The sequence below is a fragment of the Tinamus guttatus genome, unplaced genomic scaffold, assembly GCF_059628265.1.
Source record: "Tinamus guttatus ecotype Peru unplaced genomic scaffold, ASM5962826v1 Tinamus_guttatus_pri_ptg000070l, whole genome shotgun sequence".
Lineage (NCBI taxonomy): Eukaryota > Metazoa > Chordata > Aves > Tinamiformes > Tinamidae > Tinamus > Tinamus guttatus.
The window spans coordinates 2048529-2336886 of record NW_028288604.1 but is presented as its reverse complement, the minus strand read 5'-3'; the positions used below and the strand labels follow the sequence as shown (position 1 = coordinate 2336886).

At 44.6% G+C, this 288358-nt stretch overlaps 3 protein-coding genes and 1 long non-coding RNA gene across 4 annotated transcripts in view; 1 reads left to right on the top strand and 3 right to left on the bottom strand.

Annotated features, from left to right (window-relative positions):
* Nucleotides 1-28018: 28018 nt before the first annotated feature.
* Nucleotides 28019-29167, bottom strand: LOC148595735 (uncharacterized). Its single transcript, XR_015913094.1, has 2 exons — nt 29091-29167; nt 28019-28284 (listed from the first exon to the last, which is right to left on the bottom strand). It is a non-coding gene; the product is annotated as an uncharacterized LOC148595735 (long non-coding RNA).
* A 79684-nt stretch (nt 29168-108851) lies between these two features.
* Nucleotides 108852-247058, top strand: BACH2 (BACH transcriptional regulator 2). The gene is made up of 7 exons (XM_010225358.2): nt 108852-109054; nt 150095-150203; nt 169596-169747; nt 202883-203137; nt 228960-230504; nt 240515-240721; nt 245598-247058. Exons 4-7 carry the CDS (start codon nt 202895-202897, stop codon nt 246075-246077), a joined length of 2475 nt encoding a protein of 824 aa, XP_010223660.2. The 5' UTR covers nt 108852-109054; nt 150095-150203; nt 169596-169747; nt 202883-202894; the 3' UTR covers nt 246078-247058.
* Nucleotides 247059-254181: 7123 nt separating this feature from the next.
* On the bottom strand, nt 254182-261237 carry GJA10 (gap junction protein alpha 10). Its single transcript, XM_088519753.1, has 2 exons — nt 259966-261237; nt 254182-254346 (listed from the first exon to the last, which is right to left on the bottom strand). The coding sequence occupies exons 1-2, from the start codon at nt 261235-261237 to the stop codon at nt 254308-254310; spliced, it is 1311 nt and encodes a 436-aa protein (XP_088375879.1). The 3' UTR covers nt 254182-254307.
* A 14190-nt stretch (nt 261238-275427) lies between these two features.
* The window catches only part of CASP8AP2 (caspase 8 associated protein 2), an 18454-nt gene continuing 5523 nt past the window's right edge, over nt 275428-288358 (bottom strand). The window contains exons 4-9 of the mRNA XM_088519767.1: nt 288081-288155; nt 287326-287441; nt 283044-285535; nt 277741-280696; nt 276242-276341; nt 275428-275626 (exon numbers count right to left, since the gene is read on the bottom strand). Of these exons, the coding sequence (XP_088375893.1) occupies nt 275570-275626; nt 276242-276341; nt 277741-280696; nt 283044-285535; nt 287326-287441; nt 288081-288155 (5796 nt within the window). The 3' untranslated portion in view covers nt 275428-275569. The remainder of the gene's footprint in view (nt 275627-276241; nt 276342-277740; nt 280697-283043; nt 285536-287325; nt 287442-288080; nt 288156-288358) is intronic.

Below are 288358 nucleotides of genomic sequence, written 5' to 3'. Positions count from 1 at the left end.
CAGGAGTAGGTAACTGAGGAATTACCAATGGGGTTCTCTCATATGTCTTTCAGAAGCATTTATTTCACTTCCATTAAGGAGACAGTCATGTTTCTTCTTGGGCAGAGATACATATGGCATTATCAGTAACATACCTTGGTGTGTAGCATCATCATTTGGATGCTCCTGCACATACCAGCCTCATTTCCTATGCTTCAGAGAAGGTCTATGGATATGACTTTATCTGTTTGCACAAAACAGCTTTGCCTATTGCAAAATTGGTGCTAGTCCTGTTTCTTCCACGATAAGGAGACTTGACACCACAAAGAGCTGCTCAGAAGCACAGAGAATGGTAGGTGAGGTGGGATGGAGCCCAGGGTGAGTAGCACATAGGCACCGCACCAAGACCAGGACGTGTCCCAGCTGTTTCCCGGTGTTCCCAACTCTCCACAGTGGTGAGAAGCTGTCTATAGTGGTGGAGGAGAGAAGCAACCCTGGCCCAGGCCTCAGCTGTTCCACCCACCTCAGAAAGGGCTATCTGTGCCTCAGGGGCTTCATGCTGTCACCAAGGACTATCTACTTGTCTTCTCCAGCCTCAGCTGCTTCTCACCCACCACAAAGGCAGGATGTCTCTCCTCCATCCTAGTGTGCTGTGCAATCCACATTTGATGCTACCACAAAAAGGACACGCGTACACACTGAATTCATTAACTGCCTTCCCTCCCCATCTCACCCAGGCAGTCAATGAAAATACCACTGATCTGGAAGGAGAAAGCCTTACTCCCACCCACACATGACTCAACTCCAAACCCTCTAAGCTTGCAGTGGCGGTCAGTGTGCTAATCTTCAGCACCATGCAGCCAGCTCAGTACATATGTGGGTCATGATTGTAGCAAGCCAAGTTACCCCAAAAATTGACCATGAGGAAAGTAGGGTTTTCTTGTTAGCTGTCAGTCTTGCAAACTGGGACCTGAAAATTAAGTAGTGATTCCTCAGTCTCTGCCTTCTCCTGTTTCATAACTATGTTAAAGCCAGAAATTAGCAAGATTGTTCACAGCAGGAAAAGACATCTGCATCTATACTCTTCTATTGCAACTGCATTGGCTTTATCATGTCCACTAGTTGTTGTGAGATTGGTGAAGAAAGCAGTATCTATGCATAGATATCGGAAATATGGATATGCACTTTTGAGCTCAGCAGCTAAAATAGTTCTCTGGAGAATGGAAAGAGGAATAGACACTTATTTCACCTCTTTTAGATAGCTGTTTTAAGACAAAAAGACTCTCATATATATATATATATAGAGAGAGAGAGAGAGTATATTGGGAAGTCTCGAGCATGAATATCCATACTTGGATAGATGAATCGTGGTCTTGAGCAAAAAGTTTCGGTTTTGAAATTCTAATGCAGTTTCAGATGCTGACTATTTACAACTGAAAAGGTAAATGGAATCTGCTGGTACTTGCTAATAACCCACATCATGTTTTTAAAAGGATATCTGCACTATCTAGTCAAGGACTGATTATAAATACTAGAGATTTTGATGCATTTAAATGCAGTAATGATTTATTATCGCGTTGAAGTTAACATAAAGAGCATGCTTTTTCTTCCTCATCACCTTTCTGTTATTTTTAAAAAGGAATGCAAATTCCTAAAAATAATAAAAAAGAGATACATACAAAAAGTTCTTTATTTTTATGTGCACAATTGAACACTTTAAATCCAGAGCTCTCTCCCAAAGGACATTAACCAAAACTGATATGTTCACAAATGGATGGGTGAGAACATTGAATCTAAATGTTATCTGAGCTGCCATCTAGAGAAAATAAATATAAAAGGATCAGTTCTGTGGTGGGCTGTCTCCCACTGAAGTGGCGCAGACACAGGCAAGCCTCCTCTCATTTGCAGTGGGGTTGTTTGCTGCTTGATCCTCTAGAGATTTGCTAGCAAGAAGATGTGAACCTTCCCAAACCATTTGTGAATGCTTCTAAGTGGAGCAGCTATCTTTAATAAAGTCATGAAAACTAAGTCTCTTTCCCATGCACGCTTGGGATACTCTCTATTTTGGCCTATGTTCAGGAAGTCAATTAAATATGTGCTAACTCTGTGCTCATGAATAGTCACATTGAAATTTAAGGAATTACACATGCTTAAGTGCTTTCTTGAATGAAGCCCAAAGTTTGTATTCCAAAGAGAGCTAGAAATGCTGTGTCTGAAAGCCACACACTACACCGAAGGGTATGTCAAGGGAGCTACGACACAGCAGAAGCTCTCAGGAGGATTTGGGGGGATGAGTGAAAGAAGACCAGATTTACGCATGTTGCAAAGGAAAAACGACTATTTTCCATTTGCAACCACAACCCTAAGCCCGTAGGGAAAAGGATATAGTGTTTCTTTTCATACCCTGTTTCCCCTTTCCAAAGCTTGTAGCACTTAAGTAATGCCTGGCAAAAAGTACTCTGCAAAGCTTGCTTAGTGAATCCTACCCATCCCCAGCTGCATGGTGATGTACTGTGGAGTCTGAGATGGGAAGGCACTTTGCAGAGATCCGGGATCTCTCTGCAAACAAGAAGTCCTTCAGAAATGCTATCTCCGTGGTACTTGCAAAGCCAGGTAAATCTCTGCTTCTGTCAAGTCCACATTGTCTACCATGCCAAATGCCTGTTCATGATGTCATGTCTTACTTATCCTAGGAGATGATGAGTGATGATGCCACTGAGGGGATGTTTGGGTGACCATTAATTATCCACTTATTCTTCCTTTGGCCTTGGCAGCTGCTTGGTGAAGAGGTGCTGAAGTCGGCGTGCACCATCACAGGCATCTGCAGGTGGTTCACCTGTCTGCCATGGAATTCTTCTATAGCTTTGGATAACACACTTAATCCTCCAGCACCTCAGGAACTCTGCCTTTTCTCCACTCCCTGTCTTTTCTGTCCTTACTGCCCACACTCACCATTACCTCTTGTATGTGTGGACAAGGCCCACTGGAATCAGGCCTTGCTTGCAGATGGAGACTGGCTGAGTCGCTTAGTAGAAGAGGTCACACAGTAAAGTAAGAGACTTTAGACTTTCATACTCACTTTTCTCTTCAGCTCTAGTGATTTCTGACCTTCTTGATTTGTCAGTTTGATAACTGTGACTTTCAGGGCAAGCTACAAAGTCACAGGAAAAGAGGAAACCATCTTGACTCTTGAAATTAGTTTGAAGCATCGTATATTGCAGTAACTTTTTTTTTCTGTTGGGTATTTACCCTTCTTAAATGCAAATGCTTTTGGTTTCTGTTATGCAGAGAAGTGTTTCGTGTAGTGACTTTTGGTTTCAGTTTAGCTAACGGGTGTGAAGAGAATACTTTCTTCATTTAGACTAGATCATTCACAGTTGAGAAATCAGTCGGGAGTGGAAGAAGCAGCAAAGCTTATTTCCTCTTCCAGTCTGTGAATAGAAACAGGTGGGCAAGGGCAAGATACACTCATTTTAGAAAGATGAAGGATGTGAGGTGAGATTTTCCAAACTGCTCAAGTAAGTAGAGTTCCCACCTCACACAACTGTCAATGATTCCTATAGGACTTAATAGTTAGATGCTTTGGGAAACGCCACAAAGCAGTCAGATGTATTTTTAAGAACTCATTTATCTTTGAATATCTGGTTCACAGTCACCAACAACAGCCTTTCAGTTCAATAACTACAGTTATTACTTCCCTTATTTAATATGTCCGTTAACTGTAGGTACAAAACTTGTTTTGATGTATCTTTGGTCCAACCTTCCCCACAAAACACCAAACACATTAGAAGCTGTGTTTGTGGTTTTATTTTTGGTTTCTTGTTTTTTAATAATAGCAAATAATGGTAAAAGAGCTGATTAGCGAACTTTTAGTTGACTTCTTACTTAGACCCAAAAGCACGTATGTATACCAAAATCATGGAAAAATGAGTTCTCACATGATAAATGAGAATAATTTATCATTTGCTGGCATAGCACACCCCAGCTGTCCTGTTAAAATTTTCTTCCTGCAGCAGTGAACTTGAGAAGGACTGAAGAAGAAAGGAGAGATGTTGAGATTCATGGAGGAATTTATCCTCCAAGGACTATTTCTATGCTTTATTCAGAAATTGTTTAATGTGAAAAACAGAAACACTGTTGTCATCAAGGCCTGAAACGAAGGAGTCTCATCCTGGGTGATGTTCCCACCACTGAACAGCAGAGACATGTTCCACCTCTCTGTGCAGGTCCCAAACTACCAGGGTGATTTACCCTCTTTTTTCCCTACCCTCTTTTCTAGCCAAAGGCTTGCTTATGTTAAGGGCCAGTGTACCTCCTGCTAAGTGGTGGGAGAAGTGAGGGCTACACAGCCACCACCTCTGCTAGCACTTCTTCTAAATCCCTGCCTCTATATTTGTGTAAGTAAAAACTATGGGCAGATTTCTATTTGGTTCTTTGCCTCCTCATGCAAAACAAACTTAGTAGATGGGATATATGTCTAAGTGGATGAGTCTGAAGCGTTTGGGCTTTGACACTAGCATTGATTCATGTTTGTGTATGCATGTACATAGAGTGTTGCTTGCAATCAGAGACCAGCTTTCTCCCTGGCTCAGTTAGGCCAAGTCCCATGCCTGAGCACTGGAAAAGGGCTTTTGCTTGTGTTATCCACTGCAACAAGCAGGTCTTCATCCTCTTTACAGTCTGCCTCCCCAGCATGAATCACTCAGCTTCCAAAATTGCTTTGCACAGGCATCAGCAAGAATAAAACTCAGTTCCTGGACCCCTCAGCAAAAACAGACCCCAAGTAGGGCTTTGCTACCAAATCAAAAGCATCACTGCACATTTTTTCTGAAGGTTTTGCTGAGCTCTGATTTGTCTTTTGCTGAAGTTTCCAGGTTATAACCTGACCTGTAGCCTAAAACTCGTTCCTGTGAGAAATAAGTTCTGTTTGTTCACTCAGTAGAGGTCAGAAGATAGTGGTCTGAAATAAATGTTCTGTATGTGTTGCAACCTCAGTTTTTATATATAGCAAGTGCTCCTGTGAAATCGATGTATTACAGTTGGCTGATGAGTGTTATTTCTACCAGACAATGAGATCACCTTGCTCGTGCAGAGGCTGTTTTGGAGCAGGCTGCCGTTTTAAGCTTTCTCGAGGTGTGCCCACAAGTCTGTTTATTCTCATGTATCTTATGTGGTCAGGGTGGTGGTGCTGGAGTTTTTCATTGCTGAGCAATTTCTTCTAGTTTATTAAATGAATTTAGTTTCAAAAGGAGTATTGGGTTTTTGTCTGTGGTGCTGCTTTTCCTGTTACTGTTGTTGTGGTTTACCGTCCACATCGGGGTGTTCAAACACTGCTCTTCAAAATTCACTGAGCTTGTTTGTGATTTGTGTTTTTACAGTTCTGTGTAGTTCTTAAGGTTGGAGAATTGAGTATGGGCTGGGATTTTCTCCAAAAGGAATTACAGTATATACAGCTTCTGAGTGGCATTGGAGCCTTCGGATTTCAGTCCGACACATTTCAAGTCCTCATCAGGCCATGAACTCTGAGGGGATGTTGGGATACACCCGGGCACAGCCTGCAATAGCCATAAGGCCTTCTATAATATACTGATACTGTTAAGGAATTTTATTTCCACATTGATTTATTCCACATACCTAAAAATGTGTTTTAATGGTTACAGTAACTTCCGGGGGGGAGGAGGGGGAAGGCAGAGCAAGAGAGAGAGAGAAAAAAAAAAAAAAGAAAAGAAGAAAAAAGATCATATTATTTTCCAGACTCAGGCAGTGATTTAGAGAATGACACTGAGCAAATTTGGGATTTTGGTATTAATTTCCCTATTTGTAAGACAGAGATATTAAGTTTAATCATGGCAGGTTAGCCCCTCAAGGATGTCATGAAGGTTAACTATTAGAAAGTATTCTGAGCTAATCAAAGAAAAGATGCTACCCACACATGTACAGTGGGAGGCCTGGCATTTCTCTACCCGGCGAATGTGACAGCGTTTGAGATCATGATTCTCCTTCCCAAACATGAGCAATAAAGGATTTCAGATGGGGCGGTATTAGTTAAACAACTGCAGGATGCATCCTCCAGCTCTCCGGGCCAAACAGCCCAGAGGGACCAAGGGCACCCAGTGCCTGCGCAGCCCCTGGACAGCTCATAGTGCAGCTTCCCTCTTACACTGGCTTCCTTCATTTTCACTTGCATGGTTATTTCACGACACATCCTAGCGGGCAACAAGTTGTCCATGAGCCAGCAATGTGCCCTTGTGGCCAGGAACGCCAACGGGATGCTGGGGTGCATTAGGCAGTACTGCCAGCGGGTCGAGGGAGGTGGTCCTCCTCCTTACTCAGCCCTGGTGAGGCCACATCTGGAATATCGTGTGCAGTTCTGGACCCCCCCAGTACAAAAAGGACATGAACTACTGGAGAGGGTTCAACACAGGGATGCAAATATGGTCAGGGGACTGGAGTATCTCTTGCAATGAGGGAAGTCTGATAGAGCTGGGAGTCTTCAGCCTGGAGAAGGCTGAGAGGGGATCTTATCAATGTGTATAAATACCCTAAGGGAGAGTGTCAAGAGGATGGGGCCAGACTCTTCTCAGTGAAGGCCAGCAACAGGACAAGAGGCAATGGCCACATATTGAAGCACAGGAAGTTCTGCCTGAACAGGCGGAGAACCTTCTTGACTGTGAGGCTGACAGAGCACTGGAACAGGTTGTCCAATGAGGCTGTGGAGTCTCCTTCTCAGGAGATATTCAAAATCCTCTTGGATCCTATGCCAAGTGCTCTGAGTGACCCTGCTTGTGCAGGGGGGTTGGATTAGATGATGTCCGAGGGTTTCTTCCAGCCTCAACCATTCTGTGAATCTGGGAGAAGCCGGGCTCTTCTGGCTGGTGCCATGTGGCGAGTCAAAAGGCACAAGCAGAAACACAAGCATGGGAGCGCTGCAGCAGGGGCCGGAGCCCAGGAGTCTCCCCATTGCTCCCAGGCCTCCCTGCCGGCCGAGCTGCCCCGCTGCCCCTTTGGCACGTTGCAATGTGCCATGGTGGCATTGCAGTGACCTTGGCCCCAGGCTTCAGAATTTCTGAACCTCTTTTGCTTTTGTCTGTGCTTTCTCCAGCACTGTAGTAGGACAGCTAAATATTTGGTGGGGCTTCTTTGTGATTCACGTTGATGAATCTGCATTATCCTGAGAGCTCGTATAGGCTAGGTTATCAGTCTGTACACTTAAATCCCTTTCTAAATCACAGCTTTCTACAATAAAGCTCCCCTTACTATAAGTAAGCTACTTTTATGTGTTCCTAGCTTTATATTCTTTCATATGGCTGTCAAAATGCATGTTGTTTAAATTATCTTCCTTAAACAAGTGATCCAGATACATTTTTCCAGCTGATCTATCCCTGATGCCTCTTCTCCAGTTCTTTGTCATTTCCTGATCTTCCGCTGGGACCAGAAAGGAATCCCGTGTGACCCTGTGAGAGAAAAAAAAAAGAAAAAAAAATGATATATAATTTGTTTATTTATTTACAGGCAATATTTAATCTCTTTACTCTGAATCTTTTGGCTTGGCAGCTCGCATCTACTAATGCACTGTCATGCATGGTGAAGTCACATGCCTTACAAAACCCTAAATATGTTGTGTCATCACATTTGCCCTTAGCAAACCCGAGAGCTGCTCAGGAAGCAGTATCAGGCTTGTTTTATCTAAGGAATCTCCCTCTTTCTCAGGGAGTGACAAAGAGTTCAAGAAACTGAAGGTGTTTTGCTGCTTGGGAAATAAAGAAAAAAACAGAGGCAGGAAATCTATTAGACATAAGAGGAGTAAATCTGTACTCATTTCATATAAAGATACGTATTGAGGACTGGAACTGGCTATTACTCTAAATTGATTGCATCTGGTAAGCATTAACCAAGTACACATTTCTGAACTGTTTGCTGTTTTCTTGATCCCACTGGGTAGGCAGCTTCTGATATTTCCAGTGAACCATGTTTAATCATGTTTAGCAATATTTTCGTGATAAGAGTTGGTGGTATTATAGCTCCACTTCCAGTCTTTGATGCATGTGATTATATTACCCTCTTCTTCAGTGAATGCAAAAATTCTCTGCTAACTTGCACTATTGACGTCTGAGGAAGTCAGGGCTGTTATTGTTTCAGTGTTCAGCATGCTGCCACTTCATTGCTTTGATCCATGGCCTTATGCGGCTTTTTAAAGCGGAGGAGGATGGAGGGAGAAGGGTTACAGGGCTTGTAAACAGTTTGATTACATCAGATTAGTTTCTCTGCCATGCACAATCTGCTGGTGTGACTCAGACTTTCACATATTATAAAGTCAGCTATGTCTACCGGGACGGCAACCATTCTAAAAAAATTCTAGATAAATGTGAATGTGTTTTATTCTTACCTAATTGCACAATGTACATTTGAACAAAAATGCCCTTTTGCTGACTTTTGGTACAGATGTGCAACCACTGGCAGATAATGAGAACAACATGTTCCCACCCCTAACTCCTTTCTTCTTTGGCTGTTCATCTTAACACAGGTTTAGGACGAACGTAACACATTTTCACTCTTAGTTTTCAGAACTGCTCCCTACCCACTCCTCAGTTTTGTTGTTGTGGCTGTGCTACAGTGAGCAGAGATGGCTGCCACTAAATAGCTGGAACCATATTTCTTATAATGGATCATTCAGCCACTTTTTACTCCAGGGAATGTGGCATGCTTTTTCATGGCTATTAAAGCTGGGCAAGACAGTTCAAAGTTGCCCTTGTTTTGGTTTAGAACTGTGTTAGTAGCACAGGAAAAGCAATAGTCACAAGCAGCAGAAATACAGAGGTCTCAAATAAAATGATCTGGGGCAACACATTGGGTAATATTTTCCCCTAAGAACTTTCTGGGGAGGATTTTCAAACACTTCACACTGTAGCAGCCAAAGGTCGCAACTGCTTTGTTGTCTCTCATGTGTTTTCTTACCAAAAATTTCTGCAGTTGTCTGCTATTCAAATAATATCTTACTAATGCAAGGGTCATTTTGAACATGCTAAGAAACAAGCATGGTTCACAGGCTGTTTGCAAAGAACCAGAGCAATAACTGCACATTCTTCAGCGTTGGGACTCACCAAAGAATTATTCTGAGATATAGATCAACTCTGAATTTCCCTCACATTGTCCTTATTCCTCAAGCTTTTCACCTCAGGTCCCCCGTCTCACAAAGGCACCTCATCCTTTCTCATATTCCTTGCAGCAATAAATAGGACCCAATCACCAGCACAAGGCAGAGGAAGTGACTGTGCCAGATTCTTGCAGTGAATACGACAATGATTCTGCGAGAGGCCCCAGATACTTCTACAGGGACCTGCACTGCATCAGTCATGCTCTGAAGTATGAATTCAGAACCAAAGTAAATATTTTTAGAAAATGCAGGGTAGGACTCACAGAAGAATAAAGGCAGCCAGAAAAAAAAAAAATCAGGAGACCCTGAACAGCCCTTTATATTGTGGATTGGACCTCCTTATATAGTAATTTGTCCAGCTACTAAAATCTACAATAATAACAATAATAAACTACTCAAAACTTGCACTAGATCAGTGTTCACAGTGGGCTGGAGCCCACTGACTTCCAGTAGGTTTGTGCACAAAAAGCCATTCCTACACGCAGGGATGACGCTGTGCTAGTGTGGGGATAGGATGGGGGCGTTACATAAATCAAACAAGAACACTGCATGGCTCAAGGACAGCTAGGACTCTTCTTTTTTCAGCGCTTAACCTTCCTTGCTGGATTGAGTTCTCTCTTTCTGCATGTGTGTTTAATCAGGTACATAGGGGCCTGGTTTCAAACACGGAAAGTTCTTGTAGCACAGCTTGGTCCCAGGCCCCTTTCTCTTCAGGTGGAGGAGGACACGGGCCTTCGGTCTGAGATGAGTCAAGTGTTGCTAGTCCTTTAACCGGCGGAGCCCTTTAATGAGGGTGTAGTGAGCAGGCAGATTGTGGGAGAGGTCAGGAAGCTGTTATCAGTTAGAGGAATGAGTCAGTGCAGGATGTGAGCCTAAATATGCTCTATTTGTGGAAAAGCATTTTCTTATTAACCAACCTGTATTTGACAGGGTTTTTACTGAAACAACAGACTCCCTGAGGGCAGGTAAATGTGACTGTGGTAGCAGTTAGAGTTCCCTGGGGCCTTCGTGCATCTAGGATACAATTAGATACGTTTGTCTGCAAATGCTTTAAATATTTCAGCTGCTATGCCATTAAGGAATACGAAAGGGTTTTATGTTAAGAGCGACTCAAAGCACTGCAAGGCAGCCAATATCACAGACAAGGCATAAGAATGATTTGGGATAGATAATGGTTGTGAGTAATGTTATAAATGATCTCATAGACTCTTTTTTTCTGTGGAGTAAATGACCTTCCGTCTTCCACTTAGGGAGCTGTGTGGCCATTACAGTGTGAAAAATGTCTCTCAGCCAGGACTGCTCAGTACATTTTTACTGAGGTCTGCTGGATGATTTTAATGACATCTGCTCATTTTCAGTGAGCTCTTCTGTGCAGTCTCATCAAGGTCCCCCCCTGCTTCAAGACATGGGGAGGGTAGTAAGGCACAAGGACTCTCTCACAGGGATGCAGGAGGCTGCATACAGCCAGATCTTTTCTGAAGTCTGAGGCATCTTTTAAGTAGCTCAGATCTAACCTTTACCTTAAAGACCCTAGATTCATTACCAGAGCTCTCATGGACAGCAGTGGGGAGATTTGTTTCTATTGCCGCTGGATTTCTACAGACTAATGAGAGCCATGGCATAACATGACGAGAACTACACTCTCGTGCAAGAGAGAAAAAATCATCCCTGTCAGAGATCTTAGGAAATAAGAGGACAATACAACGCGCAGGCAAGGAAGCAGACAGGGCAGACAGCCATTGCAATTAGTACAGCGGCAGGCCCAGGACAAGAAGGCAAGAACTGGACCACAGAAGTGACGCTGCAAAGTGGGTTGTTGGTGGGCATTGCACAGCATCGGTGGTGGGCTCAAGTCTGGCTCTCTCCCCACCTTTCCAAGCCAGCTTTTTGTGGATGCCACCTACTTGCACCTCTGCCCCCGAGCATACAGCAGCAAAACTGCAATGTAGCCACTCAGATTAAAGCGTGCCTACCTGCAGGGCTGTCCTGTGATCCCACTTTTGCTCTCTTTCACTGTGTTCACTGTGACAAATAAGCTCTATTTGGAAAAGAAACCTACCTGAAAGCCTTCCTTTCCCCTTAATTTAGTAAAATGTTCCTCCTTTCTCTGGCATGTGCAAGCAGTGTGAAGAGACAGCAATAGTACCTTCTTCAGGGCTTTATTTTCATAAGATATTAGCACTGGAGGTCTTATGAAAGAAGGCCTTATGCTCTGACCAGCCTTTATTATTCTGGATGTCTAACAGTGTGTGAATAGCATGAAGAAGAATGAAGAAGAGTATTTGTTGTAGATTTATGAGTTTGTGATCAGGTATTCAAAATTGTAGGTCACCAGGGCTAGAAGTCCAACAGAGACGTCTGTGAGAAGAACAAAACCTTATAAAAATATTATTTCAAGGATATATTATCCTATTCAAATCCAAAAATATTGCTCAGTAGCTCACCCACTCTCATCCACTCTGCTATTCAAAGTCTGTCTGAAGCCTTCCACTATGGGATAAGATTCGGCACACATGGCAGCAATTCTACTACTTCTTTTGAATTCCAAATTGCTATATTTACTCCAAAGCTTGCTTTTAACCACAGTCTCCTGCAAATGTGCTTCAACTTAAAATGTCAGTAAAATACACCATCAAAACCAAAAGCCCTGCCTCCTTTTCATTCAAGATTTATTCCAGCAGACCCTTCCTGAAGACAAGTAGAGACCCCACCACTCTGAACAAGACCTTCACAGTTTGACTCAATAAACTTGGCATCTTAAAGAAATGGGCAAAAATGCAAATAAGTCATTGCCCTGGCTTACCAGGTGTATAGCAAGGACACTTCATTCAGACTCTAACTGGGCCACCAAACAAAAACTGTCCAAACAAATAGCCTAAGTTTAAACCTTTAATCACAGCAGTTCTAGAAGTGATTCTCAGCTGCTTATGCGTCATCTGACTGTGTTGATCACACAGGGACAGAGAGAAAACCCAACTCACGCCTTCAAGTCCCGAAGAATCTCTGACACTCCCATGCCTGGATCTCCCACTGTGCCTCATCCTGTGACATGTTTGGAGCTTAACTATGGCTGCTTAATGATGCAAGCCTTGAGCGCCAGAAATTTGCCAGCAACAAGCCCATGAGTCCCCATTACTGTCTCTGGCCCTTCTGCTAGAACATAACAATTATTTTCCACCACATTCTCTTCTTTCTACAGATAAAGTTTAATAACACTGATTTTCTAACTAATCTCTGCGCCAACATTGGTCCTTAAAATTCATAGGTATTCAGGGTGAACTATTGCATGGATTTGGCATAGACGTCATAGTGCAATAAAATGCTCATGTTTGAAGTTGAAAAAGATTTAGTGGAGTATTGATTTTGTTTAAGGAAAGAGGGAATTGCAATTGGTGATTGGAGATAGTCCAGAAAGAGATGGAGGCACAGCAAATGAGAATATTCATCTACTTACATTAGGTAGTTAGTTTTCCTTAGCTACATAATTACTCATCTGCCATTGTAAAAAATCTTACAGACAAAAACGCTGTGTCTCTGTAAGGTAGGGAAGCATGTTTATTTTATACTCTTTATAACAGAAGCCCAGGAGATCTAGGTAATGTCTCCCTGTTTGGTGAAGGCAGTCCTGGAAGCTGCCATGCCCAACACCACGGTACAAGTCCTTAGGGCAGCCCAGTTGTTGTCATATCCAGTGTATGCTTGACCACACAACCTGCCTCAAAAGGTCCTCGGGCTTGCCCTGCGCCTAACTTGTCTGCCCTGCTTGCACCCCCATGATCCCAGCAAATTAGCCCTGCAAAAAGAGTCCTGTGCCCTGCAGCTCACAGCTTCCTCACTGAGCTTGGTGCTGTGGCAGGCCAAGGCATGTGAGCAGAAAAGGACTCATTAGAAAAGGGACTGCTAACCCCACCACTTCTGAAATTAAGCACTTCGCTCATCTCAGAGGGCTACTATGCCCTGAATAACCCACAGATGTAGACAGGCTGCTCTCCTCTACACCAAGAGCTCTGAAAGTCTAGAGGTTCTTTCCACCAAGCTCTGGTCTGTTAATTTCTGGGCACTGTGATGGCCTCCCCTTCCTTTCTGTATGGATAAGATGGAAGAGAGAACTAAGATTCTGCCCAAATCAAAAGGACAAGCAGATACTGTAAAGCACAAAAATATTGTGTTACTGTCAAATGCAAAAAAAAAAAAAAAAGAAAAAAAAAGAAAGTTTTCCATTCTCAAATGCCAGAAAATCGTACTGGTTTCCTTCAGAGAGTCTGCTGGCAAGGGGTGAAACTGAAAACCAGCCCATGTTTAATAGCTTTGTGCCATTAATAACTAAAAATGAAATAAAACATTTACAAAAGTTCCAGACTTCCTCACTGGGAAACCCACAGATAAAAAGTATTTTTCTCATAGCCACGCTTTCTTGCTTGCTCAGATTAAGCACAGACCACACACTGAAAGACTGGTCGCTCTCTATTACTATAGCCATCTGGAATCCCCTCAGATTAAATGTGTTCAGACTTGCTCTGGTTTATGGTTGAGATAGGTTACTGCAGAAAAGCAGAAAGCATAATGTGTCCAAGCTCTTAAAGTTATCTAAGAAATATAGCCTGCAGGGGAGCTGAAAGAGTACAGCAAATAAAAAGTTAGAGCTACTAACCCTTCCTGACTTACAAAGTGAGGCCTCAAATCTAGATTAAGAGCTACCCATCCGTCTTCTTGGTTAGGTGAATGTATTACCATTGCCTGTAAAAGAACCAAGACAGGGCATTTTACCCTTTTATAAAAAACAAAATCCAAGGAATGGAAAAAAACCATCAATCAAACAAACCAGAAAATAGCCCAATAGCTTTCAACATTCCCCTGGGACCTGTTCTCATTCTGCATGCTGCCCTGGCCCACCACTCTCAGTTTACTTGCTTCACACCTAGGTCAATGTCTCACAGATGGGGCAATCTAGACACAGTCCTCAGATTCAAGGGGTGAGACATCAGGGAGGTGGCAGGAGAAACAGCCTCTACAAGGTGCTGAGGAGCTGTGGGGTGACTGTAGATGTGAGGGATGATCTTGCACACTACTGCCCCGACACAGCAGTAAGATCTGGCTGTCAAGTTCCTGTTGCCAAGCCTCCATGGGATTGCTTGTGTTGTCATTGCTCATGGTCTTCCTGAAAGCATTAATGGTGCAAATGTTGCTTAAGTGTTTGACTTTCAGGAAATACTCTCCAAATTAAGCTCTTTCCGTATGTTCTCAGCAACAGCCAGGATGTCATTTACTCTGTGCAGTCTACACAGCCTTTGCAAGACAGTCAATACAGGCAACCTTGGACTGGAAGCCACCTTGTTGCAGGTGATCCAGACAACATGGAGACTTGGCTTTGGCTACTGGCAGTCTCAGCTGGGGTGCTGGTCTGTCTGCCTCAGAAGGCTCTTGGACTTGTGGATGTGCTCGTTGTGTCACTGCACCCCTCCAGGAACTATCTACAGAGTCAAGCCTAGGGGCCACCTGGAGCATCTCTTACCTGAAACAGAATTGCCCCCCCTCATCACTAATTCATTCCTGGGGCTGTTTCCATGTGTAACCCAGCAGTGAGATTTCTCCCTTTTTTTTTTTTTTTTTTTAACTTTTCTGTGGCATTGGTTGTGGCACAGTGGTGCCACAACCCTGTGACCCCATTTGGCCATTCAGGCTATGATCTACATGCAGCTAGTGGATTTTCCAAAGCACTAATCTTATACAGATTCTTTCGATGAGGAAAGGAGAATGCAAGGCTCCAACCAGGCCTTATGGCTATACATTCTGTCTGTGACATGGCATTTTTGGAGAGGCAAACGGCAAGAAATTTCACAAGGGTGTGATAGGTCTTGTCACTCAGTTTTCTCATGGCTTCAGGACTGTGTGTAAGAGCAAACTCAGGAGACAGCATTTCAGAGCATTAGCCATCCTTCTAAGAGTAGAGGCTGTAGAGAGTAATGTAAGGTGAAGTTTGTTATATAGGTTTTACCCGCTTTGATAGGCGTCTGGACAATCAAGAAAACTGGTCTTGAGCTTGCCTGTCAAGGCATTATTTGTTAAATAGAATTTTATCTAATGAACATGCTGATGATGGCTTTGGAAATAAATGACAGAGCAAGGTATTGAAATTCAGGTCTCTAAACCCCAGCAATCAATCCAGCCATGAGACCATCTTAATCACTGGTATATTCTCTTATGTGGATGCCTATACACAAAACAAACCTTTTTTAAAACAAATCAAAGCAAAGCTTTTCTTATCACCTACCAGGCTTTGTAACACATCATATTATTTTCCTTCCAAGTGTAACAAAACTCTGTGACATGATTTATCAGAGCACCGATAACATTCTTTATTCAGTGCAGGTGAGGGAACAAAGAGGTGCCTCAGTGCCTGCCCTCGAGGACCTGATGCAGCGCCGGCACAAACATTAGCACTGTGTGTAGCTGCTGTACTGTGCACTTACAGGGTGGAAGTGTCAATCTGATCTTCTGAAAGGGTATTTTTCGTGATGCCTCATGACATAATAGTCTTGTAGCATCTTTAATTTAAAACAAAAATCTACTGCAGAGGATTGCTCTTAAAGTCTCATCCACTTGAAATCAAGTACGGGGGCTGGTATGCAGACAGCAATACCTTAGAGAGTGCTGCTCACAGCCCTTTCATTGTTTGTTTGACGGTAATGCAAAAAAAAAGGCACAATCAAGTTCAGCATCACTTGTGCTATGTGTCACCCAAATAGTTAGAGATACAGTTGCTGGTCTGAAAAGTTCATAATTGCTAGGCATATTTAACTAGTTGCTTTTGTTTTGCATCATGTCTTGAGAAAATAGCAGCTCTCAAGTGACAGGTAGAGGACATGCTGAAGAAGCCAGAGGCCAGATCTGCAGTGCTTGTCAAGAAGGAGTCCACACTGCGTTGCTTGCTTGCCTGAACTCTACAGAAACCAGTGAAAAAAGGTTGTAAAAGAAAAATTTGATCAGATCCACCAAATCCTACCTCTGCTGGTGTGTTGCGTCAATTTGGGGAGTACTATTAGCAGAGCTGTTGCTGGTGTCCAAGCTGATCTTCAAGGTCCTCAGTCCACTCTTTGAACACTCTGTGTGGGTAAAAAGCTGGCGCATGGTCACCATGACTCTTTCTGCTGTGGAGACAACATCTTTCCTCAGAACTATAACTAAGGATCCAACTGCTGAGGGATATTTGGGAAAGCTGTATGTTCTAAAGCCTACATGCCCCTCAGAGATGTTCATCATTCATGCAGTAAAGGATTCAGGCTACAGTTTAAGAGTAGACAGGCTTCAATAGCAGTAGGCACTAGGCATCCCTACCTGGTGTCCAGGCTGTTTTTCCCACTCTTCCACCAGAGTATATCCTCTCCCCAGCTGTATCAACACATCTGTTGGTGGACTATATCATCTTCTAGACCCAGACATCAGAAGAGCTGTATAACCTAATTTACATTGTGGACCCACAGGCAGTTCTTGTCAACACAGCTGAGGGGAAGGAACCCCACAGGGAGGTAGTGAGCAGATGAGGAGGGGTCAGAAACTCCTGAAGTTGGCACTGACACCACAGCTGGGCTGTCAGGAAAGCCCAGCCTTGAAAACACCAGGTATGGGCATCTCCACTGAAGTCACGTTACTTTAACCCATTTCAGCTTGTCAAGATGTGTGCCTGAGGGACAACCAGCATGGAGAGAGGGAGAATTACAACATACACAGAGAAGAAAAGACCATTAGCTGTACATGGACATTGTTTTTAGGTAGTAACTGCCATTCCTTTTCCTCTCTGTTCTATTCCTCTGATATGAATAATTTAGAAAATTAATAGATTAAAAATTAATATATGCCACTGCAGAACGTGCATGAAGACACATTCCTACAGACTATTCTCTTCCCATTCATATTGCAGGCTCAAAGATGACCCTACCCCATTAGATTCAAATATTTTCTTTTCTTTTGTGAATTTTGGATCCAATACTTAGGGGGAAATGAAAAAGCTAGGAAATTAAATTGCCAGCAGACAAGAAAGACAGATCATGGATGTTATGTTCACACACTAAAAAAGTAATGATAATAAAAGAAAAGCACAAAAAAGAAAAAAAAAAAAAAAGAAAGAGAAGGACTTGCTGAAAGGGTACATCAAGACTTCCCGCTTGAGAATATGCCTCTGTGTCATTAGAGATTAATTTAGCCAAGAAGGTGACTGAAGATGTATTAGAAAAGCCTGCTGTTTCAACTGCAGTTTATTCTAGGCATCATAAAATCTTAAAAATACACAAAGCAAAGTTATAAACCCAAGGAAGATGGACATGAAGTACTATGCCAAATGTTCAACACCCTATATCTGGTAGTAAAGTTTTTACTCAGCTAAGGCTATGGCAGTTTAAAATATATGCTTCTATTAGAAAAGAGAATCTATCATGTTAAGCCACAAGTTAATGACGACTTGCAAGGAAGAGCCGTACACTTGCCAGAGAAGAAAAGTCCCGTCATCCAGCTGTGAGGTTTGAGAGAAGTTCAAATTTTAGTAGAATCAATGCAAGACATAATTCTTCCAAGGTAAATAGAGCGAACACCAGTGTTCTATCTATTTTTATACTCTAAGGATTCATTGCTCATCACTGCACTTTCCAAGTCCCCACTGTGTATGAACTTTTATAGGAATATTATTATCTGCCTGATATGGACCTGGAACATGTCAGTATGAGGCTAGACTCTGATACAGTGCGTTCAAAATTTTCCACAGCATATGCTGGAGTTTCTCTGCCTTGGGTTGATCAGTTCTTTGTTTCTTTGTTTCAAATCTGTTTAGATTGCTTGCAATTTGCTCATCTTGGACTCACTCTGCGTCTTCTTACCTATTCCCCCCATTCTCATTTTTCATTCCTCTTCCCAGTGATTTTTTATTTCCACTTAGATTTTCCTAATTAGGAATTCCCATCAAAGAAATTCTTATTAGGAATTTTTAATTCCCACCAAAGAAGAAAAAGAGAGGAGAGGAGAGGAGAGGAGAGGAGAGGAGAGGAGAGGAGAGGAGAGGACAGGACAGGACAGGACAGGACAGGACAGGACAGGACTCATTGGAGGGAAGGGAAATCAAAAGACCACACAAGAAGTGTGCAGTTCATTTTATATTTGCCAATATTATGTTGTTTACTGCGTCTGCATACCCCGTGATATTTCTGCCTGGGTCCAGAGCTAGATGGAGACATTGCTGCAAGCAGGACCTCTTCAATATCCTTTTTTCTTTCACATTGCTTCGTGTGTCTTCTTCTCCCTTCCCACAAATGCAGAGCACCCAGGATGGAGTAAAACAGCTGTGGGACATCTCCCCACTTGGGAGAACAGCTTTTCTCCACTCCATGGCTTGTGGGCACTGTTGCTGCCACAGCAGATTTATCCCCTTTCAAGAGAAGAAAGCAGCTGCAGGTAAATCAGGGAAGCCACAGGCTTTGTAGGGAAGAAAAGACTATCCATCAGGAAGCCCTTGTCACAGGTCTCCCAGAGTGGCTTTAAAGGGAGCCCATGCAGAGAGGCACGGGTGCGATAGAGGGGAGTCTCTCCCCGCTTAGCTCATTGTGGAAAAAATAAATAAATAAATAACAGGGGACCTCTTGCATTCAGGACTCATCTCAGTATATTTGGGGATGTCATCTTAGACCCCAAGGAGGCCACCATCCTGGAGGAGTCCTCAGTCACTACCAGCATGAGTGCCTGAGAAGCCTGATGAAGCACAGGGGCTGTAGCTTACTTCTTCCATTTGACCTACAGATTATTTTACCTCCAATCTCTCTTCTCAGTGGCATCAACCACATAGCTAACCCTTACAAAATTCTATCTTTTGTCAGAGTAGGAACTATTCCCTGGTTTTGTACAGCACACTGGGTTCCAGTTCTGGTGAGCCTTTAATCAATTTCCTTATACATCTCTTTATTAGTAGTAATTGTTAATTTTGATTTGTACTCTCCATCATGTGCAAGCTGGCCTTGCAAAGCTCTTGCTTGCAAGGATCATCCCCAGACACAGCTGCGTTTTTAGTGATGTGCCTTATCTGTGTATAATTCATGGCTCAGCTGGGAATTCTGTGGAATAAATAGTGTTATGCCATTATGAAACGACAATAGATGCCAGAGTTGTTAGCCACCAAAGCAGAGCCCAAGAGTGCAACTTCTACCAGGCTAGCAACAATTAGATTCACAAATGTAACCAGATACTAGTGTTTAATCTCAGCTCTGTTGGGGCATCTGTAACAACTGATTATGTTGTAAGACCACTATGGCTTCCAAACAAGAAATCACAGTGTTCTCATTATGTACAGAGTGTTCATTACATCAGATCCATTTCTCAGCATTGAATGTTAATTACTAGCTTGGTTTTGTATTAGCTGAGAGCTAAATGATGTAGTACCACAAAAAACTATTAAGATCTGCGTCACATAGGCAAACACAACCATCCACTTCCAGAACGCAAAATGGATAATGACTGGGTATAAAAGAGTTCTCAGAAACCCCAACTGAATGTATTCAAGATCAGCGCTTCCTCTTTAATAGGCCCTCTGCCAGAATGACACATCACTCTGCCTCACTGAAGTCATTTATAAGCTGTCCTTTATAACACTCTTTCCCCTCCTGCATGCAGTGTGTCTGCTCCCATGGACAGCCACAGAGGGAGGATGCACCTGATGGTAAAATGCTGCACTGTTTAGATGAGCAAAGCTGTGCAGAGAGCTGGAACCTAACTTTCCCTGCTACAAAGCCTAGAGGAAAGGAGAGAGCAGGAAGATTGAAAAAGCAGAGCTGCACAGAAAGAGTTGGATATCAACCAAGTTCCTAATTCTTTGAGGCTGACTTGGGTTTTCCACTCAAAAACATTTGCTTGGTTTCAGACTGTAATGCAATATCAGAAAGAGTCCTGGGTAGCTCTTGCATTCCTGGAGAAAGCCAGGCTGAAGGACAGCACTGGAAATGGGGGCTGGGGGTTGAGGCAAAGGTCTGTAAGGTTAATGCAGCACTTCCCTGGAGGGACGGTGCTGAGGTGTATCAAAGGAAATGTTTAAAGGGAGGGAAAGGAACTTCTCTAAATCTCTATGTACCTTTCCCCTCCCTTCCTTTCCTTCTGCCCAAGCATGCTTCAACACAATGAGTCATGGGTAGTTGTCACAGACTTGGGATCACCACTGTGCTATTCAACACACAAAAACACCATCCTTCCTCACAACACAGACATGAAAAAGGAGACTCAGAGACAAAGGTGCAGAAGGGGACAGCAAGACAGTTTTGGCCATCCTGCTAGGCAGTGATTCCAGTAAACTACTGGCAAGATTTGGGGCCATGTTATACAAAGGGGAGTCTTTCTTAAAGGTTGGAAAGAAGGGAGAGCTTTGTAAACTTTTAATGAGGAGTTCCTCCCAAGCCCAAGGAGAAAATAACAGACGTGCCTGCTTGTGGCTGATGAAGGTGGAAGTCAACCTCGTGACCATGAAACAAGGTTTACGGGCAGGGTGGGGACAGACTCTAATAGAGCTTGAAAGTAAGGAGAAATAACTTCTGCCTGATATCACGAAGAGACAAGAGCCAACGCAGAGGCATGATTTCTACAGAGAGAAAGGAGCCAGCGAAGAAAAAGTGATGGAGTAGTCCAGGCAATGGGTTGAGAAAACTGCTATTGCTGCAAAGCTCCTGCTGTGATAAAAGTGTGGAGATGCTGGGTGCTTCACCACAGCAACTGCTTCAGCCACTGTTAGCCTAACTGGTCATACACTGCCTTAGAGAGATATTCTGTGCTCACAATTCAGATATGGAAGTTGTATTGCAAACATGGACAGGACAGTAGTATGCAGTAAGATGACAGTAGTATGCAGAAAGATGTTCTTATGCAGATAATTTAGGGACAAAATCCCTTTAGATTTATTTTGCATCATTTCAAGACTTTGTCCTGTCTTTAACCAATTCCTTTATGTTATGAGGTGGAATACAGGATTCTAAATTCAAGATACAGCAGATCTCACAGCAAAGTGCTCAGAGCTACAAGGGAAGCATAGCTGCACCATAGCAGGCTATAGCTAGCTGGCTAGAAATGGCCTGCTTGTTTTTCCTTCTCCCCACTCTCCAATTTCTGTTTTCTTGGGGGTGGGCCTTCCCTTTCGTCCCTTTGAACATCCAGTTGTTCTGCTTAGATCCCTGTTACTTCGAAACCACCACAGGGAGAGCCCACAATCACGGCCTTCTGCAAGCAGCTCTGACAATGACCTTCACAGGCTGCACACAATGCATGTTCTGTGCGCTGCCAGTTGCCTTTGTTTTCCCATGTTTTGCAGAATGTTCTCCTCTCATCAACCTGCTGAGGGCTGCCAGGGCCTAGTATTGCCCTCGACAGCATTAAATTTGCCAGGCAAATGCTTCCCTCAGAACAGAGAACATGCTGTTTTACAATTAAAATGAGCTGCTAAGTGGGGAAAGGGGAGGATGTTGGCTCTAAGGAAAAAAAACTAACTTGTCCAGTAATCCCGTCCCTTCTTCAAGACTTTTTGGTTTCAATGAAAAGATCCTGGCTACCAAGATTGTTACAATAGACCTTTTAGTACTTCCAGAAAAATCCCATCAAATTGCTTTGTTTTCATTTCTAACAATAGACTGAGACCTGAACACTCCTGTAAATTAAAAACAAATGTAGGTTAAATACCCAGCAGGGATTCTCCTGCCTACCCCAAAAGCTAATTAGCACTTACTCTACTCCTAGAAGCACCAATAGGCTCCTCCTTGTTAGGAAAAAAATTACTAGGGCCACAAACAATATTATGCAGTGATTACTATGGAGTAGAACTCCATCGTTTTATTAAAAATGAAACAATAGTGTTACCAAAGTGGAATGCTAAGATAAGCAGTTGTATAAGTATGGGGTTTTGCAAGGTCTGATATCACTCTACTTATGTTAGTGGACCTTAGCTTATGCCTAGAAAAGAAACTTGCAAGAAATTCTGTGGCTTTTACACACAAATTTTGTTACCCATCTACATTGCTGTTGTTTCTGCCTTCTGCCAACACCTGTGGGGCCACATTTTAACAATAGTGTACAAGCGTTCAGGGAAAGAAAACTTAGGCTGCAGCTTTGCTGTTCAGGCGCATTCGATTTCACACAGTCTCATGTTCAAACCAAGAGCTCTCACATCAGCATCCAGCTGCGGCAACCTGTAGGGTTTGCTAATAGAAATAGTAAAATTGCCTGTAATGAATTTCTAAGTTTGAGGTTGGGGAGGCAGTCACTGCAGATGTTCCGTGTTGCTCTCGGGTAACGCAGACGCTGGAGGAAGCAAGTTGCTCTGCAGCCACTATTGCAGGCAGACACCGTCCTTGGGCAAAGCATTGCCTGGGAACTGGTTGCGCTGCACAGCTCACGAGCATGTTTTGTTTTCAAATGATTGGCAAATTACAGTTCAGGAGGCAATTTTACTCAAGGGATGAAGGGGCAGAACTGAAAGCAAGAAAATCATTTTCCTCTTTTGTTTTTATAATCATATGGGTCTTGTGAATATGCATTGAATATGCATTTGGGTCATCATTTGGGGCATATTTCCTGGGGTATTCTCCAGGCATGTTCTTGCCCAACACAGCAGCGTAGGCGAATCCACTGCAGCCTTATCTGCTCTCTCCTCCTGTCTTATCTCTGGAGAATCTGTTTTGCAGGAGACTTCACTCCTTCCCTCCATTGCCTGGATCGGACAAAGTCATTTTTGCCAAAACACTGGCAGGAATCAGTGGTGGGGTGCTGACAGAGTGGGTTTTTCCAGTGGTGCATTGCTTGCAGGAACCTGTCTGCAGCGGCTAGGCTGTTATGCACATTCCTCATTTCTTGCATAGGTTGATGCTAGTTAAGCACAACTATTATTACGGTGAGAGGCACCCAGGGAAGCCCATTTTCTTTTCACGGGTTACCTCAGTTTAGACATACCCAACTGCCCTGCAATATCCGTGTAGAAATCACAATTTAATGAGGTCAGTCAGTGAATTGCAATCTGCTCTTCATAAAACCAATGAAAAGTGCAGCTGCTGCGATTGTGCTATACATGCAGCATGGGGCAGGCCTATCATGAAAAGACATTACCCATCTTTAATCTGCAAGGGACCATTATTTTCATTATTGCTCTATCACCTGCTAGTGTTGCTATAGTTAGTATCTATTAGTGATGATGTCTCTGTTATTAACTCCTGTTTCTAGCTGTTTATAGCTTGGAAATCACTGTAGTCTTTGCGAGGGTTTTAAGTTTGCATATAAGAATCACATCCTGGAAACATTTTTATTTCTTAAATTTTATATTTCATCAGTACCATCATTGTACTTCAGTAAATAATTTCAGAAGGTGTCTTACTTTAAGCATGGAGATTTTAAACTATTAGGGTATTTGTTCCATCCTTTTTTTTCCACTATTTTTGGCAACAAGGTTTCAAGATACCTGGATGAGATGTGAAAGGAAGGAAAAGGGAGAGAGTTGTCTGCTAACACTATTTTTCAACTCCTCCCAATCCTGAGATTGGAGCCTGGTTCCCTAGTGCCCGCCTGGAGATGGTGGGGAAGAAAAGGTTGCTCCAGGAGGCAATTCAGAGGATCTTAACAGACTTCAGATCTGAAATGTCTTTTGGAGCACTTGATCTCCAGTGCTGAAGGAGCCAAGGGACACCAGCTGTCTAATTTATCTACCTTTAAATGTTATTAGTCTCCCTCTTGCTACTGTAAAGCCTAGGTGAGAAGCAAAGGGGAAAATGATCTCGCTTTCCTAGGTGGAGGGAAAGAGCAGCTTAGTCCCACTGGTCTGGATGATATTTTTTTCTGCAGGCTATAGCTTCACAGCACCTCCTGTCAGATCACACCAGGCAGATACCTGAATCTGGAGGAAACAGGCCCAAAGAACAGCATCTTCCACATGAAAAAGGGGCTATTTTCCCCACGCAAGTGACATCCTCAGGTTTGCTGGCATGGGACAGCCCCATAGGAGAGCAGCTCAGCTCTCCACTGTGTGGGCTGTTGCAGAGAGCTGGCAGGAGGGCTGAACTGCGGGACTGGACACTTGCAGGGCTGTCCTGGACCATGTAGGGCAGATTAATTTCCCCAAATCTCTGGGGTATTAAGTGATGAGGAGCAGAACCAGAGTGTCCCATTCCCTGATGTCTGCCCACTTAAATTAATGTGTTGGCAGAGTTTGGGCTCAGCTATGGTAGTGTTCTTCACAGGTTAGTTCTGGAAAAAGAGAGAGAGAGAGAGAAAGGAAAAGCCACTCTAACAGGGAAAGTTGATAGCGAAGTTCATAATTAGGAGAATGGATGTCAAATTTTTCAAGGCTGTTTTACCTTGACTGTATGTCACCAACCTTGAACACCTTAAAAAAGAGCAAGTGTGGGTGTTCGGCAGAGACAGATGCCCCCAATTACTAGTTATCCATGCTTAAAAGAAAATCGTATAGATTTTGCTGCCTTACAGATTTCACTGGTAGGGTTACTTGTCAAAGGAAGTACATATGCATAGTACTAATGTTAGCAATGAGTGGGATTTACAAATGACATTTATCTCCAATGTTCAGAGAATAATAGCTGGGGGAGTGAAGGACTAAGGAGCACTTCTTGGGCTATTTCATTACCCTGATGCTGCCAAAAGCCGCAGCACCCAATCTGTGGCTCATGGATTCTGCACTGTGAGGAATTAGTGAGGAGTTACATATATAGCTATATATAAATGTGTGTGTGTGTGTGTGTACTCAGTCATAAATTGAAAGCATTTCTCCTGGTTGCCCCTGAGTCATTGCAGCAATCCCTTATAGTGTGGCTAAAAATACGAGCGTGGTGTCAGGGAGCAGCGAGGGCCGGTGGCTCCCGAGGGGAGGTTGGAACAGGCCTGGGGCAGACCCAGCGCTGGGCATGGGGCTCAGCGTGGCAGGGAGAGCCGGGGCTGCTATCGAGGCCCATCAGCAGCCCTGGGCAAGGCAGCGACGAACCAGGGAGCATCCAAGGAAGGACATGAACAAGAGGAGACGGGGCAAGCAGGGCTGTGAGCTGAAGCACTAGCAGACTGCAGCGTGCTACGTGGGCATGCTGTGGCCCCCGGGAAAGCAGCCTCGGGGGTTCATCCTTCATTAGGCAGCAGAAATTACAGCCACTGGTTATAAAGCCATGGAAAAGCAACCTCCCTCAGCTCTGCTCCTGAAACCTATTTAATTTGGGTTTGGCTGCTTTTTCATGTGAAGTGCTTGAAATCAGCCTCATCACTGCGGCAGAGAACATTATCTCAGAGTGTTTTCCAGCTAGCCCCAAGAATAACTCTGATGTCAGCAGGGAGCCCTCTCTCTGGCAGCCGTCACTGCTCTGCCAGCTGCCCAGAGAAAAGGTCAGTGAGATCCTCGAACTCATCAGACAGACCCAACCCATGCCGTGCCCCGTTCGCACCCAGCCACCCCAAGCAAAACTCCCCCAGCAGAAACCAGCCCCCTGGTTCCAAGATCTCATGCAGGTTTGAACTTGCTCTAAATGATCTCAGCCCTTGAGGAACTATATTCCTGCTGGGGGAGTGCCCGTGCCTGGTGGTCCAGCCACTCTTCTCCACCACGTCTGTCCTCCAGCTGAAATACAGCTAAAATTCCTTCCCTTTAAATCACTACTCTATCAAGAATATAAGAAAGTGTGGGGTTACCAAGCAGAGCCCACCCAAGAACCCAGCCCTGAGTTAGCAATATGAGCAAACCTCATTCATATCACTAACCACAATGACCATTCTGCCTCAGTAAAGATGGAGTTAGGACTTCAGAGTCTGGCCCAGATCCTAGAGCATATAAATAGATTTCTATGAATCAAAGCTCCATTATGTAAGACATAAAAATAAGAGAACAAATGAGGGGAAAAATAAGCTGAAGTTCAGAGTCTGCAATGAAGCATCAGCTGAAGATTTTTGGGCACTGAGTCAAGACACAAATCTCTTTTTTTCTTTCACTTATTTTGCCTGCTTTGCTTTAAAAGTGACTCATTCACTCACTCCCCCTTTCACCACCACTTCCCATGTTGTTTCAGGCATGTACATTTTAGTGTTTATAGGACCATCCAAACTGCCTGTTTATCCACTGTTTGTCTACATTTGCACTTCCAAATTGGCAGGGGAAAAGGGATGTGCACATATTTGAAAACAAAAATAAAGAGCCTCAAACCTGTAAACAAGGTTAAAAATTATTCGGGTGCGATGCATGCGGCAGTTTACAATGAATTGAAATGTGACTCAAGGCGGCATGTGACAGCTTTCTATATTTAGCAGTGGCTTTTGCTTTTACACTCTTTGAGATACACTGTCAAAAAAAGCATCCGTGTCTGTGCATTTCAGCAGAAGAGTGAGCCCCTGGAGGTGTAGGAGATCTCTGGCAGTGGTTGTGTATACGGCCCCGTTGCCGCTCGAGCAGTTGTTTGTGTACGTTACAGGCTCGCCTCGCTCCCCACCTCTGGCACATTCCCACACGCTCTTTGCTCTGACCACAGAATGTTTTCAGCTGAGGTGGCACACTCATTTCACCATTGGATCTCCTTGTCACACTCTTTCCACAAGCCATTAAAAGAGGAAGGTTTGAGAGCAAATCACTGCGCCCCTGGTAAACATATTGTGCCTATCATCCCCTTGAGAGGTGAGGTGTATACGACATTTTCTTTCTTTTTTTTTTTTCTTTTAATTTAGGTTAGTTTGCAGAGTCAAATGGGCAATGAGTGTGCATTTTGTGCAAGGTTATTAAGCAAAGTCATGCTGAACATAAATTAGTCTTAAGTCTTTTACTGCAGCTTTTCTCCAGGATTGGGTAGATAAAAGGTTATTTTCACACGTGCCCTTGTATTACATGCATCCTTTTAGTATTATAAATAGTTACAGAAAATGATACTTTCTTTCACAAGTCCCCTTTCCAGTCTGTTTAAAGCCTTGCCTGACTGCATTTAAAGAGGGCTTAGAGACATTTAGATAACATAGTGATGCATGCATATAAGAACTTGAACAGCACTAATAGTCTGGCTGGAATAAGCATTAAAGCATTCGCAGTATTCCAGATTTCCATAAATAACATAAATTAACCTCACAGCTATTTATATGCAACAGCAACTACAATGGCCTTTTCTTTCACTCCTTTCCCCCACCCCGCCATTTGCAAAATCAATATTCAGCCGACACTCCGGGGACAGCATCCATTTTTGCAACAGGCTGCACAAGCACAATGGGTATCACATAGGTTTACTGAGAAACAGCCACCAAAATGTCTCACTCCAGCCCATCGCTGCTCCATACAGGCCTCTGCACAGGGAGATTTGTAAAACAAAGGTAAGGTTTGTTTTAGAGGAAGCTCTACCTACTGTTAGCCCTGAACAGGAGGTCCACCTGGCATTGAACCCATGTCAGCCTTGAAACTGTACAAGAGCTGTAGTAGAAAGATGCTGTCTACATAGGCCAGGAAGGGGATAAAATCCTCATCCTCCAGTTCTTGCAGAGATTCTTGGTCCACAGCCCAGTTCTAGACCTATACTTCGTGTTTCCAGGGTTTGGACATAGTATTTTGTGTGCTGCCATAGCAACTGATGCTCACATATCTGCTAGCAGATGGCAGTTCCAGGAAAGAGGCCTGAAAATGTCTGTGCAATAATCTCTGCATCCCTTGGACATTTCAGAAACACTATACCTCCCAGGCTTCTCCTTCTGCAGTCTTGTGTATCACTGGTTGTCAGCATGTAGCTTCAGGAGGTAAAGAAAGGACAGATAGGAAACTGCAGACCAGGAAGACAGTTGTACCGGACAAGCTTTTTAAAAGCATAGGGCTAGTAGATACATGGAAAAATATGATATAATGAAGAATAGTCATAATAGCTGTTGTGCAGGGTTGCCTTGTCTCATGAATTTACTAGATTTTTTTTCTAAAGGAGGTAATGAGACTGTACATGTGGTTCATTTGATTCATATAGTAAACATGTATTTCATTCAACATTTTTACAACATCCCCTACCAAGAGCTCTTAAGGATGTTAAGCCAGGAGGAAAGTTCCCTCATGGATTAAAGTTAAAGGAAAATAAGGGCAGGAATAATCTTCAAGTCCTGTGGAGAAGTGTTCTGCATCTGTGTTGTTATGTCTATTCATCAATCATCTGTGATCTGCATAAGGCAATGGACAGTAAGATGATGAAGTTTGTTGATCATACTAAGTCATTAAAGTTGTAAAAATGACTGATGTAATCACAGACCAATTTCATGATTCAAAGCAAAGGGGCAATAAGACATCAGATGAAAATCAGTACTGTGCACACGTCTATCTATGTGCACAGGAAAAAGCAACCCTAACTTCAGAGGCCCAGTGCTGGGTTTTGAGTTATTTCCACCCAGAAGAGTAATCCTGAGGTTAAAATAGCCTGTTCTATGAAGACCTCAGCTTAGAGGCTGGCCGCACTACAAGAACAAACAGCATCTTGGGAATTATTAGAGAAATTAGAGAAATATATATATGGGGACAACAATATATATATATATGTATGTGTGTGTATATATATACATATATATATAAACATATACAACTACAAGAGTGATTAAAAGTACTGCTGGGAAAAAAAAAAAAAAAAACATGAAGCAAATTAACAGCCTAGAATTTTTTTGCCTAGAAAGACATGACTGAGGAGGAGGATGACAGTGATCTAGGGAATCTTGAAAGTCATTAAGAAGTTGAACGGGGAATAATTATTCACTATTTGCTAAGCTATGGGAAATAAACAGCCTCCAAAGAAATTACTGGGGGTAGGTTCAAAACAAAGGTAAGACTTTTTCACAAAACAAAAGATATATTGAGGAATTCAGTGCCACAGGATGCTATACATCCCACAGGTTTGCATGGGTTTTAAAAAGCAGTTAGCCAAGGTTAGAGGAAAAGCTCATTAAGAGCTATTATGCACAAAGTATTCACCTCTGGCTTGGGAAGTTTCTAGGTTAGAGATTGCTGGAAGCAATGGGAATACACCCGAATCACTGTCATCAAGTTCTCATTTTCCTATCTTCTACCAGTCACTGTCAGAGACAGGGTGCTGAGCTAGCTGGGCCTTGGGCCTGAGCAAAGTCTTCCTCTTACTGCATCACCTGAGCAATAGGAACTGCTCTCACACTGTGCTAGATATGAAGCAATACGGTGATTTTCAATGAAAGCTAATCTACATCAGCTGCTTCAAATTTACCATAAATTTATAATAGCCCACCCACAGTTATTGTACTACCCCATCCCTCCTTGGCATTACATGCTCTTTTACTCTACAGATAAAAAAAAAAAAAAAGAGAGAGAGACAAGTCTTATGAATACGTTAAAAGAAGAACATTTGTTTTGCAACTTTTGGAAAAAGGCTTATTTTTTTCTTTTTTTTCCTTTCCAGTATTTGTCTTTTTCCTTATTTTTCCTGAAATGTCAACAGTAGTACTTCTTTTGTAGAGAAAAAGAAGCTGTGCTGATTTAACAACCTCCCCGGTCCATCAGCTGTTCTCTTGTAAGAAACAGCTGCCATTTCATTGGAGTTTTTCCACTGGAATAAGTGGAGTAAGACTAGAAGGGTCAAACTCTGAAAACTTTATTCACCCTGCATAGTACCACACTCAGATACTAGACATGCTGCAAACACTGCAGCTGCTTACCAGATTAAAAATTACAAGGCTAATGAGAATCTGCCCCTAATGTTCCAAGTCTCTCTTTAAGAGTCAAATTTGGTTCATCATACTCCAGCTGCTACCCCATTAAAGCCTTAAAGAGAACTCATAAATATAAAAACACCCAAGAGCACGGCAGAAGATCCTGCCCTGAATAATTGTACTGAAATGTTCTAAAAGGAACTTAATTTCCTTCTTGGTAGCTTCAGTAATACTTTGAAGAGAGAAGAATGAAGGTGAGTACATGCATTACATTCTGCAGAGGTAAGAAGAGAATCCTTTTTGCAGGGAATCAGGGGAGTATAACTAAAAAGGCTTATATCTGTGAAAATATGACCTCTGATTTTGCCAAGGTCAGTAAAACCTACTGTGATTCACTTTGTAAGTGTCGGTCACACAAGTTAAAGCTGCCTCAAGGCAACTTTAATTTCTGCAGTCAAATGCAACAAGACACGATGTTTCTGAATTGTTAGCAAAAAGCTCCTCTGTGTGGAAGAGCAAGATTATCTGGCCCTACATTTGTTTATGGTTATTTATGGATCCAAAACAACTCAGTGTCTCCTCTGTGAATTCATATAGAATGACAGATCAAAAGCCATTGAGTTCTGTTAATCTAACATGAAACAGGCTTCTTAATTTGAATTTCCCGGCGCACAGTATTTGCCGGTAGGTGCTGTTCTGCTGTTAGCTTCAGTGGTAATACCCACCAAATGATCGTCACATCCCACAGGCCTATGGTGCCATTTTTTGAAATAGTCTGTTATAACTTTGGGTACCAGAACACGGCTTGCTGTGTATTTCTTGGGTAAAATCTGAGAAGAAGAGGGGATGGGTCTTGCACTCTGCCCTGAATGTCTTTATAAGGCTGCTCAGAGGCTGCTCTCCGTAATGGCCATTTTTGGAGATGGAGATGGGCACATGGGGTCACAACATTACCCATCCCATTAAACATTCCTGATCCTTAATGTGAGAAAAATAAGCTCCCAGCATCCACTGCACTCATTTTCACATGGGATTTCTTTATTGTGCTAGAAATAGGAGGACTTCCATAGAAGGTTAAAGCATTTTGTGTCCTTCCTGGCACTGGGCAATTCTAGATGTTTCTGAAAAAAAAAGGTGCCAGCATCTTATTAAGCAGCTGAGGAGTAGTGTGTTCTCCAAAATGGTTTCCTATTTACCTTCACCAGGAAAAGAAACTTATCACCTGTATTACAGGTGATAAGTAATACATCACTTATCACCTGTGATGTATTTATCTTCCTAAGATTTTCTGGTTATCCTACATAGAAAAACAATAAATATTTTCTTGATGTAAATGTCTAAACACCTAGCAGTTCCTTGTCTTTTTCATATCTTGTGGCAATGAACTTGACGGATTGCTGAAAAAATATTTACTATTCATTTACTGGAAATGGCTATCTTTCAGTTTCATTTCTTTTTTAACCGAGACAAGTCTATAGTCATTGCCTGCATGCCATAGGGTGCTCTTCTGTGTCCCCTTTTAGTCAGCTCCTGTCTAACTAAGCAAGCTCAGATATTCTGATCACTTCCCATTGAGAAGTCTCCCTTCACTTGAGTTGTTCTGCCACCAGGTTTCTGTATCCTCTTTGGGGAAAGTGGCCTGCAATTGAAGCAAGTATACCTTGCATGCTGCGCTACGTTATAATGCCATTGTGGAAGCTGCTGGGATGTAAATAGCATCCTCTTACTCATTTTTAATCTGCACTAAGCATCTGGTTTGTTTTCTGAAGCTATGGTCTGTTGTGTAGCGGCCTTGGTTTTGCTCTTTAGAATACTCACAAATCTTTCAGACTCTTTTGGAAAGCCGCAGTCATAGCACTGGGAAGGTGCCTGAGAGAAACCATTCCCCATGCATAGCTGGCTGCTGTGCCCTGTGCATGTCGTGGACTGGGAACACAGCTATGCTTGGCATGACACCTCCTCCACCAAGCAACAGTGGTAAAAGGGAATGCTTATGAGTCAAAACCCAGGAAGAGCAGCAAAACTACATGGCCCTAGGAGCATGAAGAGTGAATGTTGGCCTCTCCCATGCGATGGGTACAGCAGGCTCAACCCCCCAGAAGTGTTACACCATCTCCTGTCAGCAGCATGGTTCCCTACTAACGACACACTCCATCTTGTTAGACCTCCTTGCAGTCCTTTCTTGATTCATGAACCAATTACAGGCTGTGTACAGCTTTGTGGCCGCAGTGGTTTCCCCTGCTTTCCAGCCTGACGCATTTCAAACACTTGCTCTAGATAAGGTGCTTGGAGCTGCTCCTCATTAGCACAAAGCCATGCTGAGAATCACTAGCCTGCTCCTGATCTTTGCTTTTTGCCCATCAAATATGATTCTCCTCACCTTCTGTCTATGTACTCTAAAAGTTTTTCAGTTTATGGCTCTTTCTTTTTCTCTCTCTTTTTTTTGGGGGGGTGGGGGGGAGGGGGCAGGGGAAGGAAGGTGGGTCAGGGTTTTTGTCAAAGGCTTCCTTAAAACCCAGAAACTTTGAATTTCCTGGGTCTCTGTAAAATAAAACAGGACTTTGACTGCACCTCCAGGCCTTCATAGCATTTTCATGTTTTCTTCTTCCTTTAAATTCCTGCTTTCTTCCGTGAGTTCTCTTTATATTCAGATGAAGAAGCAATGCAAAGTTTCACAGGAGGGAAAAGGTACACAGTGAGATGAGATATGGAATATGATTATGCAGGAATCCTGGGAAACTTGAATTGTAGGAGAGTCATCTCATCTCCTGCTCAGGAATGTCTTATGCTGATGGGTGCAACCCTTTCCCAGTGACTGTGAAAATCATGATAAGGAAAGTGATGAGACGCTCAGTGCAGCTAGAGCTCTAAGACTTGGGTTTGCCCTCCCACACATTTTGGGTGGGCAGGCAAACCACAGACTGTCATCTGTGAAGTCAGAAAGCATTGAGTACATTTAATTACTACATTAGGACTTGCTAACACTTTCTATGCCAAGAATTGGTTGTGGAGACTTTGGGGTTGTTGTTGTTAGCACTTTGTTTTTACCATGATAAAACTATTGGGGTAGGAGCTCACACACCTGAGAGCTTGAGTCAGCCCATTAATAAGTAGCTACTGCAATAAACAAGTCAGGAAATAATTGAGGCAAAGCAAAGAGCTGAGTGGCTTTGGTTTATTCTCATACTTATCTTGTCCTTGTTTCTTACTTTCTTTTCCCACTCACAAGGTTTTCCCTTTGGCAAATTTCTATTATTTCCCATGATCTTCTTCATTCTGAAGAAAATAAGGTAAATAAAGCCTTTTCTGTTTTTTTTTTTTTTTTTTTTTAAAAAAAAGCGAACAAATGGGATCTAGGCACCACAGAAATTCCCTTGGAGAACCTGGCACGACAGTTCGTTTAAAAAAGATCTGTAGGCTCCTTTCTGCACATCCCAATTATCAGCAGTGCCCAGACTACTGGCCACAGCCACGTCATTTATCCCACAGCCTCGTCCCACTCCTCTCCAGAAAACCCAAGGAGCAAGCTAAAACCAGTAGCAGTGGCAGCCTATTCCTGACTCCCACTTTTCCAGCAGGTGCACGGCCTCACAACACTGCATGAGGGTACAACAGCAGCATGGAGAGCGGCCCCATCATCCCAAGGAGAGGACGAGTGATGGCAGGTCCTTGCTGTTGTTACAAATCATCTGATTCACGCTGTGCCCTGGGCCCTCCCTTAGGGAAGTGAGCAGCCAAGGTCAGGCTGTATGAGATGCTCTGGTTGGGAGCAGCTTGCTCCCAAAGCCCTCTTTCCCCAGGGCACACGTGGGCTGAGCAGGATGACCGTGGCACCGCATGCTCGGTGCCTCTAGGAGGTTTGCCAGGATGGATGCAACAGGAGTGCTGCCTGCCACAACATAAGTCACACGGCTTCCTGAGCTAAACAGTTTGGGCGCTGCTGCTTTCCATGAGAAGGGGAAATTATAATCTCACTTGGCAGTTTCGCTCTGTACATCGAGGGAGGTGTTCACAAGGGCCATGTAACTGTTCTGGTGTGATCTAGTTAAATATTTCAGTAGGCAAATACATGACCCATAACAAGCTCTGTGACCAATTTGGGAAGTTTCAGTTATTTTTCCGTACTGGGATATCTGAAATGAGTCACTGCAAAGTCACTGTTGCTTGATGCTAGAGCATCAGTGACAAAAAAAAAAAAAAAAAAAAGCGGTTCAGAGCATTTTTGTTAGTCAGCATTTCCTTCCTGATCCCACGACAGCACCCAAGCCATGCACGCAGCAGGGCTGTGTTCAGGCCTCCCTGATCACCTCTACCTTCTGCTCTCCAGAGCAGAGCCAATGTGCGGGTGTCACATGTATGCTTGCTGTCACCCACCACCTGCCCCCAGCCATGGAAATGTCGTGACACCACGCAGCTTCTCAAAATGTGCTCAGGCTTGCAGGGTCCCTTTGTCTTTCCTGCCTTGGCTCTCAACTTTGTGTTGAATCACAGGCACAAGATTGCAGCATTCATCGTTCAAAGAAAGTTTAAAACATGACAAAGGTTTAAATTCTCCTCTTCTGTTTTCACCTTGATCCCTCCTTACCAAACTAGTAACTTTGATCAGGGGCAACTTTTGTTCTCTCTCATTCTCCCTTCAATTTCTGATGTCCATGCCCTGGTGAAGCACAAACATGACTGAACTTATGCATGTGAGCACCATGGGTTTGCTCCATGGCAAGTTATTACACCTGATGTAAACACAGTTGTGTTCATTTAGCTGAAAATGAGATATTCAGCAGTTTTTGATCAGTGTGAATACATATGATTGCTAAAGACAGGGTAGAATTTTGTATGTGGATACCCTTAAGTGAACTTAAACTCAACCTCCTACATGTATAGGAAGATAAGCAAATACATCCATTTACAGTCCTGAGAGGTTTGCACTGATATAATTAAACTAATGATAGTTTGGGTGTGGACAAAATGCTTAACTTCTAGCAAAATACAGTGAAGCTCTAGCAATAGTCTTTCTGCAGAGGATAAAATCTGTATTCACACATACTGTTTTCTAGAAAGCAGCACAGTGGCCACAGAAAGCACTTCACAGACACCGTCGGGTTGTATCTACATTGAGTCCAACTGACTGACCAGCCGTCTTGAGCTGCTGGCTACAAGCAGGCAACACAAGTGACCAGGAGGGCCGAGGAGCACATGGGCCTCTGCCCAAGAGGAGCGTACCCGTGGGCAGGGAGCGTGTGCCAGTGCGGGGTGCCTCCGCTGTGCTAATCGTGTCACCTCGTCACCCCCGCCGTGCCTGACTCACCCACCCCACTGCGGTGCGTCACCGTCGTCAGTGAGGAGGTATTTATCATGATGGTGGTTTTCTGATATCACGGGAGATAGAAAAGGCCTACAAGGGCAACGCTGTGCTTGGATAAGGTACACAGCCCTTGCTGTCACATGCAGTCTGAGCTTCTCCTCAGCAAACATGGATTATTCAACGTTCTCCTTCAGCTGCACTGAACATTTGTTTGTGTTTGTAAAATCATTTATTTCCTTCTATGTCACTTGTTTTAGCTCTACCTTCCCATGCCTGTGTCTGATGAACTCAAAAAGGGAACACAGGCCTCTGGAGCCACAGCCCATCCCTGCTCCCTCAGCTGCCAAAGAGAGGCAGATCAGAGTCACCTCCACCCCACCATAGCCCTCTCCAGCAAACTCCCAAGGAGACAGTGTGGATTGCGGCATTCCCAGAGGACCCTCCTGAGCTCACTTTCCTCCCCAACAGAATATACGGTGAGTGCCTGGAGCTCACCAGCGGGGCAGGAGGAGCTCTTTCCTTGGCAGCATCACAGACTAAGAAAAAGGAAGAGAAACACAGAAATAAACAAAGCACATGCGACATTTTCAACACCAGCCTTGTCAAAAATAGCTTTCATGAAGAACTCTGTTACCAAATTACACTGAACCTCTCAGACAGCCTTCCGTTCTGTGCAAGCTCTCAAGCATAGCCAAAACATCTCTACACCAACCTGACCCAGCCACCCAGGATGCTATTTGAAAGTGCCAAAAAATACCTGGAGCTCCAGATCCTGCACACGTCACTGAGGCTGCTGAGGGAAACGTAGGCAGATACTGGAAAGAAAAGCTACAAACTGTACATAGCAGATGTTTCTCCTTGCAGATAATGTTGGACTATTCAGGAGGGTGGATGGCTGCCTGCTTGTCATCAAATATTTATATAGTCTAGTTCTTATTTATATCATTCTCACAGTGTATTGAGCTCTCAGAAGGGTTTTGGTTAAATCATTCTGTCAATGGAATTAATCAAACTTGTTCTTTTCTTGCGCTGCTTTCTCCGGCTTGTAATAACCTAATTCTAGGACTACAGTGCCACCTCTTCCTTTTATTCTTAACCTTGCTGTCTTTCACTCCAGTTTTACTATTGTGGGTCTGAAACTCCTTCACGTGTTGTGTAATGTCCCTTGATTTTACTATTTAATCTTCTTTTCATCTTGCTCATGTACAATATCTGCACTTATGTGCATTCAACATTGTTATGAAATATCTGTTCCCTCCCTTCTGCTTCCCAGGAAGGGCGGGTAAAAGGAAAGGGGAGATTTCATCTCTATCCCTTGGTATCATGCTCTGAATGTTATTCACTGAGCTAATAACTGTATCAGCATTTTTATAAGCTGATGTGCTTTTAATTGTTTCGCTCACTCTCTCATACACATGAAGTAAGCACTCTAATGGGTTCTGTACCTCTCATCTTTTATTTTATTGCTAATAGTCTCTCCAGTAATATAAAATGACAGATGAGTGTAGTCTGAGAAAAGCAGAAAAATCAATGCACATCCAGACTCCAGTTCAGAGCAGGCGTGGAGCTGGAACTGCCAGACTCTAGGATCCCTCTTGGACTGCACTGCAAGTGGGCATTCGGAGTGAGGAAATAAGAGAGGAAGGGAACATCGACAAAGCTGCTCTGGGGCCACATGTGGAGCAGGACAAGTGCCTCAAGTCTCACGCACCCTCCGCCCTGCGCACCCACCTCCCATCTACATTTTGCCCTGTTTGCAAAATAGGTGGCTCCAGCTGCCCTTGATGCACATGCAGGCACCATAGCTGCCAAGCATGTGGGCGTAGGATGTTTCCATCCTGCCTGCGAGTGCAGCGCTCAAGCCACAGCTGGGGTCACGCGCAATTTGGGCAGCCCGTGGGTGGAGTTACCCGAGCACGGAGCAGCTGACTGAGTTCGCTCTGCTTCCCAGGCTCTGCCTCCTGCAAGACACACCTGATGGGCGTCGTGCAACGTGCAAAACTGTTGCAGGCTCCCTCTCTGACCCCAGTGGCAGGCCAGCATGAGAAATACAGATGTTGTGGTGCGCATGGGTTGTACAGAGGAGCAGGTGTAGGCGGACCCACATGTTCTTCAACAACTGTGCCAGGAATCATGTGACGGGGTCAGACGGTGTCAAGCGTAAAGCAGAGTAGCTGTCCATGTCTTGTGACATGGACACCTGATTGTCCTCCTCATAGTTAAAGGAGCATGTTACATTCCCCAGGAACATAAAATCTCAGCATCGAACACTGTGCAGACATCGGCCGATAATGGTGTTAATAAATGCTCCGGGGTGTCTAGTTGCCACTTCTGGTCCCCTAGACATTTCTGGTTTTTCCTACATTTCAATTCAATTAGTGGCCATAAAAAAAAAAAAAAAAAAAAAAAAAAAAAAGTATTTACAAGATCAGGAATGTTTATACTTTTTTTTTTTTTAAAGTAGCAAGCAGTCAAAAATGTATAAGATACCAAAATTTTTGGTGGTTTCACAGGGAGGAACCCAAAGTTAAGATGTATTATTTGCTTTAAAACAAAATCCCACCCTTCATGTAAGGCTGTAGCCTGAAGTGGATACTGTACTGCCAAGTTACAGGCATCCGTAATGGAAACGCTGACATACCCTCAGCACCATCGCAGTCACAGTCGCACTATAAATAGCCATTGCAAATGCCTGCCGTGTGAGATGGGCTCAAGCAGTCACTTGACAGAATCTGGTAATTTAAGCATGATCTCTTCAGAAAATACTCCGGGGTGGGATGTGGACAGACCTGGGTCTGTGCTCTCTCAGGTGGGCCTGGGGCAGCTGTGGATGTGCATCCATCCTTCCCTCCCGTGCCAGGTACAAGCATTAAGGACACTGGTCTGCCAGGTGCTGCTTCCCAAACAAAGCTGTAACATGACCTACTTTGCTCAGCCTGGTTCTATTCAATTATAAGTGGCCTCTGTTGGGTTTCCACATGTAGACAACATCAAACACGTTTCACTGAAGCGTTTAGATATTGATTTTACTCAGCCTGGGAACTTCAAAGTGGGTTCTTTCCATGTCAACTTGAAAACGCATCCTCCAGCTCCAGCGCTACAGATCCTCTGTTAGGGCACATGCACATAGGACTCCTTCAGCTGCTCTTCATCCCCCCACTATTTGTTTCTAAATTAAGGACAATTGTTACATCTCTTTGTGCCCTAATGACATTAACAACTGTGTAGAGTGACCCAGAATCCATCACCGCTGTTTGACTTCTGTGCTGTCACCCACCGTGCCTAAAGACGTGTCTTTTAATTGGATTGCAAAATAAAGCACCGGTCCCAGGTAGGAACTGTGAAGGCACTGAAGGATTGTTTAAAATTCATGAGTTTCTTTCTAAAGGCAAGGGTGTTTTAAAGTCTTCATCATGCATTTGTTCACCGCATCACATGTTCTGGGGACGTGTCTTTAACTAGTAACTTCACAGAGATCATTGTTATTCACCTATATCGAGGTTGCACTGTTGGTTTGTTTTGGTTTGTTCTCTGGGGGGCTTTGGCAGGGGAAAGGGAGGGAGAAGGCTCAGCTAGGCAGAGGTTCAAACGTAGCAAACACTTTTTGCTAAGAGCCTACAAGAAACTGAAAACGGGAAACTAATACACGTCCAGCAGGGGTTTCAAATGTTGTGCCTGAGTCAAATTGCCAAGCTCAGAGTAATGCATCCTGCCAGAGCAGCACAGAGCCAGGGCCTCAGCGTCCCTCCATCCTACCTATTTGGGCTGATGCAGAGGCCCAAATGCAATATCCATCTGTCTCATTCACAAAACCACTCTTCAAAATTGAGTGTATGGTACAAACTAGTAAAATGAGCGGGTGAGTTTTACTTTTTTAGGGGCAGTTTTAATAGAGAGAGTGTCTTTATGCAGTGTATTATTGTGACGTGCTGGTTTTTGTATTATTATTATGCTGTGTAGACTAGCATCAACGTGTCAAATGGCAGTCATTTTCTTGTAGAAAATAATGAATCAAGAACTCCACAGCAAATGAAAACCAACAAGCACCTGAAGCAAATGAGCAGGAAAACTACACAGCAGGAGGTCAGCTCTCTTTCCAAGGAGGACTTTTTGCTTCTTCATTTACATAAATGAGTGTTCTTGACCAAGTAGCCTCTCCTGATTATTCAGTAATCTTTCCTCCTAAAAATTTAGGGCAGATAGAATGCCATTTATATTCATAGCAATTATTTCCTGCAAATGTTATTTATTTGAAAGGCAGGGTACAGAAGCCAATGTAATATCGCAGTAATACTTGAGGAGATTTGAACCACAGTGAGACTAATCGCATAAGGTGCCCGACAATGAGCAAAACGTTTCATCTGAAGCAGCACAACTTTGGCTAATAGTGGATATTAGAGCTATTCATAGCTCCTGAAATACCAGGTTGCTTCCCTTGGCCTTTTGCTGAGTCTGTGATACACTATGTGGGACGCTCATCTTTTTACAGATGCTGCTTTTAATATTTCCATGTTCTGGTAATGCCAAATGCAGCCTGCTCAGTCAGCACTACAGCACACACAGCTCTTCATGGAGACTTCGATGACAGCAGATGGTTAATCAGCAAATAGTGCCAAAGGCAGAAAGGATAAGATTGTTGTTTTAAGTAGGAACCCTTAAGGTAAAGGATAGGGGATGCTAAAGCCCTTTCAGTATATATTGCCAATAAAAATGGGACTGTGGATAAATCAGCACAATATGATACTGCCAAAGTGAAAAGCTTTAGTTATTATATTTCTTTATGAACAACATATACCAATTAACAACTGCAGGTTTCTTTCAAGAAAGTGCATTTGATCCATTGTGGTTTAAGGATGCCGGAGAAAACTGATAGAGAATAATTATGAGAGACAAAATACATAGTAAACGCATGCCATAGCAGAGATGGTTTTTCTACATCCTTCCTGCTTTCCCTGGAGCTATGCATTGCACTGCACTTACCTCTGGACCAGATACTGCTCATTTTTTCAAGGCCCACCATCGTCAGTTTCACTCTGCAGAAACAGTAAATGGGACTCTGTCCTATGTGTCAATATAGGGGTATTAGCACACAGACCGGCTCCCTTGCAGAGGTATGAGATAAAGTGATGGAGTCAGTCCATTTTCTGAATGCTGAAAGAGAATGTGCAATGTCTGGAAAACATTAAACTGACCTGAGAGGTTTGAAGCCTGCCCATAAAATTCTCATTTAGATGAGATGCTTTCAGAGTGGGTAGGCCAAACTACATTCCTCCTAAGTATTTGCTAATAACTTTAATAGGATGCAAAGGCGTAGAAAAAAAAAAGCACCAGAAGGGATTTAAAAGGGTGGAGAGGGGAAGGGCAGGAATGTCATTCCTTATAAAAAAAATCACACACAATTGTTAAGGTTGGAAGGCACTTCTGGAAACCATCTAGTCCAAATCTCAGTGTTAAGCACTCAGATCTGCACGTTCACATGTTTTCAAAATGGCACCTACAGGCACAGACATCACATCACTCTTATTTAACCAAAAATCCTCAAGGCGCAAAAGTATTGATAAGGAGAAGAGGAGGTGGGAGTCATAGGATGGGATCTACAGAGAGGCCCACAGGAGCTGGAGAATGCAAGGCTACATGTACGCAGACCAGGAGGAATTGCCACCCCAGAGCAGAAGCCCATAAAACCCTTTTGCATGCAGAGGATCCAAAGCCTGGTGGTGGGATCTCAAAAAGCTGACAAGGCGAGCGGGGAGACGGCAACCCAGCCGCTCGAAAGAGCGTTGCCATCAGAGGAGGGAGCAGACCAGGCTTCACAGCCCAACACAGACCACTATGTCCTTCGCTGCAGTTGGGGCTCTCACCTTCAGCTGGCTGCAAAACTTGCTGCAAAACCAGCCTCTGCTGGTGAGAGCCGCTGGGCTCACAGCCCCACACTCCCACGGGAGCTGGTCACGAATGCGGGGCTGCCGCCAGCACGTGCAGCGGTTGTCCTGCTTGCCAAGCTATGACCACGTTAGATGAGTCTCTCTGAATCCCTTCCAAGGCAGCCAGCCCCCTTGCTATGGCCCTGCTGGGAAGGATCCCATGGGAGAGGAGCAGCCAAAGAGGTTTCTCCAAATGTGGCAGCATACGAGCGAGCGGAGCTGGGGCGTTGCGTGTGCCCAGGGACACCCCGGGCGCTCAGCTGGTGTGTGAACAGTGCTGCCCTGAGGGTTTCATCCACAGCGTTTTGCACAGCGTGGGGCTGCTCTGGCAATGCTTCTGAGTGGAGCAAAGCCCAGCGGAGGCAGGCAGGGTGGAAATGAGAGCCACGGAGAGAAAAACCTCAGCAGCAGCAGGAACCGCTGATTCTGTGACTGCTTTCCAGGGGAAATCCAGCGAGATACTAGAGAGACTAGGCAGGTGCTGAATTAGGTTTAATTTTGTTTCCTGGAAAGCCAGTGGTGCCTCGGAGCTGCGTTCGGGCACTCTCAGAGCATTTGGGCAGCAGTATCTCCTGCCATGGGAGTGTGGTGCCAAGCCCCCTTAGGAAACATCCTGCTGCAGTCAGAGGTGACAGCAGTGATGGCCCACGAGCAAGGGTGGCTCTGAGGATGCAGAGCACCCTCCTGCCTGCCAAAGCCTGTTGGAAGAGCCGGAGGCTGGCAGTGCCTTGGCAGCGCTCAGGGACTGGGGGACAACAGCACAGTGCACTTGGCAAGGAAAACACCTTTCGTAGAGACAACACAGCGCCGCTTTGAAAGGGCTGAGAACAAAAGGCTGACTGGCAAACAGGGGAAGAAAGTGCCGGAAAGGAATTTGTTTCAACAGGAAGCTCAATGGCTTGTTGTAAAACAGGCTATGATTCTGTCATTTCCATGTTAATCCTGAAAAAGGAGCAGCTCCAGCGAGCAGCAGCTTTTCTGGTGAAAAAACAGCAGAGTTTTGAAAAGGCCGAAAGGGGACTTTAGCTTCTCATCTGCATCAGCAGTAGAAAAGATAATAACAGACAGCAAGCTTTTTCCCTTTCTGTCCCTCCTTCCAGAAATTCTCTGGTTTCATCTTTTTGAGCCTTAAACATTCATTTAATCCCAGGCTTGCTTTTAAGAAAAAGAGAACTGCACCCCAAACCTACAGAAACAGTTCCAATTTTCATTACCAGAAATTCGCAAGAGGAAATAAAAAGCAGGTGTGGGAAGGCTTTTCTGAATGATGCCAGGGCTGTGCTTTAACCTTTCCTGGAGGGGAATACACATCTGCTTATGCCAGGCTATTGCCTTGTTGCATAGTTCCCTTACAGTCGCAGAAACCTGACCAAAAGCAACCAGATATTCCCAAGTCCTCTTACATATGTTTGCTGACAGCCTGTGCCACTGAAATATTGAACTGACCTTTGACAAAGACAGTAAATGTTGTTTGCTAGGCTGCACAGAACAAGAATCAGGATACCGAGAATCTCAGAATTAAACAAAGAAAATAGCAATATTAAAACACATTTAAAGAGCAGTACAAATAAAAACAAGCACCTTATTTGTCTGTTCATCAGACTACATCCATCCTGCCTTTTTTTTTTTTTTTTGGCATATATTGGCAATACTTTCTCTGAGTTACTTGATGTGACCTTGGTTTGAGCCTGTCAGATGCTGACAGCCACATCCAGACCCAGCTGCTCCAGCAGAGGTATTCAAGGGCCTTGCAGTGAATGAGCTTAGATTAGCCAGGCTGTTCTGCAGAAGTCACATACACTGTTTTTGTTGTTTCTGTGGCAAAGCAGCAAGACCCTAGGATTTGCTCTTCCTCCTCCTATACCCCATTCAGTGAGGCAAGAATGAATGCCCTGCAGCTAGCTGCGCGCTGCCAACTCAAGCCTTTAAAACGAGCACAAAATCACAGCCGAGCCCCAACAAGGAAACGTAGGTCTGAACGTGGCCCCATCACGAGCGCTTGCTGGAAAGGCCCCCTGGGGCTACTCCAGGGCTGTAATAACCTACGTAAACAGGGATGGTGTATTTGTTCATCCTCTGCGTCGCTTCAGTAGAAAGGGGCGGAAAAATAATCCACTTGCGTATACAGTCATTTAGGCCCAGTCATGATTCCTTTAAAGCCCGTGCCAATGGATTTTAGTCATTCTCTGGCAGAGGTTTCTCTTTTAACCACAAACACTGAATAGTTATTGGATGAGTCACCACCTTGAGTAATCTAATTCCTTGACCAGTACATGCTTGCTTGCTGCACTTCAGAGTGGCTTTCTGAGTTGGGTATTTTGATGTATGCCTTTCCCCATAAAGTTTTTCTTTCCTGTAGTTTCCAGGACTGAGGAGTCCACTGTTCAAGGTAATTCCCCCTGCACAAGCAAGTGGTTTTGGGGCTGGGAATGCCACTGCAGTCCACAGACCTCCCTGACCTCAATACCAGCACAGACCATCCTTGCAAGCACAGCAGGCTCAGGGCTGGATGGTAATTTTTCAGACAACAGGCCTTTGCTCAGCAAATCCGGGGGACGAAAAGCAGCTTCATGCAGCTCAACTAACGAATTGCAAAACAGCCACACCTGCAGCAGCAGCAGGTTGTACGAGCATCTGTTAACTGTTAATGTGCCTTGGAGAGCTGCTGAAGACAAGTCTTCCTGTCAGTCCTTCGGACAGCAGCAATTAGTGCTGAGGACTGCTCTGGTTGATTGACTTTAGGAAGGGAACATTAATAGCAACAGCACGAAGCACGTGCTGCTGTCGATGCAAGCCACGCCAAGGCTCAACTGTACACGCTTTTGCATAGAGAAGGGGATGTTTTCAGTATTAGAAGCGTTCTGTGTGCTTTATTTATGAGAAAATGTACAGCTAAAAATGACAGGGTTTAGGAACACTAGAGAAGCAAGGTATTTTCCCACCCCTCTAGAATATTCAACATTTCAAGAGAACTTAAGCATTTGAGGATTAAACTGTGGTGACTGTTCACAAGGCATCTTTTGAAGAATGTTATTAAAATCCTTCCCTAGCTCCTTTTTTTCACGATTGCAGCCTTCTGTTTCATTTCCTATTTACGGGGGACCAAGCTTTCCCTCCAGGGCATCTCCTGGCCACTGCTTAGAGCAAGCTCCTTCTCTTCAGGGGAGGAGAAGAACAGAGAGGCAGCAAATGGGGAAGATCAAATTATACTCTGATTTTTTTTTCAAGCTAAGAAAAGCAGACTGTATTAAATGTACCCTAATATAAATTTATGATCCCAGTAGAAAAGTGTTTTAGAGTAAGGTGTCTTTGTGCATTTATGTATCTATGAGCACTGATAACACACAGAGAAGAGGCAACTGTGACTATGTTTGATAGCCATGTCCCATCCTGACCTCATCTGTATGCACGCCTGTGCTCAACGCACACACACTTCTTTGAATGGGGGAAGAAAAAGCATTTTACAAGAATTGTCCAGTGAGAGGATCAATCCTGTGTTTGGTAACTGAGCAAAGCATATTATAATTCTCAATGCGAACACTCATCTGAGGTTTTTTATATATATATATATATAATTATACCCTATTGCCTGTATGTATTAATCTAGGCTTTTAATATTTCTTTTTTCTTTCTTAGATCTTGGTATCGATAATGTGGCTATCTCAGGACTAGAGAATGAGAGCTGCAAAAATACAGACGATTTGCTTAACAAAGTGTGTAACAGATATTTTAATTGTAAAAGGATATTTCTTTCATTATGTATGGAATAAAAATGATTTCAAGACACCAAAATAACAGAAGAAGCAGGCCTGTTCAGAGACAGTTTGTAGGAGTAAATAGCTAAGCCAACACTGTCTACAACACACTGGTCAATGGAGCCTGGGACCAATGGTATTCGCTAGTGTTTTCACTAGCTGGGGCTGAACATTCCCATGTTTGATGTCTTACGGGCATGACTAGTTCTTGCTCTGCTCTTGTGGTCTTTCTGTCAGCTAATTTCTCCTCTCACAACCACAGAAGCATAGCAAATCAGATTGGAAAGGATGGGAAAATTTTACCTAGTTCAGCAGTTCTCAGCCTTTTTTTTTTCTCAATATGGGCCTTGAAAAATTTCTCAGCGGTAGCAAGGTCTCCTTCTGAGACCATCAAATATGTAGATTAGTGGGAGGCAACAGTGAACATGTGCTTTTTTTAGTGTAACTTGACATCACATCTAAGCCAAACCATTGCCAAAATGAACGACCCTCTTTTTTCATCTTCATCCTCATGTGCTTATCTGTGTTCTCTTCCTTCCTCTGGTATTGGTGTTCATCTGGGCCCACGCAGTGCAAGGATCTGAACCAGCAGGCACCAATTCACCCTGTTTCCCTGGTTTGGTTTTCTGATGGCTTTATATCTCGGCTGCATCCCTGCGGGGTCAGGCTAGTGACCTTCTCTTGCTAGTGATAAGCCATCTTTGTTCATCTCCAACAGTTTTTATAGTAAGAATCATTCTGTTCTTACGTAACTCTGAATAATGTGAAGAAGATAAGGACTGAAAACTGAAATTAAGCTTGAAGACCCCAGCTACAGGCCACAGACACAAAGCAGGAGGAGAAGTTCTATGCCTATGGCCACTGCAGGGGAAAGGAAATTAATAGATGACTATGCCCAGATGTGTCCACTGGGCTTAACCTCTGCTGCAGTTGCATAGCCCCATCATGCCACCTAAAACGCAGTCTATCTTCAGTTCTGTCTACAGCTCTAGGGGGTCTCAGGTGTCCCAGAGATCACCCCTAGTTGTGCCATGACAAAAGCCCTGAGACCCAGTAATTTGCTGTAGTCATTGCCTACCACACTTCTGCACAAATTTAAGCACCTAACAGCAAGGTGGACAGTCCTGCACTTCACTTGACCATGAAGGAGGCAGAGAGTCTCTGCTTCCCACCTCCAGAAAATAGGCAGACTTTCTGCCAGTAGTGGGATAAAGGCATATTATTCAGGAAGGTAACTGATCTCATTCTAAAGAGATGAGGTAATGTCAGGGCCACCACCATTATGGTAAGCTATTTCAATATTCATTTATCATTACTGTTAGGAAGTTGGTTTTATTTCAAGGTTGAATTCATTTGACTTCAGATTACAGGTATTGAATCTTGTTGTACCTTTACTGTGAGATTAATACATTGTGCAAGATCTCATTTCTCTTTGTAAATACCTATAAATACTGACCAAGTCATCTCTCAGCTATCTTAGACTGCATAAGCTTTACCTTCGGGGTTTGTCTTCCAATCCTTGGATCATTTTTGTAGCTCTCATTTGAAATCTCTGCAGTATTTCACATCTTTCTTGAAGCATGAAAATGAGAACTGGACCAAGTATCATAATAGCCGTCATTAATTCAAAATCACTTCCCTACTTTTACTTTATATTCCCTTATTATACATCAATGGGCTGTATTGGCCAATTTTTCCCACAGCATTGCATTAAGTGCTTGTGGTTAGGTAATTATTCGCAATGACCCCTGCGTCCTTCTCTTCAGTATTTCTTTCCAAGAAAGAGCTCCTCATTCTGTGCAAGATTTCAATCAAAAGATAATGTCATATTAAGTCAAATGGCATTGAGAAATATAAGTGTAAATTGATACAGACCTGCTGGCTGATAGTCCTGTCAAAAAAAAAAGCAACATGTTTTTATAATGAGACATACCACCCCTGAAACCACGATGACTGATACTTGTTATAATTTTAGCTGGACAGTTGCTTATCTTATTCTTTGTAGAGTTCTGAGTTAGATCTTGACCAAAATCTCCATCAGGGTCTTATACTTCCCTGAACCACAGCATTCGCCCCTTTCCACAGTATCAGAAATCTTGAAATCAAACTGATCACTTCTGATCAAACTGATTCACTTCTTTCAGTCTCTTGGCTATGAGTAAACTGAACAGGTTGACTTGAAAATTTTGATCTGCAGGAGACGATGCTTCTTGTCTTTTTCTTCTGTATCTGGGAGGCTTCAAGTGCTGGCCCTAACTTCATCTGAATTGGGCATATCCTCCTGTTCCATTTCACACATACAAGAGAAATCCTTCTGAAAGAGTCTTGTCTTTTCTATATCCTATCTACAGGATATACTACCTATTTGCAAGCAGCAGTGGGCCCTCACCTGAGCTAGGAATTTTGAATTTCTCCTAGGATAAAAATAGTTTCTTAGTGTTTTTATCCTTTTAGTACCAAGCAATGTGAATGATTCCTTTATTTCTCTTCATCACTGCACATTATCTGACATTGTTAGCTGCACTGTTCTCCCATTCTTTCAGCCTGGAAATCTTTCTGGCAGCAGTTTCTCCATGTGACCGTATATTCACAGCTTAGGGGACACCAGTAGGATAGGACTGAACAACTCTCAGTTTGATATAATGCTTCCCACATTACAAATCAGTTATGTCAACACAAGTATTGAGTTTTTGGAAAATTCTTTCTTTTTCAGTTCCAAATATACATGATAGATGTTGGTACTTTCTTTATAAGGCCAATGAATTCAGGCTGTTCTCACTGGTGCAGGAGCAGCTGCCAATTTTTAGGTCAGTGATGATCTCATTTCATCAAGCAGAATGGGGGCCGGTATACAGAGTTGTCATATGTTCTACTGATATACATGTCGCTACTGCAGCATGGAGGTCAATACTAATTTAATCTGATGTTCTGACTGCAGTGAAGCCATAGCATTTCTGCATTAAGAAATCATTTGTCATTTCTGAAAACTCAGGAAATGCTGTTATTGGCCAGAAGAGTCTAGCCAGTGTGCCTCATGAGAAAGGTGTACATGATAATGCAGTTTTACTGCACAGGGTATAAAAAGATTAAGGGCGAGTAAGATTGGAGGCACTTTAATAAATGCTCACAGGACCATGATCTCTTTAGTCCACCAGTTAAAAACGGACCCTGTAACCTTTCAGAGATCCTGGCAATCACTTGTAAGTAACTAAAAAGCAGCAAAGTCTTTAACAGACAGTGTAGATCACCACCAAACACACCAGTCTGGGCTGCCAACACAAGTGTCCTTTATTGTGCTGATGTCCCTCACCGCACAGCAGCGTGAAGCAGGGAAGTGCCATGAGATGTATCTGGGCCACGAAGAGCCATGCACATGGCTGGGGTTGTGGAGAGGATCAGCTGGCAGACCTTCACAGGTTTCTCTGAAGTTTGTTTCATTTGAAACGAGCAGCATTTCTCAGTTTCCTACTCCACCATGTGTGCGTCTTCTCTTCCAGTTGGTTCTTGCAGGTTCTTCCCTTCAGATGTCTGATTTAGCACCTGATGGTGATTCGATACTTCCAAATGTGAAGATAACACTCTGGTTCTCCTGACTGTGGTCATGACAAATTGCCAGCCTCTTTCTTTGTTTCCCATGTTTCCCAGGCACCTTAACACCACTACCAAACCTCCGAAGATCTGCCATTATACTGACCAGACTGAGGACAATTTTCAGAAAAACTTCCTTCCTTCTGGCCTTTTGGAAAATAATCAGCTTTTCCTTAAGACCACTGACTTCCTTCTATAGAAGGTCTAGTAACACTCACTTGATGGAGACAATGTGCACTTTCATTTTGAATAAGAAGCAAACATGTTGTGGAATAGGTCAAGAGAATTGTCATTGCTGCGACTAAACTGTATTTTCAGGGAAAAAAAAAAAAAAAAAGAAAGAAAGAAAAAAAGCCCCTCAAGCTCCCAGAAAAATAACTCTTTTTAGAGCTACCTCTGTTCAAACTTGATCATTTTTCAGGAGTTACCAGTTCAGATAAAGGTAACTGAATGCATATAACTAGTGTTTGAGGATGGTACGGATATACAGGGAAATTGACACTATTAAGGACCTATTCCAAAAAAAAAAGTTTTAAAAAGGATTAAGAGATAACTATAATAAGGATTAAGGAAGGAAATACTAGCTTTTTTTTTTTTTTTCAGTGCTTAACTCTCCAGAAAAAAATATCAGACAAAAGATATTTATACTGCATGTAAGCTTAGCTACAAAAGAAATATGCCTACCATATTCTTACGGCGTTTCTTCTTTTGCTTTGTGGCTTTCAGTTTATTTTTTTTTAACTACAAAGACAAGTATTCTATTGTTTAGATCATCATGTGTGAATACTAGGATTTTAAATGTACTTTAATTTATGCCAAGTTACCAAAATAATATTAGAGAATTGACAAAAAAGTGGATCTTTGACAGGAGTGTTATACTGTACAATAATTAGAAACTGTTGTGTTCATTGTTCTGCTATTACAGTTTCCTCAGTGCAGTAATGGGACCCAATTCTGCTCCCATTCAAGTGGAGAGGATTTTTGCTATTGGCTTTTAAGACAGTAGAGTGACATTATACACTGCATTGAGTGAAACAGTGAAATGCTTAACAGATTTATTTTGTTAAAGGGCTAACTCTCTACACTGAATTGCTGACAGCTGCTATAGAATCGGAAAAGGAGCTTGTTTCAACCTCTCCTGGCAGCTCCATGTTTTTGATCTGGGTTCAACAGGCTTACGAAAGCTCAGTGAATGCAAACAGACCCCGCGGCTTGGAAACTAGCTCCGGAGTGGATGTGAGCATAACTCGCCCCCCATCCTTTTCACTTGCGTTCTGCACAGCTGCCTCACAAATGTCTTGCCCTTGGCCTGTTTGAATGCACCTGGGAGCATCCTAGCCCACCAAGTGACCTCAGGCTGCAGGGAGGGCAGCTTGGACCTGACAGGAGCTGCACAAGGGAAACAGTCCTGTCTGCTGCTGATGGTGATGGTGGTATAGTCGAATTTATTCTCTCTAGAGATTCCTGAGGATGCCTGAATTCTTTTGCTGACCAGATTCTCTCTCTGTTGCACTGTTTGCCCACGGCATTACCCTAGTGTGGTTGGGAAGAAAAACATGTTGTGCACCAGGTATGCCTATAGCAAACAGCTAGGTCCTCCCTGCTCTGAGAGAAGTATGGCCATACCCTCATAGGAGAAGCCATAAGGAGAAAAGCAGAGCCAGGGTGTGCAGGAATTAAGGGCTAAATCTGTGGTTAACACAGATTAGCAACACTCATGAGATGCTATTCTCACTTGTGCCAGCCAAGAATCTGGCTTCTGGCATTTTTCTTCACCATAAGAAAAGGACAAAATGCAACATAGCCACAGGCAAAAGAAGAATAGCGAAGCACTGCTAGCAGCGAGGGTGAGAGAGCTGTATCAGTTTCTTCAATCACTGTCAAGAGTCCCTGCTGCTGGCCTCATCACCTGCCCATTTCAGGCAATCTCTTCGCTGGCTGCCTTGGCCATCTGGTAAGATTACAAACAGAACAAAGCAGCAAAAAGGAGAAGGAGCTGGCGGGGGCAAAGCTTGTTCATCCTCCTTCCTCCCCCCTGCAACGCCTCCTTTTCATCCCCTGAATGTATAAATCCTGGCTGTGTCCTGGCTCCTAACAACTGTGTGTGCAGAGGTAGCCAAGGCCATTTGATTCAGCTCTATTGGAAATGTGATTTCTCATTGGTCTTACACAAAGGTCTATTAATTAGGGCTGATAGAGCTTAGTAAAAAATCTGCTTGGCTAGCAAGTGTGCTTTCTCACTTGCTCCCTCTTTTCTTAGACCTTGCCAAGATCTCAAAAAAACAGAGGGAGCTTAATTACAGTCACTGGATTAATCTCCAAGGGGGAAAAAAAATGTAATTAACGCTTTGAAACGTGCCACTTATTTTTCTGGGCTTTCCGAGATTGTTGGTGTGTCTGTCCGTCCTTCTGTATGACTGGAACAAATGTAATTCTGCACAGATTTTATGTGCAAATGGCAGCTCCACTTCATAAACCCTCCCAGCGGATCTTAGAACTACTCTGGTTTCCTCAATTTCTCTCTTAAATCCCATTCACCACTTTCTGTAAGTCTTTTTTCTAGCTTGAGTCACCAGTGGTCCGGCAACAAAGGTTGATGAGGCCTTCTTGTATCTCTCTGAACTCTTACAGTTTCAGTCCCCCACTTTATGACAGTAACAAGTAAAACCATGGTTTTGATAACCTGTGGACTTGGAGCTGTTCATGCAATGGCCTGAGTTGTAAGAGTCCATCTGCAATCAGTGGAAAGGCAGTACAGTCAATGCCTTACAGTATATCATGTATGTTCATGTTCAAGTAGGTTTGAAGGTGAAAAGGAGCATTGGGAAGAAAAATTAATGCCACAACAAGCCATTGAAAGAGATTTTAGTGAACAGCCTAGTTCACAAATGGGAATTAGGCAAAATTTTTAAAATCACCTTGATAGATGAGAATATGCTCAGCAAAGACAGACCAAGCACTCTGATTTATAGCAGCCTTTGAATGCAGTCCTGTCCCTGATACACAGCACCTTTTGCTGTTGAGTTTGCATAGGCACTGGCTGATTTTGCAGAGACGTACGCTGGGCGCATCGCGCAGCAGCAGGCAAGAGCGAGCCCTTTATGTGTGCACAGCAGCAGTGCATCAAGGAGAAGAACAAAAAGAGGAAATGAAATGCTCTCCTGTGGGGGAGTGGGCATGGAGGGAGCCTTCAAGATGTATATCCCTTAATCCTTCTATCTAATATATCATTCCTCAACAGTTCAGTAAGGCTACCCCTTCATTAAGACTCTCAGGCCTAAGAAAGGTGACCCAAACTCCCCTTCCATCCATTTGAATCTTGCTCTAAGAGCGAGTGACTTGTTAATTATTAATATGAATTATTTGATGGTACATAGGGAAGCTGAATCCAGTTTAATGTATGCTTAGAGCAACTCTCTGAAGCTGAAATCAGCCATTCCGATGCTTTGGATTTTTCTACTGAAGTTTTCCCTTTTGCTTTCTCTTTTACTTCCCTGTCTTTCTTTCTTGTGCCTTTGTGCCTTCATACTGAGATTCTGCTTTCATCTCAGCAATGAACTTACAGGTCTGCATTTCGATTCTATTCCTTCACTTACTGATCAGGATTAAGGGGAAAATAAGAAACAGGATACAACACCTGGCTTCCCCCCATGCCTGGAAACTCTCTTTCTTCCACCTGAAATGTTTAGTCTGTCCAGAGCTACACACTTTCAAACAATTTATGTGTGCACAGCAGCATTGTATCAAGGAGAAGAATAGAAAGAGGAAATGAGATACTTTCCTATGGGGGAATGAGCATGGAAGCTCATCTCTGCATACCCTTGGAGTTGGAGCTGTGGTATTAGCTTCAACTGTAAGTGAAATCACATCACCCAGAGTTAAACATGTGCTACATGTGGTAAATACAGGCTTTGGAAGACTTATCTTCTGGCTTAGGGCACGCTTTTAGGATGCAAATCTCCTCTTTGGAATGATTTGCATGCCATGAGATTATGGTTTGCTACCTGCGTGCTTCATCGGCACAAGCACATGCTATTTAGGCCATAGCCACCCACCCACCCCGGGCATAGCCACAGTTACCTATCGAACCTGGTACTTTATCGTTCAAAATGCATCAAGAGGCATCATTTGCTCGACTCCCAGATGAGTTATTTAGCACTGATTTTCAAAAGCACTCTCTTGTCTCAGGGCACATCCCGTTGGGCTACACCATCCTCTCCCTTTACGGGCAATTAAGAAATTCCCGCTTTAGCTAACCTCTCACTTGCAGCTTCCTATTTTTTTGTTCACCTTGTTGCATTTTGCCCTTTGGAGAGCCATGAGCTGTGATAATACACACGGGCTGTGCCAACGCGCTCCCAGAATCCAAGCTTAGCCCCGGAGAAAATCTCCCTCCTGATTGGCAGGAGCAAGCCCCAAAGCACCACCTTATTATTCCCCGGTGACCATGAGAGGCAGCTCAGTTAGTTAAAGCTTCTTTGAAAACCTGATCTCGAGGCCATTCAGCGAAACACTAAAACAGCACAGCTGTTTAACAGTGCTAATGTGCAGGGTCACTGGCAACGGCAGCGTAAGAATCTGGAAAGGCCAGGTTCCCTGCTCTTGCTGTGCTGCCTTTGCTCATTTTATGACCACCAGAATATACACAGTGGTTATGCACTTATTATGTGATGTATGTCCATCCCTCTCTAGGGAGACACGTGAGCATATATTTAACCAATATTCCGTTGTACGCTGTAATTCTAACTCGTGCTAGGGACCTAGCGAGCAACGCAGAGCAGAAGCAACAAGCTCTTTGTTCCCTCTCCGCTTGCTTAGCAGTGTGCTAAATTACTCACATTATGTTTTTCCTGAAGAATAACTTTAAGTAGCTTCATGAAGCAGCAGTATTTGCATTGCAGAGGCAACCTTTGTTCTGCTTAGCACAAAGTAATACCCAATAACTGTTTGCAAACGCAGAATGGGAGGTGATTTGGAAAGTATTTTGGAGGAGTTTAGAAAGCAGGATTGAGATTTTATTATTATTATCATTGGAAATTTGAACATTTTCTATCACATTAGCTGACTTTACAGCAATTTATTTTGCTGCTATCATAAAGAGAGGTAATGGACCATGAAGTTTCTTCAGGAAATTGTCAGCATCTGCCTGCAAATAATTTTCAACCACGTGTGAGCCATGAAGGAAGAACACAGTGATTCAGAGCAACCAGCTTGTCCATACGCTAATGGAAAAGCAGCCAGTGCCACCGGTGTTGGTGCACCCCTGCTCTAAAGGCATGTCACTGCTGTGTGACAGTGGGAAATGTAAACGCGTGTTAGTCAGTGCACAGATAAGATTAACTTCTTTGAAAGCATATGTTTCCACAGATGGATAATCGTGGTGAAAGGATAATCAATAAAACAAGAAGAAAATCAACAACCTGCTTTTTATTCTCCTAGGACCCTCACTTTTTGAAAACAATTATCTCTCCTTTCGGTGACATCTCCTTTGTTCCTCACTGTAGGAGCCTAACACTAAATCAAAACCGAAAGCCGTATCTAACCCAAGATACCAGGAAGTTTAAAAGATCTCCTTATCAGGTCCAAACATAGATAGCATCACATAGTAGTTATCTGGGATTGGGAACCTTTCTGGATGTGATTCGGTGGTAGCATTTACCTCATATCTCTGTAACTTTGGTGATGGTCATGGCAGTGAAGAGTCAAGCAACATCCCTACACCGTGTTAGGCTGGAAATCTGTGGAAATGGATTCTTCGTGTCTGAAGCCTTGTGTGGTCATTTATGCAGGTGCAAGAGGAATACAAAATGCAACTACTTAAGTGAGAATTGTTTTATTCTCACAATTCCTAGATGTAATTAACTGTGGTAAAGATAGGGAAAAGTTAAGCATATACATGTTTTAAACTTTAAAAGTTTCCCTGTGATAGAAAAGCTGTACATTTCCTCTATTCCAGCTTCCTTTATCTCCAGGTGGGACACCTATCATTCTCTTTCTTGAGTATTTTTTTCTTTGATGTTAGGAAAAATAGTTTCTCGCCTTTTTTTTTTTTTCGTTGACATTTCATCATTAAAAGTACCTCAGACTTTGTTAGGACTTCACACAAAACATCCTCATTGATGTCTCTGACACGGAGGAAGACAGTGTTTGTCTTTGTACCAGGAGGTTCACTGGCCAAAGAAATGACTTGCTTGAACTCATCACAAGCAGAGAGTTAGAATTCATTGGTTTATTCATATTTCCCCTGTGCTCATCATTTTAATGCTGAGCATTTCATAACTTTTGAATGGATTTATCTCCAAAGCAGATCAGGGAGGTAAGGAAATTTTGTTTACTTCCATTTTACAGGTGAAGAACTGAGGCAATGAGAGATTAAGTGACTTGTTAGAGGGTGCAAAAGAATCCGATAACACAGCCAGGAATAAAGGCCGAATCTCCTTAGTATCAGCACACTGCCTTAGCCACAGGAATATCTTTCTTCCTCTTTCTCCTTTAATAACCCCTAATTCATTTCTCCCACAGATTCTGTATCTTGCAGCAGCCTGAGTCTCTGCTCATAACTTCCTTGCATTTACTATGATCCCATCACACTCCTTATGGTGCCTTCAAGATTTTTTTTTTTTTTGGTATTTGTTTCCAGTATCAATACAAACAAACGATTACGGTATTCTCAAAGCAGCATTATAGCAAACCTAGCATGAAACAGATGGAAGAAATAAAACGAGGTGATGATGTGCCACTATAACAATTGTAAGAAGACAATATATTGCTAACATCATTCCCAGTCTGCTGCTTCTCCAGCATGTATAAAAAATGCTTTGTTAACAGAAATCATAGCTAGTTATTTATCAGTAGCATGCTTAGGGTTTGTTTTATGTGGTATTCAACTGGGAGAAGGGCATGCAGCCGTTACTCTCAGAGTATATACGTCTGTAGCATAAATATAGAAGAAATACTTGGGTTTAGTAATATATTATAGCAGTATTCTTTGGCTGGGAAAAAGCAGAGAATGACAGTTTGTGGCGGTTTGTCAGACAAAGAGGAGAAACAGGTAATATTCCGGACACAGCCTTGCTGATGCCAATCACACTTCCTAGGCTCGTTACAGAAATAACAAAGTACACTGGGTGATGGAGTAAATGGGTGGTCTCCATCAGACTGCCTGGGGTCACTCGTGGTCTCCTTTGGAGTCACGTAGCTCCCAGGGAAGCCAACAGCACAGGGGCTCCATGAGCTGCTCCAGGTAAAGTCATTCCCCTCCTACGTGGCCGGTACAAAGCAGAGCCACTTCACAAATGACTTAGGCCCAATTTGCGCAGGTATCTGTGATAAACCAAGTGAAAGATCATGAAGAATATACCCCAAGAAAGTTAAGCTTATTGAATTGAAGGCTTTTTTTTTTTCCCCTATTAATCTAGACTGATACGTTTTCACATTGGTCAGGAACCAGGAACATGCTCTACCCAAGGTGACCTGTCCTGGGATTCCTGAAGTTCCCATGTTTTAGCTACCCAATCCAATCTGAATTTATGCTGCTGCAGCTTAAAACTCTGCCTACCTTTCTGGCAGCAAGGCTGGGGGGCTGTATGTCCTCTCATCCCCCAGCTCTGCTCATGCAGCATCGCTGCAGAGGCTTCTGACGCATGGCCAAGTTGCCTACCATGCAGAAAGAAAAGGGCCAAGGGTAGAGGAGGGAGGTTCACCGCACTTAGACGCGCTGTCAAAATGTATCACAGAAAACCTCAGCCTTTGGTTTGGAAGAACGTGTTTCCAAGGAATATGAATAGTGGGATAGCAGAACATGAATACGAGGATAACAATCAGAATTATAATTACAATAATGTGAATATTAGAAAGATCAGAGTTAGGAAAGACGAACAGGAGTTACAAGGTTATCCAGTTCACTCTGCTACTGTCAATAACAGCCTGTTTTCAAAAAAATGCCTTAGATTTTTAGCAGAAAAGTCTGGAAATTCCAACAAACAAACACAAAAATCCAGATAATTAGAAACATTGGCATTGGGGGTGATGGCCCTTTCTCATTATGCTATAAAACAGAGAAACTTGCATTTACATGAATTTCCAAGAACCTTTGTTATTCTTATGCTTTTATACATGCTGTCCTCATAATATTTTTATAGGATGCAACAAAGAAACTATTCCAATAAAGCTTTTCTTTCTTCATGTACAGAAGAACTATAACTTTTCATTTAGCCTTTTAAGATATGACACATCTTTTGACACTTTCTGACTCCCAGTACAAGGCAAAGGCAACTTCTGAGCTTGTTGTTTTGGTTTTCCTTCTCTTTTTGATCTGTTTACTGAGCCCTTGTCAGTTGAGTAAGAATTTTTAACTCATGCATTTCTGGATGCGGAAAAAAAAATCTTCTCTACCACCATATCATGAAGCATTGTTCTTGTCTTTTTATTATTATTATTATTCAGGGTGATTATATCATAAAGTAACAAATTTGTTTTTCTTTGACATCTGGGTTTTGAGTGTTTACATCTTATGTTTATTCCAAGGTATGAGGGCATGAGAGCAGCTGAAGTGCAGGTACGTGTTCCCATCAGCCAGCTTTCCTGTGGGAATAACACGAAGCAGAGGGATAACACGAAGCAAACACCGAGCAGTTAGATAACATATATACTTCCATAACTGTTTCCTAGAAAAATATGACTAGCTCAAGGTTACCCAACAGCAAAACGGACTACACTACTCTGGTCTCACATTCCAGCTCCAATACGCCATTTTCGAGGTGAGAACAAGGGAACGGATTTAATGTGGCTAACTTGGAAATGTGCACTGCCTTCGTGGCTCCACTCATGGGGAAGGCAACCAGTCTTGAAATTCAGCGCACGAATTCCCTATTTAATCAATTAGTAGATGAAAACTTCTCTAAGGACCATCAGGAGGGCAGTTTAATTACCTGCCTTCGGAGGATCCCACTTTCTTTTCTGCACGGCTGGTTTGTGGAGGTGAAGGGCTCTGCTGCTGTGACACTCTGACCTAGCTTACCTCCTCTTTGGGAGAAAATCGTGTGCTATGCAACTTATAGCCAAAGATCAGAACTGTGCAAGCAAAGTCTGCACAGTGGGGGAAACCCTGCGCTGCCTCTGCCCAAGGAGAGGGTCAAGACTGCATCCGTCCCACGAGGAGCCCGTTTCACGCTATGAATCCCTTTCCTACAGCCTGGGAGAAACAATCAGCGCCAAGCACAGAGCAGGGAGGCAAATCCACAGGATTTCCACCACATGGACCAGACCGGTAATGGGAATCCCTGATGTAAAGGGTTAGTCCTAGGTTACCCTAGAGTAAAGCCCACAAATACCCAAATCGCTAATTATTTTGCTTTCTTCTGCTAATATTAACACTGGTCATTTTGGATCTTTAAAAGGGAAAACTGAAATTAAATTGTCATCATTTTTTTCATATGAATATGCTCCTATAAAGGTTAATAAGGAGCAGGCTAGTTTGCATCACTCAACTAAGAAAAAACTAAATATCCTTGCGTGGATGCACAATAACACGCATAATACGTTTTGCAATTAAATCTGCTTTTGATAGGTTCATTTTTCCTTCAGGTTAACATTGAGACAACATTCTGCCCAGTCACGCCCATGCTCATTTACAGAATTTAGCCTTAAGCTAATTCAGATATAATTATTATTCTTTCCTCCTACTTCCCTTTAAACTACTGTAGGCATAGTTTGCTTTGAAATGAGCTGGCCGTTTTTTTTTCCCATGAAGTACATAAAATAATCCAGTGCTTACAGCACTTACTTTTCTCTTTATTTCACACAGTACACACGGTTCTTAAGATGAGAGAAAAGAAGCGATTATTTTTCTCTCCTTTTTAATTAATCCATTTTGTACCAAAGCAATAAGAAGAATACAAAGATAACTGAGTCAAAAGGTTTTTCTCTCATGACATTTTCAGTGACAAGTTGAAATGAAAATTGCTTGGAATTAGAGCTTGGGTAAGTTAGTGAACTAGCCTTGAATCTTTAAGGGTTTGGCTCAATTTGAGTTCATATCAAATATATAAATTAAGTTTGTGGTCTTCTCCTGATCGTCATTTGTACGAATCACAAGCTACAAGAGGGTATGTTACAAGTCACCAAATCTAGCAGCCCGCAGAGGCTGCTGGATACAGGTGCTCTATTTCCACTGCAGTCTCTTGGGTGAGGCAGTCTCACTATTTTCTCCAGGGTCTTCATCAGGGACCTAGGCTCTCCTCCTCCCTCACCTCCCAGTTTCCCCTCCAAAAATCCACACTCTCCTTCTTTAATGAATAAATGAATAAATAAATAAATAATGTATCAGCTTGGCGCAGAGCTCCAAGAGATCATCTGCAAAGGTTAAAATAGTTTACGAACAGTTTATGACACCAGAAAACTATCCGACAGCCTTACATTTAAGGTGTTCTCTTGGTTTTGCCTAATATCATTGCTAATAATAATATTTCTTTAAAAAAAAAAACTCACTGAATTGGAATGTATGTTATTACATTGAAACAAGGCAAGTCAAACCTTTGCAAGAAATTCAAAAGCCTTAAAGCTCTTTCAAGGTAGGAGTTTCTGTACCGGAAGAACAGTGTGGTGCTGTGAACTTCAGAGACGTTGCCCCCAGGACAACACCAGAGGAGCTTTCACACAGACACGTTAGAAATTCTGCCCAAACCAGCTCAGCACAAGTCACAAGTAAACTGTAAATAGATAGTAATTCAGAGGGAGGAGAGAGAGCAAATAGCCAAAGATATTAAGATAAACAATACATAATTATTCAAATAGACTAAACATAAATAAAGATGCATGTGTGTCTCTGTAGGCCCTCCAGGTCACTAAGGAATGAAGGAGGCAATTAACAAGGATTAAGACATTTTCAAGAACTGAATTAAGTATTTGCATTTGTCTTCACTGTAGTGGGGGATTTGGAAATTTATGGAAATTATGAGTGTGATATTAAAAAGATAAACATTTCTGTAGAAGAGGTTCTGGAACAAGTTCAGAAAACCAAGTTCATGAAGATAATGAATCCAGGGGTGTTCAGGAGGAGCTAAACTGCAGAGCCAAGCTATTGGCCAGAGCTCACATACAAGTCTAAAAAACAAAGGTGTTTCCCAAGACTAAAGAACTTTCCTGTTCTAATGTACAAGTCAAAAATGAATGTAGGTAATGTAGACCCCAGGGCTGAGGATGCTCGCTGTGTGCAACCAAGGACAAAGTTAATTTTGGCCTGCAGAATCAGGCCAGGACAGCTCTGCAGCTATGCTGCAGTCTTTCCCCTCAAATCTGCAAAAAGTCCCACCAGGTTAGGGAAGCAGTAAGTGCCACCAGGTTTTCAAAAAGTTCTTGACAAAGCTGACAGCAGACTGATGGGCCAAAAATAAGGTGTGGAATAATATGCTGCATGGTATTGATTAAGCAATGGCATACAAATGACCTCAGGAGAGGCTGTGTGACAACGGTAAATGCTAAATCCCTGTTGAATTGAATGTTAACTCTCCTCTCTTCCCATTCCCATTAATCTGTTTGCTCATAGTAAGGTTTTATGAAGAGACTGCTTGAACACAAGCAAGAACATTTGCCTTCAGCAAGACTCGGCTCTCCCTTACACCCCCAGGATGCCACTACTAGGTTGAACAGCGATGCCGAGGTTTGCGCTAGCACATTATCCATTTTAATTTCTTCCCGTGGATGCTATTTCCGAAGGCATAACCTTGCTGAGTCATTGTGCCACCTGGGAGTCTGGGCTCCCAAAAGGCGAGCAGGTGAAAAGCTGAGTGCCCAGGGCCCTGTGTTGTTCTTGGGATGATTTTTCACCATGATTTAGAGAGGAGTGACAATGTGTTGCTGAAGTTTATGCACACCACAAAGACTGAAAGGCAGCATAAATTATGGAAGACTGTGAGTGATTTCAGTGGATCACACATATACACCCTGGGCTTGTAAAATATAGTCTGAAGAATACAGCTTAACACGTGTAGGTGAAATAACAGTTTCTTCATGTGAAATGGCATTCTCTCCACTTGGTTGTTTCAGGAAAATTCAATATAGCTCACTAAAGACATCCCTCCCACCTCTCTCAAGATGCAGATAATGTCACTTAAGCAAATAAAATAGCATAACCCAGCCTTTATAAACAGACTGACAGGTCGCATTCAGTTTCAGACCTTTGCATTTGGCAGGCTGCATTCCCCATTTGGAGATCAGTGCAAAAAGCCAGCCAATTTGGAGGGGTTTTTTTGGTAGTTGATATAGCCATAACTATAACTGAAAAGACCCTGGAACAGATAATGGAATTAGAGGCTTTATGGCAAAAGGATGAGGGGAAATAGGCCAGATCCTTTAAAATATTTGTGTGACTCTCCTTATTTCTCCTATTGGAATTCCGCATATTGGAGCACACTGCAACAAGATCTCAGGCTGAGGGAAGCTCCAAGTCCCTGCTGCTCTGCCTTGTCCCCAGCCAGTCCTGCTGATCTCCCGGTCAGCTGGTTCGGGAAGTTAAGCTGGCAGAAAACTAATCCTACAAAGAAATGTGTAGCCCCTTTAGCTCCTGAACCAGCTTACTTCAGGGTCAGACAAGCATGAGTGCCAGCACAAGAGGGAATAAGGGGGAGAAGCAGCAAACAGGGCCAGAGGTAGGGACGGGGCTGCAGCAGTGCCACTTAGCTGTTTCAAGCTGTCTTGGAAGCACCCCCTGAGGCACCAGCCTGCTTAGCACTGTCAAAACCGACACTTGGCCACGCGTGTGCAGAGCTGACAACCTCAGGCAGCAAAAGCCAAACGCTGAGAGGAAAACATTTCAGTCCTAAAGGGCTTGGGCACCTCTTTGCTTAGGTGGCACGTCTCTACACAGGTGTTCAGGGTCGTATCTTCAGGCTTAAGCACTTATGTCCCATCACTGCTGCCTTCCCAAGCTCCTTCTCTGCCTTGTTTCTCCTTGTGCTGCGGCCCTCTCTTCTGCAACGCGGGAGGCAGCAGAGCCAGGCAGGATCCTCAGCCTCAGGCAGGCCCCTCTCTATAGAAGGACCTGCCCCAGGCCTCTTTCCTGTCTCAGTGAAAGAAACGGGCTCAAAAACAGTAATTTTGCAAGTGGGGGATAGGGAAGAATCAACTGATCCAGTTACAGAGGTCTCAAGGGGAAGGGAGTGGTAGCTTGGGGAATTTTTCATCTAGACTATTAGGTCTGATCCTCAGGGCAGTGAGCATTAGGCCAAAGCTGGAAAACTTCCCCTAATCTAACAAAGCAAAATGCTTCCACGCAGGGTATATATTCAGCCCGAAGAACTTCCTGGTAACTCAGGTTATTGAGGCAGATTGTTGATTAGGATCCAAGAGAGGATTAGAAACTCTTTTAAGCATAAATAGTATTTGCAACTGTGCGAGTTAAGCAAACGGATACAAGGGAAATCAAACCTCATGCTTGAGGGCATAAACTGCTCTCTTGTGAGTCAGGACCAACCCTCTTTCCCCCTCACATAGTTAGCTAGGTGCTCGCTGTGGTTTTGGTTTGCTCTGAAGCACCTGTTGGTGGACACCGCCAGAGGAAGGATGCTGGACTAGCTAAAACCATGACATGATTCTGTGGGGCTGCCCTTTCGTTCCCATATCGGCCGAGCTGTGTGGGAAAGCTCCCGTGATCCTTGTCTTCAGTAGCTCTTTCTCTTCCAGAGCATTAGTTTCTCATTTCCATAAGCACTAAACTTACTCTCAATTGCTACACAAATAAACAGACAAAGTTGCATGGTGTGAATTATCTACATAGCACAGACAGCATTTATTTTAACTAGATAGAGATATGCTTTTAAGATCTGTATAGGTATTTTTTCCAAGTAAGAAATTAGAATTATTTTTTGTATTCTGTTTCAGCTGCAAAGAAATTGCACAACTTGCAGAAGGCTTTGTATTTTGAGAAATATGTATTTGTGTCTGTGTGTGTGTGTATATATATATACACAGATATACATACACATATATCTGTTTGTCCTATAAAAGGTTTTGAATTACTAGCATTTCCTTACAAATTAAAGGCAGGCAAGGACCAGTAATGCAGGTGACAGAGCATGCACTAACAAAATCTTCCTCTCCACACTGCCGCTTTGATGTACTTCATCTCTGCCCTAAAGGAATTTCATTATCCTATGGTGCGCCAGTAATGAAATCTGTACTCAGAATCAAGCCTTCATAGAAAACGGTATCTCAGGTCTTTGTTCTGTGCAGACTAGCTGTGTGTGGTAGGAATATGTTTCTATTTGTGTGTGATCTGAGTGTACTTTGAACACTGATCTCCAGATAAAAAGGATAGAGATCTAATTTGACAAAATATTAAATTCTTCTATCTTGCTTTATCTAACAGAATTCTGATGCTTATTATTGTGATGAATATTTTGGGGGATAGTTGTAGTGTTGAGAGCGTGTGAGAAAAATCTCTCCTTGGTGAATCAAATCTAGTGTCAAAGACCCTGATTTATAAAGAGTGCAGAGGGCTCTTAAGTATTATTTTTAGAACAATGCCGCAACAGATTTACACACAGAGAGAAAAAAAAAAACTACTCTACAGTCACTTAGGAGCAAAGTAGCATTTCACTGCATAATAATGAAGTACTAATTGTTCTTTGTCATCATTTTTTATGCAAATTGCCAAAGAACATTTGCCCAATGTGCATTTTACCTTTTAGCAAAGAAAGTAGTCCTGACAAACTAGACCAAATTTCATAAGCTAAAGACAAAAGTAGGCTGTACCATACATAAATTGCAGCTAGCAAGTCTATTCCTTTGAGGACCCTTATCAGCTTACCCTTGAAAGTCTATAAACAAAATAAGGCCCTACATTTCTAATTAAAACTAAGTTCAGCTATCAGAAGACTGAAATTCCTTTTCATGGAACCTAATTGTCACTATTTGCATCTTTGTTTACTTTTTTTTCTCTTGGAATAATCAGCAAATATCACCAACTGCAATTTTCCTACAGACTGCCTTCAAACTTTTACTCATTTCATTATATGCATTTCAGACATTGCAGCCTGCTGGTTATTTGTTTAAAAATGTTTTCTTGGATTTTTTTAATTAAAAAAAATATTATCAGTCTTACATTTCATATGTTTTCACAACTTTAAAACTTAGACTAAACTGATAGTTCTTCAAAGAACACCAGAACTTCAACAGTTGGGGAATAACATTTCCCTTTTGATCCAACAGCTTCAGTGTGAGAAAGAGAAATACATAATAAATCATCTTTGTTCTACATGAAGCCTCAATGTTTTAGTCATTTTGCAACTGACACTGAAAAGCTGATAGGAAAATTTCCTAGATGGCACACTAGGTCAAAATGCAGACATCCTAATGGATTGCACTGTGTCAAAGCATTTTCCTCAGAAACATCCCAACATATTATTTTTCTCTTTTTTGTTTCTGATAAATGTAAGAAGGATATCACTGTGCAAGGAGTTTCTGACTTGCACGAGCAATTAACTCATTTGGTGACCTAGTGGGTCTTTTCAACCTCTAGTTTCTACAGAGCCCCTTTTCTACTCCTATGCTAAAGGTCCAGCAGACCTTTAGAGCTCACAACTTCAAGTTAACACAGCAAAGAGCAGTTTTAAATTGCTCTAGTAATCAAGGTCACAATTATTTGCCACCGCTACAAAAAAATCACATGCAAACTGCACGCCAAGGCATTTTGCTTTCCCCTCTAAGATAAAATAGTGACAGAGGGTTGACCTCTGTCTTAAGTGCTAGCACTTCAGAAACAGTATCTGTTAATTGGAAAATGTATGAATATAGTTTATAAACCTCTACGCATGAAAAGAGCAGTCTTCACACATATATTTTTTGTCTCAGTCATATGCTTAAATCACAAGAACATCTGCTGTCCAGCCTTTTTGAAAAAAAAGACAAAAATGGTCAATAATCATCACTTTTGTAAATGAATCAAATAGTCTTTCACAACGTGAAAGAAAACCCATTGATTCATTGAGGACCCAAGTTACTCCGTTACTGTAAAGCAAAGAAGCCAGATAAATAGCCCCAGCAGAAACCAAAGCTTTTGGTGTAGTGCTGAAGTACTGTAAAACCACTTTAGAATTACACTGCAGTTAGGAAAAATGATTCCGGGATAGTTTGTCTAATATAAAAAGCTATGTAGGCAGTCAGTGCAGCCGTGGCGTGCCTGCTGACTGCCTTCGCCGGGGCGTCCACGCGCTCCATCGTCTGCCCTGACCTCCAGCGTGTCCTGCCGTGGCTTTCGTTCAGTCAGAAACTACTCCGGTTACTGTACTACTGCTACTAATAACTACTCCTGTGGCTATTAAACTATAGATGAATATTTGTCTCCTCCCTTTGTCTCCTCAAATCTATATTCCCCCGTGTGCGTTCCCCTTCTCTTTCTGAGGGGCCATGGCCGTGCGTTGCTGAGCACCTCGGTCATGCCCTGCAGCACAGACGCGTCCACCGCATGCGCTCGCGCCCCACTCTGCCCTAACGGCTCCTGCCAGAGCCAGGGACTTTTCACTCTGCTCCCTCCTGCCCTCCCCTGTCCCCCCGCTCCTGCTCGCTCCCACCCCCATGACTCCAGTCCTGTATCTCAATCCCACTAGTATTTTAATATCTTCATGGCTTCACATTTTCTGCCATCTGCTACCTCCTGTGTGACTCATCACCAGCGCACAACAGAAATCCCCCCTCATGCCGAAGCAGCGGTACGCGCGGCACAGAGCATGTTCCCCTTCACGGGCAGAGGAGGGACACAGCTGTCACAGCGCTCGGTGCCACCGAGGATCGAGGGAAGGGATTATTAAAGGCGCCACTGGCAGCTGGGCATCTCCTCAGAGCTTTCACCAGCACTTGCAACTCCGAAGAAACTCCTTGTGACTCCTTACGAGGCGAGCAGCACAGCCGTGTTGTGGCTGCACAATTCAGCCTGCAAGGCAATAAACTTATTTACATGAAGCCTATGTTACAGTTACCCAATGGAAGCAGAATTACGTGTGCTAGAAATTCAGAGCTGCTACCAATCCAGTATTTGTGTTTGTGAGTAATAATTACCTCAAGGCTTTTACTCTAATTAATGGATTCGGGTCTAGTCAGCCACTAGCGTATGTGCACAAACCCTCATTGATGATAAAGACTATGTAGAGCAAAAGACTTCTTAAAATAGTAAATTCTCAATGCAGAATAAGATTTTTTTTTCTTATCCATCTTTTTTCCTTCCCCAAATCAGGATTTAGGATTAAATCTTGCCAAACTAATGGTGCTTTGTGACATGTCAGAATTTGGACCCGTTGTAGTTCAGAAATATTTCTGTTCTGTTGGATATGACATGGAACCAAAAATGTCTCCTTCCTGAAATTTAGTGTCTAGAGCACAAACATCCGCCCATCACTTCTCAGCTAATCTTTGCATGTACCCCCTTGTTCTCAAATCCTAGAATTTTTCCCTTTCCAAGAGGCTCTTTTTGTTCCCAGCCCTCTTGGCATTCCCTCTTCTGCCGAATGATGCACTTGTCAAGGCAGATGCCTTGTTTGTGCTCTGAGGGCTTGCTGGAGACACTATCACTTTCCTTTTCTGCATAACTATAAAGAAAGAAGGTTGTAGAAACAATGTTTCCCCAACTGTTCAGAGCAAGTTCAGAAAACCAAGGTTGATCTTGGTGCACAGTCCCCCTGTAAGTGACTTTCAGAGCTGATTTGTCTGTGCCAATTCTCAGCACAAGGGGCAGATGAACAGAGGTTTAAATATGTTCTTTTAGATGGTCCTGATTTGGGGAGTGGATTCAGTGATCATCCAGACCCAAGGAATCAAAGAATTTTCCAGATTTCACCTTTCGAATAATAAAGTCTTACTTTCTGCATTACAGAAATGCAGAAATTACAGTCTTACTTTCTGCATTAAAATTTCTAAACACAAATGCTGAAATATTAACTATTAATCATAAATAATAATGAACATAATAAAAAATGAAAGCAATGGTAGATCTAATTCAAATCTCGAAAGAAGGCACTGCTTTAAAGAGTAGGGTAGGATAAAGCCTTCACTTTACTGGCTACCTACATGACTGACTGCGGGCTGCACTCGGGCTGCCTATAGGGCATTTCCCTGCAAGATGGCAGAGGGCTGTTGGGACTGCATCTGCCCTGGGGCTCTCTCTGATCTCCTGCAAAACCAATGAAAAAAATCATTTTAGGCTGTTCACTGCGAGTGTCTAACACAGGTCTTGCAATTACTTTCCCCAGATTACTATACATCAAACCAAAGCGTGGCACCAGTGACAAACAGAGGAAATCTGAATTTTTTACTGCTCCTTTTATTTTTATTTTATGTTGTAAAATTTCAGAGACACACTAATGTTTGGCAAAGAGACCGTACAAAGTGGTTTGGACATAACATATAAACCTTAATGATTCTTGCCCCTCGGTTTTGTGACATGCTAAGTCAACAGCTCCTCAAAGGTTGCTTTATATTAGGTTATCCACATCCACTTTTTTAAAGGTCACTGCCTGCTTGCCTTTTATTTTTTTTTTTCCTTCCCAGCCTTGCTTCCTGTCGCTATAACTTGCCCCACTGTCCTGGCAACAGTGCTTTGTTAATACTTCAGCACATTTCAATTATTACATCTCAGCAGCGCCTGCAAACACCGTGCTGGAGATGTGATCCCCTTCACATGGCAAACGTTCCTCGGTGGAGCTCGTGATGCCACGTCAGGCCACGCTGTGGGACACATTACCCTGTGGTCTTTGATATCATGCTCCATGACGATGTCTGCTCCCGAGCTGTCACCGTGACTGACTCAGTGTGTGTTACCCATTCCCGTCGGTATTCATGGAAATGCGATGTACCTGGGCTGTGCTGGAATCCGGTTGTGAAAAGACATATGGTGTGTGTAGAATAATCAGCAATCAACTCTGAATTTCTTAATCACTGCAAAGAAAATGATGCAATTTCAGGAATTCTACCTGCGCAACCCGGGAGAATACATGCATAATTACCAATAATGACTCAGATGGGCGCGCAGGACCCAGCTTTATCCAGGAAAGCTGATCTTTTCCACCCCAGGGCTGCTGCAAAAACTACACTGTGGAAGGAAATGACATTTTCTTCAACTAAAAACTGCAAGGGTGGCCCTTATTTTTCCGTTGTCTCTCTTTCCATTATCAATGCAAAGCTGGAGATGTGCAGGGTTTTAAATCCACTAGCAAGCCACCAATTCACAGCGTCCTCAAGTAAGAGTGGTTGAAGCAGAGACTGCAACAGAGGTTGTTCTGTGCAGTACTTCAATCTCTTCTTACAATGCTAGGAATTATCCAGGAATTATCCATTACTGGGAAAAAGCCATTTGTTTTATGAATATGATTGACACATCCTGCAATACACAAAGCTCTCCAACAAGTGGCACTATTAAGACTATTGAAGTTAAAAGATTGATATGCAAATGAGATCTTGGAGAGGGATGTTGGGACATGTTTTACAATACTGCCTTCTATTTTAAATCTTTTAAATATACATATGAAATATTATTGAAATTGATATTAATAATTCAGATATACTTGAAATATCTGAATATTTGTGTCATCCATAAAGAAAATTCTGTAAAGTAGGTCAAGTGCCAGAAGCTCAACCAGACAGTCCTCTCTAAAGGGATGAAGTCATGGAGCTGCGGGGAAAGTGCCTAATTAAGACATTAGCAAAGGTAATATGTAGCCAGGAAATCTGTCCAGGGGTCTAAGCCAAAGCCAGTTCTTAAATGTATTGAGGCAGCCTTTTTTTGAGGATGTTGCAGCACTCAAAGTAGCCTTGAAGCATGGGATAACTCCTTCACTGAATGACTTCTCATTTACTCTCATCTTATTTTGTTGCTGTTGTTTGACAAATGGCTGATTATTTTGAGACACTATATATGACTTCTCTTTAAAAAAATGTATTTGGAACATATGTCTAAAAATAGTTACAAATGGGAAAACAGAGGTGTGAATATAATTAATTGCAATGAAAACAGGATCACATTGTATTGTTGTTACTGCAAGATAAGCAGTTTGGAAGTGAATTAGGAAGCCAATGTACTAAAATGTAACATAAGCTACATATAGGTGCTCAGCTATATTTTTTCGAAAACCCTATGTGTGTAACTTTTACCTGGCCCTCGCTCCTCTCGCTCTGTGCTATTTCCATCCTGCTCAAGAGCGATCTTGTTCACACCAAGGTCACTGGAAAATTTTGATCATGGACTACAAAGAATTGTAAGTTCTAAAAGGGACAACTTTCCCTTTTACGCGTACTTTAAGTTGTAACATCCAATTTAAAATATTGGCCAGTGAGACAAATGGTAATTATTGTACTTTTCAGAAATTGGTGCTATGGGCAGGGATTTATATAGACTTTTTTGTTTTCTCTTTGACCAGCTTTGACTCACTTTGTATCTGCAGCAGCATGCTGTAAATAACAGAATAAGCACATGCAGTGGTATAACGGGCATGCAAAGTGCTAACTAAAGCACTACAAATGTTGCATGCCTTTTATTTTTATCTCTCAGTCCTTCTGAATGTAGTATTTTTATCTCTTCTCCCAAAAGAAAATTATTTTTGTGTCTCTAGGACAAGCAAGGCAACAAGACTCAGTCTTGGCAGCTTTTAAACACAAGACAAATCCCCTTATGCGCTCCTAGGACTTTTGATGTGCTTAATGCTACCTACGTCTGAGAAACCAGAACCTAAACGGCACTTGTGAGCAAGGCTTTATATAATCATTACTTGGAAAGGGAAACGTAAGTTTATGAGTCAAATTCTCCAGTGGAGTACTATTATGCAGCCACACATCGCTATGAAAAGTAGGTGTAAAATGCTACTAACTGAGAATGCTTTTCACTTCACACAAGAGCACAGCCAAGCAAAACGTAAGCCAGGGGACAGCTAGGCTTTTGAAAAGTGACAGGGTATCTGACATCAGGTATGAGACGTTGTTTCTCTGCGGATACACGGCATTTGCGTAGCAATCTGTAGCCAACCAGGCTTTGAAAGTGCAGGTAGCCTGGTGCAAAAGCTGTAATTCAGAAGAAGACATTAGCAAAGCGGCTCCATTGAAATCGCTCCTTGCTGAAAGGCAGTATGTAAAACACTGTGCATCATCTGTCTGTAGTGAAGAGGAGGAGAGAGAGAATGAAAATACACAATAAAAACTGACATAAGTACAGAAAACAAACAAACATAACATTAATTACTAAGTGCGCTTTTGTTAGCAGTAGGTCACCACCATTCCTTAGTGGCATTTACTGCAACTGTAATTTCTTTTTCAATACCACTGACCCAAGAAAATGCAACCCTCCAGTTATCCAACGCCCTTCAATTAGAGATGTCTCCCGAGGGGACCTTGCTCGCAGCCCCTGCTGTGGATCATTTATGGGTGAACTTTCCGTTTCAGCAGCACTTTCCCCCACTCTGCCCTCCCGTCCCAGCCCGGCGCAAGGGTGGCAGGACAAGGGCAGCCAGTTTGTTCATCCACAATTGCATTTCACATCTCCTGGCATTTAGGGAAGCAGCGGAATCGAGGTAAATAGGGAGGAACTGGCAGCTTTCCGCTGCCTGGTGGGAAGGGGGCCTCAGACCAGGCACTTCGTATCGACCCCGCCAAGACAAGGTGGCACATAACTTATGAATCCTTAAGGTTGGAAGGGACCTCTAGAGATCACCTAGTCCAACCCCCCTGCACACGCAGGGTCACCTAGAGCACGTGGCACAGGACTGCATCCAAGCGGTTTTGAAGATCTCCAGAGAAGGAGACTCCACAACCTCTCTGGGCAGCCTGTTCCAGGGCTCTGTCAACCTCACTGTTAAAAAAGTTTTCCTTAAGTTCCTGTGGACCTTTTGATGCTTCAGTTTGTGGCCGTTTCCTCTAGTTCTGGCAGTGGCCACCAAGGAAAAGAGGCCAGCACCATCCTTCTCACTGCCTCTCTTGAGGCACATAAAGACACTGATTAGATCCCCTCTCTGCCTTCTCTTCTCCAGGCTGAACAGGCCCAGCTCCCTCAGCCTCTCCTCATATGGCAGATGTTTCAGGCCCCTGATCATCCTTGTGGCCCTGCGCTGGACTCTCTCCAGAAGCTCCACATCCCTCTTGTACTGTGGAGCTCAGAACTAGACACAATACTCAAGATGCGGCCTCACTGAGGCTGAGTAGAGGGGCAGGATCACCTCCCTCGACCTGCTGGAGATGCTCTTCTTAATGCACCCCAGGATTCCATTGGCCTTTATAACAACCCAGGAAAGCGGTCGGGGGTTGAGGGGGAGGGTTGCTTTTAACCTAGGGCATCCTACATGCCCGCGCGGCGTTTCCAGGGCTGACTCATGACCGCTGGACGCCTGCGGTCGGTGGGAGCTCCCCGCCGCAGACACCCACGCGCTCCCGCCGCCATGGCCGCCAGCGGGGCCGCCCCCGCCCTCCGCCCCAACGGCCCCTCGCGGGCGAACTACAACTCCCAGAGGCCCCCGCGGCGGCGGAGCGGGCTCAGCCGTTCGCGCGCACTCCCCGCCGGGGGGGCACGCCGCGCATGCGCTGCCGGGCGGGCGGCGCAGCGGCGCCGCTATTCGCGGAGCGTGCGTACGCCGCTCTCCGTGCGTACGGGCCGGCGGCGGGCGCGGGAGGCGCGCGGCGCGGCGCGCTGTTGGCGTAGCGTTGTTGTGAATGGAGCGGGGCGGGGAGGGTGACGTCAGCGCGCGAATGTCAACAATGCGGCGGGGAGGGAGGGAAGGAGGGGGCGGCCGCAGAGCGGGGGCAGCGGCGGCAGCTCCGCCGCCTCCTCGACCTCATCCTCCTCCTCCTCATCCTCCTGCTCGCCCCGCTGCTGCGCCGGGGGCACCGCGCTGCCTCCGCCGAGCGCGGCCCGGCCCCGGGGGCCGCTCCGGCAGCACCCCCCCCTCCCGCCCTGCGGCTTTCTCTCCTCCTCCAGCCCCCCCGCCTTCTCCCGCCCTCTCCCTCCCGCCCTTCCCCCTTTATTTTTCTCCACAAGACTTTGGCTCTGGAAGCAGCTGGTTCAAAGCAACCGCCATGTGATGAGCGTCTGTGCTGGGGCGGGTTTTTTTTTTTGTTTTTGTTTTTGTTTTTCGGGGCGGGGGGGTGGGGGGCGGGCGGGCGTAGGCGCCTGACCGCACCGAAGCGCCAATAAGAATTTCCGAAGCAGCAGCGCCCAGAGCAACCCCCGGGCCCCTCCAAAAAGCAAACCGCGCTCCCCCCGCAGGTCCTGCCCCCGCTCCGCGCCCCCGCCCGGCTGCAGCGAGGGGCGACTCGCCAAAGTTGCGCGGAGCCGAGGTGAGTGCGGGGCTGCGCGCGGGGGCTTGGGCTCGGCGGGGGAAAGACACGGTCCCGCGGGGCTTTCGTGATCCTGCCGCCCCCCACCCCCGGTTGCGCGGGGCGGGAAACGCGCGCGTTGCGTAACGGGGCTGCGCGGAGCGCGCTGGAGCGGGTGTGTGCATATGTGTCCGTGCATATAAATATATAGATATATGTGTGCGTATATACGCGTGTGTGTGTATATCTGCGTGCGCGCCGCGCAGCGCCGCCGTTCAACACCGGGGGGCTCCCGCCCCGCTGCGGGCAGCCCCGCTTCCTGCCTTTTCCCTCCTTTTTCTCCTCGTTTCCCCCGTTTTTCGTAGCCGTGCGCACGCAGGTCGCGGCGGGGAGGAGGGCGGCGACGCGCGCGGCCGGGGCGGGAGGCGCGAGGGGCGCCGCGCTGCCCTTGGCGCGGGTTGAGCTCCGGTGTTTGCGGGGAAAATCTGTTTTCTAACGCCTCGGAGCCGTCACGGAACTCGTGCGGGTTTTAGCTTGGCGTTGCCAGGCTCGTGCTAAAAGTCCGCGCTTTGTCTTTTGGAGCCTCGGGTTTGTGCGAGCTCCTGCTGTAGGTGGTGGAGCGCGGGGCAAACTGGCTCCTTCGGCCGTGTATATAGTGAAATCTGAGGTACTTCCCCGTGACAAGATGAGTAGGATGAAGTGATCGAGGCGGTGCAGTTGCCTGTGGGGCTGGTGGAGTTTTACATCCCGCTCCGGGAGACTCCCGGTGTGATGGCTGGAAGTTGGGCTCCCGTTCAGGTGTGAGCCGGTGCCTTTGGGCGTCCGCGCTGCCTGCTGTGTCCCCCTGTAGAGGACAGATCCTGACAGGTTGATCCTCAGCGCCTGTTTGTGCCCAGGTTTCTCACACTTGGAATTGGAGTGTGTCCTTGGGGCCTCAGCCCTTTCCTTGCCTGGGGACATGTCCGGTGGCATCACGGCCACGCGCGTTGGTGATGGAGATGGGTCGCCTTCCTCTTGCTGATGCTTTGCTTTACCTCGGTCACTCCATGGGAGGAGCACAAGCCCCTGGGCATGGAGGGAAGCAGGAGATCGGACACGATGCTCCAGCCAAGCATAACAGTCCCGATCCCAGTAAACAAGCATTGCCGTGGCGCTTCCAGTGCTCTTGGCATGAGGAAATTCTGGTGAAGGTTTGACACTGTGGAAGGCCTTGGAGACTCGTTGGCATTAACGGCTTTAATAAAATCCCCCTACTGTCCAGCCGTGCACATCTCCTTCCTCCCGTGCATGTGGGACTAACAGCCAGGAGAGCTGGGGCTGAAGCTGCCGTAGGGCAGAGCCTCCTCGGCCTTGCCTGTTTTAAGGCTCTGTGCTTCGTGGTCCCGTTGTAAGTGCGATGGCTGTGGCACGGTTGCTGCTTCGTTGCTTTCCTGAAGGTTTTCTCTAAAAATAACTCCAGCCATGAAAAAATACTTCAGCTATTGCCTTCTTTTTTTTTTTTTTTCCCTCCTCTCCAGAATCCCCGTAAGAATAGAGGTGTCCTGTCCCTGTGCATCTGCGGCATCCTTTTGGGGAGGGCGTTGGGTGTGCGTAGATAAAGAGGAGACCTCGAGGCACAGCCGACAAATATTTTTGGCACTAAGCTGAAAAAGGCAATACATGATGTTAGTATTTGTGAGGGTGGAAACTACAGTAGTAATTACATTTTTATATAAAGCGTCCTATAAAAACAACATAATAAACTGCCGGTGTAAATGGAATGACGTTTATTGTGTGATCTGTGAGCAGAGCCTCTTGTGATTTTAATTCAGGCAGTATGAGCGCACTTTATATATTCAAATGAAAGTGTACGTGCCTTTTTACTCCCAGCACTGCTCACGGAGTGGTTTCTCAGTTTACAAGTTGCCTGAACGTACCTGCAGCTCTTAGCAAATGTGACTCGCGTTGGAAGGTGTGTACGTACCTCCGTCTTCCATGTCTTGATTTGGGTTTCCATCCCTATTAACTTTGGGTGTGTGCGTTGTGTTAGTGGTTTGGGGGGGAAATTCACCAGGTATTCTCTTAATGTGTCAAAGAAAATTTGGATTTAAGCTGCTAACTGCCAGCTTTTGGTAAGCCAGAGTTATTCCTGCTGCTTTCAGTGCTCCTCCTGACTATAGACACTATAAGAGAGCATGAAAGGGGCTCATTCAGTTATTGTAGCTCTGCTGATACTTGAAGGGGTGCCTAAATGATTCTGTTGTAGTGGCTCAATGGACAATAGATTCCTAGCCCCAGTAGTTCCCCAAGGTTTTCCAGAATAGTGCTGAGAACGCTTGCTCAGCTTTTTGCAAAAAACGGTCATCATTTCTTTAAATTCAGCCAAAGGACATTAACCTTAGCAGCTGCCTGAATATTAAGCATTTCATCTGAAGCTTGCATGGAGGAGATGTAAAATGCATGAATGTAGCCAGCTGAGTTGCAATGTGTTCATTTTGCTTTTTAGTTGGGCAGCAACATCTTTGTAGTGCACTGAAAAGAGTGCTGCTCGCTGTGCCACTGCTGGACTATGAATTACAATTTTAAAGCAGGGGAACGTGTACAGATTTATTTGTGGCCAGTGATGAACTTGAAGCTCCAGAGTTAGTTGGGTTGCTGATGTTGATTAAAGAACAACCATGGGGTCAGCACAGGTAAAAAAGGAGCAAAAAGGAGCAGGGGAATTGGTGCTGCTGTGCTGGGGACTCACCGCATCTATACCCTCATCCCAGCCTCTTTGGAAGTGAGCTGCCTGCAAAGGGGCAAAATGTGGCCAGGGCTGAACCGTGGCTCTCCTGGTGGTAAGTGCTGCCAGGGTGCAGCCCTTCCATCTCTAATCCCTTAGCCCTTTCCTGCTCTTTTTTGCCTGTTCCCTCCCTATTTACACCTGCGGGTGTGAATCTGCCCTAGGAGTGAGCTGAGGTGTTTTCCATGAAGTGCCTCAAAGGAGGAAGGGGAGGAGGAGGTGCTGACCCCAGCGCTGGAGCCTGGGGGATCCAAGGCTGCTTCCTTGTCATTCTTGGTGTTGCAGTTGACCTAAAAGTCTCGGGTCCTCTGAGCTTGATTTCTAATAACCTATAGTTTGCATAAAGTTTGAACGATAGCTTTTGCTGCTCTCATGTCAACAGAGATGATGTTTGAGGAGCTGCTAGGAGCGAGCAAAGATTCAGGGGCTTCCAGTTCGCTCCGGGTGGGAGCTGGTAAGGAGGCTGCAAGCCTGTTGCTGCTTTTGGGCTTTGCCAGCGGCCGCCCGAGTCGGGTTTTGGTGCACAGGTCCAAACGGAGTCACGAAAACAGGAACTGTTCATCGGCCGCCTGTGGCGGTGCCGCGGCGCAGCAGGTCTGCCGCTCGCCAAGGGGAGAGAGCGGCTTCAGCCGAAACACGGTGACCCCCGAGACTCCGTGGTCGCTGCTCGCGGCGGGCGCGGGGCCCCTTCCCCGGTGGCGGGTGGCTGCGTCCGGCGGTGCTGCGTGTCGGCGGCCCCACGCGCCTTCGCGCTCCCGCCTGCCCGGCCGCGCGGGGCAGCGGGGAGGAACCGGCCGCACCTCTGCGGCTCCTTGCTGCGCGTGTTCGGCAGGACCAAGCCTCTCCCTCGTACTTTATTTTTTTTTATGAATGGGATGTTTTATTTACCAAAAAATCTCAGTTCTCATACAGCCGGTTCAGCGCACGCATAGTGATTCTCCCAGGCTATTCTAAGCCTGTGCAGCAGTAGCTCTGGCTGTTGGCAGAAAGGATTTCATCATTTGCATGAAGATGAAAACTTGTGCTCTTGTATAACTGTTTCTTTATTTACAGACTCCTTCCTGATTACTCATAAGGTTCCTAAAACCGTGACTGATGATTTTTTTACTGATCTGCTTGTTGATTTTTTTTTTTTTTCCCCCCTCTCTCTCCCTTTCTTAATCTATCGCAAAAGCCTTTGCAGAACAGGCTTTCATTCCCTTTCTGCGGTTCTGGATTTATTGTTACAGTGCTTAAATTCTTAGTCCTCTTTGGGGGCTTTCCTTTTTTTTTTTTTTTTTTGAAGTAGGACACAAAGCAAGTGGTCTCTAAAAGCAAGATAAACAAAATCAGCTGGTATAAAGCAGGCTTTAATAACAGAAAGGTGAGTTCTTTTCTCTTGTTTTGTTCTTAGTCAACTACTTTGACCAGTAATGAATAGAAAACCACACCGAGAGCTCTGTAACACATGAAGAAAATGGGTGTTCTTGGTTTCCGCCAATACAAATGACTCATCAGTATCAGTAGGGCTTCTACTTCTAATAATAAAACTGTGGAAGACCTTTAAAACGTGTGGTTTTGGCCCCTGCTCTTAGTGAAAGGTTGGAAAATATTGCTTTGAGCTTTTTTTTTTAAAAAAAAAAAAAAAACAAAATCAAAAAAACACCCCTTGTTTTAATGATTGTGCAACAGTGAAAGATCTGAAACCTTCAAAAAAAGAAAAAACCCACCCCTAAATGTACTATTGGTTGCGGAGTTAAAATCTTCCTCTGCGCTGTCTCCTCGCTGCAGCGAGGATCGGCGACATTGAGCCCCCATGTCGGAGATGTGCATCTGGAAAATATAATCTATTTATGTCGAGTGGGGGCCAGAACTGGCACACTGCCTCATCTTGCTGCGCTGTTGTTCTCCGCTTCTATTCCTTGCAGATAAAGAGAGGTTAGCAATATTGCAGAGCGACCTACATTGCTGCTCGGGCTGAGGTCATGCGGTCCCGACAGGAAGGCAAAGAGAAAATATGAATCGGAGAATAGATGACACCCGGCAGGATGCATGTGCTATTACCTAGGAGAAAACGAACATTTTCCACTACTGAAAGTGATACTCAAAAAGAAAAAAAAAAGAAAAAGAAAAAAGGCAAAACCGGAAAGCGATCTATTAAATTCTTGGGTTTTGAGTAATGGTTTTCAAATGTTGCGGCGCCCATATAGCTGCTTTCCTCTGAGGCTGAAGTTTTTTGTACAGATTGTGCTGCGTGTTCTGCAAGGGTGCAGCAAAGCAACCCTGAGCGCAAACTGTGCTTGGCTTGAGCTTCTGCAACGTGTGGAGTGCAAGAGGGATAGTGTTTTTGTACCACCGAAACATGCCCCCCATGCTGTTGTACTAGAACAAATTGGAATTCTCTTTAGCAAGGTATTTTGCTTGTAGTACTAGTCCAATTAGCGTATCCTGATATGCTCCATTAATTGATGGTGTTGCTGCCTGCTTTCAAGTTGCCTCTGCTGTAGGATTTAAAGATCATAAGTGAGTCAATGCTAATCCTTTCTTCCATGTTAGTGAGAATTTCAGCACTTAGGAAATGTTTAGTTTGCCTGTTGTTGGAATATTTATACTAGTAAGTTATTCCTTATAAGGATATTATGGGTCTGTGTTTCTTATTGTTCTATTTTAAAAGCAGAGTGTGCTTAAAAACATAAGAATCCATTTTGGGGCCGATCCTCAGCAAATCCAGAGCTGTCCCAGCTCCCTCAATATCACTGGGCAACAGTTAACCACCAAGTGTTTAATTTGAATTTTTCTGAAATAACTTGGCTATGTTTGCGAGTTTCTTGTATAACTCAACTGATGGACAATCTTTATCTTGTCGCTGCTTACTGGGAAAAGCACACTAAAAATAGAGTGGCAGAAGCCTATGGAAATGTAACTTCGATACGTGTGAAAATCCAGTTGTTTGTTACATGGCAACAATATGAGGGACGTTATTATTTTTAGACTCGTTTAGAGGAAAAGGCAAGCTTCCATGAGGATAGACTTGAAGTCATTTAGGAGAGTTCTTACTGAAGCCCACAGAATAATGTTCAGTAAGGAACTGCAAAATAGGTGCCTGCTTTTATTCAGAATTTAAAAGGATGTAGATTTGGTGTTCTGATTCCGGCTTGTTTTTAGGAAATCTTGCCATCAGAAGTGCCACAAAGGTAGGATCGTAAGTGAATAACATACCTAAATTTCAGCCATGTCTTGAGCTTTGCTGGCTTGGAAATCAGGTTCATGTCCTGAGGGCTGGTTCCAGAAAGGGGATTAGCCACCCCTTACTCCCCAAATTTGAGATTGCTGTTCCTCTCCTCTCCTGCCTTTGCGTGTGGACTGGCATCCGCCTCGTCCCATAGCGGGCCAGTTGTGGGAGCTCAGCCGCTCAGGATGATCCACTTCATGCCTGGCATTAGCTCTCTGACTTCCCTGTGCTGCCTGACAAGGACCCGTGTCAGGGAGAGAATGGAAGTGCATCCAGGTGAACCGAAAAGCATCAGTGTCGGGAGCCCTCAGTGCTCTCTGCCCTGGCTTCCCTGCTGGCACCGGCTCCGTGTTTTATCCAGCATGTGGATAAAATTGCACAACCCCTCTTTGGGCGAGCGGCTCCAGCTTCGGCACGGTGGCCACCTCCCGAAGGTCACGGCGTGCTTGTTTTTGCAGGAAAAGGTCCCAGTCCAGCCCTCAGCTTGGCTCCAGGGCTGGCTGCCAGGGCGGGAGATCGGAGTGCAGACCGGGAACATTTAATTTGCAGTGGACAGTTGCAAGAAAAGCTAGACTTAAAGAGAACTCAGTCAAACAAGCCTTTGTCTTCTCCTCCTCCCCCAATGACTGTACAAAAGTGCTCTCTGGTGCAATTTGCCTTTTCCATCCAGTGTGGCAGAGTCATGGTACTCATGCTGCAACTGTGAAGCATCCTCAAAAATTCAGATTTCTAAACCTGGGTTTATACCTGAGCACAGGAAGAGGGTCGAAAGAGTGTGGTAGAGCCAGAGATATTCTTCTTCCACCCTTCTTTTAAGCCCTGGCTAATTTTGTGCCAGTTTGATGAGTAAATCCCCTGACTGCTGCCTCCCCTCTCCTCTGGCCTTGACCAAAAGTGGTGGGGTTTGTGCAGGGCTGAATGCTGTCCATGCCTGTTAGGCTGGCTGCTGTGTAGGACTTTTCTAGCAGCAGGAAAGTATATGCAGACTTCAGGGGAGGTCACACTCTAAAACAGGGAAACCTAAATTCTGCTTTGGTTTGGCTTTAGGTAAGCATTGTGCCTGAGGTGAGATACTTCTGTATGTAGAACCTATAACCTGCTAAATGCTCCTGATGCCTCAATGATTTGACTTCATTTCTAACCCTCTATTTACTCCTATAACTATTTTAAAATAATGATGTGTGCCAAGGGGAAACACGGTACAGAACTCTTGTTACAGAAAACCAAATGTATTAACAGCAATAAACTAGTAGTGACGCATGTCAGTGAGCTAACCTTGAATGTAAAACTCACAGTAAACTCTAAAATTGTTTTGCGGTTTGTCATAGTTGGAAGTTCACAGGCAGTGCAAATATAAACATTCTGCAAGGAAATTTCTTGTTTGTCTTTTTTTTCCCCTCTTGTTCTTCTTCATTTGTCTTATGCTAGACTAAAAGTAGCGTCAGTGATTCATTCTGTAATCTGTTTCTTGGACAGTTAGTCATCTGCCAATTTGTATTAACTTTCCACTTTGTTCATAAAGTGAGTAATGCTCAATGCACTAACCACCAAATCCCGAGTTTAAAAAGCTGCAAGCATCCTTAAAATAGTCTCCAAACTTTCTCTTCAAAATTTTTACCATTCTGTAAGATCAAAGCAAGCAGGATTTGGCATGTGATGCAGTAGAGCTGCAGCCTAATTGTTTTGTCTAGCCTCACTTATTAAAGCAAAACTCAAGGCTGCAAATGTAATCCACAAGCTTGGTTGCGCACCGACCCATGTATTGCTTGTGTTTCTTAATCAGTACAATATTTCTTGTTTCTCTTCTCAGCTCCTGCTTCCAACACATTAAAAAAGCCTCTTTTTTTTTTCTCCCCTCCCCTATTGATTGCCACTGCTTTATTAATGTATATTGTCTCCTATCTCACCAAATTGTGATGCTATCAGGAATCATTGAGTGCAAGTAGCTTTGTCTTGCAAAGATGACTGGCACTGATAGTAGGCGGCAAATATTTTTGTTGCTTTTCATCCTCCTTGGGGGGGGAAGAAGTGCTGCTGAAGTGTTATCTATAGAGAATTTGAAGCTATAAAGAGAGATCAGGAGATATTTTGATCTCAAGGTGATGCCATCATTTCTGAAGAAGAGCACAGAACTTGTTTGATTTTTTTTTTTTTTAATCTACTTTTACCTTCTTGTGGAAACTGGAGTACTATGAAGAGTAACGAGGTCAGCAGTGCCAGGAGAGAACTTTACAGGACCAGAGTGTGGTCCTGTAACCACAGTGAACTGTTCTAAAATAACATGAAAACTCTGACTACAGCAGAGAAATTCAAAGTTAAGGGGGGTGTTCAATGCTCCAGGAGCGTGTGTGTGTGTGTGTGTGTGTGTTGCAGGGGGGGATAAACATCGACAGCAAAAGTGCTTCACTTGGCCAGGCGTTTTTTCTGTTCTTTTTGCAAGCGCCTGTTCCCACCTACACTGCATGTACACCTGCACTCTGAATCTTGCAGCAAACTTATTTTTCTGTTTGTAATTGCTCTGCCTTGTAGATCTGTTTTTGATGGCCTGGCTCAGTGTTGCAGCTCTGTAAACAGCCCAGTGGTGGATGAAAAGGAAGAGCCTTACGTCGGGGCCGTCCGTGGTGATCTCCTCACCTCCTTCTGTGTTGGGAGAACAATGTCAAAGCAGAAATTTATCATGGAAAAAAATATTTTGTTTTGATTAAAGTGTAGGGAAAGAGGCATTTTCTTTCAGTCCTTGTAAATGCTCATAGCATCTAGATGCCAGGGCTCACTTGCACTGTGAAGAATTACAGCTTCTGAATGTTTTCAATCCAGCTTTGCACACCAGGGTGGTTGGAACAGTTTGATTTAAGCTCTGGACAAACAGCAGCTTTTATGGGACAAGCCCAAGAATCTATCTGATTCTGAGAAAAAATATTGCACATTAAGATATGAGTGTATCTTAAAATAGTAAGAAAATGCTCCTTGTTGGCCCAAAACAAACCCCTCTCTCCCTTCCTAGGGGACCCTGAAGCAACTAAGGCAGATGGACCATCTCTTCCAGCCCCGCTTGGCTCCAGCCCTGCCACTCTGAGGCAGGGGCTGCCACAGGGGCGGCCTGGGCCTGAAGCACCTGCAGCTGAAGCGGTTCCCTCGGCTCCCCTGCCCCAGACACCCTGCCCAGGGCCTGCAGCAGCATGTTTCTTACTTATTTCTAAGCAGGTAGCTTGCCTAAAGATAAGAATTTGTGCAATTTTGCTACGGTGTGAATTGAAGTAAAATAAAACTGCGAGGTGTGCTGTTGTTTCCAGTCTCTCCTTTCAGGACACCAGTGGTTAAGGCCAGGAGAGCTTTCACGGTGAGCTGGGAGGGGGGGAAGTGGGGGGTTGCACAAGGGCCAGGTCAGGAACATCGGGTTTCACATCACCTCCGCGTGCCATGATGCTGACTGTCGCCTTGTATGATTTAACACTGGTCACAACTGGTTCTTTTGGCTGGGATCAGTCTTGTCTTTTTCCCCGCTCCTGCCTTCCGTCTGCTTCGCTCTAAAGTTTCTTTGAAAACGGTCCCAAGATCCTGGGCATGTCAGTGTGGGCCGCTCGATCCGCAAAGCTCCGCGCTGATCAGGCCGTGTCGCAGCACATGTCGCCAGGCCGGGATTCTCCGTTGTATTTATAGAGCAGGTGTCTCCTGGGCGCTGCGCTTTGCAGGTGCAGCTCCTCTTCGGTTAGAGAAACCACGGACTGCAGCGAGCACCCGAGTGCAGCAGTTTACAAATAGCTTTGCAATGTTTGCTTTTTATTTTTAACTGCTTTTCCCCCACTCATGGGTCTGTCCCCCCCACTCCCTCTGCCTGAAACAACTCAAGGAAGGAAAGTCGATGTTGCAGAAGATGCAAATTGGTCAAATAGCTTCCAAATGACCCTTGTAAAATAAAAATTGTTCATAGAGGTACAGTGTAAGGATGAAGATCACTGCTTTTTCCTTACTCGGGCTTCTCCCTGGCGTTGTTTGGGGTGTGTGATGCATGCGGTGGTAAAGCCAAACAGCTCCACTCTGTGTCCCCATCCCGTTCTGCTGCAGCAGGGACCCGCCGAGTGCCCCTCTGCCCCACTTTGCCTTATTGCAGAGAGGTTACCTCAACCGCGCTGCTTCGTCTGAACTGAGAGGAAGTTTAGGCGGTTTGGGCTTTTAATTTTTTTTTTTTTCCTTAACCCTTGCCCAAATGCTAATGGAAAATTCTGGTCAAAAGGGCAGAATTTCCTTGCTTAATCTTAAACCCGCAGCTCGCGCTACCCCGGTGGCCCTCATGGTCATGCCCTGCTTACGGTCTTTTTCCAGTGCTGTGTAGGTGTGTGGGTCGGTGACGCGGCAGGGGAAAGGGCTGGGGAGGGAATGGCGTGGAGGTGCCTCTCACCCCTTCGGCTGCATTTCTGATTTTTCTTTTTTTTTTTTTTTCCTTAAATAAAACTGCCTACAAAAGAGGCTGATGGTTGCAAAAAAACAGATTAGCTGCCAACTCTCCCCATGCTGCATTTTTACACCTGCGGGGCATGCTGCGGTGGGCGCCGGGGAGCTGGAAAGTATGTGGGAGCACGGCTGCTTCCTGCGAAGCCGCTACAGGTGCTGCAAGGCGGCGAGGAAGAGGAGGAGGAGGAGGAGACGCAAGGTACAACACCCACTTCCTCTGGCGCACACTGTAGTGCGCTGTAGCCCGCTCGCCTCCGGCTGTCTGCGCACACCCGGCGGCAGGTTGTGCTTGCGGTGGCTCTTCTCTGCTGTTACTGATTTGCTGCTGGAGGTTTATGACTCAGGGTGCGGTTTAATATGCCCTTTTTTAGGCGTGTGAGTGTTTAAAATTATCTGGTGTTGCATTTCTTCTTTTTTTTTTCTTTTTTTTTTGCCATAGCCTTTTCTCTCTTCGAAAGTTTCCACAACTTTTAGAAGCTAAGAAGCTTCACTAAAATGAAGCTTATTTAATAATAATAAAAAACACTTTTCCCAGATAGTTACAGGCTGGCTACATGTATGTGTGTTTTGCGCTCAAGGATAGCTTTTTTTGAGATTAAGTAGGTTAATAGCCTCTACTTTTTAAATGCCCAGGATGAAATATTGGGGAACTTCACTTACGCGTAAAATGAGAGCTTAAACGTTTAGAGTTTGTGAGGAGACTCCCCTCACGTAGGTGAAAAGCCTCTCTTTCTGCACCTGTCCCCCAAGCAGCTTAGTGCTACCATTCACAAGTGCAGATTTGCTTCCTTGTGATTTTAAAATCTGCGCTCGAGGGCCTGCAGTTTTCCCTTAACTGTTCGCCTGCTTTCCAAGGGCTGCGGTATTTGTTGAGGGTTCGACACAGACGTTCGTGTTTCCTAGTGTTTCGGATGAAGCCTTACAGCCCAGCGAGCTGTGCTGCTGCCATCACGCTGGTGACGAAGAGGAGTTTGTCACCGCATGTTCTGGCTTGGGGCGGCGGTGGGAATGGAAGGGAGCGGATGTATAGATGGATACGTACATCTGATTGTCATAACAGCTTTCTCCCCTGGCAGACTGAGCAGCTCTAGTTCCTACTGGTTATGGTTTTTCTTTGGTTCATGTCTTGTGCCAGCATGCCACCGAAGGGAGGAGAATTTACCTACTGCTCTTCTTGCTATTAAAGAGAAGGGAGTTTTCCTGTTGGAGGTGCCTTGAATATCTGGCATCGTTTAATGGCTGATGCAAGTCCCTATGATCTGCTTCAGGGGAGCTCCTGCAAGTTGAGCTCTTGAATGTAGTTATTAAATAAAAAGTGGAGATGCAGAACATTATTTCTAATATTCATGTCTCCTTGGCTCTCGCTGTTGATTGCGACTGGAGCAAAAGGACCCAGGAGGAGCCCTGAGTAGCATGAGGATGTTCCATGGTTTTGAAGACATCGGTGTATGAGTAGTGGAGCATTAAAGCACATTGTGTACTTTGAAAGAAATGGAATAACCATAGCAAAGCCTAGTGCCCTGTGAAGGTATAACAAAACTGCCTCACATCAATGTAATTTGGAAGGTGCTGCTGAAAACCTTGTCTTACTCTAGCTCAGGGCCATCTACTGCAGAAAGACCCTTGAGCTTGTGGTTGTGCAGTTCAGGCCGGAGGTGGCCGATGTTCATGGGGCAATCTGCTTGCCCAACTGCCCGTGGGATGGCAGGTGGTTCCTGCCCCAGCTTAGCCTTGGTGGTGGTGCTTGCTGCTCTGCTGGCCCTTGGCCTGCTGCACTCGGCCGCCCTGAGGTAGAGCGTGCTCGCAGAAAGGAAGAAATAAGGGGATTGGAGTTGCAATAGCTATAAATGTTGGGTACAGCTGCCAGGTTGGGATGGTTGAATTAGGAAATGAGAGAGAATGTGGTGCAAAGCCAAGAAGTAGCTGAAAAAGAAAGAAAAGTGAGAGATGACACAAAGAATGGTAGAGAGGGAAGGCCGTCAAAGGCCTGTCCTCTGTCGCACTGGGAGAGGGAGCACAATTAAAACCCACAACTCGTTTTGCTCCTGGAGTTGGTGACGCTGAAATTAAAACACGTACCTGTTTGAGTTGCCGCTTTCTACACAGCCTCACTTCAAAATGAGCCCTACTCAATCAAAAAAATTCGCTGCCTACAGGAAATCATGTTTTTCACCAGAACATACAGTAAAAACACAGGGTGGGGCCACCATGTGCCTTATTGCATGAAAGCAGAGGGGATGCGGCAGAGGGTGGTGAGGGAATCCATGTCCCCCCTTCTCCTTTTTTTGTCGGCACAGGACATGGAGGCTCAAGTTAGCTGCAGTGAGAGCTAGTTTGCTGTCGAAACGCTGCCGTTTTGCTCTCCGTTTCATGGAAGATGGAACTGCCAGTGAGTTACAGACAGCTTATGAACACTCAGCGCCCTTGAGCAACACGTGTGTTTGCTTCAGCACCTCACGTTCTCATCAGAGTTGCCCATGGCAGAATTGAGTTTATTTTTCGAGAGGTTCTAGTGGATAAATGTAAATGAGATGGATCTAGATCTCCCAGGGGTTGCAAACTGTGGCAGAAAAATTAGCACCACTCTTTCCAGTGGAAGCAGAACAAAAATGTAAAGTCTGCCAATTAAATTGGAGACATCTCTTAATTTCCCCTCTCCTTCCCCTCCTCCTCTCCCACAGAATGAATGCCTTACTCTGCTATATGGGACTTCGTGTAAAGATTCATGGTTTTATATCGAGTAGCATAAAATGTAGGTGAGGGAGATGCTGATATCTGGCAAACTATATAGTGTCTATATGTAGTGTCTAGGAGAAGTGTCCTGGAGCACATAGTAAACGAACGTTTGATCTGTTTCTTTTACTAAATTAACGGGAACATAAATGCAGAATATCCTCCTCCTTTACTCTCTCCCCTCCTGGTTGTGCTTGGCAGATATAGGGGAGGTTTATGATCCTGGCAGAATGTGTGTGTATCGATATCTGCAGTATTCACTGAAATGATAGTTTCCCCACTGAAATTAAGAAGTATCTTCTTTGCCCCATGTGAACTGTGCATGTGCAAGGCGCCCCAAACCAGCCATTCGAACTGCTCAGAAGTGGGCAGTGAGTGGGCCAGGTGTCCATGTTACCTTGGGCAGAGTGGTTTTTGGGTGGCATTGCCTGCTGCATTGAAGTGTCTGTAATCTCCTCTCCATCTGAGATGGGTTGCAGAGCACCTCCATGGATAATCCAGCAGGATACCAGGAAGGCCTTTCCACCATGGTGGTCTGTATCTTTCTGGTCAGGTGACAACCAGCCCATGCTTCATATTTGCAGTGTTTAGAGAGGTGAGTGGGACCTGTGTGACCTACTTGCTGCAAAGCACAGGCAGCGCAGCCCTATTTGTGCTGGCGTAAGCCAAAATCCAATGGCTCTGCAGACATCCCTACCTGGTAACCCAAAGAGTCAACATGAGACTGACTTCTCCAGTGGACTAAGATGTTTCCAGCTCCACGCTCTACTTTCATCTTCCACGCAACTGTTTTGCATCCCATCCATTTGCACCAGCATAGTTTTTAATTTAACCCATATCAATGAAGTGCTTGTGTTTTAAAAGAAAACTTTGTAAAGGTTTTCTTGAAACTGAGCTATTTCAATGAGTTGCTCACAAACAAGACTAAGAATTTAGAGCAGAAAAACGAACTAGGTTGTAGACGGCAGTAGAGGAGAAATGGGACCAAGCGAACTGGGGTAAACAAAAATATATTAACGTGGCTTTGCTGCCAGACGTAGGTAATAGAGACTATGCACCAAGGGGATGTTTCCTTTCTGCAGTCTGCAGCAATACCACTTGTTGCTCCCCGCGGAAATGGCCCTTTCCTTGGAATCTTCATTAAGGACAAGAGAAAAAACTGTTCTTACGTCCTTGTGTGACAGCCATACCTTAAAGTTAGGCCTTATGTGGGGAGCTGCCCACTTTGCGCAGGCATCCAAAGATCTTAGGTATTTAGGTCCTCACTTTTCTATTTTTCACTATAGCCTGCTTACTCTAGTATTTAGGAGTTTATGTTTACATCTCAGATTTGCAGACTGTTGTAGCATGAAATAAAAAAGGCTACCAGGTAGCAAGACTGCAAACCCCTCAGTCGGTTCTGAGCTCCCCCCAGCTCCTGGCTTCCCTAGGCAGCAGTGTTAGCCCTGGGACCCTGGGCGTTGAGTCTCTTCGTTTTTTTGTGGGAGGGGGGGAAGAGTATTTTTTCTTCAAGCAGGCTACAACACAAGGTTTGTTTTCAGGGTGTCAAAATACCCTGGGAAAGTTTTCTGGAGAAAGGGAAATGCATTTACAATGAAAACACACAACCAATAACAACAAAAAGCAGCAGCGGCTTCTCACGTAAGGGGTGGGGGGAATCCCACACTTCTTTCTCTCAGTGTCTTCAGAGAAGTAGACTTATTTGGTAATGTGCATATATCTCAGACCTCCCACTGTCAGTCTCTGATGTCAAGGAGGTCTGACTTCCATTTTAAAACTAGTACCTGGCATGGAATAGAGTTATACTAAAGTCTTATTGCCTAGAAACCCAAACATGGAGAAATAAAGAATTCACATCATTTGGTTTAATTTCTTGAAAATAGATTAAAACTGCAGTGTTTATCTTGGATCCCTTACGCGAGGAGCTGGAGGGAGCAATAAGGGTATTTTATGATTAATGAGCCTTTCTGCATATGTTTCTCTTGCCTCTTGGTATTTAATAGTCTCAGTGACCTTGCGTTTTGCTGTATTTTTCTCTCGTTGGCATTCTAGTTAGTCGCCTCCCGAGATGCAAGAAGCTGTCCCCAGCGTGCAGAATTCTTCCCAGCACAGGCAATGGGCGCTAGTTCGTTGTTCCTTTGACTCCGTCAGTCTGAGGGGTTGCGATTTCCGTCCTGTTCTTAGCATCGTTCCTAACGTCAGCGTTTTTGTCTGCACTGAACTGCTTCAGTCTACTTCTGCACTGAACAACTCCTGCAACACACACAGCTGTCAGCCTTACCTCAAAAATAGGATCCAACCGGAACGGAAATTGCCAGTCTAGCTGAAAACAGGTTAATTCGGGTATATTAGCAACATAGCCACAACATCTGAGCTCGGTGTGAATTGGATGTGCCACGCGGGGTGACACCTATGCTGCGTGTCCCCATGCTATCCCTGTCCCAGGCAGCGCCACTGCGGTGACAGTAGGGCAGACCTAGCCCAACTCAAGCCCGAGCTGAAGTAAAAGTGATGGGAGGGACTCTTCAGCTTACTCTCACCTTCCTCGAAAGAGAAGAAACCCAGCAAATGCTCCTTGGCACTTACACGCATGTGGAAGGCAGTGAAGGGGGAGATACTGCAAAGGGGGACCAAGCGTCACGGTCTGTAGCAATCAGAGGGTTTTTTCCCAGAGTCACAGACTCACAGAATGGTTGAGGCTGGAAGGGACCTCTAGAGATCATCTGGTCCAACCCCCCTGCTCCAGCAGGGACACCTAGAGCACGTGGCACAGGGTGGCATCCAGGTGGGTTAGGAAGATCTCCAGAGAAGGAGACTCCACAGCCTTTCTGGGCAGCCTGGTCCTGCTGAAATAGTTTTATGTGTCCGAGTGATTTTCATGGGTAGGGAGGGGTTTGGCCTAAGAAAGTGAGAAGAGCACCTGAGCGCAGCGTTTCACCCGTGCGAATGGAAGCCGCCTCGCCTGGTGGCAGCCTGTCCCTGGCACTCGAGTGCATCTGCCTCCCGCGAGGGCTCTCTGCAGCTGCAGACCATGTGCCGGGCTGTGTGCGCGCTCACCAAGCAGGCAAAGGGGAGGATTTAACCAGCTGCAAATTAGTGAATCAGCGTAGGGGAAATTATTTCCCTTGGGCAGAGAAACTCTGTGCTAGAATGGAGGTGTAATTTTGGCATTTGCGGCTGTGCCGCATATCAGTGGTCCCGCACTCACCTGAACGGGCAGCGGGACTCGGATTGCTGGGTCCCAATTAAGGAATCATGGGGGTTTTAGGATTTTATCAAAACTGCCATGCCACCGTGCGCATCTCTTCCTCCGCTGAGCCGGACTGCTGAGCAGGGCTGCGGAGAACTGGAGCAGAAAGCAGCATCTCTGTGAATGAGGATCGCGAGTGCTCGGCAGCAGCCGAGTCTCCAGATGAGGCAGCAGCTCTCCAGGAACTGGAGCACAAGCGGAGCATGTTTTTCCTTTGCTGGCAGTAGGGCTCTCTCTTCCTTTCCTGCCTTTCTCTGTGCTTGGACAGTAGTCAAAACGGCCGAGAACAGCAGAAGTCATCTGATCGACAGGCAGGAGGCCCTGCTCCTTACTCTTGCCTTGCTGGAGAGGCATCCGTAAAATTTTCCTCCTTCATTTCATCTCCTCTTTTTGGGCTTTTGATGCCTGAGCAAACTTAATTTATACCTATCCATTTTCTTCATACATGGCAAGGGTCTCTATATAGTAAGTATTTTTTCTCTTTCTAACCCCAGGTATAATGCACCTGATTTCTACGATGATGTGTATCATGTAAATAATTATTGAAGAGACAGAGGGTTTTAATTTAACTGAAGCCATTCAGGAAAAACAGCTGTATTTCTATTCTGTGCAGGTTCTTATTTCACCCTATGCTTCACTAGTGTGTTAAGTGCCATGAGGAGCTTCTGGCTTCTCATAGTGCTCCTCAACTGGTGAGTTGTGTGATGTATAAGTGGCTTGATGCTCCCTGTCGAGTTTGCAGAATGAAGGACGTTGAGCAGAAAAAGAAAGTGGTGCTGTTTATGGCATCCTTTAATTTTTCGGGAAAAAAAAATTAAAGATGTGCCCCAGCTGTTTCCAAGGAAGTGAGGCTTGAAATCGAGAAGAAGCTGTTGGAAAGATTTGCTAGCTGGCAGTCTTGTGCTTTTGGGAGTAAGCATCCTCCTAAAAAATGGTTTCAATAGAAACAGAAAGGGAAACAGAAAGGATGAGGTAGGTTTTCCTGTGATTGATTAGTGTTAGGCTTCTTGTACCTTGCCCTGAAACATCTTTAACTCTGCTGCCTGAAGGTGATGGTGAGATGAACCATGAGTGTGATCTGAGAATGCATTTCTGGGGTACTGTATGAACTGCCTTTATTGCTAAAAACAGGAGGAAGCCCCTCGATCTGAATGGGGTGGAAGAGCCGCAGGCAGCATTAGCACAAGCACTCACCTTCGCTGTATGGGTGCAGCTGTCTGTCTGAGGTTGTGCTTTCACACTCTGAACTAACCGAGGAAACAGCTTTTGGTGGTCTTGTGAAAGCCAGTTGTTTGTAAAAGTGTAGTGAGATCTTGGTGCTTTGAGCCGTTTTATACTGCTCGGAAAACCTGGGGCAAAACTGTTTTTTTTTTTCCTCACTGGTACTGCAGTTTCTCACAGGCAAAAGGTAGAAGTAGGAAGGTGTCTCAGGTGTAGCCCTCCTAGCAGTGTTGATCAGTCATACAACCCTTCCGTGTAATGCTTTTGTTGGGTCCCTGCGAAGGCAGAGAGGTTGCAGCACAATATAACATGCAAGTAAAACATGAACGTGGCCATTAGCCATAGAGTCCAGCAATATATTGTGTTTGGCATTTCTTAGAAAAAAAGAGAATTCCTAATTTTCAGATACAGGATTTTGTTTGCTTAATAGCATCTTGGTAGGAAAACATATGCATAAAAGAGTTTAGTGGGGGCTAGTCCTTTTTGTGTTTGAGGCACATGCTTCAGAGAGAGCGTATTCTGAGCACTGTGTGTGGAATTGTATGTAGCAGTTGTCCTCTTTGAGTTTTCTGGTAAATTTTCTCCTGCTAAAATAGCAGGAGCTACAACGCTGTGTTTAGACTGTCTGATCTTTGCCTTTGGCTAGAAAGTGGGGAGCAGGAAATCTGTATTTCCTAAAAGCTGCCTGGGGTCTCAGAAGAAAACAATATCCCTCATGAAATGATTGTATATGAAATGACCTCTCAGTGCAATCAGAAATAGCTGTGGCCACATGAAAGTTGTGGGGGGAATTGGCCATTGGAAGTCAGCAATGATGGGAAGCAAATAAGCAACGGGGACCTGGACATAAATGCTGAATGTGTTGGGTATTCAAGAGCTGTATTGTAAACGGGTGCAAGTTGCAATAATTTTGCTGGTCAAAAGTTGATCAGTATCAACAAATCTTCTCTATCAAAGGCAATATGAGCCCATGGTGCAGATGGTTATGGATTACTTCAGAAGCAAGGTCTAACTGTGGCTAAAAGAAAGGTAAGCTAGGACAGAAAGCATTGAAAGGAATTTGCAGCCATTGCCTCTGCTGTGACTCTTGGCCCGTTTAAGAAAGCAAATGCGAGCCAGAAGGGTGAACATGAAACATCTCAGCCTCTCTTGCCAGTTGGAAGACTGCTAGTAATGTTTATAGTCTTGGAACAAAAGACAACAAAACAAGTTACTTAAGAAAAGAATCCATCATCCTGACAAAAATAGAGCTTTCAGCTATTCTTTTTTTGTACGAGCCTCTGTCTTTTTCCAGCCAATCAATCCTGTTACTGAATAAAACTCTGCAAATCAACTTAACAAGATTAATGTCTGTAAATATTTGTAAAACCTGTGTGTTCCACAGTCTCTTTAAATGAGATTATGCCATGTTTATAATAGTGACTCATATTTTGCAACTGGTCTGGTCTAAAATTGAATAGTTTTCATTAATTTTTCTCGCTTGTTTAATTTCATGCTTGAACTAATAACTTCCAAATCCGCATGACTGCCCACTTATTGTTACACTCAGAATAATGGCAGTGAGACACTGTTTATGGACTGAGATAGCCATAGGGGGCTAATACTTGATATTTAAGCAAGCGTGTTTGTCCGAAATCTGACTCATTAGTCTATAGAATGCAATGTTCACTGTGTGCAGTTCAGCCCAGAATGTCTATAGGTAGGACATGTAATGCATACCATTACCAAAGACATAAACAAGAATTCTAGACATGATGGATGTTACAGAAATTATCTTTTAAAATATGGGAAGATAAATGCAGGGAAATTGATTTCCAGTATATTAGCAACTACTGAACTATGTAAAAATAAGTTGCGTGTAATTTCCTAGAAATGCTATATTCATGCTAATTAAACTTTGGAGGGAAGGGATATAAGAGTCTTTTTTTTTTTTTCCAAGCCCAGCATATATCTGTTTCTCATCTATGCTCTATCTTGAGTATCTCATTTAACTGGAGGAAAACTTGGGAGTAGTGAACTTAGCTGCTAATAATCAATTCTCTACATAAACTGAAAGATTCAGTTTTTCTTGTCCAAGTTGATTTCCAAAGTTTAGTCCAAGTGTTTAGTTTCAGACACTTAAGTGGAATATTTTTATGTGCTGAAGTTTTCCTTTGTGGGAAGAACGCCAGGGAAAATAACATTTTGAAATGGCATTTCACCCTCCTTTCTCTTGCTGATGTGTTTCCAGGTAGTTAAAGTGCTGAGAAATTTACTGGTAGTATCACCTATAGATTTTACAGAACAAAAACAAATAATGAAGGAAAATACTGTTAGTTTGGTTGCACTTTTTGCTGAAGTGCCATTAATTGGTCCTAATAGAAGCAACTGATGTGCTATAAAACCTCTGCATGCAGGTGACAGACCTCTTGCCTTGCACATTCTGTACATTGCAGGTAACAGTGTTTAGTAGCTCCAGAAAGCATAAGCTAGATAAAGCTTTCCTTTCTAAATTAAGGCATATGTTTTCATTTAGAATGCTGTGAGAACTGATATTCACGTTTTTAGGGAGGGAAAATGCTTATTTTCCAACTTCAGAGGGTCTAAAATTTTTGCTTTGGGGAATTTCTAGCTAAATGTCAACAGCAGGCTGGATTTCATTTTGCAAGAGAGAAATAGCTGCACAGTTCTGCAGAATGTGATAAAGGAAACTTCAGATTAGAAATCAGATTAGTGTGTCAGTCAGAATAACCATACCTTGGAGTTACATCTAAGGAGCTGGAAAGCACTTCATTCTTTGCAAAAGACACAGGGAAAAATTTACAATACACCATTTTTTTTGCTTCAGTAGTATTTACTGCCTTTGTGAGGAATACCTTCCCGACATAAGCAAGTCTGTTAGCTTGTTTCCTTTTCCTGCAGTTTTTTTGGGATATGCCAAGAAATCACCATTATTCAGAGACTCTGCCTGGCAGCTTAATGTTCAGTGATTCACATGGTATTCACATGTCATTGTGTCACATTTGAAAATGATGTTTTTTTCCTTTTTCTTACTACATAAGAATAAGTGAAAGTTAGAGGACATTAAATTTATAGATACCCCTTGATTTATATTCTTATATGATGATCTCTTGTTGGTCCTGCGCTATCAATCTAAGGAATGTTTTGTAAACAATACTGATTATTTTATAAAGAACATGGAGAAATATGTATGTGTGGAAGAGGGGTTTTTATTTTTTTCAACTGCATTAGACTTTTTTTTATTTTTTAAAGTACTTTGCATTATTCTTAACAGGGATAATATGTCAAGCATATTGAAATACGTTATACTCTTGGGCACCAATGTAACATACGTGGGTGTTGACTGCATATCACTGTGGTTTTTAACCAATTTCTGGTAGTTTTGTTCTGATGTAAAGTCTAAGTATGCTAGAACCAGGATTGCCACCCACTTTAAATATTGTTGTAGCAGATAACATTTATTTCAGTCACTTTAAAATCTTAACATTATGTGGTTTTAAAAGATTTATGACTTTTGAAAGCAGATTTTATATTCCATCTGGATAATCTCAATGAGAGGTGGTCCTGGAGACCCTTCTCGCAGAGCGTGTAGTGCAGGTGCGGCATTCTGCTGTCTTTAAAAGCAAGATAACTCTCGGGCCCCCTCAAAGACTCAGGCCACCCCTGTTAAGCGTGCAGGCACGATGCACCCCACTGAACTGCTGTGTTCTGTCAAAGCTCCCATTCATCCTCTGGATTAAGTCCAGAGAGCCCATCGTTTCTAGGAATGCACGTGTTGGACCATATGAGCTTACATAATAACCTTGCATGTTAAAAGCCCAGAGGGCAAGTAATCCATGAGATGTCCAGGGGTAATGCTGGCAATAAACTGAGAATTCCTGGGTGAGTGGGTAGGAGTCAGCAGCTGGCAGCCTCATGTTTACTGCAGATGACAATTACCGAGGTTTTTGTTCTCCTGTCGTTTTTGTATAGCAGTTAAACTGAAAGAATGTAAAGTGTGGCTCATACGGGCCATGTGAGTATTTCTAAAGCTAACAAGGCTGCATATATTGCTTCTGTTGAGTGCGGTTAATTATTTGTCTGAAACTAGCGTGAAGATTAGAGAAAAGAATAGTTACAAGCACACACACAAGCTGTAGAGCAATGAAAACACCCAAGAAAAACTGCCCAGAGGTTTTTTGTTTTTGTTTTTTCATTATGTAGACAAACATACCATAATAAAAATCTAGTGCCTGCATTTTAGGTTTAATTACCCTATATTGCCTAAGAGTTGAAGCAAAACGCCTACTAATGCTGTGGTTGATCTTTTGGGATCTACTGCAAGGAATGGGAACACACAGAACTTAGATGAAGGAATGGAGGGAAAGGGAGAAAAACTGCACACACATGAAGGAGTGGTTGTAGGGGGAGAAAAGTCTGGGAATGCTCCCTGAAGCCAGGTGGCCCCTGCTCCCAGGCAAAGATGCACTTTCCTGGTAGCCTCAAAGCCCTTGAGTCAGCCCTTCCTCCACCTGTGGATGTGTGGAGGCTCTCTGCCCTCCCAGGGCTTAATAAGGATTAATTAGTACTTGTGAATAACTGTGGGGATGAGAAGTGCTAAGCGGTATGGCATGAAACAAGTCTGATGTGGCGAAGGTGGGAAGGGAGGAGGCACAGTAGTACTCACAACTGGGTAACACTCCTTTTTCTTTAGAAAACTCTCGTCAGGAATTAGTGTAGCTCTGTGGAGGTGGAGAGGAGGCCGGCAGAGGCCCCACAGAAACAAAGGTGTGTGAAGTTTAGCTCTTTTGAAGGAGCTTGCTTCTCCAGGCAGTTGGGTCGACAGAGGTGGAGGTAAAATACCCAGAGTGTTTCGATAAATACTAGCACAAACCCGCTGGCTGTAATCAGCTTAGGAGAAATGAGCCAGATCTGCAATCTACACGTGTCACGGATGCAGGACAGGCTCTGGTAGATGTGTGTGTGTCCCTGGGTCCTCCCTAGGTGTGCACACCCTGGGGTAGGTCATGCTGCCTGCAGTGGTGTTGGTCTTTGTACAAGCCTAGTGCAAGGGAAAGCCTGCCTGTTCAGCACAGTTGCACCACATCTGGTTAGCACTGGGAAACTGTTCAGTGACTGCTTCAAAATGACTCCAAAAAGTCACTTGGAGCAAACTACCATCACTCAGAGAGCAGAATTAGTAGAGGAAATGCTTCTCTGCCTGTTTCCACTGAGCTGAGCTTTTTCATTTCCTTGTGAGCCCTGTCAGGTTCCCTTGGGTAGCATGAATGTCCTTGCAGCTGGGGCCACAGTGGCCATCTCCTCACCCCCACTCATACCCACTGGTGGCCTCCTCTGTCTGCATGTTAGGCTGGTGGGCATTTCCCTTCATAGTTTCCCTGTAGTTTCCTTCAGGTAGCTCATTTTCCTCCTCCTTCTCAATCCCATTTTCTCCTTTACAGATCCTCCTTGGTTTAGCTCCATGAGGCTGGATAATGCCCCTTGGGAACACCAGGGCAACTGCTCACCTTCCTGGGACCAAGGAACAAGGGCTATGCCAGCGCAAACCTCAGCCTCCTGGGAGGCTGCCTTTGCTGTTCAAAAACACTCTGGTTCGTTGCATTGCCTCAGACAACTTTTTTTTTTTTCTTCTGGTGTTAGACAAAAAGCTGTGATACTAAAAGATAATTTTGTAAGTCCAGGGAAAGCCTGCTGTTTCCCTGTGCAAATTAAAAGAATGTTCTGTAATAGCTGCTGTACAGCAATTGCTGTACAGTTTTCTGCAAATAACAATTTTGTGGGCTAGATACAATAAAAATAAGAGCCGTGCATGTTGTGTACAACCTGAGAGGTATTTTATGTTTGTGATAGAAGCAGCCTTTATAATGCAAAAATAGCGATCGTGGTCCAATATTTTCTGTTTCAAAGCATGAACTAACATCAAACATGAGAAAAACAAAACAAAAAAAATCTAAAATTCATCAGCCATTTTCATCCGTGTTTGCCAGGCCCCACACTGTAAGTGTTGTGCTACTTCAAAGCCCTTGACAATTTAGTTAAAAAAAAGAAAAAAATTCTCTGGAAATATTAACAGGAAAACAAAGAGGAAGAGACTCTTGGCATCCACATATGTGATATCGCTGCTGCTTTCTGTGTCATTTTGAAGCTGTACCCCAAGTTGAGAGACAGAAAATCCTGCGTTTTGTTATTAGCAGGCTGCTTCGTTCGAGTGTGCTTGGCAAACTGCTCACCTTGCCCTTTTCCACAGAGACAGGGAGTCTCCGCTCGCTGTGAGGCCAGGCAGCGATGCGGAGGGGCGCGTCTAGTTTCAGCTTCAGGCTATGATAAGCCTGAGAACACGTTGGGGCCAATGTGACACCTTTGAAAGCTACTCAGTCTGAGAGGCTCTGGGAGAACTTGTAAGCAACTGAGTAAATCCACGAGGATCTGTGTGGTGTATTTCTGTAGTAATAGAGCTCGTTTGTGCCCAGCGGCTCCGTGCAGAGAGGAGCATGGTGTAAGATACGGTCAGTGATCCGTAATGTAGTTCTGGATGGGCAGACTCCTTCCAAAAAGGACTTACTTTTATCCCCTTCTCTCTCAGCTGCAAAAGAGAGTAGAGCGTGGAGGGACCTGTTTTTGTGTATGGCCATGTAGGTACCTGAAGGAAAGTTTGGGTTTGAGGCCGCAAAAGCTACTACCGTGTCCAATTTCCTCCTGTGGGAAATTAGTTTGTAAACCTGGTGTTAGCTCTGAATCTTGCCTAAGCCTGTGCTTAAGCCCACCATGAGCCTGAGATGCCACTGCTGGTCTGGGGCTGTGACATCCCATTTCCAAGGGTCCACCAGAAAGGTTAATGTTGAGTCAAGTCAAGCCTAAGGGTACCATGAAGTTGACTCCCTGGTATGGCTCTTCAGTTCTGGCGTAAGGTCCTTCTGCTTCTAGTGAGAACTTTCCTGATGGGAACGGTCACATTTGAGATGAGCCTGTGAGCATCCAGAGCCTTCAGTGTCTGTGGGTCTGGCTAAAAGCAGAAGTTGTCACCATCTTGCAGCAGCATGCAAGAGCCATGGCCTTGAAGCGCCTCTGTGGCGACGCGGGTGAGACGCAGACACTCGAGCTGTGCTCCCCTCTGCCTGCATAGCCAGAGCTGCTGTTCTGCAAACAGCTCTTCCCAAAATGACGCTACTGATTGCCTTATTTTGATGGCTGAATTTGAAATATTTTGTCGCTGCTTATGCAAAGTATCTGGTTTTCATTGCCACATCTTTTTGTGTGACTGCTGTGAAGTCTCCAATATGGATTTAATATTTCTTGAAAATTATATGTTAATTGCTTTCAATTTTCTGTGGCTTCATCTCTTGACCATTTCAATTTAATTATTGTTACAGCTCCCCTTTTCTGAAATGCATTATGCCTGTTCTGATATTTTCCTCAGTTTCATTTAAGTACTTGGCTGCCTAGCTAAACCTCACTGGCTTACTTTTTTGCTTAAAATAACAGATTCCTGTTAAATCAAGTATGGGAGTTTAAACTATGCAGTTAATAAGGAAAGTGTCTAGCACTACTGAGTGGAAAATACGCTGTATTGTAGCCGAGCGCATTGAATTGAGAGTGGTGACTTTCTTGAGACTTAGGGTTTGTGTGTTGATTTTAATATCCATTGGGTTTGCCAACTATTTTTATTACTACTCTGTGCAGAATTTTAAGCACAGCAGATGATCTGTGCCTATTCCCTTTGGTCTTAGCATTTGTAAAGGAAAAATGCATAGATATACCGAATGAAAAGGCGCTCCTTTGAAAGGCTCATGGGTAAAACTGGACCTCAGAGGAAACCTTAACAGTGAGGCAATGCATCGCGGAGACCCTGTGAAGCTCATAGGGACTTTGAGAGGAGCAGGAGGTGCTGCTGGAGCCCTTCCGACCTGTGGAGCCATGGGTGCTCATGTTCAAAAGGAAAATTCCTCCTGGAGGGCGGAGAGGGAGAGAGGCCCTGGCAAACTGAGCAGTTGCAGGGCCTTGGGAGGTGAGGGTGACAGGCCTGGGAGAGGTGTGCGGCTGACAGGGCGCTTCATGGAGGCCTTCCTGGAGACCTCCCTGCCACCTGCCTTAGTGGTATCTTCATAGCTGGGGCTGAGTCCAGCCTTCGCTGTCACATATCATACTGTGTCCATGCTGCACCTTGTTTTTTAATAACCTCTTAAAGGTTGTGCTTAACTAGGAAGGTGCTGATACCTCCTCACAGTTCCAGACTATTTGTTTTCCCGGCTTGCTGTCAGTGCGAATCCAGATCCTGTTGTTTACCCTTTGCGGAAAATATTTGGCTGTTACGGGGCTGAGCCTATATAAAGACTTGTGTGAGGAAATGTAAGATCTGTCAAAGATAGCACAGAATTCCTTCTTAATGAGTCCTGGTTGCAGTATTTCATAATGGACCTTTAGAAAAGTATGAAAAATATTTGCCTCGGTGTCTTAATAACCTCTTTGGGGGAGGGAGCGGTCGCTTTCCCATGTGTTTGCACAGTGCCAGTTGCAAGCAGGAATCTCAGGCTGTGCCACAAGCAGTCAGCTCCTTTGGCCTTTTACAGCTACCTTTTGCAAACATCGCAGCGGGGAGAGATGTGTGTGTGCGTCTTGCACATGATGATGTTGACCCCTGACGTTTTATATTTAATATTGATCTGATCGTGTCTTTTGTAAATTGATGTTTTGAAAGGAAATTAAGAGGCTGCACTGGATACCCATGAATTGATCCAGGTGCTTGCTTCTACTGCAGACAATGGCTCTTTCATGAGCCTAACCCAAAGAGGATGTAGTCGGTTATATCTTTTTTTTTTTTTAACTGAAAAATAATAAAATATTTATAAGTGATTTAAAAATGGCATTAAGCTTAAAAAAATCAAGCAGGTGTTATGGTAAAACATGAAGCACTTTTAGGGTATTGCTGTGTACCAGCCCCCCCCATCCCATATTATCATTCCACACAAAAGCAAATGAACTGAAGACACTGCACAAAAGATTGATGGTAACAGGCTTTCAAATGTTGCTTTGAGGTGCCTGTAGGTTGTATGTTGACTGCAAAAAATTTTTGGTTGTGTTAATGACTGCAGAGCAAAGAAACCAGGAAACCAAAAGCATGTGTATCTGTTGATATCTTTTGCTCTAAAAACTAAAAATATGCTATAAGAAGCCTTCCATTTCCATTGCTGTATATTCTTTCTTGATATAAATATAAAGGACATTATAAAAGTAGCCATTTATTTTTAGACCTTTAAGAAAACTCTGAATTAGAAGGATGTGAATGTAGCCGTGCTACTAGGCCTAAAAGACCCCATAAAAATGTCAAATAGAGCAAAGAGCCTGGATTTCTTTTGTTTCAGATTATAGAATAAGGCTTTAAAATGATTCATTGCAGCTTATTGTTTTAAGGGCAGTTAATTTCAGCCAGGAACTTCTAAACAGCCTATTTAGGCTGCACGTTCTCTGTACTCACCAAGACTTTGAGGAAAAAAGAAAGGATGACCCAAACTCCAGGGCATGTGTGCGGTACTGCTGTGCCTTACACACACCAGATGGTCCCACCCTGCTGCTCGGGCACTGGTTATTCTCTTCACATTCCCAGATCTTACTCATTTTCTCTTCCATAAATCATCAGTTCCATTTCCTAGCAATTCATCATTTTGCTTATTTTTTCTTCTATATTTAATCCTTCTCATTCATCAGCTCATTTGCCTATTAATCTTCCAATAATAGAAAAGTTGTATTTCTTGCTTTCCCAGTCCAGATCCCTGTTCGTACGCCTTAATTTCCTGTCTTTTATTTTGGTGATGAGCAGCAGACACTCCAGAGGAAAAAGCAGTGCTCCTGCCCCATCTTGGATGGCAAATAGAGCATCCTGCGAGCCCACCATGTCCTGACTTTATCCTGTATTTGTTGGGTCAAGACTGAAGCGCGAGGTGTTTATGGTCCTTTCCAAATTCAACTGAACTCTTGGCCTTTGTGATAGAAAGTGGAATGAGTTGCTCTCAGATAGCTACATGTTATATAGAACCTACTTTCTTTTCTATGTCTTAAGTTCTTATTTGGTTGAATTTTATTATTGCGCAAAATCTGTAAAGGATGCATCATGATTCTTAAAGTTATGTTTCAAACCAAAGCCTAATTTACCATGGCTTGGTGAGGAGGTGTGGGGTGTGAATAGCTGCAGAAGCAGGTGAAGATACAAAGCCCAGGGCCCTCAGTCTAATGATACCGGTACCACCTGCCAACTGACAAACCTTGGCTCAAAGTGCCTACAAAGAACAGCGTGGAGGGGTTTGTGCCTCAGGGTTTGGATGCATGTATTAAATGCCATATCTTTGACAGCATTTGCTGCGTGCATCTCTTATCATTCCAGGACTTACTGAGAAATTTGAATAACTTCCCACCTCCGAACTGCACATCCATAATGATGCCCTTTGTCGACAAGTGTTGGTAAATTTTCTATAGGACACGATGTTGTTCCACATTTAACATACACTTTACTACTCAGATAAAAGAGATTTATTGTACCTTGCTGCAGCTGTCAGTGAAAGGAAATTGTGCATTTTTCCCTTGAGTGTGGGGATACTTTTTTCCAGTCTTTCTTTCTTTGAAAGCTTTAGTGGCAGGCTACTTTTTAGCTCATTCACTCTTTGCAGAGGAAAACATCACTTTCTGTTATTTTTATACTCAGAATTATGTAAAACAGTTGTGGGACATAGGCAGGCGACAATAAATGCCACAGAAATCTCTTCTAAAATAATGCCACTTTTAGCCACACCAAAGAAAACAAAAATGCAGTTTTTCAAATATATATATACATACAATATACAGGAAGTGACATTTAAAAATCTTACTCTTTTAAAATTAAGATGTTTTATCATTTTCGTCTTTTAAAGCACTGAAGATTTTTCCATTAGTTGAAGGGTTGTCTTGGAACCCCTTTAAGAATAAGTTTTTCCATTTTTAAGAGACTTAAAGCTTCTTTTTTCTTTATTCAAGCTGATGGTATACATTTGAGTATAAGCTTAACAAGCCCTGTAGACATTTAATTGGCTATTTGAGAACCTGTGTTAGAGAACTGACCTCAGAAATATTAGGAAATGGTAGTCCCACTGCTTGTCTTTACACTTCATAAAAACCATTGTTTTATTCTGGAAGAAGAGGGTGTTTCAGGCTCTTTTTTTCCCCTTTGTTCTGGTTCGCTTCGCTTCTGTTGGTGTTTTCCTGGTCCCCTCCAGTGCAGGAACACAGCACTGAAACAAGTGTGAGGTTTATGGCTTTCACTCTCACATTTGTCACTTTTTGCCTCACGTTGAGCTGCCCGTGAGCAGATTTTCTCTAACACCCGCGGGAGGGGAAGGCTGCGCCCGGGAGTTGCCGCGCGGTTGAAGTTGGAAGGGAGCTCTGGAGAGCGCCGAGTCATAGAATCATAGAATCGTTAAGGTGGGAAGGGGCCTCTAGAGATCATCTAGTCCAACCCCCCTGCACACGCAGGGACACCTAGAGCACGTGGCACAGGGCTGCATCCGAGCCGGTTTGGAAGATCTCCAGAGAAGGAGACTCCACAACCTCTCTGGGCAGCCTGTTCCAGGGCTCTGTCACCCTCACTGTCAAGAAATTTTTCCTTAAGATCCTGTGGACCAGCCCCCTGCTCCAGCCAGGTCACCTATAGCACATTGCCCAGGATCACAGCCAGGTGGGTTTGGAATAGCTCCAGAGAGGGAGACTCCACAGCCTCTCTGGGCAACCTGCGCAACCTGTAAAAGCGGTTCTGGCTGCGAAGCCAGGGCCGGAGTCACTCGTGTTCAGCTGTGATGAGCTGGGGGTTGCCTCAGCAGCCCTGCTCCCCGCACTCCCAACGCTCAATGAAATCCAGGACTCTTCCAGAGGGCAAGCAGGGCTGTTAGTTCTCTGTGCCACTCTGAGTTTTTTCCAACCAGCTTTTTGTTTTTCCTTCTTTCAAGGAGCACGTTGGAGTAAACGTTCGTCCTGAGCCTGGATTGTTGATCTTTTGCGTGTTGCGTGTCACAATGAAATGAACAAAAACGGTTACTGCTCCTCTGCAGCATGAAAGGAGGGTGCGTTTGCCTCGTTTCTCAAGCATCTGCCAGGAACACTTGATATCAGTGTCAAGACGTTATCTCAGTCACTTAAATTCTTCACTTTTGTGTTTTTTCTACTGCCAGGTTTAAAAAGAAAAATCAAAAGAAACTTGGAGTACGAAGTGTTTTTCAGATGAAATACAAAATGTATTTTTAGCTAGTAAAATTATTAGAGCTGCTAATTGGTATCATTTTTATCATTACCATTGAATCTCCTTTATCCGAATATGGTTTTGTTCCTTTTATCTGAAACTTCTCTGCAGCATAGGGAAAAAATAAGTCTTTATCTCCTCCTCATCTCCTGTATATTATTCTTTCAGCCAGAAGTGTTTCTTTGGTGTTCTGGAAATATTGGAAGATTTTAAAATACAGTCTATTAGAGAAAATATTTTAAAAGATTAAAAAAATAAAATCCTGTTAAATAATTAAGATGCTTTGGGCTTTATCAGGATTGACAGTGTTCTTGCCATAATATACATATGCAAAAACTGTAAGAAGTTTAATATTTTATAGCAAGGATAACTCCAAAATCTAAATCTGCTGGCTTGTTTCTATGGTAACAAATATTGAAATGTGTCTAGCCAACACTGAGTCCCCCCCATCTAATTTCTGTCTTTGGGTTCTAGGAATTCATTAAAACTGTAGAATCCTTTTCAAATTGGTAGGCTCTGCTGTAAAATTCCTTAAGATTAATGTTGAACATAACTTTAAATTTTAACATAAATATTTCTTTGAGAGAGATTTCTTAGCAAGTGAGGGATTAGAGTTATCATATTTTTCAGACTGTATGCTTATTGATCTGGTATTTTTGTTCTTCATTGGCAAGTTGAATTCTTTTTTTTTTTTTTTTCTTTTCCTTTGCCTGACTATACACAGAAAATGGGAGTTTTAGCCTAGGGATTCTGCTGAAAAGGTGTCCTTTTTTAAAGGTATCTTAACCAAAACTGCCTGTCCAGCAGATCACAGTGCCTGCAAGGTTAAAGTTCATGCTCAGAACCCACTCTTCACTCACCTGTCGTCATTCAGAATGACCTCTTAGAGATCCAGTCCTACGCTTAAGCTTAAAGTGTTGACTTCTTAGGACTTCTAACCTTGATTTCATATAATGCACTTATGTTTTTGCTTAGTCCAGAGTGTTTTCCAAGTGTGTGATTTAAACCATTTTACATCTGTCATCCTTGGGTTGTTTTTCTTTTGAGGGCAGCTCAGCAGCTTTGGGAAGAAATCTGAAGTGTTGGCTGAGAGTTTCCATTTCCCCAGCGGTAACTCAAACCACAAGCACCTAGTCCTCGAAGTAAGAGAAAATTTTTGCAACTTTGAAGTGAAACAGCAGTTTGATGCAACATTTTGCACCACTCGGTTGACTAGCTAGTGTTAGATATACAGCTGGAAGCACAAAGCCTTCCTCTCTCTGCCTGTGGGGACCCTGGTTTCTCCTGGAATGGAGTAAAGATAATGAGGCAACAAAAAGAAAATCTCAGAAACTGAGACTTGTGTCTAACAGCTGCTTTACAGGAGTCCAGAGCTGTGGCTTGAATGAGTGTTTCCTCCTATCCTCCAGGCACGATAAGAAAGAAAACAGGATTTTTAGTGGACAGGGAGTTATGCCCATGGTCCTGTGCGGGAATGACTGACTTAAGCACTGACCCAGTGGCTGGTGTAGGCAGCCCTTTGCTCGAAGACTACAAATACCTGTGCAAAATCCTGAATGAGCTAGTTGCATCTCCAAAATGTCCTTCTGCAATCACAAACTTTATACAGAAAAAGAATTGAGGCAAAAGTTCAGTCAAGAAGTTGCTTCATGTGGAAGAATTTGGAAATCCCAAGTCTTGTTTTCCTGCTTCACTTGAGTATGGATATACCTATCCCCAGCCTGAGACTTTTTTTTCTTTCATACACATCCTATGGTGTTCTTTGAGCCAACATTTTTTATGAATTTATGAATTTTGTGGTTTATGAAATGGATGGGCTACAGAGTCCATACATGGCAGGTGTAGGAGTCTTCCCTTGGCACACCCACACAGTGAAGGGCGCTGATGTGCATCCTCTGCAGTACTGTGATCTCTCCCAGGCTTCATCTGAAGTCCATGGAAGTGCTTCTGCTCACTCCAGTGAGCTTTGCCCAAGGAGCTGATGTAGAGGATATGCTCCTCAGTAAGAGCCCTCAAGAAAAGCAGTGATGTTTTTCATGGTAACCTCCCCCTCTTTTTGAAAAAGAAACAACCTTCAAAATGAAAATCGGCCTTTCAGGAGACAGATTTTGAAATCTTAATACAGTTGTAGAGAGTCTAGTATAGGGGGAAAGTGGTGGGTGGCTTTGCCTGATGCCTCTGAGGTGAAAACTTCTCCCCATCTTTTTACATCCTCCTTTTTTTTTTTTTTTTTTTTTTTAAATCCAGATACATCTAAAAGCTAAATCCTGAGAATGAAACTGACTCAAGACATACTACAAACAAGTGAAAATATTTTGCACTTTCATTCCTTGGGTTAATGTGAAGCTTGTTTGAAACTGCAGGTGTGCTCCAGCCCAAACTTATTTTTATTTTTTTCTTTAATACCATCTGCTATAAATGTAGATACAAAAATATTTTTAATGAGATAACTTTTGTTTGGAGGATTTCTAGCTTCATATTGATTGTCTTGTCAAGTTTATTCCTCCAGAGCAGTGTGGGATTGAGTGCAGGATTATACGTATGAGTGAGAGCTGTGAATATTCCCATTCCATTAGGCTTTTAGTCTTCTGTGGGCAAAGCAAACATACACACTAAAGCACGTCCCGGTAGCTGTCGGGAGGCTTTCACGGTGGACAAATGTGTCCACACCAGTTTTTCCACCTAACTTTAAAACATCTGGTACACATCAGGGACCTACACACCCCTTTTGACTCTTGGAGCTGTGAAATGAAAAGCAACTTGTGTTCTTGTGCATCGGCTCTCACGTTCTCATGTGGTGTGTGTATAATCAGACACAGCAAATTATTCTTTGATTTACTCCTACATTTTGAAGAATACCGTTGGTTTTAGAGGAATTGCTTGGTGAAACCTTGCAGAGAATGGCAGTGTGTTTAGGGGGCATGTGAGCATGAGTTAAAAATGCCAGGGGTTTTATTGTTTGCTCAGCGCAAGACAAACCAGAATCAGAGCCGCAAATACTACCATTAGCCTTGCTTGTATTTTTGCAGAACACAAGTGGGTGTTTTTTCTGCAGAAAAGGTATCAGTGTTTTTCTTTAGCATAAGCAATCCTGTATAAAGATGCGTACCAGGTGATTAAAAACAATAAGCAGTCTAAGTGCACAGATGGAAATCTGCTTTGATATGGGAGGTTTCTTTCCAGCAGCAGTTACATAGCCCCTTTGGAGAGGAGTAACAAGGATTAGTTTTAAATCTTTTTGATTGCTTAGTGCTCTCTTTGATAACTGAGGGATTTTTTTTTTTCCTGACAGCCTTTGTGGAGACCTACCGTTTGGAACACAGGGTGGATGTTGTGTTCCGTAATAAACTTTTATGTGATATTTCCAGCCACCGTGTTACCAAAGCCGCTCTCCCTGGCTCATCTCCCGGCTGTTTAAATATTCAATTTCTCGTACTTGAATCCTCTAGAGACAAAACTGAGAGAGGGCAGTGATGGCACTGTTGCAGTTTCATTTCTGTCCTCAATTCCCTAACCTTATGGCATAGTGCTCCTCTGTACCCACTATAGGTACTTCTGCCATGTCGTTTCAATGCGAAAAATGTATCTTTGTTTAGCTTAGCCCTGAGGCATCTCAAAACTTGCACTGGATTAATTAAAATATAGCGTAATGCCCTCCATAGCAGCGGAGCTATTGCTTGGGATGGGAGAGGAGGGAGGAGCATGTTATACTCGGGACAGGCAGACTCATCTGATTCCTGCTCGTAGAGAGAGCTGAAAACCATCGACGTCAGCAGGAGATCCACGCGTGTGAGGAGAGCAGGATATCGCCTTTGAGATGGGCTGCGCACCTCGGAGAGCGGAGTTTGCCTGGAGCCTTCTGTGCATTAGGGAGCCGTTCCATCTCCGGCGTGTTTTATTTCCTAAAGCTGCCCATTCCCTCTTTTCCGTCCTGAACATTTAGCAAAAAAAAACAAAAGCCTTTTGGAAGAATGGATAGGTAACGAAGCCGTTAATATCTCCTCCATGTTACATGCTTTATAGGATCTCAAAGACTCATTTTGCCTTTCATCTTGTGAACTGTTTTCTGCAGATATTTCCTAATGTTTCCCATGACGTTTTAGCCTGTTTCTTCAGAAGATTGTATGGCCTGAAAGAAACTATTGTTTCCGCAAGAGTGCAAGCTTGTGCACATTTGCTAATCTGCTTGGTACAGGATTTCAAGAGTGGGTGTTTGACGGAGGAACAGGATTTGGATGTGTGTGTGTGTATACGAATTCTTGCTAATAGCGTGCTCTCTTGTTTCATAAATAATATCACATTTCACTTTCTAGGTTCTTCATGCGTGTTTCTCCAAAAGTTGAACTCCGGCATGGTGAGACATAAACAAGGAAATGACGTGGAGTAGGGTTACAAAAACTGCAGCTAGCAGAGATTTGAAGGCTGTTTCATTTTTCAGTCTTGTTCTTAGATAGGAATTGGGTACTTGATTGCAGAGAAAGAGACAGCACAATTATTTTTCACAAATAATCAAGGCTTTAAAATCAATACTTCCTTGGCTTGCATGCTTGTTTCCAGCCTGTCTGGGTCTTCAGTTTTGACATATATCTATGGTAGGCAAACAAGTCCTTTTTAGCCTGGCATGTTGGAGGAAGACTTTGGCAATCCAGATGTGCTTGCCAACTCTTGGGAAACTGGCCTCTGAGCTTTCCATTTACCAATTCTCTCGGCAAAGTGATGTGCCTACGAGAAATCACGTGGGGTGCTTTTCAGTCAGATGGCATTGCCTTCAAGCAGAGGAAGCGCCAATGGTTATTTTTGTGCTATGTCCAAGACCTTATGAGATACAACTGCACCCGCAGAGCTGACTCCCGCCTTGGGAACGTTACCTAGAAGATCACGTTTGGGTAACTCCAGCTTCATTTTTATTCAGTGACCCAGATTTCCACCAGTGATGAGCTCTCGCCTTCCCCACGTACGCAGGGAGGATGACAGTCACCTTCTCGATTGCCGTTCCGCAGGCACGTTCCCATCCAGTGTTCCCAGGCTGTCAGCAGCCTTTTGGCTGTTGCTGCTGCTGCTACGGGTCTAGGTTTGGTTCCATATTTTCATTTCACGTGGGCCTTGTAAGATGTGTTGGGCCACTCTGGGATGTTTTTACCTACCGCCTTGTGTGTGAGACAGCATAACATTCCTTGGAGTGTTTGAGCCACATTGTATAGCTGATGACATAGCCCACCATATCTTAATTTTAACAGCTTCCCAGGGTGGTCAGGGTAGGTGCTGTCCGTGCATGGTTCCTTGTAGCAGAGGATGTGGGCAAGGAAGACTGGGACTCAGAGGTCCCTTGAGAATTGATGAAGACTGACACTGCGGTTTGTTGATAGGTTTTGTCTGGCCAAAATACTTTCTGATGGATGCCCGGGAATTATCAAGGAGTGATAAAAGCATTTGCTAAAAGCTGATGTTGTAACAGGTGGGGGAAAGACTGTGGAGTGGGGAGGGGTTGGGGGTGTTTGGTTTCTTTCATCTTCTGGCTGACTTATTGAGCAAAGAGCTTTACCCACAGTCACTCGTGTTTTCAGTACCTGTGGCCCGGGCTGCCGTGCCGGCTATCCCTGAGGAGTCCTTCAGTGCTTCAGTGGGACACAAAACGGGTCAGCTACTTTGCTTCATGGCCCAAATCATGATTCTTAAGTTGCTCCACCTTTTCGGTGGCTTTGGATATGGGAGAGAGCCCTGGGGCTGCGTTGTGAAGCCACCTTTTGCTCCTCAGGACTCCTTTGTTTTGCGCGAGAGACGCTGCGAGAGTCCGTGTTCCTGCAGCTGGGAATATCCGAGGCAGGTTTTTGCTGCCAGCTTTTTGCTCCGCACCCCTGAGGTTTGCATGTAGGGCAGTTTGGAGGGTTCCTCGCTCCCTATTTACAGTCAGCGAGTTCGTTAGAGCCCTGAATTATTTACCTTCAAGAATTCAAGCCTTGAATTATTTACCTTTGAGATCCGCCGTGCTGCCTCATGCCTTTGGTTGACTGTAGACTTGCGCTCCGTCACAGGCTACGAATGTCTAAGGCAGCATAGTATCTTGGGCTATTTCACCTATTTTGTTTGCTCTCTCTATATATTTTTTTTTCGTACGCAAAGATGTTAAAATAATGTAACTCAGGGCAGAGTGCAGAGTGTGAATCCTAAAGCTGATCTGTAGAGCCCAACTTTCGGCAAGACTGCCACCTCTCATGCGTGCATGAAGCTAGCAGCAAGCGCTCGCTGAACGAACTATTCAGCACCTTGGGTTGTTTTGCTGCTGTTCTGCATTTGGCCCGGAGCTTTATTTATATTGCACGCTATTCACATTTTCCTTCCTGCAGAAGTTTGCAATTTCCTCCTGAACTTGGCTATTTATCACTGTCACACCTGGGGGGTTGACAAATGATTTGGGAAGCGTCGCCACTCTCCTGCAGGAAGGGAGCTGGAACAGAGGGCAGGGGATCCAGAGGATCTTACAGCCTTGCCATGTGGATATCTCGGGATCTGTCACAGAGTTTTGTGCCCTGGACACGGAGCTCCCTTTTGCAGCAAGTGCTCATTCGTTTTGCTCAAGGGAAGCCTGGCTTCCTGACTTGCAGGTTGGTTAGGGAGGGATGTGTCTTCCCTTCTGATGTGTCTTCTGGCAGTTTGGTGTGATTTTTATTTATTTTTGAAGTAGTGTCTTCAGTCAGGTTCTGCCGTATGGGACTTTTTCTTCCTTACTTAAGTATGGAAACTTCTTTATATAAAAGTGTCCGTTATGGCTCATCTGTGTATTGGTGGGAGAGGCTGACACCAAAGCAACGAGCTAGTAATCTGTGAAGCAGGGTGTGAGCCCAGGCACTGAAAGACCCTTTCTGGACTTTGAAGCAGAATTGCTGCTGAATTAATGTTGTGGGTGCAGAGGTCAGGGAAACTGCACACTTAAGTAATTTACTGTCGATGTAATTTTGCAAGTATTATTTTTACAGTACTGCTGTACTTACCAGTGACATGTATTTGCTAGTGAAACTGAAAGAAATTAAGAGAGAGAAGAAAAAAGAAACACTCTCTTTTGCTCTGTATTTCTGTTTTTGGTGGCACTGGGTGTCCGCTTGGCGTTGTTCCCAGCGCTGCCAGGAAGCGTAACCGGTGAGGGGGGCGCGAGGTGCGGGCTGAGGGTACCGTGCCCCCACGTGCCGCTCCGCAAGGGATGTGCTGGGTTGTTCTGGCCTCCCCTCCAAACTCGCCCTGGTCAATAAGCAATTTCAGGGAAAAGAGCTTTCTTCTCAGTTAATAGCTTTTTTTTTTTTTTCTGGCATGTAGCAGGAGAAAAAAAAAAAAAGAAAAACCTAAATATCTGCTGGGAAAAGCCAGCTACTACTCTAATATAAATAACAGGTAATCTTGTGCAGTTAATCAATTTTCTCTTTTGTGTTGGTTTTCACACAGAGCCATGAGACAAGAGAGAAGGTTTTAAAAACAGAAAAATGTGATTGCAAAAACACCATTGTTGGCAGGAGGACTCGGTGGATTCAGGTAATAACGTGACACTGCTTTTTATTATGTTTTAAAACCTGGCTAGATTTCAAGTTGACAGTGGCCCTTTTGTCAGGGACGGAGCAGTAGAGGAAGGTGACAAGGTATAACAAGACCCAGTGGCTGCCTGTTAAATCAATTCAAACCAGGCGTGAGGGTGTAAGTGTTCTCACGGCAAGGGTAATTACTGAATAGGACAACGTTGTTAGGGCTGCGGTGGCTTCCTTCAGCCTTCCAGACTGTGAAAACTAAGATTTTTGTTTTGTGTTGTTTTTCACCCTGAGAAAGAGCTTGAATGCATCCTCTCACTCCTGGAGTGCAGTGGAAGCTCCACAGTTGTTTAGCGGAAGAAGGTCAAATGAGATCATTAGACTACAAAACTCTCCAAATCTGTGAATATTTCCCTTGAATTACCTATTAAAAACTAGTCTGGAAGAGAGCAGATTATTACCTACTAAAAGACTTGGACCTAGATCTTCACTGTTTCAAAGCACTATGCTGGCTAGTGTGTATGTTTTTGAATGAAGACAATTTCTTGTTGGGTAATTGAAGGAAACCTAACGTGTGATGTTTAAACATGCTGCTAGTATATTGCAACAACCTCATCTTAAAATGATGTTCTTTAACCCAACTAGATCCTTTTTCTGAGGAAATGTAAGTTATTAGATAAATTACATCTCTCATGCTTTTACTAACTTTAACTTTCAAAAAATTTGATTATTTTCCTAACTGAGGGGAAGTGGAAGGTGGAGTATATAGTGTTAATCATAATGGACTTTATAATTAAGGCCAGATTCAACCCTCAAAATTCTTAGGCAACCCCAGTGAGGTCATCAGGCTTTTCACAGCATTAGGGTTTTCCCCACGTGTACTTGATTCCAGGGTAAGGGCCTACCGTGGCTTTTTCATGCCCTGCTTGCTCACACATACGAGGACATCTGAAGAACACATATGTTTTCCAATGCAGGCTTATGGCTTTCAGGGGAAGTTCTATACTGTTTATCAAGAAGCAGATATGCAGAGCAAGTCAGCTTAGATGGAGCCTGTTTTAACTGGTGATTCCTATACATTTTCTTTGTTAGATATAGTGGGGAAGATGCAACTGTGGCTTTGCATTTCTATATCCATAACAAAGAAGGACTCTAAATAGTATGTGAATGTGTGTGGATTTGAGATTTTCCTAGAGCCAGTTTCTTCTGAATATTAAACTGCATACTCCAAGAAAATAGTTGCTGTATCAACATTAGTATAATAACAGATTATTAAAAAATCAATATCTAGTCATGGAAATGAGTCCTAGTGTACGCAGTTGTGCGTACAGCTGTGATGTGTATGTATTTGCAAATGTAAAGGGCTTCTTTTCTTGTAGCACTGGTAACTTGGATAAACACTGTGTGTGTGACTCATTGCAGATACAAACTCACTTTAAAGGAGCAAGTGTGGGATTTGCTGAATATCCTATTGCTTGCTTCTCCAAATACGTGCATTAGGTCATGATTAGTCGAAACTGGCCAACCAGGGAGGAAAATTACTGCTGATCTCCCATAGGTGACTTCAGAAATAAAGAGCAGCATGGAAGCACTTTATAAATAGTAGCTTAAATTTGTAAAATCATAAAGCAAACATATGGCACAAGGTCCTCTCAAATATGACACTTAAAAGTTTTTTTTAGAGTTTCAGGAAAAGATTGTCTAGTCATCACAAGAAAAGTAAATATTTTTATTCCTTTTTTCTTCAGATCTTTGTCATTCCATTCCTTCCCTTTTTTTTTTTTTCCCACCCCAAAATTGTCTTCATTTGAGGAGTGATTTGGATTGGGATGGGGCAGTGGGTGACACCAAAACCAGATGTTCCTAGGCAGCCATACAAGGGGGCAGGCGACACGTCGCCGATCGTATTCCCGGTGTTAAATTCCTTATGAAGTGCTTGCGTGCTGACGCGATGGAGTTGGTGCAGTGCAAGCCGAGCGTTTGGCGCGTGCCCGGCAGTTCCCTTCCCTGCCGGCGAGGCCGCGGGCTCCTGCAGCGACGCGGGCTCTCCCAGGAAGGCTCCTGTTTCTCCGGGCGATGCCCCCAGTGCCAGCACGGAGGGCTCCCGTGGCCCGGAGCTCCACAGGAGGCGATGCCGCCTTTGGAAGCGGTGAATGAGGGAGAAGGGAGCCAGAGGAGCCGGGGGCGGGCCGGGAGGGAGGGAGACAGAGAGGAACATGCGGCTCCAGCGGGAAATACACTGCGCTTTACAGTTGCTTGTGTGGATAGAAACCAGATGGTGAGCTGGAACACCCGCTCGGAGGAGAGCCACAGAGCCAAACATATGGTTAATGGTTCCGAGGAATAGCTTTCGGAGCCAGGGCTCTGCCGACTGCCTCACGTTACAGATCGCTGCAGCGCGTCGCTGCGTTGCTGAACTAAGTGCTTCATAGCCATTGTGAGCGCTGGGCGCGCACTGGCGCCAGCAACGCCGCGCACGGCCCTGGCATGGCCACCCCCTCGACGTGGCCCGGGGCAGGGGCCTTCGTGCCCAGTGCCCGCACTCACGGCCATGAGGCCGAAACCTGCAGTGGGCAACGCTCTCCTCTCCCGCCTCTGCGTGCCTGTGCCTTTAATCCATTTATTTCCAACAGCGTGTGTGTGTGTGTGCGCGTTGTTGTTATTTTTTTTTATGTTGAAGCAGCCCCATTCACCTCGGCTGCGGCGCTGCTCTTACATGCCCAGCATTTGAAGTTGCTGCTTGGGGAGCTTTGGGCAACATCGGGACCCATGTTATCTAAGGAACTGCTGAGCTCATTCATCTCCTTTTCACGGCCCGCTTCCTTTTATTTTTAGCCAAATCCGTCAGGCCTGACAGGCGGGTAATTTGAGCCAGAGAAAGGGCAAAGCTCCAGGTCCTTTCCACAAAGCAATTCTTCTCCTCCCTCCTGGGAAGGCTCCAAACTTGGCCTGCTCCAGGCAGATGGATTTGTTGAGTCATGTGAGATCATTTACACAAAAACACAGTGAGGCAGTGAAAAAAAAAAAAAAGGGAGAGAGAGAGAGAGAAAGAAAAAGGGAGCGGGAGAAGGGGGGAAGGGGAGGAGGGAAGGGGTGGGAGAGCGCGCGGGCGAGCGCGCGCCGTGCTGGATTCTGCTGCGAGCGAGTGTCGGAAATGTGCTGCGAGGCAGCTAGACAGAGGAATGCAGCAGCTTCATTCTTGTATAAGGTAATGTCTAGTTTACAGTGCAGGGTGGAGCCAGCGCAGAGGAATCACTCGAAAACAGATTACTCATTGAAAAACCCGAATTTCTCCTGAAAATAATAAAAAAAAAGGTGGGGGGAGGAGAACAGGGTGGGGAAGGAGGAATACGAACGACCCCCAGACCAACATGCACAGCCGCTCGAGCGGCGCGCGGGCAACAAAGGACACGCTGTTGACAGCGCGGGGATGACAGTAGCGGTGAACGGCGAAGTGGAAGGTGGCTGCAAGAGCGGAGTTGGCTGTGTTGATGCCGGAGGGATTGGGCTTTGTCTGCGGGCCGGGGCAGCGGGAGCAGGGGGCTCGGCCGGCCCTGGCCGTGGCGCCGCACACGCAGGGAGGGCCGCGGGCGGGCGACCGTTACAGGCAGCAGCTCAGGCGGGACGGATCTCGTTGGGGCTTTGAGCCGGTCGCGGCACGGTGTTGGGTACGTCGAGAGGTAGCCCACACCGGCTCGCGTGGGCTGCGTGTTGATTTTGTTACCGTTTGCAGGCTAAACTCACCCCACCGTGTGTGTTTTTTTTCCCCTTTCTTAAGTGGGTGATGAGCGAGAACATCAAACTTAGGATTTTTTACATCTTGATGCATACTGGAGGATTATGTTAGGTTAATTTATGCAGTTTTTGAGTGCTACACATTTGAAGCTTTAAATAGGCACGAGTGACTGTATATTTTTAATATCACTTCCTGCTCCTCTAGATTTCTTTAACAATGCAATATCTAAATATTAGTGTTTTGTCCTGACGGTGACTGGAGTGACTGGAGTTGGAGCAGTGACTGGAGCGGGAAACGGTGAGCCTGTGAGCACTACAACAAGTTTCGTGCAAAGCGTTTTCTTAAATCCTCAGCTGCAGTTCAGAAAGTTGTGGGAGCGTGGCTACGTGATCTCGCGTTTTAGCGTGAGCCTTGCTCCCACAGAGCAGCGTTTTTTGCAGACCACAGCAGGATCTGCCAAGGTGCTTTCCTTGCGGGAGGGGAGCCTGTGTCTGGAGCCTCTCTCAGTCTGGTTGAACTTGTCTTCCCCTTTTCTCCTCCCCCTCTTGCACACCGTTGTCTACAAAACCGCTGGATTTCATGGCCCACTTGCAAGGGGCGCGTTGTCCTCATGACAATGTCTTCTCTTCATTGGGGTCCTTCATTGCTTCTTTTGGAGCCGCTATTGGCAGCGTCCTGGGTCCCAGCTAGGTGCCTGAGGAGCGATAGGGTTGTTGCTCCTTGGAGTTTACAGCTCGTATCAGGGATGAGAGATGGCAGAGGACAGGCGCGTAAGAAAGAGAAGTACACGCAGAGCTGAGCCTTCAGCTATGTGATGTAATGGCTATAGCATGGTTGCTTTTAATGAGGAATGCTTGTGGGTTGCCCTGAGATGCTCTGGAAGGTCCCAGAGAAGGGCGGCATTGTTTTTTATTACGTTTGTGTGAATGCTATAACTTTCATTTCCCCCTCTCCAAAATCCTACATTTTCTGCATTTGCAAACAAGATTGCCCGTGGTAACCCGGGGCTGCCATTCCAGTGAAATTGTCATTCCATAAAGCTAATCTCCCATCAGTGGAGAGATTATGAGGAGCAAAAGTTTTCTTCTTAAGATTTTTGTCTTAGTGGCCAAGCTCTATGTAATTTTTGCATTAACTACTTAGGTTCATTATTGATTAAATGGTTAACAGCTTTGTCTCTATTTGCTACGCTTAGAAGACCTGAATTTCTTTTAATTGCCCTGCAGAGACTCAGGGTTGTTTCCACATGCTCCCCAATCTCTTTTTCTGATCTGAAGATGCCACATGTGTCATCATGTGCCTCTTATATTGGCCATCCAGGCAGACTAGATGGGTTTCAGGAACCATTCATGACCTGATTATCAGGAAAATCAGCCTTGCTCTTCCTTCCCTCTTTTTCACAGCTGCTCAGCTTCCTCTCCTTCTTCTAAAATTGTGTTCTCTGTAAGATGCTATCAGCCCCTTAATTCTTTTATCTGGCTTCTCATACTGCTTCCATTCTTCTGGTCATACCACCTTTTCCTCTATCTCACGATAAGACCTGAAATTTCTCTGTTATTGGCATCTTCCTGAGTTGTACGTACCGTGGCGCTGCCTCCTTTGGGATCTGAGAAAGGATTCATTTTGAGTGCGTGCGTGTTATGTCATGTCTTGCACTTGGCTTCAGTTTTCACAGCGCACATCAGTTAGAGGACATCTTCTCAAGTCATTTTTCTTTCATTCCTGCCTTAAGCGAGTAGCTCTCTTTTCAGTCTTGAACTGAGAGCACAGGCCCCTGGAAAGGTAAATTCCTTGACAGGTATATATTGGGCCTTAAAGAATTGCATGTTATTGCAGGCTCTCTGCAGGTAGCTTTCCATCAGCACAGGTAGCACCGTTTGCTTTCTGCCTGCAGTATCCAGGTAACAGCCAAGTGCATTAGAGCATCTCTTCTGTTTCTCATGTTACTTCTACATGGGGAGTCGACGTTATTTTCCTTCTTGTTCTGAGGACTCTGGAATGTAGAAAGCCTCCAAAGTTGAGAGCTGAGAGAGACATACTCCCAGCTCAAATGCAACTGTGCGTCCTAGCTGGAATGAGTGGTAGCTGCTGTCGTGTTCATCTAGGTCAGATGAGCAAGAGATCCTCGGTGCATTGCTAACCAGATCAGCAGAACAGTAGATTCCGCTCTGAGGTTTGACCTAGTTGCTCTTCGTGGAGTTGGGTAGCTCATGGCTGGTTCCTGGAATTCGCACAACCAAGGTGCACTGAAGCACTTGCTTTTTCTTTGTTTGGTTTGAGAAATGCTTCTTTTCATTGGGCTAAGAGATACTTCATTTCTTTCCAACGACCATGCTGTGTGGCGTAATTGTATAACCTGCTCAAAGTATTCTACCTGAAAGAACAAAATAGCAAATCTCTCCAACATCTCCAACAGAAAATTTGAGCAAACTTCGTATTCTCACCAGAGGGATCAGTGAGTTGGCAAGTGATTTCTAAGATGTGCATGGCAGTGACTTCCTCATATTGCAAGTGCTCATTTATAGAATTTACAAGCACGTCTTTACCTTAAGATAAACAAATCTCTAGACCAACAGATTCTGCCTTACAAAGAATCATGATCCTAGCTGGAAGTTATGTAGCTGTGGCAATTTCCTCTACTTAAAACGTATATCTATTGGATGTGTCAGAAGGGAGACATATTTTGTTCCTAACAGATATTAGGCAAAATTTCCATGGATTTTTTTTTTCTTTAAAGAAAATTTTTCACATCCAATGAAGGAGAGCTGGTGCAATGGCAAAGTGGAAGACTGTTTATGATATACTCTGAAAGTTAGCTATTTCTGGTTGTGGCCAAATCCCATTAATTGTGATTTCCCTTCTTTTTGTCCTTTGAGCCTTCTGGATAGCGGCTTCTCTCAACAGCTTGAAGTTGTTTGGAGAATCTGCTCTGAAAATCTCCCATTCAGTTCCCTCCTCTGAAAGCAAGCAAGGCTCTGGGAGCAGCTTTATCACAAACTTATCAACAAACTTGATATTCTGTTACAAAGCCACAGTTGGTCATAGACCAAACAAGCTTAAATTTCTCTCCCATCCATTCTGTTGTGGACAGCAGAGGTAAAAGTGCTTTTGGTAGTCAGATTTTGACTATTGGTTTACTGAGGCTTCAATCCGAATGGACAACAGAGCATGTGTTAAAGTGTTTTTTTAAATTTCCTTGTAATATCCTTAAAGATCATTGAGACTTGCTTGAGGATTTCTAGGGATGATGCGTAAGCACCCTCTGATAGTGCCATCATAGCAGCAAGTTTTTCAAGTTTCTGCATTAAAAGGAGCGAGTCATTTTCAGGTTTTGTTCAGTCCATTAGCTTTTAGATTATAGTCCTGTGGCGTTAGTAACTGCTAAAATGATCCTTTACTTTTTTTTTCAATCTGTTGTAAATTAAATTGGTGTCAGCAAAAGCCATTCTGATCACACATGCTGTAAAAGGGTCTCTTTTTACCAGTATCACAGGCCCCTCACTTGTTTGCAACCTTTTTGTAATTAATTAGTGAGTACCATTACTCCCTGATAAATTTACTCCTCTGTAAGACATGCTTGTGGGCCATATTCAGCGTTAAGTGGATGTTTCACTGCTCCTCAGGCATTCTGGAGTCTAAATAGCTGGTATCATTCACTCCGGTTGCACATTCTGGTTGTTTTCTTGTGTCCATCCTGAAGTGAATGTGTTAACACCAGTATTTTTAGTTATAGCCCTGTCAGATTTTTTCAAGGAAAAGACATGTCATCTGTTTTCAGAAATATTTATAAGTCAGTGGCATTATATTAAAGTGTTTTCTGCATGGGATCAAATTCTAAGTGCTAAAATGAAAGACCTGTTATTACTTTAGTACTCCTCTTACAAAAACAAGACAGTCTACTCTTGCTTTTGCTTTTGCAAGAGTAGAGCAATATGTCTTCTGCAACAGCTTCTCTAATTGCAGCTTGAAAAGATCCTGAAGAGTTCTGCTAGTAAAAGATTTTCTTGTTGAAACCAGTGTTTTCAACAAGATTTTGAATGTACTTTAGCTGGTGCTCAGTTCCACATTTAAAACCTCTTGATTACTATGGTCACGGCATAAATAAGTGAATTTGATAGCTTACTAGATCATGCAGATGTTGAAAGTCTATCATCTCCTTCATCTAAATATTGCTTTTATCAAAGATATCTGCTCTCATATAGCTCCAGGCGATTGCCCGCTGATGAGGTAAAAGGGAATGCCATGTGTGGGAAAATAAACCAGCAGATGCAAGCACTCCGTATTAGAAAACAGTGAGAATATTTTAGCAATTTCAGTTTGTCTTTGATTGGAGTACTTTCTTAAAATTAATATGCAAATGCTAAATAGCCAAGTTGTCAAGCAATCACCTTCTAGAAGGACGGCATAAATGATTAACATGAGTGTTAACATTGGCTTTTGGGTTGACTGCGTGTTGGTTTTCTCACCCTGCCGTTAGTGGGTCTGAAGCTTCTGCCGTGAGTTTGGACTGTGCTGGATCAGCTCAACAGTTTCATATCTGAGCTGATGTCAGAACCCAGATGGTTATGGCAAAATAATTTTTCCCCTTGGCCATGTCGCCTGGACACAAGTGTTTGCGTGATTGTGAGGCACCTCCTGCAGAGCCCGGTGCAGAGCCCGTGCCAGCCCTGCAGAGGAAGGAAGTGTCACTGGTGTAGCGTGTGGAGGGCACGCATGGCACAGCCGAAACCTGTTCGACTCTGCTGTTGAGAGTGAGAGGTTAAAAGGACAGGATAAACCACGGTCACAGGCAGACTCTTGTATCTGGCACGTCTATTCTTGGGTGACGCTGGTTTGGTTACTTAGTTCAAAATGCAGTGACAGTTTCACCCCTACCCACAGGCTGACAATCTTGTACCTAATGGGAAGTTCTTGTTCTTTGGGGTTTTGCCTGTTGTCAGTTTAGTCCTTGGAAATAACTGCAAATAAAGGGATGTAGGTTTATGGGCATTATGAGGTGTTCACTGTTTAAAATAAATCTGCTGTGATTAAGCTCTGTGTGGGTTTGGCGGGAGAGGCATTTCAGTGCCCCAAATTTTGGAGAAATTTTAGTATTTAAAGATAATTTTAACTATGAAGCCTCAGTGAGTTAAGTATACTTGAAAAATGCTACATTTAGGCGTAATTGGGAAGTGCTGGATGGCGTCATTGGAGCAGTCGCTGCAACAGGGAGAGCCCACCCGGAGACGCCCGGCGCTTCCAGAAGAACTGCAGGTTGGTATTTCCGAACAGGACTGGAGACACCCTCGAGTTGGTGCCACATACTTTGCTTTTCAGTAGGTGGCAGGAGAGACAAAGTGACAGCTTGACTTAGGTAGCTGCTTGTCCACATGCCACAACAAGGAATTAAGGCTGTAGCACACCTGATATTCTGCAAAAATGGGAGACGACCTCTTGCCAGGTGCTTTTGTAATGTCTGTCATCTGGGCTGTTTCACATTGAGAGTCAAGAAGATGGGAAGGTTCGCTGTGTGTATCGGACCATCAGTGCCAAGTGCTACACTGTGTGCTGCGTCCTGCGCTTCTGCAGGGCTCCTGGTAGGCACCACGGATGAAAGGACTTAGTGGCAGCGTGAGCCAGTCCCAGTTAAGGCCATGGGAGTCCATGCTCCTTCCCTCCCTGCAGTTCCCCTCTTCTGCCTTGCACCACTGTTGGTGCCTACAAGGCCATGCCATAAGCTGCTCAATGGAACAAAACTAGCCCAGAGCTAACCAAGCTATGAAAGTGGTTGTTTTTTGAGAGCAGCTCATCAGAACCTTCTTGCCTCGTCATGTTACTAAGGTTGAGGCAAAGGAGAGGATGGGAACAAGGGACTGGAGGCGGAGAGGTTGCAACATCCTATTTCAGACTCCAAATAGCTGCACCATTGACCTTTCAAATGGAGTGAGAGATATCTTTCTTTCATGGAAAATCAAGTAGTTGCTAGGTAGTTTCCTAATCCAACACGTGATATTCTTGGGCTTCTCAGCGGGATAAAGTAACCTTAAAAGTCTGAAAAAATAATGTTCTTTCTAAGCATAAAAGAGTCTTTCCCAATGTAGGCAAACAAAAGAAATGAAATGAACAGTGTTGTTCCTCCTGGCCCTTACCTGGATGTATATCTGCCTTTCGAAGGTGAGAGGATGGCTCTACATCCCACTTCAGTTAAGATGAACGGCTTTTTTCTCTTTTTTTCCTCTCTTAGTTACGGGTTATTTGGCATCCCACTACACGCAAGGACAAAATCTGCTCTGATGTGTATTTAACTCCAGCAAAGTCAATGAGGTTGCATTTGTTAAACAAAGAAGGTGATTTGGCTCAGAGTTTGTAATTGGAGAAAGGAAGCACTTTTTGTCCATTGATTTATAGAGAATTAGCATATGGTTAAAATATGTCCACTCGTTTGCTGTGCTATTTTTCCAAGGATTGTCCTCTGGAGGACTTTTGGTCATAATGGAAACAGCTTTATTGTGCTGGCCTGCCAGAGGGCATTGAATTTGTCTTAAAGCCAAATGAGTGGACAATATTTGATTCATGCTTGTCAAAGGAAAGTGTACTGTATGTACCAGACAGCTTCCAATAATGACTTTAGCCCTTCTTTTGTGTGTATTTGCACTTAAACTTTAATATCGTGGCATATCAAAACAGTTGGTTGTATGATAGTCTAAATTATACATATTTGGTCAATGAGTAGTGCTGTTGAGCAACCATCACTTTATTACTTGACTTTCTGTTTATTTCTGTGCCTATTGGTTTCAGAGACTTTTTAGCTGTCTGTGTTTGTTAGATATATTGATATTCTCTTCTTGCAATTGAAGCTGATTGAATATTGAAGTGGTGTTCAAATTATAGAACTGCTGGTGTGATGTAATGGCAAGGACAAGACATCTGTGTACGTACTTGCTTGGCTGTCTTTGCTGGCGAGCCCGACAGCTTCATGGACAGAATGAGAGCACTTCTGTGCATCCAAAAGAGGATGAAACATCACGCTCGTGCTGACAAGGATGGAGGCAGGGACGTGGTAATGTACTGAAGGTCATGGAGGAAATCTGTGAGGTTGGAACCACGACTCCTCCACACCACCTCCATGGCTGAACCTGTAATCTCTATTATTGTGAGGTTTGCTTCCCCTTCTCCAAGAAACATGAGTCTTCCCATAGAAAAAAATACCTGCTCTTCTTATTGCATGGGGCAAGCCCACATTTACGGATTTGAAATCAAGTTTAGGAGTCAGTGCTATGAAATCCAGCACATTCAGAGAGCAGCTGTAATGTAGCTTGTAGTATTTAAAAGGGAAATGCTCCTAGGGGCACCAACAAAATAGCTGCTCTGTCATTGCCTTACATATAGTTCAGGTTTGATCTTCAGAGTTTTAAGTAGCTGGAACAGATTGAGGACCCTGATATATACCAAGTTTGGACAACTTTAGGGCTGCTCCATCCCTGGAATCCTGCAGTCCCGTGCAAGGGCAGGGCTTTATTCACAGAAAAGTGAGCGAATTGGTGGAAAATGGAACCTTATCAGCCAAAATTGCCTTAGGTGGGCTGGTGTCTTCTACTGCCTCATTGAAACAAATTGTGTGCCTGCAAGTGGTTACTCATGGCTGGAAGCAGACTGAACTATGAAGTGCTACGCTTGGTAAAGAAGATCAGGAAGGAGTTTGTGCTGTTTTAAAACATGTTAGGTTGGAACAGTATTTTTTTCAGGTGTATTTCTATAAGGAGTTCATAGAAAGGTTTATGCCATTCTCAAAGATGTCTTACTGCACTTTAAAGTGGATACCTGACTTGGTGATTAGGAAGAGAATGTTAAACAACAGGAATTTAAATACCGGTGCAGCTTCATGGTAATAATTTCCCAAAAGACATATTGGTAATTCTGCTAAATAGAGAGTTTAATAGACTTTAATAATGTCTACTTTAGAGATCCTATACACAAAGGAATTATGCATAAAGTGTTCATTATAGTAAATGGCTACCTTTTTATTTAACTAGGAATCTGTTGGAAAAAAAAAAAAACAGTACATTGTACGTGGCAGCACATTTTGGAGGGGTTAACAAACACAAATAATTACTGCCACCTAACCTGTCGCTTCACCTATTTTTGTCAAAGTTGCAACTGCATTATTCTACCTAACAATAAACAAGCTTTCCTAAACATAATTGTTAGTTTATTTTTAAAAACTTTTTTACCCACCGGAGTGCTGTGGTTCACACCGACAGCAGCTGCCGCTCTGCAGAGCTTCCCACTGCCTGGCTCTGTTTTCCTCTGATGTGCCTGCTCAGAATCCTAAGAAGTACCTGTTAAGAAACACAGGATAGCTGCTTTTTTGTTGCTGTTTCAGCGAAGAAAAGAATGACAAAAAGCAATCTTAGTGAGCAGCTCTAAGCAAATTTTGCATCGGATTTTGGTTCTCTTTCAATATGCTACTGCTGAGGGCCCTGCTGGAGAACAGGCGAGAAAGAGGCGGCAGCAGATGCTTTTGGTGGAACAGTAGGGCATTTATCTCTTTTAATGAGGTAACATCATTAGTGCTGACAAAGTGCTGCAAATCAATACACGTAATGGACTGCCGCTGTCTTTCATTAGTGCGCAGGCTGGGGGTACTTCGAATCTGCTGAATCACAGGTCAGACTTCACCTCTTGCAGGATACTTCTTTTTTTATGCATTTTCCTCCATGTGTCTTTCCCTCTCCAAAAACATTGGGGCCTCAAAAGCTGGAGCACCTCCCCAGGACACGCTGGGGCAGGCAGACGTGCACGGATTCCCCCGATCACTTAAACGCCCACTGCGGTGCGAGGACCTTCTTTTGCTTGGTGCGAGCGAGTCTGCTAAGATTTGCTCCAGCCTGATGCCTTCTGCCTAAAATGGCTGCAGCTCCCCACCCCCGCCATGCCTGCCCGCTCCCAAGCAGTGGTGTAATGTCAACAGCGCCAATCATGTCAGCGGTGACACTGGTGACCCTGACATTCAGCAACAAAAGGGCTGCAGGAGAAAGGGGACAGCCAGCCGGCTGGTGCTGTGGACAAGGAGCAGCCGGGCAGGGGGAGCGCCTGTGGGTCACAGCATTTCCCTTTGTGCAAAATCCGTAGCTGTAACAGGCACAGATAACATGGCAGGTAAGGTGGCTAAAGGAGGAGAGAAGATGGGTTTCTCCAGAGGACTTGCCTTTCTTCCTCACTTTGCAAGTGGTAAATAGAAGCATGTGGCTGTAATAGTATTAAAATAATCATTAAAAGTAAAAAGCGAGGGAAATCTTACTTTTTTTTTTAAGAATGTATTAATAATGCATCCATTTAAAATGACTTGATTCTCCCATAAATCCCCGCAGAATCATGTCATCCCTCACCAGAGATATATAGCACAACCTAAACATTTGAGGTATGTTCTCTGTTCATGAGAGAGCCTGAGAGTGACACTTAGGCATCAATGCCGATTCCAGGAAAAGAGTCTGTCAGTAAGAAGATTCATCTGAATAGATAGTGCACATAAAAATGTGGTTCCTCTTTCTTTTTTTATCTGGTTACCCCTCCCATCCTGGGCTTCCCAACACCTGTTTTTGGTGAATGAATATAAACAGAATTGTAAGATTCCTCAGCATTAACTGTTGCCTGACAAGTCAAGATAAGCAATACAAGGTCATCCACTTTTTGCTTTTTTTTTTTTTTCCTTTTTTCCCCTTTTTTTTGCTCCCTTTGCTTTGCCTTGCCCACCCACAGCTCTGGAAATGCAGCATTCCTGACCTTTTCTTGTGTTTATCAAGGACAAAGGTGCGGAGCTGAGAGCCAAATAAGCCTTTTGGGTACATTTAGTGTGTTAACACACGCTGTAGTATGTGTGCTGCAGCAGTAACGCTGCCGAACGTGAGCTTAGACTAGGCAAGACTGCTAATACTTTATGTTTTTGTTAAATTTAATTGGCCTGCGCTCTGGAATGATCAGAGGTCTGCTTTAGTAAAACCAAGGTACATTTAGTATTCTTCTTCACTAAAAGCATCGTTCCTACAAAGCGAAAATCTCCCTAGCAGTTTGACCTTTTCATGCTCTCAACCTTCCGGAACTGGTGGAAGGCAATGGGCAGCAGATGTAGGTAGGAAAGGTGTCATCTTGGGAAAGCTCTAAACACTTTTTTTTTTCTTCCACAGAACATCCCTCTTGTAAATCAGCTCTCTGTGTCACGTGACATAGGCATTACGGGCCTTATCTTATTCCAGCAATTCAACTGAAGTTCATATACCTCCCTTCCAAGGTTGAGATTACAGTAACGTCACACACATCTCGCCTCCAGACTCACTACAGGCACTCCTATAAATCCAGTGAATAAATACTTGGCCAAGTTTTACTGCCTTTTACCCAGTTAAATGAAAACAAATGCCTTCTGCTTTGTTAATAGCAAGTTTTGTCTACTCCTGTGGCTCCAGCCAGCAAAGTTTCTCAACCAACTTGGCCTCTAAGGGCTGATTTCTTTCTTTGACTCTCCTATGATTACCAAATCTTTCTGTGATCAACATAGGAAAAAAAAATCACATGGTCACAGCTCTAAGGAGAGGAAATAGCAGATTGTACCTTCGCTCAAGACGACAGATTAGCCTGCCTTTGCTCTCCTTTCCTCAGAAGTACTGGGGAGGAAGCATGGTGATGGGGAGTAAAGAGGCAGGCAGCGTGAAAGCGTTTAAGAAGTAAAGAGCCATTGATATTCCAGAACAGTCCTGTGTTAAGACTGTCTACTTATTCCTTTTCCCTGTGGATGGGATATTCATCCTGCTGTAGCAATACATGTGAGTGTGGGGTGGCTCCTCAGGAGGGAAGAGGCCCTGCTGCTCCTGCTCCATATGTAGCACGCCAGCAGCTCTAGAGATGGGCCTGCCAGCAGTCTTCTCCAGTCTCCGTGTTTCCTTGCGTCCCGTAGCAAATACCGTGCAGAGCATTGGGAGAGGAGAGAGGCTAGCGCGCGATAGCAACACTGGTGGCCCAAAGTTAGTCTGCCTCGCTTGCCTGGGTGGTCGCCTGGCCCTCACGCAGCACACGGAAATAGAGCTTTTGGAATGTGAGCCCGTGCCATGTGCATTTCTCCCACAAGCATTTTATAGTTTTGACTGGCATGCGTTAAGGAAATGAAGAATAATAGAAGAAGAAAATTATATAACTCTTCGCCTGCGTTTCCTTTGCATAGCTAAGTTTTGCTTTTGTAGTAAAAAGCACAATACCTGTTATCTTATTAAGCATTTATTTATAGTATAGCAGTGAGTTGTTTGGTAAAAGAGTGAAGGAATAGTTTCTTCTTAAACTCATCTCCAATTTAGCAGTGGAAATGCAAGTTCTTAAATGCCTGCACACAGAAAAACGGAACTTTTGGATTGTATTGTTTGGATAATCTGATTCTTTAAAATTCAAAAGATCCTTTGTCTGGTACAGATTTATTTGATTCATGATCTGATCTTGCAGAAATAGGTTGTGAGGAGATTTGGAGTGTTTTGTTTTGATTTTTTTTTTAATATAATGATAAGCCATTAAGTATCCAGGACTTTTTAAGTGTCACACACAAGTACCATGCTTGAGATGGAAAAAGAAGGAATTGTGACAAGTCTGTCTCCTTCCCTGTGCTCTAGATCTGGCTGCTCACTAGCTTGGTAATTGTGCTTCCTAATGTTTGGGTGTAAGAAGCAATATGACTTTTCACTTTCTTCACGGGGAGAAAAGCTCAATCTCTGTCACTAGGATTCATTTCTTGCTTGGCCTCAGCTGTGCAGGATGGAAGAGGCAGTCCTTGCACATGAAGAGGTGCCATCTCGCAGTGTGTCAGGGATCCATCTCTGATCCAACTGTGAATTCAGGTTCAGGATTCCTTGCACCTCTGGAAGAGTTGCCATCCCATATAGTAGGACCTTGGTGTGAGAAGAGAGAGCTTGAAAGACATGAACATTTGGAACATGCCTTGCAGCAGCAATGATACATACACTTGCAAAAATAAAGTCACACCAGAGCGTGGGGATTAAGGCAAGTGTGACCGGGGATGTGTGAGTATGGAAGAAAGTGCTTACTTTTGCCCCAGCTCTGCCCTCCCAGGTAGCCTTGTCCTCTGAGGATGCACTCCTTCTGTGAGAGATTCCTGAGTGCTCAAGCCACTTATTTGCTGAACTTTGTGAATCAGGGGCTAACTGTCTCATTGCAAGGTGCCTAGCAATCCTCTGCTGGGATAGCCCGCAGGGCTGCGTAAGAAACCTTTGCCGTGACTTTCAAATTAAGTATGTTTTGTGTCAGTAGATAATACAAAGCCTCCCAAGCCTGCTTTGTCAGCAGCTCACCAAGATACTTCCCAGTGATTTTCAGCTCTTGCTTTCACCTGGCAAGAGCAATCTATAACCCAGGTGTGTGCAGGTAAGGGAGTCCTTCAGAAGCACATAGATGAGCAGCAGCGCTTTTGCTCTGACTCTTATAGGAGACAAATGTCCTGATAGTTTCCCACTGCGTTGCACTGCTGAGTGTTCAGAACTGTGTGTTGCGTTTCTCCTTGCATTGGACGAAGGTCCTCCTCTCCTCACGGAGACCAAGAAGTGCGCGCTTAATCGCTTTGCGAAGGCAACCAAGTCCTGCAACATAAATGGGCCATTGCTCATGAGCTCACCGGGCCTACTAGGGGCAGCCAGCGAGCAGAACTGTGTGAGGCGCTGCCGGTTGCCAGCGTCTGGCAGGAGGCTCCCGTCAGTCTCCGCCGTTTCGAGCTTGCCGTGTGCACCGTTTAGGCCTCTGGCTTGGAGACAGATGATTTCAGTGCGACGAGGAGGGGGGCAGGTGGAGGCAAGCGAGCGTCGTCTTCCCCACTACGCTGGCTTTGATCTGGAGTTAAAAGCGGGCCCGCAAATTCTAATGGCGCTGGTAATTTGACATTTAAACCTACGGAAGCAGAGAGGTTTGTCATCTGGCCGTAGCGCACTTTGGTTATTGATCGAGTCTTGCACAGATGGTTCCACTACACAGTGCTAAAACAAAAGAAAATGGCCAAATAGTGTGACTTGGCATCTTCTTAGTGTTTTTTTTTTTTTAACTCTGAGAGAAGGAACTGCTTACAGAGCATGTATAGGAGGATTGGTGCCACTGAAATATCTCCTGTGTTCCCAAAGAGAGTGGTAACATTGTCCTATATTTTCATGCCACACCAGAAGCAGGAATGAAAACAACACCTACTAAAAGTTAACTAGCTGAAGTTAATTTTTTGTTTAGTTGCTGGAGGCAAAAATAGCAATGTTTGGGTTTGCCCAGGAACTTGGAGTTGTTTATAACATTTTGAACTCGGGAAGGGCTCAGCCGGCAATCGATGTGGCCATGACAGATCTCGCCCCCAGGAGGGCAGAGTCCCCTTGGCGTTGGGCGGTTTCAGAGCAGGTTGTGCTCCTTGCTCGGTTGCCAGCACTTCATCCTTCAGTGTTCAGATGCCACCTCTCCAGCTGCATTTCATGGCCAACCTTATTTACCTTGTAGGGTTCGCCAGGATCACAGCTTGGCTGTGTAGCTTCAGGCCCAATCAAACAGTCTGTCAAGGAGGAGAGAGAAAGAGGGTGGGTTTTTTATTTATTTATTTTTTTATTGTTATTTTTTTTTTACCTGTTGCCTAAAGAAGGAAGCGTGCACTCAGGAGTCCTAAGATGTTGTGTTGCGTTTTCCTGCAGTTCTGCCGTAGTTTCACTCATGTGCCGAGATTGTTTCCTTTCTAGTCTGGATTTGCACATTTTGTTTGTGCTGCTGGCAGATGATACCAACACCCACCTTTTTGTGATACTTAAGCTTAAAAAGATTAAAACACAAAAAATCTTTGGTGTCACAGAACACCGATTTGCTTGTAAGATAGCTTCCTATACCAGAGATGCTATTTAAAAATATTGTAGGAGTCTAGGAAGACATTAGCATTTTACACATTTCGCTCCGAGCAGTCCCTGAGTACTCCGAGTGTAGTCGCTGAGCCGTGTGTCGCATCTCCACGCAGCGCATCCCGCAGCCGGGCCGCAGCTGCGGAGAGGGCCCAGCACGGGCACCTGAGGCCAGAAATTTGCTGCTTTCTTCCCTAGCGGAGAGGCCGCCGTGAAATGAGTGTCCGCGGGGACACCGGGTTAGTAACTAGTTGCCCTTAGTAATCTTCGGTGCATTAAAAGCAAATAACCCCTGCGTTTGTCAGTGGCTAAAAATGAGCGGAGTAACCCGCTTTAGCTGCAGGCTAAGCTGAGCTGAGCTAACGTGCAGTGACTGCAAGGCGAGAGCAGCATGCAGATGGGCAGCAACACTGGGCCGCTTCATGGCTCCTGATTTCTGATGCGATTGCTATGTGGCTGTATGTCTGACGTGCATAAAGAGCATTTCTCTGCGTGACCCGAGGTATCCTTGAGCCTGTGGGGTTTTTTTGTTTGTTTGTTTGACTCCCCTTAAAACCAAACACACGTTTCATTTGCTCTCAGATTAGTTATTCTGTAAGTATCCCATGGTGCGGGGGGAGTTTAGCTTTAGTGTGAGCGTAGCCAAACCTTTCTTAAATGAATTTGAGACACTAATTACTTGACTCTGGGAAATTCGGCATTGCAGACTAACATGGACTAAAACTAAAATTCAAGCTTCTATACTGTTTAACAAGACTAATACCACAGTGTGCTTTATGATTATCATTTCAAAACCTCAGTGACATTTTATCTGAATGTTCCCATACGCTGTTAGAAATACAGGCACTGTTATTAATGCACAAGGATCTCAGAAGTAGAAAAAGAAAGCAAGGAAAAAAGATTTATAATGGAATTTTATCTTCTGTGGGGAATTGTGTCATGGTCGCCTGTGATGCCTTAGCTCAGGATTCCGTGAACTGGGAGAACCCTTATGTCCCACTTCTGACTGGGAGGAATATAGCCCAAGCAGAATAGCAGCATATGATGTGCCTTTTTTTTTTTAATCTTAAAAATTCTTTCACAGTTCAAAATATATCCAAAAAACAGGCTACTTTTTATTTTCATGTGAGATGCCTCTTTCAGGCAGAAAGAATCTTCTAACAAATTGAGTAAGGAAGTAATTAGCCTTGGGAGTGTGAGATGGGCTATAATCTTGATGTCATTTTACTACTACTAAAATAGGCTAATTTTGTCCTTAGTTAATCCATGCAAATCCCATTGATTTAACAGTGTTATGTGGATGAAAATAAGAAATGCTGCTGGCCTGTATTTGGTGTCTTGTCTTGTCTTTTATTATAAAAGCTCATAGAGCATGTTCAATGAAATAATTGTGCTAGCTCTCACAAAAAGCTGGCACAAGCTAGTGACTTGTGTGCAACTGTTGCTGTTTCAGAGCTAACATGTAACACCAAAATACCACAACTTAAAAACTTTCTTTTTCCAGGTTCTACAGAACACGCCTACGTGCAATTTGTCAATATTTTAAGGGTAAAATAGGCTAAAAGCAGAAAGCTTTTCTAGAGGTTGTGAAACCAAACCTCTTGTTTTAAATCAAATGGGAGGCTTTAAAAGATTATACAGATCTTGAAAAACTCAAAGCATTGGACTGAATGTTGCTGTTTCAGTCAAATATAGAATCTTCACCTACTTAAATAGGATCACAGGTCAATGCTTTGTGCCTTGCAAAATCATCTCTCCTTAATCCCCTCCTAAGCATTTATGACTATGATTTCAGTGACAGAGGGGAGGAAAGTATTTCCAGCCTGAAACTTATAGCTAAATTGTCATATGGAGTTAATCTGTTGAGAGACTTAAGTTGGTGGAGATAGATATATGTGTTGAATCCTAAAACCTGCTATTTTTTGGCAGGCTGACTTGCATGCAGGTACTCATTATGTGGAAGCACTTAGCCCAGGTACCCAGAAACTTTTATTTTTAAACCATTTATATAAAACCTGGAAGTGATTTCTACCTACCTCAGTTTTATTTTGCTTTGTTTCTATGTTTCAGAAAGATTCGTAGAGGTTGTGTTGGATGCTCTTTTATATGCAGTTTCTTGCATTTATCAGAGAAGTGGAGCAGAAATAAGGCTTTTTCCAGCCCCTTCTTTGTTGGAAGCTACTGGAAATCCTGGCTTCTGGAGCAAGCTGAAAACACCAAAAGTCCCTGTATCTCCAGTTGTCTTAGTGTTGTTATCTTACAAAGGAATATGCGGTCAGACTAATGTGTAAGTCTAATAGGTATCTTAAAATATGTAATGAGAAATACTATGGTGAATAACCTGAGCAGTTAAGCTCTCCTCCACCATAAAGGATCCTGAATTTGAAGTCTTGAGGTGGCAGAGAACTGGGGCTCATGGCCACAGAGGTTGGGATTTAGAGTATGTTTAAAAAACATCCTGCAGAGCCGCGGCTGCAGTTGGGATTCCTGTGGGACCGTGGGTGTCACCCCAGTGAGATGGTGCCTCAGGGAATGGGCGCTGGTGTTGTGCCTTCCTTGTGCCTTCTTTGACTCCCCCATGCCCACCCACAGCTGTGCCTGCTGCTGTCACCCCCCCATAACGAGGAATGAAACACAAAGGAACAAGCAGATCTCCCTTTGGGCTCATCCCCCAGGTGCTGTGTACTCTATCTGCTCCGTTTGGTCACTTTTTCCCTCCAGGCTTGCCCTTTGGATATAGTCTTGGGAGCGCTTTGCCGAGAGTCGGTAGCTGTGTGCGTCTTGAAGGAAGGTTTTGTACCTTTTTGGTGAATATGCAAGTGCTAAAATGGAAGATAAAAGAATTACAAAAATGGAAGAATTAAGCTAAGGAAGAAATGACCCTGTGTACTCTCTGGACTTTCCGAATATCTGAAGGATTGCTTTTGGGAACAGGGATCACGGATTGGGGCCAGTTATGTTTGGAGTGTTGCTTCAGTTCTTTCCCTTCAGCGTCCTTGTGCTTTTCACAAGCAATAAAATCAAAACAAACGTTGTCTTTGTGGAGCACTTCAGCCCCAGCACAGCTTATCTGAGAGTACAGATAGTATTAAAATGTGCTCTGTCAGAGAGAGCTAGTCGCACCCAGTCGTGCACAGATTTGTTGTCTAGCCATTATAAAGCCAAGCAAGAAAAGGTAGGTATCACAGAAATAAAGTTCAGAATCAAAGCAAATGACGCAGTATGGCAGTTACTTTGAGCAACAGAAACTAGCCATTTTCTAGCCAAAGCTAGCTTAAAATTGTGAATCTGAAGTAGTCATTTCATTCTTCCTTAAACTTCCTCTTTTCTTAATTTGAGACCTAATAGCTGCTGAGTTTTTGGCACCTGTAAATTTACCCTGGCACCTGCTCTGTGCCGGAAAAAAAGTGCATGGACAGTTCTCTTCTGGGGATGTTAGAGAGAGCTGCCGTGGACAGGTATCAGCTGCTAGCCCCGCCAGAGACCTGCCATGTTTCAGAAAATCTTGGACTTTTGCTTATTGCCAAGTCTTGGTCTGAGCGAGTGGATTCACAGGGCCCGTTTGGTTTCAGAACTAGAGGGCATTTCCATACACTCTTTGCACCTTGGAGCAAAGCTGTGCTTTCTAGGGGAAAGCAGAATTTCAGATAACTGCAAAATTTTCTAACTTCTTCTCAGCGTTTTACACTGAATAGTACTTTTGAATTAAAAAATCTGTTTTCACATGATTGCAGACAGTAGCATTTCCTGTCTCATTTTTAACTGACCCTGTTTTAACCCTGAACTCTGATTTTTCTTCACCCAGTATTTTAGCCATAGTGCTTACCTGCATTCACCGATCTGGCTAGTGCCAAGAGCTGCAAAGCCAGTGTAGGTAGATGGTGTCTAAACTTCACTTCTAAAATCCTTGTTTCTCTCATTTTGGCCATTGAGGTGGAGCCAGGGCCAGTTCATTCCCTCTGATTTTAACTGACTATTTCAGTAGAAGGAGGACATAAGATTTTTCTTTGTTGTTTGTTTGTTTGTTTTCTCAACAACAATGTTTAGAATAGCCAACAATTCACTGTTAAGCAACTGAAAAAGGTTGGCTTCTTTATACCCCCCAAATTTCACTGTTTATTTCAAGCACTTCCTCATCTGTTGGTCATCCTGTGGATTCATGGAGCTATGCATGCCCTCCTGATTTGGTCAAGCTTCTCAAATTCTTGTTGGGTTGGTAGGTGCTCTATAAGTCTCGGGCTCAATCTCAGTTATCACCAGTGCACAGAAGCCGTCTCCGTAAAGGACTGGAGCTATTGCAACGTTGAACTACTGTTCTTTTCTTTACAAGACTGCAACAATTTGGCTTTCTCTTGAACCTCAACTTTCTGAATATTGATATTTCAACAATATATTGATATATAATTGAACTGATGAATATTGATACTTCAAATCTGTGCCTCAGCCACCTAAATGCAAAGTGTGCTGCTCTCCAGCAGTTTATCCACTGTCTCGTCCAGAACAACCTTTGTCACCTGCAGCCTGACTGTGGAGATCAGCTCCCATGTGATAGAGGATAACTTGTTGGCTGCAAGGCTTTTTCTCTGCTGAACCAAGTAGCACCGTAAGCACAGAAGCATATGAACTAGGTCAGTAGCCAAAAGAACTCTTTTTTTTTTTTCTGCCAGCTCTGGCAGGTGCTAAATTTCTGTGTTTCACTGTATTTAGGGAATGCTCATGGAAACCTGCGTAAGACTTGGGTGACAATAACTGCTAGCATATTAGTGTGACAAGGCCGAGGGAGGGAGGCTTTCAAGATGTCATGTTGAAGAACGTATGAGCTATTCACAGCAGCTCTGGAAACAGAACCCAGCTGTTACTGAGAAAAGATGCAACTCCTTTCCTAAGCTGGATATTGAAATGGCTGCTCTTACAGTAAGACATAAGAACCCTGCAATATTTTAGTCTTGCAGCATCCTTATCCAACTAGGATGTAGGTGACGGAAAAAGTGCCATGTTCTCTTTGCACTTGGTAGTGGTGTTTCTAAGACAAGGTTACCACCTGAGCCACTGAGAGCGAGTTTGATTGGTCTTATGACCCGTACCAAACTGGCCAAAAGACATGCTTGAGAGAAAAGCAATAACAAGACATTCTGTGTTTGAGGTTCAGCTAAAGGCAAAAATCTGTCTTTGGAAAAGAGGAAAATTGTAGGAAGATGGCAGGGTAGCTGTTCCAGCAACGTGTGTGCCAGAGAAGTAACAAATTCTGTCTCGGGTGAAGTAATATGACCTGCTTTGGTGAGAACTGTGAGCCAACCAAGCTTCGGAGAAGTTCTCAGGGAAAGTTTTGAAAAAAAAATACTGAAAGTAGGTTTCTGGAACACTAGAACAAAGACTGCAGCAGCAAAAGAGATGCAGGTGAAAGTAATGGACGAATATATTAAACTGAAAATCCTTTGAATAAGCAAAATGTCTGTGACCAGGAACCGATAAAGAGCAATCTGAGAATGAAAACAAAGCTATTATATATTCATGAAGCAAGATGATTATAACTCAGAGGGAGTAGCATTAATTATGACTTTCAAGGCAGAAAAATAGCTTATAGACTGGGAACCAATTAGCAGTCGATCGCTCTGAACTAAATTTCAAACACAGAATGTGGAATGACAATTATACAGTGCTACCCACAGACAACTACTATGATGAGATAAGAACTGTCAGCAGATTTGGACCAAATTCCTGAGCCTGACATCTGCTTACTAATGGGGAGACTTCCTTGTTGAGGTTAGGAATGATGACAGAATGGAGGAATTGATGGCCAAGCATCATCTTTTGTCTCGAAAAGCGATAAAACAGAATCTGGCAGAACTCTGCCTGCTATCAAGGCTCAACTCAATGCGTGGGAATGGTGTACAGATGTCCCTAAAGGAATTGTCTGAGTTGTATTGGAGGAAAACTATGTGCTAATCTCCATCAGATCTAATCTTGTGATGGAACAAAAAAAAAAACAGAACAAAAAAACTTCCCAGAAGTATTAAAAAGATCACTAGCAAAAGCAAAAGAAGCACCTAATGAACAAGGTCACTAAAATATGACTGGTTTTCATCTAAGCAAATCCAATAGGAGATAAGCAAGTGTATGGATATGAATATGAAAACTCCATAGCCAACGCAGACCTTTGAATGAAACTCTTCTCGGTGGAGGCCAACGACAGGGCAAGGGGTAATGGGTACAAACTGAAACAGAGTTAGTTTGATCTCCATGTGAGGAAGCACTTCTTTCCTATGAGGGTGACAGAGCCCTGGAACAGGCTGCCCACAGAGGTTGTGGAGTCTCCTTCTCTGGCGATCTTCCAAACTCGCCTGGATGCCACCCTGTGCCATGTGCTCTAGGTGTCCCTGCTGGAGCAGCGGGGTTGGACTAGATGATCTCTAGAGGTCCCTTCCAACCTCAGCTATTCTATGAGTCTGTGAATGCAGCCAGTAGAAGCAGCCAGCAAGTCGATTTCCAACCAGGAACAGAGGACCAGAAAAGGAAAGGAAAAAAAGAAGGGCAATGCATGGAGTGCTGTGACTTGGCCAAGGGAACTTAAGAAGCCCAATTAGACATGCTGTCTCACAGCACAAAGGCAGCCGTGAAAACTCAGGAAGAAATGAATTTTGGAAAAGCTGCAGGTAGAGACCTGCCTGCTGGAAAACAGTGGAATGTGTAGTTGCTGAATCTTCAAGAATATGGGAATACAAAAAAAAAAAAAAAAAAGTGGGGAAGTTGCAGTCAAAATACTGTAACAAGGTGAATATAAACAACTGCAGCAGTTTGGGAAAAGCTGTATTCCTTTCAGAACTACATTCTTCATGCAAAACACAAAAGTGAAATAAAATAGAAAATAATTTATTTTTTTCTCTTTTAGCTTCAACTCAGCCATTTCAGTCATGAGGAAACAAAGGAAGGGCCAGATTTTTGGCTTGTCCTGCCTTTTCAGGAGATTTTTTTTTTTAAGTATGTATGTATAAAAGTTGTGGCACCTTTACAAGCTTGGGCTGTTGAAATAAAAGGAGAGCTGAGTGAACTGCTCATCATGGACATCACTGGTGTAAAACAGCTGTATTTTGTGACAATTCTGTTACAGTTGCTGTTAACTTGATGCTGACATAATTAAGTCATCATGAGAAAAAGGTACAGCGAGAGTGTTGCTGTCAACATCAGTTAGATCCACTGTACTGAGCACGTGATGCCTGGGTGACAATTCAGAAAACATGTAAATAAAGACCAAAAGACCGTCTAACAGTGCAGAGCTAATAATAGTTATGGGAACAAATCTCAGGAGAACTTCAGCAACTCCCCGCTGAGGCCTGGTATGAAAAGGCAAAGGAATACAAGGACTGAGTCAATTTCATGTCTTGGCAGAAACGCACAAACCGGTGGGGAAGTCCAAAAGGAAATGTCACCAACTGGCAAGGCAACAGCTGCGTTTACCAACTTAAACAAAATTAGTCATTGAAAATATAAATTTAAAGATCAAACTCTGAGTCTTCCACTCAGATGTTATTTCCATTTTAACATCTGGATGTGAGAGCTGGAAACTCACCAAAGGTACAGACACCCGGTGCTCCAGGAATAAATACCTGGGGATAATACTAGATAACAAATAGGGCGAATTTATTATCAACGGAGAGATCTGTCAGTTTAACAACAGTGTATCCCCCAAGTTCTCCTGGGTACAGGATGGAAATAGTTGGGTCATGTGCTGAGAAGGAAGCCAGGATGCCTGGCAGATGGGCTGCTGAGCAGCTGGAGGATCACACAAATGGTCAGACCAAATACTACTTGGAGCGTGAAAACTTTTTGGCACTCCATAACAGAGGAAAGCTGCAGAAAGCGGCTAAAGAAGGCACAGACAGAGGAGCAACATCTGGGAGTGCGAGAAGCTTTCAGGAAAAAGTTACTCCTGCTTCACTTGAGAACGGTGGGACTTATATGGTGTTTTCTCATTTGTGAATTCAGAGTATTTAATCTTGGGTTGCTGAACGGAGTCTGAGCTTCCCCGTGGCTGCTTTTCTGGACGTTACTGTGGAATATTGCTCGCACAAACGTGCCAAAAGATCCGTCATCTTCGGTCTAGCGAGCACTTTCTGTCTGACCTCGAGCAAATCACGTGACCCTACTGATCCCAAGAGCTCTCTGACCTCAGGTCTGTGGGATTTTAATTAGGAACAGTGGACATTGTACCCCTTGCTTTCTTTTTCTGGTTTCACAGCTGTCGACAGGATCTAGGAGGTGAAGCAAGTTTCTTTGGAGTTGGGAAAAAGAAATCATGCGCCTTCCAAGTACTTCTGTGAGAGGAAAGTTACTTACAACTTTATGTGAAAGTGACCTAAGATGATGTAACTACAGATTGACTTCAGAGAAGAATGCTAAATCTTATCATCTTCCTCATTTGTTGACTGTTGCCTATTTCACAATTCACAATTTTGTGATTTTTTTTTTTTGCTTATTATTCTAGATGACAGGAGTTCTTACAGTAGAGCCTTGCAAAGTTTTGTTGAGGTCATTGAGTTTTAAATCATTTTTATAACATGGTGACCAAAATCACACCCTACAATCTTTTCTTTAGGATTTACTTTGCCTTTTCCTTTTTTTCATTTGTACAAATAGCACCTCAGTTGTTTACTCTTTATCACTTTTATTTTCCTTTCTGTAAACTGCAGTTTATAGAAAAGGTTATCATATAGACCTGTTTATTCTCCCTCCTTTTATCTCTGCATCTCTGGACTATTTAGCTCCAAGTGTTTCACAGCTGGAGCAGTTTGCATTCCTCTTTACAAGCCAGTTGTTCTAGCTTACCCATGCTCCTCCTTTTTTTGACTTCTAAATTGATGCGCTGATGTACAAACAAGCCATAATTTTTATTCCTAGTGGCAGTGTCATCGGGCAGTTGGAGAACAAGTTGTATTTTCAGAGGCATAGAAATTCAAGACAGGAAAGGTTTATTTAATCCCTGCCAACCTCATGTTACGGCTCATCCAGGCCCATTTTGAAAGATTCAGGCAAGCAGATTGCAGCCACGTGCTTCGGGATGCAATTCCAGTGCCCAGACGCAACACTCGTGTGGTGAAGTTGTTCCCAGTAAGAATCTCGACTTCTTCCCCTTCTGAATTTGAATTAAATTAGCCACTGTTGTGTTTTTCCCCTCCACTTGCACATGCCCTGAGGATGTTTATGATTCTTTGGGTCTCACTTATGACCCTGACCTTCTTCACTAGCCAGTTTTAGCCTCTTGAGTCTTTCTCCGGGCGTCTTTCTCCATCCTCTTGCAATATGTGACTCCTCTAGTGTAGTGAGAAACCTGTGGCTGGATGCCACTCTCTGGGCTTAGGCTGGGCTTTTTCCATGCACCTAGCGGGGACAGCAGTAGGGCAATGGGTGCTGGCAGAGCCGTGCTCTTCCCGTGTGGCAGTGCTCCGTGTCCAGAGCTACCTGGTGACTGTGACAGCTCTGTGATTTGCTGCCAAGCTCGAAGCTCGAGACCCCGCGCCCTCCCCGCATCGACGGATGCGCCGTGCGAGCAGCTGCAAAGCGTTTTCCCGCAGCCCTGTTGGCATGAGTTGCGTTGCCTGCTCTCATCACGGGAGCTCCAAAGCCTGGGCTTGGGAGTGCGATAAAAGAGCCTCTTTCCAAACACTGTAAAAAGCAGTCCATCGAAAAGGATCCTGCTGCCTTTAAAGCATTCTGCTACTAAACGGGCCTTCAGATAGTCCAGGCAGCCACTGCGTGTTATCCATGCCAAGGAATTCATCTGGATTGCATTTAAGAGGGACTTTTGGATGAGAAGAGCTGAAGCAAACAAAACTTGCTGTATTTGAAATGTGGAAATCAGCAGACACCAGAGCAGGGCCTGGCAGTGGGTCCTGCAGGTCTCCTTAGGAAGGTAGGGATGCACCACAGGTCTGGTCTGCTGTGGGAGGCGTGCGGCAGATCCGAGTGCTGAGGGTGTCCCAGGCTCCCCACAGAGTAACTGCGTCCTCTCAACTTGGTAGCCAGCCTCTCAAGGCAGCTTTCTTCCCCCCATGACCAATGCAGACATCAGTGACTCTGCTTATGTAGCTAGGCCCTTTGTGTGGTAGCTGCAGATCTGTCCCTAGAACAGAGTTGTAATATAAATTGATCGTGGCAGCGGGGATGGAGTTCAGCAGGAATTAGACCTTTGGGGTATTTTGTCAAATTTCTGAAGCATGAACTGTTGGTAAACTGGAGCTAACAGGGCAGATTCATAAACCACGCTGAGGAGCAGCGCGACGGAGCTGCAGCCCCAGTGCCCCACACCGGATTTCTTCTGGCCTTCCCTGCGGATTTGCCCTTGCTGTCCTTCCCGGGGCCTTGGAGCGCACTGAGCACCCCTGTCCGGGTGCCCTTGTCCGGGTGTGGGCTCGTGGGTGCCCTTGACGCTGGAGACCAGCCCTGCTTTCCTCTTTCGCCCCGCAATGGCTGTGCCCGGCTTAGCCCCAAAGCAGGGCACAGCTACTGAGGGACTGCAGGGCTCAGGGGCAGCTCCTCTGCCCCAAGGAAGCGTCGCTGGAGAAGGGGGTTGTGCAGATCTCTGAGGCCCTTGTGCAGGAGGGGACGTGATCGGGTACATGCCGGGCAGGTCTCTGCACTGCGGGCATCTGAATCAGCTGCCATCAGTGCTGTCGTAAGCTGAAAGAATGATGGGCCCGCGGAGGTAGCTTCGTCAGTAGTAAATGGCTAATTATTTAATAATTTAGATAACGTTGCAAAGTGCACTCTGCGCACGACTGTGCTGATAGTCTCAAGTGGAGAAATGGGGCTCAAATGCATGCTAATATGAAGATTCTTGCCTCTTTATCTTAAGTTGCGGTTGTTGATAGCGTTGCTTGCTATCTGTCAGCGGCTTAAGTATTCTGTGGTAGCGCTGCATGGTTTGGCAGAAGAAGCTTTAGAAATAAATGTGGAAACTTTCTAAAAATACATTAATTGCTGCAGGATCATCATCAGTATCTTTGTGTGTACTTTGCACTCTTTCAGGATTGTTTCAGGAATACATGGTATCTCAAAGTTTGGCCTAAAATCCAGACTTTTTTTAATTTGAAGAAAACTCTTATAAACCTCGAGCAGAGAGTTTTTTGTTGTGTTTGTTTTTTTTTTCTCCTTCTCTTAAATCTCTTATTTCAAACAGATGTAATACATGTAGTGGTTTTAGTACTTGAAAGCCCCTGATTTACTTACTTGTTGCATTCCTCGTGGCCAGCACCACAGAAGGATCTTGAAAGATATTTTTATTAGTATGGAGCAAAATCCCTATTGTGGATAAGACTGTTAGCGCTTTCTAGTTTTATTTGACTTCCACATTCTCTAAAATCTTCCAGTTCTGCGTGTCCTTTTGGATTGTCTCAAGCCAATCAGATGCAAAATTCGAAGTTTAACTTGCAATTATACAAAGTATTGAAACTGTCATATTCTTCAGCTGCATCGCTTTCCAGAGGCAGGAAGGAACAAAAGCACACCGTAGTTATATAGTCCAGCTGTTTATTTTCATCACAGTGGCATTGCTGGAGTGCGGAGCCGACGTCATTCCAGCGAACGTGGTCCCTGGATGTCACCCCTGCCGGTGTCGCATCCCCGTGTCCGCGGGGTGTGCGTGTGTCTGAACCACGCGGGCAGGCTGCAGGGGGTTCATCCCCTTACAAACAAGTCACAGTGTGGTGCAGCATGGCAGTGAGGTGCCGGGGAATACTGAATGCAGGGTTACCTTTGTCTCCTTGCTTTATCACGGATAACAGCAACGGGGTGGGAAGGAGATTTATACTGCACTCATTTGAAGCTGACCAGGAAATTTAGATGAGATGAAATTGAGTTTTATTTCTGGAGAGAAGAATGTGCTCCTGCTAAAATGCTGCTAATTGCTTTATTATTGGAAGCACAAATAATATTCAGCAATTTGTTTGTATTTTTTTTTCCAGTGGAAATAATTCTCCATGGAAAGATTTTTCTGTCAGAACATGAGGATGAGCCTGCTAACAAATTCCTTTGAAAGAAGCTGAATGTCCAGTCCAGCCTCTGTTCCCCCGGCCTGCCTCCCGCAGACAGCGTGCCCAGGGAGGACTGCAGGGTCCGGGCCCCAGCTCTGCGTTAGCTTCCCTGCCTCAGGAAAGAGGCAGGGAAAGAGGCAGGAAAGAGCTTCCTCCACAAGTGCTGCCGCTCTTCTTTTACTATTTTTATTTTTATTGTTTTTAATATCAGCCTCTCTGCTGTCTCTTTGCTCCCATCAGTGCGTTTCCTGTGGATCCCGTTGTCCTTTATGCTTTCGCTGTCACCCTTCCTGCACCGTGCTGGCGTCCCCTCTCCATCCCTTGAACCCCAGCCTTTTCTTCCTCGTCCTCCTGCCTCAAGTTTGGTGCAGCCATGCTAGCCCAGTGATTGCCAGCGCTCAGTTTATTTACCGCAAAGAGCCCAGTAGGAGGGAGCTCCAAGAAGACAGACCTCCTTGGAGGTCACCGTTGTCCCCGCCTGAGGGTCCTTGCACGGCAGCCACTTGTGTGAGGTGCCCGAAGCGTAAGCTGTGGGGCTTCTGCTTCGCTCTTGGCTTGGGATTGCGGAAGATTTGGAGGAGGAGAGGAGAACGGGGTCTTTCACACCTCTGCTACTTCTCAAAAGCCTGCCAAGCGCTGCTTGCTTTGGTCACGTTACCAAGGATTTCTCTACGTCCAGGAAGGGCTAAGGAAAAATGTGCGTGCGTCTAGACGAGCGTAGAGCGGGTGCCAGCGCTGCGGCCCCGGCGGGCCCGCAGCTGGGATCCACCTTGTGTGGATGCCCTCCTCTTCCTCAGCTGCTGCAAGCTGAGCCGTGACCATAGTCAGTTAGATCTGTCCCCTTGTTAATGGACTGCAGGTTTGTTCTCGAGGGAGGTGATAGTCGTAATCTGCTTTAAAAATAATAGCTGGTTACTTCGTCTGTTTTCCATTCTTCACGAGTAGAAGTGATCCCAAGAATACCAGCTCTATATCAAAAATTGTTCCACATTGCTCTTCGCTGTGTGAGACAGAGCATCGCTCTCTGTCTTGGCTGGTGTTTAAAGCAGCAACAAGACCCCTGAATTGCCAATGACTCTATATCATTCGTGTCACCACTGATAGAGAAGAAGAATAGCTTTTAGAAAAACTATTTTTGCTGCAGATGTGTAGAAGTGAATTTATGGTTTCAGCCATGCTTCCAAGAGAGGATCTGTGAAAGTGAGATAGAAAGCCGTATGGAAAAGCTGGCGGAAGGAGCGTGGTGTGTTTGTCGGGGGGGAGCCAGACAGAGGGGAGTAATACCAGGAAAACCCACTGGAAGAAGAGCAGCCGAGGGGAGCGAGCCCATGCAGCCGTTACACCTGGAACGTCCGTGCCAGCGGCCGGCTTCTTGGCTGCCTTTTAAATTTGAGGTTCAGTGTTGCCTGCTGCGTTTATTGCTGCCCTGTTTTAAAAGCTCTATAAGCCCTAGTGAGGGCTCCCCGTGCGTGTTGGGACATCTGCATGCACACACGTTTCATCCTGCTGTCAAAAATAGTCAGGGCCATCTCCCCCTAAAATACGGTCTCAGTGTTCAGCTTGTTGCTGTCTTAGTAAGCAGAAAAATAGATATTTTCCAATCTTATGTCAATCTACTTAAATATTTCAGGTGCTGCAATTTATGTGTATTCAAGTCATCAGGAAAGTAGCATCTTCAAGTCATATTTTCCTGCCTTTCGGTTGTTTTTTTCAAGTTTCATTACTTGCCCTCTCTCTCCCCCCTGCCTCCAGTATAGCCTGGAACCTACACAAGTCTGATGACATACACATTCCCATGCTGGAAAAATGGAATTTAGCTATGGCAGGTCTATCCTTATGTATTTAGTTGAAGGCATTCCAGCCCGTGCTGGGTTGCCATAAACCTGAATCTTCCCCTCCCGAGTTGTGTGTTGCTGGGGGCGAACGTGGGATGGGAACTTGGAGCTGTCTGGGGACACCGAGGAGGGAGGCGCTTCCCAATGGCAACTGGTGCCAAATCCTGACTTGGGCAGGCCAGCATTTGTGCCCTGGGAAATGGCCGGGGTGTTTCTGGGAGCCTGATGGCAAAGGTAAAAAGAGGCTCAGAATTGGCCAGGAACAGCAAATGGTTGCTTTTCAGGCATTAGTAAACAGCTTTAACAGTCCATATGCTCGTGTTAAGATGGTTATTTTTGTTGAGCAATGAAAAAACCCACTGGGTACTTTTATACATTAAAAAAGAAAAGCTACATGATTATGTACGTTTGTAAAAGCTTTTTTTATCACCATAAGTCTGGAAACGTAAGTGACAAAATGGATGAGTCATGTGGGTCATCTGAAGTGAGTGCCCGTAAAAAAGTGAAAAAACCCTTTGCAGCTCATTATCCTGTGCTTTCTGTCTAACACTAATTTTATGGAAAGAAAACTTTTGAAGCTTTTAAAATTCTGAATTTTTATTGGTGTTACTCATCATCCATCCTTGGAGCTGTACAGATGGGCTCTGTGAGCTGTAGTGATCCCGTGCCCAGGTCTAAAGGCAGGAGGTTTCCACAGCAGAGCAGCCCTGTGTCCTCTCTGAACGCTTGGCCAGTCGTAGGTTTGGGAGGGATGCAGCAAAACCTAGAGCTGCTGTTTGTACATGGAGTGGGTTTATGACTCCTAGTAACTGCCAAAATTGGTTTAAAATAGCTTTTGCTCCAAAAGCAGCTCTAGATTTATATTTGAGGTGTTTGGGCTTCATACGGCTTGGAAACTGAGATTCTACTGCAACTGTTTTTCGCTACACATTTCCATGTCGTGAAATTTTTCCACTCCAAATTTCTATTTTGAGCCTTGGGTCACGAGATACTCAGTCTAAAGCACGTTGTCGTTCCAGGACTGAATACTTGCCCCTCTGGAGCTGCAGACCAACGTGGTGCACGGGTGGGCGCAAGGAGCGCGCGGGTGACATTTGGGTTCCCAGCACTGACGTCGTGGTGATGCCCAGGGGCCGGGGAGGTCGAGGCCCCATCGTGCCGCTTGCTCCGTAAACGTGCAGTGACAGAACCTGCCCGGAGAGCTTGCGGCCTGTTTTGCTTTATTTTTTTTTTTTCAAATGGCAACTGTCACAAGCCGCTCTGGAGTGTGCAAGGGCAGGCTAAGGCGTAGGAGAGGGGGATAACGCAGGAATGATGCAGGTGAGGCGGCCAAATGCGCTCCACAAAGGTGATTTGCAGCAAGGGCTTTATCACTGCCTTCTTTGTGGGGGTGAGCGGATACAGATATACGGTTTGTTGTGCGTGCAGGCCCCCATAGCAAAGGACAGGGAATGGTGTCCCTGCAAGGGAGAATATCCCCATTTTTCTGTGGGATACAGAGCATCACAGCGCATGCTTCTAACTCTGGAAAATACCAGCGTAGAAAACCTGTCTGCTGGCTTACTTTCATTAATAATTACGTACTTTTCAGCATATGAAGGATTTTTCCATGTTTTTAGTGCGTGTCTCTCTGAAACATGCGGATGGGCTTACGCTTGTGACAGGAAGGTTGGAAATAAAGTGCAGTGACTGAAAATTCTCCAATATGTATCAAAAATGCAGCGGGTGCTGTTTGCGCAGGGTATGCAGCGGCGCGGGAGGGTCCCCGCGGGACGTGGTTGGAGAGGCCCGCACGGCCCAGCGGTGGCCGTGGTGCCGGCCCCGCCGGAGCCCTCGGTGCCGTCGGAGCGCTCGCGTCCCGCGGGCCGCGCAGGCCGTCTCCGTGCAGCAGTGTGTGTGCGGCGCGCAGCACCCGCGGGGGTACGGGCTGAGGAAAAACCTCATCGTGTTTGACAGTGTCTCTGCAGCTGAAGCGCTGCCATGATTTGCATGACAGTAGAGAATCCCGAAATTGGTTGATTGCCGAGAGAGACTTTAAACTGTGAAGACAGACGTCAGAGAGAAAAGGAATTAAATGCTTAATTAATGAATTTGTGCTTCCTGTTCCTTGGAGCACACCTTTTTTCCTTCTGTCCTGTATTGTTTGTTTTAAGGTGCTATCATATGTTCTACTAGAAGCTGCCTAGCAGTTTGGTAAAGAAACCCATGTGTGAGTATTGAGAGGGTTCTGAACGTGATGACTTCAGTATTGCCCCTTTACAAATGGAAAATATTTGGGGCTACCAGCTTACCAGCGTTATCTGGCCAGCGTGGAGTATTCCAGAGATGGCATCTGTGCAGTCATGCAATTACTCTTGCTCCTGTGGGACTAAAATGAGCCTGTTAGCTGAGCTGCAACTTTTTGTGGGAGAATTCCTCCCTCCTTTTCATGGGTTCTTTATAACATGTTTTCATCAGAATTCTAGTTACCAACTCTTGACATTTCTTTGGTGTCTCCTTATGTTAGTTCCTTGCTTCCCACATGCTGTTTTATGTGACGGGCTTTGCAAGTTGCTTCAAAGGACTAAAATCTTTCATGGTGATAGAGATGCCAACATGCGTGACAGTTCCCATCCACCCAAAATGGCAGCGATTGACTGGTATTTTTTCATATAAACCGATTTTTCCCCCAGAAAAGTTTTCACTTAGAGAAGGTAGCTATTAATTACTTACCTATCCATGTTTCAATATGCCACCGTTTCGTTAAATAGCTCCCTGTCTACTTTTCTCTGAGACTATAAAGTGCTCTTTTCGGCAGAACAAGCTAGATGACATCTTGACACTTCCCTAATGTTTTCAAATCCTGGTGGGTTTCAGTGAATTATTGGATTTATTTGAACTTCAGATTTGGGTCTTGTAAATATGCACAGATGAAAGCTAAAGAGGTTGACAAAGAGGCAGTAGCGATGGGGAGTGCTGGGCTTGGCAGAGTTATCTTTGGCAGCATGAGCCTTGTCGAGTCCCAGAGCGAGAGCCAGCATAAATCCGTTTCGATGCTAATAGTTGTTTTGTGGTATTGGCTGGCTATTGCTACCTTTGCCATCCATTTATTGGGAAATGCAAAGCAAGGCACTGGTCTCCCCCTTAGCGCATTAATATATTTTGGTAGCCATGAGCCCCACGCTTGGAGGAGATGGTTATCCCCACTTTGCAGATGGAGGGTTATGGCCCGTGTACAAGAACAGGTTGTCTAAGAAATCTGGCTGGGGGGGTTCTGGTCTTCCACATGTTGGCCTTAGTGCAGAGTGGCCCTACGTTCACTGAGCGGCCTGCGGCTTTTCCTCCCTGGAGAACAGCGCTGTCGCCCACGAGAGAGCTGGGAAGCGCTGTCCACTCCAGCAGTGACACTTCCAATCACCGCATCGCTACGGATAAGCGCTGGAGTTTATTTCTGATCTTTTAATGGCCCGGGGATTTGGAAGGGCTGTGGGAGAACACCATGAATCGTGCTTATAGTTTGATGGAAGGATTTGCTTAATAACATTAGCTCTGCCATTAAGGAATGAGTGCAAGGAGGTGACACCTCTTTTGCTGTTATTTCTGTGCATTCAACCCTCAGCATTGCACTTTGGTTTATGTGTCCCAACAGCCCTTTCCTGGTGGGAACAGATGCTTTTTATGAGCCTCTGTTCATGGGATGATCCGATCAATGGGTGTTTAGAATAATTTAGAGGTTTCCCCTGCCCATTTTGTTTTCTATTAATAACCCTGTGTTTCATTCCCGTGAATAGCTCTTGCCATGCAGCTGTGTATCTGGGGAGCTCACTCTGCATCTATTTCAGGAGCAGCCAAGGCGGAGCATAGGTTATTGTCCCACCATCATCCCTTACAGTCGGTAACGGGTTATCCCGCTAGTATTTTAGTGTCGGTATAATGTAAGAGTTCAGGAGGGAAAGAGGTATTTGCAGCATGAAGTCATTAAAGATATCCTCAGCGGATTTTTCCAAAAGAATAAGCAGACCAAGCATAGTGGGCCCTATGCCAGAATATGTAATACCCTTGTAGAGCATCAGCTGAAGCTTCAGGTTGGTTTAAAAGCTGGCTTTATATGGGTTTGTCGAGTATCCCTTTAAAAAAAAAAAAAAAGGTTTGTTTACAGAAGTAGCAAATGAATTCAGTTCTATCAGAAAGTAGGTCAGGGACTGACCTCCCGATAGCATGAGGCAGCAGTTCCTACTAGAACTGACAGCTCAGCAGCATGAACCTTCCGTGTCTCCAGGAAGCTTGTTTTGACAAATGTAAACACATTATATCCTGTATTCCTCTTATTTATTTATTTATTTATTTGCTGCTGCATTAGAAACCACAAGCTATCACTCTCCATCCCCTCTCTTCACCCCTTCTGGTCCCCAAAGGGAAATGCCTTGTAATGTAGCTAATAATTTTTGCAAGGTTTTGCAATGAGTAAGGCATTCCAGCAGGGCTGGGGAGTTTGTTGTTTTTCTTTTTTTTTTGACAGCTGAACTTGAGCTCTTTAAACCAGACTTGACTCAAATCCAAACCAAAGAGTTTCTGATGGTAAGGGAAGTCGTTGGAAAGAGAGGAACGGGATGAATTTAGGATCCACGTGTCCTGCTCTTTCATTCCTTCGTGCCGAACGCAACTTTTGCGTTTACCCGCTCCACTGTTTCCATTGCCAACATCAGCAACCACGTTGCTGAACAAACAACGCTGTGAAAACATCCTCCTGCAGCCCAGCAGTGCGAGTCGCTGTGGAGCGCACAGGGAGGGCTTCTGGCTGCAGTGCAGGAGTGTTCTGGGGGTGAGACGCACGGCTGGAAAGCTGCAGAGCTGACCCTGTGACCAGCCTGCCCAGGCAAGTTAATGCTATATGAAACAGAAGGCAGGTACTAAAATGGTCTGATTTAAATGTTTTTCCTAGAAGTCTCATACCTGTTTGACAGTTCTGGGCTTTCTTAGTTGTCCGGTTATCTTTTTGACATCAGGTAGCCCCAAAAACATCTAGAAAATTCTATGCTTACATATGCAAGCGCTCCATACAGAACTTTTTTTGCTATGTGATAGGTACCACCAGAGCCTTCAGTTGTGTTTTGCATTTAACTGAATCTTCAATTTGTTGGTGAGCATTGCATTAAAATAAAAAATGGAACACATTGTCTAAACAAGAAGCAGTGATCTGCTTTGAGAGGAGCCAGGGGAATATCCTCATTTGAGTTTTTCTTAACCAATGCTTTTAGCTCTGGTAGAAGTTTGACCACAGCGGACGCAAGTTGAGGAAGAAACGAGATGATTTATTTGACCGAAAATGGCTATGACTTGTTCCGGAAGAAGAGAATCCTATTTCAATGAAGTGCATGGTTGGCTTCATAGCTATTGCCATAGATAATACTGGACTCACTGCTAGACACCATGCAGCAGATGTAATGCTAACAAAGTCGTGAAATATGTATTAATGGAAAAAGGCTTCGGTTGTAAAGAGAAGAGAAAGGCTGCGCATGTGCATGAGTCCCTCCTTGTGCTGGGAGGGGAGGCACTTCCCAGTTTGCTGCAGAGGGGTCTGTGCACTTCCTTTTTTTTGTTGGAACCACTAAGAGGGAAATGGAGCTGATGGCTTTTGAGTGGCTGACCTCTTCCCAGAGCCACTGGGTTCCTTCTGCTTGAAAAGGATGGGGGCACCAGGTGCATCCCATGGCAGCGTTAGGAAGGGAAGGATTTCTCCAGGCCAGGGCTTTGCTGAGCAGGCAGGGGCCCGAATCACATCTTTTCAGTCCCGGGTTATTGGAACATCTGAGTTCAAATTTGAACATCAGGAGCCTGCACAAGGTTCCACAACTGGAAGTCCCTTTGAATCCCTGCGCTCAGCTGGAAGGCACAGGCTTTCCTGCCGCCTCCCGCAGTGCGAGGCCTGGTCCGAGCGAGCTGCCTCCCGCTTGCTGGTGGGCGGCCAAGCTCAGCCTAACGGAGATGACGCCGTGACCTTTGCAGCGGCACAAAGACGAGTGTAAAGTGCAGACAGGAAAATTACCCACGTTTGACTTAGTCACTCATGTCACTTGCCTTGGGAGAGGAGAGACTTTCACAAAGCCCAGCAAAACTGAAGTGTTTGGGTTACAGCAGAGCAGTAACTCTGCTCTCTCTGGTTGGAAAAGTGGTGTCCAGGGACCAAAAAGTCGGTGACACCACTTCTAATTTTCCAAGCTGGGGAACATCTGCTTCACACCGTCTGCACCACATGCAAGCAGTTGCTACCCAATACATTTCTGAGCGCTTTGTCCCCTCAGTTACACAGCTGCATCAGCAAAACAGCAGCATAAATTCAAATGTTCCCTTTTAGCCTGGAGAATCTTGGTGAGCATCTTCTTTATGGCCGTGCACATGGCAGCAAGAGGGGGACACGCAGCGCAGTGTCAGCTTACCTCGGTGTCCTCTCCCTGCCAAAATCTGGGGCTCAGGGCAGGGTGGTCTGGGAAGGCCACAGGACTCACTTGGTCTCCGTTTCCCAGTTGCTGAAGCCCTTTTGGCCTTCCTGCACTTCAGAACATCTGCAGAGCTGCCCTACAGAAACGAGGATGATCGAGGAGATGGTTAAAGAGAACAAGAGCTCAGGCGAGGGACATGGGCAAGAGGGCCCTCTTGCTTGCAGGTGGCTTCTTCATATGCACAAGGTGGATCTGCCAGAAAGAAACTTGTCACGTGAATGTTTTTTAATGGAAATGGACTTTTTTTTTTTCCAAAAAAGTTTGTGAACAGTTGCATCGGCTCTTTGTTGTTTTTTGTTTGTTTGTTTGTTTGTTTTTTCCCAAATTAATGCTGTTCACCTGGTCAGTGGGGATGCCTTGGGCTTTTTCTGTCCCAAAGTAAGAAGTTGGGGAGTTTAAAAGCTACATGCATTTCCGTCCATGCAGCAAAGGAACAAAGTGCGTGCGAGGGATCGGATTTGGGCACTGGAGATAACTTACAGTAGAACATAGATTTTATCATTTTTCGTCGTGTGGAGGAAAATTAGTGCTACCCTCTGGGTAAAAGAGGAGGTAGTTACACAGCTGCTGCTTTTGAGCTAAGAGTTGGATCATCTTTATTTCAGCCTCATTGACTCTTGGCCTGAATCCAATGACATAGTGCATTTCATGTGATGCTCTGAAAACATTCCTAACTTTTTGCTGCTTAAGAAGGGGGAGGTTGGAATTTCTACTTGATTGCTTTGCTAAATGCACGGCAATCTAAACTAATTAAGCATGGATGATATCATTGCAGTCAGCAGCACAAGATAATGTCCATCTTGAGTGCACGATGTGAATGTGTAATCCTTAGTGTCTCTACTTCCATTAGATCTAAAAGTGTAATCAGTGCCGTTTGTCAAAGGAACATCTCAGATGATGGAGAGCTCCGGTGCAGGGATATCTATGGTGCTTGTCTGCAAACAAGAGTCTCTACAGAAGTGCAGGGCAGTTCAGTAAAATTTAAACACACGAGTGTTTACACCTTGACCAGGTAGATGCAATATTTCCTATCGGTTAAATCTTAGCCTTATGTCTTAGCCTTGATTTATTCTATTTATTCTAGTGTGCAGCTCACAATTTTCTTTGGCGTGTTACCTGCTGAAATGCTGCTTGTTTCAGGCAAAACCACCACTTGCCCATGACTGAATCTAATGCGTTAGCAAGACAGATTATTTATCCTGCCTTGAACAAGAAGAGGAGGAGTTATTTAGGAGTGCCATAGACGCAAGTGCTGACTAAAGGTTGTTGTCTTGTGTACACAGAAATCAATTTGGACCTTGTCTGCTGCTGCTATTTTTATTTTTATTTTTTTCATATAGAACTATACAGGACTGGGAAATAAAAGTGTTCACTTAAGATAACAAGTGACAGCTGAGAACAATTAAGACTCTTACTTGGAGCTGCTTTCTTTTTATTTTCTACAGTAGGTGGGTGGTGTCTGCAGTTCTGAATAGCTGATACAGAGCATTTGCCACTGGTCTGATGTTATCATTCGCAGAGAAGAAAAAGTGTCGTGTCGTGCAAGGTTGTTTATTTTGCCTCTTGCTTCACCCATGCGTAGATCTTGGTAGGTGAAAAAGGATTTTTTTTTTCTTCTTCTTGGAATCCTTTTGGCAACAAACACACGCCTAGCTGTAAGAGGAAAGAAGTTTCACAACCTGGCTTGTTTTGTGAAGCCCCAACATTTTGTGAAGCTCACAAACCCCTAAACTTTGCATAATGTGCCCATCCCTGATCTCAAACATGAGGTGGCAGAAGAGGGAAGTGTTACTTTTTATAACCAACAACTTATGACTGTGTCAACACATGACAATTTGTCAAAGCTTTCTGTAGCGGGGCTGTAAATAATTTTTAGCATCAGTTGTGAGTGGTTAAACACTTTGTGCAGTGTGAACAGTTCTTAGTGCAGTGTGAGTTGTCAGCAGCTTGCTATCTATCTACCCTAAAAGCAAAATAAAAAAATAAAGAAGGGAAGGATGAAAGCTCATTTACTAGTACAAAGTGGATCTGAGTCTGCAAAGTTAGATATGTGGTGGTATTTTTTTTCCCTCTCCAGCCCTGGCAGCCTGACCTTGAAATTCAAGGCTTGGCTTTGCCATAAAGATTAAGAATTTGTACTCCAGCCCAGGGGGTTGAGAACTACAACTTCAGTCCTGCAAGTGCTTGACAGCGAGGAGGTTTCCTTGGCTGGTGGCTGGCTGCATGGGAGCCCTTCTTGGCTTCTGGGACTTGGGATTTCACCTGTTTGCTTGTTTTAAAAGATAGAATTTGTCCTGAAATTGCGAGCGTGCACCTCCATTGCAAAGTCTTGCAGAAAGGGCCTAAAATGCTTTTGAAATCAAACAGAGGGCAGCCCGGACAGAAGCGGCGGGGGCTGCGCTCCCCCTTGCTCACGTGCCCTGTGCTATTTCTCCTCCTCCTCTAGCCCCACTGTTGGGGTAGGGCAGCAGCAGGGGCTCGTGCGGGAGGAGTTGATGTGATGGAGGAAGGTGATTCAGTACGAAAAGCTGGGGAGTACACACTGTGGAAAACAACTCTTCACATACAAACCTACTTTAATCTGTCACTTTAACAGAACAAGCAGTAATAATCTCCCAACCTAACAATGACTGTTAAGTTGAACATTAATTCGTTCAGTCATTGAATTGCTAACATGTCGAAAACTTGCAAGCGAACACCCACTCAGGAGAGGAAAAGAACTGAGTGCCTGCAGTGCTTGGCCTTACTGAAATCGCTTAGACTTTTGACACGAAAGGCAGTATTTCATTTTGCATTTCCTGAGAAAGCTTTAAGTAAAACTAGATTAAAAAAAGCCAAACAGCTGCCCTAGTTTGTTCTCTGCTTTGATGCAGCGAGCAGGGTTTTTTCTTAAGCTTAGGCACTGCCAGGTAGGCCTGACTGTGATTTGGAGCTCGTTCCTGTAAATGGACAGCACCCTTGAAGCCCGTTGTGAGAACTTTATACAGTCCTCCTATAAGCTAGTGTTAACCTGATTATGATTTAAAAAAGGAAAGACGACTTTATTTGCGTATTTGCTCAAAAAAGATTTTGGTTTTATTTCCTTTTCTAGATATAACTGTAGGTGCTTCATATGTGAAAGAGCTGAGCCACACCATCCAGTAAACTGTCTAAAGCAGCAGTTGGCTTGCTTGGAAATCATTTCCAGGACTGTGCTGTAAGTAAGTATTTTTTAAAAAGTGACACAAAATGATTTCTTTGGGTGATTTTTGAATGTTTTGATTACTCCCTACAATTTTATAGTTCTACTGTCACATTTAATCCACAATAGTAATGCACATGAGGATATGAACACTCCTGTGTCTAAAACATTTAGTGAAAGCCCTTTAGAGCCCTGTATTCTTGCTGGCTTGTTAAACGCTTCTAAGATTAGACAGCTACATTCCATAGTAGCTTCCTTCGTAGGCAAGAAATAAATATTGATCTATTTTGCCATTCACTAGTGCAGTTTTTCACTCTGTGGCCTGTATGTTTTTTCAGAAAGACACCTTTAATGTTCATCCTTGCCTACATTTTAGCTGTGCTGGAAAATTCTATAATTCTGTGGAAGCTTTGCCAGTACAAGCACTTCATGTACATGTTTCAGGCCATGAATTGTGATCTGCCAACCTTGAACTTAAGTACCCTATGGGCAACTTAACTAGTCAGAAAAGAGCACTGGTTTGTCTGTTCTGACATGTTATGTATATGGCGAGGAAACCTCGGTAGGCTCTGAACAACAGTGACTTGGTCTCCTGGATCTGTCTGTGATAAGTATATGTGAATTTTAAAAAAAAGACCCTGTTGCAGGTTAAGAGCCATCTGCATTAAGTATGGCATTTAAAACATGTTTATATTTAAAAATGAACATCATCAACCTAGAAAATTTTGCGGAAAAAAAAAAAACAAGAAAACCTCATAATGCCATTTATACTGTCATTTTTGAAATTTGAATCATTTAGGGCTATTTGGGAACTAAAATTTTATAAATATTTTATTTATTTTTATATTGCCCTAATTTTTCTGTTGCTGATGATGACAGGTTACCCTGACATAAGAAATATTTATGAATTCAGTGCATTTCACTCCAAAAGCCACTGAAATTATGGTTCTTTCAGAAAAAGAGGGCAAGAGAGTTAGGAACTTAGGACTCAAGTCACTTGAAAGTTAAGCACACGCTTGTGTATTTTACTGTTACTCACACTGCTTGGTATCTTGCAAAATAGTCCCTATAGGTTACATTTGCAGTTTGTAAGCTAGTTGGGAGTAAAAAAAAGTGCTGATCCCAACATTTGGTCCTTCATCCCCAGGTGTTAAAATAATTAAGTGGTTTCTTTGAAATAGGCCTCTTGTTTGTGGATTTTTGTTCTGCATAGTCAGCTGTCACGCCTGGATCACCCTGCAGGTGAGGTTGTGCTTGACAAAATGCTTGTGTCAGTTGTGTACCAGGCGTTGTGTCAATGCCAGGCGTCGTGGGCTGCCCGCCATTTTGTCATCGCTCTGTGCCAGCCAGGCCAGGGCAGTACTCAGATGGATTCTCCATGGCTGGGTGGGAATAACATGGAAGTAGAAAGGACCTACTCACTGTCAGTGCTGCCACCTCAGCTCTGTCATCGGGACAGAGAATGAGTGTGGCCACTGCTTGGGGAAAAATACATTTAGAACAAAATCAACATTTGTTTTTCTGGCATCCTGCCTGTAAATGGTCGCTCTCCTCCTGGAATACAGGCTGAGGCGCAGGCCCACGTTGTCTGTCTTGGGGGTCACCAGTGCTTCTTCCCATGCGTGGTGATGTGGCACCTGCCAGCAAGAAGCCTCGCGCCAACCACGTGCCCCAGGTGTCACGGCTGTCCTTGCTGTCCATATCCATTAGAGCTGTTACAAAGAGAGCTTCAGGCTGTATTGCCCTTAGCAATATGGTGTTTCGCTGTGTTACGATGATTGAATCAGTGTGGCACCAGGAGCCCAGGCGGCGTGTTTGCTTCACGCTGAGGTAATCACAGCGTGGTCACCAGGCCGAGCTCAGGCACTGTGTCGCCGGGTGCTGCTGCTGGAGCGGTTCTGCAGCCTCACTTGCACCAGACCCTCAAAGGGTTCACTCTTCCAGGGGGCTTTCTGCTTCAAGTTGCTTGAATTTAACTAGATTAGTCTTTGTAATGGTGCCAGAAGGCCACATTGCATCTCTATGAAGTCTCAAACAGTAGATCCATGTTTTTAAATAGTTAAGTAAACATTAATTGTGATTCACAAATAGCTGTTCCCCGACTATTAAGTAATATCAAACACTGAATTTTTCAATCAGTAATTGTTTTTTCAGCTGCTGCCTGGGACTAGGTTTTAAATATTTTTAGAGGGTTATTTTTGCAGCTGCTTTTAGCATGAAAGTTTCAAGTTATTTGGTAGGGCTTGACAGTCATGGATGCACAGTGGGCAAAAGCTGATGAAAGCCTGTGGTCCAAGTGGAATGATTGGGTCCTTGGTTAGCTGTGGACAGTTTGGGCTACATCCAGATAAGCTGAAAATAGCATGTTGGCCACTTTCAAAAAGGTTGTGGTTTTGCAGTATTTTCTCAGAAATGTCCAAAGTTATTTTCTTTTTTACCACGTTAGCTATTACACACAGGTGAAAATTAACTACATTTTTTTTTCCTCTCAAATCTCTTTTTATAAATAATTCAGCCACTGCAAGTTATTTATGATAATAACAGTTTAACTTGCTGTGTCTTGTTGCAACCCATGGAATACTACAGAATTTTGTGATAGAAATGTTATGTGCCATTCTGAAGCCTTTTTCAAATGTCAATTAAATATCTCCATGATAATAAAGACACCATGCTTTTACCTTTAAAATTGTGTTTTACCTACTGCTGCAGTACACTGAGAAAACATCAGGTCATATCTGCACAGTGGCTCATTAGCCAAGCCTGCATATCATTCTAGGCACTTGAATAAAATAGCTTTCCAGTAGCTTTTCTTTAGCTGACTGCTCGTTTTGATGTATTGCATAGCAACATGGAGATTTTTACTCAGGATTTTTTTGTGCATCTCCTTTCTCTTGATTTCCTACCAGAGATGTTCTGTTGCTTCAAAACATTGCTATTTGTATAGTTGCTAGAATGCTTTGAAACTGTGAATAAGAAATCTCATTCTAGATACTACTGACATATTTTGAAGCCAGAATTACAAGTACAGAGTGTACAAATGAAGGACATAATACCTAGAGCTAGAGAGAGGTTACTGTTTGCAAGGGAGAAGACCAAATAGCGAAGGTTAAATTCTGTTTGATATTTGTCTTTTTTTTTTTTAAGCCACAATATGAAGAACCAGAGTAAAAGGTTTTCACAAAGCAGAAGTGTGAGTGAAGTGAAACGTAGTGACTAGACAAATGAAAGAAGCACATTCAGTTAAACCCTTAAAACCCTCCTCAGAGCCCTTAAATTTCAAAGCCATGATAGAAAAGCTGATCTGCTGGACACCCAGTTTGGACTGGGTACTCAACTGGAACTCATAGTTGGGGCTCAGTTTCCCCGCTCAGTCATAGGTTTCCTGTGTGTTCTTGGGCAACCACCCAATCTACCCCATGACTGATTTCCTGATTTTTAAAATGGAGATCGTCATCCTGCCTTCCAAGGGGGTGTCGTGAAGGTGAAATGCACTGGTGTTTCTGAAAGACTTGGATCTTACAATGCACAGAGCCCATCCAGGAGCTAGAGGGAGAGGGATGAGCTTCCTTGCAGGGTTAGTCACCCATGCTGCTTGCGTAGAAAGTTGAGGGAGGGTTGTGTTTTTGAGTCTTTGAGATCTGGTTTTCATGGAGTTTGGCTGCCCTGATGGTAGGCATTTGGAATATTCTCTGTCTCTCACCTTGCTTCTCACTGTCTGTCTCCTGATAGCTTTGAGTCATTCGTATCTGCTTGACACACACACGACCCACACAAACCCAACTGGATCAAAAATACAGCTTCTGTCATCTCCTGAATTATAAAGAGATCTCTTGACATTTAAATATGGCTATGCCTTTCATAGGAAAGAAACTGAAGAAAACGTGAGCCTGTTCAAGAAATGACCCTAGCAACAGAATGATGCACGAGTCAGCCGTTACCTTCCAGGCCTCCTGGCAAAGTGTCCATGGGCACCTGCTGAAGGATTTGGGATAGGTGGACACCTGAACTAAATGGGCCAGCTGGCCTCCACTCTCTCTGCTCCTCCACTCAGCCACTGATAGGCAAATATTCATTTAAGAGATTTTGATATGAATCTCACACAGTGCTGGTGCAAATTCTGAGTAAGGAATCAGAAATGACAAGTCACATGCCTTTTGATGTGTCCTTTTACCTTACATGGCTTGATAGTCAAACTTTTCTCACCATTTACTGGCATTCTTTTTCTCTGGGAAGAAGCTGTGGAGGCCTGTAGACTCTTTTTCATCTCCAAACATTAGTAATGCTCTTCTTCAGCCACCAACGAGGTCTTGAAAGTACAAGAAGGTTCATGTTTAGACCAGGGTGACTTTTGTTTTATCTATAGTTCTGCTACATCTGCTCTGTTTGCTGTCCTGACTTCTTACTGGCTTCCCTGTTTTTGGCTTTGCTTTCCCAAGCCTTTCTTTGACCTGACCTTCAACTTTCTCCACATTCCTAGGGCTAGTAAGAGATCCTCCTCACTGGAACCCACATATCCTCCCACCCCTGCTGTATTCCTATCCTCTTCCTATGGCTGCATAAATGCTTCTTCTGCCATCTTTGGAGATCACTACTCACTCAAAACTCTTCCTGACCCTGGTTCTCTCCTTCCTGGCTCTTCCCTGGGCAGTTTTTTATTCCCCATGACTTGTATCATGCAGGATACAGCAGTAGAGCAAGGTTCCCTTCTGCTGTTCCCTTCAGCTCCCTGGTCCTCTCTTCTCTCCTTACTTCTGAACTGCGGTGAATTTTTGTGTTCAGTGGCTTAGCTTTTCTCCAGTAACTCTCATCAAGTTTCATTTCTATGTTTTTTTTTTTCTCCCCACAATTTCACTGCACCTTGTATTCCTTTTGCCTTCATTCATGAAGTAGGATTTCGTTTTGTTTTCACATTTGGACTGCAGCTGAAATCAGTACCTGATAGCCTACATGGGTGCTGAATAAGAGTAACTGCCATGGGTCAGACCAAAGGTCCATCAGCCCAACCTCCAGCCACAGCCAGGAGCAGACATCGCTGCAAAGGCAGCTGGCACGTGGGGCAGCACTGGATACTAGGAGGATGCACTGATAGATCTGTGATTTAGAGCCCTCCCAAGCCACAGGTTTCACTATTAGCTTGTAAAAAGCCTTGATGGACCTGGAGAGCTTCCATTGATTTCAGGCAAGTTGCTCCCATTTTAGACGTATACAGACCTGCTTCTTGCTTGGAAGAAAACCGTGGAGCTCAGATTGGCTGCGGCATCTAATCCAAACCTTGAAGCAAGAGGATTTTCAATTACGGGATTGTATGTCATCTGTTCCAAAATCGGTTCAGAGTCCCCCGCCGTGAGAAAACACAGATGTTTGTTGGAGACGTGACACTGGTGCCACAGGGTGTCCCCTCTCTGCCTTGGTGGTCACCAGTCTTCCCAACTGCAGAAGCACGAGGATTTCTGTAGACAAGAGAATTGAGGCTGCTTGCAGCTTTCTAGTACTTCATGGAAAGCACTGCAGCGATTTAGTTGTCCATTGCTGTTTCACCACCACGCCCAAGCTACGAGTACCTAGTTATTGAACTAATTTAGTTTTATACCCAAGACATAATTTTCCTCCTGCAAATCGGGAAGCCTGCTATTTAACACAGTGTAATTGACTTTAGCTGTTAACATTCGATATACTTATCTAGGATTACAGTTCAATAAAATCTGCTCGTGCCTGGAGCAAAAGAAATTGTAGAAAAAAACAGCAATTGTTTTCTGCCTTTTCTGCAGACAAGCTAAATTGCATGTCTTCTAATCTTTACATTTTTAGTTATGTTGCCGCTTGACCTATTCCTTCTGACTAAAGCTGGCAGAAGCGGCTTTAAATGCCCCCATTTTGCATGGAGATCAAGCCAAGTGACTGAAATGTTGCATAGTATTCTTAAGTCGGTTTTACATGACTAACTCTCTCATTTCAGTGCGCCCTCCTGGTGACGGGGTGGGGGAAAGGGAAGTAAACTGTGTCTGGTTTCATTATGAAAATGATGATTATAGAATCCATAATGTATATGAGATTAAGGGCCCTGTAATTTTATAGACCGAATTGAGCACAAAGTCTGAAATCCTTTCAGTCACCAAGCATCTTTTTGTCTTGCCTCACCCAGCGTAGAAGAAATAAATATGGGAAAACAAACATTTATTCAGAACTTCCTCTTGCCGTTTACCAAGTGGGAAGCTGTATTAGGCCAATTTCTACATAATGACATTCACTGGCCAAGTTGCACTGGCTTTTATGATTGTGTGCCATGCTTGTGGGGAGGCCTTTTGCCCAAGTATTCATTAATGTGTTTTTCATTAGCCACTGTGAACTCATGGGAAAGCACTGGATTAAGTTGGTATTTTGCAGAGCATCAGGGAAAAGCAGAGACATTTTCCGTGGGACCAAGATATAGGCACAGGTGGTGAGTAACCTGGGATGACTGCTGAACAGATCGTGTGGGAAGTATCCTTGACTGGACTGAGAGCGCCAACTTGGTTGATCTTACTTCCGAGAGACGTGCCCCAAACCTCAATCCTCGATCCAAACATGATCTTAAGTTACTAGTTCTTACCTACCACCATGATGCTTTTCTGAATTATTACTTCAGAATAATATGCTGTTGCAATCAGGAAAAGAAAAATAGACTCTCACAACCACAGTAACTGATTTTCCTGGTTCTGGCACACTGATGTCACAAATAATAAAATATAGAATGATGCTGATTTGGAGAGCACACATTTGTACAGCTTTTGCTATACTAGTCCTTCTCCATACAACTGCCTGTTTTTCACATAATTTTAAACAACTGCTAGGGCTACAAAGAATAACAAAGTAGGATAAACAAAGCACAATGGGCAGATTTTGTGGTATGAGTTAAAAACAAAGCAAAAAATAGCCATGAATATTGAAAAGAGTGGCTCTTTTACATGGCAGAAGTTAAACTACAATTAGTGGGTGCAGTCTGTTTTTATTACATAAGTAGGTTGTGAGTGTCAATCATGCCTGAACCCTAGAAGCTGATTCACCCATAATTTAACAGTGATGAAGATGGCTCTCTGGCAGAGTTCTTTCTTCCAGTTACGGAATCAACTTTGAGCCTGGATTAATGCACATTGATTCTTACTACTTTTTGGGGTGAGGGGTCTTAACTGTGATGGGGATGATGCTAATATAAAAATTCTGGTTTCAGATAGCATGAAACTGAAGAATAAAATAAATAAATATAGTATTCGAGTTTTCTATTTGAGTTAAAATGATAAGAAGGACTAGATTGACATTTAAAATACAGTGTTTCTAGTTTCCTTTCTGCGTTCTTTATGAATTGGTGAGTCCTGTCTTTCTTGTTCCCCATGCTTTTGCTATATATATATATATAGCATATATATATATATATATATATATATTTCATCACGACATTCAGAATTCGGTGCAAAGTGAACTAAATGGCAATCATAACTGACACAAATAGTCATTTCAAGTTTTGCCCACTTAGCCTGTGGCAAAACACTGATGTATGTTAGTACACTGCTGATGGGTATGCAGTGCCCAGAATGAAAACATTTTGTGAGCACTGGCAATGCTGTCATGACACCAGAAGTGATTCTTTCATGTGCTTGCTTGACGTTGCAAAGTGGCCTTAATTCCCATTCAGTTTTTCACTGCTGCCTCCATCTTAGTATTCCCACCCTCTTAATTTGGAACGACAAAACTTCAAGTTTATAAAAGCCACAGTCAAAAAAATGTATTGGTTTAGGTCTGCTAGGTAATACCATCACTGACTACGTGCAATCTCTTGTCAGACCTGGCACAAAGCAGAACATGTCCTCACACTTTGGGAGTATGTCTATCCAATTCTCTCTACAATCGTCAAAGTATGTGAAAGTGTTATTCAGAAATATATGAAAGATTCCCTAAATATATTGGAAAGTTGATGACTCTCATTGGGTTCTCTTCTGGGTTTAGATATGTATGCTTCTTTAGGCATCATTTCTAAATCATAACTGAGGTTACATCAGTTAGTTTTGTCATAGATTTGTTTCGTAAATGTAGCTATGCAATCATTCTTGTATGGAAGGACCTATGCAAATTGTTTGCATTAAGATTTTTTCCCGTCATTGAAAAGTGAGGCTTTCATTCTGCTTCATTTGAAGGATAGAGGCTGCAACATTTTGCAGGTATTTCTGAGTATAATGCATGTCCAACATTGTACCACAATTAGGGAGACAAAATCTAATGTCATCTCCAGCCAGTAAATTATTTTCTTTTTACTTTTTTGTTTCATCTTTTCCTCCACTCTTCTGGACTGTCTTTTCTTCTTGTGTTGAAATATACCACTGTATTGCCCTTAGTACTCATTTCTTCTCTTGTTTCAATGGATCCTCCTCTATCTTCTCCAAAGCTGTAGTATTCTCAGGTTCTCTTCCTATCTCCAACTCTTATATTTAAGAATTAGTAGTGTGCTCTGTAATCCATGAGTGCTACTGGTTGTGTCTACATCAGCATTATAGTTTAGATCAAGAGTGCTCTTCTGAAACAAATGTTCCAAACAAATCTTGGGAAGTGGTCTTGGAGCATGTGAACTGGGTATCATTAGAATGAAACTAAGCTGAAATATGTGCTCCAGAAGTATAGCTGATGTATTTCAGCTGCGCAGGAGCGTTCAGTCCTCAGGACTAAGGTCGAATTATCCAAGTTAACCTGGACAAACCAAGGTAAAATTCACAAAATGGGCATTGCATTAGCTCCCAGCGCTAGCAGTCTACAACCAAAGACTAATGTAGACATGGCCATTAATTTCTGAAACTTCTAGGAACATACTTCTAGTAAGAGGATGTATCTGTTCTTAAATTATTCTGTACTTTCTCCTTAATCTATAAATTACTGGTCCGTCTAAATGGTCTGTGTTTAATCCCAAATTTAATACCCGATTGATATCCGTTGAGCCTGGTGCTCCAGGTTCCTCTATTCTCTGTTTTCAGGTTTACAGTGTAGTCTAATCCTTTTATTGTTAAAATCTCCAACCTGTTTCTGCCTTTGGTTCCTTTTTTGTTCTAATGATTTTACTATTCTGGAGCATATTCCCTGGCAGGAAACTCACAGTAGGATTGTCTGGATCATCATTATCCTGGTTGTAACAACCACAGTTTTAGGTCACCTGTTTGTCAGAAAACATCATGAGAGGCAGTTGCAGCCTCACTTGATTTTCAGCCACTGAAAACATCCGACACTAATTAATGAATTAATGTGCAGAGGCGTAAGCTGAAGAATGTGGACACATGGGAGTGTGCGTTGGAAGCCTTGGAAACTCCACAATTCAAGTACTGATGTTTAAAGACGGAAAAATCAGTGTGCACTGAAGTTTGATCGAACCTTTTCTATATATATATATGTATATATATACTTGACTTCCTGGGTGCTACTTCATTTTGGAATGCGCAGGCAGAGGGACGAACAAGAAGCTCTTACATTCCCAACATTTTCCTCTGGGGAGAAATCCTGCAGGGCAGAGTTAGGAACTATTCCGATAATATTTGCAGCATCTAATCCTAAGAAAATGTAATAAAATCAGTGCTTCCGCTGAGAATTGGCAGCATATTGTTTCCGTAACAAAAGACCTGTTTTGGGTTTCTTTGTAGTACAGTCTGATTCAGATTGTACGGAGTTGACTGAAGAGAGTGAAATCTGTTTCTGACAGATGTTCCCCACAATCTGGCAAATATAAACACTCCTGCAAGATGATAGAGAGCTTGTTTACATAGGAAATCTTATTTATTTATTTATTTATTTTAACAAAAAACACAAACACAGAGCAACATTCGGATCAGTCATTCTGATCAAGGCAGTGTCAATTATTAGGTTATAAAGGGAACTGATGACTCAACTTAAACAGCATTGCGGCGGTCTCCGATTTTCAGTTTCGTAACAGCTTCTTTTCAGGAATAATTTTCATTCATGTGTAGTCTTCAAACACGTTTTTGGAAGCGTATATCATTTTATATCAGCAAGAGAGCAGCGGTCGGGCATGCAGGTGTTTGTGTGGATTCCAGAAGGCTTCCCCGTGCTTCAGTGGGACGTTTGGCACACTGTGGGATGGGGTTTCTCCGATTGTACCGTACACCGGGACCATATCCACACAAGCTGTTTTCTCAGTCACTATTTCAAAATTATACATATGCGAGCATCAATAAAATTGGAAAGAACTTTGGTTCAGAGAGTGAAATATTTTGATCAGATCCCGTGCTTAGTAATTCCAGCAAGTGCACTTGTTATAACTGGTGACTCAGAAATTGAAATGCAAAACGTTTCTCTGAACGGTGGCCGGAAATTAGCTCTGAAAACTGAAACAAAGCCCAGACCGCAATTTTATCTATTTACTTATTAATTTTAGATGTGCGAAAATCCATTTGTCTTTGGGAGACATTTTGATTCCCTTTCTGTAGAGCCTCTATGATCCTTAGGCTGTATGATCAACCATGCCAGGACCGCCTGACATATCTAATTTTTAGTTTAAAAAAATGAGTTCCTTGTGAATGATTTTATTGCCTGTAGTGCTGTCTGATTCTGTCAGGGCATTTGACACAACTTGGAGAAGTATTAGGTAAGACAGGATGTTGGAATATTTGAGGTCATGTAATATTAAAGAAAAAAAAAAAAACCCACAGGAGTGGAATTGAATCGAGCGACTTGTTTGTTTAACGTAGAATACATAGGTTGTATATACAGCGTACAGGGGCATCTCACTGCTCCAGGATGGACAAATCCAGGCGTTTCTCTGTCAAATGCAGACCCACTGCAAGTACATGTGGCTTTTACCTAGTGAGCTGTGTTGTGTCTTCTGCTCTGCTGTGTCTTGCAACGTGCTTCTTCAGGGTGCCGGGAGTGCAGCCTCATCGCTGCTGCTTGATGAGCGCCTGCCTTCACTGCAAGGCTGCACCAGGGATTGCTGCTGTGGGTGTCCCCTGATGCAAGCGCTGCTGAATCCCCCAGACTGGTCATGTCCATTGGTCTGTAAGGAAATGCTACTCTGTCATATGAAAAAGAGCATATAAGGACTGTCAAGGTGGAGCTGTTGACAGAGGTGGTCTATTGGGTGATGCATATCAAAGGTACCAAGCAAATGGTGTGAAAAAGAACCGTGCTCCCCAAGGGAAGGTGGAGCCAATATCTGTGTCCCCATCCCTGTGCTCTACCCAAGAGGTCCTTGCTCTTCCCTAGCTCTCCTTGCTGAAGCAGAGCCCAAGAGCTCTGAATTCATGCTGTGACCTTAGGCAATGTGAGGACTCTTCCTTGTCGCCCGCCGTGTGCCCTGAGGCCCACACATGAAAATCAGTGTGGAGGAGGACAAAGTAATATATATGTTTAAGGAACTTGCTTACAGTTCCCGTTGCTAGGCTGGTGGAGTAGTGTTCACTTCATAGGGAGAACAGTCTGGATGATTTTCTTAATTACTGTTTACCTAAATAAATAAATATTGCATATTCATGGCTCTCACTAAAGTAAGTCGTGTTGAAATGTTTACCTCTCAGGAGAATAATTATTAGGGTGGGGCGGGGGGTGTAGCAATTAATAATAAAACATTCAGACAAGATTACAGAATGTTCTGATTAGAATAGTAAACATTATGCTAGAAATAAAAGCAAATATGTGGAGCTGTCTTGAGCTGAGGAAAAAAAATGCTGTGCTATCCACAGAAACCTGCTGAAGTGAAGCAATTCAACTGAAAGGACGGTTGTCTTGGAGCTATTCTGTATACCAAGTAGGTTCCTTCAGCATGAGGTTAGATTTATTGGATGATTCTCTCTCAATTCGAGTCTCGAAAAAAAAACACCGGAATATTGGCATTCGCATAGCTGTGCATGGCAGCTGTAATACCCATCAGCATTGCTTTGAGTCTAGTCTCTGTTGATTCTTAAACCAAGTGACAGAGGATGTTTCAGCTGTTTATACCAATAGTAAACAAAACCTTCATTTGTGTCGTAATCCCTCCCCCATTTCATACAATCCTTTGAATGAAATTCTTTGCTCAGCTGAGAGTTTAAATTTGGACACATCTTTTCATGTCTTTTGGCTATGGTTTCTTATCTAGATAATCAGCTCAAAGAGTGTCAGTGATGTGTTCAAAGATTTCTATGACAGCTGCATACCATTAGGCTGAATAATTAAAAAAAAAACCCTTAATTGTAGTTTAACACAGTAAATACAGATTGGGCTTTCTGTTTAGCATACGGCAGCCTTGGACAAGAGTGCTGCTGCTTAACCCTTTGCAAAGGACGCTCGTGGGGCCGGTGGAGCTGGTCTGCGCTGTAGCCGCCTTACTCATCTCCAGCTATTTCAGGCCAGCAGAGGATTGTGACCTCTTGCTTATCTGCATGGAATTGGGAGAAAAACGTGGGTGCAGAAGATGGACAGAAGGTAGTTATTAGCACTGGGGTAGTCAGGGCGCTCCGTGCATTGGCACAAAGCCGGATCCAGTTTCCTGGAGCTGCTTGTTCCCTGGCTGGGATCACAGTGGCCCACGATGCCTCAGCTGTGGCCTCCCAGCACTGCCTCTGCATGTGGACAGCCTCAGACTCCAGCAGATGTTTAGGCAAAGGGAGTGACCTTGAGTTCAGCACCGTCTCAGATATCCTAATGAAAAGGGGGAGGACTCTCCCTGCTCAGCTAAACATCTGTCAGGCAGTCTTAAGGGAGCAAGCTGCTGTCCCGCCTGGGCTGCTCTCTAACTCGGGCAGCACAGGGGAGTCTTTTGGGGATGAAGACTTCCAGATCTTCTCTTCTAAACTAAATTGTTCCCTTCTAAGGTAATGTCAAAAACATCCTGGGTGTCTGTAGGCAAGCAGAGCACTCAGCTTTGTGCTAGCACATGCCAGTCCTGGAATACCATCTCATCTAGAAACTGAAAAGAAGTTCTTCTTTAACTGAATGCATCATCTTACTATTAGGATTGGTAGAGTTTTTCACATACGTGTCATTAATGGAAGTGTTTGGTCATGGTCTGAAACGAAATAGGGTGGCGAAGAACAAGCACTAGCAGCTTCCACTATGAGCCATGCTGTTTCCAGAGCAGGTGATGAGAATGTCATGTTGACTTGAGCCCTCTGCAGCATCTTCTTGCTGGTGAATGTCCACTAGCACATTTCATGTTTCTTCCTTGGGGGGTCAGCCTTTTTGCTGGACCCAGCGTATACTGTGCAGCATCACCAAGCAGTGTCTGTACCCAAGAGGTGTTCGTGCTTGGACAAGCTGTTGGACTGGGTCCTGTTTTATCCATGTGCTACATGGTAGGGTGATTTGGTAAACATATTCTCTTTTGAATAAATCTTTCTGGGGTGCCCTTGAACGGATTTTTTTTTTGAGCAGAAACGCCCCTCTCCACCTTGCTTTCTTCACAGCAGCTTCTGCATTGTAACAAGTTTCAGCCGTGCATCTCCCAGTGAAGTCAATGGCAGGGAGGCAGCCAAAACCTCATGCGAAATTTTGAGCATTCAGAAAGCAGTTGGTGCTACACATACAGAATACACAGCACACTAAACCTGATATCAGCTCACAACTAATTATCTGTGTATAAAAATTCCCCTGCTTGCTGTTTTGCCGTTAAGACTCTCTGGTAAGATTTATGACTCCGGCTAAAGTGAAGTACCATTTCCTTTTTCTCAGCATTACTGTACGTGGCCTTTCTGGCTTTTCTTGTTAAACCGACTTGAGTTCACACAACAGGGAATTATTTTTGAACCTCTTTCCCATCATGATTCTATCTTTTTTTTTTTAACAAGAGAAGATTACCACACAAAACATTTTAATTTCTTCAATTTTCCCCTGCTTTGTGTGAGAGTAAAGATGGAGGAATTAAAAAGAGGTCCCTCCTAGTGAGACTCAGCGTTGCCCTGTTCTGAATCGTGCAACTCCCACAGAGTTGTGGTAGACCTACCCTAATGAGCATGGGTATGAGTGGATGGAAGTGTGGCCCCTTGTGCTACCACCCAGCTTAGCTCTTTCTGCTGAAGTGACCTGAGGTAACTTGTGCATGAGAAGGAGGAGCTGCGCTTGGCCTCTCTGCCAAGCTGAGGTTCCCAAAAGGGAGGTGGGATTCTTAGAGAAACCAAGCTAGATAAATCAAGGGAGATAATGCTTATCCTTTGGCTTCTTGTAGCACTTCTTTACTTCTGGTTACACTTCAAAACCCGGGATTTTTATCCTCTACAGTCTCGTGTGCAACTGCTTTGATTGGCATTTGCACTAGCTGAGTGACCGTCCCCTTCCTTTGAACGAGAGCGCGGGGAGCCAGATGTACATCTCGGAGAAATATGTTATTTATTTCTCCTGACCTGATGCTAAATGCATCTGTCTTCATTTCAGAGACTGATGAAAATTAGATGGCTGAGTGAACTTGTTGACCTGGCAAATGTGTGTCTGATTTTACCCTGATCTGAAGTTACCTGAAAGTTAGTGTGTCAAAAGACAAATGAGCAGTTAGTTTTTATTGTGTAGAACTAAAAAAAGGCAGTAATGCTGAGCCGTTGCCATGTTTCCCAGTTGGATTTCAACACAATTATTTTTGTTATTGGGCTTCGAGGAAAACCAATAGAGATGCCAGATAAACCTTCCCAAAAAAGCCATTTGTGTTAATACTTAAATATTGTTCATCTTTTACAGCATTTACTTATCTGTTTCCCACATGCAGAACCTTATGGGGAATTTTTGTGGTTGACGGTGACCCACTCTTTCATTCTGTATTTCAACCGTGCTTTCTTGATTTGCATTTTTAAAGAGAAATTAGCAGTAAAGCTCTGACTGTGATGGTGGTGGTGGAGGGTTCTTGCAGCCATTCACACACGTGCTGGGGCAGGAGCCCCACGTGCAGATCCGCGGCGGCGCCGAGTCCCGCCGAGGCAGGTCTCCCTGCTCCAGACTGAGTGCTGGTAGCTTCATGATCACTTTCTGAGAGACCACGTTGGGTGTCAAGGCTCAGCGACAGTGGGTGAATTTGGGTGATTTCTTCTCAGCTACTGAACCATTTGGTTTCATCTTGTTCGTGTATTTATTATCCAAAGTCTGTAGACCTTAAGGAGGAATATGCCAGACATCTGAATTTTCATCAGATTTGACCCAAAGTACTAGGTTTTGCTGTATATTGGTTTTCTAGTACTTTATACTACAGAGGGTGTAAATGTTCGGGTTGTGTCATTTAGTAATATGTGCTTAGTGTTATGTGGGGTCCTTCTTACAGAATATATGAACTTTCCTTTTAACTCTAGCCATTCTTTCGAAAGTCACATTACCAAGAAAGAATGTTTTTGAAGATGGCTTTATTTTAATTTAAGAATATTCATTCCTATGTTAAAGTAATTGAGATTTTACACAAAAAGGTTTACAAGTTAATGTAGTGCAGCTCTTGAACTAGTGTCACATAACTCTATTCCCACCTCTCCTAGCCCAGCCTGCTTGAAGTGTCGTAAAATTAATTGTAACTAGAGGACGAGAGAAGGTGGAAAACTTCCCCCACGCACATCTCCCAGGTGCTCTGAAGGTTTTCCGTTTCTGACCTAAGCATAATTAAGGAAAATCCAGTTCACAGACTGTTTTGAGCAATTCCCTGATGAGTGTAGAGCAAAAGAAGCTGCACTTCCCTGATTAGCTGAATGCATTTTCTGATGCATTTAGTCATGGTTTCTAGCCAAGCTGATTCTTTGCATGGTTTTATCAGTGTCTAAATAACAGATAAATCGCATCGCAGTTGGGCACTCACCCAGCTAGCCCAGAAACAACCAAATCAAGAACCAAGAAGATCATTAGAACAAAATCACATGCCTTCATAGGTAAAGCAGGCTGTGTGTCTCTTCTGGCATCAGATGTCGATATCGGTGTGGGTTTGATTTACAGATTTCAGGGCGGAATTCTGTGCTACATGGCAGTAGCATTGCAAATACCTTCCCAGCCTCAGGCAACGCTTCAAGCAGTTGCAAACTACAAATGTTATAAGGAAGCAGTTTCAACCAGAAAGCAATATTCTTCAGCTCCGCTTGAAAACATATGAAACGTAAAGAAAACATGTTTGCTAATCTGTGGTAGTACTGCTTGTAACAGCCTGGAATCCGAGACTTCTGGAGCTCATTTCTACATGCTTTGGGGTAGCAAACATTAAGCTCTATTCAAGCGAGGCACAACTTGAGAAAACACGAGTTCGTGTTTACACATCTGTGCTCACGTCTTCCTGTTCTCCGCTGCTCTGCCTTTCTCAAGTGTGTTGCGTGTCTCTCTCCGTGTCTGCGAGGAGCACGCCATCTGATCTCGCCGTGTGCGCTTGCTGTGCTCCGTCCTCGTGCGTCGCCTGTGAACGGAGACGCGCAGGCCAATGCGGCGGCGCGTTCGCCGCTCGCCTCCCTGCCCCGCTGGTTTCCATGGGCAGAATTGCGCTGCCTCCTGTAGCGTGAAGAACCTTTTGTGCGAGGCCGAGGAACACGGAGCGACGCTCATCTCGCGCTTCTCAAGTCCTCCTCATTGTTTTGTTCGTTGCAGGCTGAAGGGCCTCTGTTTTCCTCCGCTGAAGCATCACAGGTGCTGTTATTTTTCATTAACGGCAGCAACATAAGCTCTCCTTGAAATGCACCCACCATATTAAAAAAAACATAAGATTTAGATGTTTTCTTGAAATAAATGCTTTTTCTGCTGCCAGCCATGGTGCCTGTTCTGCATCTGCGTTTACCTTTGCATTCTTCCATGAACCCTTCAACAGTACTGTACACTTTCCAAAATTAAAAAAAAAGAAGAAAACAGAACAGATAACAAAGTTCAAAAACGTACAAGATGTTGTTGCAAAACCTAGTTAAAAAAAAAAGGCTTAGAACATCTGGCTTGAAGTATTTTTGGTTTTTTTTTAGTCTTCCCTACAATTGCGAGAACAGAAGCTTCTGCTGAAGTTGGGGCTGAAGTTGTCTCATGCTCAGCAGCGCCTGGAGCCGGCTCGTGGAGCCCATGTGGAACAAGGACCTTTGCAGTGTGTCGGGGCGCTGCCGTCAACGACCCCATGTGTGGGCCCGTGCTAGGGGCCTGCAGGGACACAGTGCTTGGGTGGCGAGCACGTCTCCCTCTGCACAGGATACGGCTCTTCCTATGTTGTAAACCTAGACAGCGAGGGGGTTCAGATGCTCGGGCTGCTCTTCATTACATGCAGTTTTGGCTCCTACAGGCTCATTTTTTGTATATTCTCTGCAAGTTTATAGCCATAGCAACAGTTGTGCTTTTAATAATTTGCTTATTTCACAATGAAAATGCTTTTTATAAAAATAGGAAGCATGAAATAGCCTGGATGTTGAGCATAGGCAAGGCGTTAGGTTTCATTCTCCCCTAAGCTGACCCCTGGGCAGAGAGATTCCTGCTTTCATGTTTTAGATCATGTGTAAAACCTGATGCTCGCTGGATCATCCTGTGTAGGGCAAGGATATCTAGGGAACATGGGGAGAGAAATAGAGCAAGACATTTGCAGAAGGGAATGAAATGTTTGGGAGGCAGCCTCATGCTTTCTACAGCAGTGAACATCAATCAGACCTTCTCAGAAAAGTGTGGCACCGAAAGTCCTCCCCACTCCGTTTTTTTTTGTTTGTTTTTGTTTTCCCCTTCCCTGCTTAGTTTATTCTCCTTCCCCTGTGCCACAGCAAGTGCAATTTTAGCTCAGAAGTGTAGCTTGTACTTAAAAAAGCATAGGCTTCCCCAGTTTTATCCTTTTGGCCATTGAGTAAACAACAGTTATTTTTGTTTTACCAGTGATTTATTACCGAGCAGACTTGAGGGGAGTTATTTTTAGTTTTGTAAGCAATTCATATAATGTATATTTGTAACCATAAAGATTTTGAATGTTTTGTCCTCATACAGACCGTCAATGAACATCATGCCCACTTGGAAGAAAAAAATGTATATATAGAAATGTAAATTAAACAGACACAAGAATTGCATTCTTTGAATAGTCTCATGATTCTTCTTAAGTATATGTACATACAATGCTTAAATGTAGCAGAATTCTAAGTACCCAATAATAAATCATCTATCAGGGTGCCATCCAGAAGAAATAGCCTACTCTTCATAAATGATAGTTTCTACAAGGCTTGGAGTAAAATGCTGTAATAGCAACACTCAGAAAATAAAGGCAGTGAGCTTTTTCGTTTGAATGTCCCTACCTCTACCTTAAGCTGCATATTAAAAAAAAAAAATCCCACTTTCATGTTTTCTCATGTTTTTTACTTGTTTACGGAGGTAGCAATCCAAAGTTGTAACTGCAAAGTGCACTTTGCAAATTTCAGAAAAATAGTAGTATTTTTTTAAAAAAAAAAGATTAAATGTTCTTTTTCAATGGCCTGCTCCTTACCAACTCCATTTCTTTACGTAGCTTCCTTTTTTTTTTTTTTTTTTTCCTGGTGGTAGCTCTGCAAATGCAGCCCTTGCTGTGACCCTGTGAAGATCCGAGATGCGGGCATGCCACTTCTTGTTCTGCTGCTGTCCCCTTCTGTTAGAAAGAAAATCACCGTCATTTGTCTCTCCCAATTCACTGACTTTATTCATGTAAATAGTATTTAAGTGTTCAAGTGTGTTTTGTTTTGTTTTCCAGAAAGAGAGTAATATAAAACTCTGGGTACCATCCCTGTTGAAAATTCAAATCAAAAATCCCCATAGCTTGGAATTCCTTATTTCTCCCTCTGCAGGCATTTCCCTCCCACACTCGCCCCCTGCCGCAGAGCAGGAACGCTCCCCCGTGAGCTGTTTCCGTGTGATTTGGGCTGGGAGCTCCCTTCTCCCACTCTAATTTCCTCCTGACACCGAATTGCCTAGGTCTGGCTTTCCCATAGGGCAGATGGAGGAGCCCGGCCCATGTTGCATCCATCAGGACATGCGAACAAAAGGGCAAATCCTAATTTAGTTTCAATTCTGATTGAAAATTCTTGGTGAAATCAAAGCTAAGCTTTGACAAAATCCAGTATTAATCATTCTTTAAAGTCTGTTGGATCATTTGGGTGGTTTTGTTGAAACACTTTAGTGGTGTGATGTGCAGAATTTCCTTCATACGTGTACAGAGTGTGCAGATACTTACTGTATGATCTGTTAGAGCAATTGCAGAAATATTAGTTTATTTTATGATTCTTTACAGGGGGCTTATTTGTGTAGGTGCTGCACGAATGCAAAAAATACATAGTCTTCATCGTAAGCAATTTAATGCTGTAAAGGTAAGAAAGATGAGCTATGTAATGGGCATAGGCTGCCACTGAGGCAACGAATAGTTTTAATGTTGGTCTATAAAGATGTTCTGTGTTGAAAAAAAAGAGAAACTCATTTTAGAATTAGAAGTGGGGGAAGGAGGTTCTGATTTGATGCTTGAATTTTAATGACTGGCTTCATTTTATTCTAGGTTGATATCAGCTGAGTTGCCAGAACTTTGTCCTACAAAGCTTTGGAGGGCTACTTCTTAATGGATTGCTGTAGCCTCTTCATTTCTCCATTGATCCCGTTCCCTGCATCGTGAGAGCGTTTTAGCCAGCACAGAACCTAGAAGAGTTACATGTAAGTCACGATTCATGTTCCTTTCTTTTTACAGGGAGGAAAAATAAAAGAAAAGAGAAGAAAAAAGGTTTTGGGGGAGGCAAGATGGAGGCAGCAAACCGCGATCTTTAGAAAAACAGCATAAAAGCTGTAATCCAACAGCAAACATTAGGTTGGGAATAAATTGTTATTGAAGTATTCTTAGTGGCTTTTCCATCTTAAATGGTGATTGTCATTTTGAAAGCTTTCCTAAGTGTTCTACTTCTATAGTAAACCTTAGCAAAAAGTAGTTAAAATAGCTTCTCTCTCCCTCCACTCTCAACTTCCCAGTTATGAAGGGTTTTTTTCCACCACTGGATACCTGGGCGAACGCTTGTCCGTACTTGTGCTTCTGGCAAGGTCAGAGGCCAGCCTTTGCTCGCTGGATTGCAGGGCTCTGGAGGTTTTTCTGTCATTAAACCAGTATCTGCTGGGCTTTCCAGAGCAGTTCCCCATGCTGCTTCTCCTCACCCCAGCTGCAGCCCTGAAAAGCCCTTTAAGCCCCCAAAAGTCGGTGCTGACGTACCCAGGTGACAGGCCAACAAGGACACGGCCATCGCGCAGGAGGTGTCACAGGCAGCTCGGGAGCTTCCTGCTTCATCGCAGACTCCCACCGTGGGGTCCCATTGCCTCCCCGTGGGCTTTGCCGCTTGGAAAAGGCAGGGCACGGGCAGCGTGTTTGTGCGGGCTTAATGCGTGCAGGAAATGTGATTGTTTGATGTGGAAAGAACTGTGCAAATGCTGTAGCAGGGTGGGGAAAGCCACACACAGCTTTGCTTGGGACAGAGGGGATTGAAGGAGCTAAAGGCCCCTTCCTGCCTCCTTAATCCGGATAGTATTTGCTGGTGCATGTTACACGCTTAGATTTGTGCTTCCAAGATGGGAGAGATGCTGTGCCTGTCCTCAACACCACGACTAAATCCTCCCAAGCCCTTCGGAGCATCCTCTAGGTGGGAGAAGCTGAGGCTGGTTTGACTCTCTGCCCTCACGAGCAGTGCCAGCCCTGTGGGGTGAACATGCGAGTGGGAGAAGCCTCGGGAGCCCTGCACGGAGAGGGTGACATGCGGGGTGTGCGCGGAGGCCGGGACACCGCGAGGCTGCTGCTCGCTCCGGGTGAGGGTGACACGGGGGTCTGCGTGAAGGCCAGGACAGCACAAGGCTGCTGCTTGCTCCAGGTGAGGGTGACACGGGGGTCTGCGTGGAGGCCAGGACAACGCGAGGCTGCTGCTCGCTCCGGGTGGGGGTGACACGGGGGTCTGCGTGGAGGCCAGGACAGCACGAGGCTGCTGTTCGCTCCGGGTGGGGGTGACACGGGGGTCTGCGTGGAGGCCAGGACAGCACGAGGCTGCTGCTTGCTCCAGGTGAGGGTGACACGGGGGTCTGCGTGGAGGCCAGGACAACGCGAGGCTGCTGTTCGCTCCGGGTGGGGGTGACACGGGGGTCTGCGTGGAGGCCAGGACAACGCGAGGCTGCTGCTTGCTCCGCGTGGCGGCGATGCCGCCCTGGCCGCGCCGCCTCCCGCGCACCCCTCCCTGCGCGTGTGTCCACACATGGCGAGTGGCAGCTGGTCAAATAACCCGACCAGAAAAACCTCCGGGGAATCCACGGAATGGAAAGTCATGCTGGCCCCGGGTCCAGGCCCCGCCGCAGCCTCTATAAGGACATCTGCTTCCAGCGTCCCCGGCAGGGGAATTCAAGGCCTGTGCAGCAACCATACCCCTCGGGCTGCGAATGGCTCCGGGCCCTCGCTGTTGAGTAACAAGAAAGCAGAAGTAGAAATTCCTTGAAAAACACTGGCAGGCTGGATTGCAGAGGGAGGATGCATCGAGGTTAAAAGAAGGAAGGGTTTTGTTGGTGGTGTTTTGGTTTGTTTTGTTTTTTTTTTCCTGAAATAAGCACTGACATGTTACTCATGAAGGTTGGCATCCTGCCCTTGTTTTTCCGCTGGAGTAATAAATTCATATTATGCAGTTTAGTGACTAATCAGGCCAGGACAGTGAAGCCAACCACAGCACTCACTCTGGTCAGTTGGCCTTGAGTGCTTACTAACACTAGGTCTCTATTACGAATCGTAGTATTACTTAAATAAATAAATAAATAGAAGTACTGGGATATTTTGGAAGTGAAGAGTTTTTATTAGAGATAAACCTGCACAGGACATATAACCTCTTTCATTTCCTGTGACATAAAATATAGGCCTCAAAACAAAAAGAAGAGATCTGTTGTGACAGAAAAATTTTAAAGCATATAGGAGAACGTAGTTTTTAAAGGCAGATTTCTTTCTTTTTTTTCTTTCTTTCTCTTTTCCTGTGATAAAGGGTATTGGTGAAAATAATAGTGAAATGGTAGGCAACGGTGAAGAATTGACAAGAGAATTTGCTGTCAATGAGCCTTGCTATTTTATTACGGCCCTTGTAATACAGTGTAGTTTTTAATAAAAAACTCCATAGGAGAAATCATCTGGCTACCTGATAATTCGGGATCTCATTGAAAGTGTGTTTCTAGTGCTGGCTGTAGGGAAAGAAAACCTGAAAAAAAGAGCTGTAACAACTCAGGAGCAAGCAAGCCACAAGAAGCAACCCATCATTTATTAGTCCTACTTAATACAATTCCCTCGTCAGTTTGAACCCTTACTCATATTCTTATGGACTTTTCTTGCAATTTTTGAAATGCTTGTAATTGGCCACCTGGCAAGTTCTTTACTAAAATCCCTTTAGCATTAAAAATGATCTCCTTTATAGTAGACTTGAAAAGGCAGCCAGGAGCTGAGCGGACACAAATGGGAAAAAAGAAAAAAAAGCCTCTCTCCTTCCCTGTCCGCAGCTGAAGCACCCTGGCAGAAGCATGCACAGGATGTTTTCCTCCCCACTTATACTGTGCGTAATCAGAAGTCTCCGTTTCCAACACTAAAATCATATTTGAGCACCAAATTAACTTGAAAACATGTGCACGGATGAAAAAGCAGTTGTAAAACAGGGTTTCCTTGTTTGCCTGTTTTGGTTTTGCTGGTCGTGCGCTCGTGATCTCACTGAACTGTTTTAGCGCGTGGCCTGTGCCCAGGGACGTGCACGTGTTGCCTGGCAGGGCAGCGCGATGCTGGCAGGGGCACCAGCTCGGTCCCCACATCTCTGCTGGTGGCAAACGTCTGCTGACCAGGGAAGCCTGCAGTTGTCTGCCAGATTTCTTGGTGTTACTCCCAAGCCCGCTGCCTGGGCTGTTCCTTAACCAGCTCTGCTTTCACCCTGCGACAATGGCAGGAGGAGGAACCTGCTTCTCCTGGGTTAGTTGGCCCGGTCAGAGAGAGCAATTGAAACTGCCCTAGATAAAACAGTGCTGTTGCTGTTTGTCCATAATCTCAATAATCACCCTCACACTCAACCTGGTGGGTTAAAAAGCAAGCTTTTAGTAGCCGGCCGGCGGCCGACCTCACAGTTGGCCTGAGATCCGCGCCGTTTTAGGAAAAAGTTGGTGTTTTTATAGACAGCTGCAACTCCTTCATACGTTATTTGCAGTTACCAGTTCTTCACAGCTGATCTCTTATCTCATGGTTGCAGCAAGAGCAGGAGGGCTCAGCATAAGTAGCAAGCTATGTTCACAGAAGCAGATAGCGAAATTAGGTACCTAGTCACCTCAACCTTATTAACTTCTTATATGGCCCCTCTTTGCATAGGGTCCTACATTGCTCTGGCTTTTCCCAGTGAGTAGCATATTTAGCATGCAAGTATACCTTTCCCCCTTTTGTTTCACCATTATTTGCATTTTCTAATATTACTAAGGTGCCGAGCGATGTGATTGTGGTCTCCATAAAAACCACACCTTGATGCGCTGCCTGAGAGCAGAAGGTTTCTCCCTTGTTCCGACAGAGCAGATCGCTAAACCCTGCCTGTGTGTCAGGATACAAACACTTACCCACCAGTTCCACCCCGGAGCTGGTGGTGGGGAGGTTCAACAGAGGCTCTGAGGAGGGAGAAGCGGCTGAGCAGCCCACGGCTCGTCCGCCCCGCAGCATCACGGGTGCCGCGGCCGGGCCAGGGCAGCGATGGGAGCGCCATGCAGCTGTCCTGCTGGCAGCCCGGGGGAGCTGGCCCGAGATGCGCTCGCCGCGTAACCATGTTTGGCTCTGTCTCCCCTCGCTGCTTTCCCTTTAAAAGTGGCAAAAATAACACACCAGTCTGCGCGGGCTGAGTTGTCTTAGTGTGTGCTGCGCTCAGTAAGAGCCTCTAAGTGCTTTGCTCCAAAAAAACTCCAAAACTCAAATTCAGAAAACCCTATGCACACAACATTAATATTCTCTAGGTATGAGTTCTCATATATATATATACACACATATATATATATATTTATAAGGTTTCTTTAACTCTGTCCTGCAACCATGTGTAGGCAGATGTAGATAATGTAAAATTTTAAGATGCAGATTTTGGTGATTAGATGTCTGTCATCCGCCTACCACCACAGACTGGGAAAAAATACGTATCTTTTTTTAAATCTGTACCCAAAGGTCAGGACACTTGGTTGGATTAACAAGGAAACCAGATTTCTGCAAGGGAAGTCTCATCCCTTTGAACATCTCTTCACCAGACACTTGGGTCTCTCGTTATCAAATCCAGTCCAGCTGCACCCGAGTGCCATGGTCATAGCTTAAGGAAATGGTTTTTTTCATGCTACTGGACAGACAGCATTGGATTCTAATTAGAGATGTTGCTGCACCTGCCACAAAAATCTCTTTTTTAAAAAGAGAAGCCCAGTTCTCATGTGTTTTCTCTGCTTTCAGGCTTGCTTTTTGACTTACCGTGGGTATTTGATAGGAGCGCAGTAAAGGCAGGGAGGAAAGGCAGAGTTGCTTAGCCCTGGGTACAAATAGTGCTGGTGTGTTGGTCATGCAAGTGAGATGTTCCTACAGGACATCAAGTATTTTATATAAATGGGGCCTTAGTCCTAGCAGAGGACCACTACATGTCTAGAAATGTTTAGGCACGGGTGAGAAGCTTCTTTTTGTACAGAGTTTTGCCATCTGTCTTTTCAAGAGCCTCATATTGGCATATATCCCTGCAGTGCTGAGGTGCCTCCATCCAACAGGTAGCGACGTTGCTGACTGGATGTCATGCTACCTCTGGTGCGTTTCTGTGTTTGGAAACTGGGAATCCACTGTGAATCCACTGCAGCTCTTTTGAGGGCCAGCGTTCCTGTTGGAAGATGTCTAAGCAAGAGTGCTGTATGTGCCCGGGGTACCTCCTGTGGCTCTTCATGCTGCCAGGAGAGGCTGGGGACAAGGGCTTGGCAACTTGAACACAGGGTGCTCTGGCCACGTGGAGCAGAGCCTCCCCTTCCATCTTGTCCATGGTCCAGATGGACATAGATATTTAGTTACAGGGTGGCCTTGCTTGCTCTGGTGCAATCCAGCATACAAAACCTGTGGTATTTTGCTCTTCCCTTCCTGCCACTAACTAAATGTTTGTTCACTGCTGTGAAGGTGCCTGGGGAACCCGCAGGGGTGAGCTAACTCTCGATCCCATGGCCCCTGATTGCCACATGGCGCGGATTCCTGCTGCTGCCGCTGCAGGTGACAGCCCGCGCGCGGTGCGTCAGCCCGTGCGCCTCAGTCACCACAGCCGCCCGGCGCTGCCAGCGCTTCCCCTCACCACAGGCACTGCTGGGGCGAGTGACTCCTCTGGGGCCTGGGCAAACAGACCTCTCCACAGGAGCTTCCCTGCCGGCACAGCAGCACCCGGGGCTGGCGGCAGGGCCGTCAACTTTCTCTCTAACCCTAACGAGTGAAAAGTAAAATCCACCTCACCACACCGAGTTTTGTTTTCACTGCTCTTCAGACCTCTCCTTCCCCGCGGGCAGGGCGCCGTACACTCATTCAGCACCGGCTTTGGGGGTGGTGTGGTTGGCAGCTCTGTGGCGTATGACCCATTTTTTTATTTTTTTTCTTTGTCGTTCGTAACACGGCGCTCCCTGCACTGTCACGGCGCGCACCGCGCCTCCCTGCGACCTACATCGTGGCCCAGGCCGTGCCACGGCGCCGCCGGAGCGGCCCGCGCGCCGGCTGCGCAGGAACCATGGGCACTGCCTCTCACTGGCGCTTCCCACAATTCGCGGGCAAGCGAGCGCAGGTAAAAGCACGTTTTTTCTGGAGCTGACGCTCGGTCTGCAATTGTTTTGCTAAATATTAATTGCTGGCTTGCGGCACGTGTTTCCTGTTATGATTTCGGAGGAGCTGAGAAGTCAGGGTGTTGCAATGGGTGCTTTACTTTCTGAAATACGCGCGTTTTTAAAGACAAACGGATCGTTCGTGTCAGCAGGTTGTTAACTCTCCCCATGCCCAGGTGTGGCTTCTCCTGTATCTTCCTTTCGCCTGCTCTTAAAGATTTTTTTTCTTCTTAAGGTGTTTTTTCTTTCTTTGTTTTTTTCATCGGCTAATTGGGCTCTGAAGCTTTTCAGGCGATAATTTGGTTCCTGCTAGTGCAGCTTAGCAGAGAGCTTGGTGCAAGTGCAAAGGATCAGGCACGGCTGGGGGAGAGAGGCTAGCGGTGTTGTAGGTATGGGAGTTTTATGTATAAAATTAAAAAGTAATTTGCAAAGTGAGTTGAGGTAAAGTGGATTTAAACATAATGAAATCATCCTTGACAGCAATTTGTTTCAAGTTCTTCTACTCTTATGAGTGTAAAGGGATTTTTTTTAAATTGCAAGTTTCTGGGTAGAGTATTCAGCATAATTTCTCACAGGTAAGTGAAGCATTGACTCCTTATGTGTCACCAATATGGGGAGCCGGGGGGAGAAACCAAGAGTTTGGGAGATGCATCTCCTGTATTTAATAGTTTGGAAATTTATCAGTGGTTAGCCAGCGTAGAGAAGAGGTCCACCAGATAACTGAGAGCAAATAATTAATTAAATGCATGAAAATCCAAGCTGATACCTGCTGTAGTAGATATGCAGTGTGAATGAATATCTGTGCTGCTGATATCTTACAAAACCTAGTGAAGCTCCAAATACAAACTGGAAAAAAAAAGTAACAGCATTTAGCTAGTTTGCATCCCTGGTTCAGATGAGCCATGACTTACAGGGTTTTTGCATTTATATACTTGTGATGTAGGTGTTGGAAGTGTGGGTGGCCCAAAGAAAAAAAAGCAGTGGTTACAATAAGATTTTCCATTTATTGCCCTTTGTATACAACTAAAAATAAGATTCAAATGCTTCACAATTTGTAGAGCCAGCATAATCGTTCTGCTAGGTCTAATGACTGGCTCACATGCAGCTTCGCCTCTGTCTGGTAAGTCCTGTGTTTGAGCGCTTGTGAACGTGTCTGCGTTGAGGGGAAAGACGGAGTTCACTTGCAGTGTTGTCTGGCTGTGTTAACTTACCAGCTTTCTCTTATCTATGCAAAAAAGAAAAAAAGGAGAAAAAGGAAAGAGAAGAGTTAGGCTTAGTACATAAGTCGGAAGTGGTGAAATAATTTTTGAAGCAAAATTGTTCTCATATCTGGAAAAAGCAGCTTTAGGGAGGACTCAAAGGTCTTTAAAATCAGCCCTCCAGAATTACCCTTGGGTAACTTGAACTATTGATCCAGAACTTTATCTTTTGGGGGGAAAAATCTATACAAATCTGCTGAGCATCAAGAAGCAAAGCTCTCGGTGTTGATTTTTGGCATGCAAAACCTTTTTGGTGTGTTTTTGAGGCTGCCAGTGTTGAAATATGCTGTCTTGGTAGCTTTTCCAGGTAACGGCACCGGTTAGGAATCTGCTCAATTAGTTGAAATATATTGAGCCACTAAAGCTGTTATGACCACATGAATTGATAGGTCTCCTGTGGCCAAGAGGAACATTAAGGAGAAGACGTTGTCAGCATGTGCGGGGAAATTCATAACTCCACGGTCTAAGGTTTGGTGCTGCCCCTGCCTCGCTCATTAGCACTTGTGGCATTTCCAGCGAACGCGGGTGCCTGCGCTGTTCAGGCTTCTCAGTTTGATGCACTTCTTGTAACGGATGAGTGGAGAGCGAGCATCTCCTCAGGAGCTGTGGGCCCGGAGGTGCGGGCGCTGAAAACTCGCTTTGCGCTCTGCGTCAGCCCGCGCTCGGCCGCCGCCGCCGTGTCACGTTGTGACCTTCCCCGGCTCTTCCCGGCGCCGTAGCGTGGCAGTGAGGCACGTTGCTTGGCATGAGCCCTGCGCTGCGGGAGGCGCTGCCTTTGCCTTCCGCATAACTCCATGCGGCGCGAAGGATGTGGTGCGCGGGAGGCGCTCAGAGGCACGTGCAGTTGCTCCGTGGGATACTGCCGCTGGCTTTGGTGAGTTTTTTGTTACGCAATATGAAATCGCATTAACTTACCGTAGTGCAAACCTCCCCCTCTCCTCAGGAGGCAAACACCACGCGTGCAATTACTGCCTCTTACCGTCTCCTTTATGCCTTTTTTTGCTTAAATGCATGTTTCTGTTTCAACATCTGTGCACATCTTTTGGACCGGCTGCTGATACAAAGCATAAAAGGCAAGAGAGCTAATGCAGTGATCAAGGCTTTAAATATTTCAGGTGGGAATGGGCTAAACTTCAGAAATAATTAGCTTGCCTGGTGGTGTTTTCTGCAGGGAATTGCCTTACATCTGTTATAATTATCTGCATGTCTCAATCCTTTAGGTGACCAGATGCTGATGAGTGGCATCAACATTTGTTGTCATTTTTTTTCCTGTGGAATTTTCCCTTTTTGATGCAGATGTAGATTCCCCCCCGCCCGCTGCCGCTGGCTGCTGCTGCGCTTGGTGCCGATGGGTTGAGCGCCGATTGCCTTGCAGATAATGCCCGGAGAGCATGTGTCATGTGGCGGGCGTGCTCGTGCCCCATTCACTACTTCGGCACTTTCCAGTGGGATGAGACGGTGCTCTCTTTTCCGGGGGTATCACCACGCGGGCTATTTTTAGTTGTGGTACAGAGAGCACATCGTGCCGCTGTCGATAAACACTGCCGTCATCTTGCTTCTTTTTTCCCTTGTATGGCGATAGCGTTTTTGTGGTGTCCGCCCTTTCTTCGCGAGGTAGACGGATCTCTCTGTGATTGCGCTTAAACATCTGCTCCATGTAGTCAGTGCTTTCGGCGTGCTGTTCAAAGTGAAACGCAGGCACTAAGTGAAGGTTAGCGCAGGAGACCAACGCAACGTGAGGGAGGTTTTCAGCCGAGGAACTTTAGGTCACCTGTTGGATTGCAGAGCATCTGCTCCCTTGGGAGCCCCTGCGTTTGTTTCTCTGAACTTGCCTTTCCTGCAGCAAACAGGCTGCGCTCGGACGTTTCTGCAGTTGCCATAGGCTGTGTAGGGCTCTTAGTTAGCCATGGGGGTTTGCTACAGCGCTGCGTTTTAAGTGCATCTCTACTCTGCCGGTGTCGCTGCTAATGCACTCAGTTAAGGAATGCTTTGGAGGTTGCTGCTAATGGATGAGTCTTCCGGAAAATTGGAATTTTCAAATAAGATTGACATTTGGAGTGCGAAATAGAAATCTAATGAGAGTATTTCAGCGGAGGTTTGTAATTAAGGATGAATGGGGTAGATTTGTGCACACAGTCTGCAGAAGGGCACAATGGAAGGTGAAATTGCACACTCTGCGCCGAGTGAGGGCTGAAAGCCAATGTATCAGTGTCACGGCATGACAGTGTAGAGTATAAATGATACTGTCACTGAGTGCTGCAGAAGGTATCGAGGGAATTCCACTCCAGTAAATTACATTACTTAGACAGACCTGAAGGCTTTGTGTCTGAATGATTGGAGGGAAAAAAGGTTGTCAGCACAAAGCAGAAGATATTATAGAACAACTGGCTGCAGGCTGGGAAATTTGTGCTTTTCTGATGTTTACCATGCAAAGCTCTTCAGTTGCTTTTTAAGTTTTTGGGTGGATTACAGACGTATTGATAACGCAATAGTGTTTTTCCAGAGGTTTGTTCAGAGCAGATGCCGTCCTGCAGCAAGGACTGAGCATGCGCAGCTCTCCTTACTCAGGTGAGAACTGGGCTCTTCCAGACTTGGGAAAAATCTGGCCCCATGTACCTCCCTCAGGCTGTGATCTTTATCCATTTCTTTCCTTATCTGGCTGAGGGTTTGTGTTTTGGAGCTGGGTTTTGATTATAGGATGAGTTTAGCACAGGTGTGTTTGGAGGCACAGGTTGTTACCCATTCTCAGCAGCACTGTCCTGGGGAGATGCAGGCCCAGCTGGGAAGCCTGGTGGGGACTGTGCAGCTCCAGCTGGATTGGCATGAGCTGTGCTGTGTGGTGGGACACAAACGTTGCTCTCTGGTCACATTTGAAGGCACTTGGGCAGCTTGGTGAGGCTTGTGGTACAGCTCCCTAGGAGCCCTATGTCACAGTGATGGAGCAGCAAAAGCCCAAAGACTTCATGCTTTTCATCCCCAAACTGTCCCTTCTTGACAGACCTCCAAGATAAAACCAGTTTCTCCCCCACAGGTGACATATTTTCAGATCTGCAGCACATGAAAAGCCCTACTGGCTGTGGGACTTCTAGTAAAATTTGAGCAGGCTTTGCACTGCTTTTTTTTTTCACTTGCCTACACATTAATACCATCATTGCATGTTCGTGCTGTAAGTAGTGATTCGGGAGCAAGCTTGATTTATCCTCTCCAGAACTCCTAAGTGCAGATAACTTCTGATTCACAGCATTCAGAAATGGTAGGATGGTAAGTAGACATGCAGCACAAATAAAATAGTAGTCATCAGGATAGAGTTTTTTTGCCTGTATGTCTTCAAGATGCAAAGGGCTCAGTCCCTGCAGCCTGTCTCTAGAAACCATAGCAAGCCTACAGGCAAGACTGAAAAGCAGTGAGGAATCTGTGGAAAAGAAGATACCCTGCTTGGATTTAGCAGGAACTGGAACAGTTCATTAGGAGGTCCTGAGCACAGCAAAAGGTGAGTGGCAGGTAGCAAACCTGTATCTAGTCTGCGTGATTCCTGTACTAGAATTGGACAAGAGTGGCATAAGGAGGAGCTTTATCTCTCTGTTTGGACAGAAAGTAATATCTAGAGGATATAAAGCTTGTCCTGCCTGCATCCTTACACCATCACTGCTACAGGAAACTACTATGGCCAGTTAAGCACCCATTTTGTAGTGCTTGTAGATAGGCAGGCTGTTCTTGCTCTGTTGGTCTGCACATATTTTTAAAAATCTGCTATCATTTGCTTCTCTTGTGGTATCTTAACTGCAGAAAGCTGCCCATTTTGGCACATCTTTTTTTTTTTTTTTTTCTTTCTCGTGTGTGGAAAACAAATGTTTTTTCTAATACTCCGCCTCATTCTAGTGGTCATGATGTAACCACATTTTCAAACCGTGGCTGTGTTGTCATCCATGAATCATCAGAACCAGCCACATGCTCCTGCTGTCTCGGCTGCAGGCATGCTCTTGTTTTCCCCTTTCCACACCGCTTTTGCAGCACAAACCCCTATAAACAGCACCTGGGAAGTCATCGGCGGCCCCTGTGTGAGTAATGGGTGCAAAACGGGCCTTTAAAGGCTGCAAAATGCTGTTGCTACAAGAGGGGATAGGGTGGAAGAAAGAAAGACCAAACCCTGTCCCTTAGGGAAAAATGAGAGACTAACCAGCATTGCTTTAACTGAGAGAGAGCTGGAGCGTGTTCCGTCAGAGCTGTATCCCCTGGCACATTTATTTAGTTCTGTAAATGGCTCCCCACTGTCCCAGGAGACTATTGCTATCTTTTCCATTCTTGCTTAATGGTTTTCTACATAATCAATCTTCCTGCAAGAAAGTCATGGTTCAGTAACCCCAGCTTGCTAACAAGTCAATAGGTTAATCTTAAGCCTCCTTGCTAACGCTTTCGATAATACGGGACTATAAAGTTTGACATAGCAGAAACTTCTCTATAAACTCTGATTTGCTTGCCAAGAAGTCAGCCCATTACCATTAATTCCCCTCTTATCATTACTGTTATTAAACTGACGATTGATGTGTAAAAACTGCCATTTGCATGAAGTTCCCAAAACTGCAGTAAAAGAGACTTTTGTTCTGACTTGGTATGGGGAAGGCGGGGGGAAAAAGGCAAAATAACACTACTTCTAAAAGCAGAGATGTTCATATAAAGACATGCTCTGAACAATAAGGTCGTTTATCCGTGTATGACATAAATACATAGGAATTTAAATAATGGGAGATCTTGTGAAATGCAGTAAAATGCACACCACTGGTATTGTTAAGTTCCCATCTATAAAGCCCTGTTCTCAGGGAAAAGCAGCTTTACTTTTGCTTTGAAAATCCATTATCATAAGACTTTTTTTAAAAAAAAACACCTGTCTCACCGCAATATTAAAGCAATTTTATATTCTAAGAGCAGCTCTTTGGTAAGGTAAAGTGCAGTCTCGTGTGTCTATATGTAATTGTGGTTTATGGTGCTTCTCGCAATCCTAATTTCTCCCAAATTAAGAAAACTACTGATTTTTATAGGCTTTTCTTTTCCTTTTTTTCTCTTTTTTTTTTTTTTGGTCCCCCTTTGGTTTCTGTTCCTCCGAAGTCTAAAAATACTCTTTTTTTACAGAAAATAAAGGCACTGAATGCTTTCTGGATTCATTGCAAAATACTCCCCGAAGGAAGCATTTTAAGAGTTCAGGTTAAAAAGTTTCTGTCTCTCCCAAACTGCATGGGTGCCGTTACTATTTTGGGAGGCAGTGCCATCTGCTTGCTAAACCAAAAAGCTGGGAAGATGTTCTTGGTTCCAACATAGACTTTTGGTACAATTCCACATAAAATTCCTCACTGATCTTCACATGCGTTTGTCCCATCTATAAACCGGGGACAGAGAGGAGGTTTCCTGGGTCACAGATTGGCTCTCAGCCTGATCCAGTCGAGGGGTTACTGTTGCAGTCAGTGCGAAGGCAGGAGCTAGGGGAGGCTTGTAGGGGATGCCAAAAGCTGAAAGTAGGAGATAAAGTCATGAAAGTCATAAAAGCATAGGAGCAAGTTGAACTTAAGTCATGCGGACTGTGAGTCCATGGAAATGGCACAGGAGAACATGGAAAAGGGGGAGGAGGTAACTAGGGAAGAGGAAGACATTTCTGTGCGATAACAGAGATTTCAATGTATGTTATATTGCTAAAGTGTTTGCAAATGGGTATGTATCATCATTACAGTGTCTTCATGACTGAAGAAGCGTTTCATCCAATCTCTGTTGACAGAAAAGATTGCCTACTGATAATTGCTTTGCTTAAGTGTCTGATAATATGCCAGAAATGAGAGCATTCTATGTTAGGTCATCTTTAATTATGCATGTACCACCTGTCAGCTTTAAATCTGGGGAAGATTAGTTTTCTCGCTGGAATTAGCATAGGGAAAGGAAGAAATATTCCAGCAACAGGAGCAGACCATTATAAACGGTGTGTGTCTGTAGAAGAGTTTTAAAAGCATTCTCCAAACCTTCTCCGGTCGTGAATACACTATTGGCACATGCTTAAATACTTGAAACGCTGCCTGAGCCTGCTGCAGTAGTGGTGGGTTTTGGAGGGAGGGCAGACCATCTGTTGCATTTCCTCCTTTTCCTTTCATCATTTCAAAGGAACAAGGAGCGCTGAGGCGGAGGAGGGCGCACACGAAGTCAGGAGCTTCGGCAGTGCTAGGATGAAATCAGTCCTGAAACCATCTCAACCTACCACCAATTTAAATGTTCAATAAAACCAGCCTGACCTATTAAAGACAAGGCTAGTTTAAATTACAGACTCAAAGAATGAAAAATGGTGAGGGTGGGCACTTTGTGAAATGCCTCAGAAAGGATTCTGAAGATCCAAAATTAACAGGTCTTGCCATTACAAGGCGTCCTTTTGATATTAAAAATTAACTCAGAGAGGAAACTTATCCTTGTGCAGTCTGGGCAGAGAGTCTGAGAAGAGCTAAGGAGGTTTTTGGTTCATAGCACTGCTTGTTTGGTGCAGAAATAGGTTACAGACATCTCCTGCTTTTATGGCCTCTGTGATTTGGAACAGTAGGTCAGCTGGTAAAACAACAAGGATGAGCAAATACGGGCAGATGGCTTTGGATGTGAGAGCATGTTTCCATGCATCCCGCGTTTGGCTTTCGCGGATGCTTCGTTGTTGCCTGAGTATTTGCGGCTGTCATTTTGCATTAAGTGGATCTGCTCCCTCGCTGCAAATATTGGCCTGTGCCCCTTGTCCCCACCGCCACCTTCCCAGCAGCGCAAGCTGACACGGAGGAACAGATGGTTCTCCAGGACTTCTCCCGGACTCCACGGCAGCCCTGTCCGTGGAAGCTGCCGATCATGGTTACTCCAAAGTACATGGAAGGATTTGGTGAGACCAGTGATTGCACCACCAAATAGAAAGCTAAGAACTTGTTTAGCTTCTCCTGAGAAATATAGTTGTATTTTTCTTGACCTTTTCTCCCAGTGACTGCATTGGGTGACGCTTACCTGTTTATGCATTTTTTTAGATAAGCTTACCAGGCTTATCTTTCTTTGTTATTTCTGCGCTAACTTAGGGCAACTTTCCTTTCTTGGGTTGTACTGTGGAATTTTATCCAATTCTTAGAACCTGATCTCTACTTGCATCTTTTGCTCAGTGCAGCGGTCCTAATAGTATCACTTGGATGCAGCTTAGCTTTGCTGAATTTAATGGACAAGTATTGGGCAGTTCCAGCATTTTTTCCTCTCAGGATCATTTGTTCTGCATTTCCATCCTCCACTGCACACTAAAGGGCTTTCCTGTCTAGCCATGGCCACTGGAAGACACCTCTTTCATACAGACTCCTTGGCTGAATGGGAGGATCTGTGCGTCTCCGTAGCCCTCAGCTGCTGTTGAGCTATCCTGTGACACTAGGCACTGTAGGAAATGTCCCCGTTTGGCAGTTCTGAAGATGACTAAACTCGAGGGAATTCAGTACTGCTCTTTTGTGTCTGAATAATTGGACAACTTCATCTCTAAATGAGACTTAAGGATACATTTAAGAATTAGAGAAATACTTGCCTAAAATTCAGCTTGAAGTAATGAAGCAAAATTGCCGAATGATAAAGCCCCAGACCACCCTGGCACAGCTTTTCCTCAACTGGCCCAGCTTGTGAAGCTCATAGAGTCTGAGCTTTTCCCCAAGCCTGGTCTGTCCTGGAGTCTCTTCTTGCCACGTATTCTTTTTGTTCCATTTCTCTCTTTCAGAAACACTGTAAATCTTCTCAATGTCAGTTTTAGGTACCTGTTACAATAGCCAGCTCTTGCTGGATTCATACTTACCCTTCTAGAGCAATGCAGAGCCTGGTGCTCGAGGTGGTGAAATTCAGAGCAATGTATTCACACTGAGTTACGCCGTGTATGCACTGCTGATTTTAAGAGGAAGGGGGACCCTTGAGATAATGAGCTGTGCTGTGTTCGGAGATCCCACCTCTTGCTCAAACATGCTTTTTTTCTGACTCGTGGTTGCTGACAGCCAATATTACAAGAGTTCAGTGGGAGTTTCATGGTCCATGTGTGCTTCTGGACACATATGTAGACATACTGCAGACCAATGAAGCCGCGGAGAGATAGCAAGGGCAGCGCTGATAAAACGTGTGTGAATGCCCCACGTCATGAAGCTTCCGAACGATCAGCGCAGGCCAAACTCCAGCTCGTGTCTCCATCATAACAACGATGAAAATTACCTTGTCCTGGAACTGATTGCACCATTTCATTGCCTGCCGTATTATTTCACATACTTTAAAAACAAACACCTAAATATTTACATTTCTATGTTAATAGCTTCAAGGGGGTTCCTGCTTAGGAGGGCCAATGCTATACATGTCCTTTGCTTCTCTTAGGCATTCCTAAAGCGTGGAATTTCAGAATGGGGATCGCTTCATGCTAGGAACTTTTAAAGTGCCTGGTAATCTTAACTCTCAGTCAGGAGGAGATTACAGGTAGGTAACCAGCTCCCTGTTAGCTGTAGCCACCAAAGCAGGTATCTCGCCTCTGCCACCGCAGCCTAGCTGGAAAATGGGGATAATTTGGCACCTTTCAGGCTGCCCCTCGAAGACGTGGGGGTAAAGCAGTGTGCAGATCACATGAACAGCTCAGTTCTGCCGCCTCTGCAGGGCAAGTCAGTTGTCAACACAACACTGTAGATCAATGCTAAATAAATGCAGCCTTCTCAAAAAGTTAAGTGGGCAATTAGAGCAGGGAAGGTGGTTTCTTTTACACCTTGGTAGCAGTGATTTCAAGGGAAGCTCTCGGTGACAGGGAACAGCTCCTGCAGGCGTGGGATGCACAGGCTGTCAGCTGTGCTCGGTGCCTCCTTTCTCAGGCTGCTCTGCAAGCGGATGACTGTCCGCAGTTAGGCCCAGTGCTAATGTGTCAGTATTTTGTGTCACGTTTAACGAGAAAAGGCAGTGATAAAAAGGCATTTTTCCCTTCCCTTAAATTGGATTCATTACCATGGTTTTAACAGTATTCAAAAAGAAAGAAAAAAAAAAGAAAGGGAAAGGAATGAAGAAGTTGGTGTAAGATGGCCCAGGCCTCCCTTCAGATGGTGCAGAAGAACATTCACCCTGAATAGAAATGGCTGGTACCTACCCGTTTGCAGAGTAGACATCCCCGCTGCAGGAACTCCTGTGGTGGGCTGCAGTGAACACACAGACACACGTCCGTGCTGATCTGAAGGCACCTCCTCGACTGCCCTCCGGAACTGGGCAGGGGGCCCTCTGCGTCCAGCGTGTCTTGGCTCGCTGCTGCGCACTGCGGTGCGCGTTGCGGGGCAGCGCGGAGCTGAGCGAAGGCCTGTGCTCCCACATGCCGCGGTGCGCGTTGCGGGGCAGCGCGGAGCCGAGCAAAGCTCCACGCTCCTGCGTGCCGCAGTGCGCGTTGCGGGGTGACGTGGAGCCGGGCGAAGCTCCACGCTCCTGCATGCCGCAGTGCGCGTTGCGGGGTGATGTGGAGCCGAGCGAAGGCCTGTGCTCCCACGTGCCGCGGTGCGCATTGCGGGGTGACATGGAGCCGAGTGAAGGCCTGTGCTCCCACGTGCCGCGGTGCGCGTTGCGGGGCAGCGCGGAGCCGGGCGAAGGCCTGTGCTCCCACGTGCCGCAGTGCGCGTTGCGGGGTGATGTGGAGCCGAGCGAAGGCCTGTGCTCCCACGTGCCGCGGTGCGCGTTGCGGGGCAGCGCGGAGCCAGGCGAAGGCCTGTGCTCCCACGTGCCGCGGTGCGCGTTGCGGGGCAACATGGAGCCGAGCGAAGGCCTGTGCTCCCACGTGCCGCGGTGCGCGTTGCAGGGTGACGTGGAGCCGGGCGAAGGCCTGTGCTCCCACGTGCCGCGGTGCGCGTTGCAGGGTGACGTGGAGCCGGGCGAAGGCCTGTGCTCCCACGTGCCGCGGTGCGCGTTGCGGGGCGACGTGGAGCCGGGCGAAGCTCCACGCTCCTGCGCGATGGCTGCCGCCTCAGGTCGCATCACGGGGCTGCCACGGTGCCCGCCGCTCACCGCACGCTCGCTGGTCACATTCACCAGGGCTCCCAGGCGCCGTCCCATCATATCTGTCACCCAGGGCAGGGATCTGCTCTGACAACCTCTGCAAAAGCTGCTGTGCTGCTCTCGCTCTTTTTCTGTCGCCATTCCCAGCTGTGCCTTTTGTCTCTGCCGTTTGTTTAGCGCAGATACTTATATATATTTTTTGTGCAAATCGGTTAGCTTTAATTTCTTTCCTCAACCACCCGATTTTTTTTCCACATTGCTTCAGCAGCATCCTGGTGTTAATTCACATGGCACACGATAATGTGATGTGATATCCCTCCCTAGTTAGCAAAACGTTAGAGTAGCTCTTGGCAGCCGGTCTTTTCTGGAAGAGTAATTAGCAAGTGGAATAACTCAAGGATGTGCATACTGGCCTAAGTAGGCATTTTCCAGCTGTCTGCAAGTTCAAAAACTAGTAGGGACTTTTCAGACACCACCACAAGATTAATTACTTGCAACTAGAAGAAGAATGCCTAAAAAATAAGTACTGCGCAACCAGGGCTACTGTATTTTCTCTGTTTTCTCTGTTTTGTTTCTTAATTTGAAAATCTGCTTCTGTGTCACAACAGCTGTAGTTTTTACAATGCTCAGCAGTCATTTTTCTGAGGAGACAAGCCTTTGTATTCCAAGGAGATGCCAAGCTCAAAGGCAAAATAAGAAGCTTTCTGATACAACTCTTAGGTGTTCGCCCCTGCAACTTTCCCTTTTCTCATCAGCCCGTCTCCCCTTGGAGGAAAGGACCATTTCCAGCAACTGTTTTCCCCCTGTTATCTCCATTGCTACTGCTCTTCAAACATCTTGGCAGTGGTTGCCCCCTTCTTTCTAGGCAAAATAGCCTCCCTGTCCTGCCTGCCCTCTCTTTTCTGCTTCCTCCTGGCATCCCTATGCACTCGCTGTCGTCTGCAACGTCTTTTTCTCTGGCTTCTTGAGTTTCTTTCTAGAAACGTGGAAAATTCGCTGTTCTTTCCCACGGTTCTTTCCTCTCTCCTCACCTTTGTCCCTCAACGCTCCTGGTAACGGCCGTGGCCGAGTTGGACTCCTGCCACTTCCCACCTTCCCTGTCCCTACAGGCCGCTTTCCCCTTGAAACGTGGCCAGCCATCCCTCTGCTTCCTCCCGTGTAACTCTTGGTCTGTAACCTCCCCGGCTGTTCGTGCTGCTCGCTCTCTGACACTGGGCTTGGTCGTTTTCCTTTCTCTTATCTGAGACCCTCTCACTCATCCATAATAACCTGACTTCAGCTTCCATGTGGATGTTGCTCTTGGCTCTTGCCCTTCGCTTCAACCATTGGCATTGGCACTGCTCCAGACCAATCCCATTTTTGCAGCTTTTCTCACACATCTCTTTTTCCCTGGTATTATTTATTACTAAAGACATCTGCACAAATATCTCTTTGAAGATTTCTAATTTCTCCTCTTGCGTCTGGAAAAATTCCTGCCACATGCAGAGGAGATGAATGTAAGTGTGTATGTACTTCAGGTGAGAAATAAATGGAATAATTGCTACAAATAATAGTGAGCCACTTAATTTGTGCAGTTAAAGGGATGTTTCCTGCTGATACGAATCTGTGTAGCTGTATTAATAGACCAGAGTAGGGATTGCTTTAGTGGCAATCAAGTCTTTTTTTAACGTTTGGAAAACACATACCAAGCAATATGAGCCAGAAACCAGAAACATGTGATGGCAATACATACATTTTCTAAAAGATATTAGTTAAACAACATGCATGTGTGTGTATATATGCACATACACATGCATGACTGTCTGTGTGTATCCACATACACACATACAGCTCTGTTTTTAAAGTATGTTTTAAATTATACTATGGGGTGGTTAAAATAAAGCATCATTTCATTCATAAAGGAGTGATTCTGTCAAAACTTGCAGCAAGAAAAAGGATTTTTGATTATTCCTTTGGGCATATAAGTAAGCTGTTTTTCTGTGACTAAAATTCTCGAGGTAATGGCATGGGTCTGTAGATGTATTACCTGGTCTTGACTTTTGGGAAGTGTAAATTCACTGACCCTGCCTTTGTAAGACCTGAATTGTGTTAATACCAAAAATCAGCATTTAGTCGGACTGTGGAGAAGTCTGTCTCTCCCTTTCATACCACTGTATCACCTGCGTGGTCAAGTTTGTCTAAAAATATTGGATTTGCTACTGCCTGGCAATACTTAACCATCTTCTGATGGTCGCAGAAACACAGTACACTGATTTATTTGGAAGTTTTGTTGGGTGATTCTTTTTTTTCTTTTTTTATTTTTTTTTTGGTGTGGCTGGTTTGGTTAGTTGGGTGCTTTTTTTCTGAGATGATTTTTGTTAGTGTGGGGGGGGTTCACCCTCCAGTGTAGATCAGATACAGTTAAAGTAGGTGCAAGCTCAGAGGAGAGAGAAGCAAGAAAAGACTGTGCTGCTTCTACCCTGGGCACTGTCTTCTTTACATGTGTGTGGAGAGATGAGGTCGCTGTCAAGCCCTCGTGTTTGCCATTTAGATTGGTCCCCTTTTAACATGGAAATTGCCAGAGGGCTTTGCAAACTGTGGGAGGTATTGATCATTTCCTAGCTCATTATTTGTATTTTAGTATTGTTTGCATTTTAGTTAATAAATAGCAAAGCTTTTGGATTAGCTTCTCTAGAAATACTAATCAATGAGCTTTATAGATTGCCCACTTTATACATAAACATGTCAGTCTCCAGTGGAGCCAGAGTTTTCTTCTATCCCAGATTGCTTATGCCCTGTAATTATTAATCTGTAGTTTAATCTCTTTGTCTTCATGCCTTTATGGCTTGATCCTGCTAGCTGCAGAGCTCCCTTAAATCCTCTTAAAAGGCAGGGGTTGAAAATGCTCAATATCAACTGCTGGAATGGGCCAGCTAGGCATTGATAGACCTCCCCATGCTTCTGTATATGTGTGCCTTAAATAGGTCTTCCAACCCTGTACCTGGCCACTGGTGCAGGAATCTTCTCCCTAAAAAGCCACATTTGGAGTCCCAGTAAGTCCTCAAGTGCGCAGGGCTGCAGGTTTTTTGCTGTGGTGTTCCCTGCAACTGTGGTTGCAAAACAACTACCAAAGTGTTGCAGCTGAGGGGGCAGCAAATAGGGAGGTTAATCTGGAAATTAACGTGTTGATTTTGCCAGTGTTCAGAATTTGTTTGGATTTAATCTAAAGCTCTGGTGCCCCCATGCTGTGGAGCAAAGACATGAAGCTTCAGGTGAAGGACGCATGGGGAGCAGCACGGACTGTGGCCTGCTCAGCCTCCAGCTGCAGCTTGGAGCCTCTCTGTTGCATCTCTGCAAGATCTCGTGGTGGACGTAGCTGGTTGTTTCATAGCAGAAAACACTCAGAGACCTTTTTCTTTCCAGAAAGAGCCATTTGCTTACCTGTGTACTGCCATCTGCTATGGGATGACCTCAACAACACAGCCTTGAGTGCCACGCCATGCTCGCAAGGGCAGGGTGGATGTGGAGCTTGCCACCACAGGGACAGGGTTCTTGTTGCTTTGGTTTGTGCTGCACCTGATTATGGCACAGCTGAGTATCCTTCCAGGAGGCTCTTCTGCCTCCTTGGCAAAGAAGCAACAGGCTGCAACAGCTACAGGTTCTGCAAAAGTTGGAGTTTGTGAAGTTTGTGTTTCTCAAGCATCTGCTTTTGATGGCCTGAATTTCTCTATCAAAAGTTCAGTCTCCTGGAAGATAAGTGAGCAAAGTTAAGGGAACTGCAAATTAACCACAGAGATGGAGAGTGATAGTGGACCATGTAAACCAGCCTTACGGCACTATCGGTGTAAGTCTGAAAGGACACATGTTTGGCTTTTTATTATCCAGGTTCCACGCACTGGTCAATAAAAACGGGAGATAGTAGCATACGGGCAGAAATGTGATAAAAATGAAATAGCTTAGATTTAGTGGGAATGGCTTTTTTTAAGAATGGAGTTTTGCAGTTAAGAATGGAGGTTTACAACTTGCAGCATGAGAGAGAACAGGAAAAACAGAGAGGGACAGAGGTTTGTCAGGCACTCTAACTTGTTAGCAGTCTTAAATAATTTGACTCACAGGCATCAAATGCTTTACACAGACTTTGTGCAAAGTGAGTGCAACACCTGACATTAGGTTATAAATTTGTGTATTCGCAGACCCCCAAAAAGATCTGTTTTCCAAAGTTAAAACCTGTTCTGTTGGCACAGCGTTACATTCAAAGTAAAAAGTATTGAAAACACTGGGAATTGTTGAAGAATGTTATGCCAGCTGCTCAGAAATTATGGTTTTACGTTGCCATCAATAACAAAAAAGTTACACTAATGAGAAGCCATCCTTTTTAAATGAAGAAGTAGAATTAGTGATAAAACACTTATTAGTGAAGTATCAAAGAAGGGAAAATAGACAGAAATGTTGCTTGGATGGGGCTTGTGTTTGAAATAACAGAAGATGTGGATGAGATGTGGACATGCTGCATCCTGTGCAGAGATGTGGCTGGGACAGAAAGTTTGCAGCTGATGGCAAAGGAGGATCTGAGACAGGAATGACTGAAATAAAGCGTTTTCACATCTCTTAGTAACTTTTACATCCAGGAATCTTAAAGGAGGTGGCTGAAGAGTCTCTCTTAAGTGACTGTTAATTTGTAACAAATCTTGGGGAAACAAGGAGATTCCAGAAAGCTGGACTTCTGCCAACTCTGTTTCCGGTATTTCAGAGAGATAAAAGGGATGTCCCGGGGAACTGGAGCTGGCTAAGCTTGACATCAGCCCGGGGTGAAATAGCGGGACAGCTATTTCAGGAGCTGTCAGGAGAGAATTTGGAGGCTAAAAGCACAGATAAGCCCAGGAACGGCTGCAGGGAGCTCGTCAAGCAAACCAGCTGGTTTTCTTTCCCCGTGACAGGATTGCAGGTCTATGTGATAAACACAACTGTTGATATTTTCTGTAGGAGGTGAGAGTAGATGATATAATGGTCCTCTCTGCCTTTAAGACTTGTGAATCTTGAAAGTAATGCCTTAATTCCAGTATTTCAAACAGAAATCATCAAGCGACTCTGTGTCCTTGGGATAAAATGCAACTTAGGTTTTTGGATGTTAATCTCCTGTTTTTATTGATTTGATAGCTTTTGGAGCTTTAGGTGTATTGATTGCAATGTAATTCTGTGGGGGCAAAGAAACCAAACAAATTCAAAACGCTGCATGAAAAGCTCAACAAACAATGTAGGTATCCTCAGATAAAGATAAAATCCAAGTTCATCTTAAAAGAGTTTCCGCAGCTCTAAGCCCCTATTCTTTATGCTGCCAAAGAGGCTCTCCTAAGCTCCTCTACGTCTTATTGGAGAAGAGATAGTAGTCCTCACTTTTTTCCGTTTTCCGAGTCCTCTGACAAAGTGGAGGTGCTAAAGGGCTGTACTTGTCCCCAGAAGCAGCACCTGAGGGTGTCGCATCTTTTCTTTCCCTCTAGGCTTCTTCGGAGCGCAGGTGCACTTAGTCAGAGTGCCAACGCGCTCTGCCATATCCTCTCCTCTTACCCCAGCTCTAGCCTGGGGTAAGATATTTGCAGTGTAAGTGATTGGGACCATAAGCAATGATCATTTTGGTGATAATTTTGGTGAATTTCAGTTTAATGGTAGCAAAACCACCTGGAAACTGTTTTATACATGTGAGCAGGCCTTCCAAGATTCAGACTGTTAAGTCTGTGGCCCCCACTTGAGTAGTAACTAGGATTTTTTTCAGATGAGTTTATCAGTATCGATGGATTAGGTATAAGGTAACTTATATACTTGCTAAGGTATGCTTGCTTCGGCACATAGGCAGTCGAAAGAGAACCTTATTGCTGATTCCCATTAATCTGGGAAAAACACTGCACGAACAGGCAGCAGCCTTGCCTGCAAGGCACAGGCAACACCTGCGTTCCCTTCCAAGAGAAGGAGCTGCAAAGTTAAGCCCTAAGGAAGTCTGTCCCAAATTTAACCCGGTGCCCTCCTGCCCGCGCTTCCCTGCTCCTCGCGCATGAATCACAACGGACACGTTCCCGAGGAGGTGCCGGTGGGCCACCAAGGAAATGTGAAGGGCATTCCAAACACCTGCGAAGCTGCTGCAGAGATGAAGAGCCTGCATTTTAGGGAAAAAAAAAACAAATGGAGATCAGATTTTTTTCCATAACGGCTATGTAATGTGACAGGAGGAAACGGGATTTTGTCATTCTCCCAACCTTTATGAGTTGAGTAGCTGAAGATGTTAGCAGTAGTCTGGACCATACCTGTCCTTGGAGGCCAAACCTCGGGAGCTGGTTCTGCAGATAAACTGGAAAAGCGGTAACTAGTGAAGCTTGAGAAGCAAGTGGAAAATTAACCAGGAAATGCAATTCCGAGAGATAAGTTTGCTGTTTTCCTTTGATGACATTTCACAAAAAGTTCTTATTTTAGAAACTCATCCAGCTGTAAATATTGAGAGCAACCATCATTTTAAAGAACAAAGCTTCAGCATTGAGCTCTACAGAGATTTTGAAGGCTAGGCTTCCCTGGGAATAAAGCATAAGGGAAAAGCTTTTACCCAGATAACTTGTTGGCATAATCTTTCACAGGAAGAGGCTGCTAAAAGGAGCAGAACAGCACTGTTATTCATAATTTCTGGCTTCCAAATGCTAGTAGTATTGGCTTAATATCAGCTTGGCTTTCCTTTTCAAAGTTGCGTTAGCAAAGGGGATTTAACATAGAGGAACATTCCTTGCTGTCCCAAAGTACTACGTCGTGCAGGGAGGTGACCCTGGAGACTTGACCAACTGTTCATGCCCCGCAATATCCTCACCTCGAACAGTGTGCAAGGCGCACTGCATCCTCTAGGATACATGCACACACATGCCACAGCACCTGCAGTGACCATGCAAAATATCCGGAAGTTTAGGAAGAGGAGGAGAACTATGTCACTGCCATTCCTCAGTGAAATCCCCAGAGCAGTCGTCTAAAGCAAGGAAGGCAGGACCTGACTCTCTCGGACCCTAAACCAAAATCACCAACCACCGCTTGCATGGAGAGATCTTAAACCTTTTTGGACATCTCAGGAAGCTGGGGAGCAGTCGAAAAGTAACTCACTAGATGAATTTTCCCTCTGGTTCCTTAACCTGGCAATCCAGTTTATCCAAGGGTAAGCCTAACAGTTTTATCCTTTCCCCAAGCTGCTGAAGCCCTTGACCACTTCAGAAAAACACAAAATATCTTGTTTGTTTTGCTTAGCAGTTTCCTGGCAGTGTTTCAGTGTTGGGCATTCCCCGTTCTGCTTTGAATAAGCTATTTTGAGTAATAGGTTCGGTTCCGCTCCCCTTCCACCATAGCCAGTCACTGTAAAGTCTGGCAAATGTGAAAACTATGAGACGTGTTATCAGTGAAGAACTTTTCTGTCCCTTATGTTCCACATGCATATATGTTAATGGGGTGTCTTTTAAGAAATAAGGACAGGGACAATTCTGTTGTTCTGTCTGTCTTCCTACTCTCTCTCCCCTAGCCCATCTACTGTGCCCCTGTCATGAAGGCAACAGTGTTTATGTTTAAAGAATGTTGAACAAAGCATGTTAAACTAAGCCCAACTTACTGAGTACAGGAACTAGAAATACGTTAGCTTTCCTAGGTCACGAAAAGGTGCGCGTGTATGTTTTGCCTAGTAGACCACTGTAGAACATGTAAGTATGAATGCACATGCCATGAATGTTAACGAAAGTGCCTGAAGACTGTGTGCTGTCATTACCTTGTTCAGCTGGGTTACTCTCAAAGAAACAAAACAATAACAGCCCGACTCCGTAACAACAAGCAGTGGATTTTGTCTCTTGCAAAGCACAAATATATTCAGACTCCTCAAAGCTGGGAATGCCGGGCTTCTCCGGTCCCGCTCCCTGCACAAGCGGATGCACAGCTTCCATGGAGCCGACACCTGGGGTTTACATAATCATTCACCCGGAGTCTGCGGCATCCTGGCTCTTCCTCCAGGCACAGCCGCGCACACGGGGTCCGCGGGGCGCTGAGGCAGCCGTACGTGTGCGCGTGTGCGCGGCGCTGACGGCGGAGCCGCTGCAGGGTGCCCAGCTGCGACAGGCACGCGGCGTGCTCAACACTGCTCTTCAAAGCTCCCAGCCAGGGATCAGTCTCTCTCTCCTTTTTTTTTTTTTTTCCCCCCTGCCACTGTCATGTTGGGCAGTAGGATTTAGCCCAACGTAGCAAAGCTGGGAACTGGCTTTTGCAATGGGCCTTGATTCCTGTAGCCAACCACTGGGCGCCCTGACAGCTTATGGCCTTGCAAAAGCAGCCGTTTCACTGCCTAGAGGACTTGCCCATGTGTTTTCCTGGTGTTCTCGTCTGCGTATGCTTGGACAGCACGAGCAGCAAGTGTTAGAGAAACAGGGCTGTGAGGGGGCTGCCTCCTGGAGCCGTCCTTGTGACGGGCCTGGCAACGCGGGGTGGTGCAGCCTGGCGGGCCGTTACTCTCTTTTCAATTATCTGGGGTGCTCGAAGAAGAAGACATTAGTATTGCTGAGGATGACATAGCAAATTACTGCTGCTCCCTAACCTTTTTAAATTGCTAACACTGTTGTAATCTGTAATTACAGAAATCAGTGTGAGAATTGTGGCACTGTATAATTATCTTTCCTGATACTTTATTGCCGTATGAATTATTAATCAAAATCAGTCTTGTATAGTATTTGCAGCAACTAGGAAGAATAATGTATAATTAAATTTCATTATTTCTATTTTTGTGCTGGTGTTTTATGATGTTGTAATTGATAATTAATTGGTTAAAAATTCACACAGTTCTTGGGAGTTTCATATGACTATGACTGCTTGGTATTCAGCATTTATTAATTGAATAATGGGCTCACTGAAGAGACCTTTGTATATAGTCTCCTGTCATTACAGCGAGCTCTCAAAAATGTTGAATTAATCATTAGGCCTTTCAATGGTTTCTTTTAAAGGCAAGCAGTGACAGTATAATCACCTCCTTTGTTGTTACATCTATAATTGAGAGATCCCAATAACCAATTATCACGATGGTCATTTTAGGAGCTCTTAAGTGTCAGTTATTGATGAGTTTCTTTAATACCAAAGCGTTGATTACATAAAACGAGTCTTTTAATAGAAAAGTATATTAGGAGATAGGGAAGGAAGCCCTGGAAAAACATTTTCCTCCCACTTGCCGCTTCAGAACAGTGCATGTTTATCCCTAAAATCTGTCACATCTAGCGTGGTTCTGCTGTCATGTGTCAGCGGTACTAGCCCCACACAACTTTTATCATCACTATTGGGAAGTGATGCTGCTCATCCCCTCACTGGCTTTGAAGCAACCCTCTTCATATGAGGTTACCATTTTCCAGGCCATTTCTTTTCCCCCTGGTGCCTCTTGCTAAATTAATAGAAAAAAAAATTGGTAGAAAGCCTCAGAAGACAAGAACAGTTTTCACACTCCCTGTCTTATTGAAGAGAAATACTGTTAGACATTAGCAGGCAGACCTGCTCTGCACACTGGCCAGCTACCTCTGAGCAGAGAGCCTTATGTGTTCAAGCTGCCTGCTGCAAGTTAGTGCCAAGTATCTTCTTTTATTATTTATTTATTTTTTATTGTATGAGTTGGTTGGAAGAGTGTGAAATGGAACTAAAATAACCGCAATCCAGGGCACTCCCTTGACACGATCGGGAGGAAGCTGCGAGTCCCCTTGCACACCCGGGGATAGCGTGAGCTCCAGCACGCTCCCAAGCCCAACGTGGGCTCCAGCACGCTCCCAAGCCCAACGTGAGCTCCAGCACGCTCTCCCAGGCTGAACGCATGGTTCCTTTTTGCACTGGGTCAGCGTGAAATGGCGTCACTGGTGCTCCAATGCCTGAGTGGGCAAGTGCACAGTGTCATCAGCCGGCTTCTGTGCTGAAATACAGCGTTACAGACACAATGAGGAGACACCAACAAGGCTTTGCTGGCCTTCATGGTGATGTTCTTGGGAATCCTGTGCACACTCTGTGGCTCCGATGCAGAGCTTCTTGCAAGCGGCCTTTTGCTTCAGGGCGCTCTCCTTTTTTCAGCATTGCTTTCCTCGCCGGTGTTTTGCCTCAGAGAGGCTGCGAGGACCCTTCTGCAACCCGTGTATCCTTTACCGAGGGCGAGTGGTCAAGGAGGCACCTATGGAGGGGCCAGATTCGGGTTTCTGCCTGTGCCAGCATCTTCCTGAGCCAGCAGTGAGACGGGACAATGTAGGGGAGATGGCAGCGCTGTCTGCCCGGACAGTCTGTTGTTGGCCAGTGCTCCAGTCTTTCCCAGGAGAGTCTTCGCAGAAAGACTCCAGTCTTTCTTTTTCTCAGGAAAGTCCAAATTGACTGTAAAGAATCAATTAGTTGCTCAAATTGTATTTTGTTCTGTTTGCCACCTGTGTGCAATAGATTGCTCTGAATATAGTCTGTCACCTTGTCATTGACTTAATTCTTTGCCGTATTAAGCCTTTCTGAGATTCTCAACAATCCCTATTACCTTTGACATTTGAACTGATTTTCAATCTCCCTGACAGAGACTGTGGACTTCTATGTCTTTGATAAATAAGGGATTGTGGGATAATTCAGTTTGGAAGGGACCTCAGAAGGTTTAATCCCACCTCCTGCTCAATGCAGAGAGACCAGAGAGACCAGCTGGAGCCCAGAGCACCTTGCTCAGGGTTGTTCCGAGTCTGGCCTTGAACGTCTCCGAAGAGGGAGATGGAGCAACACCTCCAGGCAACGTGTCCCCCGGTTTTTCCTGATATCTAGTCTAAACCTCTCTGGTTTCAACTTATGTCTGTTGTGCAGAGCCTGGCTCCGTCTTCTTCGTGGCATCCCCGTATGTAGCAGCAGGCTGCTGTTGGGTCCCCTGGGATTCCCAGTTGCCTCCCACCCAACCTGCTCAGCTTGGGACGCAGCCGAGCTTCGGGGGGCAGGCAGTCCCGGGTGTGTTGGGGGTGCCGTGCCGTGGTGCAGGCAGCTCCCACTCGTGCTGCTTCTTGAGGTGTTTCCCTGTTCGCCTAATGAAAACGGACCAGGCAGCCCGGCTCTGGTTAGCACAGTTTAACCTAAGTAATTTCCAGTCTGCTACAACTTCTTACCTTGCAACAACTGAGCTTCTCTAGCAGCCTTTTGGAAAGGTTTCATCAAAGGATTTATGAAAGTCAACACTAATTACATCTACCGGTGTTCCTTACTGCTAATCTTGACACACTTCAGGAATTCTAATAGAGCAGATCAGAGACATGGCTTCGCCGTTGCAGGAGCCGTGCTGCTGTGTCACAACGATAATTTGCTTGGTTAAGTGTTCCGTAGCTGCACCATGATCTAGATTTACCTTCTCATGTCATTAACCCACTTCTGAAGCCAAGCTTCCTGGGCTGCAATGACAAAGTTTTCCCTTCCCGATGCTTCCCTTTTAAAGCAGGCACTGCATTGCCTGCCTCCAGCCTTGCCAGACTGGAGCTGGTTTTCATTATAGGTAAGGTAACTTCGGTAGCAGGTCAGCCAGTTTGTTCCCAAGCTCCTGGAGAGTTTGGGGTGAATGCCAAGCCACTTGATGGCCTCCTGCAAATGGGAGTGATGTGGATATTCCACGAGCAGTTTTTTGGTGTCTTGGTGCTTAGTGTGACTCCTCCTTGCCAGCCAGGCAGAGGGTCTGTGGGACATCTCAGCAGTCTCTGTGGAAGCACTGTGTAAGCAAAGTTTCGCTTTGCTTCGCTGCCGTCACTGGCATTTAGCAACCTTTTTGTGTGTGTGAGGTTTCAATGGTGCTTTCCTTGCCCACAATAGTTCTTGCCAGCTTCTGGAAACTTTTGTTTCAAAGAGACTTTTTTTTCTGGCAGTATGTTGACCCATATGCACAGCATGTTCTTTGGAGCTGGAGAAGGGCTTGCTAAGTCATTCCGTCTGCAGCTTGAAAGAAGTGGCAAGTGTGTTACAAGCATTTCTATGAAGAAGGTTCTGCAAGCTCAGCATAATACTGAGTTCAGCAAAAAAATACGCATTTTGCATTAACTCTTGCACTGCTACTTGCATCAGAGTTTGGGCTTAACACCTGATGTCTGCTTTACTTCAGGGGAAGGAGGAGATGAAATTCTGGTTACTTCTCTATTACTGTGGGCTAAAGCCCTAAGGTGACCTCTCAGCCTTCTTGTCCATGAAAATGAGCAACGTGTTTCCTAGTGCAGGACTTCACTGTCTCACTCCATCTCGCAGGATAAAGCCCTCCTGGAGAGGAAACACCTCAGAGGTCACTCGATCTCCTCTAGATTTGGAGAGGGGAAGGCAGCAAATCACTCATGTTGACACATTAATAGCTGATAAAGAGGGGCCCTGGCTTCCCTGTGCGCAAGCCGGGGCTGCGTGTGCTTCCGGAGGTGGCCAAGCGCCCGGCGAAGGGAAGTTTGTGCCTGGCGGAGGCGGCCGAGGCCTCCCTGCAGGGAGGAAGGAGCATGTCAAGGAGCTGCTTCAGGGAACCCCCCGTGGTCAGAGGCCCTCACACACTCACAGCTGTAATCAGAAGAGCGCCAGGAGCTTAGAAACGCGCTTGCCGTCGGAGCAGCAGGACTGAGGTCCCTCCCAGGACCTCCTGGCTAGGGAGCAGGGAGGCAGCAGGCTGCAGGTACAGCGCTGGATCAGTCCCTTTGCCTCGCAGAGGAGGCAGGCTCGCTCACCAGCAGGGCAAAACACCCCGGGATTTTCTGTCCTTGCGGGGCATAAAACCAATTTTAAATAATACTGCTAATGAGAACTGTAGATAAAAAGTAGGAAATTACTAATTAGTAACCAAATTCAGCATTTGATTCACAGAAAGTGTGCTATTACTGTAAAAAAAAAAAAAAAAGTACAATTTTAGGCAAAGGGTGATTTAAAAAAAATGTAATCAATTTTCTATTCATTACCTGCCAGGTTTCAGACTTTTTGGACCTTTCATCATCGCCTCAGACATTACAAGCGTAAGATGTGCCTGGAAAAGAAAAATTCGAAAGGCTTTCCCCATTGCATTGTCATTTGCAACTCTCAGATTTTCCCCCTAGTCGTTCTTGTAAACCCTTGCATTTCGCAGCACGCACGAGTGACCACTTCGAACCTCACTGCAACGTTAGCATTAGCGTCAGGCCTCGCTTAGACAGAAAGCTGTGGGTGGGAAGAGCCAAGTATCATTTTCTCTTTTACCTTACTGTAGTGCTAATAAAAAGATTGTCATTTCATGAGAAAGAAAGAATTTGGTGAATATTCTTCGGCTTAAGAAAGCCAACTGGTAACAAAACAAAACAAAAAAAGTCGACCTTCCTGCTGTCTACCAATAGATTTGTATCTTTTCTTTGGATATAAGGTCGGTGAAGGGATACTGGATATTGGGTTGCTCTTTTTAATGTAGGCGTTTCAGCTGCGTACTCAGAAACATAGCATGAGTCAGCAGTAAATGCTAAAAAGGTCTGTAAAAGAGAAGTCGTCAGCATTCCGTTAACAAATTCAGTAATATTATACTTCCGTAAGGTTAGCGAAAATACCTGTTTTGTAGAAGGAGTCATGGTAGCCTCTGGCTTACAAATCTGCCTATAAAGTTAGAGAAGTAGAAGTTTCTTAGAAGTTTAGTATATATTTACATGTAGCAAGGAGGTCCTCTTAAATCCATTCTTGGCTATAGTACCAGTATCTTTAGAATTACAAGTTTAAGAAAAGGGTATCCCTGTTTGAATGCTTGCTAAGAGAAATTGTTTCAAGTCATATTCTGTACTGACAAATTCTAAAATAAAATGAAAGTGCTTAAAGATACACTTTAACAGAGGAGTGAAGGAAAAATTTTGCTTCCACTTTTCACAGTAGTCAGGTAGTTGCGGCACAGCAATATTATGCCAAAATACACTGGTTTGTACAGCCGAACGCCAAACCTCCCCTCACAGAGTGCTGCTATTGCTTCCCACAAAGAAAATAAATAGTTCCTTAAAACACCTGAAGTTTGTGTGTGTACACGGCTTCCCTCTCGGCAGCAGAGCTAGGAAGACTAGCAACTTGTAGTCAGAATAGCAGCGGTCGGGTTAAGCCTAAGGAAGCTGGACTAAGGAAGGACTTCCTAGCTGAGAAAGTTGGGTGCGTGAGGACTGGCTTTGTCATTTCTTCGACTTTGGCAGGTTTTTCTTGTTAAACAAGGATGTGATTTGACAAAGATGTGTCTGTGTGTGAATGGTGGCTTGCACATTTTTGCCAGCGCAGTCATCGGTTTGTTCTGCTTTAGCCTGAAAAACCCAAGTTCTTCTTTCGGTGTGTGCATATCTTTTACGTGTCTTTGTGCAGTAGTATGGGGAAAATAAAAATTACAGTCTTTTGCTAGAGTAATGCATACAAATAGAATAATCCCTTTTCCCATGTAAGCCTTGAGACAAGTGTATTCAGTTTGTTTTGGGTTAGGCATTGCATTTAGATACAACAAGGGATTTAACACTTTTCTAGTCAGAGGAATTAAATCAGGAAACCAAAGCAAACAGGATTCAGTTTGGCCCTCAGTGGAAAACTTCTTTAGGTAAGATGAAAAATGACCTCAGTGTGTCAGGGCGAGAGAAGAATTACCTCAGCACGTGCAAGTGTGAGTGGGGTTCACATAGTGCTGGGAGCTCAGGGAAGCTCACATCCCACCACCACCACCAGCAGTCTAATTCCTGTGTTCAAAGGCGCAAGACAGTTCTGTATATGTCAGAATTTGCAGAACAACAGGCTGGGAACTTCCCCGTTTAGAAACTTGCAATGAATATTTTGCATCCTACAAACGTCTGGTCTGTTGTCAGTGCGCAGCGACTTACGACTTATCTTGAGACAGGAGCAAACCCCAGCACCCACATGCTGCCCTGCTACCCTTCACTGGAGCCCCACATAGGTCAGGGGAATTTCTTATGTATATGAGTCTGGAATTCAGAAAGTGCCCTTTTCTGTAAATGACACTAAAGCAGCAGTGAGCGTGCGTTGCCTTAGCCATACCTGGAAATGATTCTATTTTTCTACGTCCACTCAAAATCGTGCTCTCCCCCTTAAGGTTTAAAGTATCTTTAATTCCCATTGAGAAATGAGGTCACTTCAGTTAGCAACTTGTTTTTGTCGATCGTGGTTCCACCTTCCTGCTCCCTTGAGCAGAGTCTTCACTCATGGTGAACACGGAGCGCTGTCCACTTGCAAGCAGGCTATATTTTCGGGGGTATTTCCCCTCAGCATGTAAGTGAAAGAAGCCAGGACAAAACCCTTTTCTTTTTCACAATTAGAAGACCGAAGCATCACTTTTGCTTATTTTTGCTGCAGTCTTCTAAAATTTCCCATGTAATTTTATTGCATCTATTCCATCAAGAATCGCACGCGCACAGGAGTTTGTCGAAGGGTTTTGACGGATGCTCCAGCATATTATGGCTTCTTTGGAGGGAGGTGGGAGCGGGTTGAGGGAATAGAAAGCCCCGCTGTCGGCAGCACGGTGGCCTGCAACGCAGTGACACGAACTCCCTCCCAGACCTCTGCCCCGGACCACTCACTCCAAGTATTAACATGGAGCTGCCGCAACCATGCTGGACCCAGGGAAGATGAAGTAACCTCACTGCTACCGCGGGCGTCCACTGGCTGTCTTGCTCTGCTCCTCACTGCCTGTTTGCTTGTCTTTTTTTTCCCCCTTGTGCTGCAGGGTGTGAACGGAATGTCTGTGGATGAGAAGACTGAATCCCCCATGTATGTGTATGAGTCAACGGTGCATTGTACCAATATTCTCCTGTGCTTGAATGACCAGCGGAAGCAGGATATTCTCTGTGATGTGACTCTGCTTGTGGAGGGCAAGGAGTTCCGCGCCCACCGCGCCGTGCTGGCCGCCTGCAGCGAGTACTTCTTGCAGGCCTTGGTGGGGCAGACCGAAAATGACCTGGTCGTCAGCCTGCCGGAGGAGGTACAGTATGTGGCGCTTCCCAACGCTGCCCTCGCTCCACCGGGCGGCGAGGGAAGAGCGGCGCGTGTGGCGGGCGAGCTGAGGCGGAAGGTGGCGTGCGCTCCTTGGGGCCTCCCCCGGCTTTGCCTTTTCTTGTTGCCTTCGGGCTGCTCACGATTTGCTGGAAGCCCTTGGGGAGCAGGAGGACAGACGTAGTCGCTCCACCTCCCTTGCCGGGGGAAAGCGAAACCCACCCACGTTGCTAGCAGTCCCTGGAGCAAAGCTCTCCAACCTTTCAGCCGGCCCTTGGCTCCCCCGCACAGGCCGCTTAATTGCCCTAGCTTCCCTCAGCACATCATCAGCACCCTCATATTCCTCGGGCTCTCCCAACAGGAGATTGGAAAGGGGTCACTTGGCTGCGAGGCAGCAGGTTCTTATTGAGAAGTCATTTGAGCGGTCACGTTGTTTGGAGCCTCCTGGCTTCCCACCCTTTTCCAACAGCTCCTGTCCTTGCTTTTGCCTTTCCCCTTTCCTGCGTCTTGTTCAGCTTAGCTTCCTTTCTCCTCCTCTTTGGGATTTAACCGCTTTGGGACATGTGTTTTCTACTTGGAAAGCAAAGCTGAACACATTCTTTCAGAAATGGGAGGCTGTTCTCATGCAGAATTGTTCACACCGCCAAAAGCAAAGGATGTAGAAAATATCTACCTCACTGGAAAGTTTACTTTGTTTTACCACAAAATCTCACTGGCTGACATCCACCCCCGTGTGATTTCCTCACGACTCCAGGCCTGTGATAGCAGAGGCACCGCTGGTCACACTGGTGGCTTTGCCAGGAGGAGAAGGGGAACACTCAGCTGCCAACAAGCCCTCCCATCACCACCCACCTCAGAATGTCCTGTCCAAGCTTATGGATGGACATGGTAGATGGTGGATGTTAGTCACCAGGAAGGTTTTCTGGTGTACAGAATGAGGTGAACATCTTCTTCAACATTGCTTAAACCCCGCTAAGAAGTGCTACACATTTTTAAATCACGGCAGATGACTAAAGTGTCACACACCCTTTTTCCCCTCTTGAGTTTGCCCTTTGGAGATTCTAGTGGTGTCATGACACTGTCATGGCACAAATTGGAGGGCATGAGAAGGAACAGGTCACCGGGGGTGACCTCAGGAGTCTTGACTGAATATTACTCATGAAGAAATTTTAAACCCAGACGTTTTGCATAGGAGTTCAGATGTATCACAGCAGACACGCTAGGATGCACACTGTGATTCTACACAGTGTCCACTAATAATTTCCAGTGGAAAAAGGGTGTTTCAGTCAGTACTGCCCAACTTTGGTGCTGCGACACAAGGATGGGAGCAGAGAGGTCGCAGAGCACCCGAGGTGGCACACAGGGGCACAAGGAGCCAGGAGGGTGTCCACGCTGCCCTGCAAAGCCTTTGAGAGACTGCGTGGACACTGAGGGTGACACTGGTCCAGGTAGATCAAGAAAAAGCCCTAAAACTCAAATAAGCATGTAGATGTGTGAGAAGGGCGACTAGCCTGATGAGGAGAACGAGCCTGCTTAAAGGAGAAGAGCAGTGACGAGTCCTGCCAGCTACGTGCTCTGTGTAGTCAGAGTGTGAGACAGGGTAAAAGACAGTGTCAAAACAAGGATGGGCTGGTATCAACTGGCTTTTAAAAAGTAAAGGTGGGTGGGAAATCAGCAGTTTTTGGATCGTAGCATCAGTGAGGGGCTGAGACAGGCAGCCAGAGGCAGGTATAAGGTGGACCCCATTTCCAGAAGGGGAATCATCACGTATCTGCCAGCATCAGGGTACTACCTCAGTGACACAGTGCTGTGTTGAAGTGACAAATTGGTTAAAACATAAGGATTTGTCTGTGTGTATGTCTTATGTGAGATACTACATGGAAAAATGTTCCTCCAGTACAACCATAAATGAATCCTATTTAAATGAATCCTCTTTAGATAAATTAAGTGTAATTACCAGGATTTTATACTTTAAATTATATCTCAGTGAAAGATCAAGAAGCTCTAGTGAATTAGGGTTAAATTGTCTGCTGTCGCATCTCCACTGAAGTCGGTGAATTTTCAGAAAAAAATAATCTTGTTCTTAAGGGTATTTCCAGTACTCTGAAACAGTCATGCTCCGCCTGAGAGCTATACTGTTATTTCACCGTGTGCCTAGATGTGCACCATGTGCAGAGCACCAAGGCTTTAACTTTTTCAGACTGGAAAAGAGCTCTTGGACTAAAGAAAGAAGTTGTTACCTACAGTTAGCAACACCTAGCTATTTTCTACACTACATATATTACACTACAGATATTTTCCACATGCAAATTAATTTCTGATAACTCCATGGAATTCAATTTGCACAGTGACTTTTTTCCTCGCTGCTTTTAGTCATTTGAGTTGCAGAGATCTGCCTAATGCAGTTTAGTTATTTCTCAGTTAGTTATTCTTCTTGGTTAATGTTCTCCCTACTTGTGGTGCTGCTCTACTTCAAATTGCTGGGTGCTTCGATAGGTTCCTGTGCTTTGGTATGCAAAATACTGCCAAGAAGAGTATCTGAGCCTTACGAAAGGAATAGAAACACTTTGGTGTTTAAGAGCTGATAAGGAGGAGAATCATCTTATTTATATTTCACTAAAATGAATTAGAAAGGCCTTCTCTAGCCCATAATCTTTGGGACACCAGGAATATGGCATTTCAAGGGGGAGACATGGAACACGCACAGAATTAGGCCTAGCTGAACTTCCTGGGTTTTAAATCAGTGTAAAACCTTGGGTTAGGCATTTCATGGAGTTCAAGCGTAGCTTGATGTCTATTAGGTCAAACCCTCTCTTAATCAATTTAAACCAACTCATTATGCAACTATTTTTTCATTGATTGAAGAGTTTCCCTAAAGTCTTTTGTGCCAGCCTAAGTAATTTGATTTTGTACTACACCTTTTGTTAAAGCAATATAATTTAGTGTGCAAATAAGCTCTTAGAAAAACAGCTGTATAACAACAAGCGCTCAGACAGGGTAACGGCATGCAGGGTATCACAACGCAGAATGGAGTTAGAGCAATAAAGTGTTTCAACTGCAGTGGAACTAATAAACATCGTACCCCTTTAGCTGCTAGTTTTTAAACTTTTCCCACAATTTTCAGTTTTTGCTAAGCAAGTAGAACCTTGTGCGCTTTTCGCCCAGGGCACTTTTGGGGAATTTTTCAGTCTTCATCAGGCAGCTGTTGTTAACTGCAACCCAAATTATTATTTTCCAAGGACTGAGTTTTAAGCTGTAAAGTTACTCCTTCAAAACGTACCCCTAGCTGTTGTTTTGTTTTATTTAATCACAAAAACTGGTCTTCCTTCCTGTAACAAGGCACTTAATTAAGCTTTTAATTTATGATAAGAAGTTAAATGGCACTTAGGAGGTTTTTTTAATGGTTTCCACTTCCCATCCAGATTACAAAAAAAAGGTGTGATGGAGAGACATGTACGGCTGTCAGCCAAGGGTATTGTAGGTCATGCCAATATTAGCTGGCAGCAGGCCATTATCCAATTAACACTGCTTCATTGCTGTGAGTAATAGCTCTTGAGTAGATGATTGAGTCATTCATGCTGTAGTGGTGCTCCACGTTACTTGAGAAAGAGCCAGCGCTGCTCAGAATAGGCTTTTTACTCACTGCTGTTACCTGTCTCGCTTTGCTAGTAGAAGCGCGCGGGGAGCAGGTCTGCAGAGGCAGCCTGAAAGCTGGACCCTGGGCAGAAGAGTGCCAGCTATGCAAGTATCTTATTCACCTTGCTTTCCCAAAACTGAGGTTTCAATTAAATGGCAAAAACATTAGAACAGCAATAACAAATAAAAGCCCTTTGCTGCATGAGATTCCTGCAGTTTACAGATGAGAGTCCTAAGCTTAAAGAAAGAAGCAGGTGACGAGTTGGCTGAAACAGCCAAAGCTAGAATCCAGAAGTCAGCTTTTTCTCCAGACATTCATGTTTGGAATGAATTTTAGCAGAGAAGAAAACTTACTTCTAATCATCATGGATCTGGATTTCAGGCAGTCTCGATGAACCAGTGAATTGTTACAACCCTCCTGACATTGTTATTGAGATTTTCATGATGTTGGGTTATATATTAAAAAAAAAAAAAACACCCTTGCAAGATCACTGTAGCCATCAGGGCACCATATGCCTTTCTCTCTGCTTACATTAAGCATAGGTTTTCTGAAATAGCAGGCTTGGCTTTCTGTAGCACAGGTCTATGCATCATATCTGTATCGTAAAAACAAGTTGCTTCTTAAGTAGGTTGGTTAGGTTAACCTGTAAACCCTTTAATTCCTTGAATCAGGAATAAAAGACCAGTGTCTTTATAAATGTGCAGTGTCTTTATAAATGGACTGTGAAAGAAATGATCCATCCCTAGTGCAAAAGGATTGAATCGAGTTGTCTGTGACTTGGCTTTCAAAAGGCAAAGGGAGGCATCCTCTCTTTCAGGAGGAGCAGGTGGAATGCGCTTGGCAGGGAGCTTTCTGTTCGTTTCTCCGTGCAATTCCTTCTTGCTATTAGAATAATGATCAGGGTATGTCAGCAGATACCACGTACCCAATTGCTCTGCATTCTTATTATTTCACTGCTTGCTAAAAGCTGCTGTGCAATCTGCCATTCCCCTGTGATGTGTAGCCATGTGAAATCTATCATCTGGCTCTTGAGTTGCCATGGGTTGGCTCTCAGACAGTTATTCTTCGAAAGGAGAAGGGCAGGACAGGAGACAGATTGGGCTTCAAGGCCGGCAAAGGCTGAGCGTTTTGGAAAGTGAAGGCATCCACCCCTGGTGGGACTGGGCACCTACATTGGTGCAGTTCTTTACTGGCAGGGACAAGGAATACTGGCAGCTGTTAGCCATCCATGCCAGCCCCCCAACCTAAGGAAAAAAAGACTGCAATTAGCTGACAAAAGATGGTTGGGTTCAGGGGAAAATCAAAGGCAGGATGCAGGAGGTCAACTATTACATACCCTGCCGGCTAAAGGCCATTATTCATCCTTTTTATCTCTCTAGAAATAAACAATATTCTCTTAACGTTGCCTTTCCTCTCTGTGTGCACTGTGTGTATGCACGAATATGATAATTTTAAAGAATTCAGTGCCCAAGCTGGGAGCACTCTGCTCATCAGCATGGAGTGGCCGAGGTGATAGATGTGGGAAAGAGAGTAAGAAGGGTCTGTTTCCCAGCTGGAGAGATAGTGTTGTGCTATGGGGAGCAACCATAGCACAACACAAGGTTCTCTTGATTTGGGACTCCTCAGAGCAGTATGAGGAATAGCTACAGTTTTATTCTCTGGAACAGAAAACATTAACTCTCTCTACACGAGCGTATCAACTGTTGATGTTCCTCACAGATTGTAACACTGGTCAGAATTATTTCTGCTTTAGATTCGGAAGACTGCAGTGATCTGAGAGCATCTTGCTACCTTTTCTCTGCAGATCTTTTGAGGGAGAGTGAGAGGAGGTTGTATCTATCAGGCTTCAAACTCCCGAAGTGTGAACACTTCCACCTCACGCCAGCACCACTCCAATGAATCCGTAAGGGTGGAAGTGGGACCTTGGGTTTCCTGAGTTTATCCTATGGCATATATTATTGTCCATGCTTATTCACAGTGCTGGCACTCATGACGTTGCTGGAGGATGTGGGTCTGTATTAAAAATAAAACTGAGCATTTAGATACATTTTGAAATCTTAAGTGACAGGATACGGATTCAGGAGAGAGCATGAGACAGAAATGCCTGTTGTGGCATGTATGTGCAGCACATTACAAAGTACAGACATTGTGTTTTGTTTCTAGCAGTTGAGTGATGAAATCATCAAGGTGTAAAATGAAATTCCATCCATGTCTTCCCGTAAAGGCTCCCAGCACAGCTTATGTCATGCCTCATGTTTGATGAGGAAACTATCTGCACACTTTTTACTATGCATGTCATATCTTCCACTATTTACTCATGAATGATGTCTTGCAATTGATAATTCTGATATTTTCCTCTGCAGAAAGGTGAAATCTCTCTCTGTTGTGGAGAGACGTAAGCTTAAAACAAAACAAAAATCACTCGCACATCCATACAAATGGGGGCAATCTGAATTAACTCCTTTGACTTATTAATATCTGAAATAATTCTGCTGGTAGTTTTGCTATTTATTTATTTATTCAGGTAAGCCTATAAAAATGTGCTATAAAAGTGGACTGAGATTAATGCCCAGAATGAAATTCACCCCTGCGATAAATGGACTCGATTTCATTGCCTCTGTTAGAGTCAGGCCTGTTTCTGGTGGTAAATCTGGCTGATTGACTGTGATTGCACTTGCTATTGAAAAGACAGTTTGTGAAACTTCTCACAAAACACAAGCACAACTGAAAATGTTAAATATGTCCTGGAAAATAGGTCTTAATGGTGGACTGTGCTAAAAGCATTAAAAGCATGAGCAGAAGCAGTAAACATGTATTTTGGTAGGTTTGCAGGAGGCCTGTTTATTTAAAGATGTGTTTTGGCTTGAGCAAAAATGAGGAGTCTCGGCCTTGACTCTGCATCGTTCTTCAGCACAGTGCCGCTGCAGTCCCACAGATCTCCTCACCTCCTGATGCCCTTTGATGCTCTGACCTTTCTGTTTTTCCCTTTAATGCAGGAAGCCCAACTATCTACTCTTCTAAGAGTCTAGAAATTTGAATAAAGGGACAGATAAAGCACAGATCAGAATCTAAATACAGACACCCCTCAGCTACACAGATGCAAGATCACAGCCTGCAGGGGACTTTCTGATCCCAGTGCCAAGCTTGACTTCATCAGTGTTCCCGAGACCCAAAGAAGATATAACGTTTTATCTTTATATTGCACTTTTTGGCCAAGATTCCCCAGTGAATAATGTCATACTGGCTTCTCAGCTACTGGTGAAAGTCAGCATCCATTGGAGTGAAATATGGCGAGTATTTCCATGATGCTTTATAGCAGTCAGCAAACATTAGGAAGAGGAAATGAAGCTCAATTTGGAAATGACATCCAGATTTTAGGTGAGCAGAAGGTTGTATAAGGATTTGAGAACGATGCAATCTTTGTGAGATACACAGGGATTTTGGGGAGAGGACTGATTACAGCAGCAGGCAGACGCACTTGCTGTTGTATGTGCGACGAAAGCTCTGCACAGAGAAATGGCTGGTTTCTTCCAGCTCAGCACGTCTGCGCACACTGAGTTTTCATCTGTACCGCATGCATGGGGAGCCGCCAGCGAAGACCTCCGTGTTGCAGCTCAGGTGACACTGCTGAAAACTGTGGCCCTGGGTGCCGCACTTACTTCAATAAAATAAATAAATATGAACAGCTGTACTTGGTCAAAGTACCCTAGCCTGGGCTTTGATTGTTTTGTAAATGAGATTGAATTTGTCTGAAAAAGATAGAGAGGAGATTTGGGTGGATGTTTTGAGACTTAAATGAAAAGAAAGTGTCAGTCATATCTCTAGGAAGCAAGTTTTAGTTTCCTGGAGAAAGATATGAGAGCCGGTGTCAGCTGTTCTGAAGCCAGAGTTAATTCAATCAAAATTTGATATGTGTTTTAACAACAAACTACTCAGTGATGTGTGGCACTCCACCTTGTTGCCCCTGCTTAAGATATTACCTTTCAGAGGGACATGCTTAAGAGACTCCTTCCAGAAGCTATTGTACAGTTAGTGGAAGTTAATACAGCTATAGCTCACTGGAATTTAAGATCCTAAGATAACATAGACCACGTGTGCTAATAAACTTGCTGCCCTTCGCTGTGGTTAACCTGAGTTTTTAAGAGCTGATCATATTAGAATATGCTGCAGGCGTGATTGATTCACTCACACAGAAATAGTTGAATCTTTTTTAAATTTTGTGATTTATTTTGATTTTTTGTTGGCTTGAGAAGTTTCTTTTTGCTTCAAATTTGTGTGGTGTATTTTCTGGGACACATAAGAGTCAGTGAAGGAGGCTTTGGAAGACCGTGGAGAAGAGAAGGTTAGTTCCCGCTTGAGATGGCTCTGGGAATTTTCTGCTATGATCCAGGAACTACCACTGGTCTGGGTGCCAGAGTTAAAATAGTCATAGCTGGTCTGAGGAAGGCAGAGAATCACAGTACCAGCACTTACAATAAAGCTGTTATATAAGCGAGGTGTCACCAAACAGCTGGAGCTGTGAGATGTCAGCTCTGAGACTAAATAATGGTAAGATAAGAACTTCAGCAGGAAATTCTGAGGGTCTCTCCCGAACAAACACAGTAGCGTCGTCACCCCTCTCCACGAGTACTGTGGTGGAAGCTAATGCATCAGATCTGAATTACACCATAGGTCTGTTCTTCAGGTCAGTAATGATTAAATCACCTTTGTACAAATCACTCGGAGATGTTTCCCTCTCCTTAAGCTCTCTGTGGCTCACACTGCCTCAAATGTAAGTGAAGAGGCCAGCACAGAGCTGACAAAGCTGCTGGGCAGAGAGCAGCCAGCGTGCCTGAGCCCAGAGGTCCAGAGTGTGTATCTCAGCCAGTCTTGGTCTCATTTGCTGTCCTTAGTGTCTTTGGAGCATGCCAAAGGCATTCAGAGGACTTTCTGACTGGCAGTAGCTTCTCAAAACGCACGGGAGAGGATGGAGACACTTGCAGCCATGCGGTCTGGTTTGGTGGCCTAGGCCTGGGTGGAGTAGATCAGAGAGAATCAGAGAATTTCTGCACTGGTCTCCAGTTCCTCACCAGAAGGTTGGGCGATTCCCAGGACGCATATTTAGGTATTTTTGCCTGAGTGGCAAGGCCTTTGCAGACCCAGGCTCAGAAATAAATTATTTGTTAAAGAACAAATCTTGATACTTTTAAGTTTTGGGGGTTTTTTTAATGCTATATTATTGTAACTTTTGGGTATCCCTTTTGTCCCAAGCAGTACACAGGTACCCCACAAGTCTTGATCTCTTTCACTGGGAGCTGATCAGTTCTGGTAAATGGGAGCAGTAGATTTTCAGGGGGATTGGTGGAATCCTTCTTTGCTTTGTTGTTGAAGCTACAATGTTCAGATGCTCATAGATTTGGGGCTGGTAACATATCTGTCTCCAGGTCACATCCTCCCCTGCAGCATCTGCTCATCATCTCAGGGCAACACCTCAGTGGGGGAGCTCACTGCTGCCTTCTGCTTGTGCATCAATAGATGCCATCATGTGTAAGAAACAGGTCCCTAGAAAACATTTCTTCTTTCTTCCACTCATCAGCCATAGTTAGCTAGAGCCAGAAAGTTAAATAAGAGAAACTGAAGTGTAGAAGGTTACTGTGCAGAGTGCAGAGAGCTTTGGCAGCTGAAACTCAAGATCAGTTCAATGGTGGTTTGGTATTTTTGATGCTTCCTTCTGTTCCTGTGGTGTTGAGTGTATTCCCTGAAGCCAGTGGTGATGGTTTTATTGGGGTAGTAAAGCAGAAAAGAGACCATCCAAATAAACAGACCAGCAACCATGAAACAGCCATGACCGATACTAATAGTTTAAAGGGGTGTGGACATCCAGTGTGCTGGATCAGACACTTCATAATACCCTAATGTTTGCTTGCTTTGAATTGTGATGTGACCAAATTCCCTAGTTTATGCATATAGCTCATATTATGTTCCCAGAACGGGGTGGGGATGCGGTCATGGTTAGTGTTTCAAGGTAAAAGGATAAAGTTTTATGAAAAAAAAAAAGTCCGTGCAAACTTTGCCAGTAGAGTTCTCAGTTTCAGGGGGGAAAAAGGAATGTTTTTGATGAAGTGGTCCGGGATTTTCGTCAGACTGTCGGCTAGCAGGCTAAGGCTGCATTTTTGGCTCTCTCATACTTTTGACAGCATTTGTGGAAAATGATTTTCTTTTTTTTTTTTCTTTGAAATTCAGACATATGCTCTTCAAGTTTGAAGGGCCTGCAGCTGACAAGAAACAAATCTTAAACAACTCTGAAAGTGGAATATCTTTGGTCTCTGGCCGCACAGCAGTAGTACAAGATGCATGGCCACCTTGCTCCATGTACACGAGCAGTCTTGATATAAAATTTCCCTGCCAGGAGATTCATGGTCAAGTAAAAACAGAACAAGTTCAACTTATTTCCTGTTTCTTTCAAAGAACAGCCTGTCACCTTTCAAGACAGGAAAAAATATGGGTAGAGCAGATTCCGACAATTTTCCCTGTTTCTTCTGTGGAAGACTAGTGTGAATCTCTGCTTCCAGGACAGGGGAATTGAACTTTCAATAGACAGGTCTTTTCAGTCATTTCATTTGCCTCTTGCAAATGCATTGCATTGAAGCAATGTTTTACCTTGTTTATATCTGACTACAGATTACCTTGTTCCCCATATATGAATTTCTGCCTTTTTTTTTTTTTCAAACATGAAACCAAACCAGTATCTGTCTGTTCCTTGGACTTGTAAGTTTGCAGAAGACTGGATGCATCAAACCAAAGCTATGGTTTATTTAAATGACTGAATTAATTTGACAAGTCCAAGGCCCCAAAAAGAGAGCATTGCCAGTCTTTCACTAGTTCCATCTATCCTTGTCACTTTTGCACAGTTTATATAAGGAAGAGTCAATGAGGACAAATAATGTCTATGTCATTGTCAGAGGAAGTGAAGAATGAAGGAGGTGCCTGGGGCAAGTGTAGGAATTGGGGCATTCTCCAGAGAAAATTGTTCGTATTTACCAAGTTGTCATACCATTCAGAAAGCAAAGTAGTACCTTTCAGTAGTGGCAAAAATCTTTAAATTGGTACCCCCATCCTTCTTTCCTCGTCTTCTGTTTCAGTCGGAAGATTCAGAAGAACGAGTAGCAATTGCTTCAGATGTGTTTTAGCTCAGCTTCCTTTTCGAAGCTGAGCCCAAATCTTCACTTACGTGATTCATTTCACCCCGAGGCAGGGCCTTGCCAATTGGAAACCTAGGCCAGGAGCACCAAGGCTGGTGAATTGTTCAAGACAAGAATTGGATCTCACTCGGGCTTCTCTCTCAGGCTGGTTCGTGGCTCCTGTGACCCTGGTGAGTGGCTCTGGGCCTCCTGTGAGCAGCTCTGTAGGGCAGGCAGGCCCTGCTCCTCACAGCAAACCCCAAGGCTCCCGAGCAGAGCTCATCCTCTGCACATCACCTCCTCTCGGACCTTCGCCTGAGCCGTGCAGACAGTTTTAGTCTGAAGCATTTGCTGGTGCTGGTGGCGGTCACTGTCTTTCTGCAATCGGTGTTCCAAAGAGGAAAAATGCTAAAGAAGCGGGAGAATTCACAGGCGCTTCCTGTCACTGCTTCCTAGCTCTTGCTTGAATGATCGGCTGGTGCTAAAGACCTCTCTCCATGCCCTCTGTCAGGAACTGATGATTTATTGCAACTAGCCTTTTGTTCTTTTTACTTCCAAAGTGCTCTTATTGCAGGTGGAGGAAAAGAAGGGCTCGGGTGCCACCTGCCTTGCGTGCGTTGCTGTTGAAATGCCGCTGTGCGATACTCGCGTCACCGCTGCGTATCGCTGCGCGCGAGGGACGGTGAGAGCAGAGCTGGACGTTGCCCAGCTCAGAGGGCATCAGCCTCCCTCCTCCCACCCGCCCAGACTCGGTCCTTGCCTTGGACAGGAGCTACCCCCCAGGGTCATCCAGGGGTGCTCCCCGCGCAGCAGCGAGCAGTGCATCGGGGGAGCGGAGGTGTCACTAGGTGTTTTGTGGCCGGCTGGCTCTGGGCACTTGCCCAGCACGCTGTTCTGCTGGGTTTCTCTAGAGACCCTCGAGAAGCTTTTTTGGTAAATGAGGTAACCTTGGCACGGCCATGCGTTGCACCGGGTCCTGCCCAGTGTTCCCCTAGTTCCTGCCATTTCCTCTTCCTTGCAGCATGGTGGTGGCTTTGGACACCAAGGGTCCAAATGAATTAATGTTTTTTTAAAAAAATGCCTCTATTTGTGTTGGTTGTTTTTAACTGCATGCTGTGGATTGGCACTTGGGTGAGGGGATTTTTGGTATGTGTGTGACAGTGGGACAAATTTATTTCCTCTTTCATCTTCCTTCCTCTCTCTCTCTCTCTTTGACCTGAAATGTTAAATTAAATCTTAACACAGCGATACGTTCAGACTGAGACTGCGCTTGGCTACGCCAGTTCCCCGATGGCTTTGAACTGCTGGCTGCAACACTGCAAACACATTCAGAGCGGCGGTTCCCCCCAGCCATGCACTCGTGAGCTCCCGGGCTTTATCCTACCTGCGCTGCTGGCTATCGTGGAGTCGCAGCCGATGGCTAATTGCTATGCACGAATGGGAAATACTCCTGTACTTATTTGCATTCATTAGCTGCTGGTAGTTCCTCTGTTGAGGTCTCTAGCCTTGTTTTTACAGTGCTTTTGGCAGTGTTTCTGCGCTTGGTGTGTGAATTTTTATGATCTGTTGCATGTTATTCATGCAATTTCCTGCCCTGTAATGGTATCAGTTTTCCAGACACAGAGGAATACAAACTAAAACCCAGGAGCCTTGCATTAGCATAAAATGTCCCAGTTCTGTCAGTTTGATTAATTTGTCTCTTTGTCTCCACTCTATATGATAAGTGCTATTAATGGTTGCAACACTTCATATGTCAAAGTCTTTCTTCCTAATGACTTGAAAATGTGGTTTATTTCCCCCTTTTTTGTATTATTTTTCTCATTTAGCATTCCACTCAAGTACAGATTTATGCCACGCTCTTTCATTATCTTACTGGTTGCAGCGCTGGAGTGATTACATATGGTGTAGGGTATGAGCAAAGATGCGATCCCAGGGGCAGCAGCTGCTGATGCAAGCTGAAAATAGATCCAGTGAATGCTCAGCACTTTTCCCAGAGGTCTTTTATTTATTGCTAACAGTCTTGGTGCAGGACAGCTTGGACCCTCATTTAGCAAGATGACTTTTTGCCTTTCAAGAACAGTGCAATGACTTTGCTCTATTTACTGGCTGCTGTGTAATTTTTTTTCGCCGCCTCCTATCGAAGCGGTGACTTAACCTAACATAAATTGTAATATAATCCTGATTTATAATGAAGTCAAGAAACGACAGGCTCCATTTGAAGTAATAGAACTTGACAGATCTAAGGTTTAAATTAAATAATCCTATTTGTAAGACAGCATTTGTACATGGAACACTGATTTAAAATGAACTTCAGTTCTTCTCCAGTGATTCCTTTACCATTCTCTGTATTTTGCCTTCCGTAGGGGCTTCTCCTGGGAAAAAATATATATATATTGAAGAAGAGTGTGTTTGTCTGTGTGGAATAATATATTATCTTATTTTCCTTTTTAAAGAAGAGTTGTTGCTGTGTGATGGTGGCACATGGACGCAGATAACCAGGCCAGGGGTGTGCAGCACGTGTGCCCCTGCAGGGCTGCCTGCGTGGGGCTGCAAACACGGCTCGGGGCAGAGAGTGGAGGTAGCGAAAGAAAGGATTGAGGGATGGGGAGAAGAGACCGGGCAAAGGACGGGAGATGATGGAGAAATTATGAGAAAGGACAGGGGACAAAGGACTGTGGAATAAAAAGCCTCAAGGTATTTTTCTGGCCCCTATTAAGGGATTCTTAGAAAATCCATTCTTCCCTTTTCCCTCTGCATTGCATTTTTTTGCATTCCTTTCTCCCCGTGTTTAACTGCTGCTGCCCTGCCTCGCATTTCCCTGTCTTCTTTTTCCACCTGCGCGTCCCTCTCCGCAGGGGCTGCCAGGCATTCCCGCCCCGGGCCACCCTGCGCACCAGGACAGCGGGAGTGACGGCGCGGACCGATGGCGCCGCGTCCCGCCGCCCGCGCCGCACGGCACCCGCTTCCCAGGAAGCTCCCGTGCGGAGGAGGCCGCGTTTCCTTCCTTTGTGTCCCGGCGCTGCTGGCTGCTGTCCAGGCCGCAGGGCTCGTCCTGCAGATGTTCAGCGCGGCCCCGTGCTCCTTATCGGTGGGAATCTGCCCAGGCGATTCCAGAACAGACTTTTACTTTTGTCCCTCCCTGCTGGGGACCAGATATTGTTGTGGTGGCTTGGAAAGAGCTGAAAAAAACAGGGGCTTTGCTTAATGCTTTTGTGGAGAGACATCTTTAATTGGCGCTGTATAGCTGTTAATCCACAGAGCCAGACTTGAAAGCGGGAGGCCTGCCTTGAATCGGGTGATGTCTGTGGGAGGCGGCTGCCTGAGCGCAGGGTTTAACATAATGCCTGCCCTGTGGTAAATGGTTTCGGGCCCAGATAGCTTATTTCCCTTAATTTTAATGAGCTCCGCTAATGAGCAGATGATCGCATCCTGAATTAATCCCCCCCCGCAGAAGAAAAGCTGTCGAGGCCCATGCGGGATTCCCGGCTGCTGGGAGCGGAGCTGCTCCCTCTGGTGCGCGGGGTCCCCGGCGGGGGACGCACGGAGCGAGGCCTGGGCGCAGCCCTCCCGCTATTCTCGTGTTCCCCGAGTTAAAGAGCGTGTTCGTGGCGCGAACAGGGAGGTAATAAATTCCGTTAGTCCAAACCCGGAGGCACGTTGCCCACCGTCATCAAGGAAGGCCGGGGCTTGGGAATGTCATGGGGAAGCTGGCAAGGCCGTCTGGGAGCCCTGGGAATGACAGGCTTCCCATGAGCTGTGGATTCACTTCATTTGGGCTGTTGTTCCCCTCCCAGGCGGGAAAAGCAAAAAGGCCAAAGGATCCAAGTCCATCCAAGAGTTTCTGCCTTCCTATACAGGCCAATTGCACTTCTGAAAATCCCCCGATGCAGGGATTCACGCTGGCGCCCTGCACCCTTTCCCTCCCCTGGCAGAGCTGCATGTGCTTATGGGCAGTTTTCTGCTCACTGGGAATTAATGGGATTAGGAATGACAGAAAAGGCAGCAGGGTACGCTGTGATCTGCAAGCGCAGAGCACCAGCCTCTGCGGGCAGGGAGACACCAGTTCAAAGTACCTTTATAAAAACAAATAAAATAAGAGCGAAAGAAGCAATGTTAGAATGATTCAGTATGCAAATAAACTGTTTTTCATTACTCACAGCACACATAAGTGCACGCTGGTGACTGAGACAGCAAAATAGCACTTTGCTGTTCATTATTTTATCAGACAGTGATAATTGTAGTTAATATTTTCTTAGTAGTGTCTCTGAGAGTTTATTTATACTGTTAATAATCTGAGCAGCTGTAATGATGTTGTCTGCCAGAACTGTAGCCTTTTAGAAGCACTCTAGTGTGGCAATAATACGATGGTAATGGAAATCCGAGGAGAAAACGATCTTTTCAGAGCAGATGGGACTAATTCGCTCGCTCTCGTACGCGCTCGCCCTCCCTTGCCCCTCTCTCGCACTAACACGTGTGGGTGCATGTGGGTTGATACAGGCCCACATGCGGGTGTGTGGGCGCGCAGCGAGCCTTGGAATTCTGGCTTGTACCTCCCAGGGTAGGAAAGGCTGGAAATGCCGCCGTGTTCCTACATGGAGACTATTTCTTGGGGCGGGTGATGTCTTCCCTTTATCACTTTCTGGTCTTACAAACCCAGCACGTGCTGCAAACGTCCTGAGCCAGCAGCCCCTTTTGGAAGTACAAATCCGCTCCAGTCTGCGAGGGGATAAATCACATCCAGAAGGAAAATGCCTCCAGCTTTTTTTGCTGGTGGGATTTGTGGAACCTAACTAACCTTTCAGGCCACCGCAGAAGGAATTATCAGCTCTTTGTGGTGGGAGGGAGGGAGGAGAATGACTTTGCCAGCTCAGCAGTGGCAGTTCTCCTCAGAAACCTGCTTTGCGGGGCTGTGCAGGTGCCGTCAGGGAGACACGACCCCAGAGACGTGGAAGGAGATCCGCGGCAATCCTCCGCTCCGCTGCTGGCCGCGCTGGCTCTTCCCAGGCTCTTCCGTCTTCTGCTTTGCTCTGCGGCTTCGGGGTACCCTTGTGATCTTCTCCATCACACGCAGCAGAGCCTGTTGCTTCCTCTGCTACAGGGCACCAAGGGATTTGATAGCAGATCTTGTGTCGAGGGTCCTTGCTGTTTCTCCAAGATACATTGCAGCATATTCAGCCAGGCACTGTAGTTGATGCACATAACTAAGTTTCCCTGTGCTCGGAAAAGGGTCGCTGTGTAATTTATGGGTCATTAGAATTTTTCTGTATTGTATCTTTGGTGGGTATTAATGTCATTGGTTGCCCAAGCGCCCTCTAAATGAGCACATTTCCACATTTATCTTGGTGTTCTTCCTATCTGGTATTTACTGATGTAACCTGCAGGCTTTTGGAGCTTCTTTTTCCATTCTAGAAGTTCTTAAATTGCTTTTTGTTTCCCCTTTTCCACCCCAGTTTGGCTCATGATGTGCACCCAGCCAGATCTTTCACAGACTATTCTCTCACCATTTTTACTCTGTGAAAGCTGTCCCACTCTTTCCTTCCCCCTCCTCTTTGCTTAACACTTTCTGTCTTCTTCTTTTTTTTTTTTTTTTCCTTTTTTGATCTGTGGGTCAGTTTATTTTTCCTTTTGCAAAAATATGGTACTCAATTTTACTTTTAAATTGCAGCTTCATTTCAATTCCGATGATGCTCTGGAGTTGAAATCTGTTCATGACACCTGTTTCTCTCACGCTGGTCTCAGCATGAGCTGTATGGGGAGCATCTGAGCCGAGGAGGTTCCGTTTTGCTGAGTGTCCTGCTCTGTCGCTGGGTTCCAGGTCTCTCAAGGTGCAAGTTGCATGGGAAAAACAAGCACGTTGCAAACTGCCAGATACCACAGCCGTATTTTCCCATGCTTTTCATGCCCAAGAATTTAAACTGGTAATTAGTGTCACTGTTTTTTGTGTGCTCTCTGCTGATGCAGCCATTGCCGGGTTGTTCTTTTGAGGAGGAGACTTTTTGCAAAGTCCTCATCTGCAGTTTTCTTTCTCATGCCTCCTCCTGTAAGCTGACCATGCCAGCCTACAAGTTCACCCCAAGCTTTGGTACCTACCCTCACCTGCAACTATTCCCTTGGCTGCTTCCTTGGCAGCTTGCTTTACTCCTCCAACTTGTTTTAGGGTGTTGCAGGCATTATTCTCTTCCTCGTTTAATAATGTTCAGCAGAGCTGCGAGCAGTAAAACTGTAAACTGCCCAACGGGCTTTGCCAAAGGGCAACTTGAGCACATTTAATCCAGGCAGTGCCTCCCTGCCAGGGAAAGGCCCTGGATCTTGCAGTCCTCTAGCATTTTGTATTTCTAGGGATGTTCAGCTGTGTGTTTTGCAAGGGTGCCTCCTTTTTCCTGAAAGGTGTGGGCAGCAAAGTGTTCAGGCTTACACCTTGCCTCGCAATGCCTGGCGTGTTTGCTGGAAGTTGGGTTTTGGAAAGACTGAGAGTGCTGGCAAATTCAATTAACAATTATCCCTTAAAATCTGGGGTGGGGGAATGGAGAGGATGCTGAAAATGCTTGAGTGCTTCCTGTCAGGGTTTTTAAAAGTTAGTGCTGTGTTCTGATTTGAAACCAATCTCACTTTTGAAAGGCCAAAAGATTTTCATTTAGGCTTAAATATCTCCAAGATGAAATAATACTTTTTTATGACCTGGGTTAAAATAAGCATTGCCGTTGTATCGGAAATTAATTACTTAGTTTTACTTAGTAATACTAAGTAAGCTTAGTATTACTTAGCTTTCCTTATATGTATTTTTAGTTTCACTACTTAGATTTTTTAATGGCATTCCTAAAACAAGCCCAAGTTGTTTTGCTGATTCCCTGTCTCCCTGCCGTTCATCGAACAAACAAGTATCGTCCCCTGTCCCCGTGCGTGCGAGGGGCCGGGGTTTGGAGAACGCCTGCACGCTCATACCCTTCCTGCAGGGAAGGTGATTCGGAATGCCCCAAGGGTACGGGTGGATGTCTTGCGCCCTGCGCGTAGGTGACACGTAATCGCACTCTGACACAGCCAACAACGTGAGCATTGATCTCTGGCTGTTCGCGCCCTCGCGGTGCAGGGCGGTCGATCCCGGAGCGCCCAGGCCGCCGGCCCCGCTGACGCGGGGCGCGCGGGCGGCCTGCGTCCATGGCCGTTACCAGCCCTTGAGGCAGGTCTGGAGCACGTGACCCTTCCTTCCTCCTCGTCCCGTGCTGTTCCCAGCACCTGCCACTGAAGGTCGTCGCTGTGTTCTCCAGAAGCTGAGGAATATTAATCCCTCCTTCTCTCCTCAATGTGGAGGTGGTTCTGCCATGTTTTCCAGAGGGTGACGTGGAGGTCAGGAAGGCCGAGCTGGTGCCTGGTGCTAGGACTCCTGCTGTGGTTTATGCTTTGAAAGGCACGGGGGAAAGCAATCCTCATTTGTGTAAAATGAAGTTGGAGGCCTCGTCTCCAGCAGAACCTGGGACTCTGACTGCTTAACACTGTGGTCCTGGGTGCCTGAGTAAAATCTTCTGGGAACAGGGACCGGGAAGGAAGTCTCGGCTCAGTCGCCTGTGTGGCGGCAGGAGTCCAGCAACACAAACCAAGCTGTAGGAGAGCCGTGGCTGCTCGTGCTCCCCACTCAAGCCCTTCCTTCGCCTTCCTGTTCTAGCTGTGAGGATCTGGCAGCAGCTTCGCAGGGACAGGCCCATGACCCTGACGGGCCCGTCGGCTGGCGCGCAGCAGTCGGCTGCTCCCGCCGGGACACGCGGCCCTTGCAAGTGGTGGCCTCGTTCTTGTTCTTTACGCCCGAGGGCGAGAAGAGAAGGAGAAGTCACTGCCGCAATTCGCAAATACTCCCACAGGGGCAATCAGAGCGGCCAGGGTAAATCTGTCTCCTGGCCAAAGACTGCAGGGGGGAAGGTCTTTGTCACAGCAGCTCAGCGCTGGAAGTTGCAGGTGGCTGCTTTTTCAGCTGGTCCTTTTGCTTAAAAATAAAAGGCAAATCAACTTCTCGAAGAAACAGGCACTGCTCACCAAGGTTCCCCCCTTCCCCTGACGTGCATCCATGCTGAGGGGTGTCCCGTGTGGTAGCAGAGCCCCTTTCTGCCCCTTGGACAGAAGGTCGCTTTGACTCCAGGGCAGCCCTCTGTCCAGGCAGGGATGCACTGGCCGAAGCGGTCAGGGTAAAAGCACAGCCAGCAGCGTATGCACTTAATTAAAGAGATGTTTTTACAATAAACTCTAGGCCTTTCTTCATCAGGCTTTTCCATTAGCAGCTCTGAATTCCAGATGCTACAGAGATACCTGCTCCCAATGCTTCTTGCTCAAGTTGCATTTTAAAGAGTGATCGCTAACCTTGGGAGCTCCGTGGCTTTAGTTGCACCTAAGGAAAATGCACACTGCTGTTGAGAGAACATTTAAACACTGTCAAATTAACCCTCAAAAACCCCTGTAAAACCCTCCGGTGCCGCTGGCTTAGGAAAGTCTGTTGCCCTTCCTGTGTGCTGCTGACCATTCCCTGTCTCCTGTGTGTTCTCATACTGTTTAAAAGCATTTAAAACAATTCCCGTTTGTGTGCTGGCTTATTTTGTGCACCTGTATAGACAAATCTGGATATCCAGAGCTGTTGATTTTGCACATGCCACTGACCTGTTTGAGCCTAGTAACGTATATATGAATCTTCCAGACAGTTTTCCAGAAACAAATAGCCTCAAGCGAGGAAAAACGGGATCTGCCAGGCCTCACCATTCCAAGCAAAAATAACTAAGTAAATAACTAGGAAGTCACTTAACTCTTAATGGAATAACAGCTTGATGACTGACTTTAGTTATCAGATTACACTCTGAAAATAACTTATGCAGTGTACTTGCAATTGGCTGTATAAGAAAAAAAGAATATAGTGTGTGCTAATTATAGCAAATAAGATTAGAGTTAATGTTTAATCCCCGAGACCTTCTTCAGGCTGTGGAAAAAAATAGCAGCAGTTAACTGTCACTAATCTTATCTCCTATTTCTAGCATGTGTTTGATTATATAAGTTGTAGTGTTAGGAACACGCTGGCCTAGTGAGACAGTTAGTAGTTTGTTTTCTGCATCCTTGGGCTTATTAGTCAAACTTCCCAGCTGAGCTGGATTTAAAAGTCCTCCACACATGCCTTTAGACTGTAATAGAAACAATAAAACATTATCAAAAGGACAAGAGCAGGCCTGGTGCAAAATAGCATGGGTACATACATACATAAAGGATTGATTAAGGATTCTGAAAGAATAGTTCACATTTCTGATGTTTTTATCCATTTTTTATTAATGTTTGCATTGGAATTTGATATTCACCACGTGACTTTTGATTCAGTTTTCATCCTTCCCTACAAAGTGTCTTAAAAATTAAATCAGTGTTTGGAGATTGCAAATCAGGCTATTACCTGTTTTTAGGCACCTGACGATGAATTTAGCTTGAAAATCAAAATACTGAAAGTATAATCCATAATCCTACTGGATCCTTGCATCCTTTGACTCAACCCATCGGAATTGCTCTTGATTCAACAAGATTGTTCAAGTGCATAAAGATGGTACTTGGTGTGTGCGCTGCATCTGAGACATCTTCACTCACGGGGTGTTTGAAAGGCTTGGTGGAATGTAGCAACCAGTGTTCTGCAGGTCTCTCTTTCCTTTTCTTTCTTTCTTTCTTTCTTTCTTTCTTTCTTTCTTTCTTTCTTTCTTTCTTTCTTTCTTTCTTTCTTTCTTTCTTTCTTTCTTTCTTTCTTTCTTTCTTTCTTTCTTTCTTTCTTTCTTTCTTTTTCTTTCTTTCTTTCTTTCTCTTTCTTTCTTTCCTTCTTTCCTTCCTTCCTTCCTTCCTTCCTTCCTTCCTTCCTTCCTTCCTTCCTTCCTTCCTTCCTTCCTTCCTTCCTTCCTTCCTTCCTTCCTTCCTTCCTTCCTTCCTTCCTTCCTTCCTTCCTTCCTTCCTTCCTTCCTTCCTTCCTTCCTTTCTCTCTCTCTTTCTCTCTCTCTCTCTGTCTCTCTGTCTTGTCTTTCTTTCAGTCTTTCTTGTCTTTCTTTCTTGTCTTTCTTGTCTTTCTTTCTGTCTTTTATGCCCAGGAGGGGCAGAGGGGGTTGTGCCCTCCCACACCACTGCCCGTGAGCCCGTTCTTTTTACAATGCTCCAAGTATTCTTTGTTTTAAAAGGAACAGTTGCATGGACATTTGCCGCTGTTGAACTTTCACGCTGTTTTCTAGAAGATTGTTGGCAGTGTGCCCTCATTAACACAGAAAACTGGAGCTGGAAAAGTCATACCAAGCTATCAAAGCCCTCCTTGTCAGAACAAAACTGCACTTTGTTGCTTTGTTACTTTTGCTTTAAAGTCCTTGGATATGAAGTACCCATCATCTTCCCTGGAAAGCATTCCAGGATCTAGAGAATTCACTGCTAGGTTGAGAGTGAGAAAAAAATCCCTACATACTCACTGCTTCAGTTCCTGCTCATTGCAGTCATCAATACCACCCCATAGTGACCTAGAGAGGTCCTCTCTGTTCTTGTTGTGCAGCAGATTACTGTAAACATTATTTTGCTCCATTTTAGATACTGCCTTGCCAAGTTTTACATTCCTGCATGTTTATAGTGATCTTTTCTCACCCTTAATCACTTCTCCTCCCCTCTTTAAATTGAGCTCAGATTTGCTGGCTTTCTACTGGAGTTGACCTTCTCCCAGCCAGATGCAGCATTTCAGATGGACTGATACAAATAGCATTTGGAGCAGGGTTACCAGACATCCATGTTTCCCTTGGAAATAACCTTTTTTCCCCCTGTAAGAAATATTGTCTGTTCGGAATTGGAGGATTTTGTCTATTTGTCTGGGGTTTTCAGACATCTGGAAGTCTGGGCAGTCAACTAATGAGCATGCACTGATGAACTCTGCTGCACGCAGTGAGTGCAGCCCATCCACAGAAATGTCAGAGCTCTCCATGTGCTCTGAGGCCGTGTCCCATGTGTGCAAAACAAAGCTGACGCCTTCCTGGCCTGCTTGATCTGCTGTCATGTAGGAGACCTGGTGCTCAAAGAGAGTTCACCTGAAGGGCCTTGTCTCTCTTGATGTATGTGTATGTGTGTGTGTACAGCGGTGCTTGAGAAAGAATTTTTGCCCTAGAAATCCCTTAGAAAAATTACAGTATTCCTGACTTAGAGGTGAGCTAGCCGTCTTTCTCATTGCAGAATACTGTGTTCCGTACTAGAAAAATGCTCTGTTAAAAATGCTCTATATTTGCAACTGTAATGCTGCCTTCTTCACTAGTATTTTTCATTTCAGACTCTTGTCTAAGGTACTTTTTCTCCCAGATGGCCAGTGATCAATATTATCGTTCCTGAATTACCCTGTTTTCCTTTAATGGTTTAATACCAATCAAGAAGGGAAGCTAAAGAGTTTAATCTCTACAGCTTTTTTCTCCAGTAGGGAGAAGCATTTCCCGGAATGCATCAAGGAAATATAATGAGAAGTGATGGGGGGAAAACAAGGGAAGGAAGATTTCCTTACAGGGAGCTTTTAAGTAGAGTCTGGCAACAATCTCCCAAAGGAAGTAGTGGAAGTCTGGTCACTTAAATCAATTAAAACTAAACAGAGCATCACACTCTGCAGGACTCTGTAGGGAGAAAAGCAGTGTCAGGCTGAACTAAAATAAGGTTTGCATGGTTATTTTCTACAAAGCTGTTGTCTGCATTTTGCCAGTAAATTCAATATGGCTAATGCTGATTAACCTCTCTTTTGATGGTTATTATATCATTGCTTTATTCCCAGACCATTCTTGAGTACCATTAAGTCAGGAGGGCACAGAGATCTGAAACATATCCCTGGCTTGACTAGCTGAGCCTGAAAGACAGCTGGTAGATAAAAGCCTGGAGAGCTCAATAGGGTCTTTTCTTTCAGGCCACCGCTGGTCAGTCTTCCTGGTGTCGTAGTGCTGCACTGATGCAAACCTCCACTGATGCAAACCTCCACTGATGCAAACCTCCACAGGATGGAGGTTCTTCTCCATGCGAGGAAGAACTTCTTTCCTGTGAGGGTGACAGAGCACTGGAACAGGCTGCCTAGAGAGGTTTTGGAATCTCCTTCTCTGGAGGTCTTCCAAACCTGCTTGGATGCAGTCCTGTGCCACGTGCTCTAGGTGTCCCTGAGTGTGCAGGGGGGTTGGACTAGATGATCTCTAGGGGTCCCTTCCAACCTCAACCACTCCGTGACTCTGTGATTCTGTTGCGCGCTGAGCACGGTGAGCCTGTGTCAGCACCGCAGCTGCAGGAGCTGTGTGGAGCCTCCAGAGCTTGAGCACTTGGGTTGCTCTAGAGTGAGTAATGTGCCATATGGCGTAGTTAGGGCTGCAGTATTCATATCCTTCATGCATTAGGTGTACAGAAGGCTTTTTAATGCATACAAGACCAGCTGGTGACACTAGCAAGACAAAATAAAGTGATGCCATAGACATAGTGGTTTTCTGCCATGCTTCAAACACCCAGGAGAGCTCCCCCGCCGCTCCCTCCTCCCACCTGAACGGCAGCCAGAGGGTGAAAGATAAGGGGAAGGAGCATCCGAGGAGCCAAGGGCTTTGCTCTGCTCCACTGGCCTCTGGGCTCTGTCCTGTTCTGCATGCACAGGTTGTCTTGTCTCTGTGAGGCTGTTTTTCAGCCAGTTGATTTCACACGAGTGTTGCAATAGAAATGGGTATCCAGGAGTGATGCAAATGATCATAGGGCAGGAAAGCCGGGCCTTGGCAAATAAGCTCGGACAAGGTGCCCTGTGTAGGTTCCCTCAAATTGACCTGGCTAACTAAACATTAGTTTGCATGGACGATCAGATCTGAAAGGATATAAATACTGGAAATTTGGCATTTTATTTACAATGGGAGGGAGGAAAATAAAACAAATTTGACACTGTTGTCCCATGTGCTTTACCCATGCTGCAAAAGGTCTCTTTCACTTGTAAACAGGGACCATTACATCAGAGAAACAATCCATATCCTTTTGCAAACCCAGAGCAACTTGGTTTCGCTCGCTGTTTTCACTGGGATGCTCAGGTTAAATCATTCTACACGGTCCTTTCCTCTTCCTGCAGAAATGCACATGTGACTACATGTAGCTTTGAAACCTTTCCTTTCAGAGCATGCGAGTTTATGAGCGCTCCCGTGCCTTGAATTCCACCTTCCTCTCAGAATGAATCAAATGCAGGCAGCCCGAAAGCTGGCAGGACCGAGACAGTGGACCTACTGTGGAGGCCAAATCAATATTTAGACAGCTTCAGGCTACTGTGATTTTGCTAGTTTTAACACATGCCAGTAAGCCTTGAATGCATTTGTTATCAAAGTTATTGTTTATGTAGTTTAAAGCATCGGCTCTGAGTGGAGCCGCTCCAGAGATTCCTCCCTGAGGGCAATTCTTCGAGCCAGCAGTGCTTCTTGCCGGGCTTGAAAAGAAACTTTCCCGAATACTGCGAGAGTGAGAGAAGTCGGGCAGCCCTGTAAGACGGGCGTCAGCCTCAGGCAGAGCAGGGTGCGCGCTTGGCCGGCGTTGGCATCACCCGTCGCTGGAGGGCATCACTGGGAACTGCATCCCGGCTCCGGCTCCGGGCAGCAGGAGCTCTGCTCCTAACGGATTCCTCACCGAGCAGAAATAGCGGGTGTTTTGATGCTGTCTGTTACCATTCAGGCTTACTGGGACCAAAGCACTGAGTCAGCCTCGGAGGTCGCCTTGCTCCGCAGCGATGAGAGCCCCTTGGAGAGGCTCTGTGGCACCACTGCTCTAGGGCGGTGGAGGGGCAGGTGAAGCCCTAACCCAGCACGGAGACACCGTCCGATTTGCTCTGCTGCCATTCCACCTAGTGGCCAAGTTGCACCACTGCCAGGAGGAGTGTTTCTTTATCCCACAAAATCCCTTCGACTCAGAAGGGACTTAAAATCCTCAAGCCGGTATTTACAGCTGCTTCAGGAGACCTACATTGCTGCTGAGTTTACAAGATGTGTAGTAATATGTAAGGCCCCATACTGAAGATCTTATCGAAGAGAAACATGGGCCTACGAGCAGCTCATTAAGTTTCTGAGCAATTTTCTTAATCATGCTGCATAGATAAAATGTAGATAGGCTTTCAGTGGATTGATAATCTAACAAATAGGCAGAAAGTGTAACACCGATAAAGCAGAGATCGCTTTAATAGCCAGCTGTAAATCTAGGCAATTCTGCACCAGAGGCATATTGTAAAACAGTGATGTGCAAGTGTGTAAGGACGTGCATGAAAATGGGCTGTTTCTTAAAATAGCAGATACAGCAGTAATCGTATGTATGGAAAAGCTACTGGGAGCAATTTTAGAGGTGTTTTAAAATATTTTTCTCGACATCGAAGTCTGCACCATTAGCGGTATCTTCATAATTTGGCATCATGAGTACAGATTGATGAATAACAATGGCTCGTTTCTAGAAGCTAGGATTTTTATGAAAATCCATGATCTCCACCGCTGGTCCTGGGGCAGTGTAAGGAATTCATAGGCTGTGATGAACCAAACTGTGCAGTGAGATGTCTGCTGTTCATGAATCAGACCACAGTAAGTTCCCAAGCTATTGAGCAGTCTATATATACCCAAGGCCAGCTGCATGTGTCCTGTGGGGAAGAGGTGCCTCTCAGTGAGACACCATGTTCAGTGCCATGTTCATGCTGACCACCAGCTCTGGCACGTCCAGGAATTAGCATCTTACACACTCACCTGTGTTTTCAGCTTTTTATTGCAGCTTAGTTCAGAGGTCTTCAAGTTATTTGGGCAAAATACTGTTGAGCTCAACCCATGCAATGATCACCAGAAGCACCTGAAAGTAGGCAGCATGAGTTAGTGGTTATAAACCATGATAAAAACCTGATTGATAGAAGAATACCTGGTACTATGTTTGTTTCTGAATGTTGGAATTTCTAGAGTGCCTTACTACACTGATAAAGGACTCGGGGTGATGGCAAGAGCTGATAGTAATGCTGGCAATGTCCCCCTTTCTTTTTTCTGCAGGTCACTGTCAGGGGATTTGGTCCATTGTTACAGTTTGCCTACACTGCTAAGCTGCTCCTCAGCAGAGAAAACATCCAGGAGGTCATCCACTGTGCTGAGTTCCTGCGCATGCACAACCTGGAGGACTCCTGCTTCAGCTTCCTTCAGACGCAGCTGCTGAACAACGAAGATGGCCTCTTCCTGTGCAAGAAAGACCCCACCTGCCAGCGCATGCACGATGAAGAGAACTCGGACGGAGACGAGGAAGAGACAATGGAATCGGAGACGTCAAAAATATCTTGCCCAAGAGAGAGAATGCACCAAGAGCCCTTCAATTTTGAAACCACTGTTTCTGGAGCAGACAAAGGAGAAGGGATGCTGCCTGACTCTGACATGCTGAGAGATAGCAAGGACAATTTGGACAAAGATGCAGTAACACGGTACCCCAGATACAAGAAATACCAGCTTGCTTGTACCAAGAATGTCTACAACACATCACACATCAGTTCCTCAGGTTTTGCAAGCACATTCAGCGCAGAGAGCTCTGGAAATGGCCTCAAATCAGGACTTGCTATGGGGCAGATAAAAAGCGAGCCTCAGAATGAAGAGAACGATGAAGAAAGCATCACGCTTTGCCTGTCTGGAGATGAACCTGACATCAGGGATAAAGAAGGGGATGTTGAAATGGACAGGAAACAACCAAGCCCCACTTGTGTCGACAGGTCTAAAAGTGGGTCCTCTCCTTCTTGCTTGCGGTCTTTCTTCAACAGAACAAAAAGCATAGATTTGGTTGGCTTCCCCAGCACTTCCCAACAGCACTTTGGCAGGAGTCCAGCATGCCCTTTTGAAAAGGGGACAACTCAGGGTGACCACAAAACTGATTACGTCCCTTTCACGGGGAACTACGGACAGTCCCATGCCATTCAGAAGGATGCTTCCAACTTCACGGTGGGATCGCCTCTCAGGGGGCCTGGTTTTGAAACGCTCTGTAAGCAGGAAGGGGAGCTGGACAGGAGGAGTGTTATATTCTCTTCGAACGCTTGTGACCAAGTAAACACTTCGGTGCATTCATATTCTGGCGTGAGCAGCTTGGACAAAGACCTCACTGAGACTGTGCCAAAGGGTCTGTGGGCTGGCAGCAGCCAATCTCTCCCTAGCTCTCAGGCCTATTCCCACAGCGGGCTGACAGCGGATCACTTGCCAGGAAGGATGCGGCCGAACACCAGCTGCCCAGTGCCAATTAAAGTCTGCCCTCGCTCGCCTCCGTTGGAGACCAGGACCAGGACGTCGAGCTCGTGCTCTTCCTACTCGTACGCGGAGGACGGCAGCGGCGGCTCGCCCTGCAGCCTGCGGCTCTGCGAGCTCTCCTCCTCGCCCTGCTCCCAGGGCCCGCGCTTCCTGGCGCCCGAGCACCAGGAGCCCGGCGTGGTGGGCGACGGGATGTACAACCCGGTGCGAGCCCAGATTAAATGTGAGCCATCCTATGGAACAAACTCCAGCGATGAGTCTGGGTCATTCTCAGAAGCAGACAGTGAATCATGTCCTGTGCAAGACAGAGGGCATGAGGTAGGGATTTAAGATAAGTACATGTGTGACAGTCGTTGTGACCCGATTTTATCATCCCTTTTGTTCTCTCAAGTGACTTGGCGGTTTCCCAGCCCTTGCTTTGTTTATAGAGGCAAAGAGTAATTTCTATTTATTCCTTCATCAGCTGACTGCGTGTGGTTCACTTTGCATAAATAGCTGTTTGACCTCCAAAATGTTTGGCACTTATCAAAATTTCAGTGTTGAGCAATAGCAAGCTGCTGAGTGATGAGGGCAAATCCAATGTGCTTAGGAATGCTAACAGGGTCCTCTTTGCCTCCCTCTCCTTGCCTACTGGAGGGGACACAAAGCACCATTTTTCACCTGTAGATTGCTGAGGTGGTTCCAGTTCCACTTGTTTGTGTTGTTGCTGTTATGTGACTGCAGCCCGAAGCTGTGCCTTCTGTGACGCTGCGTGTTGGGCAGTCCAAACCATGGAGGAGCCCTTGCTTCAAACTGCTCACGAGCTACAGAGAGGAGACAGACAGAGTGGGAGGAGGCAGAGGTGTGAAACGAGTTTTGCCTCAGCTCTGGGAATAGCACTCAAGTCTTGTGTGTGTCTGTGTCTTTGTGGGCAGGTAATGGGTTTTGCTTGTCTGTTCCCTGCCAGCTGAGATGGTGTTTCCTGATGGACACCCCTTCCTTTCGTGGGAGAGCCCTAGCACACAGTCGCACAAGCTGGTCTGGAGTGGAGTTGACCCTTATTTGGGGCTGGGGGAACACAGAGGGGACAGAGAGCAAGCTGTGAATCTCTCTGTCGCTCTCTGGAGAAGGAAGGCCTGCTCGGAAGGTGGGCCGGGCGGAAGTGCTGCCGTGACGGCTGGTTGGCTGTGACTGAAAATACTGCCTGCGTGGCGTGACTAGTCCGAGGGAGTGCTTAATTCCCTGAGATGGACTGCCGAGCACTGAGGTGGAGCAGGGAACAGACGTTTGCACAGAACTCCATTAGGGAACTGCATGAACATCAAGGTGAAATCGCATGTCTGGCTTCTCTAGGAAAGCGAAAATGCTCCCCTGACGACAGCTCTTTTAGAGTGAGGAGCAGTTAGTTAGTGTTGTTTTGAGGGATTTGGAGTCCTGTGAGCACCCAGGACTGAGCCCAGTGGGTTAGTTTTGAGCCAGGGATGAAAAGAGAGCTGGCACAACTTTATTCATCCCTCACTCTTTGTTCCTACCTCATCCCAGGCTCTGGAAGATGCTTTTTAGGACATGATTCCTTTAGCCTGATGTCTCTTGCTTAGCTCTAATGGAGGGCTGAACAGCCTGGAGAGCCTCCAGCACCCTCATCCCTATTGTGTTGTGCTGGTGGTCTTGTTTAGCCCTGTGTACCAAGCTGGGGAGATGCAAAGAGACAAAACGAAGGCAGGGTAGAGGAATCTCCATAGAATTCTGGGATTTTCTATATAGGACCTGTAGAAGCCCTGAAGCCGCTTCAGGCAGCTGCGCTGCTTGCACATGCCAAGGTTATTTGCACTGTGGCCCCTCTTCTGAAGTGCTGCGTTCACAGGGAGCGTGAGGCAGCCGGGAGCGGGCTGAGGAGGCTGGGCCTGCAGCGTGGGGCAGGCACCGTGCCCAGGGAGCGGGCGCCCTCGGGCCTTTCGGGGAGTGACCAGCTGCCCTCGTGGGCGCGTGGTGCAGAGGGGCCGCAGCAGAAGCGAGCCCGAGCAGAGCGCGGTGGGACGCGTAGCGGGGACTGTTGACAGTTTCCCCCCAGAAGGGTGTGGGTGTGTGCAGGATGGCGCTTCGATTCAGGTTCTGTTTTACGAGGGAATTTGTAAAAGCCGTTGTCAGTCTAGGAAGCAACATTGCGGTCTCGTTAAACAGCGCTGTGTTATGCAGTGACTTGGACTGCGTAGCCTGCAGCCCTGCAGAGGTAGCTCCTGTGGCACCATCGGGGAAGGGTATGTCAAGCCAGGCCGCGGGAAGTTTTCCTGCAGGTCAGTGTACCTAGAGTTAGCATTGGCAAGAGAGACATACAGCGCTCGGCAGTGCACTGTTCTGTGTCTTTTGCCTCTCTTCAAGCTTTACATTGAGTCGTTCTCCATTCATGAAACTTTGCCCTTGCTATCTTGGCTGCGGTGCAGACCGGTCTCTCATCCCTTTCCATATCAGCGCACAGTGTTTGCTGGATTTCTCTTCACAAAGCTCCTGATAAGATAGCTGGGTCACATTTGGGTGCCCAACCTTCCAGAGAGCCCCTTGGGCGCTCCTGTAGCGGGTGGCTTTGCATTCCAGCGGGGTGGCTTGGTGGGAGCGAACCGGCTGCACTCTGGCCCTGCCTTATCTCACGCGGCTCCCGACTTCCCCTGGAGTTTGGACCTTGCTGGTCTTGATCTGGTGGCTCTCGGTGCTGGAGTGAATGTCACAAAACATGACTTGCTGGCAAATTGGGTGTATGTGAAGTAGGGGAAAGGTTTCTTCTCGCTGCGTTTTTGAGGGACGCTGCTTTCCTGCAGGTCAGAGCCATTCGGGAGCATGTGCCCACATCGTTTGGGAGCAGCAATGGGATTGGGGGCTGGCTCTGACAGGGCTGCAGTGGGGGTGATGGTGGCCACGCTCCGAGGTCGGTCACCGTGTCCTGCGGTGCGGTGCAGACTGCACCCGTGAGTGTCCAAGGAGGTGGCAGTCCAGGTAGCACCACTGACCCAGCCTCTCCAGGCAACTTTGCTGCTCATTTCTCTTCCTTTCAGAGGAGCCACCCAGACGGTGCTGAGATTTGTCTTTTTAAGCACTTTGTGATAGAAGAAGCAGGTGCGATTTCAGGTGTCCCGATCACAGTGTTGCACATTAACAGCAATGGGACTGCTGTTTGAGCTGCCGGGATTTCACAGATCTGTTTAACAGAGTCGCCTGTTTCATTTATGTTACTCTTCTCACCCAGCTCCCTCAGGCTGCCGGTAGCTGTTAAAAATCAACTATTAGGATATAGTACTATGGAGAAGGTTTAACACTCTGCGATTCGCAGACAGGTTCTGACAATTCTGCTTAAAATAGCAACAACAAAACAATAAGCCCTGAAATAATGAATTGTTGAGAAGGAAGTAGACTGTCAATCTGTTAACCTACTTAGGAATGGAAACTTCAGCACTACCTACTTTTCTAGATATTTATTTTCCTCAGTAGGTATCTGTGGGTTTTTTTTTTTCTGCTAGAAAACTGGTCTAAAAATGTGTAATACTGGATCACTTTAAAAGAAATCTCGACTTAATCTGCTTTGATGACAGAGTTTTCTTGGGATGAGAATAAACAAGGGTAGGAGGAGGTAAGAGGTTGAGTTTTCCAGGAACCATTATTACCTAGAGAATTGCATTCAATGCATCTTTCATTTATATTTCGGAAGAAATCGGCACTGGCTTAATGACTCACTTTTCAAAGAAAATTTTCATAAAGGTAGAGGTAATGCAAGTGGACTGTTGAGGATATTGTAGGGAAATAACCTTCAGTGACAGTCTCAAACTCTCGATGTTAAATAACAGGCAGCCAACCTTTCTCTGCTGATCTGTTGTCTGCTAACAAAGTCATGTAATCCAGAGCCTCAGCAAGGCAAAACAAGAACCAGAAATCTGCTGCAACAGCACTGAGTTGCCTAAGCCCAGTCTTTGTGCTTAGTATTTCTACTCAATGGAAGATACTATGTAAAAAGAAGGGCAACTAAGGAATATATGTGTTAGAGTCTTCCTGGAATTTGGTGACAGGCACCCCAGCTTCCCTGAGTAGATTCAGTCCTCGTGAATGCAAAATGAAGAAATAAGTTCCCATGTTCTTCTCCAGGAGGCATCAGCAGGGCACTGGGAATTGTGATTGGCACCGTCTGGTTAAATAGCGTTGTGTCAAACTTTCTGCTCACAAGGTGCCTTGGCTTTGTTTTCTTCTCTCCCGTTAGCAGGAGTGGCATTCGTGCAGGTAGCTGGGAATTACAATGGCAAGAGTTTTAAATTGCAATCTTGACATTTCTGGAAGATCCTTTAAACACTGAATTATTTCCCTGCAGCCTGAAATCAGTTCTGCTCTGCCCTGAGCAGAATCAGCAAGCCCTTGCTGGGGTGCTTGAAGTCCTCTTTCCGTTTCTTGAAACATTTCCTACAAAAGCAGATTGCTCAGCAAAATATTGCACTTCATCCCCCTTCATGGTCTGCCTGATGCACCCTTCTCAAGGGCACGTGTGGCTGCTGTCTGGTATTCTGTACTAGTCCTGTTCTCAGAAAAGTTAGTTAATGTCAGGGGATTTTGTCATACCCATGGCCTGGATGGCAGCTGGGGAACCTAACAGAACAATTCAAAGCACCTATTATATTGCTAACGGGAAGAGCTTGGGGCAGAATTCTAAGCACCAGTAGCATGTGACCTGAGCAGAGGTCCAAGTCGTGGGCTGAGGGATGAGAACGAGGCCCAGGTGTCCCACTTGCTGGATTCAAGACCTCGGCCATGAGATTGCCCCATTACTCCCAGTTCTCTGAAGCACGTGGTGAGCTTGTGGGTCCTTGCGTGCAGTAAGGTTACATCTGCAGGGATGTAAGAAAGAAATGCTTCTTAAGGCAACCTGGAATGATTCGTTATGATATTGCCCTGTCCTTTGACTTCTAAGATGACTCTTCGGATTGGGAAGTTCTCTCTCCTTCCTGTTAGCTAATAGAATTGCATGTGGCAGGAGGTGCTAATTTTAGCCAGCTGTTAGAATTTTAGAAAAAGGCCCAACAGGTACCGTGCAAGCAGTGCCTGTTGCTGATGAGCACAACTCATTTCTCTACTGGCTGGTGCAGCTCACACCTGCTACCTGCCAATGGAGGCCGGGCTCGTTCCAGGGGCAGGGAATGATGGTGTGATTCCCATGACCCCAGGGGAAACCATTAGCAGGTGTCTGGGCCTAAAACAATCTCCCACTTGTGATATCAAGAAACAACTTTCATCAACCAGTGCCTTGAAATCTGGCATGACTAATGCTCCACACTGCGGACTAGATGGAAAGATCAGCAGCCTCCCCCAGCTGTCTCTGCCGAGCTGCACAGCAGTCTACTTGCTGCACAGCAGCATTTACTGGCCCCAACAGCCCTCATGGCCCTCAAGAGGTGGGATTGGAGTTGACTCCAGGTAAATACACAGTCGTCAGTCCTGCTGGTTGGACGCCAAGGGTCTACGGATGAGAGGGCCTTTCCCCAACTGGTTCCTTGACACAACGCTGCTGCTTGGGTTCACCATCATCCTCTTACAGTCCTCTGCCAACCTCATGTAAGCATGACATGGAAATAAGAGGTCAATTTTGAAGGCTTTACCAATTCCAAGAAGCCACAGGATGAGGAGACCAGTGAGTACATCCTCTCTGTCCCCTTTTGGTCATTATCCAAGCAAGTTAAGTCAGGTGCCTTTGCACCTGCTAGGGCAGCTACATAGGAGCAGCCTATCTTCTGGAGCTCAGTCCCTTTGCAAACCCAAATCTAGTCACGTGGAAGAAGAGTAGCAAAATTTGTTTCTCTGCTTGTACTTCCCATTGACTGCAGGTGCTGTAATCCCGACTTACCATCCAGGCCTTTCTCTGCTGTTGTTCTGTGGAGTTGGGGGATGTCTGTCTTGCTCTGTATGCTTGGGAATGTTGATGGTTTCCAAGGCGTATTCATGGCCTTCAAGTCATATTCCAAAGAATAGGATACATAAATTGAGCCTGGGCATCATCACAATAAATGCAGTACGAATAAATGCAATAAATCACAACAGCCAAAAACCTATGGCCTTCCGTCCTGAGCAGCCAATCTGAAATCTGTCGTTCACTAGAATAAATGTCACCCAGTGAGGAAACCTTGGGTCAGGAAGGAGAGGTTACTGGCAGCAGCAGAATAACAACCACTTGCTATAGGAGGTGACTAAATTTTCAAGTTTGTAATTCAAGTTGACATGGACTGGAACAAAGACTTGCATGCTACGGAAATTGCTGGGAAAAAAAAAACCACTATGTTGGACTCTGCTATGTGAAGCAAGTTACCCTTTCCACATCAAAATAAATTGCTATTATTCAGCCTCTATCTTATATTTCTGGGGCGAGTCCTGAGTGCTTTCCAAGCACTAGGCAATTTTAAGTGTCAGAAGCTTTCAATTGCTTTGGCTTTCAATTTAAGAGCCCTAAGGCAACAATTTTGTTACAACTCTAGAGGAACCATCAGACCATTTTTAAAGGTGTGGTTGGTGCATTGAGTCCTGCCCTCCTGCACCCCATACATAATGATTACCTTTTCTAGTGGATAACATATGCATTCTTTTAGTTACTGTGATGTTCAGCCAGGCTGGGGGAGCTCAGTATCTTTACTACCACATTTTATATATATATTTTATATATATATATATTTTATATATGGCAACTCAAGAAAGATGATGTTGAAATTTAGTTTTAAAGAAGCAGTGAATAAAGTTCACATTGCTCAGGAGATAAGAAAATTCCAAATGTTTGACGCTCATATCAAGACAATGTGGGTCTGTACTGGGCCTTGCTCTTCTTCTTTATTCCCCTGAAGAAAGAGGTGAGAGGGCAGCAGGAGTAACTAGTTCAGAAGGTGAGCGTCCCGGCAGTGAATAGCCTGTGTTCCACGCTGGCACTCACTAGTGAAGTTTGAAAGAATTTATTGGTTATCTGTGCGCCGTTCATTTGCTGAGTCCATCACAGAATCACAGACCCACAGAACAGTTGAGGTTGGACGAAACCTCTAGATATCATCTAGTCCAACCCCTCTGCTCCAGCAGGGACACCTAGAGCATGTGGCACAGGGTGGCATCCAGGCGGGTTTGGAAGATCTCCAGAGAAGGAGACTCCACAGCCTCTCTGGGCAGCCTGTTCCAGGGCTCTGGCACCCTCACAGGAAAGTAAGGAAGTTCTTCCTCACATGGAGGTCAAATTTCCTGTGTTTCAACTTACCCCCGTTACCCCTTGTCCTGTCACTGGCCACCACACAGAAGAGCCTGGCCCCATTCTCCCTACAATCACCCCTCAGGTACTCAGTGGCTGTCCCTGTCTCAGCAAGATCACTGCTGCTACTGGCCATTCAAAATAATGACATTTACACTTGCATCCTAACGCAAATGCAGGGAAGGAATACTGCAAAATCAGAGCAAGTTTTATTTTTCACCAGGGTGGATTGCCTGTCCTTCTAAGGAGGGCACCGGCCAGGATTCGGGGGCAGTGGAGGTTGCAGCAGAGCAGAAGGTGCTGGCGTGGGTGCTGGGAGGTGGAAACAGGGCCCCTGCTGCCTGTGTGGAAGTCCAAGCAAAGAGAGATTCTGCTGACGGCGCGGAGTTAAGAGCTTGTGCTGTCTGTGCGCTTAGTAACTCTGTAATAACTCGTGAAAAGAACAGGAATCCTGCTTGCATTTCTCATTAGAGATAGTCCTGTATAAAATCCATGGTTCTGAAAAAGAGAAGTTTAGGAGGACACATGCTTTTTATTTGTTTGGGCGTTTGTCTGTTTGTTTGTTTGTTTGTTTTATGCGCATTGTGTGTCCTTTCCGGAAGACACCTCAGGTGATCCCTGTCCCCCAGCCTTAAGTACCTTAAGGCATAGGGCCTTGCCTGTGCCCCATCTCTGTGGGCATGGAGCGGGCCAAGCCACCCGGCATGGGTTGCTCCCTGGACAGCACCAGCGCTAGCCCCTGAGCCAGGCAGCTCTGGGCAGGGCCGGTGAATCCCACCACGGCCCAGCCACCAGCTCCGGCGGGCAGCGGTGCTGCGGTCAGCGCTAGCTGAGGATCTGGCCCTGCACTCGTGTCAGAGCTCGTAGCATCTTACTGCAGCAATACGCCGGTTCAGTCATTCATTGTATCCATGCCAAAGGATTTTTTTCCTCAGTTGATACCTAATCGAGGAGAGGGAAAGCGGCAATAAAAATGCTGCGTGTGGCGCAGGAAATGAGGCTGACTCACTTCCACTCTCTCTCTCCCTCTCACTTTTGTAATCCTGTGCAGTGCTGCCCGTGGCAAGACTGGGGTGATTCTGGTTTTTCTGATAGCCATCTGTAGGCTGCTGTGTCGATATTTTTGTTTTCAATCCCTTTTTCTTCATGAATCTGTTTCTATTTTCCCATTTCCCTTCAGCTACTTGTACCTGACATCTAAGTAGATTCCATTTCGTTCCCCCTCAAACTGCAAGCACATTTCCTGTGCTCACAAATAAATAAATTTTGAGAGTGTGGAGAGGGAGAAATAGAGCTAACATTGCTTTCAGCCTTGGAGCTAAGAAAACAAGGAGAAAGACAGCATCTGAAAGGCCTGCTTTTTCAGCAAAACTGTGGTGTCTTTCAGAGGAGTCTACAGGCTGTTTGCATTTTCACCCTGGGTTGAAGCTAGAGGGAAAAACAGATAACACGAAGTTTATGTTTACTGGCCAAAGGCTGTGAAGGGGACCTCAAACAGGTCTCGTGTCGTTAGTTGGCCCTCGATAAACAAGGCAGGCCACATCACCATGCCTGAGGTCAGCGTGGGGGCAGTTTGGGCAGTGTTTGCCTGGGATTTTTTGCCCTTCTCCATTGACGCGGGCAGTAGCGGGTCCCCAGGCAGCGTTGGGGCCCCGGCGTCCCCATGGGGATGGGAAGGGCAGCATGGTGTCCCTGGGGTGTTTGTGCCCTGAGCAAACCGCGCGGCGCGAGCAAGGGAAACTCTCGGGTGAAAATACCTCCTTTTATTGCTAATCTGTGCCCTTACTCTCTGTACGTCCACGTGGTTGAAATGCACCGTTTTGAGGCCCGATAACCGTGTTTTAAATATCAAGGGGACCTTTTCAACCAGGATCTTTTGCTTGGCTGGAGAAATTCAGTGTATTTTCTTTGGTGGCCTGTGTACAGAATAGTCTCCTTGTTCAAAAAGCAATTGGATTGTACCAAATCAGGGCAGAAATGCAAATATTTAGTGCCATCTTTTGGACAGTGTTGGGTATGACACACACACACAAAAAAAAAAAAAAAAAAAGTGAAGACCAGCTTAGTTATTATCTTCTCCTTTTGCTTTGTCAAATAATCATTATTTGATCATCAAATACAGCATCCCTCTGGGAACATTATTGTTTTCATGGTCGTATTGCCTATATCATACTGCAAAAGAAGCCGGGTCTGTTGAGCAAGTCTCTTTACTTAGAACAAGCTGATAGGTTTGGGGTGAAAAGGCAAACCAATGGGAGTGTTTCAGCACAACGGCCTTTCTGTGGGCCTTGAGAAAGTCTGTATTTGTGGTTCCAATTCCTTGCTTTGCTTTAATGCATAGTCAACAGGAGTTTGAGACATAGTTAAAATTTCTGAAATCAAAACCGTTCATGGACAGTAGGAAAAATGTCCTACCACAGATTTTAGACTATTTAAAGAAATGCATCTCTTTTCACTCTACACAAGTATTGAAATTTTAGAAATATACTGTCTTATTTCAACACATGTAATTTTAGGAGGGTAAAATATGCTTCTTCACACTGTTCTGACCCTTTCTTTTGATGTGTCACATGGCTTATTTGAGGTGCAGCTTATGAGCCCTGTCGTAAATGCAGTGTGGTATTTTTCAGGCACCTGAGGTGACTGGCTGCATTTTTAAGCTCACCCCTAATCAAGCTGTCAGTCCTGCAGGCCATGCAGAGACAGGTTTCCTGCTGCAGTAGTAGCTCTTTTCTTGAAATGACTTTGAAATGGATAGCAGGGAGGCACTTCTCTGCTTCCATAAGGCTCTGTCCCTTAGTGGGTGGAGTGTCCTTTTAATGAAAGGAGATGTCTTATTAGAGCTTCTTAGAAAGAGGAAACTTTTACCTGGGATTTATCCGTGGTTTTGGTTTCAGTGTGATTACTCTCATCCTTACAACTTGTCCTCTGCTGTGTGCCACAAGGGAGTAGTAAAAACTTGTTACTTGTAAAGAAGTTCTCTATGTGTTGTTTATTTAGGGAATGGGAGCACAGCAAAAAATCCTTCTGCTCAGCATTGTTGGGCTTGCCTTCAGCAAGCAGAAGATGACTCTGTGTTTGCTCTTGTATTTGTTTGTTTTAGGTGAAACTTCCTTTTCCTGTCGATCAAATCACAGATCTTCCAAGGAATGATTTCCAGATGATGATAAAGATGCACAAGCTAACCTCAGAACAGCTAGAGTTCATCCACGACGTGCGCCGGCGCAGTAAGAACCGGATTGCAGCCCAGCGCTGCCGCAAGAGAAAACTGGACTGTATCCAGAACCTAGAATGTGAAATCCGCAAGTTGGTGAGTGGCACGGGCCACCCCGGCGGCTCCCAGACAGCCAGAGGGTCCTGCAAGTCTTGCTCGGGGGCTCAGTGAGTCAGTGTGCAGCCAAGTGAGCCCACTAATACAAATACGTAATTGGTAGAAGTATATTAGTATGTGTATGTAGAGAATAGAGGTGGGAAATTCGAAATTCAAGTGAGGTGAAGCCTAATTAAGTTCTGATATTTCAAAATATTCTGATATTTCAAAAGGAGGTGGTTGAGTGAGATGGAAGCTAAGGGAAGCCTCGATCACAGTTCTCTTCTTGCATGTTTTTCAGTAATGAGAGAAGGTGCTTAATGGTGCATCCACAACGGCACTTCCTCATCCATACCTACTTACATACCCAACTGCCATCACAAGAATTTTTGACAAGATTCATAGAACCCTCCAGATTAGGTGTAATGGGACCCCGGGAGGTCATCCGGTCCAACCTCTTGCTCTAGCAGGGCCAACTTCATCTCCACACTGAGGTTTCTTTCTCCTTAGTGTGCTAGAGGGCAGCTCCTTTGTGTTTGAGCTTTATATGTCTTCTCTTCAGCTCTTTCATTCAGTGAAGAAATGGCAAGGGAAATGAAAAGTCAGCAGTGTGAATATGCAGCCACATGGCACCCTCTTGGTTTTGAGCAACAAGGATATGCTCCTCCTTGCCCCTGCTGTCTCCTCCCTCCCTCTCACTCTCCTAGGGCCATGGAGCAAATCCCACCATAACTGAGGGGATGGCTGCTGGTCTGCCCCACACCTGCGTGACAAGTGTCTCTGGCAGCAGCAGTGTGCTCCTTAGGGCACTGGGTAGCGGGCTTAGGGGACTTGGCCGAGAGCTCTTGGGGAAGGGTCCCCTGTGTGCCAAGGTGCTGCTGACCAGTGTTCCCACATTTGAATCTAGGAGGTGAGATAATATACGCAAGGCTAAATGGCTGCTCAGGAGGATCCCCTCTTTACTCATAGTGTGGACAACTCAGGGGTTGTTTGTGTGGCTAAATGAACATGTCCACAATATAGACACCTGCTCTGCACCTAATCATCCTGGCTTCCCTTGAAGCCAGTGAAGAGAAATTGATTCTTGTCAAGACTTATTTGTCTCATCTGATAGCCCAGCTTACACGAAGTACAGCCCAGAAGTGCCTGTTTATCTCCAAGACTGAACAAGATCACCAGGAGAACTGGGTCAGATGTAGACATGCCAGTCATAGACACCTTAACTGAGAAGATGCCCATCCCTCTGAGAGTGCCCCTGTGGTCAGAGGGCCCTGCCCCTCTCCCACTTTCTTCCTGTGTTCTTGGAGAAAGCAAGCTGGTGCACAACAAAAAAAGCCCTGAGGCAGGGATCGTGTCTTCACCATGACCCTTCAGTCATGGACTGCCACTCACACAGGCCGGCACAGAGCCAGGGGCAGCCTTCCCTGTGTGGAGAAGAGAGGCAGCGGTGCAATTAAGTCCTGCATGGGAATGGTGTAAATATTTCCTGCATAGGAAGGAATTACCAGTGACCTATGATGAGAAGGTGACTTAGCTGCTAGGTAGCAGGTGTGCAGGACCTCGTCCAAGAGGGAGACATGCCACTGGAGGAACAGCACTGTAATTTCGGGATGGGTTGACATCTCTTGAGTTGCTTGAAAGTCCTGAGAGTTTTCCAAGACACCAAAATAATGTAAGAGTCTCAGTTCGGCCATTTCAAAAGGTGTGGGTGTGCAGTGCACAGGACAGGAAGCTTTAATTTCACTGTGCAACATGGATGTAGGAGCCCAGCATTAGATTCCATCTCTGAATATCTAAGAATTTGAGTGATGGATGTATTTATTCACACAGATTAAAAAAAAAAAACACATAGCCAAGGCTGATTTCCATGCCAACAGCAATTGTTTGCATGCCCAGTTTCCATTAAAATTAAAGATATTTTAGAACCTTTGTCTTAAATGTTCATATGAACATTTGAAATATGCTCAGCTGTAAGCTGAACACAGTGGGTCTGCAAAATGGGGCACTTCTGGTTCTTGTGATAACAGGTTGCATCTTGAAAGTAGCTTTTCAAGTAGGCTTCATTTTACTTTTTTCTCTTCTCAAGCTGTAGCAAACACAGTGTGAGAGAGGCAGGAATCAGTTGGAAGGAGCTGAGATGTCGACACCCCACAAACAACACAGAGCTGTGCGTGTCTGCTTCCCATCTGTAAGAGAGACGTGACACTGACCCTGCAAGCTGGTTGGGAGGCTGAGACCATCAAGGCTTGCGAAGTTTTCAAATGCTGTGGTGCTGAAACCCAGGGAAAAAAAGAAAAGCAACAGAAATAATAACATTTTTCATAGTGGTACTTGACTGATTCAAAACAAACAAAACATCAAAGATAACAAAATATTGAGTAACTGTTTCCTTCACCAAGCATCATCCACAACATGTACGAGATGAGTCAGAGGTTCTTTGGGGTGAAAAAGAGGCGCCTGATCAAGGCTGGCAGGAGAAGCAGCCTCAGTCTTAGCTGTGGGCACCTGTGTCTGTGCACTGAACCGATGGCTTAGTGGAGCAGAGCACGTGTCCCTCTTTTGCCTTATGGGTGAGCCCTGGGAGCAGCGCTCCCAGGGTTGCACCAGCCTGGGGTGCCTCATTTTGATACATACACCCTTCACTTACTAGGTTGGGCTCATTTGGCCTTTGGCATCCTGGGAAATGACCTGCATTATTTAGTATAACTGACTGTGTATTAAAAAAAAAAAAAGGAAGAAAAATTACTTTTCAAGTCATCTTCTCCCCCTAGCGCACACACATCCCTGCAAAAGGAATGCAAGGCACAGAAGGGCCCCCTCCTTGCCTGCTTTCAGGAATCTCAAGCCCTTTGAGGCGTGGGAGACTTCAAAAGAAATTTTGCAGTGTCTTTCTGGTAAGCTGTGCTTGAGGATGTGGCAGCATGGGATCCGGTACAGCCTTCTGGAAAAGAAGTGGCTATGGAAGTGAAACAGTGGTGGTGTGGGTAAGGGTAGAGAGGGACAGCATTAAACAAGTTTGTGCAACCTTAGCTTCTGGCCCTTTCCCCGTACAGATTCTGTACGCTGCTTCAGGATCTTGGTTTCTCTCAGGAAAACCAGCAGTAGCGGGGTGTCTGCAGGTGACTTACCATAATACATTGCCACTGGGAATCCCTTTGTCATCTTCTGCCCTCTTTGTGACCAGTAATATCCAGGCTCCTTCATTATTCATTATTCAGAGCTTAAGGGTTTTGTGCTTTGTTGCAGGGAAGGGGTGAAATACCCTTTTCCCCCACTGCCTTAGTTCCCGTAAGTCACCCGTCTTCTTGACACAGATGGCTTTAGAGCAGGCAGTGAATGAAGTGGTTGTATCCGCTGAGGTTGGTAGGTAATTTCTTCTGCCTGCTTTCCCTCCCTCATCCATCACCCACTCACTTTCTTTCTCTTCCTGCAGACTCACAGCATATTCTCTTCCATAATTCATTACCTCAAGATGCACTTGAGCATCTGTTTATTTTTTTATCATTTTTATGCTTTCCTGATAGATGTATCAATATTTTAGCAGTTGGTGCCTTTCATGTGCGCTGCTCTCTTTTTTCCTCAGTCATGTGCACAGCTGCACGCTCTCGGGGCAGGCTTGGGGCCCAGCGATACGAGCAGCTTTCAGACACTCTCCTTTGGAGTATCCAGGTTGTGGAGTTTTCCTGTCACAGGAGCAGGGACAGCCTGGGTTTAGCAGTGTCAGTGGGTGAGGTATTGACTCCATTGCTCACCCGGCCGCCCTAGCTCTGGCTGTAGCTCTGGCTCTGTATGAAATGCTCCCGTGAGCAGTAGGCCGCTCTCCGTGGGCCTGCAGGGCCCGCAGTGCAGCAGGGCCGCCCTGGGCACGAGAGAGGCGCCAGGAGCTCTGAGGCCGTGCGGCAGCCCCGATTCCCAGAGCGCCCCGACCGGCGCTGGGCCTCGCTGCCGCTGCCCTCACAGCGCGCAGTGCTCCAGCCAGCACCGTTCGCAGCGATGGGCCCTTTCTCCGCACCACAGATTTCTAGAAACATCGGGATTCGCAGCTGGCGCTCTGCTGCACCTGAGGCAACCTGAGCTCCTTCTCCCAGTTTTCAAAGACGTTCACACAGGCAGCCCGAAGGACCTTTTTCCATTTTCCCCCTTATTGGCGCAGTGCTGTCTCTCACCCTCTTCCCTCCAACAGCAGTTCACTAACACAGCAAAACCCTTGATGGACGGTGCTTGAACTGTGTGCTGGGGGAAGGAGGGTATTTGGGAGCGCAGGAGGGGGAGCTTTGCCTCAGCAGAACAAAGGGGAAAAGACACCAAGCTTCCTTCACTGAGTGTGAACTTAAAACCCTACCTACCTTTAGGGGTTCACAAATGTTTTTGTGGAAATATCTTGCTTAAGCGAAAACTTCCCCAGGCCCGATTCGCTGAACAAGGCACATGACAGTGGCGATGGGGATTCGACTGATGGCACAGGCTGAAGTGGGTGCCCCTGCCTACCTGACTGCCCTGTCATCCAGAGGGTGACCTGAACTTCCACAGCGCAGCCTCGCTTGAGGAATTCCTTGATGTCTGTTTGGAGAGGGGCTTTTCTCCATCCAAATGCTCCTCTCAGTTCATCGTCCATTAGGCAGCCTTAGTTTATTCAGGGATCTAACCCTCTCATGGGAGTAACTTCTCTTCCAATGCAAATGTTTTTTCCCAGGTGATGCCCAAGCCACTGTCTGCATTGAACTCCTGGTGGTCAAAATAGCTGGTACCTCTGTGGCTTGTCCTCTGCCTGTGTAAAAGTAGATGGAACACGTTAGCGTGCACTTGGGGCACTGCTGCGTGTCTACCTGGTACCTGCAGCCCTCCACCAAACTGAGGTCCTTTCTTTCTTTTCCAGGTGTGTGAGAAAGAGAAATTGCTCTCCGAAAGGAACCAGCTGAAAGCAAGCATGGGAGAATTGCTAGACAACTTCTCGTGTCTTTCCCAAGAAGTGTGTAGAGACATGCAGAGCCCCGAACAGATCCAAGCTCTCCACCGATACTGCCCCGTTCTCAGACCGATGGATCTCCAGACAGCCACCAACATCAGCCCTTCACCAGCGGGAGTGGAGCAGGGCCTGGTGACGTCCCAGTGTGTCGGGGAGAGCATGCAGTGCTGCTCGGAGCAAGGCTCGGTGCCGCTCGGGGCGCCGTGGCTGCCCAACAACGTCGCGGAAAACTGCACGGCCGGCGCCGGGCTGGATGGAGCTGACCAAGGTACTTACCCCGAGAGAGAGCTTCCGCTAGAGCAGAGTAGCCAGACGGTCACGGTGGACTTCTGTCAGGAGATGACTGATAAATGTACAACAGACGAACAGCCTAGGAAAGATTACACCTAGTGACTCGTAACCTTAACGTTACACCTGGTCAGGTGTTCTTCAGTCAGCCAGTGGCAGTGCTCATTCGTTGTCTAGAAGAACGTATTTGGTGCACACTACAGTGGTCTTAGCAGCAATACTGTTTTTAAGTATTCCCTCCTCTCTGCAAGCAGGAGTTACCTTCACAATGGTGCTATCCCTCGCTCAGGCAGGGAACTACGCAGTGGCGACACTGTCTGTTTTTGTATGTTGATTTCAATCTTAACAGGGATGGACAGAACACCTCTGAGGACCCAACCGCAGCTTTTTTCTCAGTGGCCCATGTCACAAAACCCTAACTCAGGAATTTCCTCTGAATGTTCAATTTTTCATTGAAGACAGCTTCTTTACACATCAAAGTTTTATAGTTAAACTGTACATATTATATATAATATATATAAAATATATATATCCATATGCAAAGGTCCCTGCATGCCTCAATTTTTCTCATCCTACAAACTGGAAGCTTTCATTTATATTGTATAAACAAGTTCCAACATTCCTTTTTGTCTTTGATGCTAGAACTAGTTTGGTAACTTGTTACACGATTTTTTTTTCTCGGTTCGCAGTTCAGCAATATCATTCAATTTGTACTTATTTATACAATTTTAATGTTGGAAGCTTATTTGAGATTTTATTATAGACATTTTTTGGCACAGCCATTTCGTGCCACTTGAGCAATGTGGATTTATTTTATTTTCTTGCAGATACTGTACAGTAATGGTCAACTTTGCCACTTGCACTGAGTTTCTGGTCAAACCTCTTTTCATAAATGAAGTTGTGACTTCAGTATAACTTGAGTATATGGTTTTCTTTGCTTTATGGCTTAAAGAAAATAGAAAGTTTTAGCTAATAGACAAACACTCAGGAGATCATTATTTAGGAAAACAGTCTTGCCAAATACTGAATTCACTATACAATTTGTAAAGAGAATCTGCTTGAATTATTTTTGTATTCAGACTTCTTTCTGTTTCACATACAAGCTAAAGTGCTGTTAATGATGCTTTTGGATTCTTATAGGGTAAAGTAGATTTCAATCTTTAAAGAAAAGCATTTGACAACTGGAGCAGTTCATCGTACGTTCCACAGCGTAAAGTGAATGGGAATCACGTGGATCCACTTTGGGGGCTTTCCGTGCGGCCCCCTCCGCAGCCGCGGCTCCCGGAGGCGCCGGCTCGCGGAGCGGGCTCTGCCTGGCGAGGAGGCGTTGCCGGATCTCCCCCTGGTTGCTGGCCTTGGTTTCCTTGCAGAAGCCAAGGCAGCGCTGTGTCCTCTCAGAGCAAAGCGCTCGTCCCTCAGCACCCACTTTGGTTGCTTACCCTTAAATTCCCGTGTTCCAGGATCCTCTCATCCTTTGGCATTGCCCTCAGCACAGGCTGCAGCTGAAAGAGTGCTGTCTCAAGGGAGACTACTCAGTGAATTGGCTTAGTTGTAACTGTTTTGGATTTGTATCTTAAGCGATGTTGACTCATGTTATGACTGTGTGAGACAGCAGCTTTCCGAGCATAACATCTGTATGTACAGCGTAGACAGAAAAACATCCTCCTAATGCTTTTTTAATAATTATTATTATAAGTGTATTGAGTTTTTATTTTGTGGCTCTTTGCCCTACGTGTGCCAGGTCGCGTGGCTTTAACCTAGACGGCAACTGTCGTGTGCTTTAGCTGACTGACACCGTTTGCTCTTGCTGAAAAAAACGACCAGCTCTTCACACCCGTTTAAACAATCAAACAAACAAAAAAGCTGGGTGGGAGGGCGCTTCTCAGAAGCCCCGAGTGACAGTGTGGCTTCCTGTGCCGCCGTTTACACTCGAGGGGTGTGCTGGTGCTTTTTGGAGGCACGGGGTAGATGAGCGTCTTTCCCTTGGAGGAGGAATCAGCTCCCTCTCTCCACTGCTTCCCCCTGAGGCTCTTGGAGCGCCGCCTGCTTGCCGCAGAGTCCTGCTCTTCCCCTCTCCCCCCAAGCTCTTGTAGCCAAGCTACGCTGGAGGAGATGCATATAGCATGTGCCATGTTTGTTGAAAATACTTTTTTCCCCCGCATGTACAAAGAAAAACTTAGTATATGATGTAGGAGAATATTTATGTTTAAGTATTAATCGTTACTGTACAAAATCCTTACCTTTACGTGTTCAAAAATATACAAATGCCATAAACTCCTAGTTGGCAAGGTTGAAAAAGGGGGGAGGAGTCGTCCTTGCTTTTTAAAAGATCTTAAACTAACTGTATTTGAACCCCCTCCCAGCCATCTTTTGCAGGTAACTGACTGAGAAGCTCTTTCGAGGAGAATTTGATTTTCCTTTGAATTCATTGACGTTGCAAAGCAGTTCTGTGCTTCGCAGAGAAGTTTTGTTTCTATGAGACCATGGTGAAAGCTAGAATTTAAAACTAAATGTGAATCACATTATAGAGTCATAGCTACTTGGGAGGGGAATGGCGGGGAGGGAGGGAAGGGTCAACTGACACAGTATTTTAAAGATGTTTTTTGTTGCCTTTTTTATTTTTAAGTGACCTCCTATATATATATGAATAGATAGATAGAATGTTTTATGAGTGTAAAACCAAGTTTTAAGTTGCTTCCTGACATGAAGATTTACTCTGCTAACAACTCATGTGCAACTGGTACTCTTGACCTCATTCCAATGGTTTAAAAAACCCACCCACACAACCCATTGCGCTGCAGCTCTTAGGTTTGACCTGGCTTCCTGCTGGTGCTGGGTCTCTTGATTTCCTCTTTCGTGGGAACTGATATTGAAAACCACTGCTCAAATAAGTGTCTCTTCCTCAGTCTTTCTCTCTCTTCTCTCTTTCCCTCTCCCAGAAGCTTTTCTGGATGTTTGATTTCATTCTCGCCCATTGGAAGTGGCTGATTTTTTGTCATTGCTTCCTATATTTACATGTATCCTGGGTTTTCAGTGTTGGAGTTTTGTTTTTTGTTTTTTTTTTTTTTTTGGTAGTGGTGATGGTGGTGGTGATTGTTCTTTTGTTGCTATTTTGTTTTGAGGTTTCTTTCCCTCTTCTGAACCAGGTGTCTCTCGGAACTGTTACTAGGCTGACTCTAGAGGGAGACACAGGGAGAATTAGTTTCAGACCTGGACCTGAGCTGACAACCACAACTTTTGCCATGAGATCAAAACAACTAACCAAAAGAAAAAATGCATGTATATATATAAACCAACTGACTGCAATATTTATTGATTTTAAGAGTTTGGTCAGTGGTCACCGTGCTCTTTCTTTAGGCAAGCATCTCTCTGCTTTTGTCAAAGAGGAGCCGTGCAGCGGCCGGCGTTGCGTGGGAGAGGTGGGTGGTGAGACCCATTTCCCAGCTCCGTGGGCACGGGAGCCCCTGGAGCTCTGTCCAGGCTGCAGCTAGTCCTCCTTCTCCTTTGCGATGGTGATATCTGTACCACCGGAAAACCTCATTTCATTTGGGCTTGTTATTCTTTGTCGGGTGAGTACTACACTATATGATGTGTTTGTTTCTCTGCGTTCTCTGGGGGTGCCTTGGACACAATTAAAGCTCGTTGCAAGCTGATTCTGGAACAAAGAGGTAGTGCAAAAATGGGGGGGGGGGAAGAAAACAAACCATAAGACAAGCAAAACAAAAGCAAAAATGTTGGCTGTGTTATCAGGACATCCCAGTATTTATAATCACAGACTTCCTAACATATGATGACTCAGGCGTCAGAGTTTGATGCTGCAGTATAAAACTATTATTTTATATATTGTGCAAGTAATTTATTAAATGTCTTTCTAAGGTATATGCTGCTTTTAAGATGCACTATATTTTTGGATCTAATCCTTGTATTATTTTTTCCCAAGGAAGTAAAATGTGCTGCAAAGGCAAGCCACAGTGATTAGTATGCTAACTGCTATTTCTCTTTAAAAAGGAGAGTGGGAACTAGATAAATAACTTTTCTAAGTGGATTAACTGCTGCCAGAGAAATGATTAATGCCGAGAGTGGGGTTGTTGATCTGGAGTTTAACACTTTGTCAAGTCAGTATTCGAAGGAGCGCTTAAATAGAAATTAAAAAGCATAGATAGTACAGCTAGGTTATTTAATATGTATTTTTATGACTGCCTAATGAAACAAAAAAATCTGCATGCCAGAATCAATATAGTCCTGTATAAAAAGAAATCCGATCCACTAGGAGAAAGCGTGATGAAACACTGTAAGTCCTGAAGCAACCCAACACCCTCCCTCGTGTCATGCAATCCACTGCTGTGGCTGTTACAAAGAAGGACGTGTGGGTTTGCGGAGCAGAACTGCAGTGGGTTCTGCAGCGGGACAGGAGGGAGCGTTTGCCAGGTTGACACAAGCTGGCGTTTTGATCTGCTTCATGTCCTACTGTTTTCAGGGTTTTTTTCTGATTCGCAATGTATTTAGCGGTGGCTTCAGATGGATGTTGTAGTCTGTGTTTGCAGCATTTTCAAAGTATATATTTTAGGTCTGTCTAGAGAGGGTTTAGCTTCCGTAGGAGCAGCGGAGCTGATGGCCGTTGCCTAAGGAGAGGATCTGCAGAGTAGGGTGGCTTATTTCCATCGACAGTGAGAGGAAACTAAAGTCATGACCATACAGAACTCATGGGCTGTGTCATACCGGGATTTTTCTCAACACATTTTGACTTCATTGTACTTTTGACTCTGCCAACATGGTCCAAGTTAATTTTATATACATATATATATATATATATATATACATGTATGTATGTATACATACATATATAATTCTAGTCAGAGTGTGTGTTTGTGTATTTTCCTGTTTCTAATACATATATGTATATTTATAATACTCCTTGGAGTATTTTATGACTCAGGCATCAGGTCTGATGCTGCAGAATACAATATATGTGTATATGTATATGTTCAAATACTGTGTGTATATTTAAAAGATTGCTGTTGGTGGTCTGTAGAATAACTATTCTCTCTACAGTCAAAGTTTTAATGGCATTACTTGCAAAGACAAAGTGTACAGTATTTTCCTACACTCCACCAAGATAGGTATTATTTATATCAAATGCAAATGCTGATATGCATTTTAAGGTATTACACATATAACATTGCCCTTTTTTTGCGAACAAAACCACTCTTTCTGGCAGGAAGGAGTCCCAGGACTGCCGGTGAGCGGCTGCTCGGGGAGCGTTCCCGGCGCGCGCGGTTTAGCTACTGCTCTCACTGCTGCCCCGTGCTCTCACTGAAAATATCTGGCTCCCTCTGTCTGGCAGGAATTATACTAAACACTCTGGTGACTTTTGACGCGTGTTTGTTTACTATTGATTTCAAGCATCACCTTTGATTTCAAGGGTGGGGATGCCCTAAGAGTTTGTTCCAGAACCAGTTGGTTACAAGTGCACCTCCTATATATGCCTTACAAACTTCAGAGGCCATATTCAAAACAGGGTTTTATCAGTGTATGCAAGGGGGTGCAACCCCTCTTCTCTTCCTCCCCAGGTCAAACAGTATGGACAGTTTTCACACATATCTACCTGTATAACCCTCTGTACCTCTCATAACTGGTCAATGACTGTAACAGGTTACATCAGGTGTTTTTTCTACATACTTTTTACACAAATTCTATGCGATTAATGTAACTTAATTCAATGCATCATTTTATTGTACTAGTTCTTAAGCTTGTCTTTATTTTTTTTCTAGGTGACTGTGGTTTCTTGTGATTTTTATTGTATAAATAAATGAGGTGGCTGTTGATGCTTACTCTCTGTTACTAAGAATTTTTACCTTTTTGAAAAAAAAAGCATTGCTATGAACTAATGAATTTAAAACGTCATTTACTCATTGTAAATACAGTATTGTGCAAAAAAAAAAAACAAAAATGAAAAAAAAAACACCCAGCCCTTTTCATTCATTTGAATTGCTAGTGTTAACTGAATTTTGTCTAGACACCATTTCTGTTGATGAAATAAAGACATATCATTATGTATTGTAAAGCGACTTATCTCGCCTCCGACGTTGCTGTTGCAGCCCTGCCTGGGCCCGGGGGGTTTGCAGCGTGTGGGTGACGCTGCCGCGCGCTGAGCCTTGGGGCGCACGAAGAGCCCTCCCCTCCCGTGGCCCCATTCCTCATTCACTAGGTATCTTTGATCCAAGGATCCAGTCGTCTTTGATTGCGCCAGGAACAGCCAAGGGTAAATTCACTGCAGAGATGAAATGATGTTTTGGAAGATGAAATAGGCTGTGTCTATATAACTCGCTCCCCTAGTGCTTGACTTAAGGCAGTTCTAACTCGTTGCTTCAGTCTTGTAAAGTGCCGCTGTACATGTTGGGAGGCACACGAGCAGAGAGGTTAGGGGTATTTCCCCTTTACAGGAAACCGCAGAAAAGCTGGATGAGGTTTCTGTAGAAATTAAAAAGCAACTCGAAATCCCTCTGTATAAAATAGGGCGGCATTCTGCTCCGAAGCAGGAACCTGTGAGCCCCGTGGCTCACTTCGCTTAGCCGTGTCACCAAGGTTGGCCAAGGGGCCCATAAGCCTGGTCGGGAGGGAGGCTGGTGGGGTGGCACTGTGCTGGGGGATGCTCCTCCGGGCGGCGGCGGGGCCACCAGGACAGGGCAAGGAGCTGGAGAGGTGCCAGCCTCTTCCCTGCAGCACCCCTGGCCAGGGCCTGCTCGGGCCTGGCTCTGCATGGGCCACTCTCCTCGGAGATACAAGCTCCACCCCCTCAATCTGCGGAGCTGAATGTTGCCGGCAGATTTTTCAATCCTGAAATTCTCAGGGAATTAAAACAGAAATGTTGCTTTCCCAAGTTTCCCGTTTTTCTGAATCTTCCTGTTGAACATGCAGGAAGAAAGCTTCCCACCCCCTCAAATCTGTCAGAAGATGTAGCATCACTTGCAGCAACACATGGCCTGGTGGCAGAGACTGTATGCAGCAGAGGCCTAATCCGTTGCTGGCAGCAATTATTGGCCACCAGCGTAAGCATTTTCTCTTTTGCTTTAAAATACTAAGCAAACACATAGGCAAACTGTCTGTCCATGAGTTTGTGGTGAGGCAGAATATGGGTGTATGTCATGAGCACTTGGACAAAACCACCACAATCTCAGTCTTTACGCTTTTACTCCTTTATCTTTCCCTATTTCTTCTCTCATTCTTTCTGCTAGTCCTTCCAGGGAGTTGTCTGTCTGTGGAGGATCTTTATGACTAGGGAACCTGGCATGGCGAAACACCTTGTGCGAAGCTTCCCCTGCCATTGAAGTGACTAGAGCATCAACAGTGAGTGCAAGCTGTGACAAGCTTGACAAATAAGAGCATGTGGACAGAAACAGTCAGGAATAGTCAGGGAAAGGTACTTTACTTTTTGGCTACTCAGGAAGAGGGACTGTTTTCTTGGGCTATGTGTAACTTAGAAATCCAACCCTTCAGATCAGGTCTGTCTGAGCAAAGTGGAAAAGAGACCTTGTTGGTGTTGCTTGTGCTTCAATTCCTCTATATGAACTAATGAGACAGCAAAGGAAATAAGATTTTCATGATCCCGAGCTGATACCTTGCAGATCTTCTTCGACGGCAAACGGAAGGAAAGCACCAAGTGTTCTGCATTTGAAATAAATAGCCCATTTTTACTGCTACAGTGTTGAAGCCAAAAGTACTAACTATGAGGAGGCAACATTAGCATGAAGAGTTCGTATAAAAACTTGAGGCATACATTAGCAAAGGCAGATGAGCAGCAGAATATTCTTCAGCTGGGTTTCTATCTCTGGCAAATGCGGTGCCTTCAGATTCCTTGTGTTCTTCTTGCATCTTTTATTCATTGGCTGCTGAAGCCTGGGGAGATACAGGGCCTGTAACATCTCAGGGTACTTTCAAGTCAAACTAACCCTTTCTTGCAGGTATCTTGGGTCTTCTGCTACCTTTAAGGGCAATGTGTCAGGCTGCTTTCTGATAGGAATACTACCAGCCTGCACAACAAGTTGTACATCCCAAAATGTTCTCCCCGAGACATGAGGCTGCTCCTGCACACTGTCTAAATCTGGCTCAGGCTACATGAGAAAAATCTTGCCTTGTGGAGCAAGCTAGCAGTCAACACTGTTGGGATTGGCATAGCAGTAAAACAAGTGCTTGCTTTCTTGAACCATATTATGATTTTAGCATTATAGAGGAGGGAGAGGGGAACATAGCAACAGATAAGCTGCCTTTTATCTTTCTGCTGAAGGTGGTTTGTACTCAATCCCTTAGTTTATTTCTCGTCCTCAGACTGTCATTATTTTTTCATTATGGATGATAGTTCTAGGAGCATGCTCTGAAAGATAACAAGAGAAAGAAGCATGAAGCTGAGCCGGATTAAGGGCAAAAAAGAACTGTTAGCATAGCAATTAATCTACATCCAACATGTACATAGTCGGGTGGGATCTGATGTTTATATGAATAGCTCATAACGTGCTTACCTGGTAAGTACTGAAGTCATCTTTGTTCACTATTAATAGTAGGGGAAAGCAACTTTGCTTTTACACCAAAATCCCTAGAGTAACCTCTAGCCCTTGAAGAGTTTTTGTATATATTTTCATGGCTCTAAAGCTATATATTAACAAAGATGGAGTCAGTTAGGAGAGCTCCTCTCTTTAAAATACAACCATCTACTTGGGGCTGCACAAATCCTCAAAGGGATTCATCATTCATCAACTCCTCTTCACCCCCAAATTTTTTAATTCCCATGTTTGTGCACTTGGTGAATAGTTACCCCTCATGATGAAGCAGACTTTGCAGGAAATCGGTACCCTGGCTGTCTTCATCACAAGATTTTCCTGAGTGCCCCAGGGCAGAAAATAATGTGTAGAACTGAAACTACTTTGGAATATTTCTTTAAAAAGAAGTTTGCATAGAAAAGTTGTACAAAAATAACAGCGTGTACTAGCAGATTAAACAGGCATAAAGATCTCACATTTAAGGCTTCTCAAACATCCTAGCGGAACGCAGGGTTTTGCCAATTCCTCATCCCACCTGTAGCTTTTCTGGTAGAGTGTAGCTGTCAAAATAACACTCTTCTGCAGTTATATCTGATTCATTATTTCGATGTACATTCATTCTCCTCAAACCATTCTCGGCCTCAAGAGTGAGAGCAGTTGTGCAACTAGTTAAATAAGTGTGTGTTTATTCCTCAAGTGGAGTTGAAAAGATGAGTAAACATGCCTTGTTCTGTAGAAGACTGCAAGTACTCAAGCTGAGTAGCAGCTCCCCTTTCATCTCCTTCTCACTACTGAATATTTTCCCTCTGGGTTAAAGCCCAAAGCTGAATGGAGAAGTGAGAAGCAGAAAAAGAATTGAGTAGCACAGGCAATCAAAAGGCAATCTAGTGAAGGAAAGTGAAACCTAATGAATAGCAAAATCTCCCCAGCTTCAACAGATCCAGGATTTCAGCCACAGAGAGTTTCTTCTCAGTAAATGAATAAAACCAGCAGCTTTATCTGAGTCTGGTTCTGTGAGCAGAGAATACTGCTTCATTACCAGGTTTTTAGACCCTACTCATTCATCATGAGGAGGGGGGCTTGCTCTCAAATGTACATTCATTTCTTTGCAGCCAAATGTGGAGACTTAAAGAAATAGCACTGTGGAAGTATAAGGAAAAGGTGAGCTAAAGAGAAAGTGAAAAGGCAGATAACAGCTCTTCAAAAACAAGAATCTGATTTTGGGTCCCAAAAAGGCCTAATTCTTCTTGAAAAACTTAATGTGATAATGTTGGTTTCCCAAGAAATAGGTTCAACTGTAATATTGTTAGGAATATTATGAAACTTCTAGAAACTTACAGTTTTGTTTTGTGATTCCAAGAACTTAGTTCAGTGCTATACAAAAGTAAATAAATATATAAATAATGGGACCACTGTATATGTCAATCTTTCCATCTTGGTATATCCTTGGGTTCTCTTTCCGAGATGGTTGTTATTTCTATTACAGTAGCCTCTTCAGTGTACAGTTAGGTTGGTGATGCAAATGTAGTGAACGAGGTCCAGGTCTTCTCAGAGTCACTGACCTTTGTGAGAAGACGTGACAGTCAAATTAGTTTTCAGGCAAAACATAAGTAATTCCTTTCCCTGTTAGTCAAATTGAAACTTACAGATTTCTGAGCACACCTTAGGATTCTTTAGAAAACTACTATTTATGGGTCAAAAATAGCTAATGCTCAGGTTGCATGTACCTAGATTCTTCCACTTGAGAAAGCTGGCAAAAGACACATATAGCAGAAGAAGTCAAATGCACACAGTGATGAAACATCACTCAGCCTTCTGCCTTTGTGGAATTGTTTGTGTTCAGCTGTTGGAGAGCTGAATTGCCCTGATGCTTTGCAGATGCGACATCAACAGATAACTCTTCTGAGTCAGGTTGTGACCATGCTCTGCAGAGCTTTTGTACATTGTGCAATCGCTCCTTTGATCAGGAGTGTTCAGACCTCCTTTTTTGGGCTCCCCAGAGTGAAAATGAGAGTTATGCCGTGGACGTAATGGCTTCACACAGCCTTGCACACTGGAAGTGCAGAGCTCCAAGAATTAGGTGCTTAAATATTCTGTGACTTCCAGCCTTTCCCCCTTTCACCAGAATAAGCACTGTATCTATATTAGCTATATATTGACTGTATCTATACTAACTATGTACTGACCTTTGGCTGCATCGGCCTGTTAATTTGATCAGACTTAAAAATATTTCCCCCACCAGTGGAGGGCCTAGCAAAATTATGGGTGTTTTCTGCTCATAATGCTGTTCATGCACCGACTCCTACAGATCTCAGCATAATTTGTACACACTTTTGTGAATCTAACTCCCAGTTTACCTCTGTGACTGCAGCTGTAATAATTCAGTGCAGCTCTTTCCCCCGGGTGGAGGGTGTCTACCTTTCTGAGTAAGGCCTGCTTGCCTGAGGACACCTGGCAGGCTAAGGCAATGCAGAAGGAGCCCTTGGTTCGCTCATGGCATCGCTCCTCAATTAAAAGAAATTAAAATGTGGCTAGAAATGCAAAACTGAGGGCAGACCTGTCTATGAACGCATAGTATATCTTAGAAGATATATCCTAGAGGATATATAGTGTCTTATAAGGCAGCCTAGTAAGTTATTCAAGCTTTCTGCCTCTTACATTTTTGGTTGCCATTCTGAATAATGGATGACCTTGGCCAGCAGAGTGAGCAAGGATCTTAGCAGAGCATACAGAGCATGATTGCTTTGGGTGTAAAACTAAAGAGTTGTAGCATATTTTTTTCAAGGTTTTGTGCCATAGTGGGACATAAACCAAAGAAATGGCTCTTTATTTCAACTGATTTCCAGACAAGGAAGTTTTATAAAGCCTGGCTGGTATGGAATGTGGCCAAAGAAGTTGCTGGTCTGTCAACTCCTACCAATGGGAAGGGCATTTCTTCTTTTATATCTGTAGCTGGGGTTTGATCTGAGCTGCAGCCCAAAAAGCTGATGAATCCTCACGCCAAACGTGCAATTTGTGTTCAGCTTCCTATTGAAACACTTTCTGAGGGCTCCCAGTGTTTGATGGATGCTTTATTAAAGCTGGACACTAACATTTTTCCCCAACGAGCAGCCTATGCCTTTTGAGGGCTTCAGTTCTGTACATTGCTTGATCATGATCTGGCCAACTACTTTCCACAACCTAATCTTCACGTTTTTGATGCGGGGGAATCAAATACATTGGGGGGGGTAACTTTTACAACATTTTGTTGTCCTTCCCTCACCATAATTATATTTCTGTTACAGATTGAGGTTTGGCATAGAAATGGCATTGACAGTGTTGCTCAGAATCTCTTGTCAGTGGATAAAGGTTAAGCATCTGTACCTGTATTATTGCATCTGTTAGGTACTTTCAATGTTATTACTCACAGGATGTGGTTGACATGTAAGCAACTCTTGCAGTCGGAGTTGTATGTATTGATTTTTGTGTAGCTTTGAGCCTTTCTTTCAGCTAAGGTCGTGGTGGTTGCAGGCAATTGCAATCATCCTACTGTCTTAGCACAGCCTTGGCATGTATGTGATTAGAAGCTGCTAGAATGATTGTTGCAGTATAGAAAGTGGCATTTTCAATATTGAGATGATACTCCTCTCTCACTCAGCGGTGACCAAATTCTGCTGTGAGCAGGAGCATAAAAAAGAACAGAAAAAAAATCCAGCCAAGATGGAGGTATAGATGATGGTTGGGAAATTTGTCAAAGAAAATTGAACAGCATCAATTCCAGTAAACTTTTTGCTCTATTTGACTGCTCGAGTTAGATTGATTAGGTCCAAGTTAGAATAAACTGTATTTTGTCTTTTTAGAAAACCCTTGAGATTCATGGCTACGTTAAAAATTGCCTCTCCTCTGTCTGCATTCCTGTCGCAAGTCAGTAATAAAGTAAGCAAGACAGTAGATTTTTTTGTACTTCAGATGGATTTTTAAAAATACAATTCCTTCCATTTTGTTTTTTTTAAATAGAAAAAATTGTATTTTTTGATTGATCCTATCACACAGGTAAATCTACTCACTCTTTCTTTCTTCTATCTAAATAATAATATATGATGATTGTTTCCTGGAAGTCGAATTAAGACAAAACAGATCAATGCTGCATACCTTTAACAACCAAAACAAAATAGTTACTCTAGGGAAATACAGACTAGAAGGATATGTGGGGTAGTGCCCAACATTTTTATGATGGACTAGCAGATCCCTATACTGAAGCTGGTTCATAAGGTGCCTTAGCAATGCACATTTGCCAAACTGGTGACTGAATTGCATATAGAAGCAACTTTGCTTTATACTATCATGTTCTATAAACAGGATAGATACAAAAGAGACCTTTTAAAATGCTGGAAACTCCCGTACACAAACGCAACGTGTCAAAACAGTATTACTGTCAAGACTAATGACATCATTGCTTTGAGAGCTGAATATATTTCTTCAAGACCTCACCTGAAAGTTAGCTACATTGTCATTAAACATTAAAAGTTGCCAAGCAACTTGTTTAAATTTTAAATAAGATGCTACCCAAATCCTGTTTGCTATCTTTTTGCTCTTTACCTTTTTTTTTTTTTTAAGGTATCAAAATCACCAGAAGATTGACAATTTGGGCTTCAGCCCTTCTCCATAAAGTGGTGATTATATTGCCTTTAAGTGAAAAAAAATGGTTTATAATATTTACATGTTGCATAAACTATTCCTCCATGAAAATTAGAGATCAGAGATGGCTGATGAGTGGCAAGGAAGAGCATTTTCTGCCTCTTACCACGAGAGTTTTGGGTTATTTGTGAATGTTATGTGATCATCTGCCTGTAAAAAAGTTATGCCCTGTAAAAAAGTTATTTAAGGAACATATGCTCCTGGAAGCATTTGTTCTTTCGTCCTCAGAGGACAATTCTGACAATTCTCATAATTTGGAGTCATCAGGACTCAAATTATTTTCAAAAAGTCTAGTGGATGGCACTTCAATGCAAGTACTAGGTGTCATAGTGAACATAAGAAAGTTTAGAGTGTGTGGCCACAGAACAGACATTGCATTGCAGAAATTGCCATTGCAATTATTTGCTGTTTTGTACGTAGATCTTTTGGTTTATTTGCTGAGCAGTTGTTCAGCGCAGCAGCTGCCCCAGAGAAACCCCCTGAAGCTGAGGGAAGTTAAACCAGGGGTTTCAATCCGCTCGGGACTTCCTTACAGTTTCAAGGTTGGAGCTGGACGGCTCCGCCGGGCTGGACGGCGACCTGGGCAGACTCAGCTGGGAGAGGTAAAAAAGCTTAGAGAAAATGAACTTCAGCTCCGTGCGGAGCAGGGCTCGCTCTGCAGCCCCGTCCCCCGAGGGGCGCAGCGGCCCCGCCGCCTCCGCCCGCAGAGGTGCCCGGGCGCCCCCACCGCCCCCGTCGCGGCGGCGCCGCTACCCCGGGCGCCGCGGGGCGCTACTTGCCATGGACACGCGGCGTCCCGAGGCGGCGGGCGGCGGGAGGCCGCCGGGCGGGCTGCCCGCCTCGCTGCGCTTCCCCTCGGAGCCGGAGCTGCCGCCGGGGCCGGCGGCGGCGGAGGCGGTGGCGGTGGCGGCGGCGGAGGCGGCGCTCTCGCTGTCGCTGCTCGGGCGGCTCTCGGCGAGCGCGCGGCAGGGGGAGCTGCCCTTGCGGCTGCCCGCGGGCTGCCCCCCGCCCGCCGCCTCGCCGCGCTCCTCCTCCCAGGGCCGGCCGCTGCCGGCGCGGCTGCGCTTGCGGGGGGCGCCCGCTGTCCCCGCGGTGCCCGCGGTGCCCTCGGTCCCCGCCGGCGCCTCCTCGCTGCTGGAGGAGCGCGGCGGGCGCTGTCCGTGGTGCTGGCGGCGGCGCGGCGCGGCCCGCGGCTGCGCGGCCCCCGGCGGCGGGAGCGGCCCGGGCGCGGGGCGCGGGGGCCGCGCGGAGGCGGGCGCCGAGCTCCGCTTGCCGCTGCACACACTCGCCTCGTCCTCGGCCGCCGCCCGCCGCGCGCGCCCCGCCAGCGACTTCTTCAGCCTCTTGATGCCCAGGTGGGCGATTTCGAGGACGTTGAGGAGGAGCGAGACGGCGGCGATGCTGTTCATGAAGACCATGAAGATGGTCTTCTCTGTGGGTCGGGACACAAAACAATCCACCGTGTTAGGGCAAGGGGGACGAGTGCACTTGTAAAGGGGCGACATGTGAAAGCCATACAAAAGATACTGACCTATCATAAAGCCCACCTCAACCACTGACCGGGTCAGGATATGTAGGACGTAGGTGCGCAGCAAGGACCCTCTCAGGGGGGCCTTATTCACTTTCTTCTGCTCCTCGAGCTTCCGTAGTTCCCTCTCCACTCTCCTGTATTCCTCATGCAGGGGCCCCAGGTCTTCCAGTTGGGCCCTCAGCTGGGCTCTTTTCTTCTGTCGCTCCTTCTCAAGAGCCCTTAGCCTGTAGAGCGCATGGCACATGTAAACTAGAGACGGAGAGGAGACGAATATGATCTGCAGCACCCAGTATCTGATCAAAGAGATGGGGAAGGCCTTGTCGTAGCAGATATTGCTGCAGCCGGGCTGCTCTGTGTTGCAGATGAACTCGGACTGCTCATCGTCCCAGACGTCCTCAGCAGCCACTCCCAGCACCAGCATGCGGAATATGAACAGGATCGTAAGCCAGATTTTGCCAACGATGGTGGAATGGATGTGCACTTCTTCAAGGATGCTGCCCAACAAATTCCAGTCCCCCATGGTCAGAGATTCATATCTGTAACACAAACCTCTCTTTTATTTTAAAACACTATGCATTCCCTTAGGAAATGGCCCTTTTTACTATTTCTTTTTAATAATGACGTTTCTTGTATATTCTGATAGCACAAGCAATCTTAGAAGTTCATCATTATTTTTCATTTAATGGAGTTTTAAATGAATACAGACATTATGGTAATGGCTGAAGGACACAACTGTGGAATGTGTATTTTGAGCTTGGAGAAAGACTGACTTCAGCTGTAAAATGCAGTACTTCCTAACTACCTACAGTTTAACAGTATCTTCTTCCCACTGGGTAAGATTTTTTTTTTTTTTTTTTTTACTTTGAAGTCTATTGCTGAGTATCATTGAATTCTATATACACTCTAATGTAATGTCTGCGACTTTGTCCCGTCTTTGGATATAAAACAACTAGAATAAGATAAAACTCTCATGGACTTCATTTCTGTGAGACAGTTTCAAGATGTGATGGACACAGCTTTTCATTTTGTACCTTTTAGTACCATCCATCCAGTATCTTCCTACCTACCAGAGTAAACATGAACAGGTTTCTCACTTGGAATCCAAAGTTATGAATACATAACTAGTTTTCATATAACTCACCTTGCCTATATGAATAGTCTCGTTTTTGAGCATTCATTTCCTAAGAGTGCTTGTAGGAATAGTATTTTGTATTCTATTGATTTATTCATTTAAAGTCTTTCTGAAATCACCGAGAATTTGGCTAAATTAAACATTTGAACACACAAATAACAGGGAACACACGGGAGCAGTGCAAAGATCTTTAGCTGTATGAGATGGTCTGATTTACTACCTCTTGCCAAGAAGTTTTGGTTCCTCAGCAACTAGATCTTCATTTTGCTGCAAGATGCTTGATTTCCATGGTATTTCCAAACTATTCTGGAAACTATTCAAGAGCTTCAGGTAATCTGGGATATTGAGCTCTAAGGTATTTTTGTCTGCTTACTTGTAAGAGCACAGTAAATTACGTCGTGCCCCGAGATTTTTCTCTGCTAATATGATAATAAAATACTGAAAGGAGCTTGAATTGTATCTATGCAGGGGTCTCAGTTATTTTTTAATATCATTGTATTTAGAGAAAGTTCAAAATTCCACTAAGCAACAACTTTTTTTAAGTGCCAGTTCTAAGCTTTTTTAGAGCAGTTGTTGTGGTGTCCATAATCTTAAACAATTTAAATTGATAGCACGACTGAGTGATATCACCGTTATCAATTTATCTTGTCTGCATTTTATGATATGATACCACACAGCAAGATTCTGCTTGGAGGCTGTCTTTGGCCACACCACAAGTAAAGATTTTCAATTGGAGCCAACAGTGCAGTCATTCTCTGCATATATGCCCTTATTAATTAATAATATTCATTTTTTTTTCTGAAAAATTGAATCTTCACAATAAAATTCCTTTTTGCTCAAGGAATTTATTTCAGAATTTCAACTATTCTAGCAAATTCTTAGCTGCTATGATGCATCTGGAAATCTTCTTTTCCCACTCTCTCCCTCCTACATATATCACTAAAATAAGATATATTAAAAAAAAAAACAGCAAGAACTGTTGTAATCAATCTTCCTCGTCTTTAAAGAACACTGCCAAATATTCCTTCTAGCTTTATATGGATTTCATTCAGAGTAGACATCAGGTTTTGCAACTTCATACTTTGAATGGGTATAAAATGTTCATATGTCAAGAAGTTTGCTAGAAAATGCTACCTGAAGCTAATAATGTTGGACCTGCTTGTCAGAGCTTGCAAGTGAGGACACAGAATCTGTGTATAAAAGAAACATTCTATCCTCAGTGAAGGAGGAGAGCTTTGTGCAGTGCAAACTTGGAGACCCAAAGCACTCAAGAGGTCACGGACCAGGGGTGCCACTTGCTGGTTGCTGCGTTTCCCTACGCCTGCGCGGTGACTGACCGACAGCAACGCACAGCACTTACGCAAAGGAGCCTTGGCTGTATCTGCTCCTCATGACTGGCTGATCCCTCGCTGAGACTGAGAGACGCAGGGAAAAAGCCCAAGTGAGTTGCTGAAGTATAAACGCAGGAATAAAAGGGAAATGAGACCTTCTTTCAACCCAAAGTTGGAAAGACAGCATCTTTCTAGCACTAGGAATTATCCTTTTTGGAATGATGGGTTAGTCTGTCCGTTGAGGGTAAATGAGGACAAGAAGAGGGGCATAAACACATTGTTCTGACTCGGCAGAAGGGTTCAGTGGAAGGGCTCAGTATTAAAACAATTCTGCCTTGAGCCAGCAGGGCAGAGGAATTACTGGAGTGACATAATACACTCTTTAAACAAGTTTGTTACATTAGAGTATTTCCTTTCAAATCTGCATTGATATGAATATTTATATTTAGGAAGTACTCTAGAAACTAAAAAAAAGTCTACATTCACGCACAGTTCAAGGAAATGAGAAAACAAAACAAAACAAAACAAAACCACACACAACTCTTGCAAATTTGCTATAGTAATGTACTTCCCATAGTAATTTTCCACATCTCTTTTTCCTCTGGTCTTATTTGAGCTCTGTGCAACTGTAATCTCAAACATCAGTGATACTATTAATTCTAGTCTAACAAAAATTCACAATTTCTAGTATAGATTGTCCATAGTTGTGACATTTCTCTTTACAGTGACTACTTTTGTGTCTAAATAGTTCTGTATGTTATTTTAAACCTTAAAAATCCATGAACATAATCTGCTGGAGGAAGTTTCTTTATTTCTTGTTTTTGCTACTTTTTTGTTTCTTTTAAACAAGATTTTTAAACAAAATTTCTTTTAAAATTTGCTTGGTCCTTTTCCTCAGTTTGAATCACTTCTATATGAAATTTGAACTAGAATTCAATGGTCAAAATCAAAAGAGATGAGATAATAGTAAATCTTTTTGTCCTGCAGCCTTTATACTTGAAAAAAAGATGCCATATATTCATCTGATGTTCTGAGAATTGCTAATCTGGTAACAGCTGCAAATTAGCTCAATTGTTCCAACTGATTGCAATTATTACAAGGAAGCGAGTCATAACCTTTAATGAAATTGTTAAAAAGACCCAGTCTTCAAAAAGTTATAGCTTTGCTTAAACATACTTCTTTTTTAAAAAAGATCAAATGTTAAGATACAAATACTCCTGTTTTGGATTCGAATTGCTTCAAGTCTGATGTTTATCTACCTGCTCCTGTACTTCCCTAGGAAGATATTTTTTCCTGCCACGTACCTTATGAGAAAGCCCTTGGTTAGTCTCTCCTAGAGCATTGCAGCAGGATCATAGTGCAGCTGAAAATTTCCTTTAAAAATGCTAGTTGTTGTTGGTGGGTTTTTTTTCCTTTCGTTCTTTCTTTCCAGGAGCCAAAGCATAGATGTGGCACACTGAGCAGGCTTCACCGTTCTTCGTATCTGGATGCAGGATCACTCAGTCTAAACTATGCGTGCAGAGTTTACAATTATCAGATGATAGGATGGTGCCTCCAGCCAAAATTGTCATGCAATCATTTTAGTCAGTGGCATCCAGCAAAGCCATTCCCCCGAGGCTCAGCCTCACCAGCAATAGGTTATAATATCTCCGTGCATTGTTTTAGCCAGTTCTTTAGATACCAGGTGTTCACACAGGTCCTAAATGAAGATGTATTGTGTAAAACGGGCAAATAACCACCTTTTACAGTCCTTTACATTTTCTTTACATTCCATTAGTTTCGCTTTGAATCAATGCCTAAGGATCGATCGGTCATGTCCGATTTCATAGTCTGTTGCCTGGTGAGTTAATTTAGTATGTGCTAGGCCGAGTCTTTGGAAATGGAGGCCATAGTAACCGAGACTCAAATCTTCCGCTAGAAGCAGGGGCTCTCAACACAGTAACCCTTTCTTGGCTGAGGGAGGACGCTGCCCTGTCAAGGACTGTGCAGAGTCCATGTCTCTGACCATGAGAGATGAGATCTAGAAAAAAGAAGGTGAGTTCCCTGAGTGGGACCAGAGGAGAAATCAGAGCCACTGGATTAGAGGCTCTGCTACTAAAAACATTGCCTGCTTAACTCCAGCCAGGTCTAAACTGAGTGGCCTAAATTAAATTCCTAAATGCCTGAAGGGAAGCAGTACTTTCTTTTTTGATCATTAAGTGCTACAGGTGTCTGGCAGACCCTTTTTCTAGTGTATGTAGTGGCCTTTACACTGACTATGATTCAGAGGTTCCTTCCTCTAAGTCCTGTGAGGTCAAGAGGTATTGGGCAACTGCTCTTTTCAGCAGTGCTGCAGCTCCTCTCCCAGGGAGGTAGTGTCTTGGGAAGTAGGTAGGTCACAGGATGAAATACCCCATTTTCATTTCTGTTGCTCCAAAACTCTCACACTTAGAATCATTATGGTTGGAAAGACCTTCCAGATCGAGCGCGAGTGACCAGGAGCGCGGCGAACAGAGCGGGCAAACAGAGCGTGGTGCATCAGGCAGGGCGTGGCGCGGCAGTCAGCGCAGCAGTTTGCGCAGGCAGGAGGTGCAGGGACTCTCCTCCCAGGTGTGGAAAAGAATCCTCTCCCGAGACTCTTCCGGCAGCGGGAGATCAGGTAAAGCCATGGTCTCCACTTGGCAGAGAGCTTCCACCAGGAAAACTGTGACGACACAGACTGAACCGCCACAGAAACATGCAGCGGTCCAGGTTTCTGGGTGTGGGGAATGTCTGAGCCTCTCCATGCTACCAGAGAGTAGCAAAAACACAGCCTGCCTTAGGTGTGAGCAGGTGGACGACCTGCTCAGCCTGGTGGTAGAGCTAAAGGAGGAGGTAGAAAGGCTGAGGGCCATCAGGGAATGTGAAAAAGAAATAGACTGGTGGAGCTGCGTTCTGCAGTCTTCCCAGGAAAGCCACTCAGAGAACCCCCTGATTCAGTCTGAAAATCCAGTACCCTCTTGCTATAGGGCAGAGGGGGCAGAATTAACAGTATCAAGGGACAATCAACAATGGAAACAGGTCCATACTCGAGGTGGCAGAAGAACCCTTCCACAGTCCACCTCACCTCTACCTGTGACCACATCCAACAGGTATGAGGCCCTGGAGCTTGGGGGTCAGTTAGAGGAGGTCATGAACCAAGGCCCATCTAGGGAGCTGTCTACAGAGAAGCAGTCAGGTCCACGCTGCGAGGCTGCTCCCCCTAAGGAGAAAAGGAGCACCCGGAAGAAGCGGCGGATGATTGTCGTGGGTGACTCCATGCTACAGGGCACGGAGGCACCGATATGTAGACCGGACCCCTCATCCAGAGAGGTCTGCTGCTTGCCAGGGGCCCAAATAAAGGATGTTACACAAAGGCTCCCAAGGCTTGTTCAGGAGTCTGACTATTACCCGCTTGTACTGTTTCATGTGGGCACTAATGATGCCATGGGGAAACTGAGGGATATCAAGCGAGACTTCACAGCCCTAGGGATGGCTGTCAAAGGTATGGGAGCCCAGGTAGTGTTCTTCCCTATCCTGTCAATGAGGGGAATGGATTCAAGGAGGAGAAGCCGGATATGGCAGATTAACAACTGGCTGCACCGCTGAGCTTGGCAACAGGGTTTTGGCTTCTATGACTCTTTCTTTATGACCACGAGACTCTTTTTTATGACCACCAGCTAGTGGGAAATGATGGGATCCATCTCAGCGAGGGGCACACATCTCTTTACCAAAAGGCTGGCCAACGTGGTTAGGAGGGCTTTAAACTAAACAAGAATGGGGAAGGGGAGTGTCACACAGACACGGCGAACAGTACTGCTCAGTGCAGGTCAGATGGCTTCCAGCAGGAGTATGCTAGTGGGGAAGTGAGGATAGGAAATGATCACAGAGGGTCCTCTTTCACCCCTCCTGGGAAACCTGCAGGCTCGATTACTTCCCTGAAATGCCTGTACTCCAATGTGCGAAGCATGGGGAATAAGCAGGATGAACTGGAGATCTGTGTGCGGTCCCAGCAACATGATCTCATTGGAATCACTGAGACGTGGTGGGATAGCTCGCACAACTGAAGCACTGCCATGGGAGGCTATTTGCTCTTTAGGAAGGACGGGCTGGGAAGGCGAGGTGCTGGAGTTGCTCTTTATGTGAGAGAGCAACTGGAATGCATGGAGCTCAACCTGGGAGTGGATGATGAGCGAGTTGAGAGCTTGCGGATAAGGATTAGAGGGCAGGCTAATGTGGGAGACACTGTGGTGGGTGTCTGCTGCAGGCCACCTGACCAGGACGAGGAGGTTGATGAGGCCTTCAATAGTCAGCTGGATATTGCCTCACGGTCACAGGCCCTGGTTCTTATGGGGGACTTCAACTACCCTGACATCAACTGGAAGGACAACACACCCAGGCACAAACAGTCCTCGAGGTTCCTGCAGAGCATCAACGATAACTTCTTGATGCAGGTTGTGGAGGAGCTGATGAGGAGAGGTGAGCTACTGGACCTCGTGCTAACAAATAGAGAGGGACTTGTAGGAGATGTGAAGGTGGGGGTAGCCTCGGCTGCAGGGACCATGAGTTGGTGGAGTTCAGGATCCAGCGAGGAAGTGGCAGGGCTGTAAGTAGCCTTGCAACGATGGACTTCAGGAGGGCCAACTTTAGCCTCTTCAGGGACCTCCTCCGAAGAAACCCATGGGCTAGAGCTCTGGAAGATGGGGGGGCCCAAGAGACCTGGTTAGTGTTCAAGTGGCAGTTCCTCCACGCCCAGCAACAGTGCATCCCTGTGTGTAAAAGGTCAGGCAGAGGGGGCAGGAGACCTGCGTGGATGAGCCAGGAGCTTGTGGCAATGCTCAAGCAGAAGGCGGCGGTATACAGAATGTGGAAAAAAGGACAGCCCCCCTGGGAGAAACACAGGAACATAGTCAGGGAATGCAGAGATGGGACAAGGAAAGCTAAGGCACCTTTGGAACGCAATCTGGCAAGAGACGTCAAAAATAACAAGAAAAGTTTCTTCAAATATATTAACAGCAAAAGGAAGATCAGGGAAAAGGTGGGTCCGCTGATGAACGGGATGGGCACCCTGGTTACGAATAACACAGAAAAAGCAGAGTTGCTGAATGCCTTCTTTGCTTCCATGTTCACCAAGGGCAGCCCTTTAGAGACCCAGGCCCTAGGGACAAGAGAAGAAGCCGGGAGAGAGGAAGACTCGCCCTGGATAGAGGAAAATTGGATCAGAGAGCACCTAAGGAACCTCGATACCCACAAATCCATGGGCCCTGATGGGATGCACCCCAGAGTGCTGTGGGAGCTGGCAGATGTCATAGCTAAGCCGCTCTCCATCATCTTTGAAAGATCCTGGAAAATGGGGGAGGTGCTGGAGGACTGGAAGAAGGCCAATGTCACGCCAGTCTTCAAAAAAGGCAAGAAGGAGGACCCAGGCAACTACAGGCCAGTGAGCCTCACCTCCGTCCCTGGAAAAGTGGTGGAACGGCTCATACTGGCTGTTGTCTCCGGGCACATGGAGGACAAGAAGGTGCTGAAGAGCAGTCAGCATGGATTCACCAAGGGGAAATCTTCCTTGACTAACCTGATAGCCTTCTATGATGGAATGACCAGTTGGATAGATGAGGGGAGAGCAGTGGATGTCGCCTATCTCGACTCCACCAAGGCTTTTGACACCGTCCCTCACAACATCCTCCTGGGCAAGCTCCAAAGTATGGGATAGATGAGTGCACAGTGAGGTGGATTAGGAACTGGTTGGATGGCAGAGCTCAGAGGGTGGTGATCAGCGGTGCCGAGTCTAGTTGGAGGCCTGTAGCTAGCGGGGTCCCCCAGGGGTCAGTCCTTGGTCCAGTCCTGTTCAATTTATTCATCAATGACCTGGATGAAGGCACAGAGTGCTCCCTCAGCAAGTTTGCTGATGATACCAAACTGGGAGGAGTAGCTGATACCCCAGAGGGCTGCGTTGCCATCCAGAGGGACCTGGACAGACTGGTCAACTGGGCGGTGAAAAACCTCATGCAATTCAACAAGGCCAAGTGCAAGGTCCTGCACTTAAGGAGGAATAACCCAGACACCAGTACAGGCTGGGGACTGGCCTTCTGGAGAGCAGCTCTGCAGAGAAAGACCTGGGTGTCATGGTGGATGATAAGTTGACCATGAGGCAGCAGTGTGTCCTCGTGGCCAATGGGATCCTGGGGTGCATTAAGAAGAGCGTCTCCAGCAGGTCGAGGGAGGTGATCCTGCCCCTCTGCTCAGCTCTGGTGAGGCGGCATCTGGAGTATTGTGTCCAGTTCTGGGCTCCACAGTACAAGAAGGATGTGGAGCTGCTGGAGAGAGTCCAGCGCAGGGCCACAAGGATGATCAGGGGCCTAGAACATCTGCCCTATGAGGAGAGACTGAGGGAGCTGGGCCTGTTCAGCCTGGAGAAGAGAAGGCTGAGAGGAGACCTGAGCAGTGTCTATAAATACCTCAAGGGAGGGACTGAGGAGGATGGTGCTGGCCTCTTTTCACTGGTGGCCACCGATAGAACTAGAGGTAATGGCCACAAACTGAAGCACCAGAAGTTCCACATGAACTTAAGGAAAAAATTTTTAACAGTGAGGGTGACAGAGCGCTGGAACAGGCTGCCCAGAGAGGTTGTGGACTCTCCTTCTCTGGAGATCTTCAAAACCCGCTTGGATGCAGTCCTGTGCCACGTGCTCTAGGTGACCCTGCGTGTGCAGGGGGGTTGGACTAGATGACCTCTAGAGCTCCCTTCCAACCTTAAGCATTCTATGATTCTATGATCATCGAGTCCAACCATAAGCCCTTCAACACCATGTCCCCAAGTGCCTCATCTACATGTTTCTTGAACACTGCCAGAGACTGTGACTCCACCACTTCCCTGGGCAGCTTGTTCCAATGCTTGTCTACTCTTTCCATGTAGAAATTCTTCCTAATATCCAACCTGAACCTCCCCTGGCTCAACTTGAGGCCATTTCCTCTTGTCCTATCTGTAGTTATTCTGGAGAAGAGAGTGACCCCCGCCTCATCACAACTTCCTTTCAGGCAGCTGTAGAGAGTGATAAAGTCTCCCCTAAGCCTCCTCTTCTCCAGACTAAATAACCCCAGCTCCCTCAGCCACTCCTTGTAAGATCTGAGCTCTTCACCAACTTCGTTGCCTTCCTTTGGACATGCTCCAGTACCTCTGTGTCCTTTTTGTAGTGAGGGACCCAAAACTGAACACAATATTTGAGGTACAGCCTCATGAGCCCTGAGCGCAGGAGGACGATCACTTCCCTGGTTCTGCTGGTTACACTGTTCCTTATACAAACCAGGAGGCCCTTGGCCTTCTTGGCCACCTGGGCGCACTGCTGGCTCAGCTCATCAATCCAGCCTGTCCAGATCCCACTGTAGAGCCTTCCTACTCTCAAGCACTTCTCCCTCCCAACACTTGCCTGCATCTCTTGTTGGCTCATCAGGTTCGGCAGCTTCCTCACATGTTACTGCAAACTGCCCCTGTCCTTCATCATGTTTCAGTCTTGCAAGGTATGTGACTGATTTTCAATTCCTCCCTAAAGATATCCCCATTACCAGTAGCCAAAAGACATTTCCACTGCCTCCTTTTCTCTTTAATATGCCCCAAACTAGCAATACTTCTTTGTGGTTATCTCAGATTTATGTATCAATGCATCTTTTTATCATAAGCTGTACTGGTCTCTCTTAAAATCATGTTTGAATAAGTGTTCAGAGCCTCTCCCTGCAGTAAATGAGCTACAGCCTCTCTTCTCTAGCTTCTCTATTATGCAGAAGATACATGATATAGAGATGTGTTTCAAATGTTTTAAGACAGGAAAAGCTAGACTTTCTGCTCCTAATAAACACATTAATACCCATCCAAGCCTCCTAGGCCTTCCTCATCCACATGCTCACGCTCTCTCTCTGGCACAACGCAGTGCCATTTGCCATACATTGGCATTTCACTGGTAACAAGTGTTTTCTTTATGAAGTCTTCAAGGCTTTATCTTGTTGCCTCAATTGCCTTGCACCTTTGACTCAGGCCTGGGAGCCCTACACTGCCTCCCCAGCTGCTCCCCGCCCTCTCGGGTGTTTCTCAGGAGCTCCCTCCTTGGCTCTGTTCAGTGCAAAGACCCTCAAAACGGAGCAGGGGCTGCATCTGCTGTGATTTATTCATCCCGCTGGAGGATATGCTTCCTCTCTCACTGCAGAAGCAGCTTATCCTGGGATTAGCACATTCCTGTAGGACTGTTGCAACCGTCTGGACATGGTCCTGGGCAAGGTGCTCCAGGTGGCCTTGCCCGTGCAGGGGGGTTGGACTAGATGATCTCCAAAGGTCCCTTCCAACCTCAGCTGTTCTGCGAGTCTGTGACCATCCCTCCCACCAGGCAGCAGCATCAGCCCAACAGGCTGGCAATGCCCCTCAACCCTCAGAGTAAGAGATTTATGGGCTTAGTCTTCCTGGGACCAAGCAAGGCAACAACAGGCTGTTTGCTACATATAGCACCTATCACAAAGTACTTCCTCAAAACATACAGCAAAATCTGGCTCTGAATACACTTTTTATAGCACTGGAGATTTTCTCAGATCAGGGATGCATAAATTGAGAACCAGAAAAAAAAATAGATATATATATAAATATATATGAGACAACTGATTTTAATTTCCTTGTAATGCAGACATTTCTGTGTACTAATATATTACAGTCTGAAGTTCAAAACATTAGCTAGTGCCTATTTTGCTACAGCTAAGCACTACTATGTACTAGATTTACTCCTTCTGTGGCTGCCTTTCCAGTAACAAATAAAGCAGCTGAGTGACCTCCTTCCAGCTCTCAGCTAGACTCTCAGCCCCCACAGCGGGCTTTCTTGCTGTTAAGGTACTTCTATACCTATTTTATTTCCTATATTACCTTTTGTTGACTCAAATGGGTTTGCTTTTGGTGGCACAGCACATGCTTTTTAACTATGACTGGGGAGGACGTGCCAGCTACCACTAACCTTTACTCACCTTTCATTCAGTTGCTGAACTGCCCCTTGATGAATTTCGTAGGTTTTTTTTTTTAAGAAGGCCAAGCAGCCCGTAGGAGCATTTCTTGGTATGCTTTGGTATTGCAGCCTTCCTTCACCTAGAGGAAGGCATCAATTGCTAAAGATTATTTTCCAGCTTTTTTGAGGGAAGATAAGTGGTGGAAAGTTTTAATGCAGAGATTGTAGGATTGAAGTACAAGTGCCTTTATTCCTGTCAACTATAATACAATAGAGAGGCAACTGGCAACGGACTTGACCCTGAGAAGGATCCCTCAAAATTCGATTTCACATATCTTCTCTGGTTTGTACAAAGCACGCATGTAAGCTCTCCATAAACCCTGCTCACTGAATTTTCAATGCCCATGACAATTAACATTTTTAAACTGAATCTTGGAAAGAGGCACATGCTGGATAGAAGCAGATCTATTCCCCAAGAGCAAACCCGAGTAAGACCCTTCCGGGGATGCCAGCTCCACTCTTCCACGTCAGAAGTCCTGGGTACAATGAAGTCTCCTTGCGATGTTTCACCCACCACAAAAGCAGTGCTTCTGGAAAGAGGCAGCTTCTGATTTATGAATGGCTTAAGGAAGGTGTTGAGTCATGGTTGAATAAACCAACTTCTGATGCAGTCATCATTTTGCAGATATGTTCTGTTGCTCACTAAGAAGGAAGTTGTATGCAATTGAAGCAGAAATGGTATCAGAGCAGCAGCTAAGTACTCCCAGGTTTATTGCCCAGAACTTCACACAGTGACTCACTCACACAAACTAACAGAAGTCACTTTTAATGCTGCTTCACAGAAGTTGGAGTTCCCGAGCCACTGGCCAACAGTTTTAGAGAATGTTTTCATTTACCTGAGGTTTCACAAATAAGACTGTAGATTAACTTACATACAGTACATCTTGAAAATATGTATCAAAATTCTCATTGAAGAAATAAATTACAAACAATGTTATAAAAACACTCCAAACCAACCTTTGTCCAACAAGGACGGAAGTGGATGAACTTTACAGAGTTTTATTTTTGCATTACTCTTACAGTAAGCAAACTAGTTTATACAAAATAAACCTGGAGTTTCATATAGTTAAAAAAAATCATCTTTGGCTAAACAAAGTTCTCTATATTTATACATATATTTATATATATACACATATCTGATATTTTACATGACCATATAGGAACCTGTACACATACTTACAGTAGACAGAACATTAAAAAAAAAATCATAATTTACAAAAAAGGAATCCAAGTCAGAACCAAAACAGTAATTTCCCTGTTCCCCTCCACCTTTACAAACACAAAAGCAAACAAACACAGGCAAGAAATAAAAGACTTTGCAGTAAAATACTGCCTGCTTTTGTGAGACAGGGAGAGAAGAAGCACTTAAGTGAAAAAAGGCTACTCCGCTCAGTGGCTTCAGTATTGTGCACGTTTTGCTCTAGAACAATATGGTTAAAAGTAAAAAATACCGGCTAAGTCTGAGCATAAACAGTACTCGACAAGCTAATGGATTCAGTTAGATCTAAATCTCTAATAGGCAAACTATTGTCATAAAAGTTTCGTGGAGAGTAAGCATGGACAAGTAGACAAACCCTCAGCTGGGATCATTGCTAGGCACTGCCAGAAGACTTGATCCTCAAAAGCAAGCGTTGGGAAAGCGAGCTTACAAGAGGGAAGACCGCCAAAGTTGACATCAGAACCTACTCAAGTAGTTCTTACATTTTCCAGATCACTGGCTAAAATGAGGATTAGAAGCTGTCTGGCAGCGGGACAGTCCTACTTCCATAGGGCAGGCTGACAATTCTCCAGGGGTGCCAGTGGCAGCATCACTGCTGCATTCTCCAAAAGTTTACAGAGCCAGAAGTCTATCCTGCAAGTTGCTAGGTCTTGGGGAGACGCCAAAAAGGCATCATCCTGAAACTGAGCAAGCGGTTGCTGGATTTTAGCCAAAAAAAAAAAAAAAAAAAAAAAAAGTTTGTGCCTTGAGGTGGAGCCGCTACCCAAACAAAGCTCTGGCCGAGATCGGCAGATGCGTTGACCGAATGCAGAGCAAAGCTCTGACTCATGCTTACTCACTAAGTTTGTCTCTTGGATAGTAAGTGTCACACTTTATAAACTTGCGAAGATCTATTTCCAAATTATTGATAAGAAAATGGATTGCTGTTTTTTTTTTTTTTTTTGACCAAAACATGTTCATCATGTAGAAGGCCTATTGAGTTACTTCAGCTTAACTTAAGCTAAGGTCAGCAAATTTAAGTGCCCTTCCCAAATGTAATCTGGATAAACATACCTCTTTCCAAAACAAAAACTATTTTTTAAAAAAAGAATCCTATATATTTTTTCTGAAAGAACTGTTATTCAACTGTGCAAAATTCAAAACTATGTCTGTTTAAATGTCATCAGAACTGTAAAATATTTTCAACTGCAAGACAATCCTTGGTAAACTAATGCTCCTTATCACGGCATTTCACTAATATTCAAAAGGATCTGAAAAACTGCTCTCTGCATTAGCAACTGGCTTCACTCTCTCTGAGGTGGGACTCTCTATCTCACTCCAAAAATCTGTACATTAGGGGTCTAATCTAAGCTTAGGAATTCTCCAATGGAGGAAGATGGGTCTCCTCAGAGAGGAATTCATTCATTTCTTTCCTTTGAACACTGGAATCAGAAAGAAGTGGCTTGGGGAACACGCTCAAAGCTGAAGGCAAACCCTTCACACAGTGCTGGACTCCCTCCTTGGAGCAGAATATGAGCAGCTGACCGAGTACTCGGTAACCACCTATTACCTGCCATCTTCATCCAGTTACCAGGTAGTGAGCCCTTGGAATTATTGCTATCCCTGCACTGTCCTATTTTAAAAGGAAAAGGCCTAGCATCTCAACGTACCAGTTTCCATGTTTCATCATAACCAAGATGATATATTGATTATTTGCTAGGATTATCTACCAACTAGGAGTACCTACCAACCAGTTTCCAAGAACTCCTGTTTTTGCCAACTGTCGTTCCACATCAACGCATACAGCACTTCTCACAAGTTAAGCAACAGCCACCCTTTTCACTTGAAGAAATGCTTGTTGTGCTTATAGAGCACTTTTAACCAACAGAAGATTGACCGCCTTAAAATGATGCTGCTCTATTTGCACGTGCACACTCTTTCTCAGACAGCTGGAGAATAACAGACAGTAACACAGGCTATCTGACACGGGAGAAAGCATTGCAGTGGAAACATGGGCAGGGAAGTAAACAGTGCCCCAGATTTCCTGAACTTTTCTGACTTGGATACCTCCACTAGCCCCACCACATGAATGCAGTGGTTGTAGTCTCATTGCTGAAAACACCTAAACCTGGTAACCACAAAGCAGCTTGGAGGTAAGTTCACTTGCACTTGGATTTCTTGAAAAGCTTCATTAACTGCTTGAATCTTTCTGAAACCTGAAAGACAGAAAAAGGACATATTATTAATGACTTGGGTTTCCAGATCTACTAAGGCTAATCTGACAGCCTAAGGGCTTTTTTTAAAAAAAAAAAAACACAAACAACAACAACAAAAAACAAACAACAACAACCAAAAAAAAAAAAAAAAAGAACCAATTTTGTTCCTTATGTTTTCTTCTATTAAATTTTAGGGGAAAACTGTCAGGGGCACAATCAACAGGTTAGTTGGATTTATACTCCAAAGCCTTTAGGAAGCCTTTGACATCTGAAATAGTTTCCAGGCTAATTACAGAGAGACAGAGCCAATTGTTGTTTATATTCCAAAATGGATAGGAATGCACATTCACTTAAGAGGACAGTCTTCCCTGGTCTCTGGCTGAATACAGAGGTTTCAAAGTACAGGAATGTAATCCCTGGACCATAATATCTCCTTAATACATATTTTTAAGAAGCAACAACTGGCAGAATCTAAGATTTTCCTTTCAAGAACTCCTCCTCAAAAGACATGAGAATAATATAACCCCAAACCAACAGGAGAACTCCAAAAATAGTGTTTGTTCAGTTGTAATCAGAAACAAAGTTCTTACAAAGCCTAAGATTCACAACACCTACCTGATTTGGGCTTTTGTTTAACCTAGTTGCTAAGGAAACAAAAGTTTTGCTTGAAGGTCCTTTTCTCTGACACTCCAGTAAGATTTCTCGGTCATCATTTCTACAGCAAAAATATATTTCCTTTTAACGTCAATACATACGTATCTGTGCATGCACACTAACAAATGAAAAAATGCATACGCGTATTTTTAAAATCCCGCATATTCCCAAACTCCAGAACACGGCTTCAGCAATGCTCTTTGCTGGCCTCCCCTCTGTTGGCACACAATTGCAGAGCCAGCACAGACGAGCAAGCGGCAGCAAGCGATACGTGGTCCTGCTACGAAGGGCAGGATTATCACAACAGAGTCACCCCAGACACTCAGGGCAAGATCACTTCAAGCTTTGACAGCAAAAGCTTAAACCTGACTTCAGAGAAGCTCCTGAATTCAGTAGTGGCCAGCAATAGGGGCTCCCCAGACAGCTCTCACTTACAGCCCCCTGAATTTCACAGAATAAACAGAGAGGTTCCTGACTCCTGCCTAGCATAACAGGGTCAGAGCTCATCTACTGTTGAAAAGAGTGAAAAGGAAAGGGAGCCTATGCATAATGTGTCACTGATCTGCTCTTTGTCACGTTCGTCTGTTTAGGTAGATGTTAAACGTATACGGCTCAGTTGTTGTAAGGCAGCTACAATGTGCCTTTGGTTCAAACATGCCATGTCACAGCAAGTTATATTTAACTAAATTTCCGCTATTTTCAAATAAAAATGTCATGGCTAGTTATTTAAAGAAACTCTTCAATCTTTTTAGGCATTAGTTCGAAGATGGACAAAGACTAAAACAGATAAAATCCGGTTGCATCCTATGCATTTACCTCCAGCACCTACAATCACATAATTTTCCTCCCATATCCTGCTGACTGAGCAGTAACTACTGCCTACGACGAGGGGGTTCAAACAACCCACAGGCTGAAAGATTGACTAGCAATGTGTGCAGATTAAGAGGCACAGACTCCAAAGCTAACATGTTGGATTAGAGGAGAAAAACAATACAGAAGGTGCAATATAGTGTATCTTTTTTCCTTAGAATGTAGGTCTTCAAAAATAAGCACAAAAAGAGCCTTGCTTTGGGAGATCCAGGTAAGCAAAGAAATTAGTTCTGAAATATGGAAATAAATTCTAACTAGGAAATTATTAAAAATCATTCCCTTCCAAAGGCTACTTAATGTCTTATGTGAAAAGAGTGCATCCCTTAAATCTACTCTACTGGACAAGCTTTACAGATAAAAGAGTAAAATAGACATTGGCACCTTTCAATGGCACTCTAAGGGGAGTCTCATAATGCTATCCCACAGAGGCGAAAGCAGGCTCTTATACTACCATTTAAAGATAGAGGCAAAGCTTCTGAATTACCAGGCATCCACTAAATTCCCTTTTCCTCCCACTTTTGAATGCACCACAGTTGCCAAAATAAACATATAAATATCCACATTAAATTAAAAAAAAAAAAAATCATTACCTTGTCCAGGAAACTACTACTTCTCCTTTCTTTTTAACAATGTTTTTGGCATACAAACTAGGTGATGATGCAGATGAAGCCGAAGGAGAAGAGTCTTTGTTCTGTGGCAACTCATTCTTCTTGCTGGAAGATCGTCTGGGTACTGAATTTATCTCTTCAGATTTCACATCATTTCCATCATTCCCTTCACTCAGTGATTCGCTTTCTTTACGTTGTCTTTTTGAGTTAGAATTGTCTACTGCAGAATCTTTTTTCCTTTTTTTACTAGTTTTATCATCTATGTTTATTTGGCATCCTGCATCAGTATTTGAAGTGGATTTTGTTTCAAGATTACCCTCACCTGCCACAGTCTCATTGGAAAGCTCTTCTGTTAAGTCTATAAACGCATCAACAGAGCACTCTTCCAGTTCTTCCTTTTTATCACCAATTTCTGCATTTCCAGTAGAAGTTTCCTGACTTCTCTTATCTGCAGGAGATTGCACTGCAAGACACGGATTTTCATTAACGATATCATCTGTTAAGTCTATGTATGACTCTACACTGCATCCAATGGGAAAAGCAGCTTCGGATCTAACAGCAATTGCATTTATGTTTCCAGGTACTTTAAATTCATGCCCCTGCGAGCTCCCACAGTCTTCACTCGGGCTGCCTGTGTCAGGGCTATTTGTGCTTGCAGATTTTCTACAGGGCCCAAGCAAACCAGCAGTTTCTTCCTTTCCAGGTGACTCGCTCCCTGGCTGAGGTGAGGCAGGACTTTGTTCTTGCGCAGCCTGGACGTAACGCAACTCATCAGGCTGCCTCGGGTCTGGCTGGACAGTTTCTTGCCTGGTGGCTGCTGTGGCTCGCTGGCTCTCCCTTTTCTCACTACCTCTCAGGGCTTCACTTCCATTCCTGGCTGAGGAGGCCCGCGCCTCCTTCATGAAGGCCGTTGGATCCGATGCCGGTGCGGCGCACGGCACCGCGCGCCGGATCTTTACAATGAAGTGATCGTTGGACTTCTCCATGATCACCGCTTGCATTGGCAGGCTAGGGCGGCACTGAAAGCCGGCAACAACAGGCCGACTCGTCCACGAAGAGGAACAACTCGATCTACTGCTGGAGTTATCGGATTCCAAAGCCAAATGAATGTCCTGTTCAGTGGCATCCTCCTCTTCAAGGAGCGCGTCTTCACTGTAATGGGCACTAAGGACACCCTCAGGAGTGGAACCAGAGCTATTCTCAGGTTTTAGGAAGCTGAGGTGAGCATCTGATTTCAAAGGTGATGGAATAGTTAAAGAAACAGCCAAATCTTCAAGGAGAATAGAAGAAACAAAGGATTTATTTTTTTGTAAACTGCACTCATCCTCTTTGCATGAGGTGGCACTTGCAGGAACCTCAAACATACAGCTTTCATCTAGTACACTTGGATCAATGGACATTTGAAGCCTGGATGATAAAGAAGGAGCTCTAAGAGGTGAAACCACAGGCCAGTTAATATCTTCTACAGGTCGAGGATCCACAGAAGCCTCCTTTGGTGCAATCTCTTGAATTAATACAGCATTATTACTTCTGCACTTCTGACTTTCTAAAAGCTGTTTTTCTGGTGTCCTGAATTCCCATTCATGTCTGTCAATATTGCTGCCACTTTTTTCCAAGAGATCAGAACCTTGCAACAAACTTTTGAAAATTTCACCCATCTGAGCATCACTCACAAGATTAAATGTAAGACTGGATGCTTGTTGTTCTGTGAGAAGGTCATAACTAAGATCAGACTTGTTAGCATCTTTGGTTAGCTGAAATCCTTCCTTTTCATGTCTTGTGCTTTTCAGTGGAGTGAGAGCGCCTTGTAAATTAGTCTCCTTAGAGGGCTGCACTTTGCTTTGGGAAATTCTTGTATTATCAATAGAGTTGAGACATTTTGTAAGGATAGTTTTTGGTGCATCAGTTTTATTTTTCTCGTGGTGACACTTTTTAGGTGGTTGGTAATCCACAGTTGTCTTAGAAAGGATATATTCTTCAGTCTTTTGAGATCTGGCATTCAATGATTTTTTTTGCGACCTCTGAACATCGTTTTTCTGACCAATTCTGCGTTTTTGTTTTCCTGTTCTTTCAAACTTCCCTTCCTCAGTGTCATTTCCCACATTTACTGCATCACATAGTTTTATTAAAATTCTCCTTACCTTGTCAAATAAGTAATCAAGCTGCTCATCTACAAATTTCCATAACTGTTTCTTCATATCTGACACTTGCTGTTCAAAAAGACGATCCACTATGGCATTCTTCTTAACTTGTTTGAGTTTGGACTCTATAGCATCACAGAGATTCAATTTTAAAGTATCACCTAATGTAGACATCTTGGAAAAGTTTAAGTATTTTATTAATGATGTAAAATTTATAATGGCAGATTCTATAATTCTGTGAAAATGTTGAACTGGAAAATGTACCTTGAACTTCATGTAGTTTTTCCTCACCTGTTTTCGTATTGCTCTTAGCATTTGCATAATTTCTTGTACAGTTGAAGGTTCAGTAATAATCTGAACCATTTTTTCGAGACAAGCAATGCTCACAGTTTTATTTTTCTTCATCTCCTTTGAAGATCTGAAGGTCTGGTTTTTATGTCTCTCTCTATTCTTCTTTGTACTTAATTTCACAGAAACAAACTTTCCACTATCCTCGTTGCCACAGACAGTTTTGCTCTGTTGATTATGTGGATTGCGGGTCAAATTGCGTGTTTCAGGAGAAGTTCTTGGTATTGTTTTCTTTGTATTTTCAGAGGTTCGTTCTGGTTTAGATTTTTCTTCATCATCATCACTGCTTATGATTTCTCCTTCTTCTATTTCATCTGAAGAGATGCTCAGCTGGGACTCCATCTCCAAGTGCTCACCAGCCATGCTAACTGGCTTTTGATTTTCTTTGTTTACCTCCTTGGACAAATTCTTGGAGGGACAGACGACAACCGTACTTTCAGGAATTAAATCTATAAAAACAAAACAGTTTGATAATCCCCATAAAGAATGCAATTATAAACATATAATTGTTTTAAGAAAAACATGTAAGATTCAGTTCTGAGGTGACTGCTCGTTTAAAATTGCCTAATACAACTCAGTAAATGCGATCTTCAGCTACAAGTTTGGACAGTTCTCTTCAGCACTTGCGAGTTCAGTAACATCTTTTTCCAGCACCACAAAAGGCAGTGGAGAGCATAGGGAAAAAATGGAGTATTCCATGAGCTTTGAGCTTCTTTCTACTCATTTTGAGAGATCTTGTTGACACTGCACAACATTCAGTTTTAATATCATTACCAGGCAATGCCTGTGTACAATTTTTTTCCAGAGCTGATTGAAAGGATCTACTTGACTCTGTCTTTCAATAAACAAACTTACTAAAGAGAGAAGCCCACATTGTACACATGATAAAGTCCTATTTCAGTTTTCAATGCATTAAAGATGACCAGCACCATAAGCACACTAAAAGCTTTTATCTTATGAACTTATTGGCCTTCAGTTCAGGTTGCTGAATGATAGGAACAGGGGATGAGAAATGTGAGAGGAAAAACTCGAGCTTTGTCAAATTTGATATGTTTTATTCCATCTCACAAATAAACTTATTAAATGATTTATATGTTTGAGATGCCATTAAATATCTATTTAATTATCAATCTCCAAGCAAATGTTAAAGAAAAATAAACAACTACAATAAGCTACAAAACAGAACGTTACAAAAGAAAAGACAAGCTGGTTTCCAGTGCACAACAATTCCAATGAAGCGTGCTTCAATTAACATGATTTGTAGCTGTTTAATCTTAAGCTTGCTGGGCACTGTTTCATAAAACAGTTTCATAAAACACTCTATGTGGTCCATCGCACGGGAATTAGACCATTTAATGACCTCTCACAAATACTTAACCTTATAAAAAAGAGGTTACATCAAAATTCCTCTCCCCAAAAATGCATTTGTAACCACCACTCTAAAGCTATGCTTGAGAGTAAAGTCATATTCCAGCACTGCCTTCATTTCAGCTTTACAAGCATCAATTAACAGTATCCTCTCATACTAATCACTTTGAAGAAAGTAAGGTACAAAATGAAAGCAGTTGAAAGAAGGCAGTAACATATAAACCGCTGCACTGCAGAACAGCAGAAAGGGGAGTACTGAATTTCAGGCCAAGAGAAGCCATGGTCTCTTGTCACCTTAACAGACACAGAACAGCTGAGAGGCATAGCCTCAGTTTGGCCACAAATACAGGTAGGTATCTAACTTAAAAAATTAAAATTATTGCTTTGCAACATGGTACCAAGCCCTAGACAGAATGAGTTCCTCCAAAAGGTAACCTAGGGAAGCACTACAAAATAATAATAAAAAAAACAAACTTACTTTGCTCCCAAAGTGTGCTCACACACACACACACACACACACACAAAATGCATTAGTAACCTCAGCGATTTCAAAGCATGTAAACTGCTGTAGAAAAGAAATATAAAATGTTGGAGGAATCCATAGTTAGAAGATGCCTTCATCGCAGCAGGCAGAGTGGCATTATAAAACATACTAACACTTGCAAAAACCTATGAAATATGCTTTGAAATACAATAAAAGGCATTTCATATCCATAGTCTCCATTCCTCTTTTAGTAAGAAATAAAAACTTCCAAAAAAGCTTGCTATTAGTGCAACAGGAGATTACAAGAAACTGAAATCCACACGAGTGAGAGACTTAGGCGAGTGGGTTTACCTACTTTCTTTCCCCTTGTGGGCTGTCGCATTTTATCTCTTTGACACGTGGTTCAGGAGTTAGCCCTTATTTCATTAAGTGATATATCCTAATGATATATGATTTCTTTTACTTTTATTCCAACCAACTCACACCTGTAAAATATACCTAAAAATCCATTTGAAATTTATCTATCTGGAGAGAAAAGTCATCTATTTGCTGTCACAGAAACTGAGTCTCATGTACTCTCCAGCTTTCTTTAAATAAATACTTTTAATTATCTGATTCTAAATAACTTACCCTACAAACCCATAGGAAAAACATAGTGACACCTAGTCAAAAGCCACCATGCTTCAGACAACTATATTTTTCAGAAGTTTGTATCTAACTCTTGTTTCAATCACTTATCTGTAAGTAGTGACCAAATACAAATTGGCAAGTATTAACGTTCAATTTGGCTCAAATCTTGAATACGTTATTAAATGAATCCACTTCAAACCAAAGAAAAAAGAACCATCATGACCTATATAGCATAAGGAATAAAATGTATGTTTGAGAAATCACATAAAAGGAAGTAACATTTATGCACGAAAGAAGTTGTAATACACAAATACCTTTGTTATAGCTCTTCCCAAGACCTTTGCAGGGACTTTCCATCCTAAGTGCTTTAGCCAAAGGACGCATTGGACTGTTGAGTGGGCTGATAGCCTTCGGAATATATCTCAAGTGATTGAGATCAATGCTCAGTATTGAACTGTCATCATCAACAGGAATGGGGTTAGTTTCTCGCTCTTTAGTTCTAGGATATGTCTCACCACCAAGGGAAGATGTTGTGATCTCAGATAAGTCTGGGTCCAGATTACAGGCATTCTGGTCAACTAATGGTGCATCCTTATCAGATAGCACAGTTCTGTCAGGTGACTGAGATGTATTAATGTTATCTTTGCAGACATTCGTTTTCTCAACAGAAGACTCAACATTTTCTGCAGCCAAGTGATCATCATCCTTAATTACTTCCATTAAACAGTCCAGTTTTGTTTCCCTAGTATCACCAGCAACACCACAGGATTCCAAGTCACCAGATCTTCTGGCCTCTGACTCATCTAAGGCAAGGTTTTGAGAGCTTTGTTGGTCCTCTGAGTTTTCCTTATCAGTAGCCAGCCATATTTTATCTTCTTCCTCCTTCTCTGCAACAGACTCCGGAAGTGCCACCAGACTTTCACTGGCAGATTCAGGAGGTGCCAGTCCTGCTGCTGGCACCTTGTCATCCTGCATCACACCCGCTGCTCCAGGCAGGTTTCCAGGCTGCATGACGCTCCCTGCTGCCTCCGGAGCCAGAGCTTCAGTGTGACCAGGACCCATCGCAGCCACTGCTGCTGCTGAAGCTTCAGACTCGACCACATCAGGAGCCTCTGCTGCTGCTACTGGAGTTTCAGCCTGCACTTCTCCAGGAACCAGTACCTCTGCTGTCCCCATCAAGGCCTGGGGTTGTACCTGACCCTCTGCTGCTTCTGGTAAGGCTTCTAGGCTCGTGTCACCAGCCACCACTGCCGCCAACGCTTCAGGCTGTGCTGGACCTGCTGCTGCTGCTTCATGGGCAGAATTCAGAGAGAGAGGCGCTGCCCGTTGCAGGCTGATCTGAGCTGCGCTGTCCAGGACTTCCAGTGGTGAATGAATTTGCTCTGCAGGATCACAGTTAGCAGAATCCACTGCTTCTGTCTGCACTGTAAGCTCTATACTTCCATCATCAGTGGCCTTTTGGGAAGGCGTTTCAAGTCCATCCATTGCAGAAAGGCATTGTTTTTTAGCAGGAGAAAGAGTCAAATTTAATTTTTCCATAAAGCTGAGTTTTAAGTGTTTGCTTTCTCCTTCAGTTTGATCATCTTTGCTTTTGGGAGCTTTATGGTCTTTTAAACTATCTGCTACTTTGGATGCCTCTTCCGGCTTATGAGACTTGTTTCGCTCATCTTTTGCAACATCTGCACCTTTCTTATAGTCTTTTGAAGATTGGTGAGAAATTTCTTTTGCAACTTTCCTTTCATTTCTAGAATGTCTATTTTCATCCTGACTCTCTCTATCTCTTTTCCTTTTTTCTTCAGTTCTGTGTCTCTCTGATTTTGAATGTGCAGTTTCCCATTCATATCTGCTACTATTTTCCTTGGAGCGTGCATATTTATATTCTCTACTGCTGGAATTAGAAGGTGAAGACCTTCCTTCTCGAGAAGTATGATCGTTTGTTCCTCTTTCTCTCTTGTAGTCAGAGTCTCTTCCTTTTCTAGACTCTTCCATGCGACATTTACGCGATTCATGTAGGTTCTTTGAATGCTCCTTCTTTGAGTGAGGACTGCTGACTCTACCAAACCTCCTTGATTGCTCCTGCTGTTTTTCATTTGGCTTATTTTTTTGTCCAGAGCCTTTTTCTTCTTTATCATGTGTTTTAATGTCCTTCTTGGTCATGTTTTGTGACCTCTCATCAGCATACAACTCACCTCTTGTCTGAAACCTCTCCTTACTTGTAGCTTGTTTCTCCCAGGAAGAAGCACCCCTTTCTACCCTTCTTTCTACACTTGGACTAGATTTGAGTTTTGCACTCTGACTTTTTTGTTGCAACTCATTTTTACTAGCCTTCTCTGACAGTGTTTTCAGCTTTTGATGAGGATCTGAATCTTGGCTATCAATATTGTTACCAGTGCTCTGATGTGTTTCTCTTCTGTTTTTGTTGTCATTTCCCCTGCTACACTGTTCATCATTTTTCATTTCTTTTCTTTCCTTCCTACTATCCTTGTTGGAGCAGTGGTCATAATTTGGGAGACCTGTGTGAGCACCATCATTGCAGAGCTCTTCGGGAGGGTATCTCAGTAAATAAGGATTGTTCCTTTTATCTGAGTTACACTTCCCGTTGTCCTTATTATGAGATGAGCAATTGTGATATGCATCTTTTGTAGAGTCACTTTTCGTTCTATGATCCATCTTTACACTGTCACCTACATCAGGTGACCTGAATTTGGGCTCTTTTGATTTACACATCTCGAAGCACCTTCCATTAATTGATCCTGGAAAATGTGCTCTGCCAAAGCTACCTCGATGATTGGGGAACTCCGATAGCCTGTTTATAAAGAGAAACAAAGTCGTTGTAGATATTTGAAATTTATTTAACAATAGCCAAAGTCAACTTATAAAGAACCTTTGTCTTTCTTCTAGTCTGAAGTTGAAGGAAATGTAGAATAAAATGGAATTTTAATAATTTCCATTAGCACTGACTAAAACAAAAAAACAAAATCCCAATTATTTCTATACATATTTTCCAAACAAAATCCATCTACAGAGAAAAATCATATCAGTGGAAAAACGCTATATTGGTCTAATTATCAATTTTATTAATTCAAATTAACATTTCACTGTCCAGTGAAAGTTTTCTCCTAGAAGAAGCTGTTCTATACATTAGTGATTTTAAAAATCACAGCAATTCAATAATTCACTCCGTAAAAAACGGCAGACAAAACAATAGGTATAATGTGACTGTGCTTAGTCAACCCAAAAGACAAATAAGCCACTGTGTTTGGAACTTGCTTCAAGCTACGGAAAACAAGTGGTAAATTACGATAATCAAGCTTCATCAAGGCCACGTGACACTGCTGCAAGGTCATCATAATAAAAAAGGCCACACGCAGCCTGCATGGCCTGAACTCATTAATGATAAATGCACCAAAACTGTCTCACCAGACAAAAAAGACACTTTTTTCACATATTCAAAGTATTCCACACACACTACTAACACCAGCTCGAAAGAATAATTGCACTTAATCCATGCAGAAACAGAAAAAAAAAAATGACGCACGCAAAAAAACCATTGAACTATATCAACGTTGCTACTGCTGTAATCCAAAGCCCTTTCCTGTATTTCTCTTTAATTTTGAGATGCACACAGCTTTCATTTGGCAATTAAACATACACACACAGTATGTGAGTGTAACTATATCCAAATATTCCTGAGATAAACATTAACAATCTCCTGGAAAGATATGACCTCTGCAGTCTACCCACCTATAAGGACTGCTTCCTAAGTTTGAAAACGCTTTGCTTAGAGTATTCAAAACAAGAAAACATTGTTCAAGAAATTTAATTTTTGCCCTGGAAAATTATCCATGGAGATGTGAAGCACTCTTGTCACAACCAACCAACTGAAAGAATTATCTGTCAAGTCAACCTCTCTCCTTATGACACTTCTGGTGGCAGAAAATATCAAACTGGCAAACTGAAGTACAAAAAAAACCCAAATGACTTGGCTGAGTTCACATAAGTGACAAGCAGGTGATTCTGTGAAGAGAAGCCAGGGGTCCCGAATTTTGACTCACTGCTTAGTTTCAAACAGTCTAGAAATGTTAGTCAGCTGCTCTACCACCTATAACCTAGTATTACTCTTCAGCTTGCAAAAAGATTAATAATTCACAGAAGTTACCAAAAATTTTCTGAATGTTGTCTTCCACCACTGCAAAGAGTACTTTCACCATTACAGTCTCTGTACTTATTTTCATTTACTGTCAAAAAAGCTTCCATGAAATTCAGTCTGAAACTGTGTTCTGAAGCTGAAAGAAGCTTCAGAAGCTACATGGAAGACAGTTAAACAACCCAAACAGAATGGGTGGCAAAACCACAGTAAAGAACAGTTCAGACAAATGCTTCAGGATTCCTCGTTTTCCTAAATAGAAACCAAAGACCTCATGAAGCAAGAAAGAAACACATGTGTTTCATTTGATTGCACCAATATTCGATTATGCAGATAATCATTTAGTAACAGCAATTTTCTTCAATACTTAACATATCAGCAGCTTTATAACAAGTATACAACCATGACAGGGCAACAGGAATGTGTAAAATGCCACTGTCCAGCTGTACCTTTGATGCAGGTTACTGATTTCTTCATCCTTTCGGTTAATTTCCACTCTTGCTGTTTTGATAAGTGCAGAAATATTCTTCTTAAGAGCTTGGTTTTCATTTTGTAGAATGACGTTCTATTTTTAAATATATACAACAAACAAGAAAATTAGCTTGGGTATTAATCCAAACACAAGATGAAAATCAGTGCAAGTCAGCTGAAACAACTTCAGATTTCTGCTGCTGTTTATAATCCTGGTAATTATTTAGCATTTTTTTATCATAAAATTTATCAAAACTGAAATAAGTCACAAACCAAGTAACCACATGGCTGAGAAAGTATAATCCTTCCCCTTGTTTCATGCCTTTACCCAATTTGTTGCTTCCAAAGTCAGTGCCAAACACAAAATGCACCTTTCTTATCAACAAAAAAAATAGATACCTTTCTGATAACTATTGATTTGATATGCTTACTTTTAATTAAGCAGACAAAAGACTTAGTCAATGACAGTTTTTAATCAAGTTTTAGATAGTTTTTAAATCAAGCAAGTATTGTCTTACTGCATGCAACATCAGAAAACAAGTGAATTCATGTACTTATTTTGCCAGTATAATATCCTACCAACTACCCTAATAGCAACAACTGTCAGGTATGCTAGAAATCCCCACAGAATGGATTAATTCTGCAAAGAATATGTAATTAGTTCTTTCTCAAAGAAATATTCAGTTTGCTTTACATAAACCTTGACCATGTTATTCTCTGAACTACACAGTACCTGTGCTTGTATTTCCTTAAATTTCTTCATCAACTCTTTGATTTGCTGTTGACATTTTCCATACTCTGCCCGTAACTGTCAAATAAAGAAGGATTCACAGTATAGAAGTGGACTAATTAAAAACAAACAAACAAAAATCCCCTCCAAATTTATACTTATCTAACACTAACTGCACTAGTAGTTAGCTAACACTAGCTTTATATTCTAAAGCTTTTATTTTTCTTAACCCCCAAAAGTGTGTATTTATTATATAAAGCCATATTAAAACAGAAAACCTC

Coding starts and splice junctions, on each gene's coding strand:
- BACH2 (XM_010225358.2), top strand. CDS start 202,895: ATGTCTGTGGATGAGAAGACTGAATCCCCCATGTATGTGTATGAGTCA. Junction 230,505..240,514: donor TGCAAGACAGAGGGCATGAG/GTAGGGATTTAA, acceptor TGTTTGTTTTAG/GTGAAACTTCCTTTTCCTGT. Junction 240,722..245,597: donor AATGTGAAATCCGCAAGTTG/GTGAGTGGCACG, acceptor TTTCTTTTCCAG/GTGTGTGAGAAAGAGAAATT.
- GJA10 (XM_088519753.1), bottom strand. CDS start 261,237: ATGGGGGACTGGAATTTGTTGGGCAGCATCCTTGAAGAAGTGCACATC. Junction 254,347..259,965: donor CGGGACGCCGCGTGTCCATG/GCAAGTAGCGCC, acceptor GTTATCTTTCAG/AGCATGCTCCTAGAACTATC.